Source organism: Apus apus, chromosome 1 (assembly GCF_020740795.1).
Source record: "Apus apus isolate bApuApu2 chromosome 1, bApuApu2.pri.cur, whole genome shotgun sequence".
In the NCBI taxonomy this organism is placed as follows: Eukaryota; Metazoa; Chordata; class Aves; order Apodiformes; family Apodidae; genus Apus; species Apus apus.
Genome location: NC_067282.1, coordinates 40185284 through 40473641, shown reverse-complemented (window position 1 = coordinate 40473641; position 288358 = coordinate 40185284). Strand labels below are relative to the sequence as shown.

Here is a 288358-nt window from a genome sequence, read left to right as displayed (position 1 = left end):
AGTAGGTCAGCTTCCAATTTAACACACTTCAGGTGTCTGTGGTAATGGTATAATTAAGTTTCTTGTTCACTGGGTCAATTTCTCCTAGAAATATAATACTGGTTGTCCTTTTACTAACTATAGCCATGTAACAGCATCTGTGATTTGAAGAGCAAACTTAATTTGTTATTTGCCAGGCATCATCCTCTGTGGTGCAAATTTTACTTGATAAATCACACCCACACTTTGCTATATAATACTAATACTGATGTCTTTGCAACTTTTTTTCATTGTTAGTTACTTTGGTGAAGTGAGTGATTAGAACATAAGCAATAGCATTTGTTCAAGATGGGCTAGAAAGAACTGCAGTCTGTTCATTTCTTCACTGCCTACGTTAGCACTGTGCTGTAAAAAAGAAAGATTACTAGGAAAAGTGTTACTTTTAATCTAAATTTGTAAATTATATTCTAAATACCCTGTGAAATGTAAATATGCTATTTTTAAACTGCATCTTAAAGGAAAAAGTCAGCTTTAAAGAGGCTGCAAGGCTGTTGTTTCTAGGAGAAAAAGAAGATCTAAGGCATATTGAAGGCTTTTGCCATCACATTTAAAAATTAAACCAAAGAGTTTCTTCATATAGAAGGAAAAGAGGACAACTAATAAAATTAATTTCAAAATTGAACTATAAATGTTTGCAGACAGGACTAATAGACACAGTTTCTTGTAAAGTCAAGGGGTTCCAGCTAATCCTCAAATACTATCCTTCACTGAAGGTCATGCACCTTTGCTTCTGTATCCAGGTTCTCCAATTATTAGTGATAATATAGAATCAGGCTGGATATTAGGAAAAAAAATTCTTCACAGAAAGAGTGGTGAGGCATTCGAACAGGCTGTCCAGGGAGGTGGTGTAAGCACCATCCCTGGAGATGTTAAAAAGAGGGGTAGACATGGTGTTTCATAAGATGTTTAGTGGTTAGGGGTTGTAGGGTGGATGGTTGGTCTTAATGCTCTTGAAGGTCTTTTCCAAACTTAACTAGTCTATGACTCTATGTATATCCAGGATCCTCAGGCGGTCACAAACATTGTCTTCACTTACAGTGGGAGGGACTTTGTCCCCCTTGTCCCCATCTTGAGGTCTTTAAACTCAGAAGGTGTGAGGAGAGAGATAGCCAATGAAGACTGAGGAAAAAAAGTTGTTGGGAACGTCAGCCTTTTCCTTGTCTGTTGTTACCAGTTTGCCATCCTTGCTCATCAGGGGGGTACACTTCCTTTAACCTTCCTTTTCTGACTGACGTAGCTGTAGAAGCCCTTCTTGCTATACTTTGCATCCCTTGCCAACTTCAGCTCCAGCTGCACCTTGGCCTTCCTGACCTCATCTCTACACAACTAGGTAACACGCATGTACTTTTACAAAGAACTGTGCAGTTTGTTCTTTTAGTCTGACAACAGGTCTCGACTCAGCCATGCTGGTCTCTTCCCTTCCTTACTTGATTTCTTATACCTGGAGATCGATAGCTCTTGTGCTCTATGGAATGCATTCTTAAATATCTGCCAGCCCTGTTCTGCTCCCTTGTCCCTGAAGACCGTTACCCAAGGGGTCCTACTGACTAATTCCTTGAAGAGCTGGAAGTTTGCTTTCCTAAAATTCAGAGTCCTGACTCTGCTCATCATCTGACCTTTATCCCTTAGAACATTGAATTCTACCAGCACATGATCAGTGCAGCCCAGGCTGTCTCCGACCTTGACATCCCTGATGAGTTTGCCTGCATTGGTCCAGTATCATATCCCCTTGGGTAGACCTGTCTATTTTCTGGCTTAAGAATCATAGAACCATAACATTGTTAAGGTTGGAAGGAACCATAAAGATAATCTAGTTCCAACCCCCCCTGCCATGGGAAGGGACACCTCCCGCTAGATCAGGTTGCTCAGAGCCCAGTCCAACTTGGCCTTGAAGACCTCCAAGAAGGGGACATCCACAACCTCCCTGGGCAACCTGTTCCAGCATCTCACCACCCTTACAAGAAAGAACTTTTTCCTAAAGTCCAACCTGAATATCCCCTCTTTAAGCTTCAATTATGCCCTGAAATAAGGAACCGAAGGATTTATCTGAGGGAGACTCTTCTCATTAAAAAGTCATTTCAACTTTTGGTGAGTGCATGACTTGTCCCTGCAGATCTGAAAACTTCTAGGCAGGTAGCTGTTTCTCCTGTCCTGCTTGAAGACTTCCAGGGATGGGGATTCTACCCCTCCTGTGGGCAACCTGCTCCAGTGTGTCACCCCTCCTTATGGTGAAGAACTTCCTAACATCTAATCTGAATCTACCTACCTCTAGTTTTGATCCATTAATCTAGTTCTACCAGTACCTGACATCCTAAAAAGTCCCTCACCAGCTTTATTGTAGACCTCCTTAAGATATCGGAAGGCCACAACAAGGTCTCCTTGGAGCCTTCTTTTCTCCAGACTGAATAACCCCAACTGTCTCAGTCTGTCTTCATAGAAGAGGTGCTCCAGCCTTCTGATCATCCTGGTAGTCCTTCTCTGGACACATTCCAGCATGTCCATATCTGTCTTGTAGTAGTAGCTCCAGAGCTGGATGCAGTACTCCAGATGGGGTCTCACAAGATTGACAGATTTTCTTTAGACTATCATTTAACATTAACAAATAGTACAATTGCTGCAATAGAAATCTTGGAAGAAAAGAAAATATTTATAGTCTTATATTTTCTCATGTTTCCTGTAGTTAAATACGTTCCAAAAATCTGTTGCTAGTAGTAGTACTGCCTTGTAGGAATGTTGGATAGAATTATCAATTGGCTCCTTTTCCATAAGGAACAAAGTCTATTTTTAACAATCAACTTACTCAAAGGTAGTTTTCCCCAGCTCTGAGTTAGAAACCTGAACTTCTTATGCTCCAGTTATGTGGAAAGTAGAATTACTGCTTCATATTCCGTTTCACAAACTAGCTTAAAAAATCTCCACTTGGTTTGACTTAAAAGTAAATATCTACAGGTTCTTCAATCTACTGAAGGAAAGTTTTGCTTTGTTTCACCCAATGCCACATTATTTTAAGGCTCTTTTTGCCAATATAATTTTTTTTTCATGACAACTCTGTAAGTATTTATGTTTACTCAGTATTGCAGCATACTAAATTGTTTATAACTATTTTAACTTTTAATGGGGCCCCAAATGTTACTGACAGCTAGACAGTGGAGGCTAGTAACAGTGAAAGGGAATAACTTCTGAACAATTTCAGAAAGTTTTCCACAAAGTGTTTGCTTGATGTTTTCCAGGAGATGTTGTATGGTTAACAGTGAAACAAAAAGGGTATTTTGCAAAAGCTTTGAGGCAGGCTCTGTCTACAATTTACCAGTGGGAGAGAAGAGGCAAAAGGCTGTGTTTCACACTCTTCTGGACACTTTCTACCTCAGGATGGAGACTCAGCCCAGTAATACTGTTTCAGCTCTCTTCACAGAGTACAGGGCACATTATCACTTCATGCATATTTCTCTGGAGGTCATGATAACACCCAGGGCTCCCTTGTTTGGTAAAATATAACCAGGAAAAAAATATTTGTACCATTACCAAATTTGAACATGACTAAAATACAGCCAATTCAAAAACTGGCATGGCAGTGCTCTACGCTAGCAATGAGAGGACAACATTAGAAGATTTTGCAGCAATATTTGTCTATGTGCACAAGTTTTAGATGGTTTAAAATCTTTACTCTAATATGCCTCATTTTACACAGATAAAATAATTATAATGATCATACTGGAAATCAGTATCTTATGGTGGCTCAGGGCAATAAAGACTGAATCTCTTCATCAGTCTAATTTATTGGATTTCAGTGAAATTGACACCATCTGCTTTCCCGTAGATTTTCTTTAAAAATTGAAGATCTGTTTTTGTGCTTCACAAGCTGATTGGAATTTTGCCATTGATTTCAATGCCAGTCCATGATTCAATTTTTCACTTGACCCTAACAGCCTTTCTTCTTTTGTAAATCAGCTCCTGATTTTGAACAGGAAAAAGGGATATTTTAATTTTCTTTATTCTTTGAAGTTAATTTTAGAAATGTTCTAATTGTCTTACACTTGAAAATAAGTAATATCTGACATACTATCACAATCCTTATATTTTGCAAATTTTCCATTGCAAATTTTTTGGAGGCTGCCTAGTAGGAGAGAATAGCTTCAGAGTCTTACATAGCTTTTACTCCCCTGCAAATGAACCCTCAGAGAAGAACCAGTCACTTGCCTGTACTTCAACTCTACTTCTTTTCCGGGAGACCTTTATTTCACTAGAGCTCCATATGCTCCAGGAATGTCGATCTATAAACTGCAAGTTCAGGTGCCCCATTAGGTCCCAGGGGCCATGATAGCATATAGTTCCAGGACAGCCACACAGAACAAGTCCTACAGATCACTGTCAACACACTGAATATCACTCAGAAGTACAGAGGTGAGAGACTGGTATAATTTAGCTTTTTCTTTCATTCCAGGACAAGATGGCAACACTGTGCAGCAACTGTGGTTTCTCTTGTGGAAGCGCAGAATAACACCATGCAGTTTGCATTGCAACAATCCAGTTCAAAAGACAAAGTTGCAGATAACTGTAGCAAGAACTAAATCTGAAACTTTTAAGCAAATCAAGGCAAAAAACCCCACAAAACAAAAACAAACAAACAAAAAAACAGAAAACAAACAAACAAAAAAACCAAAGAGATGCTTATTCATCTGTAGAAGATTATGAAGTTGTAGGGTAGGTAATGTTGTGTGTATTTTGTATGATGGTTTCAATGTTCTGGCACTGATCCCAAGCATCAGCATAATCTGTAAAGAAAAAAGCATGCAGGTACTTAAATATTTATTTGCAGGTACTGTCGCTCTTTGCTCAATGCTTCTGGGTCCAGAGCTTTTCCAGAAAACCTGTTTTAAAAGCTTCCGGCTCTAGTCTGGGCAATTCTCCATTGCCTTTTCCAATAAGTGTTACTGCATGACTAACAAGAACAGAGAAGGCAAAAAAAATCTGCAAAAATCCTAAGAATAAAGTTGTTTCTGAGAAAATTGTCTTGACTCAGCACTGTTACATGAAATAATCATAGAGGAAGAAATGGGACTGGGAAGAACCGCGCACCATGCTGGAAAAAAACAGCAGGAGCACACACACACATCAGCTGCTGGTCTCAGTTTCTGTTTTGTTTTGTTTGTTAGTTTGTTTGTTTATTTAGTGCAAGACAAAAAATACCATTATAACTTTTTGGGTTTTTTTATATAATGTTTCATTTTATCTGCTGGTATATTTCTGTATTGTATATATGTCCTTTTTTATGCTATAGAACACAGTGAAAGTAGTTAGCTACAAATATAAATTCAAAAGCTTATAATTACTTAGAAAAAAAGTAATTTTGAGGTGAAAGAACAAGAAGGAAGTAGCAGTGTTATTTATTTTTCTTCGCAAGAAAAAATGAGGAAACTGACAATTGTATGCCCTTTTTTGCCTTCCTGAAGAATTGAGTAAGTTCCATGTGGGCAGAGTCTTTCAATAGGAAGGAAGAAATTTCTTTTGAAAACAAATATTCAAATTTACTTCAAATAATTGTTATTATTATTAATTTCATCAATCATGAGAAGAAATTTTCATCACTTGTTATGGAAATCATCCTGGTAGTGGAGATAAGGTTATTCTGACCATGCATCAGGAAAGTAAGAAAATATTAGAAAGTTGTTAAGACTGTGTGCCTGTACTAGAGATGCTCCTGCATGGGCAGGGACACCTCCCACTAGACCAGGTTTCTCAAAGCCCCATCCAGCCTGACCTTGAACACTTCCAGGGATGAGGCATCCACAACTTCCCTGGGCAACCTGTTCCAGTGTTTCACCACCCTCATAGTGAAGAATTTATTCCTGAAGTCTAATCCAAATCTCCCCTCTTCCAGTTTAAAACCATTACCCTATGTCCTATCACTACATGCCCCTGTAAAAGGTCCTTTCCAGCTTTCCTATAGGCCCACTTCAGGTACTAGAAGGCTGCAATAAGGTCTGTCTGGAACTTTCTTCAGTCTGAACAACACCAGCTCTCTCAACCTGTCTTCATAGAAGAGGTGCTCCAACCCTTTCATAATCTTTGTGGTCCTTCTCTGGACTCACTCCAACAGCTCCATGTCTTTCTTCTTTTGGGGGTTACAGAACAGGACACAGCACTCCAGGTGGGGTCTCATAATAGTGGAGTAGAAGGGGAGAATCTCCTCCCTTGACCTGCTGGCCACACTTTTGATGCAGCCCAGGATACAGTTAGATTTCTGTGCTCTGAGCACACATTGCCAACTTATGTTGAGCTTTTCATCAACCAAGAGCCCCAAGGCCTTTGCCTCAGGGCTGTTCTCAAACTATTCTCTGCCCAAGTTGCAATTGTTCTTGGATTGCCCTAACCCATGTGCAGGACCTTGCACTTGGTTTTATTGAACTTAGTGCAGTTTGTTGAGGCCCACCTCTCAAGCCTGTCAAGGTCCCTTTGGATAGCCTCCCATTCCTCCAGCATGTCAACCACATTGCACAGCTTGGTGTCGCTTTCATTTTAGAATCTTCAGGATTAACAGCATAATAAATTGGTTCATGTGAAGTATTTATGAATATAATTAACCTTTAAAATAACATTGTTTTAAAAAATGTCAAGGTTTCCCATACCTCTTAGAATGATAGACAGCTATAATAGGTAGAAAAATAAACACATTTTTCCCAAACTGTTGTGCCTGCTAAACAATTTACAGTAAAAAATATTTTTTCTCATGCTGGCAATTATATTAATTACAATAAGGTCTTGTAGTGCACTTGGCACATTAGTCTGTTGTGTAAATTTTCATTCATCTAAGGATTTTCACATTGCACTATTTTTCATATTTAAGAAATAGTGCCTTTGTACTTATGCAGCATCCATGGAGAATTTATTGAATTTTATTTTGCTCTTTGTTGTGAATGGCAGGTTCTGTGTTCTGCCATCTGCCAAGCTTTCCCACTTGAGACAGCTTCCAAGAGGTATTTTCAGAGGTAAGGACTGCTTTCTTGAATGATGTTAAATACAAATATGCATTTTATTTTTCAGTTAATGCGAAACTATTTTTTCTGTACAGCACAATAATAATAGGTAAATAATGATGGTAGATACAATTCTCATTATAATAATACACAGAGGACTATTAACATTGTTAGAAACCAAGTCAGTCATATTGATTGCATTCGCAATGCTACCACTGATGCAAATTACCCTGAAAATTCAAAAGAAATCTGAATCATAGGAGTTGATCGAATTTTTCTATTGATACTGTGTTTAAAACTGGAAATAAATATTTTTGTCAACTGATGTGATTTACATATGCTAATCCATCATTCCAGCCTAACTTTCAAATACTGTAATCTAAGATTTGAAATATAACAGTTTATGCAACTATACAATGCAGTACACAATGCATACACATTAAAAAAAAAAAAAAAAAAAAAAAAAGACAAGGTCAAATGTCTCCAGAAAACTATGCTGGTGGCACGAATTTTCTCCTTTCCCACTACCAGAGGCAGCTAGCATCTGTTGTAAGATGCAATCCTACTTATATCACTTCCCAGAGCAATATTCTACACAGCTGCCTCATACATCTTTTGCTCTTTCCTTGGACTTTACATTTGCATATCTACAGTCATGCCAACTGAGTCACTCATATAAAGACAGGAAAAGTTTGGTTAATGGTTAATGGTTACTGGGATTTAGAATTGCTTTTTAAAATTTATATATTTCAACTCATCTAAGCATACTGTAACTTTCTAATGCGTCATCCAGAGTATATCATGTGTGTATTTCACACACTATTTCTCCTTCACATTAAAACTTCTCATGAAGCCCTCTGACACTATACTGTAAAAATATGTAGCTGAAAAGAGCAGTTAGGTGAAGTTAACACAGCATGGAAAACATGTAAATAATTCATCTAACAATAGAGACTTAAATAAGCATACCATTTAAGATCAAAATATTATATTTATAATATTTTCATGTAATAATGACTATTGAGAAGTGAGGAGCTAGCTGTATGTTCTTTGAAACTATCATAGGAAAAAAAAAATCTTAAGTTGAAAAATAAGGCATTAAATATTTTTAGTCAACATAAGTTCTCATTATTCGATAAAATAAATGTCACTGTAATTGTGAAAGTAAAATAAACGTAAACCAGGGAAAAAAAGTTAAGAACAAGGCTTCAAGCTATTAAGGATGGGAGGTTTCTTTCGTAAGTAAATACTTTGCCTTCACTGGTTAAAGTAAAGGGGAGCTTCTTGCAGCTTCTCACATGAACCATCCCTGTAGCCCCTTCCCTGCTATAAAGACCCAACACAGGTGACTAAGTACTTATACATTGTTTATAAAAGCATCTGGACATAAAAACAACATCAGTTTCTATGGGATTTGGATGTTAGGGTAACAACAGACTGCCTGAGAATGTAAGTGGTGGAGAAAACATAAAAAACTCAAAAGGCTACTTCCCCCAGTCAGCAACAGGAATGTCCAACTGCATGTCATTACTGTAAGCTATAGCTGTACACTTGAGATTCTTTGACTGTCAGCATCATGTGAGGCATATTAATGTGGTCCTACTAGTATAAGCTGAGGTACCTCAGTTTATGATGACTGACTGCAGGACTTAATTGAACAAAGCTATGCACTGATTTGTAATACAAACTGTTATTGAAGAAGAGGCTGGAGAACTTAAACTTCTGCTTCCAGCTTAAGAAGCACTGAATCTTGGTCTTCATCTGAAAAATTATTTGAATTAACCCCAGCTGTCATTCATAGGCCAATAAAAATGTGAATAAGAAAATAAGAATTGTCAAAACAGTAACAATCATAACAATTGACTTATGGCATTCATTAATTTGAAAAAATTAGGAATCATGCAAATATTTTATCCTAAATATCATCCTGTTTACTTATACAAATATCCTCTTATATTCTCATCTAAAGCAGAAAGTTTCTGATTACATAAATATCTGTAAAATGTATCAAAAGAACCACGTGCTCTCTTCAAATGGCAAACCATTTATGGTTGGACTGGATGGTTACAGCTAGACTCAATGATCTAAAAGGTTTTTTCCAAGTTAAATAGTTCTATGATTATATGATTCTATAAATCACATACCCTATAAAGCTATGTCATCAGACTATGCTAAGGAAATTTTTTGGAACTGCTAATTAAAATTCTACAACCACAATGAAGCAGGGGAGGGAACATGCATCACTACAGTTACCTTGTGGCATCCCACTACACTCTTTTAATCCTGAAAAATAATCACACTTTCATCTTGAAATCCATTACATCACAGATACTTAATTAAATATCCTTTGGGCAGGAAGGAAGATATTATTCTCATTTTACTGATCATTAAACTGAAATGTGAAGCAATTAGTCTGAAATGAATAGGCAACAAAGCCGATGCTAGAACTCACCACTGTTTTGCTTACTACCCTAAATCCTTACCATTCCAAAACACAATTGCCCAAAATAAAATAGCAGCTGTAAAATCCTTGTTACTCTCTATTATTTTCCATACTTACAAGGTAGAGTAAGGACTGGACAGTTCCTAACAATGATAATCCTCAATAAAGCACCTCTGATGTCGTGTTCAGGTTCTGCAAAGCCAGCTCTTCACCTGATAAAGTTACTGCAATCCAACAGATTTGGGAGTATTTTGGGAAGTATTTTGGGAAGACTGAGTGCTGTTTGTCTGTAAAGTATGTTAGCTATTCAGGTATTCAGTAGCAGTGAGACAGTTTGAAGTAAGATAGAATTAAGAGTTGACTCTTCTATATGACAGGCATGCTTCCACAATACAGAAGATTGACCTAACACTTTACTGCAAGTGGGTGAAGTGGTTTCCTGTTCTCTATAGTTTTTTTTCTATTATTTTTGTTTGTTTGTTTCCCCTTCAGTTTAGTGAGGAACCAAACATGTGCCAGAGTTTTCAAACAAACAAACAAACAAAAAACAGATGCAAAATGGTGATGTTGAAGTTCCTTTGAAAAGATTACTTTTCCCACTTTTCCCAGATATATGACATTCTCTAGAATGATATGGCTGCAGTGTGTTTTTTAGATTTTTGATTTTATGTATTCTTTTGTCTGTTTTAAGAAATACGTTTTCTTTGTTAATATGGTCTTCCAAGATGAAATTGATTTTGCTAGATATAAACTCCTTGGTAGGTAGAAGTAGATTATAAAAGATAACATTCAGAATGCATTTCCCTTAACTTCCTGCTAAAGGAAGTTAAGGAAGGAGATAGGATATCTTTAGACAATATGCTATGTAAGTTGAAAAAAATCTATCCTTATCTGAAGGAACTAAAAAACTCATACGCTGAAATAAAGTTCAAATAGATTGAAGGGTCACATATGATGTCAAATCTATACTTTTTAAGTTTGAACTAACAGGGATTTTAAAGTTCAATTGCACAAAATAAAAGTGAATGTGCAGTAGAAGTTGAAACAGGTCTGTTATATAAATCTAATGTTTTATAATTAAACTGTGGATTCAGGAAGACAGCCTTGAAATTAAAAGGATTTAGGAACCTACAAGTGCCAGGATGGGCTCTTCATTAGGTTTATCAGTCTCTTTGAGATAAGATTTATTTTTAACTTCTGCTTTTAGTGTGTCTGATGCCATTGAGAATACTGCAATTTAAAAAATAGTCTGAAAAAACTAAGGGAAAAAAAAGAAAATAGAAGGAAAAATTTTCTTCTGAATCTACTTTCCTGTTGCAAGATGCTATGATATTTTTATTTTATTTTGGTTCTGAGGTTGTTTTATATCTTATGAAAAGTTATAAAATAGAGAGTAAGAGTGTTCATGTTTTATCCATAAAAGCAAATAAAATATTGATTGATCTCTTTTACCTTATACAGCAGCAGTTATGACTTATTAGTCCTTCACAATTTAGTCCTCCAGACTCAATGAGCATTTCAGATTTAACTTGCCTGCCTAGTTCACCAGGATCTTTAATTACCCTTAAAATGCTTGGTTATCTTGCATTATACAGATGTGTATCCCTGTCTCCACTTTGGGCTGTTGTTTCTTCCATCTACAGGAAACCCATCCCAATGTAGCCTACCAAGGATATAGCCTTTCAAAACCAGATATATCAGACCTATCTTCCTATAGGCATGCTGATACTGCAGGGAGCAGTCTGGAAATCCTGGTCTTTTTGTTTCTCAGATGTGTTGCTGTGTAAGATGCCTCTTATTTTAATTTTTCCCTGTTAGAGTATATGGCCTGTATTTAAGTTATTGTAATGCTAACAACATCATCATATATTCTGTAGGTTTGGAGAGTTAGCAGCAAATTACTCTGTTCTTCTGAGAACATTTTGTTATATTTATGAGAAATGCTTAAGGTCTCAATTTAGTTGCAAAGGTCACTGATTCACGGACTGTAAAACTGTTAAGTCTAGTAACAGCAGGAAAAGTATGTTGTTGCTGCATGTGTAAATGTCAAGTCAGCTGCTGTTGGGATAAAAAGCATGAACATAATTGAAGATCTCTGCAGAGGTATAAAAGAAGCCAATTAGAAGACATTTATTGCAATTTCTTCACTATAAAACAAGCTGAAGAGTGTGTATGGAGCGATAATTTCACTGACTAGACAGAATCTTGACTGGTGAAAGTGCATTGTTTTGTCTCTCCAGATTTTAATCTACTATTGCTCTTTTTAGAATTTGTCACTAGTGATATTTTGTAGCATCATACACTCAGCAATGATCTTTACCACAAAATGATAATGTTCTGCTGCAGTCCAATGATGTTAGTAGTGGGCTGCCGGAAGTCAGGACATTTCTGCAACTTTGTGTAGTCTTATGTGGGAGGGAGAGGATGGGCCATTCTCCACATGTCCCAGAAAAACCAAGTGCCATTTGTCAGCAGAAAGTTGGCCACCACCATTCTAAAAAAACTTTTCCTTGAAACTACAATCTTACACCAACTGTTCCTCCCAGACCTTCAGAAGAAAGAAGGCAAAATGAAGGCACATATTGTAGTGAAGTATTGGTGGATTTTCCAGTTCTTTGGCATTACAGTTTTATTGCCACCACCCTTCTAATAAAAAATCATATTTTTGTATAGCACATAATTTTCTAGCAAAATACATTTTAAAACTAACCCCATCAGCCAAGTGGTGGTACCTCAGTGAAAACATGTTTAAGAAAGGGCAAAATATTTGAACAGGCAGTGATGAGTGAGGGAAAAGTGTGAGAAGCAGCCCTGTGACACTAAGGTGAGAGAAGGAGCAGGAGACAAAGTTCTAGGGCCTGGGGCAGAGATCTCCCTGAAGTCGCTGGAGAAGAAAGAGCATGCTGAAGCGGGTTGTCGCTCTGTAGCCTATGGAGAATCATAGTGGAGCAGATACCTACACTGCAGTACGTGGAGGACCTCATGCTGCAGCAGGTTGATGTGCCCTGGAGGAAGCTGCAGCATGTGGAGAGAACCAAAAAGTTGTCCCTGACCTTTAGCACATAGTGGAAGAGTATATGCAAATATCCAAGGACTGTTAATTCTACCTTGCTTTCTTTCCAGTTAATTTTCATAAGTGAGTAAAAAGACAGTATAACATTTAGAAGCCTAAATATTTAGTGAAAGTTAGGTTGAGCCTCCCACTCCCCCTACCCCCCAAAATATTTTGTTATATATGAAATAAAATTCATCATAAAGTTGTTAAGGCTTGAGATTCAAGCTTTGTAGAAAATAGGGAGTACACATAAATTTTGTTACTTTATTTTTTTTTTCTTTTCACAGAACAACAACAACAAAAACAACTAAACTGTTTTCTAAGGATTTATGGACATCTCTTGGTAGCAGTAGTGAGAATAAAGAGTATAATTAATATCAAACAAGAATACTATATAAGTACATCAGTTGTGTACTAGCTCTTTAGCAGGAACACTAGACTTCTAAAGTGACCTAGGACACAATGGTTAGCTCCGACAACATACATTTAGTGTGTACAGTACATTCAGATTTAAGTAGCTCTATCTACCTTGTAGTTATGACTTACACTTTAGATTTTATTTGAAAAGCAATATTTGGGATTCAGATAATTTGCAATTCTGAAGCATTCCAGTTGTTGACAGTTTTCACTGTCTCCTGAGGGCAGGAAAATAGACTTTGCACAAACAGTGAAATAAATTACTTTGAAATAAGAGCATTTTGAGTATTTTTCTTTGTTATTTTCTGTCTGATAGGCACAGCAGCAAAAACAGCACTGCTATGAATTTGATGTTACACTGCCACTCATGGATGACAAACTTACAATAGCTGGTAGTTTATTTGCACATATTTCCGCTGTTGGTTGTTAACTGTTATGCAGAAGAATATGTAAACTGTTTTCACAGGAGGACTCTGCTGGATTGCTTCACTAGTTACTGAACCTGAGAACTAAGCTAGCACCAAAGTTTTGAGATCTTGCTGTGCCATACCCAAAACTCATTTCCTTCAAAATAACTTTTACTTTAAATCTAAGCACCTCATTACTTCATGATACAAATATATTCTTCTTAATATTCAGAATATTATTTTTTAACTTCAATAACATATTCCAGTAGGCAAGTATAACATAATATTAATACTCAGTAGTTTAAATTGTTTGGCTTTGGTTCACAGATCATGAGATCTGCAAGGAAAGTAGTTTGCAATGAATGTACAGAGTGGGTAACTGGCCACAAGTCTTGGATTCTTTCTCAAATTAATTTTCTTTTGGAATTTAGTTTTTGTTATTGCAAGTCTGCTTTTATTAAAATAATCAACTATTTATTACCTGTATCACAGTGAAGAACAGTAAGCAGCAACCTGTGGTTAATCATCAGGCAACAATTCTAATAGAAATGGTCTGAGCACCTAGTGTGGTACATCTTGTTTCCCTTCCCCATAAAAAAAAAAGAAAAAAACATTACATCTTTCTGTGGGTGAGCACACTTTGCCCCTGCTTCCCCCAGCAAAACGTGCTTTGATTTTGCGTCTCAGAGATGGGACTTTCTATTTTTTCTGTTCAATGTGACTTGGTTCTTTAAATCAAGAGGTATTCTTCCTGGATCTGATACCAACAAAGTTCATAAAATATATGGTAAAGACAATCCAAATTCATGCAAACCATTTATTCTAAATTGAGTTGCTTACATACAACTCCTTTCTGAATATAAAATAACAACTTAAGAATATTTATGTCAATGACAGGTCATGTTTTGCAGGAACACATTTATGGTATGTTTAGCATACACTGATGGGGTGCATTTTTTAATAAAGTGATTTTTTTCAAGAAATCTCTCAATATATATTTTTTCCTATTGTAGAATTCTTGTTACAGAATTTCCTGATTTTAATTCCTATTTTTCCTATTCTTAAATTCTTTAAAATAAGCAGGAAAACATTCATTAAAACCAAGACTTCTCTTAAAAAAATATGGACTTTCACAAATATATATGGTTTCTGTCTAGATACTGGGTATTTGTGTAACTTGGAGATACACTTATGAGACTTGATCAGACTTTACGTTTTTACAAATATCATCCTTATATAAACATCTTATTGAAAAATGGAAAGTTAAAGTAATTGAATAATTATACTGATTAATGCTCATGTTTCTAGTATTGATTCCATGTATTTTGACTGCTAATAAGAAAAGAAATCTTTTATAGAAGTTTACCATAGAAATTTACCTAAGCTCATTCACTTTAGGAGACCCTTGTGAGAAGTAGAATATAGACAACAACCTGGTGAAAAACCCAATCCAAAATTACCAGCTGACTAGTTTAACATGACCTGATTTGATGAACTTAGAAAATTCTTAAGTGAAGTTAATAAAAACAGAGTTTGACCAAACAGAATTTTTCACTGCAGAAATAACAGGCTCAATCTTTTGTTGGATTTCTGGATATTAATATCAGAAGCATAACCACAACAAATACCATGAAATGTATTTCTATTGATTCTTCCGCCCCATAATGTTCAATAGAGGCTTGGTTGGGTTGTTGTGGTTTTTTATTTGGTTTTGGGTTTGTTTTTTTTTTCTGTAAGAGGTATGTAATACACCGTTAATTAAATTACAGCCATATACCCTTGAATAGACAAATCATAAATCCATCCTCTTGATAATTAGTATATCAATCGTAATAGAAATTACACGAGTAATAAATGGAATTGCAAGCTGGTTTTAATTAAAGATAATAGTGCAAATATATAATGTGGGGTTTTTTTCAGTGCTTTGGATCAACAAGAACTATCATCAGAAAAGCTGAAAATTAATACCTACAGCAGTTTTCACAGGAAACATTTAAATAACCAGCAGCATATCAAGAATGTTGGATTACTACTTAGAAATTACTAAAACACATGAACCACAGTATAATTTAAAGTAATTTGGCATTAAAAAAATGCTGAGCATATGTGGTACTCTGCCAAAGTTTTCTAGTCTGCAAAATAAGGAAATGGACTTCATTATAACCATGCAAATTGCAACATATGGAATATCTATGCAAAACATGGACCATAAATCCAGGTAGAATTTAGGGTCTATTAAAAATGAAAGGGCTGATAACTGAAGAGGACAGATCAGATGCTGGACTGCAGCACATCACTACAGCTCCTTCATCTTAATTTAACAACAGAAATCTTAACTAGTGAAATTGAAGATATATCTTTGATCACGTTCTTTGTTCAAGTAGTGGCTAAGAGCAGCTATATTTGATTAACTTTTTCCAGGCCTTTCCGTTTCATCTGTGTTCTTCTGGAGTAGGAAGAACTTAAGCTACAGTCTGCAAAAACACTAAGGAAGGACTCCAGAACTTGCCTGTCAATTACTAATTACCATCCCTCCTTTCTTTTCCTTTGGAAAATCTAAAATATTTTAATCAGATTAGTAAAGTCCTCTGAAACAGTACTGTAATCCATCAAAATTTTCAATACTTTCTATGAATTATGTAGAATAAATATTTGTAGAAGGCTTTTTAGTGAGCAATGGACATGTGAGCAATCCAGCCTTTACTGTAAACATCTGGGCCCCCGAGCAAGGACGTTTTCAAGGACACTAACTGAGAAAGTGAGCAGCAAAGTAAAACAACTCCCAGATGTAAGGGAGGTGAAGGTAGAGAATCATGACTGTGTATTTGTGGGCTATAAGGCTAGGAATCAATCCCTGTTTAGGTGGTGGTGGGGCTTTATGACAATTGACCAAAGACGAGAGTGGTTTGGATGCATGTATATAGCAAGTGGCTATATAAGAAATGTTGGAGCATAAAATAAATGGCATTCACATGATCATATTGATCCCTGTGTGTCTGTCCATAATGATCTCCTGCAAATATTGTCCTCCATAATGTCCTATTTCACCCTTTTAAATATTTGCTTTTCATTGGCAAAATTCTGGCTATACTTAGACTTGATGAAAATCAAGTTCTCCATTTTTCAAAATTGAATTGATATATTCATTTGATATTGATCAGTTGTGAAGGTTACCTCTTCAGCATTATATTTTAACAGTTATTACCAAGAGATAGAGAAATTTGGAGCATAGTAAAAGTCTGCAACAAATTAAAAAACACCAACACCAACACCAAATTAACCTGGCTTTTTTTAGTAAGACAATCTACAGCTGCAGTACGTATTATCAGAGAACATATATCTTTTTAAGAAGGTGTGCATATAGGCTGTTTACTGTGAGATAGAAAGGTTATGTTCTAAGTAAAAAAAACCTAAAGTTCAGTCATCCTTTCTAGGAACCATCTATTCCTGATAGAAAAATAATAAAAAAACCACAACAAACCAAAACAAAAAAAAAACACCCCACAAATAGTGAATCTGAGTTACAGTTTTGAGTTTGGTAGGTATTTGGAAAAAGACATTGTGTTGCCTATTTAAAGTTGCAATAAGGCTGTGATGTTTTAAAATTTTGTTATAAGAATCTACAAATAGTAAAACTCATATACTTTTGATTCTACTTTGCAAATTTGCTCTGATTTTTACAACAGTATGTACAAACAGGCAAATGTATGTACATGCATATATATACATTTTTTATTCCTGTGGCGAAACACTGTTACATAATGTAATTAGATTTAAATTATATAAATATTACTAATAAGGCACCAGCTCTGGTGACCTCAGCACAAGAAAGATGTGGACCTGTTAGAACATGTCCAGAGAAGGGCCACAAAAATGATCTGAGGGCTGAAGCACCTCTCTTATGAGGACAGGCTGAGGGAGTTGGGGTTGTTCAGCCTGAAGTAGAGAAGGCTCCAAGGAGACCTCATAGTGGCTTTCCAGTACCTGAAGAGAGCCTACAGGAAAGCTGGGGAAGGACTTTTCACAGGGGCTTGCAGTGAGAGGACAAGGGATAATAGTTTTAAACTGAAAGAAGAGAGATTAGTTTAGAGATCAGGCATAAATTCTTCAGTGTAAAGGTAGTGAGACCCTGGAAGAGGCTGCCCAGAGATGTTGTGGGAGCTCCATCCCTGAAGGTGTTCAAGGGCAGGTTGGATGAGGCTCTGAGCAGCCTGTTCTAGCGGGAGGTATCTCTGCCAATGCACGGGAGTTGAAACTTGATGATCTTCAAGGTCCCTTCCAACTCCAAACATTCTGTGATTCTGTGGTTTTTTTTAGTATAACATATATATATATTATTTATAATATTAAATAGCCCTATCAGAAGATATTTAGAATTTGTTTTGGAAAGTACATGAAATTTACAACAGTTGTCATAGAAGTTAGTGGTTACCATGGAACATGAAACACTTATCTGGAAACTCATTTTTAATGTCAAATTTTCAAAAATAGACTATTCCACAGAAAGACATGTCTCAGCTTTTCATACTGGTACAAATAACCTAGCTGGGCATTTTTGTTTCCGTAGCTCTAAGTATGTTTTGATTTGGAGGAAACCCTCTTAAGGACAATGGTCTTTCAGAATCCTTGAAGTTAGTAGAACATTGTCATCTGGATCACTAGAGAAAAACTGATTTGAATTAAATTTCTCACATTTTTCAGATGTCCTTCAGTAATGGTTGGATCCCTTTGCTTCTAGATACTTAGGATTACATATTTATTTACAGTAGAATTCTTTACATTAATTTGGAAAGGTGATTATTTTTTGCAAATTGTACATTTTAAATACTTCTGAAGACTAATGAAAACCAAAACCTACAAGAATCAATGTCAGTATTACAAATGAAAGCACCAGGAAACAGAAATAGACAGTAGATGAACTGATGCACTTTATTTTTCAAGGTCTAGATTCTAATACATGTGGGAACTGCCCTTTCAGCAAGATAGTGGAAATAAATGTATTAGCATGTTGGTCTCATAAGTCTGGACGAGAAGCTCTGTCTTGATAAAGTGTGATTGTGCTCTGGGATGCTGGAAGTAATTCAAAATGATCTTCAGTTGATGGCTAGAGAAACACTGTAATGGTAATGGGAATACTTTTATGAGAATATTTTATTTTATGGTTTTGCCTTCTATACACAATAAAACAAATTATTTCTATTGTTCTCCAAATTATTAGAGCAGGTAATTGGACCATTTCTGGAAAACTGTGTCAGTTTTCTAAAAACTTTATGCAAATATTAACAACAACAACAACAAAGGTTTATCAAAAAAACATTAAATTGTAAAGGAAATTAAAAATGCATAATTTGCCTACGGCAAGTGAATAGGTGGCTAGACATAACGTCCCCAGGACACCTGCATCTAAATAAATCCTCTAACATTAATTACTTATATCACATTTCTCATTCACTATGATATTTTAAATAGGGATGAAAAGCATAATTAAACACTGTGCATATATATATCACAGATTCCTCTAACATATAAAGCAAATATTCTTTCAGTGATTTACTTTAAGTTCTGTTGACTGCACTATATATTCATTTGCATGCTCTTTTCCTTCTTCCTGTAGTCAATACTCTGCACTTCATGCCATCTACAAAGAGTATTATTCCTTCCTCCTAAGTTAATGTATTTAATCTTTAGGGTCCCTTTATGTTAAACTGACAGAAAAGTAATTTATTTATTCCACCTAACATTGATTCTTTGGGTAGAGTTCACCTTGACAAAACTATTTTCTGATAGGATTCAACTCAAGGAATGAAATAATTATGTGGAGATTATTAGTAGGCACTGGAGCATGGAAAGCCCTTCAGCCTCTGTGGATATATAGTATAGAATAAAATTATCAGCTGTCTAAACTTCATTGACAATACTGAGCAGAAATCCAACTGTAATCCACTTCACGTGTAGCTAGAAGACATATGGTACCATGGATCCCACCTCCTGTTCTTTGCAGATGTTGGTAATTCTATTGACTACTTAGGAAACTAAGATGACGTTCAGATGTCTAAAGTTACATAATATGAAGCCCATTCTCAACATCTAGAAAACTCTTCCTGTACTCTGTAAAATTCAAAATGCAGCACTTCTGTAAAACTTGCAAAAGCAATAACTATAACACTTACTGAAGTTGCAAGATACCTGCATACTGACATTCTTCAAGATAATCACGAGATACTATTTATATAGGAACACTTGAAGACACATCTTTCCTCTCTTCAATGAATAAAAAAGCACTGGAATATCTCACTCCTTCTTATTACAATTATTTCACTTTCTATGGCTTAATTAAAAATAGTTAAAATCCCAGAAAGATGGTGTGGAGGTGGAGAACTCAACACCAAAAATTGGAAAGGAGATACTCAGAGTATGAGTGGGAAGGCAGGGGGTGAATGAAAGAGTAAGGAAATTTAACAGAAGCAATGACAATGAGAGATACCCTGTGAATTTCCTACTGGAATTATGTAGTATTCAATCAGTGACAAAATTATAAGAGCTTGCACATTTGTTCTCTCACCAAGAGAAATACAATAGCCTTTGGGCTTGCTCACAATTGTCAAAGCAGCATTAAAAAAAATCTTAAAAATATACAGAATAACAGAACTGAGTAACAGAACCTTCTAAAATAATTTAAATTCATGTGGTGCACTATTCAATTAACCAATTTTATATTTTAAAGCAGTAGAATATAGATAATCTGGTAAACTCCTTATATATATTGCTTGTACTCAGAAAATTATTTGTAGAAATCTACAGATTCTAGTCATGATCAAAAGTTTCTGAATATCTTATACGAAAGTATAAAAATGTAAATCCGAATTTGGCTACAGTACCAGAACCTAGGGATCAAGAAACAAGTTAGGATTCAAAATGCACAGCTGAGTCCTCATAACCTAAACTTATACTTGTAAATTAACTAAATTCACTAAATTAACATTTGTTTATCACTGAGGGCAATTCTGTAGAACAACCTGCATTCAAACTATTAAGCCATTAAACTCCTTTATCTCCAGAACATTGTAAATGCATCCACAGTGTCTTTGGGGGGTCAGCTTTAACTCCCAGTGTCCCAATAAATGTTTTGGGAGACTTTTAATGGCACAAGGCAAAAGCTTTTCCAAGACCATTCCAGCTGTCTGACAGAACATGCAATAGAGTGTTCAGAAGCACTTCCAGAAACTGATTCATTTACTAATATAGACATAACTAAAGGCTACAGTATTGATGTTATTTACCATTCCATCTACTTTTTAAGCAAATTTGCTTTGCATTTAGGGAGCTAAATAACTCCTGTTACATAGTATTGAATAACTGTGCTTTCCATAAACCTTTGTAATTCATTGTTTCTCAGTCCTGTGCCCTTGAATTTTAAAAGTGCGTCTTGCTTTCATTATTAAGTTTTATTTTGGCATGATACTTCTCTGTACATTAGGGTATAACGATTGGAGACCACTGCCTATCTGTTACCCCAGCTCATAATCCCAGACCTACTTGTCAGGTGTGAAAACTAAGGTATGGTTCAAGAAGCCTGTGTTAGGAATGTCTGCTAGTCCTCTACACAATTTCCAATTTCTGTTGCTTAGCAACCTTTCTCTGGTATCAATCCCAGTGTACAGATTGGCAAAAGGCTCTACAAGGGGAAAACAGGCAATCAAGAAAAGGGTGAAATATCTGAAAGAAAAATCTGCATATAAAAGTATCAATTGATTAAACTTATTTTCATGAGTTTGTGCATACATGGTCATTTGTTTGATTGATTATCAGTAAAAGAGTAAACTTGTCATTATGATCAGTGCACCTGTGCACCTTAGGGTGATGTTAGGAATGAATGGATTTAAAACAAAATAAAAATTGAAAAAAAAAAAAAGGAGAAGAGGAAAGGACTTGTGTCATGACAGATATAGACTGAAGGATCTAAATGCAAAGAATCCACCTAGACTTCCCTTAAAATTCCTCAAGTGCTATCTAGTTATTCCTGTATACTTTTCAAAAAGAAAAATTCTGAGAGTTAATAATGTACCCATATGTAATGCTGTCCAGCTTTTTCACGTTGGTACGAGTTCCATAAATGAAAAGTTGTGGGGTTCTAGAAACATCAGCCACTAGAAATGCTCTGCAGCATAGACTCAGGTACATACCATAGTCTTGAAATATAAGACATTTTTAACTGGTTTGAATTTGGATATATCGAAGACTGACTTTTGTGGAAAATCTTGCATATTCATCTACAAACATACGTATCTGGCTATAGATCCTGCACTGTGCACTACAGTATTATCAAAATTATCTCATTATGATGATATCTAAATACATCTGGAATCTAGCAATAGCAGCAACAGAAGTACCATACCCAAGAGAGAATATATTATGACCTGCTTCCAAACAAACATGAAATGTCATTCCTCTCTGCCTTTTGATAAAGGCACTGTGTAGTTCCATTATGCCTGATTCAACTAGAGCCTTAATGCTTTTACATATGGTTTGCACAAGCATGGGAATGGATCATTTGGATGAGTAATTCTAAGGCACAGAGAGCTCCCATCCAGCTTCAAAGATGTCCCTCTCAGTGCATGACTCCTGTGAAACTCCATCTCAGGTGTCCATTCAGTGTACTCACTGACAGCGTAAGGAAGTTTAGTTTGAACTCTTCTCCCTCTTTTTGAATTGTACAAGACTGAATTGGCAGCTGATGACAGTGATCAGAACAAATCACTATTCTCTTCAACTATCACACTCCAAAAATATGGAAGAAAGGATGGGTCTGGGGCAGTGGGGTGGGAGGGGGGAGGAGGAATATATAGAAATATTAAGCCTCTCATAAACCTATTTTTCTCTTTATTCCTTAGATATTCCATGTGTCAGAGAGATACAAAATCATTTACTAATACTGAAAGAAAAGATATAAACTAAGATTTACTTCAGCGAGCCTTGCGTTTGTGTTTCTGACTTTTACTTCTCTATCTTGATACATAAAGCTATACCTTGTTTTACTATAAATTCTGACTGGTTTTGCTCTAAGACAAAGTGAAGTCATGTAAACTTAGGCTTATGATGAAGGGCTCATCCTGCTGACCACCTGAAGCAAACTCTTCATGCTTAGGGCAGGTGATTCAGCACTGGCTTCTGTGGCTTCTGGGCATCTGTCCACCCTGATGTGCCCCTAGGGGTGTGCTGCGTATTTCTGGTTAACCATGGAACTTCAGCGGTTTACCCAGTCAGAAGGATGCTGGCACTACTGTAAGAAAGGTCAGGCACTTCTGTCAGATCTGTGAAAGTATTGTGCCACTCTAGAAATCTGTAAAAATTTACTGCTTGCAATATATGTTTTGTATGAAGACATTTATTGCAAGCAGTACTCCCGGATCCTATATATCAATCCTGTATAGAGTACGAAGACAATGAGGAAAGTGGGCAACTGTGTCTATGTGTATTCCCAGGCACACTCAGAACACCCTTTATATGTCCTTCTTTGACAATTTCACCTGCTCCTAGTTAGCATACCCTCCCTCCCAATCTACATTGTCCTGTATTATAGGGTTTTTCCAACTTACAGGGCAAAGTGGGAAAATGCTACCCTCCTATATGCCACTCAGTGAGAAAGCAATCTTCAGCTGCCTTAAAGCAAGAAACTAACCATGTAAATCATAAACTACATGGCATGATTTACCTGATTTGGTTTGTCTGGGATAGATGGACATGGTGTCCAAGTGTGCCAGCTTGTCAAGCTTGGTGCTTCTGTGAGACTAGAAACTGTGATGAATTCAAAACTGTCTTACAGAGGCTATCTTTTTGCCCACAAGAAGTGCTCCTTGTATTTTTCTTATAGTTCATTTGGGGTAAGGGAAAAGAGGTCTTGCTAGCAGAGAAGGAAAAATAAACCCCCAAGGTTTGGATTTTTTTTGCAAAACCGAGTAATAACATTTTAAAAAGGAGCAAGACTAAGCAGAAGCATGGAGGGAAAGAGTAGGAGGATGGGGTTTTAGTGTGATGCACTGCAGCACTCTTCCTTCATGTTGCTGTACTGTCATCCTGATAAAGCTGAGTTACCTGTATCACTCCAGCTGAAGGCTATCCATAATAGCTTTCATTGTGTAAAAAGGAGAATAGGACATCTGCCTTTAGGCAGGTATCTCCTTATTAAATGCAGTTTGGAAGAAGCACTAACTTAAATTTAGTTCTCTATTTTTAGGCATCCTGAATCACAACCCAACAGAAAGAACTGTGGAAGTACAGTGAGTGGTCATTGTGAGCCAAAGGATCACCCTGCAGTCCCACTTTCGAATTTCCTACAAAGAACTGAGAATTCCTTACAGGATTATAAAAATATGCTGCAGTTGAACTGCTATTGAGCTTCCAAGGAAAAGGAAAATGAAAAAAAAAAAAATAATGGAGAAAATACAGATTATGGGTTTAAAAATTAGGAACTGATGGAGGAACTGCAAAGCCTCTGAGTCCTTCCTGCATGTAAGAAATGTTAGAAGGCAATGTCAATTACCGCATTATAGATGCTGTACAGCCATCACATCTCTTATTAACACATTTTCATGTGCTGCATTTGGCTGAAGTCTGAAACACTGACATTTAAAACTAATCTACTGGGAGAGGTGTTTCCAAGACTAAAATTAAAATTGTGTGCATAACTTTCAAGAGTGCAGTTGGGAAGCAAGATATTTTCTAGCATCTAAATACGTGATTAAACAAAAGATCTTTAATTATGCTATACTCATTAAGTCATACATATAATAAATGTTCGTATTTAATTATTTATATGATTGAATTCATGTTGCTGAATATTGTATTTAAAATTATTTCTTTTTATAGCAAAAACTTTATTGTGCATATTGCCATTGCAAATGAAGTAATGTGGTGATAACTCAGTGGATTGCAAGGATGAGGGGTTTTTAAGATGGACGACCATAAATTAGTATATTATCCAAAGTTTTACATTAATGAGGATGACCAAATGTCATAGAGTCATAGAATGGCTAGGGTTGGAAGGAACCATAAAGATCATCTAGTTCCAACTCCCCGCCATGGGCAGGGACACCTCCTGCTAGATTAGGTTGCTCAGAGCCCCAACCAACCTGGCCTTGAAGACCTCCAAGGAGGGGGCATCCACAACCTCCCTGGGCAACCTGTTCCTGCACCTTGCCACCTTTACAGGAGAGAACTTTTTCCTAATGTCCAACTTGAATATCCCCTCTTTAAGTTTCAATTATGCCCGCAATAAGGAACTGAAGGATTTATCTGAGGGAGACTCTTCTCATTAAAAAGTCATTTCAACTTTTGGTGAGTGCACGACTTGTCCCTGCAGATCTGAAAACTTCTAGGCAGGTAGCTGTTTCTCCTGTCCTGCTTTTTGGTATATTCAGTATTGTTTTCAGCTTTAGTGAGGAGATATATTCACTATGATGTATTTACAGAGCATTTTATTCCTGTTGTCATTCTGCTCTTCTCATGTCCACAGCATCAGCAGATGACTTCATTTGTTGGCTTTGTCTTGTGTGAAAAAAGTATAGAATACAATTGGCAAGTTAAATTCAAATTTGTCTTTTAGTTGTAACAGTTTTATAGCCAAGTATGAGTTCTAAGGTTTTGTGCACACACACTGTACTTAAGTTATTAATTCTTGGAGTGGTCCAGAAATTCCCCTTGAAGTTACCTGCATAGTTGAGATAATAGACTGGCTTGAGATAAGCATGTTGACTGAACTGCTAGCAAAGCATTTTGCTAACTTGCTTCAGGTCAGAATTTCAAACTGTCCCTAACTTTTTCCTGTGTTGTGTGCAGACCAGTCTGTGTTGATTGACTCCTGGGTGAAAAACCTGGCCCTTTCAGAAACTTCCCAGATGGATTCCTCTGCCAAACTGACCAGCCTCTGTGTAGATAAGACTCTTGCAAATAGTCATGATAAAGTGCTCTTGCAGATACAAAAATGGCCACATATTGCGATCTTTTGCACATACTGAGGATAACCAGATATTTTGCATATTGTTTAAGATAATAAATAACAACTAATCCTATACATTCCAGAGTGGTCAGGTATGTCAGGGAGCAGCAAGAACAGGGCTGCTCCCTGAGGCAAGATGAGCTGAGAGCTGAGGGTGACCCCATCAGAAGTGCCAAGCAATACACTCATCAACAGGGTGATCATCACAGCACCTGGGTTAGGCAAGCAACGTTTGCCAGTGGAGAAAGCCTGACATGCAATCAGTAGATGCTGACTAGACGCTAACTAGTTGTAGGTATAAAGAAGGAATCTGTCTTTTCTTTACGATACATTTAGTTTTTCAGATCTGCTTCAAGGAAAAAAGGTTTAAAACCTAAGTAGCTTAACGTATTTTTGTTATATCTTTTGTTTAGATTTGTTTGGTTTTAATGTAAATATGTATTTCCTTATGTGTGCATTTGCTGATTGTTTTTTTACATCTGAAGGTTAGTATATTCCTTTTTTTTTTTTTCCTTATTTTTGTCATCTTTTCTGAGAATTAGGGATTCTTTATTATTTGTAAGATTTTACCTCTCTATTTTATTTTTTACTAGACAATTTTCTACCATAGGATAAAAAAATTAAATAATTTCTGAGTAAATTCCATGAAGCTCTAAGTTAACAAATAAGAGCTCCTATGATTATATGACACACACAAGAAAGTTTTTCAACTTCTGAAAAATAAATTACTAGTAATACAGTTAATTATATTCCTAATTTTTATTCTGAATAAGTATGCCAGTATGAGTTTGTTACAGTCAATATTTTAGGGCAAAATTTCAATAATGTAAGAATATCAGCATGCTGCATTACTAAGCCTGCTATAAAGCTGTGCAAATAGAGACCACATAGGTTTAGAAAACTGAATAGTAATGATACAGCACAAGCGAATTTCCTTTCACACTTATTCCCTAAAGTTGCATGCAGGTATCAAAGCCTGGAATCTATATTGCCTTCCAAATGTAATGAATTATTTTTTTTAAACCCATAGAGTAAGAATAGAGTTCAACTTCTTAAAAAATACATGTAACTAACACAAATTCTGTCTTTGTTATGCTGTAAGCCTGTACTCTTCTTTTTTGACAGTATGGTACCGTATGTCCATAACAAATTTCATACTTATGTCTCTGTTGTTAGCAATCTTGTCTCACCATTCAAATGTAAATACAAGCCAAACTGCATCCTGTTTGGTTTGGTTTTGTGGGTTTTTTTGGGGGTTGTTTTTTTGTTTGTTTGTTTTGCTTTTTGTTTGGTTGGTTGTTTTTTGTTGTCATCATTGTTGTTGTTTCAGATGTTTCATTTTTGGATTGTGGTTTGATTGGTTTAGTCCTTTTTCTGTCAGTGAAACAAAATACAGAGCTTTTATCAGGAACAAATTGTTATCTGTGCTTGGCTTTAGGTTTCCACATACAGGCCTGTACTTAAACACAGCGTTCCCCATGAACGCTCCATGAATTACTCCAAAGGTAATTAATAACCAGATAACCCATGAGAAAGTAGTGATATTAAAATAGCTCATGTCCCAAGAGAGACAGTACTGTACCATAACCAGAGTGTAGGACTGGGAGGAATGTTCTTCCTTCTCAGCCCCTGTTTCTGCAGATATGGGAAGCTGTCTGACGCCCAGCAGCCCATCTCTTTACACTGAAGCAAGTGTCAATATAAAACAGGCCATTTTTTGTCTCACCAATTCTGCTATTTAAAGAAAGTTAAAACACAGATGTTAACTTTATGACTTATTTTTTCTTGCACCAACATTTATCCTTTACTTTTAATTTTATCCTCTGCTTTTTACTATTGTCTTTTCAAGTTTCATTTTATCTGGCTTAACAGTGTTGGCTCTTTTATCTGCTATTCCTAACCTAAGTTTTACACTCTCCTAAAAACGCAAGTAACCTTTCTCTGAATGTCTTACAAATTAATCTTCTTACATGGAATAACAGAGTTTTCAATTCTATTCTAGACTATGACTGATAAACTGGGAGGTGTAAGGGACAAGAGGCCTTGCAGAGGGATCTGGATAGATTGATGCATTGGGCAGTCATTGATGATATGACATTTAACAAGTTGAAATGCTTGATTCTGCACCTAGGATGGAGTAACACCAGGCACAAGTGTGAACTGGGAGAGGAGTGGCTGGACAGCATCCTACAGGAAAGGATCTGGGAGTTATAGTTGACAGCAGGCTCACTATGAGTCAGTAGTGTGTCCCGGAAGCCAGGAGGGGAAACCACATCCCGGGGTGCATCAAACACAGTATAACCAGCTGATGAAAAGAGGTGATTATCCTGTTTTCTTCAGCATTGGTGCAGCCTCACCTTGAGCACTGTGTGCAGTTCTGGGTCCCACAATTTAAGAAGGATATGAAGGTCTTTGAATGCATCCAGAGAAGTATAGCAAAGCTGGTGAAAGGGCTGGAAGGCATTTCCTGTGAGGACCATTTAAGGAATTTGGGTTTGTCTAGTTTGAAAAAAAGGAGGGTAAAGGGTGAACTCATTGATCTCTATAGCTTCCTGATAAGGAAAAGTGGAGAAGGTGCTGAACTCTTCTCCTTGTCATCTATTGACAGAATGGAAGGGAATTATTCAAAGCTGCATCAGGGTAGGTTCAGGCTAGATATTAGGAAACATGTCTTTGCAGAGATGGTGGTCAAAAACTGGAAAAGGCTTTCTAGAGAGGTGGTTGATGTGCTGGAGTTTAAGAGGCATTTGGACAATGCCTTTAATAATTATGCTTTAACTTATGTTCAGTCCTAAAATGGACTAGATGATAATTGCAAGTCCCTTCCAACTGCAAATATTCTATTCTATTCTATTCTATTCTATTCTATTCTATTCTATTCTATTCTATTCCTTTGTATAATAATTTTAATAACTTCCTACCACTATTTGGAATATTTTGCATGGTACTTTTTAGATGATAGTTTCAATTTTATATTTTTTTAATTAATTTGACATTGTACAGTCATAGTAACTGAAGTAATTTTCTGCTGACAAGTTTTAGTTAATATAGTAGAAAATCTTTCTATGTACATGACTCCACTAAATTTTCTCCCATTTGCATTACTTTATCCTGGAATTTCATTTAATTATTTCCTTATAATATTCAGGTCTGTCTCTGTATTAATGATGTCTCTCAACTTTGTGTCATAAGAAAATTTACTTAGTGTATTCCTATTTTGATATTAGAATCAGTCACAAAAGTATTAAATAAACTTGTTCCCAAGACTGAATCTTTAGCAAATCCAGCAAGAGCTTCTTTTAGAAGCCTTTTCCTCCTTTAATTTTATTGTCTGTTTTTTTTAATCAAGTTTTTTTATCTACCTCATAACTTTTAATTAGCTCCAGTTCAACTAATATTTTTTTATTTTTATTTTTTACAAATAGTTTAAGTAGAATAGTTCAAAAAAAGTATTTATATTTGTGGTTAGCTTGGCATGAACAACTTTGTGAACTGGTAGTAAAACTGCTGCAGATGTGCATATGTGCTGGTTTTCAGTATCAAATATGCAATGTGTAGGTGCCTATGCCTAAGAACAGTCCTCAAAGAGGACTGAATTTTCCATTATTCCTAGAATTAGGAACTACAAAGCATGCTAAGATGTCACTCAGAGGCCACAAAGAAGAGGCAGCCAAGCTCTTAACAGTGATACACTGACAAGGGACCATGGACAACTCTGTTGCAACAAGAGAAGTTCAGATTCTTTTTTCACTTTTCCCCAGTAAAGTATTAGCTTGTCTAAACAGTTTTTTCATCATGAGGACAGTCAAGCAGAGGAACAAGCTGCTCTGAGAGGTTGTGCAGTCTCCATTCTTCGAGATTATCAAGAACTCAACTGGATAAATCTCTGAGTAACCTCATAGCTGACTGCGTGGAACAGGAGTTTGGATTAGAGACCTCTCAAAGTCCCTTCCCACCTGAACCATCATAGGATACTACAATCCTGTGATTCTATGACCTGTGGTGGATTATTTGTTTTAAAATGTTGTGTAAACAATAAAGTGAAGAATAGAAACCTGCTTAGGGAGGTATACACAGAAAAAAAACCCAAACCATTCCCAGTACTGGGAGTTTCTTGAAACATTTGAAGCACTCAAGTAAAGGATCTTTTGTGGTAGAGGCTGAAAAAAATAAGTTTATTTTAAACATATAAAACAAGAAGGAGAAAGTTTGCAGGTTTATATAGTTCCCTTACATAGCATGGAAGAATATCAGGAAGCTAAGGATGTCCACCAGGCGATGACAAAATGCAGCAAAAGAAAGTGGGTTAGACAACAAAAAAAATGCAAGTGTTAATATTAATGTGATAAATTTGCATAGAGGCAATGCTACTAAGATACATCAACTTAAACCAGCAAATTAGATGTGGTCAGTAAGAAGCATCTAGTGCTGTAACTTCCCTTTTCCATTAGAGGATCGGAAACTGCACACAAGCAGTATTTTTTAGAACAGTGCTTATTAATTAAACTGTTGTAATTAATAGAATCAGGCTGTTATTCATAGTAAAGAACTATTTGCACAATATAATCAATCATTCTCTCAGTTTCCTCTCTCTTTCTCTCTCTCTCCATCCCCCCACACACACTCACAGTTTTGTAGTTTGAGCAACAGCTGGAAGGTCAACCCCAGCTCAAGAGTGGAGCCAGTGATGCTTCAATGGCTTTCAGATAGGTTTTCAGAAGGTCCCACAATGGTTTCCTTATTTCATCAGCTGTATAGAAGCATAATTCTGTTGTCTATGCCAGCCATAGAATCATAGAATGCCTTGGGTTGAAAGGGACCTCTAAAAGTCGTCTAGTCCAGCCCTCCTACAATAAGCAGGGACATCTCACACTAGAACAGATTGCTCAGAGCCCCTGAATGCCTCCAGGGATGGGGCTTCCAACATCTTTCTAGTCAACTTATTCCAGTGAACCACCACCTTCATATTAAAGAACTTTTTCCTAGTGTCCAACCTAAATCTACCCTTTGCTAGCTTAAAACCATTACCCCTTGTCCTATCATTACACACCCTTATGAAAAGGTCTTCCCAGCCTTCTTACAGGCTTCTTTCAGGTATTAGAAGGTGATTATAAGGTCCCCCCAGAGCCTTTTCTTCTTCAGGCTGAACAACCCCAACTCCCTCAGCCTGTCTTCATAACAGAGGTGCTCCAGCCCTTGGATCATTTAGTCATTGCCCTCTTGGATGTGGTCTGAGTTACCCAGCCCATTGGTGATATGAATGTGTTCTAGTGACCTTGAACAGACATGGAGGTTTATAGTGTCCCAACTTTTAAACTTAGAGATTCTCTAGGCCTGCCAGCCTTGGGACTTTCTCATGTTACCCCTCATCACATCCCTTCAATCACCTTTTTTCTGATATTTATGTACCCATAGGTGCCTATACAACACTAAAACACAGGGAAGGGGGGAAAAAAAAAAAAAAAAGGAAGGAGCTTTTATGAAAATATGTCTTAGATGTGTTAATAGTCGGGGCAACGTATTGAATAAAACAGGCACACAGGTAGAAGACCTGATATTGAATATTACGTTACATCAGAAGAAATCTAGAAATAATAGGACTTCAGAAAAGATAGAAGCATTGACTGATATCTGTGTTAATAACATGACAAATAATAAGTAAGTAATAAAGTTTGGTAATGTAAAATTTAAAAAATCTACTGTTATTAGAATAAGTTTATTTCCTTAATTTCTCCTTACGCTATTTTTAACACAGTCTGTCTCCCAGTGTTATGTCTGCTATAGAGCATTTCTAAGAAGCATATGGCTTGCATTCATTCATTTCAGTACTCAGTCTGAGGATACAGAACAATGACCAATACTTTTAAAATTATTATTTAAAGAGTATAAGTTAAAAATTCACATCTGAAATAATCTCTGTTCTTGCAAATGCAGACTTGGGAGATTCCACAGGATAGATTCTGTGTAATCTTTCCTAATGGATTTGATAAATATGAGATCGAGCAGAGAGTCCCTTAAAGGAATAATACTGCTAGGATAAGCAGACTTCAATGTGTTTCATATATACAGTATCTTGATTGTTGCCTTGACATCCACCTCACTTCCTTTCCTTCTGGGGCAAAGCAGCAGTCCATGGTAAAGTATGGGATATGGAATAGCCAAGAGCTGGCAAATAAATTCCATTTCGCAGGCAGACTGTTCTAGCACAGGACTGAAAAATAAGAAGCATCCTTTTGCACTGTTATTCAGTTCTAGGGTCTGTGTTTAAAAAATTATTTAGGAAAGATCAAGATACTAAAGTTTGAAAAATGGATGAGTGGGTACATTTGCTACTCCTCATAATATTTCTTTATAATTTTCAAAAGTGCCTTATAAGTGTTACTAAAGCTATGTCCTTAACATTTGTTAAAATTCATATAAAGTACTATCAGTGCTTTATTAGATGTCTTTTCATGGAAATAAAATGAGATTTACGAAGTTTTAAATTTATTATTATTTTTTAATCTTTATAAAAATTTCACCAGATATTCATATGAAAACAAAATGAATATGAATTCTCTTTAACCAAATATTTTTGTGAACTCTAGTTTGCTAAATGCTTTCTACTGTTTTTGAACAAAACTGGCAGAGGGATTTACATGATTTCAGATTTTATAGCATAGAATCAAAGGAGTGGTTTGTCCATAATATGTGATGAACTGATTTTGATATTTATTATTCAGCAAGCACACAGCTATCACATTTTAATATGTAACTAAAATTTTAAAAATATTTCTATTTAAGAATAATTTATTCTCTAAGAAAAAAATCTTATGAAAGGTACACTAGCTATAGGGCCTTACTCCTCTATCACTAAAGTAAAATAAAGGTTAATTAAAAGATGATGTAACAAAAAAAAAAAAAAGGCCTATAAAATCAAGTAGTTAAGATACATAGGAACACTAGTAAATTTAAAAAGTCATGTATTTTTTCATTTTTCATGGGTTACTCTGGCATGCCTTTAGGTACAGACCAATGTCATTCCCCTGTAATGCCTCATATTAAAATACTGCAACTAGATGGGATATGTTAATAATTAGTTTGTATTTTGTTATTGTAAGAGGAATTGTGAATGCATTTTCAAGATGTATTTTGTTCAATATGCATCTTGGAGTGAAAGAAATTTGTAACTTGTTGTTATGGTTTATCAGATTATTTTTTTTTTCAAGACTACTGTCAAAATAGAACATTGTTTCACTTCTAAAGCTAAAGGGAGAGAATTGCATGATGAAAATAAGTTTGCTCCAGAAAATACTTTCAAAAATAATGACAGAATCATTGAACCTGTATCTTCATCTGGGTGTTTCTTTATTTTTTTTCTTTTTTGGGGGGATCAATACTTTTCTCTGTATTAGTATCTGTGAAACACAACAGTTTTGATACTGTATACTATGTGGCAATGAAGAGCAGTTAATGCCAATAGAGCCATAGAATCAAGTATCTGGAATGTTGCAGTTTAAGATGATGTTGACAGATACAAAACACTTTAATCACAGACACATGTACAACTTTATAAATTACATGAACTTGCTGTCTCATGCAGTAAACAGTGCAGTGCAGAATGAAGGTCAGGTGGGTCAGCACAGCAGTCACAGCTGTGTTGTGGACAATCAAAGGGCTGGGCTGTTGGATCCCCTGGGTGTCACTTCAGTGCCTTCTTCTGCAGTCCCACTGGTTCTGCCTCAGGTCCTCTCCTGTGTGACACTGGAGTTTCTCTTCTGTCACTAATGTCTGTCTTTCTGAATGTCTCCAACAACACTCTGCACAGCATCTACACCAGTCTGCCCAAGTGACTCTCCCCACATGTCCCCCCAAGAGTCTATCCACATGTCTCCCCAGATGCCTCTCCTCAACATATTTCCCCAAGTACCTCTCTTCAGGGGTCTCCCTAAGTGCCTGTCCTTAATTTGCTTCCTGTGCCTGCCAGCTGCTGCTGTTTCCTAGATACATGTGAGCCAGAGCACCTGGGGCTCCTCTGTCTGGCTGCAATTTGGGGTGTAATGGGATGCTTACAGCAGGGTCAGTGCCAACTGGACCCTCAAGGCCTCCTCCACCCAGGACACCCTTCAGCTCCCAGCTACCCAAACCTGCCACTTAGGTCTGATATATGGACGTTTAACAGCAGCTCTTTCTTTTTTTTCCCTCTTTCCACTTTTTCAGAGCTCACTCTCATATTTTGCTGCTAAGATTCAAGACTTCTTTAATGAACAATCTTCTTCGTTGTTTCTACTGTCTGTAAAATATATATCTTTTCCTCTTAGTAGACAGGTTTACACTTTTTACTGACTTGTAAACTTGTTGTTTCATGTTCTGAAAGGGAAAGATTTGTTTTCTGTTTTGTTTTATTTTCCTTTCAAACACATAAAATGCCTTAAAAGCACCAAATTTTCACTTAGTGAAGCAGTCTAAAGAAGTGCTTTAGAACAAAGTATCAGTAGCCAGAGCTAAAGCCAGGACAGGGAACAGGAGGTTTTGTATTGTTAAGTTTTCTAGTATTGATATCTATTCTACAAATACTTGAGTGCAACATCTTGTTGTTTTTTCAGAGGTAAAATTGACCTTGAAGTATGCAGTACTAAACTATATATTTTAAAATTTCTTTAGCATAGCAGGTGGTTCTTGTAACAGAATCATAGAATCACAGAATGGCTACATTTGGAAGTGACCTTAAAGATCATCTAGCTCCAAACCCACTGCATGGGTGAGGACACCCCTCACTAAGACCAGGTTGCTCAAAGCCCTGTCCAACCTGGCCTTGAACACCTCCAGGGAGGCGGCATGCACAGCTTCCCAGGGCAACCTGTTCCAGTGTCTCAGCACCCTTACACTAAAGAATTTCTTCCTAAGGTCTAACCTAAATCTACCCTCTTCCAGCTTAAAACCATTACTCCTCATCCTATCACTCCACACGTTGGTAAAATGTCCCTCCCCAGCTTTTCTGTAGGCCCCCTCCAGGTACTGGAATGTTGCTAGAAGGTCTTCTTCTCTTCTCAAGGTTAACCAGGCCCAACTCTCACAGCCTGTCTTTGTAGAAGAGGTGGTCCAGCCCTCTGACCGTCTTCATGGCCTTTCTCTGGACTCGCTCCAAGAGCTTTATGTCCTTCTTGTGTTGGATGTTTCAGAACTGGACACAATTCTCCAGGAGGAGTTTCTTGAGTGTGGAGTAGAGGGTCAGAACCACCTCCCTCAACCTGCTGGCCACGCTTCTTTTGATGCAGCCCAGGATACAGTTGGCTTTCTGGGCTGCAAGTGCACACTGCAGGCTTGTGTTGAGCTTTTCATCGACCAACACCCCCAGGTCCCTCTCCTCAAGGCTGTTCTCAATTCATTCTCTGCCCAACCTGTATTTGTGCTTGGGGTTGCCCTGACTCAGCTGCAGGACCCTGCATTTGGCAGTGTTGAACTTCTTGAGGTTGACATGGGCCCACCTCTCCAGCCTGTCAAAGTCCCTCTGGTTGGCATCCCTTCCCTGCATTGTGTAGACCACACCACACAGTTTGGTGTGGTCAGCAAACTTGCTGAGAGTGCACTCAATCCCACTGTCCATGTCACTGACAAAGATGTTAAACAACACCAGTCCCAGTATCAACCCCTGCAGAAGGCCATTTGTCACGGGTCTCCATCTGGACATTGAGCCATTGATCACTACTCTCTGAGTGCCACCATCCAGCCAATTCCTTATCCACCAAATGGTCTATCCATCACATCCATATACTTCCAGTTTTGAGACCAGAATGTCATGTGGAACAGTGTCAAACACTTTGCACATGTCCAGGTAGATGATGTCAATTGCTCTTCCTTTGTTCACCAATGCTGTGACCCCATTGTAGAAGACAACCAAATTAATCAGGCAGGATTTGCCCTTAATGAAGTCAGGTTGGCTGCTACCCTCAACCTCCACTTTTCCATGTACCTTAGCAGAGCCTTCAGGTGGATCTGCTCTATGATCTTGCCGGGCACAAAGGTGAGACAGACTGGCCTGTAGTTCCCTGGGTCTACATTCTTTCCTTTTTTGAAAATGAGGGTTATGTTTCCCCTTTTGCAGTCAGTGGGATAGAGAGAGAAGAAAGAAGGAAAGAAGGAAAGAAGGAAAGAAAGAAGGAAAGAAGGAAAGAAGGAAAGAAAGAAGGAAAGAAAGAAGGAAAGAAGGAAAGAAGGAAAGAAAGAAGGAAAGAAAGAAGGAAAGAAAGAAAGAAAGAAGGAAAGAAGGAAAGAAAGAAGGAAAGAAGGAAAGAAGGAAAGAAAGAAGGAAAGAAAGAAGGAAAGAAAGAAAGAAAGAAGGAAAGAAGGAAAGAAAGAAAGAAAGAGAGAAAGAGAGAAAGAGAGAAAGAAAGAGAGAAAGAAAGAAAGAGAGAAAGAGAGAAAGAGAGAAAGAAAGAGAGAAAGAAAGAAAGAGAGAAAGAAAGAGAGAAAGAGAGAAAGAGAGAAAGAGAGAAAGAGAGAAAGAGAGAAAGAAAGAGAGAAAGAGAGAAAGAGAGAAAGAAAGAAAGAAAGAAAGAAAGAAAGAAAGAAAGAAAGAAAGAAAGAAAGAAAGAAAGAAAGAAAGAAAGAAAGAAAGAAAGAAAGAAAGAAAGAAAGAAAGAAAGAAAGAAAGAAAGAAAGAAAGAAAGAAGGAAAGAAAGAAGGAAAGAAAGAAAGAAAGAAGGAAAGAAAGAAGGAAAGAAGGAAAGAAAGAAGGAAAGAAAGAAGGAAAGAAGGAAAGAAGGAAAGAAAGAAGGAAAGAAAGAAGGAAAGAAGGAAAGAAGGAAAGAAGGAAAGAAAGAAGGAAAGAAGGAAAGAAAGAAAGAAAGAGAGAAAGAAAGAAAGGAAGAAAGGTTTATATAAGATGTATGAAACAAAAAGGAAAAGATGAAAACTCTTGTTAGGATTTGATTGGAGCATGATAAAATTACTATATAGATTTTTTTGTTTAACATCTATTTTCATGTCAATAATCACCGTATATACACATTATTTATAATTATATTAACAACTCCAAGAAAATGAAAATTAAATAAAAAGGATACTATATGCATTTCTCAAAAGTAGGGACTTCCTCTATACATTAACACAAGGTCATGATAGGGAACAAACCCATGAAACAAAAAGTGTTTTTCTAGCACCAGAGGCCTCCTCTTACAGATGTTCTATATAAAGCAAATTAAATGGTCATCAGATGTTCTATACCTGTCACAACAGTTTAAGAAACTGTTACTGTTAGATGCAGTGTCACATGCATTGTATAAGGATGACTGAGTCCATTTATTAAAGTAAAACTTAATTGCTCTATGTGAAGGAGTTTTGCTATGCTTGTCCCTATGTTTCCTGTCTTTCTGAATCAGTCAAGTTTTCTAGAAAGGTTTGAGACACATGAGCATGTGGACTTTCATTCATCATTGTGTAAAACACATTTTTAAGCTGTGCATTGAAGATGTTAACTTTACATATCCCAAAGCTCATCAATCATAAAGAAAAGGGATTTGACAAATCATCTGAACAGAATGACTGTGACATTCTAGTTCTGAGGTTTTACTCTAAATGAAAAAGCCAGAAAGACATCTAATTTTTAATTAGTTCTCCCCATTTGGGACATCATCTGATTTTACTGGCAGAATTAGCAAGTGAAATCACTTAAGGGCTGCCATGTAAATGTCCCCCACCCCTTGGGCCTATATATATTTAATGAGTACAGTGTTAACCTGGAAATATTATTATTGATGTTAAATGAGAGCAGCTCTGAAATTTGGAGGAAATCATTACACTGAAATAATTATTTTGATTCCTTTCTTGATCACTTATAATGGAAATTAGACACGTAAACCTCTTTTATGCATAAAAGAGAACAATTTCTGCCTCCTTCCCCTATTTTACTAATTTAAATAAATAATTTAAATTCATTCTAGACATATTTTATAGTGTCTTCTGGCAAATAAGAACAACTTGCACTATGTATCGGAAGACAAACAAAGCTGCAAATCCTTACCACATCAATTTTGATTTTTTAACTTCTTTTGCTAACTTATACATAGTATGATTTTTTACTGACACAATTTAGAAAAATATTCTGAGATTACATTGTTCATTTTCAAGTATCATTTAAATACTAAAATTTTACTATATTCTGGGGCCAATTTGTGACATTTAATTTGGTTACAAATAATGACTGTTTCTATTTCATCAGTATGGAAGTAAAATTTACAATGCCTACCTAAACTGTGAATTACTGCACCCTGGGGCCATACAGAGAGCTATCACATACTTAAAGCTCAGACCTCCAAAATATGCTCTTCAATAACGGCCCTAGTCTTGACTAGTCCTATAGAACTCTCATTCACGTTACACATCCATTTACTACTAGAAACCAATAATGCCTAGAAATAAGCAGATATTTGAGTATCTGTGCATCTCAGTCTGTGTCACCGTTTGACTCAGGTTCGACAGCAACTCTCTCAGTCTTTTCCCACTCCTACTCAGGTAGGGAAGAAGAGAGAGAAAAAGAGAGAGACTTTGCTGGATTGAAAACTAAACTTCACCGCTTTTATTAAATACTAACAATAAAAGGAAATATATACAATTATATATGAATGTGTTCAGGTATGTTCAAAAGCTTCTCGCCACTCCCCACCCCTGCAACTCCCACAGCACTCTCCTTAGCTGGGACCAGTCCTGAAAAGTCCCAGAGCACCTGGAGAAACTGTAGAGTTATGAGGGCCAGGAGAGCTTGAGCCTAAGGGTTGACGGTGATGGATGGACGGAGTCCTCCCCAGACACTGGTCATGGATGGAAGAGAAGGGAAGAAGAAACAGGAAGGAAGTTGTCTTCTGTGATCTCTGACCTTCCTCTGAGCTTACGTAGATATATGGAATGGAATAACTCTGATCAGTTTTGCTGTCTGTCTAATTTAGTCTTAGTTGGAACAATCTGCTACTAGCTAAAAAAAAGCTTACTGAAGGAAAAAAAACTGGAAAAAGGAAAAGTGGCTTCATCCTGGCTCAAACCAAGACACTCTGTTACATGAGTTGCACTGCTAATGGAAAAGTTTCACTTGAAAAGAAGCATTTTCAGATAAATATTAAGAATGAAAGCTAGTGTAAAAAATCAGCAATAATAATAGGTAATTTTCATGTGTATGTATGCATATATATATGCAGATACATACAAACTGATTCAAACATAGCTAGTTTTAGCAAGAACATCTGAGAGAATAATAAAAAAAATACATTCAGGTATAATATAAAAGTAGAGCTTTACCAAATCCCTTCCATCTTTTACTGCAAAGAAAAAGATGACATATGACATCTTAAAATAATAACACATTCTTATATTTTTAAACATCAATTCCTGGGAAAGCACTGGGAAAAAAAAAAAAAAAAAAAAAAAAAAAAAAAAAAAAAAAAGAGTCTTCATTTCACAAATCCATTGGAAATCAATGGGGTTTGCACCATTTCAAATCAGAGAAGTGGTATAAAAATCTATCTCAATAATGGAGAAGACCAGCTTTGATGTAATTTAAAACAGTCTGAAAGGGTAAATAACATCATTAAAAAATTAAATATTACATGTATTAAAACAAAAGAGAATATTAGAAATGCATCAATTCTTCAGGAAACTCTTCAGTCTTCAGAAGGATAAAAAACTAGATACTTTCACCAAAGAGAAGCTTACTCATTTTTGACAGCCTCAGAGATATATTCTTTTCTTAGTCACTAATGATTTTTAGAAGTAATACAGAGGAGATAAAAGGTTACAAGACTAATAACAAAATGGGGAAAAAAAACCCCAAACCATGCGTTTTTTTAACATAGATACAAAGATTACACTTCAAAAATCCATATTTAGTTAGAAAATGCAACACTTTGTTAGTCAGCTTTACTATAGTCTAAATTTAGGGAACCATGTCAGTTTGCATCAAAATAGATTTTGGTCTTCTATTATTAATACATTATTAACACCATTAATATTAATAAATCAAAACACTCAGGGCTAGTCTATCAAGAAAGAAAAATATTATTTTCAGTAATATCTGCATCTGCTCTCAGCAATCAAAGTCAACACTTGTCGTTTTATAAAATGTATAAAAATGGAAATTCACTTCTAAGAAACATCATGGAAGATATCAGAATTCATTAAGAGTTAAACAACAGCAGAGTACTAGAAAAATGCTTAGAAATCAGACTAACTAAATGGAGCCTGGAAGAATATATTATTCAAACACAAAGAGATCCAGTTTTATAGTGCTCTTGACCATGCAGTAATTTGCAGCTGCAGAATACTGATGTAAATCGTTCTCATATTGATATTTCTAAGAATGCAAATGTATATGTATACTCACAAACAAAACCATAGGAATCAGTGAATTTTGACTTCTGAGATTTCCTACTATTTCTTTCTACTGTTGGAAAAATTAGCTCCTTTCTTTAATTACCAGATAATTTTTATTTTAAAATAAGGTCCAAAACTGTGAAATATTTGGATGACCCACAGTAAATTAATATTTTCTGCACATTTCTCTGACAAATCCATTGTTTTTACTGCTACTGTCAGATTCTTCTTTGTGGTTCTGTCAGTTATGGAGCTTAAAGAAAGAAACCCTATAAAGATACAATCAACTGATACCTGTTATATATACGTCCTGAGAATATTCATTGCATTACTGAGAGCCACAAGCTGTCTAATTTATAGGCCAGCCAGTAGGGTTTTACACAGTGATAAGCAATGATTAGAAGTCAAGATGTTCCTTTTAATTCTTTAAATTTGTCTTCATTTTCTGTCACAATTTCTCACAAAAACATATATCAAAAGTTTCTAGAAAATAACAACAAAAAAAAAGTATTATCCTAATAGCTAGAGACATTCATTTATAAAACGAGAAGAAAAACAAAAAAACAAAAACAAAAAACAACCCCAACAACAACAAAAAACCCCAAACCAACCCACCAAACAAAACCCCCTCCAAATAATAGGAGCTCATCAAGATAGAACAAATGTCTTGAGCAGAAGGTACTTCAAGCACTTGAAACATGCCGTATGATTTGTCACTGTACATCATCTACCTTGCCACTCATTGGTTTCTTTGCTCTTTTGGGTTACTGATTTTCCTTGAGTTATGCCAATACTTAAGCATGGAACCCTGGCTATGCTGCAGAACACAAATTTCTATAAGCAGGCTTATCATACCCACTTAGCTACAGGCTCGCATACTGATCACAACAATGCAGAGAATTTTGCTTTTTAAGTAGGTACAAACCTTGATTCACAAGTACTCTGAATAAATAATCTAAACTCACTGTGTGCCTCTCTAGCTCTGAATTCCCCTGGAAGTACTTTGGTGTGAGCTCCTGGGGTATCTATTGGTAGATGTACCTATCACAGACGTTATAAAAAAGTATGGTTGTTTCCAAGCCATTAGCAAGACTTGGGACTTTTTTTAATTTTAAAGAATAACTGCTGGGAGACAAACTGATGTCTTGTTTCTATTTTACGTGATTTTCTTATGGTTGGAGTATTGGCCAAGGCTGTCAAAGACCTTAGTGTAATCCACATCTTACACCTACAGGGTAAAACAAACATCTTGGACTTCCCAGAAAAAGCCTTAGACATTATGCTCAGATGTTGGGTTGGAGCAGAAGAATTCTCTTATTTCCTTCTTTATATATTTATTTTGGCCCTACATGCCAAATCCAGCTTTTGGCCTTGGGTAAAGCCAAATTTCCCAAACTCAAATTAAAATTCCCAAGTTATCTGTTGGGTTTTGCCTTTAATCACATTTCACGGGTACCATTTGCTTCAGGTTGGGCCTATCAGTTACTCATGAAGTTATTATTATTTTGAAAAGGCCTTTGTAAAGTGTCAGTACTTTCCAACCTAGACACACCTGTGTATCACCTTGGAATAGTCAAATATGTATGCCAGCAAGATTTTCAAGACTGCTCATAGCATCTAATTCCTACAATAGATTTCAAGAAACGCAACTAAATTGCAGTTGGTGACACAAAATGTGAATGAGTGAGAACATAACAAGTCTTCCCTCTGCCATTTTAATGCAGAGAAACTGTATCTACTTAATTAAAATGATCTAACTGTAATCTGATGCTAGTATTAATTTATCAAGGATTAATCATAATACACAAATGCTGTTTATAGTTACAAGTATGCTATTAAGCACAACACAGTATAAAATCCAATAAACACATGGCATTTGCAGAACCAGCAGTCATCAAAAAAAAGCATAGGTGTCATATTGTATTAATCTTATGATAAACTATCACTGCATTGTAATTATATGAGTAAGACAGTCAGCCAACATCATTATCTAATCTCCTATTTTCTTTGAACCCCTTGTAACTTAGAAATCCTATTACTATTACTACGTTGTTTCACTGAATGTGAATTATTGTAGGTTGAGTTATACTCCAGTACCATTCCAATACAACAATGATTTATGCTAGGTATTAATTTTGTCATGTTTCGTATTGTGTCTATTTATATATAGTTCTAGGCAAGAGTAACTAGCCCAATATTCCTTAGGTAATGAGCTATTAAGTTCAAGAAGTGAACTTACAGGGCCCTTAGAAATAAAGCATTCCCATTTACCTCTCATTCATGTCAGAGGTTAATAACTTCACAAGTTAATAACTTCAATCTAACACAAGTAATCAATATTTTTTTCTGTTTCTGGAATGAACATTACAATTATCTTAGTAACAGATACTGGTATGACCTAATTTATTTATTTTTAAAATTGTTTTCAGTAACTGGAAAACAAATAACTGTGTAAGAATTAAAATACTACTGAACGAAAAACTAAAAATCTGCAACTTTTAAACAGATAGCTCTATTTTAATCACATAAATAAAGGCTGGAGATATAATCCAACAGCTGATGTTATATCTTAAATTGACTACATGTTGCAGTGCTGACAACATTTGGACAAATAATGATTGGAATAATAATTTCTCATTCCTGTATTACTGATTTCTTCTCAGCAATAAAAAAAATTCAAGAATCTTAAATCTGCAAGGGTCATGTACACACCATGACAATCCTCATATTGCATCAATGTGCACTAGATAGTAGACATTTTGCTTTGGAATGCTTTTGTTATTACTGTTAAAATGCAACTAAAAAAAAATTATCAATCTATTCTGATTTAAAAGTTAGCAATAGATAAAGTAGACATTCCTATTACTTTACTCAGTAAAAACAAAAATTAAAAATAAATAAATCAGTGTACATAAACATTGTCTACTGGTTTAAACAGGAAACTTATAACAGTTGCAAGAACAATTTACTAGTAATTCCTGAGAGAAGTTGAGAACAAACAGAAGAGAGGAACAATAGGTGAAATACTGAGCATACTACATCCAAGTGGAAGCTGAGAAGAATTTTAAGCTTCGAGGATAGTCTTGTATGCTTTTTCTCTGTTAATATATCCATATAGGCCAAAAATATATTTTATAGACCTCTCCATTTAGAAGCTACAGTCTCCAATCTGCTCACTAAATGTTAAGTGTTATAAAATAATTTTATACACTTGAATCTATTCAACTAACACAGGAGATCAGTTCTCACAGCAGAATCCTTTCTGGAAAAGGCTCTGCAGAGGATTTGCCTAAAACTGAAAGGGTTGTAGGAGAAGATATGGCACATGCATAATTAAGCAAGAACAAGTCACTTCACAAGAGTTAATCAGATGAATTTGTATCAAAGACATGATATTTTATCTAAAACTGTGTTTACATCCAGATCACAGAGGAGTAAACATGGCTAATTTTTTAAGACGTTTTCATGGCTAGGCAGAGAGCTACTTCTTAATAAGTCTTTGGTTTCTACTGAGCAAATGAAGACACTGCAAATATGTGGATAATAGATACATGGACAAATATGATAATTTTCATCTGGTAGTTTATCCATGCTGTTTTCTTTCTATCAAGACAAACAAATACTTTAAATCTTGCCTTCAAATTGCATCTTTTTTCCACAATAATCTATAGCCTGGAAGACAGGGTTTACGCAAAAAAAAGCTGGGAAAAAAAAAGCCGGTTTAAATCTTCAAGAGATGAAGGAATATGACTCTCCATCTACTATATCCTAATAAACTGCTATGTGAAAGGGAAGAAAAACTCTTCTTGCTGTGCTCTGTGTCTTAAGAAGATGACCTGTTAATCATGAGCGAAGAAAACAGCCTCCCTGGAGATCAGTATTGTCTGAAGAGAAATGGCACTGAATAGATACTTCTCACTATTGCCTAACTATTGGCTCATCATTCAGCACTCTAGTCTTGTAGCCAGTCTCAAATATAGAACTAATTATAGAATAATATAATAATATAATAATTATAGGATAATATGATAGAACTAAGTATAGAATATAGAAGCTAATAATAATAAAAAAATGAGATTTCAGTCTACAAGGAACACATCTGAAAACTTGACTTAAAAATTAGCTACTGCACTAATAGGCTGCAGTGCCTAAATTTCTTTCCAGATCTAACCCACATATATTTCAGACACACTGGTTTTTTTTCTCTGTTAATGGAGTATATTAATCAGACTAGAACCATGTTTGTTACAGTAATGCTTTTTAAATAGTATATTTTTATTGTTTCAAAATGAGCTATTCATAAACAAAGTATATCTGAAGTAATTATTTCAAAAAAACAAATTCTGAAAATGCAATAGAAGTGATTCTGCTTTTAACATAATTGAACTAATTTATGTAATAAAATTTGATATTTTGGAGTACACAGCCCTAATTGTTTCTGTAAAAGCAAGAAAACAAACAAAAATGAAACAATCAAGCAAACATAATTCCTAATCTACCGAAGCAATTTGGCAAAAGAGACAAGAGAGACTTAACAAATATGACTTACGTGGATGAGAGCATGAAAAGGGATTTGAGTTCTTTGAGAACTCAGAAGGCAGTCCGGAGTTCTTCTTTGGACTATACAAATCTGGATAAATTACATTTGATGGTCATAATGAGAAACATTTGCATTACAAAATAATGTGATAATTATATTATAAATTATATTTTAATATTAATATTTTTATTCTGACAGACTAAATCCTCAAGCAGCTCAACAAAGAATTAAAAAGAAAAACATATATATATTTGGGTGCACTTTTATGATTCTAGGTCATCTTATTAAATGCCAAGCTAACATATTGCAAACCATCATCTTCTGGTTTTAATTAAAAAGAAATCCTGAATTTCTGTGTGAAAACTACTTCTGAATCCTTCTGGCTCCAGATTTTTGTAGGTTAAGGCATACTATTTAAGTTAGAATAGCAGGAAGGAACAGTGCACTATAAATCTTCATCAGCAAACTTATGACCAACTCTATCAAAAGACCTATTTAGTGAAAAGGTTTCTTCTCTCTCAAGTCTCTTGACACCTTCTTTTCTTCTGTTTTCATTGATTGCTTTCACAGGGTACCATTCCTAAAAGTCCATGAAGATCCATAATAACCTTTAGAGTAAAAAAAATTAAAACACCAATGCCAAAAGCAAAATGAAATGTAGGTGTTTGTTTGTTTTTTAATTTAACTTCTTAATCATTCTCCGTCTCATCATTAATATTACTATTTTTGTCGTATCACTGGCTTTCAACCTTATAGGGATTTTACTTCTCAGTTTCACTTGGCCAAAACTGGTCTATACCTGATGCTTTTCCATGTCATATTGCCAAATTAGATTTCTATCCACCCATCAGATTTTCAGTGAGGAGGAATGATATGACATAGCAGTTGAAGGATGTTAGGCTTTGCTTCAACAGTTTATGCTGGATAATAACATTGCATTTTAAACTAAGTTTATCTTATGGCTTGGCTAGGTATTCTTTCTAGCATCTATATAAATCTAAACATACAGCTTAGTAAATTACAGGTAAAGAATTGACAAGGGAACTTAATGACTGTGGTGCCAGTCAACTTTCAAGCACATAAAGGACCCAGACATCACATTTCTATCTGTCCATATACTACATTTGGTTCAGTTATGAGAACTAAAAGCTTTAAGATTTTATGTTCTTTTAACAGACAAACAGAATGTACAGGTAAATCACAGACTTCTACAGGATCTGAATACACAATAGCAAAAGAATCCTAAAAGAGTACATTAAAAATTCCTATCAAATAGGCATTAGCTCATGAAATATCAGCAGTATGTACCTTATACAGCTGTCAACTGACTCAGGCACAAGAACTATGTTATATCTGTCCTGTCTTTGAATATCAAGGGAACTGGAAGGTACCCACACTCACCACTGACTATAACATAAATCACAGTATCTAGCTTTCAAACCCATATGTAATACCTACCTGCACACAAACTTTTGTGTGTGCAGTCTGGAGCCAATTCCCACCTTGTGCAATACTATGCCTACTTTATCTTATGTTCTTATCAAGCTCATTTTTCTGGCCACAGAACTATCTTAAAAATCTGTTTTAATACCTAAACTACATTTGAAAAGCAACCTGAAGACAGTATACAGGAACTGAAGAGCTTAGTCTGTACCTTTCCTCTCTATGTGAGCAGCAAGCCCAAAGACTTTAACTGTTCAGAACATTGACAGGAGGATTAAGTTCCAGACAATGTGTGCACTTATGTGCTACTTCCATACTTTTAAAACATACAATTATCTTTTGAAGTTTAATGGACAAATCTATAATCATTGAATTATCAGGTATGTTTCACCTATGTTTTCTTTCAGAAATGAATTACAAATTGTAATATGTAGCCATAATAGAGATACTAATTTTAAGTTATCAGAGTAAAACTCCAGTCATTTGTGGTAATTTTCCGCATTGTAAAAATGGAGAGCACGGAAGGAATAATCAATACTTCTGAAACTGGAATTGACTTTAAGTGCACTTTTTAATTAACTTTTTAAATCACAGTTTGCTCTTAATAACATTTTAACATAATTAAATAATTTATTCTGTTTGTAGTGTTCACAAATGTACTCTTTTTTTTTTCTTTTTTTTTTTTTTTAAAAATTCAGCTGTCCTGGTTTGAGCCAGGACAGAACCAGTTTTCTCTTTAATAGTTTTATTTTTCAGCCAAGTCTTTTCCAAGTAACTGCACTTGCTGAAATTAATAGCATGTTCTTCAGTCTGTATCTGCTTCTGGAAGTGATAATGCTTTGATATTTATAGTTACTGCTGGAGAATGGTATGCAGAAAGTTCTTGCTTATACTTATTCTGATAGAAATGTAGGTCATTGCTTGGTTCTGCTAAATATCTTATGCATCAGAACCAAAGGGAGGAAGAGGAGTCACATCTCTGACCTTCCTTTGGGAAGGAGCAGACTGGACAGGTGACATAAAATCAACAAAATTAAATATTCTATCCCATATGCAGTATAAAGCTGAGTAATCACAAGGGTCAAGATCTCATCATCCATGGTCAGAGTCCTTGGAGGACTCCATCTGTTCTTCTGCCTTTGATCCCGAGCCATGCTTTCTTGAATCCGTACCTTCCTGGATCCAGATCCTGTGTGCCACTGAGTCGAGGAGTTCACTCCAGGACTTTCCCAGGGCTGCCCTGCAGCCTTGGTGATGACAATCAGTATTCTGGGAGGCAGTACAATATTTGTTTTGTATATATTTGTATATATTTAATTTATTTTTTTTTTCATCATGACTGTTTCATTAGAGCTCTTCAGTTTAGTTTCAAATCCATAATTCTCTTTCCCTTACTCTCTTTTCCTTTCTGAGAAGGGAGAGGGGTTAATAGAGAGCATCTGTCATTTGTTTAATTGCCAGCCCAGCTTTAAACCTTGACATTCGCTAACATCTTTCATTCTCCTACTTCATGACAAATCTTCACAGAGGAAATACAAATACAGTGGGCTGCAATACTGTCAGGTACAACTTTGTAACTAATGTTTTTTTCTTACTCAGTTAAAATTTATAAGGGTCATTTAAATGAAATGTGAAAGTCTAACAAAATCTGAAAACAGGAGGGTTTGTTGTTTTTTTTTTTCTAATAAGAGAGATTTTAAAGCATGTTTTTACAGTATAGATAACTTGTGAGCAGAGTATTTCAAAATTCATAAAGAAACTAGCAGCAATTAAAACATGATAGATTATAATGATGGTGCATTAGATATGACAAAAACATAGAAGGAAACTTTTGGTTTAGGGCTAGACATTTGAGAAAAATAATCAAAACCAGAAGCTTATAATAGTTGTTCGAAGTCTCTCAATGTGAAATCCTATTAGTTGTTTTACTAAAAAAAATTAACTGACCACAGATATGTTTGAAAGAGGGACACAAAAATGATATGACTTATTGCTAATTCTGCTATAATCAGCCTTTTATTGCTGGCATTTAGTCCTCCTAGTTGCCTGTGTTAAAAGTATAAGAGAAAGTCTGTACTTAATAGAAGTGTCCATAGGCAGGAAGCTTGCCTTTAAGTAGCTGTGAAGTTCCATAAAAGGTAGAATCTTGTTCGGGCTTAAAGTCTGTGACTAGACTGCTGGCTAGACTCTGCCCTGAGATTACGTTAACTAAGCAGGACAGGACATGACATTACATGACATGGGAAACTGCTAAGTATGACAGATAACAGTGTGAGAACCTGACAGAAATTAGAAAGAGCACCTGGAGTCATGGCAGGGGTACACAGGTGTTTAATGCAGAGCTATCTGAGACAGGACTGCACTTCACAGGTGATTGGGGGGAGTACTGGGAATCTTCATCATAGTAGTATCTGTCAGACCAGCAGCGCCAAGGTAAGTGCACCAGCAATAATGTGCAAGGCTGAAGTTACCTAAGTAATGGTAACAGAAATATGTGATTTTGGTAAGAACGTAGCAAAACTGGGACCGATAGGGGAAAAATAATTTATGGTAGTTGGGAGGAGATTTTGGCATAGAAAAGCAGGTACAAGAGCAGCAAAAATGAGATTCAAGGTAAAGGAAGAGCGGTAATAAAGTATGATAATGTTGACATATTTGCTGTCTGGGTGTACCTGCTGGGCAGCCCTGCACTTGGTCACTGTAGCCTAAATCTGGACTGCAGACGAAGCCTGTTGCTCTCAGCATAACACAGGAGACAACCCTGCAGACAGGACCCCTTGGGGAGGGTTTCTCCCTGGCTAAGAGAAGCACACCTGGACAGCCAATTCGATAGTATCACCCCAAGAATCATACCATGTGCCTGAGAGCATCATCCAAACACTTCTTGAACTCAGGCAGGCTTGGTGTTGTGACCACTTCCTTTGGGAGCTTGTTCCAGTGCTCAGCCACCCTCTGGGAGGAAAACCTTTTCCTGATATCCAACCTAAACCTCCCCAATTCAGCTTTCTACCATTTCCCCGAGTCCTGTCATTGGTCACAGAATTAACTGCCCCATGTCTTCCCCCCTGAGGAAGCCATAGACAGCAATGAGGTCACCTCTCAGCCTCCTCTTCTCCAAGCTGAACAATCCAAGTGACCTCATCCCCTCCCCATAAGTCATCCCTTCCAGACCCTTCACGATTCTCGTGGTTCTCCTTTGGAAACTCTCCAATAGCTTGATGTCCTTTTTATATTTTGGTGCACAAAATTGCACATAGAACTCAAGCTGAGGCTGCACCAAAGCAGAGCAGAGTGGGGCAATCATATCTCTTGACTGGCTGGCAATGCTATGCTTGACGTACGTCAACACAAGAAGGACAATGAGCTGTTGGAGAGAGTCCAAAGGAGGGCCATGAAGATGAACAGAGGGCTGCAGCACCTCTCCTATGTAGACAGGATGAGAGAGCTGGGGTTGTTCAGCCTGGAGAAGAGAAGGCTCTGGCAATACCTCATAGCGGCCTTCCAGTATCTGAAGGGGGCCTACAGGAAAGCTGAGGAGGGACTTTACATGGGAATATAGTGACAGGATGAGGGTTAACAGTTTTAAACTGAAATAAGGTAGACTGAGGTTAAACATTAGGAAGAAATTCTTCTGTGTGAAGGTGGTGAGACAATGGAACAGGTTGCTCAGTGAAGTTGTGGATGCCTCATCCCTGGAAATGTGCAAGGTCAGGTTGGATAGGGCTTTGAGCAACCTGGTCTAGTGAGAGGTCTACCTCTCCTTGCAGGGGAGTTGCAATGAGATGATCTCTAAGTTCCCTTCCTAGCCACACCGTTCCATCATCTAAAATATTTTCACCTTGTTTACCCTAGAATCCTACATCTAGCTCCACAGAAGACAGTGCATTCAGGGAGCAACATATGATAAATGCAGAGAAGGAAGAACAAAAACTTTCAGAAATAGAAACATACACCTTTAATGATAATTTCTTTTCTTGATTAGAAACACTTAGCATGGATTCTTTGATTTAACTCAGCTTCATTAATTTATCCCCCATTTGTAACATGAAGTTCAAGGAAGAATTGGTCCTGCAGCACTTTACTATATTCAATAAAGAAAGAAAAATTACCCTAACATGGGACATGGAATATTTCAAATTTTAAAAAAGGCTCCTATGTGATCAAATTATAGGATAATATTAATTTGAAAGATTAAGAAGGAAGGGATAATACACAGGCAGATTTAGAAGAAAATACTCTCATTAAAAATAAAAGAAATAAAAAAAACTTGTATAGTTTTAGTATAATTTATCAGTTTTAAATGTATAGGCACTTAACTATTCATTACTGCTTTTTCCTAATGAGCAGGAGTCACATTAATTAAAATTGTCATATTTCAACAACTCTGACATTGAGAGATCATTTTCAAATCTATCTTTGGAATTATTCTCTTTTCAAGATGTCATGACTGTTACAGCCTCAATGGCATTCTACAGTCCATTGCTGGAGACGCGGATGAGTGTGAGAATGGTGGCAGAAACTCTGGAAGTCCTAAGCAGGCAATGCTTCATAAATTAACACAGTGCCTTGCAGACGTGCCTTTTTCAGCACTCTAGCTTACATTTGTTTGAAGGAAAAAAAATAATAAAAAAAAAAATTAGAAAAAGACCCAGACTTGCATGTAAATAATAGTTTTTGTTTTTCAGCATATTCAAGCAAATGTTGAGTTCTGCATTTGTTTTTATCAACATAAGTGTCCTATATAATTTATGATATGTTTAAAAATAATATTAAAAGGTCATACCATAAACTCAACTGTAATTTAATTGAAACCTCAAGAGGAAGCTTTCAGCTCTGAAACCATTTTTCAAAAAGATGCTTAACTCATGTCTATCTTGTTACACCCCAACTCATGTAAATGACACTTTCAATAAAATAATTTTCTTCTTAAGTTACTATTTTATATTTCTATTGTCGTTTGCTCTGTCAAATAGGTGAAGTCCTTATTTTAAACCATGTGATACTTATGTTAATACTACAAATGTGATTAAGATACTAATTTAACCTTGAAAATTAAATATTCTGCCTGGATACCTAACATAGGTTTTGTAGTACTAAGGCTTGGAAAACTTTTTATCTGCTTCTTCCCTGCTTTGCTTTTCAATTGTTTGGAATGGAAAACATAAGGCAAATACAACATATTATTATTTTCCATGCTATTTACGTGAATCAAAATGTCGCTCTGTTGGGGTGTTTTCCAAGAAATGTTTACTGCCAAATGTTAATGAATACTAATTTACATTTAATCAGGGCAGTATTTCACAAAAAAAATCAATGAATGGGAATACATTTTACTATTGCCAAGAGATAAGAGGTATTCAACATAGTCTAAAGTATATCTGAAATTAAAATTTTATTTTTATGTACACTTTCCTGAATATATATTAAAAGCTATATGAGACAGTTTATTCAAGAGTGACATGCATTGCTGTCAAACTGAGTCAAACGGTGACACCTACTTAACAAAGAGATCTAATTTATGATTAAATGTCAGGTGCACTGTGAGTCAGAGCACCTGTAGTTCCTAAGTCTCTTGGAAATATCAGCAGATATCTATCTTTACAGGTAGTAAAATAAATACAATTTTTTAAAAAAACAATATCAACAAACGAAAATCAAAAGCATACAGGAAGTTGTTTAATTTGGGTTTTGTTTGTTTGTTTGTTTTGTTTTTTAATAAGTTATTTTACTATAAAAAATAGAAATTATACTAATGTTAAGAAATCAAGCTTTCAGAAATCGTGATGATAGATTTAATACTGAATACTAAACTTGATATCCACATATTTTTTTAGGCTCAATCATGTGCAATCTCTAAATGTTCTAATTATTTTCATGTATAATTATTATAAATTTGAATATAAGAAACATGATACTTGCTATGCAAATGTAAACACAAGAATTTACACTACACTGCTCTCACCCCCAACCAATGGATTCAGCTCTTTCTGATCTAAGGCTTAGTTCTTTGCAGCACAGCTGTGTGACTTTGGCACAGTTTTGCTGAGAAAATTATTTTAAGTGTGAGAAAGTAAGTGGTCTAAAGCCATGGAAGATTAAAAAAATCATGGCAGAGAGGGAAGCAAGAAGTGTGGGTGTTGAGCTGACATGAAAAGGTATAAAATCCTGAAAAAAACTCAGCAATAGCAGGGATCAGCCTGTTTGAAGAAAAAGGAGGCTCTGCCTCATCAGACAGCTAACTTCCCAGGCAACTGAAACTCATTAGCGAAGACAAGCATATTAGCGCTTTGCATGGTAGCTTATTGGTTGCAGCTATCTACCAAAGGTATTAGCCAACAAATAATTGCTTTCAACTCCTAAGTTGTTCATATTTTAGAGACAGTCTCTTCCTCTGTGATAGAAAAAGCCCAGTGGAAGTGACCCAGTCTTCACAATCATCACGCTAAGGAAAATGGAAAGAAATCTGCAAACAAGGATGAAAACTAGTTAAGGTTTTCTACTTTTAAAATTTATTAACAATCGTCGTTTGTGCCCAACATGACAACAAAGGAACAGTCCCATGGCCACTCATTCAACTCCACTCTGGGATGAGGAGGACAAAACTCATGGGTTGAGACAAAGGACAAGGAGGGTTCTTCATCGATTAAGGGCCAGGGCAAAACAGACTCAACTTGGGGAAAAAAATAATAATTTAATTTCACACTAATCAAACACACACAGGACACAGACAACACAGAGAGCAGTGTTTGCATGTTACCCCACCCCTCCCTTCTTCATGGGCCCAAATTACTTCGTTCCCGGTTTCTCTCCCTCCTTCCCCCCAGCAGCACAGGGGGACAGGGGATGGGGTTTAGAGTCAGTTCACAGGCTGGTGGTTCTTGCCGTGCCACCCTCCTCAGGATAGATTCCTTACAGTCCTTCCCTGCTTCCCCACGGGGTCCCTCCTATGGGAGACAGTCCTCCATGAATCTCTCCTTCACAAGTCCTTCCCAAGAGGTCCAAAGCAAGCTGCTCCAGCGTGGACTTCTCACAGTGTCACAGGCTGCTTCGAGAACAGCCAACTCCCCTGGTGCCAGGGTCTTCCAAAGCTGTGCAATCAGAGTCCACTGGCAGGAAATCCACAGGCCACAAAACCCAAGTCCACCGGTCAAGTTCACCCCTCCTGGCGCCCCCAAGGAATGTTCCACCACGTTCCTCCACGAGTGCAGGGGGACAGCCTGCCATCTCACCATGGGTTGCAGGGAAACTTCTGCTTGGGTGCCTTATTCTCCTTCTTCCTCACCAACCACCAGCATTGCTCTACCTCTCGAGCACAGCTCTTCTCCCTTCTGTGCTAGCTCTGCTCAGGTGTTACAGCTGTTCTTTCGTATGGTAATCACTGAGGAACATCTATTGTCCCTCTAATGGCTCCTTGGTTGGTTTTGGAGCAGGGGCAGTTTCTTAGCTTTTTATCGAAGCTGGGGCCATTCCCTCACTACCAAAAACCCCACCAAACCAAACCAGAACATGAACATAATTCACATTTCATAAATTGTGGTTTAAGATAAGTTCAGCTATAGAAAGTATCTTGTTTGAGGCACTACTACAATGTGATCTAGAATTTAAAAGAACTTTAAATTCTTGAACATAGGTTAGTGTAATGGTGACAGACTTTAATTTGGAATAATTTAAAACATACTTCTATTTTGTTCAGATGTATTCTAAATAACAGGAAAATTAAATTGTATTAGTATAATTTATTTTCTTTGCACTGCGGTTTTATCCCTCATTAAGCAACAATTAATAAACTTATTTGCTAGTACATTATGAAGAAAAGTCAAAACATATTTCATGTAATACCTCTTAACAACATTTAAAAAAAAATACCATGTATGTTGCTGAAGCTTTTATATGTGTGAAGGTCAAAAATGTTTCTTTTTTTTTTTTTATTGTTTAAATTGCTCAGAATGGTTACAGTATACTTTATGTCAGCCACAATACTGCTAAAAGAGGGATATCTTTCACTTTCTCTTTTTACATCCAAGTATGTCAGCATTATGTATTGACTTTCATACATTTGTAAAAATACATATTAATAGCATAGGCAAAGTCTGCACAGTAGACCCTTTGCTGTTTTCCACTTCTGCAAGTAAATTCATTTGCTCAGTTGGTTTAAAAGGAGAGTGTCCCTCTGAATAGATAAGACAGCAATTAATTTACCAGCCACATTTTTCAATGTTTGTTTGTGTGTCATTTATAGGATTGTGATTGTAGGACACATTTTTCTTTGCAGACAAAGAAGTGGGAAACATAATGTTGAGAAAAACATGAAAAGCACACGCTGACTTCCAGGATAAACACGTGAGTCATGAGCTACGACAATATAACTTCAAATGCCTTTTCTTCAAATTTATAATTTTATTCAGATTTTCTTTATTGTAAACCTTAAACTCAGAACATTTCTGAAATAATACATCTCTTGAACATCATTAGAGACTCTTGCTTGGCATTGAATCAATGTGAACAAAACAACTGAGTTGCTTTAATATTTAGCTAAACATTAGAGGAAGGTAAATTTACAAATTTAATTTTCCAGAAAAGTCCTGACCAGACTTAATAATTGCATCTCTAAGAAAACAATACCACTCTTCATTGGAAAATTATTGTGTTGATTTAAAATCATTGCAAAACCAACAAATAAAACCCCCAAAACCACAAACAAAACACGATTGGTTCTACTAAAGTTGGCAATACTGATTAAGTAATGACATTTGTCAGTCAAATTTTAGATTTTAAGATCAGGTACACTGGATTAGAATGTCATGTTATTTCTTCCCCACAATTACCTTCTGTGTACAGGTGAACAAAAAGCATTAGTGAAAAGAGCTGTATTAGTCAAAACAAAAATGAACATTTTCCCACTTCTGAACCTAATCAAAACACTGCACTATCATCCCAAGGGAAGGATTTTTCAATTACAAGCTTTCAATTAATTACATGAAATCAAGAAAAAAAAAAAAAAGTTGCAAAATTTATACAATTAATTTGAATTAATTCTTACATTCCTGCAACATCTACAAACACTGTAGATGTTTAAATAACAGTTCCTCACCTTAGTATACTATTACAGTTAACAGTGATAACTTCCAGAGATTGATTCATACCACCCTAGGCAGATGTTCGAGATAGCTGTGATGAAGCACCCTTTGGAGATACTGTCTTCTTCCCACTGATTATGAAGAAAACTCATAGCAACCAGTTCAGACATAAGCAGAATTTGTAACCTGGGTTGCATAGCTGAACAACAATACCGAAGAAGCACCTTTGGGAAAAGTCAGAGAGCTCAGTTACACTTGTGAATGAAAGAGAACTCTTAATTGTCTACAGTGCTTAACTGTTAATGTACTACTGGCTCTTTTTTGCACATTTGTCACTGGTCATCTTCAAGGCTAAACTTACATTAAAATGGCTAACTTTAAGCAGTCTTTTATTGATTTCACCACTGGGCTAATATTCATTCCCTTGTCTTCAGTAAAATAATAATAGCCAGGACAGCCAAGGCATAGGAGAATTTTAAATAGGAAAGGAAAACATACTGTCAGTTTATCAGAAACAAAAGGATAGGCAAGAAACAGTTGAATAATTACCTAAGGAACACCAAACACTACCAGTGCTGGGAAGGATGAAGTGTTTACACCTTTCCTGCTTCAGTTTTCATTAAGGAAGTTATGCATGAATGGACCCAACACCGACACAGAATAAGGAAAAAAAGTTACTTACGTAAAGTCAGATGAAATTTCAATGAGTTGATGAAACTTGCTGCAGAGTACTTAGAAAAATGGTTGCAGAAATCTCACGTTAGCATTATCTGTGAGAACACAAAGAGAATAAATGATCTTCCGGAAGATTAGAAAAGGGCAAAGATAATTATTTTTTTAAAAGACAGAAAAAGGCCACAGTTACCTAGCTCCAGTTGATGAAAAATATGTTAGCATAAAGATATGGAAAATCAAAAGGTGTTTATTATCAGTCAATGAATCATGCCACAACAAACAAATTTATTTCAACAGGGTATTCCATTTCATTAGTATGTTAAAAATATTAGGTATTTCAGATAGTGCTATTTTCTTTAATGACCTACAAAATTACAGTGGAGAAAAATCTGCTGCAAGGTATAAAGGGTTCGAAAACTGTACTCAGCTGTTATTCATTGCTCACAGTAGAACAAGAAAAAAAGTCGAGTGTGTTCACATATGTACTTGTCTTTACTTCAGTACTGTTCAATACATTTATAATTTTGTAATAGAAAACAGAGTACACCATTCAATTTGCAGATCACTTCAGAAGAAATGGAAGAAAACTCTCACTTTTGAGACCACATTAAAATTCAATTGATCTTGAGAAACTGAAGTTGTTTATCTTCCCCAAAAAAAAAACCCTAAAACCCAAATAGAATGTTTCCTGATAATAATGCTCTTTTACCCTAACACAGAATCACAGAATCAAATATGAAAGATTGCTCTTACCTTCATTTAAAAACTGCAGCCCATGGGAGGGACCCATGTTGGAGAAATTAATGAGGAGCTGTCTCCTGTGGGAGGGACCTCACTCTGGAGCTGGGAAAGCATGTGAGGAGTCTTCTCCCTGAGGAGGAAGGAATAGCAGAGACTATTGTGTGTGATGTGTGATGTGATATATGTGATGAACTGATTCATCATTCATTCAACCCTCATTCCCCATTCCCTTGCACTGCTGGGGGGAGGAGGTAAAGAAATTGGGAATAAAGTTAAGCCCAGGAAAAAGGGAGGAGTGGGAGCAAGATGTTTTAAAAAAATATTGTTAATGTCTCATTATAATGTTGATTTGATTGGTGAGAAGTTAAATCAATTTTCCCCAAGTTCAGTCTGTTTTGTCCTTGTCAGTAATTGGTGAGTGATGTCTCCCTGTCTTTATCCTGACCCATAAGCCTTTCATTATATTTTCTCTCACCTGTCCAGCAGAGGAGAGGGAGTGACAGAGCAGCTTTGGTGGGTACTTGGCTTCCAGCCAGGATCAGCTCACCACAAAAACCTAGAAACATCACAAGGTCATGTCTAGAACAGTAAACAAAATCTCCCAGTGCCTGTTCCCTGCTCAGTTCAGGCTATGGGAGTGAGTCCAAATGACATGGTGAAATTTATCTCTATATGTCTAACTGCTCTTATCCTCTAAAACACTGGCTAATACTCAAAGTGCCTATTGAGTGTATTTCCTGACTTATGCTAACTCCTGAACTAGTTTGCAAAATGTTGGTTTGTACAATCTAAAAGCATGTCATGAGTGTGGTAAAGCATTATGAGTATTGACTATCTTGCCATTGGCTCTGTTTAATTTAATTAAGCTTAATTTAATTTACTAGTATATGTGTAGTGGTAAAATCCTGGATATTTCTTCTTTTCTTATATAGCTTGTGTTGCAAACTATGACTGTCTCCACTGCTGTGATTTGGTAATATATAATATTTGATAGAAGTTTTTACTTCAGTTTGCAAAATAAACGTTAAATAAAAGATCAACAGGAAACTACATATTTTTTGAACAGGACATGAAAGCAAACCTGTTCTAAGAAGGTTCTGAGTCACAGAAAAAATGACAGCAACTATTGTTGAATATAGCTAAGGAAAAACATCCTGTTCTCTTTGCATCACCAAAATGAGTGACTATTGAGACTACTGTTGGCTGTCTCAGTGAAGATGAGGGATGGTAGGCTGGCAGCTACAGAAGCATCTGAGAACTGTCTGGTGGGAATTAGGCCTTCTCCCTTCAAAAAGGTGGCAGAACCATTAACCCAGCTGAAGTGCATTCATACCAATGAGCGCAGTGTGGGAAACAAACATGACGAGCTGAAGAGCTATGTGTGGTCACAGGACCATGATCTCATTGCAGTTACTGAGACGTGTGGGATAGCTCACATGGTTGGAGTGCTGTCAAGGATGGCTACATACTGTTTGGGAAAGATAGGTCATCAAAACTGGGTGGTGGAGTGGCTCTTTATGTGAAAGAGCATCTGGAATGCATCCAGCTCTGCCTAGGAGAGAAAAAACGTGTTGAGAGCTTATGGGTGAGAATTAAAGGGCAGGCTAACATGGGGGACACTGTTGTGGATGTTTACTACAGGCCACCTGATCAGGAAGTGGACACTGATGAAGCCTTTTACAAGCAGCTGAAAATAGCCTCACAATCACAGGCCCTGGTTCTCATGGGGGACTTCAGTCACCCTGATGTTTGTTGGAAAGGAAACACAGCCAGGCACGCACAGTCCAGGAGGTTCCTGTAGAGCATTGATGATAACCTTATGACACAGCTGGTTGAGGAACTTACAAGGGGACATGCACTGTGAGACCTCATATTAACAAACTATACTACTTTGTGTGGAAAAAGTAGAGAAATGAGTAAGGTTACAGCACTGGACTTCAGCAATGCAAAATTTAGGCTCTTCAAAGATGTACTCGGTGGAATACCATGGCCTAGAGCCCTGAAAGGTATGGATGTCAATGAGAGCTGGTCCACTTTCAAACACTGCTTACTCAAAGCTCAAGATAGGTTCATCCCCATGAGGTAGAAATCAAGCAGAGGAGATAGGAGACCTACATGGATGAGTAAGGGTCTTCTGAAAAAAAATTGAATGGAAGAAGGAAATGTACAGAATATGGAAAACAGGACTGGCCACTTGGGAGGAATATAGGAATGTAGTCAGAGAATGCAGGGATGCAAGAAGGAAAGCTAAGGCTCACCTGGAATTAAATCAGATAAGGGGTATGAAAAACAACAAGAAAGGTTCCTTCCAGTACATCAATAGAAAAGGAAGACTAGGGAAAATGTAGGTTTGCTGATGAATGAGGTAGGTGCCCTAAGAACGGAAGACACAGAGAAGGCAGAGTTATTGAATGTTTTCTTTGCTTCAGTCTTCACTGAAAAAGCCAGCTTTCATGAATCGTGGACCCTGGAGGTAAGAGATAAGGTCTGGAGAAAGGAAGAGTTTCCCTCAGTACAGGAGGATGAGGTTAGAGGCCACTTAGCCAATCTGGACATCCATAAATCCATGGGCCCTTATGGGATGCATTCATGAATTCTGAGAGAGCTGATAGATGTTAATGCTAGGCTACTCTCCATTATCTTTAAAAGGTCATGGAGAACTGGAGAGGTGTCTGAAGAATGGAGGAGTGCTGATGACAACAAGCTGTGTGGTGTGGTTGACACGCTGGAGGGAAGAGATGCCATCCAGAGGGACCTTGGCAGGCTTTTAGAGATGGGCCTATGCAAACTGCATGAAGTTCAATAAGGCCAAGTGCAAGGTCCTTCACATGGGTTGGGGCAAACCCAAGCACAAATACAGGCTGGATGGAGAATGGATTTATAGCAGACCTGAGGAGGACGACCTGGTGCTGTTGGCTGATAAAAACTCAATGTGAGCTGAAAATACGCTCTTGCAGCCCAGAAAACCAATCATATCCTGGACTGCATCAAAAGAAGTGTGGCGAGCAGGTCTAGGGAGGTGGTTCTCCCTTTCTGCTCCCTTCCTGCAAGACCCTACCTGGAGTACTGTGTCCATTTCTGGGGCCCCCAACACAGGAAGGACATGGAACTGTTGGAGTCCAGAGGAGGGCCATGAAGATGATCAGAAGGCTGCAGAACCTCTCCTAGGAAGACAGGCTGAGAGAGTTGATGTTATTGAGCCTGGAGAAGACTTCAGGGAGACCTTACTGTGTCCTTTCAGTACTTAAAGGGGGCCTATAAGAAAGCTGGAGACAAGCTTTTTAGCAGCACCTGTTGCAATAGGAGCAGGGGTAATGGTTTTAATCTAAAAGATGGCAGATTTAGACTAGATATAAGGAAAAAATTATTATGAGGGTGATGAAACACTGGAACTAATTGCCCAGAGAGGCAGTGGATGCTCCATCCCTGGAAACATTCAAGGTCAGATTGGATGGGGCCTTGAGCAACCTTGTCTAGTTGAAGATCATAGAATGGTTTGGGTTGGAAGAGACCTTTAAAGATAATCTAGTCCAGCCCCCTTGAAATGAGCAGGGACAACTTCAACATTGCAGGGGAGTTGGACTGAATGACCTTTAAAGATCTCTCCCAACCTGAACTATTCAATGATCCTATAATTTCAGAATGGAAGAACTTTAATATTCTTTAATTTGCCTGCTTTTTAAAATTTAATAACTGTTTTTCTGGTTTCATAATTTTGTACTGTAGCCTTAGCTTACTTGTGAATCTTTATTCATGACAAATCATGTAGCATTTACTCTTCTTGAGTGAAATTTTCTGACCATTTAAAAACTGCTTTTTAGGGTGTGTTTATACAACTCCCTGTGATAATAATGAAATGGTTTAAGAAGTGACTGTCCCTCAAGCTAATATAAGATAACTGACTGTGCTCTTCCAGACTCCAGTGATGCAGAATAAAATGTATCTGTTCAAATTGCCACTGGGAGCAATTCATAAATCATTACTTTATCCAGCACTACTAAAGAGGCAGTTATCAACAGCTGTGGAGGAGCAATTCTTGTTACCCCCTGAAATAAATGCAGCTGGTCATGTGACCACAATTACAGAAATCTATCCTGTGTATGCTCACTGTTAATTTTGAGATATAACATCATGTAAACTTTTGACTTAGAAAAGGTAAATTCTTTCTCAAAAGTCCAATCTCAGGTGAAAACTCACTACAAAAAAAACATATACAAGAACTGACAAGTGAATAATTTCTAGTTTACTGTTTATCTGCTTTTGTTAGTCCTTTTTTTTTATTAGAAAATAATCATAGTTCATAGATGTAGACAAATTTACAATATTTTAAGTATGTCTGTATATACTGCTATGGGAGGAAAATCAACCCAACAAGTTGACATTCACCTCCTGACTCACAGTAATGCCACAACACTATATGTATACACTATATACAATATAAAATTCTAGTTTCCTACTGCTACCATCTTTTCCCAGTGTTTTACAGTTTACTTATCTAAACTGATTCAGAATATATCTACATTTCATAAAGCTTGTTCAAAGGCTTTGTACACAACAAAAGTTTAAATAAGTCTAATACATTATTTATTTGTTTATCACTTAGCACACTGACACCCTCTTCAGTAAGTTTTAATCTCCCAGTGGACATCCAGTCTCATAAATTTATTTCTCTACTCTCTGTAGCTTGAGTGTTATAGAATACTATAGAACAGTTTCACAGCCTCTTTCTAACACCCTCAGATTCTTACTTCTGAATGTATAATTAACCACCTACAAGATCAGCATCTTTATAACTGAAGTATACGTTCATTCATTCATGTGAGAATTCCCACATTCAAATGAGAATTGTTTTAAAACCATTCATTCTAGTATTACCCATATTCAAAGCACAGTGATGCTTCTTTTTATTTATTTGTTTGTTTGTTTGTTTGCTTTTTATTTTTCCCTGCTTCTTTTCATCAAGATTTAGTATTTTCTGGGTTAAAAACACATGACATTTTACATTCAATAACAAAACTACCCCTTATTCTTTTAACTTGTTCTTCAGTACATCCCTTCTCTTATTAATAACTATCATTCCACAGTAACACATATACTCATCATGTTCATACTCACTTGCCATATGCCTTTCCACTATGTAAATATAATGTGGAGACTCACACAGATTAGGACCATTCACAACCCTACAGGCACTGTTAGCAAATTACTTTGCGTGATGCTGTTTGGTTGTCTTAGGAATCAATAGCTGCAGCTACAATTTAATTCCTGACCCACCAGTTCTCCCTGGAATACAGGATACAACATGTAAACAGCTTAATATAAAATAGCTGAAGCTCAAAAATAAATAGTACTGCAAAGCTTCGCAATGGAAAGAAAGAACAATAGGGTTAACAAAATCTGACCACTTTGGATACCTACTTCAAGGCGCTTCTCTTTGGAAGTGCTTTTTACCATTAGGGGGATTTATTAAAAGAATATACATCCCTAGGCCTGTTTTTTTCTACAAAACATGACCATGCTAATTCCTTAGGGACATGACTATGGGAATTTTATTAATTTGAAGAGCATTAGGAAGACAAAAAAAACACAAAGAGAAAGTGTCAGGAATCTGACTCATAACAGAGACATAAAGATCAACCACTTTCATACCTTTGCCTCGCTAATAGATAAAGGGAGTCATGAACACTTTCAACTAAAGTCTGTAAAGTTATTCAAGATTTGAGTGCTTCTGAATAATCCAGAGGAGCTACAAGTAAGGAAGTTTGGAAATGTGCTGGTTAATAATAAAAAAATGACCCCATACACTTTGTTCCAGCATTCAATCAACAGATATGTGACACATTACCCATGTTTATTATTATCTTGGCTATACATTGTTGGAAAGGATGGAAGACTGTTAGGCATCAAAATCATAGAATCATAGAACTATTCAGGTTGGAAAAGACTGTTGGGATCACTGAGTCTAACCATCACCCCTACTCTACAAAGTTCTCCCCTAAACCATATCCACCAACATCACATCCTTAAATACATCCAGGGATGGTGACTCAAACACCTCCCTGGGCAGCCTGTTCCTGTGTCTAACCACTCTTTCTGTGAAAAAAAATAAATAGTAATGTCCAGTCTAAACCTACCCTGTTGCAGCTTGAAGCTATTCCCTCTTGTTCTGTCACTAGTTACCTGTGAGAAGAGACCAGCACCAACCTCTCTACAATGACCTTTCAGGTAGTTTTAGAGACTGATGAGGTCTCCCCTCAGCCTCCTCTTCCTCAAACTAAACATTCCCAGCTCTTTCAAGTGTTCTTCATAAGACTGATTCTCTAGGCCCTTCACCAGCTTCATTGCCCTCCTCTGTACTTGCTCTGACACCTCAATATCTCTCTTGAATTGAGATGCCCAAAACTGGATAAAATACTCCAGGTGTGGCCTCACCAGTGCTGAGTACAGGGGGACAATCACCTCTCTACTTCTGCTCGTCACACTGTTTCTAATACAAGCCAGGATGTCATTGGCTTTCTTGGCCACCTGGGCACACTGCTGGCTCATATTCAGCCTCTTGTCAATTAGAACCCCTAGGTCCTTTTCTGCCAGGCAGCTTTCCAGCCACACTTCCCCAAGCCTGTAGCATTGCATGGGGTTGTTGTGGCCCAAGTACAGGACCTGGCACTTGGCCTTGTTGAAGCCCAGGCCATTAACATTAGCCCAATGATCTAATCTATCCAAGTCTCTCTGTACAGCCTCCCTATTTTCATGCAGATCAATACTCCTGCCTAGCTTGGTGTCATCTGCAAACTTACTGATAATACACTTTATGTACTTATGAAGATCATCAATAAAGATGTTAAACAGAAATGGTCCCAACCTTGAGCCCTGAGGAACACCACTTGTGACTGGCCTCCAGCTGGATTTGACTCCACTGACCACCACTCTTTGGGCCCGACTGTCCAGCCAGTGCTTGATCCAACAGATTGTATGATCAACCAGGCCATGAGCAGCCAGTTTTTAAATGTGAGTTCTATGGGGAACTGTGTCAAATGCTTTTTGGAGGTCCAGATAGACAATATCCACAGCCTTTCCCTTGTCCAATAGTTGGGTCATCAGGTCATAAAAGGAGATCAGGTTTGTCAGGCAGGACCTGCCTTTCATAAACCAAATGTTTCCCTTCAATAACTTAGACACACATGTATTTTCACAGTTCTGTTAATACCTTTATGCTAATCCCATATGAGCAGACCAAGGCATATTTGACTGGTGACTCAACCACCTCCCTGGGCAGCCTATTCCAGTGTCTAACCACTCTTTCTGTGAAAAAAAAAAATTCGTAACGTCCAGTCTAAACCTACCCTGTTGCAGCTTGAAGCCATTCCCTCTTGTTCTATTGCTGATTACCTGTGAGAAAAAAAACCAGCACCAACCTCTCTACAATGACCTTTCAGGTAGTTGTAGAGACTGATGAGGTCTCCCCTCAGCCTCCTCTTCCTCAAACTAAACATTCCCTAACTAACTATTTTATTGTAATTCCTACGAGGAAGGTCCCTAGAACTCTAGTAGGGAACTATTTTTTTCTTCTCCTGGATGGACAAGCAACTCTAGACAGCCTACAGTGTTAAGTTAATCTTTTTACGTACCTGAGGCTTCAACTGAAACTCAAAAGACATTTGGTGTTAATCTTTTATTGCAGTTACCTAGAATGTGTTACTTGCCTCACTGGCATACGTCAAAAAAGTGTTCACAAGGAAACAAGAAGTTAAGAAACTACGAACAACTAAGTAAACGAGATTGTTTCATTCTTTTGCTTCGTGCTCTGGAAACCCATATATTCATTAGTTACATGTAATTACTGGTTACCTCTCTAGTCTAGCATTTCTTGGGGTAGTTCTTGTTTACTATATATATATTGACAAAATAATTGTGAATGTGACATGAACTAAGAAAATCAACAGAATTTTCCAGATTTCATTCTCTACAAGAAGAGTTAATGAATCTTCTTTCCTGAAGAATTAGGTTTATATACCAAATTAATGCACCTATACTTGCAAAAAAAGTTGATGTACTAAAATAAGAAACAATCAAGTAATGACAGAAAGCATATCAGAGCCTATATACAATATATTAACAAGTTGAGATTTGAATAATTAAAAAAACACTAGGACTATTTATTTCAATTACTTACACAACTGAAAGAAAAAGGTATGAATAACAAAGAAACTTTTTTTTTTTTACTTTTTTTTTTTTTCCCCTTCTAGTTTCTTGCTAGCTTGTACTGGAAAGATGAAAGAAAACTGAATCACTTTCCTGAGTAATGCTGTAGTATATTAATTAAGTAACATGCAAAGCATATTCATAAAAATAATTGTGTTGGAATGTATTGTCCTTTATATTTATCTCTGTAACAGAAGTAAATCTAGATACTCTAACCTATCAACTGTTCACATCAAATGATCAACCAAAATGTTAATGAAGATTTTTAAATGTATAAGATGTATAATATGGCAAGGAAATGATGTAATTCTCTAATCAGATTATTTATGAATTTTCCTAATCAATTAAGAGTTATTAAATACAGAACACAGAGCATATGGTGTATCTATATATTAATAGAAGCATCTTTTAGAGCTTGCAACTAGACATTAAATAACCAGGATTCACTACAGATGGTTTCACATAAGAAATTGTCATAGGAAATTCATTTCTAAAGTCTCTGAAATTATGAAAATTTCATCTGTCCTGTTCTAGATGAAGATTTTTAGGCTTTTCCTCCTGCTGCTCTCCCAAGCAACACATATTCACTCAGATCCATTTCTGGTTATAAAAATGAACTGTCTCTTCTGTTTGCTTTAGAATGGCTTTTGTCTTTTTTTATGACTGAATACTGAGAGCAAAATTGAGGCACTGGAGAGTTTGCAGTCCAGCTGTTGTGGCATAAATCAATACTTAAAATGCACAGTAGCAATTTTTCTTCCCTTGGAAGTAGGACTTTGTGTCCTGAATTTCTTGTTCTGTTAAATCCAGAACTTAATCAACAATAAAACACAAAATCTAATATCGGTTTGTACCCAGAAGCGCCACTTCAGTGATAAACTAAATAAAACCATAATACACTTCCATGAAAAAGTAAATAAAACAGTAATAAAACTGTTAATTAATGTTTGACTTCTGTGTTTCTCTGGAGAAACTTTCAAGCTACAGTGTTTTGTGAATGAGGATTTAAAATATTACAGCTTGAGGGAAAGAGTTCCTTCAACTTTACTTCTTAAATTCACAGTTAGTATAAAAAACTTTTTGATAGCTCATGAGTGCATGGGTGAAGCTGGTGAATGCCAGGAGTACCTGGAGAAAAATACAGTATTTTTCATCATTTTCCTAGGTATAAATCTTCTTCTAAAATACTACTTTCTAAAGTACCAATGGATTGTAGGCACTCTGTATATTTTATTGCTGGCAACTTTTCATGCACGGGGATTTATGAGCTAGCACATGATGACATGCAGTGCAGTTTTGCCCCCATAACCGTCTCCTACACTTCTCCATGAAGCTTTTTATTCTGTAATTATGTCCCAGATGCACAGTGTACTTCATGACACCCTTCCCAGGTGGGCAGATGTTCCTAAGCAGATTTCTGTTGTGCTGGAACCTCCCTTGGGTTTAGCACTGTCAGACTGCATTAAGAGCAGATATAAAAGGTAAGAAGCAGATGGGTATGCTATTTCTGCTTGACACAATGTCCCTCTATCCAATGCTTTCTACTGGTACAGCAACACTGAGCTAACAGGCTAATGAATGGAGCTTGCAGAATAAACTGTTAACCTGTAACCTCAGCCAGTCTGCATGCAGTCTATTAAGTTTGTACTCCTATGAGTCACGCTCTTGTGTTTATTGTTGCTGCTGCATTTGCTGTTTTGCTTCACTTTGCTCTCAGTATTAGTGGTCTCAAAACCAAAATACCAAGGTGAGAAGACCTGCACTAGATGGGGAGGATGAGGGTGTAAGGGACAGTGACCTGCCGACTACTTGCATGAGGAAGATTGAAACACCTCTTTTTACCTCTGTCTCTTCACAGTAACGGCCCCAGAGCACATTTGCGCCACATGCGGGGGGGGGGGGGGGGGGGGGGGGGGGTGGGGGTGTGAGGCTCGGTGAGAGGGGCTGAGATAGAAAATTGTACAGTGAGGGCTTTGACAGCTTGATGGGCGTGTTTGGGTTTTTTTTTGTGTTGTGCTTCCTCCCCCCGTCCCCCCTACATACAGTGTATATAAAGGAGTCTCGCTTTCTCTCCGTGCAAGCTCTCTGGCTTTGCCATCCCAGATAACTGCAGGCGTGGGACTCCCTTGAGAAATGGGGTGGGAAGGCGGGAGGTGGAGAAAAGCTTCCAGGTGACTTTTCCCTCTCTGGCTGCACTCGGTCACGGAGCTCTAAGAGACTGTGGAAGAGCCACCTGCCTCCCAGTGTGGCTGCTGCCGCCGCCGGTCCTCTCCAGGCTGTAGCTCCGCTGGCTCCCCGTTAATCAGATTAGCGCGTTTTCGCAGCCTCCGTCACCCGCTCTTCCCTCGCAAGTGCCTGTCTCCCCTGAGAGGTGTCTCTCATTTCTGCCTCTCTCTCCACCCCTTTCCACTGATCGCCCTGCAATTCTCGTCAGCTCTCGGCATCTCTTTCCTCTCTCTTCCTCCTGCTCTCTCTACCTCCTCTCGGCTCTGTGCATCACTCCATCCAGCCTCCCTCTCTCCGCACTGGTGTGTGCGCACATCTCTTTCCTCTTGGCCGCTACCAGCCCTCGCCCTGCAGGCGCAGCGCGGCCCGGAGGAACTGCCGCCGCTGCCGGGAGCGGGGTCGCCCGCGCTGTCACCGCTGCCACCGCCTCCCGGCCCTGCCTGGCCGCCGTGAGCCCCGCATCAGCCTGCGCCCATTCCTCGCCCGCCGCGGCACCATGTCCGGCTCCGGCAGGAAAGACTTCGACGTGAAGCACATCCTGCGCCTCCGCTGGAAACTGTTCAGCCACCCCTCGCCGGCGGGCGGTCCGGCGGGGGGCGGCTGCCTGCCACCCGACAGCAGCTTCGAGCACTGGGGGCCCAGCCAGAGCCGCCTGCTGAAAAGCCAGGAGAGAGGCAACAGCGTCTTCTGGAAGAAATCCGCCTCCTCCTCAGCGGCCACCACAGCCAGCCCGCCCAACGGGACGCTGCTGCCCGCCGGCGGCCGGCCAGGCGGGGGACACGGGCTGGGGCACGGCCACGGGCCGGGGCCGCCACAGCCCCGCACCGTCTTCTACGTGGAGTCCCTGGAGGAGGAGGAGGCAGAGGCGGTGCCCGGCGGGATGGAGGTGGCCCGGGAGCCAGAGAAGCCCCTGGCTCCGCCGGAGCGCGAGGAGGCGCCGGGAGGCTGCGGGGATAGAGGCAACCGGGCAACAGGTGACGGAGGCGGGCGCAGGTAGGGAATCACGGCGGCACTGGCGCGACCTGCTCGACGGCCGCGGATCGGGGGCTGCGGGGGTTACTGCCCCCCGGCCGTGGGGGTGGGCTTCAGGCTGCGCGGGAAGTTACGGGGGTGGGGGTGTAGATGGGCACGTGTGCGGGCGCTGTTGCGGGAGGGTAGCGGGGACTGGGGGCGGGAGGACTCCTCCGTTTGACATGGCAGGGGTTGGGAGCCGAGGGGCGTCTAGTTGAGCGGGAAGTGCGCTTGGGGGGCTGCCCGAGGATCCTGGGAGAGGCCAGCCAGCCTCAGGGTCCGACTGCCGCGGAGAGGGGATTCTGCCCTGCCCTGTTCTGCCCTTGTCTACCCCAGCCCCTGCCCTTCTCCACGGGACTGGCCCAGCACACGCGCTTTTCAGAGCCGGCATGAAGAGCTGGGATGGTCGGCACCCAACTTTCTCAGAAGTTCATTAAAATGCTAGCGGGAGGTGATGTTCAGAGTATTGGAAGCCAGGTGAAAGCTCAAAAGTAATACCGTTTGCTTTCCTGGAACTCGGCGATTACATTGTGCCACAGCCTCAGAGAAAAATAAGGATTTGTTACATGAGTGACACTTGAAAAGCTGTAAGAACAAGCAAGACACATCCCAGTGCCTGCATTTCATATGGTACTTCTGTTAATACTGAATTGCGTTTCTTTCTCAATCCCCACCCTCCTTGCATCCAGCCTAAAGTGAAATGAAAATCATGAGAAGAAGGAAATGTAAATAACACAGAGCGTTCAGAAATACTGTGATACACATAATCCTGGTTTAACTGTGCTTAAAATAGCTTCATTTTAATTTCTTTTGTAATTTATTTTTTTTCTATGGAAATAAATGTATAGTTATACTTAAAAACACAGAAGAATTATTTGCATTCTTCATATTGAAAGTAAAATTTATTCTATTAAATATTTGATTAGATAAAGAGACAGCACTGTGCATTTGTTAGGATTAATATGGCTGTAGGTAAATAGATACATGCAGGTATAACTTTGAGTATGTTAAGCTTTTTTGTAGAGATGTAAAACATACTACTAGAAACTATTGTTTTGTCAGTTACCATTAGTTCATTCCATAGCAGCTACATTGCTTAAAATGTGGAATAACTAATTAATGACTTAAGAGTACAGTTCCAAGAAAAAGTAATGCTGAAGTTTTCATGAACATAGGAAGTTATTCTGAACAACAAGATGCTTATAATAGAATTCAATACAAAATGTTAGCAAGATACACAATAAAGACAGCTAAATTAAAAATATCTCTTCAAGGTTTCTGACCTGAATAGAAGAGGTTAAAAACTGGTATAAATATAATCTCATTCTATAGGTTTTATACTAGGTGTGTCACTGATCTGAAAATCTTCAGAGATCTGCATACTGACAGAAATGAATTTTAATGGCACTACTTTATTTGTCTGTAGGAGTTGACTTGCTAGAATGAACTTCCTTGCCACATACATACTCTGTGATAATATAGATCTGATTTATTCTTACTGCTCTTGGGTTTTTATAATCCATTTATTCCATGTTCTTCATTCATTGCTACCTAAACAACACATCTCGTCATTAGTAGCTCCTAGTCTTGTTGAGGAAATATGCTAAATATGTTCTGATTTAAAATAACACTAAGGCAGGGAGATCCTATTTTATTATTAATGAAAATGTCACATTTTGAGATATGAAAATATTTAAATTAGATTTAATGTCCAATACTGTATCCTTTTACATCTAAAACCTTTCATTTACCTATATGAATTTTTAATGCTATAGCCAGAGACGGTCAAGCACTGCAAAAATGGCTTTGCTTGAAAGCTCTGTGATCCAACTATCTTCTAATGCTCTGACAAGTTGTCTCACTCCTTCTGTAGAAATTAATCTTTTTATGAGTGGTGCTAACTTCTTTATTTCACTATGACTACAGGATATGTAAACTACCTTTCAGTCCTGAATGACAGGTACTACCAATAACATAAACAGGTGAGTCCACCTGTTTATGACTTCTGACTTCCACCAAGCCTTTAGGTATACACCTGGATGTCTGGTACAGTCAGTGTAAAATTGTTGACACCTGGGTCTCTGCAGTATTTTTCTTCCTGTACATACTACTTCATACTACTTCAATACTTTAGGACCCTTCAGAAAAAAAACAACATAGTTTTGCTTTGTGAAAACGGTGAGAATTCAACATTTCTTGAATTGCAACAATGTATGTTCCAATACAGACCATATCCACAATATAACAAATGTTGTCTTAAGGAGGTTTTTGGGTAATAACAAGCACATTCTACTTTATTAATTTCTTTGGTATGCTTCTAAAGAACATCCTGGTACATTAATTGCACAGTACTTACATGTGTAAGTACGGTATGTGGGTAGCCCCATTGGCATTAAGGAGACTTAAGGGTTAGACTTTATGCATGATACAATGCACACACATAATTGTTCTACTTTCCAGATTGTATTTGTAAGAAAATTGTTTTACAGTGAACAATTAGTGTTATAACATTATTAGATTGCTTGAAATTGTTTGAAAGCTTGCATATCAAATTGTTTTAGAGCTTGCATGACAAAGTTGGCAATAACTGCAGTAGATACCTAAAAATAAGTTCTATTTTTATCTTACGTACTTGATGCACTGTTGTATACATTTCTAGTCTTGAGAGAGGATTCTGGGCTCTGCTTTCTATGTAAATGGAGTTTCTTCTTTAGTGCTTTGACCTTGGTACCTGAGCTTACAAAAGGGGGAATCGAGACACTTTCCTGTGTCTTAGTCTATCCCATGAGCTCTCACACCATTAAGTATTTTCTCGACTGAATGTGGCTATGGCCTTCTGGAGGTACTATCCTCTTGGTATTATTTAGATATCAAAATATGAGCTGTGGATGCTACTGTGATAGTCAGATCCTAAAAATAGATACTATAGATGTCAAATTTATAGCTCCTTATGTTTTCCATTGACTTGGCTATCTCATATAGACTGCTCTCTTAGGGATGTAGTTTAATACTCTGTATTTCTAGGTTATGGAATCAGAAAGGAATAATTCATTTGTCTTTACAATGAGCTGGCTTTTCAACTCAATTAAGAAAGTTTTAAAAATGGTTATGTACATTCTATGCTTTTATACTTTTGACTTTCACAACAAAAGAGACAGGGTTCATACACAACACAGACCACAGAAATTTCTGATTCCTTCCCAGAGGATGTATGTTCTGTGCCCCTGTTGAAAAAGAATCTGGTGATGAAAACAATGCATGATCATATAGCTCTAGACTGCATGTTTACATAGATGGAATTAAAGTTACAAGGAAAATCTAGTTCTGGAATTTCCTAACTGTTAAGTCTTTTGGCTTTGTATATTCTAATGTGGGTTGTTCAGCAGATTTGGTTTTTAACAAAGGAAGCAGAAGAACGCTGAAGTCACTTCATGTGCTGTCATTTCTTTTTTCCACCACTTGTATGCAGAACTGAAACTGAAGGATTCACTGTCACTTGATCTGACAGAATGATAGGAAAAGGGAGGTCATAATTTTTGTGTGGATAATTACAATGGTGATTGTGTACTCTGTCTGCAGAAAGACTAGGGAATAAGACAGCTGGAAGGATAGCAAGTCTTCAGAGTTCTGCTGCATTTGAGATCCTTCTGGCAGGCACGGACACACTTTTCTTCTTGGTGCTCCCAAACATAATTGCTTTTGTTCTATCCTCTTTAAACTTTTTGTCTTAACTATGTGTTCTCGTTCTGGATCTTATCCTAACTTTCTTTCTCCTTTCCACAACCTTATTCAAATCCTTGATTCCTTACACAATTTTACTCTAGTTTACTGGCTTCTCTTACAGCCTACCTCCTTGGTTTACTCACCAGGTTACTTACTCTAATGCAGAACTGTGAATTCTTTCCTGTATACTGTCCTAGACTAATCAATCCAGTTGTCCCCTAGTTCCTTAACAGCTCGTCAGACCTCTCATTCTTTTGTTTCTTTGCCACTATTACCTAATCTTCCAATTTCAGTATCCTTTACACCTTCCTCCAGCTCCATCATCAGTTTTAATGGAATTCTAATAGAATTCCCATTCCTATGTTTTCTTACTAGCTCCAAGTTTCACTGTGTTTCTCTGACCAGTTTCCTCAGCTGTTTCCAATTTAATACATTTGCTATGTTTAATGGGTCAGTAGGACACCTAAGTTTAAGTAATTCATTCAGTCACTGATGAGGCTTTATCTTACCTCTTTTTGAGATGCACATTTTAGAATAAGGTGAATTGTCTTTCAGACATGCCTACTTCTCTTCATTAAATTTATCAGTAGTCTAAAGTGGCTAGTTCAGATTTAAATGTTCAATGTACATGTTTATTGTTCAATTACATTTGAGGAAATGAAAATAATTTTAAGTCTACATTGCAAGTTCAAAATGTTCTAAAAGAGCAGAATTATTTAAGTTTTCGTAGATTTTCGTATCATTAGTAAAGAGCATATCTCTCATCTCCATAAATGTAAGCGTGCTGATCTGAAACATGGGGTACTAAGCCCACTAGAAAGCAAGACTTGACAGTTATTTTTGTTGCTGCTACCCATGTCCTTTAATCATTGGATAAACTAACATTTTTTTTTCCTCTGGACTTATTTTCAGAAATGCTTGCACTGTTTTGCTGAAATATTTTCAAAAGATTCAACATGAAGGCAAGATCTGGCAATGAAAAATCAGCTGCACAGAGTGTACCTATATCTGTAAAATATTTCTGAAAATATGGTTGTCTTAAGGGTAGCATCAAACAGCAGTAGAAAAAGGAAATGTTCAGATTTTCCATAGTAAGAGAAAAAGAGAAAGTGCATAGAGAGAGAAACAGCTATCTCTGGAAAATCTATTTAATGCTGAATATTTGTAGGTAAACCTCCAGAAATGCTGCTGACTTGAATATTTTTGTTATTTTTTTCCCCCCTCTTTTTTTTTCCCCCCGATGAAAACAGTTATGTAGTAATAATAGTATGGGCATATATAGGTATGTAAGTGCACACAGACACCTACATCTGTATATCTGAATTTCTCTCTTTATATAAACATCATAATACACATATTAAAAGTGCATATATGTATATATATTTTATATATTAATGCATAGATACGTACTTTTAATCTTTATATCCCTACACAGTTATTAATAAATAAATTACAATTGATTCCCCTATTTTATTTTTAGAAACGGTAAAGTTCACACAAATAGCACACATATTAGAGAGCATACAAACAGTACACATATTAGATAGAGAGCATATTATATAGAGAGCATATTTTGGGAACCTGTGCTAAACTTAAGAAGACTGTGCTGCGACATATAGGTTAACATATTCTTAAAACATGATCATTGCTTTCTAACAGCTACTTTTTATCCTCATGACACATTTTCTTATACCCTGTTGCAAGGGGCTTAAGAGATCGCTCTTTCCTTTTATAACTCAAACTTCATTTTTTAGGTTGAAGCTGCTCCTTAAATATTATGCTATGTTTTAGCAGAATTTTCTAGCATACAAATTTCTTGGTGTTGTTTAAAACATTTTTTAGAATACAGGATTGACGACCTAAAATAAACTATTTGCACTAGGGAAATAAGTAGATGTGTGCCATTAAAAGCTTCAGAAAGGAAGACTTTCCCGTAAAAAGTTGAGAACTGCTGCAACTTCCACAGGAAGATAAATAACTGTGTAGTGATCCCTAGCAATACTGAAAAAAAACACCAAACAACACAAAAATCCCCAAACCTAAGCTTTACCAAAAATGTAAGTTCAGAAGTGTCTAAGATTTCTGATTTTAATTTCAAAAATTCATAGCTTACCAATAATTTAAGCCACAGATGCAAAATATTACTATTTTTGCAACAGTTTTACTAACTATTATACATTTGTTTAGATGTTTTTCCATTAATCTTCCCAATATATTAAACTTTTAAAAATCTTTAACTGTAATAAGAGATTAAAACATTATAAACATTAACTCTTTTAAAATTATATTTTATTTTATTATAATGAAAGCATGTAGCTGAAGAATAAAACAGTGTAAGTTTATCAAAATTTCTTGTTAAGGTTTATCTGAAAATTTCAATGTACACTTTTGATTTATATCAGGTTGTTCTTCCCTCTGGTTTTCATTTATTTATCAAACTACAAGAAATACCATAGTATCTGTAACATAAATAATTCCCTATTTCCAGCCTAAATCTTGAGTATTTTTATTGGCAATGCTGAGAAGTACTGTAAGTTCATACCAGCATTACAATTACATAGTCATGAAGATACATACTCAGAGCATTGCAGGCCCTTGTCATGCCTAGCCTGGTTTTCCAAACCCCATTTCTTACCATACATCCTATTTCTTCACTCTTTAGTCTTTTAGTCACCGTGGCACATTTTGGCTGTGTCACATTTACCTTTTCTAGCACCTAGGATCGAGAATCCATTCTTTCACTCACTTAGGCACATCTCATCTCTAGATTTCCATTTTTACTATTTCATGTGGAATCTGATTTGTTCTGTTTGACCCAGCTGGGCTGATGTTTCTGGAGGCTTTGCAGGAAAAGATTTACATGAAGTCCTAGGGGTAACTTACAGAAGTCAGAAACACTCATACTAGCCTAGTGTCTATATAGAAGCTGCTTTTACCCGAGACCAAAGACATCAATATACAGGAGTTTATGCTAATGATATTTTGCACATGAAAAATATTTACTTTAATGAAATAAAATGGAAAATAAAGGACGAGCATGAGCATTTAATACTCAGGAAGAAACAAACAGAAATGTGCAGAGATAATTAAGACTTAGTTCAGTGTGGCATGTATTCCACAGTTTGGAATTATTTGCTTCAACTTGTTGTCTTAAAATTGAATATTAGAAATGAAACATGTTAAATTGAAAATAAGATATTTTATCTTCTAGCCTTTGGCAGTGTTTCCGCATTTGCCATTTTCTCAAAATGACCTTGAAAGACAGAAGTGTCTTTTACAAAAATTGAAAATAATTTATTGAATGAAGTGACTGGTCTCACTGTGTGGAACACATCACTTGCTATTCATTCTTTTTTAAACTGGATCAGTTGAGTTTTCTGTTTTACTATGATGTATTGTCACAATTTAACTCAGGATTGGCAATTGAGCCAGCAACAATGCTGGGAAGGGGACAGATAATAAAGGAGAGGCTTTCTGGATTAAAAAATGAACTAGACAGCCTTAATTAAATGCTAATGATTAAAAAAAATATGTACAAATATATACAAGTATGTGCAGGATGTGCAAAACCCTATGACCACCCACAACAATTCCCACAGCACGTCCCGAGCTGTGAGCAGTTCTGAAATGTCCTCAAGTGCTGCCGGAGAGAGCGGCAGAGCAGACAGGAGCTGAGGGGACAGTTATGAGGGTCAGGAATGCAAAAGCCTGGGGATCAGTGGTGATGGATAGATGGACTCCTCCCTGGACACTGGCCATGGACAGAAGATAGGAAAAAGGGGCATGACTTCTGTGACCCCTAAAATTATCCTGAGAGAGACATGTATGGGATGGAATGCTCTCTTTGGCCAATTTTCCCATGTCTAGTCTGCTTCTCCCTACAGGAGGGTTGTAGATACGACTCTTCCGCTCCTTTAGTGTCCAAAGTAGCAGATTCAACAAGAAGAGCAAAGTGTCCTCAGTCTCTCAGCAGTAACTAAAAACATTCAAGTGTTATCAGTCCACTGGCTGGAAAACTTGCTCCTACTTTCAGCAAGTGTCTTACTTAAGATTGTTCACTGAAGAAAAAAAAAAAAATCAGTAAAAAGAAATTGGCTTCATCCTCATTCAAAGCAGGACACTTACCAAAATATTCAACCTTTTATAACACTTGGATTTGCCTGACATCTGTCTTCTCCTCCTACTCTAACCATATGGAAAAAGTTGCATTGTTTTGATCTTACAGTATTTTTTTGCTGCTACTGTAGTGATGCTTTGTGCAAAGCTCAAAGAGGAACCCCAAAGCAGATCAAATAAAAGATCAACAAAGATTATTTCATCTGAATGGGTATAATCCCACACACCCTATTTGCTGAATGTAGTCCTGGGGCTGAATCCTATTTGGGCTCCTAATTCCTTCTAGTGATTCTTCAACTGTGTAAGTGACTCGTACCGATAAATAAGCTGTAGAAATACGTAAAGAGAGAAAATAAAGGATGAATACCTCATGCATAGTTTTGTTGTGCTGTGTGTTTTTTTTCCTCCCAGAATATCTTCACAGTATCACAGTATCAGTCAGGCTGGAAAAGACCTTCAAGATCATCGAGTCCAACCACTACCCTAACTCTGCCACATCCACCACTAAACCCTGTCCCCTGGTGCCACATCTTTCTTTTTAGATGTCCTCAGGGATGGTGGCTCAGTAACCTCTTCAGACAGCCTGGATCACCTGGATCTTCTAGTTCAGCAATCAAGAACTTTCAGAACATAGAAGTTTTCCTATGTTTCTTGCGCAAGTGTCATTAAATATGGAGAAAACTTGCAGCAAGAACAGTGAACCAAGAATAGTGAATCTGTATTTGCAAGAATATGTGGCACTTCAGATACTCAGCTTTCTGTTCTTATTTCTGGGTACCCATGGAGATGCAAGTTCTTTTTACGTTTTAGATAGATTTTGTTTGTCACTAATCCAGGCCTTCAAACTGGACTGGTTCACCATTTTTTCCCTCAAATTCCTTGTTGTTTTTCTACATATAAATTGGACTCTAGAATAATATCAGTAATCATCCATTCCTTATTAACCTCCACGTACACAGTTATATATATCTGCATTTGAATGATGATAATTAGTGAATGTCTGAAATATTATTTTTATAAAATGTTTTATCACAGAATTGTATAGTACTAATCATCCTGCTGAAGTTACACCTTCCATGTGTAATGCCTGGTGGCTCTATTTTTGCAAATTGATTTTTTATTGTTGGTGGTGGTTGTTTTGTCTTAATTGTTATTATTAATTTATCTACTATGGTAACCTACTTTTTACACAAATTACTTAACATTCAGAAACAAAATACCCCAAAATAAATTAAAAAAACCCTGAAGTAGCAACAATAAACACAGCTTCCAAATATGTAAGATTCAAAACAAGGAAGGAGAAAGGAGAAAGAAGAGAAGATGGAATAAACAATCCTCAATATTTTTCAGTTTGTGGAACAATTTTTTAAAAATATTTTTAGCTTTCTATTGACAGATAAGAGGACTTAAAGCTACCACATTTCAGATAAATTTTTATTAGAAAAAACTTCAGTAATTTTTTGTTTGTTAATTAATTCCTTCACCAACATATTTTATAATAATTAATCCTCCTGAATTGAGGTTTTGCATATCTTGACTTTTGTTGTTTTAATTTAGAAGATTAATGGCTTTTGTTTGAAAATGTAATAGTCTTTGAGAGGACTGAAATTTAGATGAAAGTGAATGCTTCTGAACACAGTTCATCTGGGGTGGAAATGAAATTTATGAAAACTTGACAAAAGGGATACAAGAAGAAATCTATGTTCACATGCAAAAATATCTGTTAGAGTTCTTCATATGTTTCTTTTTGGGCCCAGTACTTTCATTGCAGTCACTAATGACTAAATAATGAAATAAAGTGTATGCTTCTTAAAAGTAAAGACTAAAGGGTGTTAAATGATTCATCAGTATGTTACAGGACAGAATTAGAATGCAAAATAATATTGAAAAACAAGAGACATCCTCTGAAAAAATGAATATGGAATAGTTCAACTTGATGTCCTGTTGCCAGAATAATCAGCAGAGATACCCAGTGGGACTAAGTGTCTAGACAGCAGCTCTGCTCAAGTTTTGCAGTTATTAAAACAGCAAGTAACATATCAGTCAACAATGCCATGTTGCTGCTAAAATGTAATCATATGAACATATAAATAAGTTACATAGCCTGCAAAACAACTTAATTCCTCTTCTGAATTTTGGTAGAGCCTCAGCTTTACTGTATTGCCCAGGATAGTCAAGAAGTTAATGGATAAATTCTGTGTAAAAAATTACTAGAATTTTATGAAACATGTACCAAAGAAAATAGGGAACCATAGGGAAGAAATTTTTTTTATTATTTTTTTTTTTATTATTTGGTAACAATATTCGTCTACTCTTCCTATGAAAGGATTTGTTGAAAAAAGTTGTAAGTCACACTTTAGATGATCAGCAATATCATCTGATTCTACAGGTACAGATTTCCTGGGAGTGAACTATTGGATATCTGGAATTAGAAAAGCAGGTTAGACAAACATCTGTCAGTCATGACATGTTTAAACATGATAGCCCTCTGGCCTTGAAAAAGCAAGTGCATTAAATAATCTCTCACAAACTATCAGCCAGTATCTTTCTATGAAAAGGTTGGTGACAGATGCTGCTGATAGTTTTTAAAAAAATCTAACCTTTATATGAGAATTGAAAGTTTTCTGCTATCAGGCTATTTTTGTAACATTGAGTAAAACTTTTAGAATTTAAGTACACCCTCTCTTTAAATTTTATGGCTTCATCTTTTGATTTCCTATTACAGTGGAGTACTGTGTACATGTTTCTCATGACTATGCACAACCAAATTCTGTCCCCATCATGTTTGGCAGTTAACCTATACACATATTCCTATCTTAAAAATCTTAAGAGTTTAAAGAAACAACAATAATTGGAAATAAGTGGCAGTACTATTATCTGTTGGTTTTTAAGACAGGACACTGAAGGAAAAATAACTGAATTACATGTGGAAACTAATAAACTGAAATCAGCTGGTTTGAGTCTGAGTTCTTAAAGGCTAGACCCTGTATCTTCCTCAAATTCTGTAGTAAAATAAATTCACCCATAGTACACATAAAAATGTAGTGGAAATATATAATCGAAACTTGTGTGTTTAGTTCCTCAAACTCTCAAATTTTAATTATGTAAAAGATAGTGTTTTCTTGTCCTGGTTTATTGGTCAGGGCAAACCACAAACCTGAGGGCAGAATTGCTCCCTATTACCCCCCATCCACCCTCCCAAGGGAAAGTAGAAGGGGAATAAGGAGAGAGACTTAAGATTTGGAAATTGAAACTGGAACAAATTTACTGTAACACAGAAAAAGGGAGTAACACATGGGAAAATCAAAACAAAACATATAAAAACTTATATACAAATATATACAAAACTGATCTTGATGATTGCAGGAATAGATGGGTGAGAGTTCCTTGCAGCAAGGCTGCTTCAGTAGAGGGGTCCACAGCTCCTCACAGCGCCAGATGAAGTTGGATTCTGCAGAGCACGTGGCAAACTGAAGAATCTCTGAGCAAGAGCAGCTGCAAGGAGGCTACAGGAAGAAAAAGGGGCTGAGTTTTTAGTTCTCAGGGCTTTTATAGAGTATGGCAGGAAGTGGAGGGGAATACCGACCCCTCCCTTTCCCAACCCTCCCGAGTCTTTCAGGGTCCTAAGGATCCTCCCTCTAGTTCCTCTTACAGGTGTTCCTGTGCTAGGGTCACTTATAACAGTTCTTTTGCGCACCATCTTCATTGATATCCCTGCAAAGAGCCCATTCACTGTCATACTTCTCATTACATTATTTTTAAAAGGTTGGGGAAAATACAGTGAAGTTTTTTGCTTCCAGAAACAAATAGTAAATTAGATAAAAAATAAAGACTTAAAAGTAGTTTTGCATAGTTTTGTAATAGCACTAAGTATTCTCTAGTACCATCCATCTGACCACCATCTAAGTTGTTAGGTTCATTTGTCTTCAAGTGACACTATTTCCATGGCAGGCTTCAAGCATTATTAAAGCTCAGAGTTGAAACAAGATCTTTTTCTGTGCTAGGCTTTTAATCCTCTCATAATAAGACACTACACAGCATTCGGAGTGTAACTCAAGGAATTAAACATGGTTGTCTAATCAAGGAGATTGCTGTCTGAAGTGTCCTGTTTCTTTTGTAGTGGTGATTGGGAATTATGTAGGGAAAAAAAAAAAGGCAGAGAGTAATTAAGACAGGAAGGAATATGCGTTATTTTATGAACTATCTAAGAGCCTTCATTCCAAAAGAGAAATTCGTTACAAAGTTTCTTTCCAAATTTCAGTGATTAAGAACTGATACAGATATTTCTTAAATCTTGTTTGGTACTTAAATTAACTCTTTTTTGTATGACACAAGAACATTTTGAAAAGATCAGTGAAAAAATTTGAGATATAGAATACTAAAAACTAGTAAGATTAATCTCAAGACGGAATCTTGGACAAATTGTTTTATTACCATAAAGGCATATCTAGGCATATGTAATTCTGCAACGTGTATTCAGATAATTTCACCCTTTAGAGACTTGTTTTTTCCTCTTGCCTTTTTGTGTAGTCTTAAACAGTCACTGACGGTTCCTGTGCTGTAGGAAAAACTCAAATATACTCAGTATTTTTATTTTCTTTTGCTTTTTATGTTAGCATATGAAATCAGCAGTTGAAAAAAACCCACAACCCAACAGATGGTTTGTGCATTCTATTACAAGTAGATGATAGGTGCTCTGATTAGTACTTTACAGATAACTTTGTCTGCTAGAAGTTTTTGAAATATTAAGCAGAAGCAGTTCAATATATCCTTTTTTTAATGTTACAAGGTAACTGCAAGTATCAGCATTATTCAACATATGCATGGTTTTATGTTTCTGTGTATATAAATATAGATAGAAAAGCTAGGAAACCAGGAACAATACTGTCATGACCTGGGTAGGGCAACCCAGGGAGATTCAGATCGGACCCCCTTGCTTTCTAAACTCCTTCTCAGAGAGGTGCCCAGGTGTGGCTGGATCCAGCCTTTTCAGACCTGGCCCTTCCGGGAAGAGTGATTAAAATGTCACAGTCGGAGGAAATGCTCGACTGTCCAATACCCCTTGATCAGATTAAGGTGAAACGACACTCAAGGTCTGTATTTGAATATTAGGTTTACTTAAAGCTATAGCAGGAATACAGATACTTCAATTATCTTAGGCTGCATGATCATAAAGGCTGACAATTAGATCACAAGATACATATATGCAAACATACATATATGTTTAAGATGCACAACCTGAGAAGAAATCATGGTTAGGCATTGCATTACCTAATGATGATAGGAAGGAAGAGAGAGAGAGAGAGAGAGAGAGTAGGAGAAGAAAAATTTAGAGGTAGATAATACGAAGTCACCAGTCCTGGATCCAGCATTGGACCAACCAATGGGGGTGAGTTGGTGTCAGTGAGGCTCCCAAAGCCCACCATTGCAGCCCCCTGTTTTATAGGCAGTTTCCTTGTTTTGCAAGGATGAGTAAGCGTGTTTGAGTCATAAGCCTGAGCAGCTGGAGTGGACCTCCACCCCCTCTGCCCCTCCATCCTTATCTCAATCCCTGTACATGCAGCCTCAGGCCATATGCAGGCCACCAGTGCAGTCTCCATCCTCTCAGGCAGGCCTTTTGTGACGCAAATGAGACTTTGTTTAGGAGTTACAATGAGATTTCGACACCAATTCCAGCAAGTGTAGGTCCTGAGGGCTAGTCCCTCACAAATACTAATTTCTGAAGTATTACTGCTTCTGTATTCAGATGCCATGTTTTTATTATATATCCCAAACTTTGCTGTTGGGGCCATAACACTGTAATGAAACTTATATCTCAACACATTTGAGCATATTGAAATTCCAGGTAGAGGGGTCCCACTTTTCTTGCTAATTCCTATTTCCTTATACACTGTCTCGCACTACATCCTGGTCTCCAAATTGAGGAGGTATGGATTTGATGGGTGGATCACTCAGTGGATAAGTAATTTGCTGGGTGGTCGCACTCAAAGAGCTGTGGTCAATGGCTTGATGTCCAAGTGGAGACCAGTGATGAGTGGCATTCCTCAAGGGTTGCCATTGGGATCAATGCTGTTTAACATCTTTGTTGGCGACAATGAGACTGGCATGGAGTGTGCATCCTTAGAAAGTCTGCTGATGACACCAAGCTGTGTGGTGTGGTCAACATGCTGAAGGGAAGGGAGGCCATCCAGAGGGACCCCGACAGGCCTGAGAGGTGGGCCTCAGCAAACAGCTTGAATTTCAACAAGGCCAAGTGTAAGGTCCTGCACATGGGTTGGGACAATCCCAAATACAGTTACAGGCTGGTCAGAAAATGGATTTGAGAGCAGCCCTGAGGAGAAGGATTTAGTGGTGTTGGTTGATAAGAAGCCCAACATGAGCCTGAAATGTGCACTTGCAGCCCAGAAAGCCAACTGTATCCTGGGAGCATCAAAAGAAATGTGGTCGGCAGGTCAAGGGGTGGGGGGATTCTCTCCTTCTACTCTGCTCTCTTGAGAGCCAACTTTGAGTACTGTCTCAAGTTATGAAGCCCCCAACAGAAGAAGGACGTGGAGCTGTTGGAGCAAGTCCTGAAGAGGGCCATGAAGACAGAAAGCTGAAGCACCTCCGCTATGAACACAGGCTGAGGTAGTTGGTATCATCGAGCCTGTAGAAGAGAAGGCTCTGAGGAGATCTTTTAACAGCCCTCCAGTACCTGAAGGGGGCCTACAAGAAAGCTGGGGAGGGACTTCTTACAAGAGCATTTAGGGATAGAACAAGGGGGAATGGATTTAAGGTTGAAGATTGTAGGTTTAGGTTAGACATTAGGAAGAAACTCTTCACTGTGAGGGTGGTGAGACACTGCAACAGGTTGTCCAGAGGTAGAAGATGCGTCATCCCTGGAAGTGTTCAAGACCAGGCTGGATGGGGCTCTGATCAACCTGGTGAAGTGGGAGCTGTCCCTGCCCATGCATGGGGGTTTGAACTAGACGATCTTTAAGGTCCCCTCCAACCCAACCATTCTATGATTCTATGATGAAGGCATTTTTTGTATTTCTTCATTACTCATTCTAATTTTTCCTGGGCAAAAATACAAGTAATGGTATTACCTTTTTTGTCTTTTTATAAAAACATTTCATTTGAAGAAACTTCCCTTTTGTATGCAAGTGAAGCTTAGCTTATCTATTATTTCTTACCATTACATTAACAGACAGTCCTTTTGTCAGACACTGAATTCCAGCATCCTTTCAAAGTAAGCAGCAGATTTAATTACTCTGTTTTTCTCTTCAGGAAAAGAACACTGTCTAAAAATGTTAAAAACATACAAACCTCATGTCATGCACAAGAGAAAAGTTTCAGAATACCAAAAATCAGTCTAAAGCTAGTGCAGTGTAAAGCTCAGTGATCTCTCCAAAGCAGGTATTCCTAGTGACTATTTCTATACATTAAACTTCATACTCCTTTTTTACTGTGCAGATTTTCAGAAAATCTTGTAAGGGTAGGTTCATTTTCATGAGTTTTGCTGTTACTTTTATTCCTCTGTAATTTAGAACCACAAAATCATAGAATGGTTTGGGTTGGAATTGACCTTAAAGCCACAAAGTTCCAACCCCTGGCGTGGGCATGGACACGTCCCACTAGACCATCTTTCTCAAAGCCCCATCCAGTCTACCCTTAAACAATTCCAGGGATGAGGCATCCACAACTTCCCTAGGCAACCAGTCCCACTGTCTCACCACTTTGATATTTTTTAAACTTCTGGATAGAATTGAAGCCTTGAAAATTTTCACACTGCACTGTGGAAGTTTCAGAACTTTATAAGGAATTGGAAACATGGATTTAAGTGGAAAATGAAAATACATCATATCAGAAATCTGAAGCAAGAGCTTCAGAAATAAATGTTGACAGCTTTCAATAGCTGTATTCTTGACAACTGTTTTAAACATTTGGATTTTTTTTTTTTATTGGGGCCAACCATGTGTTAAGCATAAAAGCATATCTCCTGTCAAAATTTAAAACTTATGGTCTAAAACTATGGTAATAAATGATAATATAAGATTAAAAAAACTTCAAAAATGGTTTGCTTTTTTTTCAGTCACTGATTTGCTTCATCTTTCAAATTACTTCACACTAATTTGTATTATGTCTGATCTTTAAGCGTAGCTTTTAAATTAATCTTTCTTACAGGAAGTTCTTTTTAGGCTTGTTTGAAAATACCAATAATCAGCTTTAGATAGATGAACTTTACAGTATTCCTTGCCTTTTAAATAAATGTCCTTAATTATTCTCATGTTGAAGTTTATAATTTACTGCCAACATAATTTTTCATTGTTCTTTTCCATTATTTTTGATAAGTACCCAGTAAGATATGTTATCAAAGTGCAACGAGCCTTATCAGTCTTATATCATAAATACTATTTTTGTTAAAAGCTTAATAGGGTAAAAAAAACATTTATATTCTTCAGCTAAGTCTTTTGTCACATGCTGTGTATTGTCCCTGCTGTATGACCTTTTAAAATGGCATTTCTTTTTAAATCTCTATGTTGCATTACAAATTATTTTCTGAAAATAAAGGACCAATTCTTTGATAGTATCATTAGAAAATTTAGGAGAAATGGCATGAAAGGAGGAGGAAGAGTACTACATTTTTTGTAACCTCCTTCAAACAACTGTAACTTTTCTAAGTATTACTTCTGTGTATTGGCTTATCAGGTCCTAAACAATTTAACAAAATTGCAATTTATTATTATTTTTTTTTTTCAAAAAATGCAGGCAGTCAGGATCAATGAAGTTATTTTACCCTTCCTTTTAAAGTAATATATTAGTTTACCGGTAAGAGTTCGTCCAATTTTGCTCATGTAAAAGAAAGACATCTAGTCCAGTAGTCACCCAGCCAACCTTGTGCACTCAACAGTCAAATACAGCTTATCTGAACAAAGATGTGGCATGTGCTCAACAAGGCGAGTCCTTTTTCTGTGTGATTGAAGCATGTGCAGTAGTGAATCAAGGGAAGCAGAAATGTGTTACACAGACCAAAGATAGCTTCCAATGGTTCTGCAAGTTCCAAAGTGTCTGACATTTGACTATTTGGATGAACCTCAGGGTACAGGGTACTTAAACAGTACTAGTGTTAAACTGCTGTAGATGTACCACAGAGTTAAGCCACAAGTTAAGTTTATGAAATAGAAGTATATAAGCATAATACTTTAACCACTGAACAGTTGTGTGTGCATGTTTTAAGTTTGGTTTCCCTTCAGATCAGATTTTATCCTATCTCAGTATAATTTTGTGTTGTTTTTCCTGCATCTCAACCTTTTATGATTGTCACATCAGAAGAAAAATTATGTATTAAACTAAGTATCTGGAATAATCTTGTTCCTAAAAGTTTTGTAAAACACTCATTTGAATATGGCAGCCTATGTACCACCACCAAAGTACTTTGTGAAAGGATAGCTTATATCTCTGAAGAGACTGCAGCAAAACTTGTTCTAACTCAAGTGAAAGAACAAAAATGCATAAGTAATTAAGCTGCAAAGTTATGGTGCTCACAGAGTTTTTAGTTTGGTGTTTAGGGTTTTTTTGTTGGTTTGTTGGTTTTTTTGTGTGTTGTTTGGTTTTTTTTACAATGTGCTTTTTTCAGTATATGGAAGAGTTTAAACTTCAAATTAAAATGTTAACAGCCAATTCCTGGGTAAAAAATAACCTCTCACTGGTGATGTTAGGGCTCTAATATTTTAATTTTTAATTGACTGTAAATCACTGTAATTATTTTTTAACTGAAAAAAATATATCTGAGGAAGTATAAAACAAAACAAAATAAAAAAATGGTTTTAAGGACAATGGGAACTGCTACCGTTGTCATGGCAGATTAAATAATTTTATTTTATGTAGCAAAACTACATCAATTTAGGGGTATTTGCAGGCACAGTTACTGTACATCAGCTGAAAAACAGTAATATCTTAAGACAGGTCAGGTTCTTCACTTGCTATCATCTGGCCATATCCTAAGACTGAAAATGTTAAATGTTAAGAGTTTCACTTTATTCAATAAAATAGAAGAATGAAACATGCCAGTTGTCCTGTATTATCCAATATTCTTTATTTACATCTAGGTTAGTATCCACAGACCCGAACAATTACAGGAAAGGAGTTGGGGTTGGAAGGAATGGATGATTCATTTTGCTCCAAAACTTATTGTGAAGGGCTCTGCATTAGTGGTCTAAAGTGAAGCCAGGATTGTGTAAAGATGTTTGTTATTTTGTTGATTAGAATATTCTCAGGTCTCAAGCATTATATTCATTTTCGTAAGATAACTGAAACTTTAGTAATGTGGTAGGAAGAGGAATTTTAGGTTTGCCTATTACAAGAGAAGCAGGATCACAGTCTGTGACTGGGAAGACCATCACTGAGGTAGAGTATCTCAATTAATTGTAGCCATTCACATTTAATTACTTATTTTGGTGTGTCTTTCTGAGCTCTATAGCCAATGTAGAGAAATATGTTTATTATGTCATTGGTTCAACTGACATATATCAGATGTCTACAGTAATACAGAATGGATCATGCTTCAGAAGTGCTTAGATTTCTGTAGTGCCCATCCTATGTTTCCATAAAGGCAATTCAATTTGCAGGAAGCTCTAAGCAAAAGATGATAGAAAACAAAAATTGTACAATACAGATCTTTACAATGAAAATTCTATAAACTACAATGATTACTATACAAAATGAAAAAAATGAACATTTCAGAAGGTAAGTGAAATTTTTCAAGCTAATCTTTCAATTTTAAGTGATATTTGGAGTCCAATACACATATTCAATTACCTATGGAAAAAGTAAAAAGTAAATACTTTTTTTATTTTTTTACTTTTTTAACATGGCTGAAACAGCTGCATTCATCTATTTGTATTATTCGAAGAAATTCTTAAAAGCTACATATAAGAATTTCATATAGAGATACTGTTTGGAGATACTGGGTGAATATTCCTGAGTTCAAACAGAATGCATTCAAATGGAGGCCCACACCGACAAACCCTGTAGCTAGTGGCAATTCAGCTACTAATTTGGACCAAAGTACATTTGACTTTTAGCGATCAAGTGTCTGATCAAATTCTGGGACTGGTCAAGACCAACCAATTGAGAGTTTTGAAAAAAAGTTTGTAACAGTTTCAGTTTATTTGAACTCAATTTTTTTTTTTTTCTGTTGTACATTTACCAATAAAAAAAGAAAAAAAAAAAAAGAAAAAAAAAAGAAGGACCTCTGTAAAGCAACAATGGAATAAAACCTTCATTTTTTTTTCCTTTTTGGTAGATACAGTTGCTTTCTTTTAAACACAACTTATCACAAGCTCAAGTCTTCTCTGAATATTTTATAACCTTAAACCTTATAAAATTTTAACTTTGATATAAAAATTTAATACATCAGCAGAAGACAGTTGCTGAATGTTTTGAAAGGGGTTCTTTAGCACAAAGAAGCAAGCACTGAAGTCATTTGTGAATATTTCATGCTAGAAGAACTAGCTTCAATGTCAACCTTCAGTTTTTTGGACAAAAATACCATTAAAAGGTCGGTTATAACCTTTGGAAAAGGTTACTTTATTAATACCAAGTACAGAAGTGTATGAAATGTTTGCAAGCCTTTGTGTTTTATTATGCATGTTTCTGATGTCAATTAAAAATATCACCACTAAGGGATAAGCATTCTGAAATAAGCACTAGTAAAAGCTTTACCTTCCAGAAAGTATTTTAAAGGAAAATAAAGAAAAGGGAAATAACTGATACGTATTTCAGATTAAAGTCTTTGCGAGCTCCATTTTATCATGGCAGTTAAACAGTATAAGTTCAATGAGTTTTCAGTTAATTGCTGGTGACCATACTATTTTGCTTTGCTGCAGTGGTATCACTAAAATTCAAAACCAAACCCACAAATGACAGTGACAACGACGACAACAAACTTCTAATGAAGCCCACCTAAAGAATCATTCCTGAGACCAAGAGTATTTGGTCACAGTTGGATGGAGTAATCTAGTTATGCCAGGTTTTGCCAGCCACGGGTTGTCTGCTTAAAGCTGTGTTTAGTGGTCCTATATGAATAAAATCTTACCTAATTAGTGTGATTGCTGGCTATCCAATGATTTTTGTGTCAAATCCTCAACTCAGAAATAGTTTCAAGGACTGAAATGAGGGATGGTTTGTTTTGATCTATCTTTTCTTTCCTACCTGTCCATGCCCCAGTTGCTCAGATGGTTACAGAAGTGTGAAACACAGGTCACCTTTCCACTGACTACGCAAGTTGTGGCAAGCATTAATGTGAAGAAGAGTTGTGTTCAGAACAAAGGAAGCAACTTCCCAACTGAACTTTCCTACTTTCTTGCTCTCTCTCACCCTTTCTCTCATTTTTCTTCCCATTCCACAGCATTGGGCTGTACTGCTGTCATTGCCTCATGAAAATACAACTTTATAAACTGCAAGCATAATAAAATTCCTAGTCATAACAAATGAACCAAGTCAGTCTTTCCTATTAAGTCCACTTAATGGCTGCAGTGGGTACCGAGCTGCAGGAGTTATTCTAGTAATTTTTCCTACAAGTAAATCAGACAACCATGCATTGTCTTTCTGTTTAAGAGTATTCGTAAAGTCTTTACTGTGATTTTTCTGTGAAGGTAAAATTTGCCCAGATTGCTGGAACCCTGCACAGTTTCTGGGTACTAGTTTTTCTTTTATAAAGGTCTGGTTCTAATTTCATTGCATGCAAATTTTCATGGGGACTCTCATAAGATTTGGTTCAATAAAATGATATAAAGTTGATTATTTTACATCTGGAAGTAGTGGAGTTGAAAGATACTACAAACAACTGACTTAGTAAAGAAATACAGAATGCTGGAATGACAAAGAGATAAGGTGCTTGTCAGTGCATCTGCTTTGCATCATCTTAAGACTATGGCATGAGATTCAATAGATGTTTATAAGAAATATTTATTTTAAATACAATCAGTATGGTGGCATGTTGTGCATTATCCAGAGCACATGCACATATATGCAAAGAGATTAGTTTTCCATGTTCACAGAATAAAAATACCTAAACATTCTCAGAAAGGAATTGTACTTATATTTTAAGTTTTTAAGAAAATAGTATTTATTAAAAAAGGAAAATGTGAATGCTAAAACAAAATGTTAAAATTAAATCACAATCACATCACCTTTTTGGTAAGTTAAAGACAAAAACCTGCTGCCAGAATAAGATTTAGGAAGTGTCAGCATACCAGGTTGGATAGGGCAACCTGATCTACTGGGAACTGTCCCTGCCAGTGCAGGGGAGTTGGATCTAGATGATCTTTAAGGTCCCTTCCAACCCAAAACATTCCATGGTTTTTTGATTCTATGATATATTAAGGAAAGAGTATAAAATGCTTTCATTGATTTATTGAGATAAGGAACATTATCCACAATTAATCCAGACCCCTTGAGTCTGTGTTCATCAACACTGAATTTAATGTACTTTTGTTAGCATTCAAATATATTACTGAGTCTTTCAGAAACATGAGATCTTTCTTACACCTCTATGGTCAGGTTAGATTTGATTATTCTTAATAATTTCAATTAAAGTTTCCACATTCTAATTTTCCTTGGATAAACAATTAACAACAAAACCTGCAAAGTACATTATTCAGGGATGTCTCTGTAAAAGGTCTCTTCATCATGAGAAATTACTATTAATTCCAATTTTTTTTTTCTGTCTTTTAGCTACTTACTAATTCATTAGAGGCCATCCTCTTCCTTTAAAACATGATAGGGTCTTTCAAAGGCTTTGATGGGACAACTTATCAGAAGTTCTACTGGGAAACAGAGTACATATTGCCCATGTATATTCACATACTTGCTGATCCTTTCACATGACTCAACTAAAACTTGCCCTGAAAGAGCAGGATTTCTTCTATGGAAGCCAGTTTGGCACTTCCAAATTAACTTACGTATTCAAATGTATATGAATGATGTTCCTGATGTTAAATCCATTTCCCTGTAATAGAATTCAGAAAATGGTCTTTTTTAAGTTGGTGTCAGATGAACAGCTTTTTTCCATTATTCTAATACTAAAGTCGACTTAAGTACACTAACACTACAGAACTAAGAGTTTAGCAGTTTTCTATGTATTTCATAGACAATTAGTGGGTGAAGCACAAAATCTTAACTTTATTCTAGAACATTTTTTTTTTCTTTTAGCAATTTCATTTTGTGACTGTCAGATTTTGTTTCCAGTAAAAAGAAGACATCTGGTCAGAGAACCTACATGTGTTCCTCTGTGACCAAACTCTGTTGTAATTAGAAAATGAGATAAGATGCATGAAAAAAACCCAAACCAAAAAAAAGCTGAGTGATGCATAAGATTTTCCATATTTTTGAAACCTTGATAAACGCATATGTTTTGTGCAGTGTCTTTCCAGGTATGATTAATTCTTTCAATGTGTGGTATTATGATATTTCTTCAATGTATTTCCTTTTTTTTGCCAGAGCTATTGTCTTTAGATCAAAGGAGTCTCCAAGAAATGGAAAATAAACAGGCAGTCACACATGTAAACCAGAAGGGTTGTTCAGTTCTTATCTTTATTCTGTCTAGTATTTTTAAATGAATCAAAAAAATACCAGATCATTATAAGAAAAAAAAAAAAAAGGGAATGTTTTGTTTTCTTTTTCTATCATGTTCCATATGCAAGGCAAAGTAAGAGACATGATAAAAACAATTACTTGACTTTCAGTTAGTAAATCCTAATAATTTTTGTAGAAATGCATAAATATGAAATAAATTGTGTTTAATTTCTGTTATCAGATGTTTAGTAATTAGTATTAAAAGCTCAGCAAATAGCCTTCTGCCTTCATTACTACAAGGAGATATTGTGGTATCTCACATATAGATCATTTGATGCTCAGTGAAGCTCATTTGAGCTAATGAAATTTTACCATTTATTTACAAAAGGAAAGGATTAGCTTCCTCATGATTTACCATTACTGACAGATAGCAAAGCATATTATGAAGAGCAGAAGGGAGGGAAACAGGAGTCATTTAAATGCCATTTATATGTTCTCAGCATTTGGTTATTCTCTGCATGAAAGGTCTGTTGAAGTATACTGTCTCTGAAGATAAATTATGATTTTCAGGAGACAGTTCAAGCCCAGGATATGAAATCAGAACACATGCATGCCTGTTAATGACTAGGTTGGGTGTCTAAACTATCTGTCATTTGATTTTGCTGGGGTTTTTTTGTTGGTTGGTTGTGGGTTTTTTTGGTTGGTTGTTTTTTTTGTGTTTGTTTTTGTTTGGGTTTTTTTTGTGGTTTGGGTGAGTTTTTTTAATTATTTTTGGTTGGTTGGTTTTGCTTGCTTGGCTTTTATTTAACTTTTTAGATATTTAACAGAAACAAATCTGCTTTAATGCCAGAATTCTGATAGACACTATTATTTAACAATATTGGCTCTTGAGTCTTCTGTAAGCTTCTAATCTTTCTTCCAAATGCAGGAAAATAATATGAGAGAAGAGATTCTCCCTTTTGATGAGATTGGTTCAGCTACTTTATTTATATTTCAATGTCTATGTTTGTATAATAGAGTAATTGATAAACAATTGCAGAATTATAAATACTTGTAATATGATGAGTTAAGTCACTAATAAATTCCATAACCAAGATTTTTCTTTGTTGATTTTCGCCAAATTGAACTTTAAAATAATCTTCAAAATAAAAAGCCAGCCCCTTCATTTTAATTTCTTGTTTTAGGAAAGTTTGAAGGACTTAATTATTTATGAAAGCTTGCCTTTACTCTTCATAGAGATTTTTTATATTATTTGTTTTAAGGGATTGTGAAAGTCTTAATAAATATAATAGATGAGATTAAAAACATAATTAGGCAATTATATAATCACATCTCACTTCTTGCTTACTTTTAAATGCACCTACTAGGAAAAAGTCAGACTAACTTATAGCAGCCAACATACATGAAACATATTCAGGCACAGACAACCAGACAACCTCATTGACATACATATTTTTTCTGTGTGTGTGTGTATATATATATGTATGTGTGTATGTATGTATGTATGTATGTATGTATATACACATACAGGTATGTCCAGCAGGTCAAGGGAGGTTCTCCTCCCTCTCTCTTCTGCCGTAGTGTGACCCTACCTGGAATATTGTGTCCAGTTCTGGGCTCTCTAGTTCAAGAGGGACAGGGATTTACTTGAGAGAGTCCAACAGAGAGCTATGAGGATAATTAAGGGATTGGAACATCCAGCTAACCAGGAAAGGATGAGAGACCTGGGGCTGTTCAGTCTAGAGAAGCGAAGACTGAGAGGGGATCTGATTAATATCAGTCTATAAATATCTGAAGGGTGGGTGTCAAGAAGGAAGGACCAGTCTCTTTTCAGTTTTGCCCTGTGATAGGACAAAGGACAATGAATGCAAGGTAAGAACTCAGCTACTGACCCTCCAAGAGTACCTAGCTATGGTATCCACTCAGGCAAAAACCGTTGCCAGGAGGACAGTGGCACAATTCACAGCTACTCTTTCAGAACAGGTATATGGGCCTGGATCAGTAAAATCAGGTAACTGAGACATTCAAAACCAGGCTGGACGCATTCCTGTGTGATGTACTCTAGGTGATCCTGCTCTGGCAGGGGGCTTGGACTAGATGATCTTTTGAGGTCCCTTCCAACCCCTAAGATTCTGTGATTCTGTGAATCTTGTTTAAAGAATGCACACTTGTGTACTTCCTTAAGTCCAAAATTATTCCAGAAAATTAGATTAGCTGTGGAAATATGTATCTTGTAAGCTTCTCTTCTTATTTTCCCTCTGTTCAACCTTCAGATTAACTTATAACATGAATATTAATGGAAGGCGCCAGTAGAATTCAGTATGAGGCAGATTAAATGTCATTTAGAAAGAGGTGTTTTTTTTAATTATGGAGAAAAATCCAAATAGAGATAGATTTTTACCTCCTAGTTTAGAAGCATGAATCTGCTGACCTTGAATGATATCATTAGCCTTGGGGTTGAAGTATCTTTTTAAAAAAATATTTGAAATTCTAGAAATTCAGAAACAATAACCTATTTTTCTAGTAATTCAACTGATCAAATTTGGTGCATCAACCACATTTAACTGAGAGTGGTCTGCATGTGTATGTGTTCAGTGCTGCAAAGCTGTCACCCATTATGATGTTTATTCTTAGCATAATACTAGAATAAACTGAGTGTGCCTAATGTCAAAGGAAAAAGTATATAAAAGCAAACAGATGTCCTTATATGTGAGAGTACATAAAGTGTTCTGAAGAATGGCACTCTGAAAAGGCAGTCTTTGGAGATCTTCTTAAATATTGCAATGGTTATTTCTTGTATAAACACAGACTGGAAAAAAAAAAAAAAAAAAAAAAGGTATTTTTAAATCAGAGAACAGGTTTATGTAGACTTAAGTATCACCTAGTTAGTAAATCTAAGCAAAGTAAATCTGAACTGCCATGTATTGAAAATCCTTGAATAAGGGCTAACCATTAATTTTTAAAAATTTGCTATTCACTGATTGAGGCAAATTAACTCTCCTTTTCCTCTTGCTGTTTTGTTTCCATAAGAATTGCTGACTGATCAATCAACAAATACTGCAGATAACTCCTTACAGTAATATTTGAAACTAACTGTCTTATCCTTGAGCATTAAATGGGAATTGTATGCTTGATATACTTAGCCAGCTACATGTCAGTATGATTTGGCAAGCAGTCATTGATCCATCTAAGTGTCTTCAAACATCTCTACTTAAGAGGCTTTAAAAATAGCATCACTAATATTTCATTCAGTAGAGTGAAATACTTAAACTTCCATTGCTATGATTTTGTTTAATGTTATTTTTTAAATAAGAGAATCAGCTTTGTGATTCTGATACAAAGGTTATACTTTGAAAATGTTCGTTTATGTATCACTCCCACAAAGTGATGCATGGGAAATCATAATATTGCCATGTGCTTGTTATGAGACAGCTGATGGTTTGGGTGCCACTGTCTACCAACTATATTGAAATAACTGTTGAAGATGACAGTTGTGTTACACCCACTTAGCAGTTTTGGTGGGACCCTTTCAGCTTCAGCAGAGATTCTTCTTAAAGAATACACACGAGATGTGAGCAGATGAGAGAGTATTTATCAATTGTTTACTCTATACGAGGCTACTATGAACCTTATACTCAGCATTTTACTTAGTGTTGATGAAATGTGAAATTCCTTTTTGCAGGCTTTACACAAATCAAAAGCTCTGAGCTTGTATTTAATTGTTTATAATTACTATTGCATAGCTAGATGCATGCACCGATCCTCTTCAATACTGTTCTTGTTTGTTAATTTTATTAAATATATAACTGAGTAAGCTGTAGCAATGTAACTATTAAATTCAAGGAATAAAAAAAGGGCAAATGTTTATTTTGCATTTAATGGTCAAAACAACACCTACTCCAGTTTCTTTTAGTGTATTTTTAGATCCTTCTACAGTCTTTTCAGAAGCAGACATTAAACTGGGATTAATTTTGCTTGACTTCAGTGCTTGTCACGTAGACATTTGAATGTGGTCTAGCAATTGAAGCCCACATTATCATCAGAAGAAAAAACAGTTATGGTGTGCAGAGAGCTAGTCATCTTATTGCTAAAATAAATTCCTGCAAATGTCAAGATGAATAGTTTTCTAGGCTGCACTAATAGCTTGCTTTGGTTCCCCATGCATAGATGTCTAGTGTCATTTGACATGCCCTAAGATGTCTAAGATATGTCCATGGGGTTGACAGATACTACACTGGATCTAGAGGAGACCATGCTTTATGTGTTGCCATCTGAAGACCAGACAAGGTATGTGAGAGCATCCTAGGTTGCTTCAAGATGCCTGTATGTGGGCAGCTAAATTGATATCTTATAGCATAAAGAATGCCATAAACTGACATCTTTATGTTCAAGGCATAAAGACTTTAGTCAGTGAGGACTAATTTTAAAAGCACAGATATATCTTGTGTTTACTTATTGAACAAGTGTACGTGACAAGGATAATTTTATAATCCTAAGTGTAAGATTGCATATTTTACTGATCTATTTTAAAATAGCATTATAATGGGGTAACATAATTGCCTGTGACACAAAATTCTCATTCCTTAGTCAACACAATCATATAGCAGCCTCTGTTGCTAATGATTATTAAATAAAACATATCAAAAAACCAAAACCAATTTGGTTTTGACTACTGTAATCTCTTTTTTGGGGAGAGGGAAAGTTATGGGTCATGTTACATTCTGATTTATGCCCATACAGCACAACTAGTAATGAAAATCCATACTTATTACCAGAATTAGGTCCAATGTTTCAAAAGAGAAAGGTAAATTGTTATTGGTGATGGTGAGACAAAAAAAAAAATATTCCTGAAAATATTTAAGATTCAAGTAGCATGTCTATTTCTATTTCATTTCAGTTATTTCAGGGAGACTATTGTGTATGTTATTCATGCTAATTTTGATGGGATCCTTTAACTTTCAAGAGACACTGGACTATAAAGGTTTATTTAATGTAACATTCGTTGTACTTGTTGCTGGAAAGGAGTGCTGTCTTGTGTTAGGAATTTTAAAGCAGTGAAGAAGTGACAAGATTTATAACAGTTAAATCCAGAAGGGCCCATTACATTGACTTAAGTCACACATTGCACATACAAAATTTCACTGAGATACCTCTATGTAAGTAAACAATAATTTTTAAGATTGGGGTCAAGAGATAAAACCTATCCTCCTATCCCTGAGAGATGACAAATGAATCATGTCTAATAGGTCTCTTTGTTAGACTGACTGTCCCAATGAGTTAAAACCTAGGAAAGATTTTGATACTTAAGTACACTTATAAATGAATTAATGACATGTGATGGAGGTATAATCAGCCTCTGGTGAGTGCTCAACTCCTGAAAAATCATTCATAGAATAGTTAGTAAAAGCTTGTTATGTCCTGAAGCCAGTGTCCCTTTTTAATTGCTTGAATAATATAAAAACCCCCACATGCATAACATCTGCAGGTGAAAGGCAGAAGTCCTCCAAAAATGTTTGCTAACATAAGTCTGAGCTCACAGTGATCTTGGACCATTTGGGAGGGAAAAGGATAAAACAAAATACTGAAATCTAGATGTTGAAACACAAGGGTCAAACAAGAAAATTACCCATGGGTACTGCTTTAATAATCACAGAGGTGTATATCCCACAGCAAATGCAAGGTAATTTGAATTAACTTATTCCTCCTGCAACGAAGGGTAAGCTATTTCAGATTTGTAGTATATGTGGCCAAGAACAGAACTTTTGACCAGCCAATATATATACTGCCTTTTGGGAACATGTTTAGCTAGGGATATAGTTAACACTGGAAAAGGTTATTATAGATATCTGTTAATCTCATTCACTGAAAAGTTTTGACTTCTAAGAATTAGGCAAGCATCTTTCAATAATTGTCTAGGTGTGCCTAATTCTAACTAGGCAGATGGTTCAATATTTTTTCAAGATTTATTCCACTGAATATTTACATAATTCTCTGTTTAGTTGTTCTTCCAGTTCTCCTGACTTCCCTGTGTGAAATTTTAGAGGAAAAGGAAGTACAAAAAAGACCTAGAGAGCTTGAGTCTCCCTCAGTCTCCAGAAATTTACCCATGTGGCTCCAAGCAGGTCATCACCTACAACTATAGCTGCACAGGTTCTCTTGGGCTTTTCCCGATAGTTGTGTCTCTCTTACTGGAACAATGGGTATACACTGGCTTCACAGAATCACAGATGGTTGAAGTTGGAAGGACTTTTGGAGGTCATGTGTTCTAATTTCCCTGCTCAAGTAGGGACATCTAGAGCAGGCTGCTCAGGATGATGTCCAGATGGCTTTTGAGTATCTCCAAGACTGGAGATTCTACAGCCTCCCTGAGCAACCTGTGCCAGTGCTGTCACACTCACAGTAAAAAAAGTGTTTCTTGATGTTCAGGAGGAACCTCTTGTGTTTGTGCTCCCTGCCTAATGGTCCTGACACTGGATGTGACTCCATCCTCTTTGCACCCTCTCTTCAGGTATACCATCAGCACAGGCTTGCCTGTGCCGATGATAGCTAGTTCCTTCTGGAACTCAACAGCTAAATTCACACTGCAGAGGCAATTTATCAGTGTTCATCCTCTAAACTTAAGTCTGGACTCAGTGATCCATGGGCATCTTCAAAGGTAAACAAATAATACAGCTAAATACAGCCCAGTCATTACACATCTTTGTTTTCAGTGGGTTGTTTAGTTTTTCATCCTCGAGATTACATTTGAAACCCTTATCAGGCGGATGTGCTGTCAAGTTCCTATTAATTGTCAAGTCAGATTTTTCGCAGCCATATATTGAACACTTTTTCACCCTAGGCTCAGATTAAACTTTTGAGCATCTACAGCATTTTCTACTTTTAAGTACTTAATTCCAATTTTGCAAGCCTCTAGTATGGAATTCAATCTGATAACCTAAAATTATTTCCTTTTGGTTTCTCCTCATGGAAACCTACGGTCCCCTTAATAATCCAGTCCTCCAGCTCAGTTTTTATTTAGAAATCACTTGGACATTGCTAATGTCCATGAGGGGAAAAAAAAAATAAACCTAGAAAATTGTCCTGGCGTCACATCTGCAATAGTCATAATGATAACTTCTGAGTTTTGCTATGGTTTTGGCACTTTGACTATCTCAAGAGAGTAGCAGATCACCAAGCTGTACACTGCTCAGGAAGCTGTGACTTCATCTGTTTCTGTATTTTCACCTTTACATAATTTTTGGTAACTAGCATCTCAATAATAAAGGGACAGGCTGAATGAAGATGACAATGCAAATTGGAACAGCTCTTTGGTTTGCTATCAGTAAGATGGCAGTGAACACCTGTAGTTGGCTTTTCTGGCTCAATATGCTTTTCAGCTTTAGTAACGTTTGTATATTATGTATCCATATCTTTTAAACACTAATAGGAAGGAATATGGAAGCAGTCCTTTAATAAGCTGTCATGGTTTGAGCCAGGATAGAACCAGCTTTCTTCCTAGTAATTTTACTTTTCAGTTCAGTCTCTTCTAAGTAGCTGCACTTGCTGAAATTGATGGCATGTTTTTCAGTCAGTGTCTGCTTCTGTGACTGATAATGCTCCATGTTGCTGCTGGCGAACGGTATGCAGAACCAAGACCACTGCTTGGTTCTGAAAAAGATCCAGAATGCTCCAGATACAAAAGGGAGTAAAGGGGTCACACCTGCAACCCTCCGTTGGGGAGGAGCAGACCAGACAGCTGATCAAAATTGACCAAATTATTCCATCCTATATGCATCACACTTGGTATAAATTCAAGGGATCATGAGGGTCAAGCTCTCTTCACCCACAGCCAGCATCCTAGGATGACTGCCTTTGATCTGGATCCATGCATTCCTGAGTTTGTGTGTTCCTGCATCCAGCTCCCATCTGCTGCTCACTTCAGAAGCCCAGTCTGGGACTTTCCCATGGCTTGCCCTGCAGCCTTGCTGGTGACATCATTGTGGAGCAATATGATATTGCTTTTATATATATTTGTACATATTTAATTATTTTCCTTTTAATCACTATTGTTTCATTAAAGCTGTGCAGATTAGTTTCCAACCCATCTCTCTCCCTTATTCTTTCTCCTTTTCCTATAGCGGAAGGGAGAAGGGTTAATAGAGAGCATCTGTCATTTGTCTAATTGCCAGCCCAGCATTAAGACATAAGCATATAGTTTCTCCCTTCTAGGTTACAATTAGATACAGTTCTAGCTAGACTGCCTATAACTTTCTGGTTTTAATGTGAGAATTTAGAGAAATAAGCAGAAATAAAAAAGTTAATACACATTAAAAAAATCTTTCAGGAGCAATAGCAAATAGACGAGGTATTTACACTACAGTTCAGCTCCTTGTCCCCTGTAACAGAATCATGTATCTTCTCCATACAGTTAATATGAGCGGAACTCATGTGCCTTGCTTGGTTGGATGCATCCAGATGATTAGCACTTGAACTGACCACCAGAACCCCCTCTGACTCACCCCATAAGAGTGCTCCCTCCTGCCCTCATGCTGTTTATAGTCTCAGAGTGCACCAGGAATGGGAATGTCAAGCTTGTTACCCCTGTTCTGGATTTCTCAGGCTATTTAATGTGCAGTTAAACTGATTTGCCATGTGCTCAAAAATGACATCTGTGTACAAATTATGTCTTGATACCAAAGTTATTTGAAAGATATTAAAGTCCTCAATTCTCCCCAGCAAGCTGATGCCAGATATCCACAGCAACCTGTTACGACTCATTTACTCCACCAGCACCTTCCATTAGCTTTCACAACCTGCTGTCCAAGGACATTGTGAATGGGGTACTTCTGAAGTGGTACCACCTGCTGCACAGATAACGTGCATATGATTCCATGGTAGTCTCAGGTCAATTTAGAATTGTTCTGTTTACTGAAAGTGTCATTACACAAAGAAATGGGCTGCAGCAATACCATGTGTGAGAAAGTAAGGAAAAGGGACTGGCAAAACAAGTTAGCATCTCACTGTAGCTTGGTTTCAGATAATGAAAGCAGCATCCCTCTGCTCCATGCCTCTTCTTATTTCCACATCCCAACTCTCATTACATGCTAATTCAGTGAGTTGGTGCTGTGAACATTTCACAAGAACTCATCCACAGGTGTCGAACTCACCATTATTTTTATTAGACATCTCCTGTTCTGACAAGTCAGTATCTGCCCTGCAGGCTCACCTTGCTCCCTGCCTTAGCTGTCTGCTTCTCAGAACTGTAAGCTGCTACTCATTTGTCCTCTTCACTAACACTGTTTTCTATGTGCATTTGCCATTAAGGGCACGAGGAAGAGCTCACCTTACTTACTGAACAGGACCCAGGCATTGGAATCAGCTGGGATGGATGAAAAGTAGAGACAGAAAAATATGTAGTATTGTTATTGACAAATTAAGAGACTTTCACACACAAGTTCAAGAAGGAAAAACACATTTTCCCTCAAAATTTGTACAATCCTAAAATAATCCTTAAAATTCTATCATCTGTCCCAATTTAATCTGCAGTTCCACACACATGCATGTGTATGTGTGTATGCACAAGTGTGATACAGAGATAGCTTTGCAGTGCAAATGCAGTGCAAACCATCTTGGCACCAATTGCTATCTGCATCTGGATGAAGTCTGTACTGTTATCAATTATTTGTAAAAAGGAAAAAAACCCTGGAATTAGATTTTTTTCTTTAAGAGTTCAGAGCACTCTATGTAATCAAGCTATTTACCATAAAGTGAAAAACTTCTGCTGCAATTTTGACAGTAAATTTATTCCTCTGTTCATCTGCTCTCTCATTCCATAAAGCAAGTGGAAAATATTTATCAAGTGTATACTAAAATTTTTTAGTTAGCTTTTCTTACTTATTCATATTTTTCAGCTTTATTAACATCAGAGGATTTTTTGTCTGGATTATTTTGGTTTTAATCTACATCTCTAAAATCTTCACAAGAAGCAGTTTCTTAATAAGCATATAAGTTTCTCCTTTTTAATATACAGTAAATAGCTAAGTAAACAATCGATCTGTGGATCAATTGTATCCTAAATTCAGCATATTTTCTCAAGAAACAGCCTGATTCCTGCCATACCTCTAGCTAATGAACCAGTACTTCAAAGTCAGTGCTTTGGCCACTGGTAAGTAGACCATTGCAACTAAGGCTTACCTGTGACCAAATCTGTTAGAAGGAAAAAAAGGTCGATATACTTGTATGTAGCCAGCAATGAACTTTACAGAAGCTTAAAATCTTTTTCTGAAAAAAAGCAGCTGCAGTTGAGCAACTATGTATTTTTGCTCTTACTTCTGTTAGATCTATGCTGAATGTTAGCACTAGTTAACAATGCAGATCTCAACCAGAAATGCAGTATCATGTAGCATAAATGCAGTCTTGTTTTGAAATAGTTAATACTTTTGTAACTAGATCGTATTTACAAATGCAGATAGTCATAAGTCATTTATACTACTGCTTGTTCTCATCAAACTCATTATTTGCAAATTCTTTCATCCCTCTCCCTAACCAGAAATGCAAAAAACTCTCCTGAAAGGTACTCCTCATCTCTTTTCCCTTCCCAACCCCCACCACTAAAAGTTTCCTATAGAAAGGTAATGAGAATAAGCTCATATGATGTCATGAGAAAAAGCTCCAGCTTTGAGTTGATATTTCATCCATGGTTCCCTGTAAAACAGCAACAGAGAGCAGAAGAGAGCAGAATGGGAAGAAGAAAATAAATATAAACTTTACAGAACATTTTTATAGAGCTATTTCTCAACTCAAACAGAAAACAACCAACAGTTTATCTTGACATTCTTACCTTCACTTCATGAATGGGTCTTCAGAAAGGATCTTACTGTGAAGGTATATAGTATATTTTTGGAAGTAGGGAGATCAGGCACTGCTCCCTCCCTATGGTAAAGTGAACAGGAAGCCAAGAATGACCACAGCACAGAGTGCCCCCCCTGATGAGGTACAGTATCTAAGCACAGCAGACAGAGACCAGAGATGGTAACTGGGACTGCTGACATCTGAACATGACAAGTAATGAGCCAGGGCCAGAGTCTCTGGGGTATCAGGAGGAAAAGGGGACAAGGCCAGGGACAGGACTGGAGACAAGGTTACAATACACAGAGCAGTGGAGTTTTCCTTTTAAAACAATTCCATTTCCCCTGTAATTAATTTAAAACATAAACTTTATTCCTGCATGCTTGCAAAATTAGCAATTACTCAGGAAACTCAAATCTAGCCATTATGACCACCAGTCCACATAAAAATTAGAAGAGTGTTGCCTTTCAGTTTTTGTTCCCTCATGGAAATGGTTCTGAAAGGTGTCTGAGGGTCACAGAATCTTAGGAGCTGGCAGGGACCTCGAAAGATCATCTAGTCCAACCTCCCTGCCAGAGCAGGATCACCAAAAGTACATCACACAGGAGCGCGTCCAGGCGGGTTTTGAATGTCTCCAGTGAAGGAGACTCCATAACCTCTCTGGGCAGCCTGTTCCAGTGCTCTGTCACTCTCACAGTAAAGAAGCTTCTTCTGATGTTTATGTGGAACCTCCTATGTTCCAGTTTGCACCCATTGCCCCTTGTCCTATCACTAGACATCACTGAAAAAAGCCTGGTCCTTCAACTTAGATACAGTCAAGAGACACTAGAAAACTGCAGTCAGGAACTTCAGTCATATAAAGGAGGTTAAAGATATCATGAAAAATTCTGAGCAGGATTAAGAAGAAAAAGGAGGCATTCTTCTAACAATGAGGAAGAAATGTAGTTTGCTGAAAGTAGAACTTGGTATAGTGCACTGAAAATACAAGTCTTATGTCTGATATGACGCACTATTAAGTTTTCTTTCATGTTCATGTTTCCTGATCTTGTATTAATTTTTGAGGATGTTAATAATTAACTATTGAAAGTAAATAATACATAGCAGATATATTAGCAATATATACATTTATTAAAAGGGAACTTGAACTCCTTGAACAAATCTTTGAATCAGCCTAAAACAATCAGAATGTTGGGGAAGATCCAGTGGTCTAAGGAAAAGTTTGTTTCTTCTAATATTTAAAAAGGATGCTACAGGCTAATTAGCCTCACATTAATACAAAGAAAAGAATAGTGAGCACTATAAATGAATTAATGGAAAACAAAAGAGCTTCATGGAAGATAAGTCTTATCAAATAAATTATCTTTTTTAAAAGCAAAAGATGGATATGATCTTATAACACACTAATAAATTTTGACATCTGTAAGGTTTTATATTAGTCTTTCTTAAGATTTTAATTAAGAAGAAAATAGCTGTGGTTTTTTTTCCAGATAAATGAATTATGAGTTACATTACCTGCTCTAGACTTTATGCGGTCAACATGCATAAATGCATAATTAGTCAAAGAAAATACAGAAATAATTTCTTGATATTGTCTGCAAATGATTCAGAAATTACGGAATCTTACATAATAATTACCCAGTGATACAGATAAATCAGTATAATTGCTAGTACTGACAGAATGCAATGACAAATCTGTTGAATATAGGCTATAACAAGGTATCCACATATATCTGCTAAGAAGAAATAATATAAGATAGGAAATTGCATATTGGAAGATAAAAATCAGCCAAAAGGAGAGTGAACAGTTGTTAAATGCAGGAAGAAGGAAAGATGAACTAAGAAAATAGAAACAAAATAAATGCATGGCACTGACAAAACCATCAAAATAACTACTTGTCCTATGTTGGAATCCACTTTGAGAAAAATATGGATTGGATAATGAAGCAAAACAATTCAAAAAAATGGAGGAGAAAGGAATGATCTGGTAGTTATGCTTTAGAGACAATTAATAATCAAGTGTACCTTATTTTCTTTGCTGAAAGAGAATATTGACAAAGGATATGATCATGATCCAAATATTATGTACACAGGAAAGCATTTTCTTATGGTACCCTAGTCTTCAGTCATGGCAAAAACATTACCTTGCTAAACATCCAATTCTGACTTCCTGAGTTCCAGGGCTGAGATTCAAAGTTGTCTTGTAAATCCTTAATCCTTTCTGATCAAGAAAAATATACAGTAATGTTATTTATTTGAAGCATGTGGGTGTTTCTACTAAAGTCAATGCTCTTCTCAGGAGTGTTTTTTCAGATAACTTTTATGAATTAAGTACTAGGCTGTTAGTACCAAGAGGATGGAGATTCCCTATTTACAGGGAGTCACATGGAAAAAACAAGGGGTAATGGGCACAAGTTGCTCCTGGGGAAATTCCAATTGGACACAAGAGGTAAGTTTATCACCTTGAGGACAGTCAAACACTGGAATAGCTTGCCAAGGGAAGCAGTAGATTCCCCCAGATTGGACAGTTTTAAATCTCAGCTTGACAGGGTGCTGAGCCACCTCATATAACCAAAAAGGTTGGACCAGATGATCTGTGAGGTCCTTTCCAACCCAGCATTCTGTGGTTATATGATTCTATGTTCTGCATCATGTAATGCATTCACATATGTGTGGCTGCGTACTTCATGCATGTGGGGGCTCCTTCTTCCTCTGTTGCTCTCAGGCTCTTTGTCAAATACATATTTGATGGCAGCATACTGTACCTTTGACTTAGCATAAAGTTTCTTCCAGACAAAATTTGTAACAGTGGACTCCTGAACACATGTAAGGAGGCATAATCAAGCAGGCTAGTCTGAACCAGTTGAGAAGCTCTTGACAAATACGCACATTAGTTAGAGAAGGTATGGATTAATACATATTTTGGAGATAATATTTTTTTCTATTATTCCTTTCTTTGCATAATGCAGCAACCGTTGTGTTGGTTTGGTTTTGTGTTTCTGATGCCAACGAATCCCATATATATTACAGAATGACCTTAGTTGGAAAAGACCTTCAAGATCATTGAGTCCAACTGTTAAGTATTTGTAATCCAATAAAATGCATTAAGTAAGGGAGGAAACAATGTAAAAAGATGACATGGGATTTTTCCCCTTTTTCTTTTCCCCCTCCCCCAATTCCCTCTGTCACTGTTGACCTACAGTATTTTAGAGGATGCCAGGAAGTTATCTTAAGTAGCATCTCTTAAATAACATAATTATACTGACTGGTAGAGGTATGAGGTATATTATCTAATTCTGCGTTGTCTCAGAAAAAAAAAAAAAAAATTATGGAAGAAAAAATAAAGGAAAATTTATACTTATGTCTGAGTCTTGTTATTCACTTACTGGGAAACCATAATTCTAAAAATAAGCATGGGGGTCCAGCCATTGCACTTTAGAGGGGTTTACTTTAGTGATCTAGAAAAATATTTAGCTAGGCTTCTTTATTCTTACTTCGTTATTGTTAGCTTTGTGAAATATCAGATTTATATTAAAAGAACAGATGGTTTTGTCATTAAAACACTGTATTAATACACAGGAAGTTTAAGTTCAGTTTTTGGCTTTACCTCAGGTTTTCTATGTTATTTTGTGGACAAGTCTCTTAATGTCAAAGCTTCCACATTATCTGTAATACAAAAATATTCTCATTTCCTTTGTATTATGCATCAAGTATGGTATTATTCTAATAGCCAGTGATATATTAGCTCTGAGAATAGGTTTTGATATATCAATTACATAAAAAATGTAATTCTACACCTTTGGAAGCTCTACAGTTTGGGAAGCTGTACTATTACTCAAAAAAGAGTAAAAGGGAAAAAAATATCTAGAAAAGGATAGTTGTGTAAGAAGTACGGGCAAACTGATGATCCTTTTTTTCATATGCATTAATTTCCTTAGGATAAAGCTGTGAACGATGATGTGTAAATGCAGATAGACATTCTTGTTGCTTCTCCAAGCTGATCTGTTAAAACTTGTTTTAAAGAGAGAGTATTTGAATCCATAGGATGGTGGCATAGTGATGTCTGTGAAGAGCTAGTAAAGGGTTAATTATGCTGATAAAAGACTTAACATTGACAAAGATTATTAAGTCATTATGCAGTCAAAAATTTCTTACTATAAAGTTGTAAGTTTAAATTGCATTTGGTCATCTTTCACGTATTTTAATTTGTCATTACTCTTTATATCATATACACTAATTGGCAAAATATGATTATTTTCAAATATGACAGAAGATGAAAGTCTGGTATCAGTGAAACTGAAGTTAGTGATTAAAGAAAACTGAAGGATACTCTGTCATAATTTTTAAGTGCTGTACACTGTCTTACTGTGCTTTGCATGAATTTGTCTGATGACAGTTTGCCTTAAACAAAAGCAAGCAAAAAAAAGGAAAAACTAGTCCAACATAAACTGCTTCCTTGCTCATGTTGGAGAAATAAGACAGAGAAATTCAAGACCCACCAAAAGATAGCAGTAGGATATTTGGAGGACAGGGGGGGATTATTGAAGAATAAAGTAATGTGCTTGGATTCAGAGACATGCTTGCCAGTGTTGACTGTTTTCTTCATCTTAATTTTTATTTCCTTTGTTACCAGTGGGGTTTTTTTTTTGTTTGTTTAATAAACCTAGGGTTTAGCATGTTGTTTTGTTCTTTTTTGTTTGTTTGTTTGATGTTTTGTTTGTTTTATTGTTTTGTTTTACAGAACTTTTTTTTTAAAGGCACATTTCAGTCAATAGGAAACACTGTTCAAACCTCACCCCTTCAATAGAGCTGTGTTTAACTCCATCTGAAAACCCACTTCATAAAGGCATGAAGTCAGACACCCTGAAGGGTGAACTCAAAGATATCATGAAGAGAAGAGTTGCGGGTCTTGTGCTAAATGATGTAATAGGTATTCTGTCAGGCCTCTCATAATATCTATGATTGTAATGAACTCTAATTTAGGCTTCTAATTTAGGCTTATGTACCTTGGATTTTGTTCACCCTGAGGCAGATTTTACCTGGCATTATTTTCTTCCCAGCTGTAGTCCTCTTCAACCAGTCAGGGATGAACTGAAAAAAGGCTACAGTATCTGCTATTGTGGTTCTTAAAACATGTTAGATCTGTAGTTTTACATGTGACTTGGCCTGCCTTGTTCTGCACATGTGCAAGATTTAAAGAGGTAAGTCACTGCTGAGACAGTATTTTCAGGAGTAAAGAGAAAGGGTGAATTTGTTTGGTTTAGTGGTTGCCAGGGCATGGCAACAAACAGCTGTTAAGATCATTAGGGGTCATTTCATCTGTGAATTACTATCCATTTGGACAGCATAATAGAGCTTGATGAGAAGGCTGCATTGGCTCTGGTTCTGTGTCCCTTATGTTTAAAGGGTTTAAAGCTCTAAACTAGAAAGTATAATTGTGAACTGGAATTGAAACCAGGTGCAAAGCCAATCTTAAAATATAACATAAATGTATTCTTCTGTTGCACTTGGTTCCAAGAGCCCAATAGCTGCTGGTTTGGTATGTAAGCATAAGCACTACACCATGAGTAATGTGTGAATGTATTCAAAATATTGTTAGGACAATAAGCACCATTTCAAGTTAAGCAGATTTGTTTTGTTGTTGTTGTTGGGGGGGGTTGTTCATTTTTTGTTTGTTTTTCTTTTAATTGGAAACAATAGCTTATCCTTCAAAGTTTGTTTGTGTTTTTTTTTCAGTTATAAAAGCCACCAGCAATCAAATACACATCCATTTTGTCTGAGAGTAGAATGCTTTGTGTGCAATTGTTTTTTCATGCCAAAACCTTTACATGGATTAACACTATAATTCTTTTTAAATTAAGTCAAATATTTTTTTCAAGGATACAAAGTTAAACAATTTTAAAAGTAGAAAGTAGTTCACAGTAGTGCAAAACTGTATATACTCCACAAGTTATCCGGTTGGATTTGCAACTCTGACACACCGGAATTTTGTTTCTGTGTTGCTATTACAGTTATGCAAAAATCTATCCTAAGTCTGCCTTTTAGAATTTTTTCCATTAACCTACATGTAAAATATACCTGTGCTAATGAGAAGATGGGGGTCCTTCCCTTCCCCTTAGCTAGTAGCTGTAGCATTCTCCTTTTCCCTTTCCCTCTTGGAGAGGCTGTGTGGAGAATGACAATGTGCCTGTAAAGAAACGTGAACACTCAAGTATTAGGCTGTTTCAATTTAGGACACAGTAAATTAATAAACTAAGCCTTTTAATGTGATTTAAATGCTTTGATTTTTTAATGTTTTATTTTCCATATATTGTTTGTATTGTTCTTTAACTTAGCTCCTCAGCTTAATATACTTAGGCTGTTAAAAGTTGCTTGTAGGTTTTGAAGCTACTTTGTAACTCAGAATAATCTGCTAACATGTTTGAACACATGGGCTTTCAAGAATACACAACATGACAGTTTGGACACAATCCATCCTGCTGCCAAAAAAACCCTGTTGCCTCTCACCTCAAGCCATGCTGAAACATGAAGGACTCAATGTTTTGACTGTTACAAGGTTTTGCAAGACAAGACAAATGTATTGTTGAAAATATAATTAGCACATATAAAAGTTTAATATTGTAATTATTCATTTTTCCATCAAAATTATGAAATTAAGAAAAAAAGAGCATAATTAAAAGAAATATCACTCATTTATCCAAGTTAAAGCTTTTCTCAAAATCATCACATGCTAATAAGTTAATTTCTTCTGGGATCTTTCATTTAACATGTCATTTGAAAATAATGTTAAAATATAAAGGTCAATTCAGTAGCTACCTTTTTACTTTTGTGTGAACTGTGATAAACTTAGTGTTCACTGTGGAATAAAGAGCATCTGACGAAGTGTGTATTGTAAACAACACAGACCAAGACACAAGCTCAAGCAGCCTCCTATCACCTATACCATTTGCTAGCAAAAATCATGATGTAGGTTTGCCCTAGTGTCTTGGCACAACCTAAGAAATAGCGTAGCCTAGGGATGGTTCCTGAAAGGGAAAATCATCAGGCTTTGGAGTGGGCAGATTTTATCACACTGGGTACCAGCTCTATGCCAAGGACAGGTTCTGATACATTTTGTTTACTAATATGGATGAATCTCATCATAGTTCTTCTATGAAGACAGGCTGAGAGGGTGGGATTGGTCAGCCTGGAGAAGAGAAGGCTCTTAGGAGACCTTGTAGCAGCCTTCCAGTATCTGAAGGGGGTCTAATGGCTTTAAACTGAAGGGAATAAGATTTAGGTTAGACATTAGAAGGAAATTCTTCACTATGAGGGTGAAGATTGCCCAGAGCAGTTGTAGATGCCCCCTCCCTTTAAGCATTCCAGGCCAAGTTGGAGGGACTTTGAGCAAGCTGGTCCAGTGTGAGGTGTCCCTGCCCAGGCAAGGGTGTTGAAACTAGATGATTAGAAAGAATGGTCATAGCAAATCATGATGTGCTGCACTAGTGTTAACCTTTTAATCTCTTGTAGTCCAAGCGTAAGAAAATTAAAGCAGTCAGTTGCTTGCATATTTATGTCCTTCCTAAATGTGTCACAGATGAAAATGCAATATATGAAATGAAAGGCATCTTTTTCAGTTTTCACTAATAGGTGAGCAAAAATCTCTGGTTGAGAACAGCTTAACATAAAATCCAATCTGTGTAATGCTACCACAAGTTCGTTAGCTGAACTGGGCTGAAATGATGTACAATGGATTACTGGTATCTTCTGAGAACTAATACCCTAACCATACAGTCCTTGAGATCCATAATAGCATCTTGAACTGTACCAAGAATTCAATAGGCAGATGACGCAATTCATAATGCAGTTGGGTCATGATGTACTGTGCATTGTTTCAAGTTTTTTTCTTTCCTTTCAAAGTATCATTAACTAATTACAGATAGCCAGTCTTGAGGAGGTCAGAAGGCCATGCTCTGACAGCTATGGTCATAAATATTGTGCAAAAGGCATGTGAAGTAGGTGGACCTAGCCATGAATCACCTGAAACTTCAACGATGATGATGACTTTATTGAATTCCTCCTGCTGTAACTCAGCAATGCTGCTAGCACTATTAACAGTACGTTCATGTTTATTCCTTTTAATTGCCCTGGTCATATTTTGTCATTTTTTAAATAAAGAGAAAAATGCGCAATATTTATAGCAATTAGAAAACAAAAACCTGATGTTAAAAACTCTTGCACAGTGAATTGTATGTGTGCGCGCGTGTATGCCTGTGTACATAAATATACGTATATGTGCACATGTGCAAGTGTGAAAACACACAAACTGCATATATATTGCACACAAATATGCAACCATACATGTTAACAACATATATAAAATTAACAACAAATGCCTGGTGGCATATTTGGAAAACACCAGAAGAGAAAGTCATCAGGCTCACCAGATACACCGAGGTTTTCTCTCTGTCCATGAAAGGTACAAGGCTAATTTTCTACCTTTCTTTTAAGAAAATGAAGTCAGTAGCTTCCACATCTCAAGACACCACAAAAGAACTGTAAGAATTATGTTAGTGCTGTACTGGTCAATATTTTCCTCTATTGTATGAGGAACTTCATTAAGTTGATATGAATATATGATATATGATACATGATAATATGAAATCTGGCTTAGCCTGACAATTAATGATTTTGTCCCCAAGAGAGAAGCACTCTTTTGAGGTCCTTTTTCCAGTAACAACGATTGCCTTTTTTTTCAGTAACTTTTTACGTCTTACATTAAGACTCTTTGATCAGGGGAACAAAATCAAGGTTTTTTTTATGAATAACAGCAACTGGAGTGTGCCCTGACCTTGGCAGCATGTATCTCCAGGTGTCAGCAACTGGGCAGATGGAGTATCTGGAGCCCAGCTGCTGGAGACATCCACCTTGTAGACATTGATCTCCATCCTGCTCAGCCAGAGAGCAGAGCAGGATGAAGCCTTTGGTATTGTTTGTGTTCATGTGGGTGGTCTGAGTGTCTGCCTGTATAACTGGCTATGCATATATATGTACATATATATATATAGGTACATATATCTATGTGGTGTGTTGTTCTTTGTGCTTTGGCCTGCTGGAAGTACATGCTCTGCCTTGAAATTAGTTGCACCTGAGGGCATGGAGCTGCAGCAGCCTTGCCTCTCTCAGACCGTTGCATCCACCCATTATTTTCCCTAACAATAAGTAAATTATTTCTGCTTTCTTTTGTTTTGTGTTTGGTTTTGTTGTTGTTCCCCAGCATAATATGCACCTTTGAAATAACCTCTGTAGAAGTCTTGCCAATGGGGGTGTTTTAGACAGGAAAGGTCTGTCCAGAAGGAATGAATAGTGTTTTGCAATCTGTTGCAATTTCATGTCATGATTGAGAGATTTTATATCATTATGGGATAAATTAATCCCTGTTTTTGACGGTGAGAGAAAAGATTATGTCAGTCACAATGAAAAAGATTCAATGACTTCTTACAATTTCTTGTAAATCTGTGTCCTGTCAATAGCATAATGCATACTTGACAGATATCCAAATAAAACAGCTGACAAATCCAGAAATAATTGTGCAAGCACATATTAACATTTTCAATTGAATACTCCATCATAGCAAAGCTTGGCAGAAATAAAAATTATTAGCAGGTGTAGTTCAGGGTCAGTCTCATGAAGTAGTTACGTATTTCATTACATATATTAACTAAAAATTGTGATTATCCTGCCAACACTTATTAATAACTGTTTTATTATGGTCACACAGTCTATAGAGAAAATACACAGGATTATTGCCCTATTTACTAGTAGCTCTTGGTTTAGATTCTGGCTACCAAAACGTGGTGGTAAAAAATATGAGGACTGTCAAAATAATTTGGAAATAGAGATATTTTACTGCAAAAAGTACAGATGTGCTGCCTTAATTGTACATTAGAAAGAGGTTAAAAGATCTTAATCAACTAAGAAAAAAAAAAGTGTAGCTTGGAATTTACTCATGTGAGGTAAGGGTTCTTGAATTTTCTCTGGAAGTGCCAGAGTTTTATTGAGAAGCCATGAAAATAATGCATAATCCAGTAATTATCATTAACATGGCTTCTTGTTTAAAAAACATATTGCAACGTATAAAGTGACAGAAAATTTATCTTCACTTTGGTATAAAAAGATTGGAGGAAACCTTTGTGTTTGTTTTACAGTGCTCCTAATGAAACCTGAGACAATGGCCATAGGTATTGATTTTTCAGTTAAGTCTGTATATGTAAGTTGCTCAGGTGTAGGAAAAGCTGACAATAAAGCTATCTTAGCCTACAGGCATCTTTGGCCAAGAAATTAAGCTATAACACTGCCTAGCTGTGCTCTGAAGTATGTGTTTGATAGTTTGATGTATCCCAGTTATAAAACCTTTTTATACAAGGTGGATTTTTAAGTGACAACTAAATGAAATTATTTCCAGTTACACATTGTGTAAACTACTTCACTAGTGAAAAATTGTCACATTTCTGTAATTCTTAGAGGTAGGCTAGCGATTATGGCATTAATGCCTTCTTTTTGTTTTATAGCTGCCAAGAATATGGAAACATTCAATCATGATTGGAAATGACTTTTCATCAAAAATCATCTCAACCAAATACATATGACAACAGATAATGCTTGCCATTGAGTATTAGCTGATGAATTACATAAATATTGAACTTAACAAAGCAATGAACAGGACTATAAAGGCAACTATACCACTGAGAAGGATATTTAAACTGGTTTAGACTGGCACAGTTATCTATACTTTGTGTTGTGGTTTTCTTCTTAACATTTTTTTTTTCTTTTAAACGAATAGCAGGAATTTCTGTTACATGTAATAGCCTTCTTCCTTTCCTCCCCACAGCCCTCCCCAGCTTCTGGTACAAAGGAGTACTCTGATGGCCACATGCAAACAAACAAACAAACCCTGAGGAGCTAAATCCACTATTTCAGGTTCACTGAAATCAGAGCTATTCAAATTTGACTTCAGAAGTGAGCAGTCTAATGGAGGAACCCACAGACATACAGGGGTTTACTAGGAACGAATATTTATTCCAATCAACGCTATTTAGCACTCAAAAATATCACAGATTCAGATGTCACTTGGGAATACACTACTGGACAACTACTTAAGAATTCCTAAGCTTTTTTGAGTAGTAGATAACAATCCCACGTGTGCACATTCAGTCAGAAAAATGGAAAGCCTCCCCCTCAGGTACCTGGAATCACTTGCCCAAGAGGGGCAAGGCTCACTCAAAGATGTATCTAGTAGAATTACCACTCACTAATAATGAGGCCTCCTAATCTTGAGAAGTCTCCTTAGCTGGCATCCCAACATAAGGGGCAGGCTTCCTCACAGACCCCCTGCTCCAAGGGAAAAACTAACCAAGGATTTTGCAGCAGGAGCTCCATTTTTATGGACTAAGTCAGATCTGACCTGAGGTCATTCATTCATTATTCTAACTGGGCCAAGACACCTCACTGGCTGGGGGCCTTGCTTGTTGAGTCCCACCCCAGCAACCCACAGATTCACTGCTAAAAAGAGGTGCAGCCAGAAGGGGATAAGATCGGAAACTGGTCTCAGTGCCACCAAGTCTAACCTACCAAAGGTGATGTGATACCTGGCCCATTAGGGGTTAAGGTATTGCTCCAGAGAGATTAACAGACCATAAAAGAGCCCCCAGCACTGAGGCGGTAGATACAAACTTAGTTCAGAAATCTAGAAGTTCCTTTTGTCGTTCCTGGAGCTCAGGGACCCTTATCACCCTTGGGGTGATAACATGCAGTTGGGCATTGCAGTTGCACAGGTCATCATTCTGGAAGCTTCTGGAGTCATAAATACCGATACTCTAGAGAGTTCTGGAATAGGGGGTGGGGCGGTGCTGGTTTTAAGAATCCAAGGCGAGTCTTGGTGGTCAGCACATGCACAGCATGGCTGCGGGCAGTTCACCAAGGGAGGCAAGCTGGGGAGGAGCAGGGGCAGGGGAAAGGGGGAAAAGCTGCTAACCTGCCAACATTGTTCGGATTTGCCTAACACAGGTCTCAACCTTGAGTTTTTTGAGAAACAAGGGATGTTGTGGTTCCACATACCTTTGCAAGTCACCAGTCTCTTAACAGGTAAAAAGAATTAACTTCCCTTTAACAGAAAGAAAATCTGAATTCTGGGTTTTGATTTTAAGTTTGTGTCACATTTTGGATAAAATACATTACAAAAATCTTTAAACCACAAACAGTAACGTGGAAAAAAACAATGTTTTTCCTATACTATAATATCAGCACGAATTATGCCACAGGATGCCCCATAGCTTTCTTTAGCTTTATGTAATACCGTGACTTTGGTTGGAGTTTCCGTATCTACAAGTTTGCAAATTAAGGGCAGAATTTCACTTGAATGTCTGTGTGCTTACCTTTTTTTATTCAGAGGTCTAGTATACCACTCTTAATGCCTGATTTCAGCTTCCATAAATAATAATTTTACAAATACTGTAGTAGAACAAAACAATATTAATGGCTAGGTTTTTTAACTACCAGATATACGTATGAAAAATATATTAGACCTTTCTCATATTGAACATACTATGAAAACCATAGCTTTGGTATGTGCAGGGTTAATAACTGGTAGCTTGTATGGAATATGCAGTCCTTTATTGCTTCCCAGTTAAGCTCCCAGGGCTGTAGTCCATGAAATTAATATTAAAGAGGATTTACCAAATTATCAATTACTGCTTTCTAGATTAGCAAAAAAATGTATTGGCACTTCAGAATAGTGTGGCAGAATGACCTACTATGTATTCCTTTATTTCAGATGTATCTTTCCCACTGGTTTGCAGATGCAGGCATATCAGAACCATGAAATTTGTGAGCAACAACAAAAGATATGTGACACTCGATAGGTCTGTATCAAACAGCAGGGAGAGATTGTATACTGTTTGCTACTGAATGCTGTACAAACTTCCTAAAAGCTTGTCTTGCAACAAGATATGAGTTTATGCATCATTCATACAGCTTACTGAATAGGGTGTCAGGGCTGTAGGGGTGAGTGTGCACACATTCATGTTGTGATCTCCCACCTCACCAAGCAATGTACTTAACTGAAAAAGAATTTTAAGCTGTGATTTTTAAAGATTCGGCTTCCCATCGTCTTTGAGATGATTTCCATTGCAATCATAGGTTGTTTAAAGCTCTGACATTCTACCTATGCTATGGAATATCAGTGCGTAATAACACAATGACATTTTATTGAAAGGTATGCTAAATGCTATAGGAATAAAATACTTGCTTGTCCTTTTTTGTACGCCATTGTCATCATTCACTTGTATGATTTCAATTTACATAAAGTGCCTATATCATAAATAAAATGCTGGAAGAAAACATCTTAATGAGAGATCTGCATCCTTGTATATATTTGTGCACACACTCTGAGTATTGTGTCAGCTAATTTACCTAGTTTATTCATACAGATATGGCTATTTGTTATGATAAGATAGTTAACACATGACACTAGCATCTCTCTTAGGCATAATGCAAGCCATTCATCCATTCAGACAATACTTCACTGTTGCAAGGAAGGAAGCAAAAGCAGCTGTAAATGGGTTGGCTGGGGCTGAAGTGGAAAAGCCTTTCCTCTCACATAACATGGGGCATGCTCTGCACCTATTCTCTTTCTTCATTTTGTTTTTGGTTTGGTTTGGTTTGTTTTTTTGTGTTGGTCTTTTTTGGCCTTCTCCTCAACCATCCCACTAATAAATCCAGCACTGGTCTTTTATAATCTGAAGTTAACATTATTTTTAGAGTAGTTGTGGGACTAAAGTAGAAGAGGGCTGCTATGTCAGTGGCACTGGCAGTAATTTTATGAAATTTAGGAAGTGGCAATTTTTTGAGAATTATACACCACTGATAGCAGCAGCTAAGAGATTTACAGGCAGAGCTGCCTGAAAGTTACAGGAGCTTTCCCTCTGTGATATATTAGAGGAGGCTTCTGTGTGGTGTGTGCTTCAGCAGTTTCCAAATGCATAGGTACTGTATTGACTGCTTATTGTAAAAATCTCGTTTTGTGTTGAAGTATGTGTATAAATGATGGGTGGTGATAGAACCACAAGTTATTTTATGTACATCACTTCTGAATTAAAATACTACCTGATGTCAGCTTCTTGTTATACTTTTATGAAACCATTTTCTTTAATTGCTCTGCCCAAGTTAAGGTGATTTAAAGTGAGAGTTCCACTGTTCTATGTTTTTGTCATGTGTTTGTATAGTATAGGGAAGTCAACTTTTAAATAATTATTATTTTAATTTTAGAAATCAGAAAATAAAGTCAATGCAGCAGCATTTAAATTAAACAAAGCCCACCTCTATTAATACTGCTGTTTTTTCTCTATGAAAGTTCCAACCCACACCATTCTATAGTAGTAGCAGCTGCACATCAAGGAAAGTGTGAAAGTCTGTACTCTGTGAGAGTGCCATGTCTGTGTCTTTGCTAGCACTGCTTGGCTACACATTGGTACACAATACACTGCTGTGAATATCTTGAGCTATTAAGAAAGGAGAAGGACTCACCTCTCTCATTTCCACTATGGCATCTACTCTGTTTTTCTTCCTTCACCTGTCTGCTTATTGCTGCTTCTCAGCCAGGGCAATGAGTAGTTGTCATGAGCACTTCACATCTGCAAGAATATGGGAAAATACACCTCTAGCCATTTAACTACTCAGACCAGTAACATTAGCCTCTTTTACAACATCCTTTACTCTTCATGTCAGATGTCCCAGCTAATAACTCCCACTGTAAATGCCTCAGCAGACACATAGGTCTTTCTCATCCAACTTAAACCTCATTGACAACTTTGCCACAAACAGCTACCTCGAGAACTTTGGATGGGTAGGATCAAAGAAAGTGGATAACCTGTTCTAAAGGAATGAATATAAATTATTATAATGAAACAAAAGGATAAAAATAAACTACAGAAAATTGCATGCATATAATGAACAATGCAGAAAAGAAATAATTTTGGTGTTACATTTAAGAAATGGGAGTACTTTTGCGAGGAAGTAGAGCTTATGTTAAAGATGCCGTTTTGAATTTCTGAGGCATAATAATATTATTTTTTTCATTCAACTGTGCTGGTTATATGAACTACCATATATGCTAGACAATATTTAACTGAAGTGTTAAAAAAGTTTTATGATGACAATCTGTCTTCATAATGAAAAAGATGTTTCCCCATTGCACTACTAATGGGGTCATTCAAGGATGAACAGATTGTGAGTGCATTATGAATGCTTGATGCCTGAGTTAGGGTTTCCTGTTTTACCTATTTGTCTGCCTTAAGAGGCTTGGAAGACCATAATTTGGCCTTTTTAAATTTATTTTTTATTTATTTATAATGGGAAGCAGTCACACAAATATAAAGGATTTAATTTATTCAGTAGGACATATTTATTTATTATTCATACTTTAATTAAAAATCTTCATTAACTGAAAATTCATGATGAATGAGGGCAGTTATCTTGGTGGGGTCAGGGAGGGAGGAGGAAAGAATTTCCATCGGAGGAAGCAGTAACCTTCCTCCTGATATGAGGCTAAGTTGATTCCTTGTGGCTGGAATTTTGTCTACTTCTTGGATAATAAAAGGAAAGAGAGAGAAGGAAAAAAGAGTAGCTGGGCCATACTTTAATGAAGGAGCCTCCCTTGAGTCTTGAGCTAGAAATAGAGAGGAACTACTGACAGTGAATCAAGGAAAGGTGGTTGTTCTTCTCTGTTGTTCTCCAATGACATATGTATTTAAAATTTGAGGTCTCCTGTGACATCTTTCTGGGTTTCTGTTTTCAAGGATGGCTTTCCTCCTTTCAGGAGGCTGATTCATTATGTAGATTCACATGCACCTATTATCTGCTTGTGGGGCTTCAGATTTGTGAGATCTCTTTTTCCTGTATCATCTAAGATGCAATAAATAAAATCAGTCAGCAAGATCCAACACGTGTCTGTTAGCAATATGAATGTGGAAAATATGCCAGTAAGTCTCCAAGTCATTCAAATATGTCTTTGTGTTGCTAGGAAAACTGTATGTTGGGTTAATCACCGGCTTTCCAAGAAAAGCTGGAACAAACTGGTCCCTCTGTGGGCATGCAAAGCTGAAAAAACAGTGGATGCACTATTTATTAGCTGCGGATGGGAGAGAGCAGTCCAACAGATAGCAACTTTGGAAATTCCAGTTTTTTACTATCAGTCAGGGCTGTGTTGGACTGTTAAGCCCATTTAGTTGTTCATCCATGAAAGAGCATCTAAATTACTGGGAGCAGGAGAGAGAAGCTGAAAACAAAATTGACAGAAGATAGGGCACAATATTGCTAGGCAGGTACTGGAAGTGCTAGTGAGGGGTAAGCAAAAACTTAGGTAGTTTTTAAGACTATGCATAAATGACTGTGGAGAAGGAAGAAAAGAAATATGAAAAGTCTGAAGTAATAATTTAGAAGACTGTAGAAGATAAAAGGTGCGAAGAAATAACGGATCAGTTTAACACGCCCCCCAACAGTATAAGTAGTTCCAAGGGCACAGGACGTAGGTCAAACTCATGTCATTAATGACAATAATAAATTCTGGAAAAATGAGGGAAGACTGAAGGGAAGATAAACCATTTTTCAATAATATAACTGAATTCAGCAAGTAGTTACTTGCAAAATGATGAGATTTTTCACTAACTGTTTATTGAGTGAATTAGATATTTTTAAAAATTTTCTTTTTCAAAAACAAACGAACAAACAAAAAACAACAACAACAAAAGAAAACCAGAATAGCTAAAAGACAAGTATTTCAGGAGCTACAGAATCCTTGTATGTGTTGGTTTCTCATCACTGACATTAGAGAGGTCTATGCTTGTAGCTTAGGTTAGATAATTAACTGGTGAAGGACAATAGATAAGAAAAATTTCAACTGAGAGTGTTTTGAACTGTCAAAACAAAATTCTTGCTTTTTATGTTTTATTGGTAACCTGAAAAAAATCACAGTCTAAACAAACTCTTGCTTCCCTCATCCTACTTCTGTGCTTTTTTTGGTTTACTAATAAACAAGAAAAATATTTCTTCTCTATACAAGCAGTTTAATATAGCACAGTGGTACCTCATTGTCCTTCTTCTGTTTCTTAAGTGCTGCTCAATTTGTATGAGGTCACATGATAAACTGATAGCTAACATTTTGTTTATTGAGGCTGGTAATATTAAAGATGCACAGATACACAGAATAATGATTAAATCATACATATGTTTCCTAAGTATACAGATGTCCTATTGACTGAATTTTGCCTCATGTTGTCCAAAGAATAAGTTACATTAAAAATAGTTTTATCCCAAATTTACCTATAAGAGAATGCATAATTGTAAATTATATATTATGCAGTTATATCTATAGAACAAGAACAATGTGTTTATATCTGCACTGGACTCAATTAAAAATATATATTACTTTACATAGAAGAAGAATTTCTGAGACAGCAAGAATGCATTTCTGAGCTGAAACAATGTAACTAAAAAGTCCTGTTTGGTATTTGGATTTTTTAATTTTATTTTTGTATGACACTTCTACCTAACTTTGTCTTTTAAAAAATAAATGTATAACTATCTACTGAAATTCCATCTAAAGCCAACATAAGTGCTGGTAGCAGCATGAAGAGCATATTTGATCACAAACAGAACTTCAGCCCTGCTGTTGTAAGAAGTTAAAAATCTTCATAAAACTCTCTTTTTTGAAAGTGATCACTAATGAGAGCCATGATTTTTTACATTCCTTCCTTATAAATGCAATTTTACAGGTTATTGATTTCTAAGCATTCAGTGAGCAATTTAGAGAACAAATTGTGTAAATACTTTTATCAGTCTTACATATGGAATATTTATTATGTGCTTTTTCAAGTTATAAATAGTAAACCCATATTTTTTCACTGAAGAACTGGACATATTTTGTTTCTAGACTATGTACTTTTTAGGTAGTTACCCAGCTGTATATGCTAAATTACATTCAACTGGTTTTGGATAAGTTTGCATGATCAATCCTTTGTAAGTGAAACAAAAAAATAAATACAGCAGGATTTGCTGTTGCAGTAAAAATGAAATTATATTACATTTTCTGATTAAAGAGTTGTCATACCAGTAGGAGGTATGAGAAATATATTCCAGTTGAGTTTTACTCTGTAAAAGTACTCTGCTTTATACAGTGATACAGTTCTGCTCTTTTCTGCATCTCTATGTCACTTACAGAATGGAAACCATTTATAAATCTAAGCCTGCACTCAGAGAAATGCTGCATATTTTCAAATCACATTGATTCTCTCACCTCTTTTTCAATGAACCTTTTTTTTTTTTTTTTTTTTTTCCTTCTGAAACTTTTTCAGGTTATAGTTTTAACCACTGATGTTTGCTATTTCTGTTTTCCAATGTCTGCAACTCAGCAGGGGCAGTTTTACTAATTACTTTCCTATTTCCTGAGAAGAAAGATACAGGTAGCTAAAGGTTTCTTTTTTTGGAGCTTTTTCTCTCTAACTCCCGACAGCATTACTGTAAGCTAGGGGTTTTCATTTATCTGTTTTTTTATGTTGTAGCTTATTTGTGTGTAAAGTCAGTGAGCAAAAGTCAAGTCTGAGTAGTATGGTCTTACTGTTTATTAGAGTGAGCAACTGTTCGAAGTACAGATGACAGCAAAGTAGATGTCTACATAACTGTAGGTTACTAATTAGTTTCTCCAAAAAATCTTCTCATGATTAATCTGTTTTGTCTTGCCACACAAACCCAATACATACTTGAATAAATCTAATCTTGGACAAAAAAGTTGAAGATCTTAAAGATCCATAGGAGAAATTTGGCCAGAGTGCCTTTTTCTTCTTACTTGCATTGACATATTGTAAATATTTACTTAAAGGTTCCTAAATTGGGAGAAGAATAGCTATGCTTTACTAAGTTTTTATTGATGTTTTTTCAAAGGAGTTAGAAATAGGTCATGATGATTAGAGAATAGCAACCATGTTCAAATCAAAATGGTTTTCCTAGGAAAAGAGAAGTACTACAGAGTCAGATATTGCAGACCTCAAAGTTAAGCTTTTATTTCTGTTTATACTTTTTAAAGATCCATAAAAGGCTCAAAGGAAGAATTTTCTCATCAACACCTTTGGGTTCTTCTTAAAGCATTTGTCTTTTGAGGACAGCACAGTGTTCTTAACATTTGCAATGCTGACAATTTTTGTGAGCCTTTTGTCGTGCTGTAGTATCACTCCTCAGTGTCATAATCTTGTAAAATGTTTGATCTCCTTCTTCCTCTCCTATTGATTTTTTATCTCCTTCTTCCTCTACTATTGATTAAGTCTTTTAAAGATAAACAGTGTTCTAGCCTGTGCAAGCTCTTAACGTTTGAAATTCCAACACTATGTTCAGGTTTTACACTTGCCAACTGAGAACCATGATATTAAAAGCCCATCTGTAGTCTGACCTGCTCACTGATTATAGGATTTTGAGGTACACAACTGCTAAAAAGGGTTTTGAAAGCCTCAAGGAGTCTTCACATGAATTTATGCTGGACTTCCTGCATAACATAATCAACAAGTGTCTAACTGCATATGTGGTTCAGATTGCCTGTACCTGAACAAAAACAATATATGCAAACATTAGATGTTATTTTCACATCACTCATCAGTCATAGGTACATATACATGCTGTTCATGAACTGGTAGACAATAACTAGTATTTGCTGACTAAAGCTCTTTGACTAATTCCTAATTTAACAAGGTTGCTGACTGAATTTAAAGCACTGGTTATGCAGACAGCATTTGTAATGAAAAAGAGGTAGCTCCTGAGTAGGATAAGTAGCAGAATCTTTATCTAGGCCTTCTTAGAAAATAAATAAAAGATTAACTTACTGTCCAAGCTTATTGCTTAGTAGTTTTCAGAATAATAATTTAAAATGTGCTGGGCCTTTGGGGCTTGCTTTTGAGTAATCATTTCATGACTTGATAAATGACAGATACACTGATGAGTTTGTGGGTGGAAAGTGTTGTTTATAAATGGCAAGCAGGAAAGAGGGCAAAATTTCTGGCAAATGCTATCTAGTCATTCAAGAACAAAGTAGACTAAGCTCCTTTCAGCCCAATGCAACTTTATAGGACTAGTATAAATTCAGTCAGGGTACTTCTCTTTTTCTGACCTGGGAAGCGGACTTGGCAGTGTTAGGTTAACTGTTGGCTTTGATCATCTTAAAAGTATTTTCCAACCAAAATTATCCTATGATTCTATGTTTTGAATAGCCAACAAGAGGCAGGATTAGTACGTTGTCTGTTCAAATGTAAACTGACTAAGACAAATTCTGAATTAACAAACATTATGAAACCATTCAGACTTGTTCGTTCTTGTTTACATTTCTCAGGATTGCTGTTGTTGTCACTTCTAAATTCCTCAGAGGGAGGGAATAAATGTGTCTGTTTAACCCTAGCAACCTCATTTATAAGACACTGATTTATTTCTTGTAAATTACTTGTCATTTTAATTATTCAGCAGTAAAACTTAGAAGTCTGCATAGGCTACAATCAAACCAGGGCAGGGAGGGGGGCGGTGTTGGGGAAAGCAAGCTTGAAATATCTATCCACTACCCATACTAATGAGTTTAGCTCCATCATTGCAGTTTTATGTGAAAGTATTTGTCGATCATTCAAAGATGGGAAAATAAATTTCAGTTTCTGATCAACATGGTTGACAGTCCAGGTTGGACTGGGACACACAAACAAATTATACATTCACTCACAGAATGAGTATGGTTCTTGAAGTTTGCAAGAGGTATCTTAACATAAACTACTTGACTCTATGACAAGAGTGACTATAAGAGAATTAAGGAAATGTTCCTTCCTAAATCATCATTGTTGAGATATTATGGTTAATACAGTATTGCCTGTTCAATATCCTATAGATAGGCTCACACATATTGTAACCTTATGAGCCTATAAGTGGCAATACTGATTAATTTAAATCAGCTGATGATTTAATTCTGATGATCCAATTTAATGCCACACAAGTGAAGTTGCTAAGGGTAATAATTTAAAAAGGTAACTCATTCTAGTAAGTTAATACCTGTATATGGCACAGTATGCATGGTGGAGTGAGGTGCAAAGTTAACTGAGTTGGTTGTCTGTAAAATTATCTGCAGGCAGCATTCAATTATGCAAGCTTCCAACTACTTTAAAGGAATGCCGTGAAGCCTAGCAATTACCATGACAGAAAGATGGACCAGCTGTTCCTTCTTCTCCCTGCGGACTCTTGTACAATGACTGTAGGAGAGTATGTGGAACACTTTTGGACAAAAACTAATTCAAAAGTAAATCACTAGTATATGTGAAAAGGAAATAATATTTTTCTGAACTATATTAAAATCTATCAAGAGTCAATAAAAACACTGAAGATTTTTTTCTAGTTTTAAGATAACTGTATTTCATTTTAATAGCTGGGTTATTATTATTATGCACCTTTCAATTTTTTTCCAGCAACAAGAATGCAGATTGTTTTATCTTACAGGCCTATTAATACTATTCTTAGAATATAGTACCTACTGCATTCAAACCTTACATAATTGAACTGTTGTATTGTTACTGTAAATTATCAAAATCACTCATGTACTCATAATTTTTTAAATAAAATATGTATACGATGAGATAAGTTTTATTTTATTGATAGTACTGCTCGGTATGCTGGATCAAAATATGTCCTCTGATGCTTTGATTATGTAAGCTGTTTTGTAACTGTTTAGTTGAAGTGAAAAATGTAATCAACTTCATCTATGAATCCTTCATTTTCAGCACCCCAAGATTATGGCTTTCATTTGAAACAATTTGTAAAAGAAGAGGTTATCATCTGTGTCATGAAATATTTGGAAGTGCTAGCATTAGTTTTCTCAAGGACTAGTACTCGCTGATGCATATTCTTATTTTCAGTAAAGGTCTGAACCAGAAATACTGAACTGGGGAAATTTGAATTAAGAATATAGAACTATATAATGGGGGGAAGGAAGAGAGAAAGAAAGAAAGAGAGAAAGAAAGAGAGAAAGAAAGAGAGAAAGAAAGAGAGAGAGAAAGAGAGAAAGAGAGAAAGAAAGAAAGAAAGAAAGAAAGAAAGAAAGAAAGAAAGAAAGAAAGAAAGAAAGAAAGAAAGAAAGAAAGAAAGAAAGAAAGAAAGAAAGAAAGAAAGAAAGAAAGAAAGAAAGAAAGAAAGAAAATTTTTCTCCTGTTTCTATTTTTTTTTCCAATTTTTTTTGAGTTGCAGACTTCATTATATTTGTATGCTAAATTAACTTGTTATTATGAGCCTTTTGGTTAAAAAGCAGATATTCAGTTTGTAATTGTGGAAATGTTCTAAATTCATTACAAATTAAGTCTATTAGAGGTTATTTTTCTTTCCCAGGTGATATAAAATGAACATGAAGAAGTGGCCTAGAGTAGGCACTCTTAGAATCAGTGGAAACACAGGATTGCTTTTTTCATTATTTCTTTATCTTATATGTCCATGTTAATATTTAAGAAAAATAAGTGAGTTTTCTTTAGTTCTGTAAAATGCTTTTACTCTAAAATGCTAAAAAAGTTAAAGAGCCCACTTATAGTTTATATACTTATTTTTTTTGTTGTTCATATTTATAATAACTTTCTCAAGGTAAAAAGAAATTGATTACTTCTGTGTATGTGCTAAATATTTATTTCAGTGTTAAAAGACTTACAACTTTAATTGTCCCTCCTAATGCAGTAAGATTTTTCCATCTTGTGCTTCTAGTGATGAGAACTGGGAAGGACACACTGATTCTGGAAGCGTGTGATAAAGTCGACACCTGATCACATCTTCTCAACTTGGTGTTTCTCTTATGGTTAACAGAGTGTCAGGATCCAGCCACCCCATGCCACCCCACTGTGACATGGATTCCTGCAGCTCCGAGGAATTCTACCAGGCTGTTCATCATGCAGAGCAAACCTTCAGAAAGATGGAGAGCTACCTGAAGCAACAGCAGCTCTGTGACGTTATCCTGATTGCTGGGAATCGCAAGATACCTGCACATAGGTAGGACATAGACATAAGATACTGAGACTACAAAAGTAAATGTTTTGGGTATGTTTATTTCTTAGAACAGTATTTTCTATGGCCTCTTGTCCCTGCTTCCCTCTTGCTTTAAACAAATTTAAGTGGCTGCGGATAATGATATTTGAAGGTTGGGCCTTTGAAAGTGGAGATATCTGTACAAATTTCAAGAGTTCAAGCAGAACTCAACTAAAAAACTTACCATGAGCATACCAGACATTTTTCCCTGCTGTGATGCTGTTCATATGTGAGGAGAATGGAAATTTATGAAATGAGAGGCTGGACAGCTACACTGAACATAGTGTCATTTTTAGCTTAACTTCATTACATGTCTGTCATACAGTCTCTCAGACACTTATAGTAGAATAATACTGAGCACTGGCTTACCATGAACTGTACCTTTGAATGGACTGAAAAAGATCTTACATAGTTTTAGTGACAATAATTAATATAAAAATTATAATGACATTTCAATTTCTAAAATTCTAAAATATTATCTGGTATTAATGCAGCCAGTATATATGAAACTGTGCTTGGTTCTGGATGGTAATGAGTTTTAAATAGTTATTTTTAATGAAGGATCTGATCTTAGCTATAGCCTTTGATTTAGTACATGTAAATAAAAATTTATTCTTAGAGGCAGATTAAAATACAGAGAATATTTCTGAGTTTCCAGGTTAATGTTTTGTTGTGGGGTTTTTTTTTCGTGTGAACTCTACATAAGACTGCAAATTAAAGAGTGACCTGTTCTCTTTTTGTGTTCTTGTTTCTTTTCTGAGTTTGTAAATTCACAGCAGAACTATGGTTCAACAGCAGGAAAACCGAAACACAACCGATGTATTTCTGAACTCATCAATTAACTTTCTGGAGTAGAGGAATACTATAAGGTCATCTTGATAGCTTGGACCTTACAAAGTTTCTTCTGTTTCTTCTAAGTGAAGATAGAGACTATTCTTTTTCCAACTTTCATAATAATAATTTTTAAAAGGTGCAATATGGAAGACTGAGAAGCCAAATCTGTTGTTCAAATACAAAAAGTAAAACCAGACAGATACCTTCATTAAATGTTTAAATTGTCCCAATAATTGTAACAAAGGAGGACATAGCTCCACTTAACAAGCACAAACAGATTGATCTAGATAGTCTGCAGCAAACTTGAAACAGTCTGCTTGGTTTCAGATTAGTAGCTGTAATAAACATAGAAATCCTTCTCCTCTTCTTTCATCAATTTCTTTCTTAAGACTTTGTTTCTACTCTCCTATCTTCTAAGACCTGCCATTTTTCCTGTTCCTCCCTTGCCTTCCTATATTCAGGTTCCCAGATGCCAGCTAAGTCCCCAGTAATTTCTACCCACTGATTTGGCAAATAACACAATTCCTGTGTTCCAGGCTTTTTGCCACTGTTAAATGTATTATGAATCTGGCACCATATGCACCCCGATAGTTGTGATCTCATGCCGTTTTTATCTAAATCATAAAGGTCGTTCCTATGGGTATATCAGTTACAGAGAGAATAATATTAAACTTCAGTCCTTCTGTCCATCTGCATTTACAGTGTTCCAGAGCTGCAAGGTTTGCCTTAAGGTGCCCCCATCAAAAAGAAAACTAGAACAATAATAACATAAGGCTTTTCTAATTTGTGTCCAATTTTGCATCTCTATACATTACTGAAATAAAATAAAGAAGTTTCTTTCAGAAATAATGAGAACATTTTGTTCCTTCTTGACAGTTACTTGGCCTATTTTTGCTTTTTGCATTTTTCAGCACAGATGAGGTAAAAAGTAATTCAATGGCTGAATATATATTCTTAAACTGTCAGAAAAAAAAACACCAACTTACTAGATGCTTATAAATATTCAACAATTGGTATCTTTTGCTCTACTTAATATGAGTGATACAGAGTATACAGTTTTTACAAGTACCTCTTATGTAATTTCAATTCTACAGTGTATGTAAATCCTGCTGGAGCTGGGAAAATATCATAACAGTAAGAATGACCATGAAATAATAGCCAAAATCTTGTTTAGATTTCCTAATAAACCTCCAGACAAATTTTGTTTGATTTTCTACTTGGTGGTGGTCTACAGTTGAAAGACCAAATCTCAAAGAACTGGCAAAAACAACTCTAGAAATATGTAGAATTGAAAATACAATGTTCTGAATAAACTAGAATTTTGTTCAATAAGATAAGATGAAGAGTGTTCTGGATTCTCTGATTGTTTTTGTTTATTTAATAGTTTTAATTCTCTGTTGTTTTAGACAGGTGTGACTGGATGAGCACAGATAAAGCTAATTATTTTTATTGTGGCTTTTATAATTCTAGAATATAATTTTATTTGGAAGAGACCTTCTAGAATCTTACTAAGGTCACTCCTTTTAAAGCAGGATAAAGTCCAAGGTTAGGCCACTGTGGGCCATACCCAGTTGTTTTATAAATATCATCACTTGTAGATGTTCCTTTCTTGGCAGCCTGTTTCAATTTTGATTATCCTCATTGTCTTTAGTGATCCAGCATGTGGCTTCCAGGCAACTTTGTTCCACAGTCTTCTTGATGAGAAAACAAGTCTATAGTTAACCCACATATTCCTTCTTGAGGATAAACATGGAAATGGACTTTTCCAGCCTTCAGAAACATTCTGCAATTTTTTATCATGACCTGACAAAGATGAGAGAGGGGCCTTTCAGTGACATTGTTGTGCTCCCTCAACCATTGCTTCCTGAACATATCTTCTCTGCTCCCAAGGGAGCATCCAATTTGCTTAACTGCAGCCAAAGTACATCTTCCTCTATTGTGAGTGATACCCCAAAAATCGTGCCACTAGACACTGAGACCTGTAAACAGACCATGCAAAAAAACAAAACAAAACAAACAAACCCAACCAAACAAAAAGACTGGGCCAAATAAAGCTTTATTGAGCAGTGGACAAAAGTTTTCCATAGTGTTCTTTTTGCTACCAAGTTAATTACAGGAATCCTTCTTTCCCACCACTTGCTAACATCATCTGCACCCGATATTTCGGCCTACCTAATTCCATTTTTTTCATGTTGGGGCAATGTCTCTGTATTTCTCCCAGGTAATTTGTCCCTGCTTCCACCTTCTGTACTCCCTTTTTGTATTTCACTTCAATCAAGGGTCACTTCTGACATCTAGAGTTGTAATTTACTATTAATTTTACTAACTTCTCTCAGGATCTGTTGTCTTAAATTCTGTTATCTCATGACAACTGCAGCCATGTTTGCCATTAGATTTCACAGGTTCTTTCTTTTTCCATATTTGTCAGGAAGAGAAACAGAAAAGTGCCTCCACTAACTAAGTTTTTTTACAAAGAAAGCTAGATAATATTTGTTTTGCATTCTTGAGAACATACATAAAGCCTGCTTGCAGAGGGCAATGAATGTTCAGTATTTGTGGAGCTTTAAAATTTGATACTTCATGATAGGTAGATGGAACATTCCTTGTATAAAGTTTAAAAAAAATTATCCTAGATAAAATAAACCTTCATTGTAAAATTCAATCAAAATGTATATATTAAGCCATAGTTTATACTGAATATGTTAAAAAATAATAAATCCAAAATGCTAACATTATTGCCTAAAAATAAAGGTTTTCACATATGAATATTGTATATTATATCTTTTTTAAATGCAATAGATTTAATTTGCTACAATATAGTAAAAAAATAATCACTTTCAGAAAACCAGGACAAAGCTTTCTATATTTTTCAATAAAAAGTGTAAGATTACATTTTTCTTCATATTTCTCTGAATCAGAACAAATCAAAACCAAAAAAAGTGTAAAAAACAAGTACAGAAAAATGTGTTACATGATAGTGTGGTGTCAGCATATCTATAAAAGTGAAAATTCAGTGAAGAAATGCCAGTATATTGTGAAATATACCAGAAATTATTTCACTGCCATTGTTTCTTGTGCATCTCTTTAGACCCCTCCACACTTCATAATCTCTATCTTATTTGTGGTTTCATTCCTCATAATACTTGCTCTTTTCCCCCTCTTATCCAATCACATATCTTGATTATGTCCTTTGATGATCTGTTTAAATAATTTTTCTCTAGAGAAGTTCTTGTTATGCCTCAAGATCTCTAAAACCTGATACTTTCATAAGGAAAAATACCAGATAAGCACTGGTCATAGCCTGAATACTGCCAAGTTAGTTTTTTGTCATTGGTGTTGGTTTCTTGCTATTGGGCCTTTAAAATGTTTTTCTTTCTCACCAAAAAATGAGAGAAAGTCAAATTAGAAAAGAGATCATAGAACATAATCATGGAGTTTTAGTTCCCCACTTGGAGACACCATGCTGAAATCCCAGTCTTATTATAGATGTTTTTAGTGTTCGGGTCACTCAAACAGTTTTGAAGTTATAATGTGCTTAAACATTTTGTTGGCTCCTGAACATCAAGTTTTCTAATGTAATCTTCCATTAAACAGGTTACAGGTGTAATCTTTCACATGAAGGAATAGCAAAAAGATGTACAAACCAGCAAAGCATTTTAATAATGAACAAACAACCAAAAAGGGTACTGAGAAAGTAGGAATACCTCTGTAGCAGGCATTTCAGAGGGGTAAAGGAGATGACATTTAGATAAATTTGAAGAATTAAGTAAACCTAATTATTTTTGCTATACTCCTATAGCATGTACGTAACGATCAAATGTAAAAATGTAAAATACCTTAAAGACGGAGAAATGCTAAAATAGTCATTTCCTCTCCCTTCAGTTAAGCTGTTGCACTGTTAAGAGTCCATCCTAATTTTAAAATACTATGAACACAGTTTGTAGTTTCTTCATTCACTCGCAGATGCATGCTATATATATTTTTCTCATTTTCTGTACCCCTTATTTTGAATACAACCTCTTTCAGAAAGAAACATTGTATCTTTACAGTGCCTGAAATAGAAGAAACTCAGCCATTGCTGATAGAAAGCGAACAAATTAATAAAACCAACCCATTGTAATGTATACTTCCTTCTATCCAGGATACAATCACCCAAATGTGTTTGTATGTAGAACTCTTAACTAGACTGCAGCTTATAAAAGTCATCTGAAATCGAAAAACACTAGGAAGTAAAAGTTATTCAGAACTATAGTGACATTGTGAGAGCACTAATTACTTCTGATGTAAAAGAAGACTCTTAATCAAGCCGTAACCCCATGGGTCAACATGAAATTAAAAATATGTATTTTCCATAAATAATTTGGGTTTTTTTGACTGAAGGCAACTCACTTGAATTGCACTGTTTTAAAATACTACGCTTGCAATACTATATTCTGTAACTGATGAATAAACATAAAAAATGCTGCAAAGAAAACTGTGACAGTAAATACAAATGACAAACAGTCCTTTAAGATTTACACGGGAGAGTTCATTAAAACTTCCAGTGAGGATTGCAGAAATGTTATAAGCAGCTCTAAATTCAACTTAAGGTTTAAGCCATGTTAGATTTTGACTAGAAATGGTGCACCAAATTATATAGGAGCTCAATCCAAGAGGGAAAAAAAAAAAAGGAAAATGTTGTAAGTATAGAATTTAGCTATCCATATTCAGTTAAAAGAAGGTGCTCCCATAGAAGGGAGAGTGAATTACAATAAAAAAGAAAATCTAATTAAAATGGAAAAAGAAAAAATATAGGAGAGCTGCATCCTCAACTTGCAATTCTAGCTTTCATGGCACTTAATGACAACCCAAGATTGTGAATGAAAACAAGAAATTTTCTCTTGCTGTTGTTGTCTTAGTATTGTCAGGTATGGTTAAATTTATAATGAGAAATCTGAGATCTTTATTTTCTGTTTTATCTTACTATTAAAGAAGCATAGGCATTTGTGTTCTTCCTAATACTCAAGATGAAGATTAGTGGGGACTCGTACTTTGTGGAATAGGTATCACAGAATTTTTAGAAGTGCCACTTACATATACTGTGGCATTTAACACAACCTGCTGCCCATGAATTTAAAAACAAATTATTCAAGTTAACACGGTTGGGGCATAAAAGCAACAACAAAAAATTCTGCTATGAGAGGGAAAGCAGCAAGGATATTTAGGTAAGCTTTTATTATTAAGCTTAATTGGTAACTTTTTTTTAATGAAGGAGTAGTAAAGAATATTTCCTGATACTGAGAAAGCCATAAATATTTTCAAAGTGATTTGTCTGTGATCTTTTCTGTTTTATTGTGCCATTTTCAGACATAATGTTCACTCAACTGAGTATGTAGCAGTTAAAGATTTTGCACATGCAGAAATGGTCCCTGAATTTTTAAGACAATTTCTGAGAGTTTGAAGTTGCTTATCCAATTTAGGTTTGGTTTTGATATGGCCATGTGTCTAATCTCATTGTAATCAATGGAGAGCTATAGCTTAAGTTACTTGAACACCTGTGTCTGATTGTGGTGTGTTGATCTTAAGAGGTTGCCAGGTGTCCGCTAAGCCTCTCTATCACTCTCCCTTTGTGTCAGGACCAGGGGAGAAAATAAGTTGTAAAACTTGTGGGTCGAGAAAAAGACCAGGAGATTGCTTACCAATCACTGTCATGGAGAAAACAGACTTCACTTGAGGGAAATTAATGTAATGGCAGTTAATAACAGAGTAGGATTTTTAGAAATAGAAACCAAAAACACCATTCTGTCATCTTTCCCTAGGGATGACTCACTTCACTATGTGGGTCTTTTCCACGGGATGCAGTCAATTGTGAATTTTTAATTTCTCATGTTTGATTTAGTTGCCCTGATCTAATCTTCACATAACTGAAAACAGTTGCAGAGCAAGGTGGACACCTCTGATGTGAGATTAACAGCTAGCATGTGTTACAAATCGTGTGAGTCATGCACTTGAAGTCCCCTATACATAGTTTTCTTGCAAAAATCCCAGCATGATGAGGAGAGCCACTTGCTCCCTGATGTTCTTCTCGCAGTGCAGAGTGAGATCCACCTGCTGATCCAGATACAGTTCTCCTGGTGGAGAGCTGGTGGTGTAGAAGTGTTTGACAGATTGTTGTCTGGTGGAGAGTTGGTTGTGGCAGAGAGTTCATGGCGGACAGTTGTCTTAGACCCAAGCACACAGGACAGACAGTCATTATTAACAGTTACAATTTGAAGTATGAGACAATTATCATTAATTTACTGTTATATACTCACTGACTGCATCTTTACCCAATAAATGTGAATTATTAATATGTTAATGAGCTCATCTGATGTTGCTTAATTATTAGCAAGATGATTGGAATATGGTCATGGTTCTGAGTGGATGCTGAATCCCAAATTAACTCTAAGATTAACTCCTGATTGCTAACTGCACAGGAACACCATTTACAAAGAGCAGGGAAAAATACGCAATATTTATAATTCTGCCATGTGTCTGTTGGCAGATTTATTATTTCCTTTTACCTTTGTAAAATACGCTTCTTTTTTTTTTTTTTCCCAACTTAACAGATAGATATGTCAAAGTCTGTGTATATATATACACAATCATATAAGTGCATTCATATTTTTTAAAAAATCTGCGATTTGAAGCTCTCAATTCTGAAAGAAATAAAAATTCCTATTTAATGAACAGTGGAGAGATCCACACAAAGCAAGTTTTTGAGAAGTCAGTTGAGCGCACGTGGCTATTGAGACTTAGTTACTTTTGTGTACTGTTTGGGGGACTGATATGTAATCTGAGCTTTTTGTCATGACTAATTGGGTTGTGTTAGAAACTTAGAGCCTAGAGGCACATAGATTCATCAAATCATTCTATAAACTTAGAACTGACAGTTACTCAGTTTTTCTTTTTAACTGTTGTTCAGTCTTCAGTGTTCTCATGGCTTGCTATGGGATAGCACATATTAGATACACCATGTTTTCTTTCTTGTCCTAAAATAGCATGTCTTCTTTTCCCCGTTGACTCTGAAAAAGTAAATTATTTCTGCTTTGAGGGAACAAGTAATTCCAATGTAGAAAATTGAAGCTGATATTTTATTGGCAAGCAAGTCTGAGACTAGAGAAAAACTAAGATTCAGGAAGGAAAGGAGTTGTTCATGAGCAAACCAGAGATAATGGACAGAATAGACAATTGTTGACATTGGCACATGGTCACAGGTGATAAAAAAGAGTAGCCGATTTTTTATTTGTTTCCAATATTTTTTTTTACCAGAAGCAGATTTTGAGTTCCACATCTTGAAACACAGCCAGAATAAACACTTCATCACCCACTTGTGAATTGTCCCTCAAGGTCTTCCAAACCAGAGGTGGTACCTCATTACTATTGAATATATTTTACCTCCTGTGAAGATATTGTTGTTCCAGAGAGACTGATAAAAATTTTGGTTTTGAGAGGAGGATAAACAAAATGTGAACCCAGGTAGATTGCAAAAAGGAACAGACACTGTTATCTCTTATTTGTTATTTTGTTGTCACCTTGGAAATTCCTGAAAATGTCTAATCATTAAGTTAGTCTGCTCTAATAGACAAGAAGAGAAAATTAGAAGAAGGGAAAACAGTCTATTAACAAATCTCCAATGGTACAAATTGAAGGAAAAGCTAGCAATAAGTGGTCAACAAAGTATTTTTGTTCTCTTTCTAGAGGCAAAATACGCAGCGTCTTTAGAGAATCTGGTTAGAATTTTAAAGACAAAAATAATTTATTGTATCTCTCATGGCTTTGTTTACATATTTACAAATTCAGAAGATGGAGGTACTTATAACAGCAATAAGCCCAAATTAACATTTTAGTGTTCTTACTGCAAAGGAAGAAAAGTAGATAGTAAAGAATTCTAGATTTAAAAAGCTGAGTGGATGGCAGGTGGAGTTAGAAGGTACGTATAATGGCAAATTCATCAATATGGAATGGTTATTACATATTTAATCTTGATCTTAGGCAAAGTGAAATGAAGACTAAAGAACAGAATTAACAGATTAAGAAAAATAAAATGAAAATGTTGCAAATAAATAAATTGCCATGAATAAAACATAGAATGGAGATTTCAACAAGCAGAACTGCTCAAGTTACCAATGGGTTTTGCACCAAGCACTCTTTACTTAGTTTCACATAGTCCCTTAGGGAGTAGTGAACAAGATTTGGGTTTGTGCTGTCTTACTGAAGCTGAGTTTTCTATTTCATGTGTAATAAAGCCAATTGTAATAGCATGCATGCTAAAGACTGAGTAAGGAAAAAACAGAAAGACCATGGCATATCAGATTTTTTACAGCATGGAATTGGGTGATCCCAATTAGCTATGCATCAGAATTCTGAGACACAAGATGCCAATATTTGGTCTCAAACAAAATTATTGGTGCCTGGTCATAATTTTTTGTTATAAATTTTGGTACTGAGCCGGAAATAGTCTGTGTACTAGGTTAAATTTACTGTTAACTATATTTTTTGCAAGGCTGTTATAGCTCTTTCTGTATGTGGTAAGCTTGTGAGGGAGAGTACCAGAATCATCAGGAAAGGCAGTCACTGTTGGGTGTAATTCAAAACACTTGATCTGTTCCAAGGTTTGCTTCTTTTTGAATTTTACTCTGAAAGGAGGGCAGTCTTGACTGTACTGCCAACATTTTTCTGGAAGTCATAGCCAGTGTCTTGTTTCCCTTTTTTTCAACATGTTTTCAAGTGCATGCATAGATATATATACCTTAGTACAGGTTCTGAAAGTTGTAAAATTTTAAGAAATCTTGAAGGCTTCTCTGAATAAACAATAAATGTTTACCTGCTGTAAGAAGAGCTGTAGAGCACCCCTGTCAGTAAATACACCCAGTATCAGCTGATTTCCTCTACAGGGGAACAAATCAGATTTAAAACCAATGAATGTTCAGTTCTTTTATGAACTAGCGTAATATGTGTGGAAAAAAATTGTGTCATGCGTATGAGTTCTCGGTCCAAGTAATGTGAGATTTTATGCAGTTGGCAGCACAGTATTGCTAGACCTTTTTTAAAGTATATAAGTGATCAAGCTTTGTTTCTTTTATTTGTTTTCTTCTTTTGATTAATAAATGCACTAACAATGTGGAGGGAATTCTATATAATCCAAAGTGTATGTGGAAACAGTTGTTAAAATTGCCACACAGTATTCTATAATAAAAGGAAGTAAAATCTGATATCATGGAATAAAAAACAGGAATCACTTTTATTCTGTGTTAGAAAAGAAACCAGAAAAGTACCAGTCTGAATTTAGTTGTCGTAAAGGCAGAGAAGTCTCTTAATGCGAAGAAAATATTTCTGTGTCCATAAACTCATTATAAGCCATGAGTTACCTGCTATGATTCTCAATGACGAAAAAGCTGATTATGTATTCTCACTGCCAGATCAGTGTTTGAAAAAAACGTGACATCCTGAAGACACCTGACCTTTCGTGATGACTATGTCAACATGCCTTTAAACCAAGATTTAGAGCTGTTTGGTGCCTTCTGAGCTACAAAAAGCAGCAGATCATTACAAATTAATTGATTCTTTTGAATTCTCACTTTTCATTTTCTACCTCAACACTGGAACACAGAATTTACAAAAGGCATCTTCTTTCAGTTTTAAGTGCAATTAGCAAATCCCTTTCACTTCAGTTCAGCCTATAAAGCACTTAACAAGGGAAAATTTTCAGTCCTGGAATCAGTTAAACTTTTATTATATTGAGATTATGAAATATCTGATACATTATTTTTGTTAACTATTGATTAACATAAGAGAGTTAAAAAAGAATCCTCTTTTATCACTCAGTTCAAAAACTTGTCTTGCTTTTTTGAGTGAGCTGCTTCACTTAACCAATCTGTACAGGTCGTACAAAACAGTAGGGATAAACCTGTAAATAAAATGGGTAGTGCAGAGGACCTGACATCTGTATGATATATTTTTCGGGGTTTTTGACTTTACACAATCAGTTTTGGTTGTTTGGTTTTGTGGGGTTTTTGTAGTAGACAGCATGTTCAGCTCCTTACAGTTTTACCAAAGGCTGAAGGATTGTTAGTAAAGTTTATTAAAAATGCACCTCAAAGAACAGTGAAGAGTACCTCTGGAGCATGAAATGTGTTTCACTAATAAGTTTTGGGGTTTTTTAATACCAAGAGGTTATTTTGTTAACAATTAGGACATCTGCATGATTGGAAAATTATCAGAAAGACAGAGTGCTAATTTCTGTGTCTGTTTCATAGCCATGCGTTAAGCTGCCACTAAGTTTATATTGCAGAAAGCAAAACCAAATTAGAATTGAATATCATGCTCTGTCTTGCTGCCCACATGCATTAATAATGTATCACTCCTGGTAATTTATAATTACTACTAAAATATGTATTTAATATATGAAGTTTTTAATGCATACATCACTGTAAATGACACCAGTTTCTAACTCTTTTGCAGACTTGTCCTCAGTTCTGTCTCTGACTATTTTGCTGCCATGTTTACAAGTGATGTTTGTGAAGCTAAGCAAGAAGAGATCAAAATGGAAGGCATAGACCCCAATGCACTGTGGGATCTTGTTCAGTTTGCATATACAGGTACTGTACAGCATACATTATACTTGATAAAGAGAAATATGTTGATAATTTTGTTTGCTGCATTCTAATTAATTGTATTTATATTCTACGTATTTTTTTCTTTTTAATCTCAATTGATCAAAATGCTTATTTACCATTTCTAGGGATGAATTCACATTTTTCTCTTATCTCCAAACTGTTAAATATGTCAGGCTTGGCAAGCACAAGAGAACAGTCTAGAAAAAATATTTTTTTCTTGGCTTTCAAATGCTTACAAAGAGTGCCTCATATGCACATGATTCAGATTACATGAGATAATTGAAGGAACAGCTGTATTTTTTTAATAATAGCCCTATATTACTTAGTCAAATTTCACTTTTAATAATCATATAAATCTTTCAAAGTTTTAAATAATTAAATATTTTTAAAATGTTTTATTAGGAGCTGGGTGTTGTCACTTTCATTTCCTGTTGTAGGCTGGTACTCTGTTGTGTAATGGAAACATTAATAGCTCATAGCTCAGAGCAGACTACTGAGAACTTCTTTCTGAATAGTTACTACATTTTAATGCAGAATAGATTTGAGTTTTATCTTTCTTAAACAAGGTGTTATGCACAGTGTATCTAAAGACCATTAAGAGGAAACAATACTAAAGTTACCAAATAAAATAAGGAGAAATGAAGTAACAAAATTTGTAGTCTGAATTTGTCTCCCCTTGCCTATGAATCATGTAGAATAAAATATATGCTTGAATTGTTTAAATTAATGGTATTATATCATGATGTTTCCATTGAATATTTGATTTTAGATTCAATTTTAAATGGATAGCACATACTCCGCAGCTTTTATCCTCTCTAAATATACATATATTAATTTAATCATAAGTTGTTGTGTGCTTTGATATATTTAATCAGGATATCTGCTGTTTATTTTATGACATTATATCTTCACTGTCTTAATAGAAAACAGAAACTAGAAATAAACATATTTTACATTTAAAAATGCTCTTTTTGTGAATCATGGTTAGAAAATACAGGTTGTGGAAATGTCAGACCATCTTCATTTGTGTAGTTCAGAGGGTAATATCTACTCCCTTCAGCTGTAGTTTTGCCATTTATGGATGTGCATTGTCCAGAGGGTTTCAGACTAGGGATACGTGAAATGCAGAATATGTTAGTAGTTTTTATCAAGCATGAGAAGGTTACAATTTGATCACTAGGTATGAGTGTAAAATGAACGGCACAGGAATACTGGGGTGAAATCAGGAGCACCAGGTTGTTCCCCTGGGAACGTAACTATGGAAGTACTGAAGTACTGCATGCTTCTTTTGCTTCAGTTTTCGCCAAAAGATCATGTGCAAACACAAAGCAAGTTAATATTGACAACAAAAAATAGCATGCAAGTGTAGATTAAGAAGAAGATACAGAAGGAAGCAAAAAAGTAAAATACTTAATAATTTTCATTATGAATTAAGCTATCTCAAAACTTAATTGATTGTCTTTGAGAACTTTGGAGGCTGGTTGATCTAATAAAAACCGAGACGAAGCAAACTCCTTCCACTTTCTGCATAAGATTAAGATTTTCAGCTACTTTACTCTCCTGGATTTGTCTATGCCATATGATGTATTTTGTGCATTATATGAGGTGGAAAGCTTGAAGGTTTCTTCCTGTGATTAGGTAAATGAGGATTTCCCAAATGGAGGAGCACTACTGATGGTGTAATTCCAATGTGTTCTAATTTGCCTCATGTGAACTTGCATCTGTAATGTTCTTCCATTTAAACTGTCACATAAAGCCCAAACTACCTTAAATATGGCAACATTATGTTCTATCTTAATGTCACCTTAAAGAATTAGAAACTCAAGGTGGTAACAAAGGTCTCTAATTTCTGTTACTTGCAGTGGTAATACATCAATATATTTTTATTTCTAATCCATTGTGGAGACCAAATAAGACTTAAATATATCTTCTTAAATTTACCCTTGAAAAGGAAATTTCACAAATACTTGTTGACAGGAGAATAGTGATAAGATTCAGGAAACATGAGTCCATTTTGTGTGCTAAAAGAGAACATGTATTGGATGCCATGAACCATTCTGGTTTCGATTAGTCTGTCTTGCATTTCTGTTCCATCAGGTTCTTTGTTCTGATTTATTCTGACTTATCCTGATTTATTTTCAGCTTGTGTCCTTATCTCTTGAAATACACATTAGATTATTTCTTTTCCTCTTCCTTTTCCCTGCATCAGATATCTTATCAAACTCCTAAATTTCCAAGTTAAAGTCACTCAGGTAAATTAAACAGTGCTGAGGAATGTTTGTAGGCAATGGAACACAATTATCTATATATATATACCAGCATCTTTAGGCAAATTCAACCAGCAATCTCCCTAACAAACCTTGGGTATAGCTTGGATATGGAGGCTCATCAGGAACGTGGCCATCCTTGTAAGGCATCATCATGAATGTGGCCACCTGGAGGGCAAGAACATTAGAAGTTCTATGGACAGTTCAGTGATAAATGACAAGTGATCAGGGAATTTTTAGAACCTGGTCCCAAACTTAATCAGTTCACTGAAATTAAACACAGTCTTTACTCCCTGGTTAATTTGTTTTCCCATGTTTTTTTCTTCTTTTCCCATTCCCTTTAATTTCCACCATCTCTCATATTTTATCTAGCTTCATAGTTGCCCTGTGTTTCCTTGTTTACCACCAGTCTACTTCATGTACCCGTTTGTTTTGTTGGGTTTTTTTTTTGAGTCAGTTTACTTTCTTCTTTGTGCTGCATGGATGTGGGCAAGAGAAACACTGAAAAGTAAAGGCAATAGACATCGTTCTGATACCCAGCAGTGTAGCAGCTAAGAGAAATTCCCATTCAGCCTTCTAGTCTGTAATCTGTAGCATAAATAGTCTACACAGGGTATCTGGAAAATTTTGCTACCAAATTCCAATTATTTACTGCACAATATGTGAAAAAATTGTCAGCAACTCTTGTCTGTGGCCAGTTTAGCTCTTTTAATTCTTTTACCCAAGAAGTAGCAAACCGTTTTAACAAAATGGGCAATTATTCATTTTCCTGACACTGCCTTCTTAGCTCAAGGAGATGAAAAAGAATGATTTCACATATAGTTGCTGCTGATAGAAAGAAGTTGTTGGAAGTTTTTTCCCTGGGCACAGCTGAACATTTCAGGAAAATACAGCTGAACATGGACTTGTTTGGAAAAGCCTAGAAGTTCAGTATTACGCTGAAAATATTTTTAGATGTGATTTAGAAAGGGAGTAATTTCAACATTGTATTAGCTGCAATTCATTCAAGTTTACATTTTTTTTAAACAAGGTAATTATTTTTTACTGTGAATCATTCATACTAGTTGTAGTTCAAGAAGGGTGAAGTGTGCGTGTCTATGAAAAGTATTACTCTGGATTAATACACTAACTTAGAGATTTGGCAGTAATAATAGGGTGATGTGAACAGTCATAGTTTTGCTGGCATGTCCTCCAAGCTACATAATGTAATCTACTTAAGTAATCAGTGATCAGATGTGAATTTGTCTAATCCTTTTGAAAGATAAAGAAGTCGTCATCCACTCAGTGCTTGTCAGGCCACACCTGGAATCCTGTGTTCAGTTCTGGCCCACACTATATAAAAAAATGTGTGGACAGGCTGGAGAGGGGCCACAAAGTTGGTCAAAAGACTGGGAAGCCTGCTCTATGAGAAGATGCTGAGATAACTGGGTTTGTTCAGCCTGGAGAAAAGAAAACTTAGTCTTGTTCCAATACTTAAAGGGTGGCTACTAAACGAAGATAAAGACTCCCTTTGTACAAGGAGTCATAAGTAAAACACGAGGCGTAATGGGTGCAAGTTACTCCTGGGATGATCCTGATTGGACATCAGAAGAAAATTTTTTACTATAAGAACAGTCAGACATTGGAATAATCTCGCCAGGGAAGTGGTGGATTCCCCAACACCGGACACTTTTAAGATTCACCTTGACAAGGTGCTGGGTCATCTGATTGAAACTGTGTTCCTACCTAGAAAGGTTGGACCAGGTGATCCTTGAGGTCCCTTCAGCCTGCCGTTGTATGATTCTATGAAAGCATGTATAGTTTCAGCATCTACAGCAGACCATGGTAGTGAGTTAAACTCTACAATATATTATTTCCTTTGGAATTCCAAATTTGCTATCTGATAATTTTGTTTGTTTTCTCCGTTTCTACTTACATGAGAAATAACAAATAATTATACCTTTTAAACTCACTCAGATCATTACTTTTATCCATTACTATTGTACACAATATACATTTATTTAGCAGATTACTTACTAATGTTAACAGCTTAAAGTATATAACACAGAGTAACATTCATCCATTCAAAAAGCAACATTCATTACCACCATATACAATGAATTCCTAGGCTTCCTTGACCATAATTGATTTTGGTTTGAACCAGCATGGAAAAATTGGTCTTTGTTTAATAATGTCTTTGGTACTACCTGCTGTCATTCTAAGTATTCAGTGAGAGGAGAAAACAAAATCAAGCTAAACCATCAGTAAGATGGTAAATTTTTTATTATTTCAGTTCTGCAATTGAATGAATTTTGAACATGGTCAGAAACATGCTAAATATTATTAGGTAAACATTTTATGTTAGAATATATTTGACACCTTTTTTTTTTCTGTTATAAATGAAGAGAAATAAAAGGGTAAAAGTACATTTTTGGTGTAACTATGACTTTGAAGCTTTTCTAAATATGGTAGTTTTTCTCATTACAGTCTCCTTTAAATATGTAATTTCTAACTACAAATGTATTTTTCCCAGGAGTCTTAGCATGGGGACCATAGAAACTGCTTCCTTTTTTCCATAATGAAAAAAACACTCAAGAAATTGGAAAAATTGTTTGTGATTGTACGTCTCAATATTTTAAAATAAATTCTTAATGTTTTGCTAAAAATGTAAAGGAAATTTAGTAGATCTTACTATTTTCTATATTAAAAGCTCTATGTTTTCTCTTTGCCAATTGTATAAAATCCAGATATCACTTACTTTGCAAGGGAAAATTAACATTTTTAATTCTAATCAGCTTCAGGAATAGCTTACCATCTATGAGAAATCAGCATATTAAATAAATCCAGTAATGCTTTTGAGGCTATATATATAAGTAAAGTAAAAATGCTTAATTAGTATTTTGCTTGCTTTACTTTTTAAAGTTTTGTGTTTGTTGTTTGGGTTTTTTGTGTTTTTTTTTCTTTTAAAATAGACAATATTTTTGGACTCTTTTTCTCCTTAAAAAAACCCAAAACTTCTCTATTAAATAAAGGAGTCACAATACTTCATTCTATTATGAAAGGCTTTATACAATGGTAAATTGTTCTCCCTATATCTCCTGAATCGTTAGGTGACAGTCATGACACATTGTGAAGCTGGACTGTGTTCACTCATGTGTAAGCAAATAGACTTCTAAATAATTGTCAAGGTAGAATTACATGATGACCAGCAGAGCATCAAATCCTCTACAGCCTTGAGAAGAGTTGCTCCTAAGTGAAGGCAACTGTCCATGTAAGAGTAGTAACAAGAAGACATAAAATTAGACTGCCAAAAATACTGATTTAAAGATTGTAAAAGGTGTTAAAGTTTCTGTGAAGATTCAACATGATTAATTATAAAGTTAATGTGGTGAGATTTGTTAAATATGTACTGTTAACTCCATGCTAGATGGGTTTTGGTTTTCTTTTGGCAGTGGTGTTTTATATGTAAGGATTATAGCTGAGTAACTTAATTTTGAAATTAATAAGGTAGTAGATATATATTGTTTCACCTGAAATAAGCCCAAATTTTATAATTGCATTAGCTAAATTTTAATGTAATTATCAGTTTTTTTAAATTCAAATTACATACATAGGATGCAGATTTGTTAGTAAAACACTGCATCAAAATTATATACTTCTTGTAGTCTGCATAGATTCATAAGAGTAAACTATAAAGGTTTTCCCACTATTTCTTTGCGAAGGATATATTTGATTGGTAAAAAATAAGAAACTGCCTTCCATACAAGTCACAGATTCAATGTATCCACACTTTTCTGCATTTGATTGGCTTATTCAAATAGACAAAGTATGTTTCGCCTGTGATAGATCTATAACTTGAGAGGAAACAAAACTTCCTCTTGCACTTCTGTTATATGTTTCACGTGAGGCAGTTGAGGAACTCTGAAGCCAACACTTATGTGCAGTGGCTATACAGCATGTATGTGTCTTTTTTAAGCAATAAGATGATTCATAGCAGAAAATTTAAGACTGAATTCCTAGTGCCCTGGGTACATGGATATGTATTACTTGATCTTTTTAGATTTCAAGATAAAAGGTAAAATGGAAGAGTATTTCTTTACCTGAATTCCTTAGGTAATGCTTCTTTCTTGATCTTAAAACTTGAGTTTTCAGCATTTGTAATTATGCTTAAATGTTTTAGATAGGACTGGAGATGGAGCTTCTGGTATTTTGCTGCCATTGATGACTCTGGGAGCCTTTGAAATTGAAACAGAGCTGTGAATTTACTATGGATTTCCTCGTACTTCAGCAGGCTATATAATTAGTGTGCATTCTCAACAGTGATCAGAAGAATAGACTGGTGCTTTCATACCATTAATGAAACTGAATAAGCAAAAAAAAGTTAACTAATATAAATAAATAAATAAATAAATAAATAAATAAATTTTTTAGTTTATTTATGCACATCTGAAAAAAAAAATTTGAGTGTGGATCATACATGGAAGAAGTTCAAGCCCTACTGCATAGCTTTTGATATGGAACATCTCCACTGGAATTCTCTTATGGGAGCAGATACTTGCCATAAACTCATTTTCAGTAGTCGATAAAGAGAGAATTGCAATTATGCACAGGAACCTTGTTTATCAGGGTTGCTCCAGTTTAGGAAGTGGGAGGGTGGCAGTGATTTTATGATCTTCAAAGCCATCATTCAGATTATCTTACAAGATCATATGGACTTTTGCTCCAGTTACATTTTTACAATTGACAAGATTCCTGTTGTCAAACAGTGCTCCTCATTAAGTTGGTATTTATGCATCAACAAATTCTTAGTGCTACACCAAGGGTTATTCCTAGACTGAATTATCTGCTATGCTGTCCATGTGTATAATACAAAAATCTCCCAGCGTTTCTCAACGTAACTGTAGGACTCAGCTGTTTTTTTCATTCTTCTATGGGTGTCAGCCTGCTTGGAATCAGTTACCTTTCTACACTGAATGTCTTTCTGATCCTAAAAACACCTGTGGGCTTTCATTTAATTCAGCAATGTGGGAAAGATCTTCATAAAACCATTTAGCTTAAACAACTGCAAAGACAGACCACTTCCTTAATTTTTTTTTTCTTTGTTTTATGGCGGCTTTTTTGTGCAATACCTGCTCTGAGGATCTTGTTTCCCCTTCCTGTCTCTGAAAAACTAAGTCCTTGATAATTTGTGGAGTTATGCAATAAAATTATATGTTACCGTTCCTCCTTTTATGCTGGTCACACCATTAAGGGACAGAACTCGTAATTATGTATTAGGAACCTGCTGTTTTCTCATTCTTTTCGTGTAGTATATGGGAATTGCTTGAAAAAAAGTTCTCAACAGGCTATAAAAAGTTTTTGACTATTCAGAATAATCCAGATTGTTAGGAGAGATAACTAGTGACTCTGTCTACTTGTACTGTACTGCAACCTGCTACTCCTGGAAAGCCATTAAGAATAAATTCTGGCCAACTCAGGCAGTGTGGATAGGGAGAAGAGTCTGACTAAATACGCTGCAAGGTACATTTTTAAATCTGTCCTTTGCTAGGTTCAAAGATCTCCATCTCTGAAGACAGAGTAAACTAAGCACTGGACATGAATACAGGACATGGATGAAATGTGAGAGGGTTCCTTTGAGTGGGGTTCCATCTCTCTGTGTTCTGCCATGCTGTTGCCTAAACAGCGTTAGTAAAGTGTTCAGACAGGCTGCTGTAACAAGGACTACTTCCTGCTCAACATGAGCCAGCAATGTGTGCTTGCAGCCCAGAAAGCCAGCAGTACCCTGGGCTGCGTCAAAAGAAGTGTGTCCAGCCAGTTGAGGGAAGTGATTCTCCCCCTCTACTCTGCTCTCATAAGACCCCACCTGGAGTACTGTGTCCAGTTCTGGAGCCCCCAACACAAGAAAGACCTGGAGCTGTTGGAGAGTCCAGAAGAGGGCCATGACGATGATCAGAGGGCTGGAGCACTTACTCTACAAAGACAGGCTGAAAAAGTTGGTGGTGTTCAAGCTAGAGAAAGCTCCATGGAGACTTTATAGTGGCCTTCCAGTATCTGAAGGGGGCCTACGGGAAAGCTGGGGGGGGACTTTTTGCAAGGACTTGTAGTGATAGGTGAAGGGGAATGGCTTTAACCTCGAAGAGGGTAGCTTTGAGTGAGACATAAGGAAGAAATTCTTCACTGTGAGGGTGGTGAGATTCTGAAAGAGGTTGTTCAGTGAAGCTGGGGAAGCCCCATACCTGGAGATGTTCAAGGCCAGATTGGATGGGGCTTTGAGCAACCTGATCTAGTGGGAGGTGTCCCTGCCCATGCAAGGGGGTTAGAAATAGATGATCTTTAAGGTCCCTTCCAACCTTAACTGTTCTGTGATTCTATGATGCTATGATTTAAGGTGCTTCTCTGTGGAGTTCCTGCAGTGGAGACATGTACCCATATCCATGCTGCTGAGCTCAGCTGCCTGGGTTTGTATCAGCAGTTCCAAAAGAAAATAAAAAATTCAGAAAAATCTCAGTGGCAGTTATGAAAGAGGTCCTCACCTTTCATGTGCTTCTCTGCTCCTGACCCTGCATTCTAGAACATCTTCATTCCCATTCTATTCTGTGCCCATCACACAGCGACTGTACTGAAATGTAGCCACAGAACTGTGGAATCCAGCCCAAAGCAAAGCAGATTTCATTAGGCTGGAAGGTGGACTTATAAGCAAATATGTTTTGCTGGCAATTGAGGCCTCACTGTAACCTTTTGTTCTATAAGCGTGGATTTGATCTGCTGCGCACTACCATAGTGCAGCCTTCCAGATCATCACCTGAGAAGTCCAGAAACTTTATCTGAAAGAGATGAGGATTCTTGCTTCTGAGCTAGCTTCAGACATTTAAAGAGTAAAATGTTGCTCCTTCAGACCTGAAAACTCCTTTGAGGCTTTTTTTTTTTTTTTTTTTTTTTTTTTTTGCACCCCCAGAGGTCAGAGCTTGTTTGTGTTCAGTATAATAGAAATGCTTTTCTCACTGAGATACAGATACTGAGTGTGTGTGTGTTGTGATTTTGATTGTAGCAAAAGGACCTGTGTGAAGCAGGTCATCTGAGATAGTTATGGAAGACTGGGCAGTGGCTGCAAGGCAAAGGTGGTATACTCTCCTTAATATCATCAATACAAAGCAAGCATAGGAATTAAATCTCCATGAAATGTGCCTAGTATCCAGTACAACACTTTTGGAACAAAACTTCATCCTCCTTCTTGGTATGAAGTTTGCTTTTGTTTACAAATGTAAATTTCTGGAATAGTTTTTGATGTGTGGAGCATGATAAACAGGATGTACCTGGAAGCAAACCTAAGTATTGAGGTCTATTGACTAAAAAGAATTGAGGAAAATGAAGTCCTTAGATCTAAAATCAGCTTTTGGAAATAGTTCTTGTCGTCTCCCACCCTATTTGGTATATATGTGCAATATTTTTGCTGTTGAAAAAGTAGTTAATAGTCCTGTTTGTATTTGTGTTTTTCTTTATTTGTTTTAACCTGTGAGATGGTATTACTATACTTATATATGAAAATAAGTTTAAATTTTGAAATAAGATTACATTCTAATAGTTGAATTATTGGTGATATAATTATTAATATATTGATCATGTACATAAATACAAACTAGCAGTCTTTAATGAATAATTCCAAAACCAAAATTAACAACATTTTTTCTATAGCAGAAGGAAGGACATATCTGCAGGTGTGTTTCAAAGCAGCAACATTATCTTTCTTCACTGTTTATAAAAAGGTTTTATGAAGATTAGACTCACAGCTAAAACTATTTATTGCTTATGCTCTTATTATGTTTATGTGTATCTTACAGGTGTACATGACTAAATTCAAATTTATAAGGTGAGCTAAGGCACATGAATGGCAGTTGCTTTGTAAGGATATAGTGGTGTCTTAATATCTCCTTCTTGAAGGTGATATTAGAAGTCAGCAGGCAAACTTTCTTTAAAAACATGATCATTATATTTTTATATATTTCTCTGCTTCGCATTCAGTAATGAGGTAGTAAAATTTATGTTTGTTATAAGAATGCATCCTAAATACCAGCATTTAAGTTTCTGCATAAGCAATACACATAAAATTTGTCACAAGTAAGACTACAATTTCGAATAACAATTAGAATCCATTAAGGTTCTTTTAATTGTTTTTTTTTCTCAGATTTTTTCATGCTGATTAATGGAACACAAAATGAGATTTTAAGCTTTAGTTAATTTGTTTTGCTCAGGCTGAAGTACTTGTGCAAGCTTCTTATTGCATAAAAACATGAGGGGAAAGTAAATTGAAGAAGCAGTAATATTAATATCCCCTTCAATATCCCGTTTAACATTTTTAATAGATACTTCGATCTTCTGGTTGTCAAATGAAACTGAAGAGTTGACATTGTATAAACTGAGCCTCTTAACAGGTTGGGTTTTTTTTTCCCAAATTCTGACCATGCTAAACACTTAATATCCCAAAGGAATTTGCATAAAAATGTCATAGTGGCCTTCTGAAAAGGTGAATACAGCCCTTGAGCAAACTAGCAATGATGTCTTGATGTTAAAAAATGAAGATAAGTAGGACTTGGAAAGCATTTAGATGGATTAGATACTTATCTACCACTGAAGGTAATGCTTTGTAAAAACAGGATCCTGCAGAGCCCTATCCTACTCCTTATCATGTTTGTGCAGGAAAAAAAAAAAAAAATCAGGATAAGGAAATACTGAAAGAAAGTTCAAACTGAGTGTAATTTTCTAGTGCTTGTCCTGGATACATTAAATGGTTAATTGGTGTTTCTGAAATTAGTTAAAAACAATTGAAGCTATAATACATTCATATCCCCAGGTATCTCAGAAGCCATTCTAAGTTTCCTTCCTCGGTTAATATATAAGGTATACATTTGTTCATATTCTTCCATAAAAATGTGAACAGTGTCCTTCAAAATGGTCATATTGGCTACATAAATATGTCATTTTATAAAACAGATTTTTTTTTTTTACTTAAACTTATTTTAATCTTACTAGTACCCAACTAGTACTCTGCTAGTACTAGTTTTTCTTAAACTTAACAGCAAATATTTTCGTTTGGAAAATAGATTCATGTGACTTCAAATGTTTTAATTTGGTTCTCATAAGGCTACATTTAGTCTTAAAAAGCCAAACTGTGACACTGTTACCTTTCTTAATAATGGGTGTTGATCCTCTCAGTTCTTATGTCATTCCGCAAATGTTATCTGGATCAGCTTTGTAGGGCCAGAGTCTTCCTTGAGCTCATTTTTTGCAAATTAAATAGCATATAAGGAAATTTGAAACTCCATTTTTCTTATTTTATTTTTATCAACACATTTCTCAGTCCATCTACTTTTCACAACTGTTTTGCACATTTCAGTGTTCTTCCTTCTGGTACTGCCATGATCAGTTTAACCTGAAAACAACTACCATTTGATAGCTTCTGCAGGACACAGTGGAACTATATTCTAGATGATGAATAGTATGTTAAGCCAGTGAGTACCTGTAAGCATGTGGCAAATGTGGGAGTTTCATTGACCTATGGGTCAGCTGGTGAGTTTGCCTTCTGACCACATTGCATAAATGCATGGTGGACAGAAATGATGAAAAAAAGATAACATAAACTCATGTGACTTTAATAGAGCCATAAAAATAAGCTTAGGAAAATCAATTAAATTATTCTGTTTTCTTGATCTGATGCTCTAACCTTTGCAAAAGGTTGTGTTATGACTAAACCTAGCAAAGTGTAACTTCCAGTTTTGATCTTACATTAAAAGCTCCAGACACAATGAAAGAAGGGGAAAAGGTCACATGTTCAGTGTTATGGTTTTTGTATTTTGTATTTGGTATTGCAATATAAAGCAGCTTTTCTTTTCAATGGCATTCTCTTTTGAAATTGAGGATTTTAGAACAGCTACATGCCATGTGATAGAACTATTAAGAATTGTAGATTTATCTTTATGTGACAAAAAATACAAAATGTATGTGGAGAAAAGAGTGAGTTTATCTAACTGTTGAACTATATTACCTTGAACAGAAAGATTAATATACCCTTAAGCCTTTTATAGTTAAAAAATATTTTCCCAAGCTCGGAAAAATAAATTCAGAAATGTTAGTTTCATACAGTGAATATTATATTTATAGTTTCTTAAGTTATTAATGTAAAAGATTTATAAAAAGATACTAATGTAAAAAAGAATTATTTTTAAAATGATGGTTGGAGGGGTGCATAGGGACAAGAATGACACTTACTCCTCAATAAAATAAATTATGTTTAAATGTCTTTTTTTCTTTTACCTTTTAATCATTAAACAGTGCATCAGTGTGCAAAATAATTACTTGTGAAATTATAAAATGCAGTCCAATATAAGTAATAATTAATAGAAGATAAATATTAGGCATCCATGTATGTTCTTTTAGTTAATATAAAGTCTTTTAGGAGAACTTTATGGTTTGAGAGGCCTGTTATATGTTACTCAAATTAATCCCAAAGTCACATTACTAATAATAACACAAAATTTTAAGATTTTAAGCATTATTTTTAAGGTTTTAGTCATACTATGTTAGGCAGTTATTTCATTCTTTGCAAGGGTGTAAATGACTGTGAATTTTGCTCTGTACTACTGAATATAGTGCAAATTTTAGCATGTATATCAATGCAAAAAAACCTTAACAACAATAATAAAAATAAAAAAATCACAGCCTAGTTGATCTCGGATCCCAGATACTCACTCAGATTTTAGTCTCATTATAGAAACAAAACCAGTATTCCTAAGTCTTCTCTTCTTTTCCAGACTTTAAAGGCTCTATTTGTATCCATATTGTATAGTTGAATTAATAGTAGTTTAAAAATAAAAGTTTCTAATACTGTAATGTTCAGATCATTGAGTTGTCCAGTCAGAGAGACTGATCCCTCTCTTCACTTTTTTTCTGTAGATTTATTTATTTAGAGCTAGGGTTGTATATAAAAGACCTTTTGATACTACATATTTTGTAAATACCAAGTAAATAATTTTGCATCTGTTATCAATCCTTTTTCAGGCTGCCTGGAATTGAAAGAAGACACCATTGAAAATCTTCTAGCAGCTGCCTGCCTTCTACAGCTCCCACAAGTAGTAGAGGTTTGCTGCCATTTTCTAATGAAGCTTTTGCACCCATCCAACTGTTTGGGAATACGAGCATTTGCTGATGCTCAAGGATGCACAGAGCTTATGAAGGTGGCTCACAACTACACCATGGTAAGACAATTTTTGATTATCTAAATTAAGATCTTGTGGATCCTCTGTATCTTCTGTAATGAAAAAATCATGTTAGTTTTTGGCTTGAAATCATGTTGTGCTTGTATGGAACTTGATTTTGTAAGTGGCCCTTTTAATACCATAGGAGTGATGACTCCTCTCATCTTCAGTAAAGCTATGAGAATTGGCTTACTATGATGAATGCACTGACTGCTAAGTTAAACTGCATATGCTTTAATCAGATATATGTTCGCATACAGGTGATAACAGTAAAAAGTATCTGTAAGACTTTAGAATATTTTTTAATCACTGTTCCTTTTTCTTTAGCTTTACACGTGTTTTGTAATTGTCGTTGTAATTGTTATGCATGGGAGCAGTATGAAGGGAAGTTCTGGTGTTTGCTTCATTTAGTTTTTGTCAGGAGTTATCTCCCCTTTTATTAATCTAAGAAGTAGCTTAAGAGAGAAAGATGAAGACGTGAAGAATTTACCTTATAATATTTTATTCTTTTTCCAGTTATGTTTGATAGAACAGTTATGACAGTAATATGAAAAATTAAGCAGAGTCAATGAAGAAAAGGTATGCTACTTATTCAGAAACTAAATAGTATTGTTAGCCATTTGATTCTTCCTTTTTTTTGACAAAATTAAAAACATCTGGCTTGTGAAATTAAATTTAAATTAAAAGTAGATTACATATCTCTTCTGAGAAATAATGATCCCTTAAGGTATACAATGAAATCTTACTGACATGATACAGCAGGTTTCAGTAAATCTACTTTGCTTGTCCAGCAGTTATGTCCTTATTTTTGTTTATTCTGTTTTGTATGATATTGTATAGTAATTCACAGGTTTAATTGCTCTTACCACTACAGGTCAGGTACTTGTATCCATTTTACACTTAAAGAGCTAGTTCTGTTGCTGGTTTTAGTTTTCTTTGCATTTAAACATGTAAAATATAGTTCTCCAGGTCCAAGCTATTCAGTTTAACCTTCTTCTGTCAGTGGAGAGAGAGATAAGCTGTCAGAGCAGAATTCATCTGACCTACCATAGAATGAGATTGCATTAGAAGTGAACAGACCTGGGTTGAAAAAGTTTGACCTTTTTATCAATACATGTTTTTGATTATTTTTTTTCCTTTGAGCTTTTCATCAACCAACACCTCCAGGTCCTTCTCCTCAAGGCTTTTCTCAACCCATTCTCTGCCCAACCTGGACACCCCAACCCAGGTGTAGCATCTTGCACTTGGCCTTATCGAACTCCATGAGTTTGGCATGAGCCCACCTCTCAAGCCTGTCAAAGTCCCTCTGGATGACATCCCTCCCCTCCAGTGTGTCAACCAGACCACACAGCTTGGTGTCATTGGATAATTTGTTTCCAACATGTTACATTTATTTATTTATTAAATAGCTGTGACCCCATTGTAAAAGAATCATAGAATCATAGAATCCTAGGGGTTGGAAGGGACCTCGAAAGATCATCTAGTCCAACCCCCCTGCCAGAGCAGTGTCACCTAGAGTACATCACACAGGAATGAGTCCAGGCGGGTTTGGAATGTCTCCAGTGAAGGAGACTCCACAACCTCTCTGGGCAGCCTGTTCCAGTGCTCTGTCACTCTCACAGAAAAAAAAAAAAAATCTGATATTCACCTTAAACCTCCTATAAGGCCACCAGATTTGCCACACATGATTTGCCCATGGTGAAGCCACATTGGTTGCCACCTCCATGGTTTCCATGTGTCTTAGCAGAGCCTTCAGGAGGATCTGCTCCATTATCTTGCTGGGCACAGAGGTGAGACTGAGTGGCCTATAGTTTTCTGGGTCTACTTTCCTTAATTTTTGAAAATGGGGGTTATGTTTCCCCTCTTTCAGTCAGCTGGTCTTTGATGTATAGGGCAACGTCACCTCCTCTTCTCTTCTGCCTGTCCCTCCAGAAGATCTCATACTCATTCATTCCCATGCTCCAGCCATAGGAGTTGTCCCACCACATCTCAGTGATGCCAGTAACACTGTAGCCCTGCAGGCCTGTACACATTTGCACACATTTGCAGCTCCTCCTGCTTATTTCCCATGTTGTCTGTATTTGCACAGAGGCATTTAAGTTGGGCCCCCACTGATGATCCTTCATTGCCTGGGACTGGAGAATTTGAAGGGAAGCACTCTTTAAAAAAGATGGGGAAATCCTTGTTTTTAAAATGTTCTCATGCTTGCAGTAGAGCTTTTAAAAAAGCTTTTAAAAAAGCTTTTCAAGGTGGTTTCTTTAGAGTTGTAAGTGATGTATCTCAGATTCTGTCTCTATGAATCCTCTCCCAAGGTATTCTTGCAAAAGATTTTTGTTGTGAATAGAAAATAATGGTGCTCCCTTAACTCTTGCATATTGTGCGCTGGTTTCCCTGTAAAAAATTACCATTCCTTGAAAGCTACAGAAAATAAATATCTTAAGAAGTTTCTGATACAAAGGTAGAGTAACAGATCAGTGAATGCAGCTTCCAAAGTTTTTGTGATTCAACTTTCTAAAGAAAGCAAAATAAATTATTTTTCACCCCATTGTATGTCTCTTAAGTATCATAGCCAAGAATTATCAAAACAAAAAAATAACCACTTTTATGCCACTAACTGTAATGCGATAGAGAAATACAGCTAGACCTGACAAGAAATAACAGTGCTATACCATAACAGTTTTGGAGATTAAAAAACCCCTACAACTCAGATAATAATTCTACCAGTGGAAACATGGAACAAGACAGGTTTTATTTTAATAATCTTGCAAAAAATAGATTTATAGACATGACATATGTGAAAGAATCTGTAATAATTCTGACATATGACTCAAATCTTGTCTTGGAATAATTTTGCTTCTTAGTCAGTTACATAGGTGAAATTAAATATTAATTGATTAAAACAAATAAATTAGTTCTCTGTAACCATCAGTTGAAATACTCATTTGAAGTGCTGAAACCTTAGGATAACTCTGCATCATACCTGGCAAATCTCCTGCAACTTTCCTCCACTAATTAGTTTTAATTAGCAAGTCATTCACAGTTGGTATCACAATAGCATTTTAATGAAAACCAATGTATTTTTATTAAAATGATTTGCTTGATTGAACCTCCACAACTGTTTTAACCTCCATTTTTCAGAAGCAATTATTTGTCTAGTCTCAGACTTGATATTTCTGAAGTTCTAAATTACAGTGTTCATTAAAATATTTTTTATATATTTATATATATTGTTTGCCTTGGACTTTCACATGACATGTTATGAGCACAAGATAGTTGAGCTTGGAAATTTCATCTTATTGAACAAAAATAGCTGCTAAAGAGCAGACCACTGAATTTAAGAATCCTGTTGACTTCAGGAGATAATTTGTTTCCAACATGTTTTGTTTTTTCACATTAAATAGCTGTTCAATTCCTCTCAACCATATAATTTGTACAAGACATGAATACAAATTTTTATTTCTGTTCTTGAGACAGGTATGTCCAGACTTCATTCAAATGCAGCTTTTTTTCAAACTGCAAACTTGTTTCAAAATACAAAGAGTAATTATTGAACCTGGAAAAAGCTTCTAAGTGAAGTAAAATTAATTGACTGTACAGTTTTATATCCCTATCCATGAGCAGAGTTACGATATCCCCAGTATTTACTGAGATATTTACTCTTCAGGATCAAACATCAAATTATTTTTTTGAAATGGAAAATCTAATTCATGGAGGAGGGAAGGCATGAAGAAAAGTAATGAAGGAAAACCAGAAAACATTATAAACATCTTTAGAAAATACACTTGCCAAATAGCAAGTTATAGGTTTGGTGGGGAAAGAGGAAAGTAGGAACTTGGAAATTTCTGTCTTTGCAGTCTCCGTATTTTTTTAAAAATGGAACTTGGATAGCAACATTATTGTCACAAGCTGGTACTGGGGGGCAGTTTCCCACAATTATAAATTAGAGCATTAGAAACAAGAACTTAAAAATAAGAGAAAAAAATATAAAGTTTCATTGTTTTCTTCTTTTAGATTTAACGTGGATTGTTTTATTTCTGAGGTATAAAGTTGCCCTGCCAGTGCTTTCTGTTGCGGGTTCTTTGTTTGGTTTTTTTTTTTATTTTTTTGTTATTGCTGTTACTTTGGGTTTGTTTGGGATTTTTTGGTATGGTTTTTAATGAATCTGCTGATTTAAAGGTCAGCATAAATATCCATGTCTGTCTTGATTTAAACTTCTGTACTTCTTAATTACCATATGAGGTTTTGGTCGTTTGTCAATATGCAAAGCCATGTCTGATTACTTTTAAATCCTTAGTTTTTATCAGTTATATGAAAGTACAGGGAAATGCATATATGGTCTTCAAAAAATCAAAATCAACAAAAAGGAAAATAACAAAAAGCTAAAGCAAATACATTTTTCTAAGGCATTTTTAGTGACATTTCTTTAATCTCCTACTTATCTGGGGTTTCATACGTAGGGAAGTTAACCTGTAAAGTCAGCAATTAATCAGCTTGTGATACATGTCAGAAATTAGAGTCCTAATGTATGGTCTTATTGATTCTATAGTACAGAATAAATTCTAATTTGAAATCGTGATGGTAACCTTGTTGGGATGCTAGTATTTTTAGAATAGATAACCAATAATAGATATCCAAGTTTAATTAACTATATGGCCTAGAGAGATTAAAAGTTTATAGTATTTTTTTCCTTAAATAGATAACTTCAGTTTGGTTTTAAAGCATGGGAAATTTTTAATACTCTATTTGTATTGTGTAAGGTTTTGAATACAACTGAAGTTTGCTTTCTCTCTCACAGTAAAGAAAGTGTTTCTACTTATGACATAATGCTTAGAAATTTAGAGGATGCCCTTCCAAATCTTCAGATTACTTTGAGACACTGAATAGGAGGATGGCTGCATGTAGAATTCCCATGAACAGAAAAGCATATATGAAGAAAGTTATTGATGTGTCTGCAACCCAGTCTAAATGTTAGCAGTATAAAAGGACCCTAACATATGTTACAATTCCAAGCCTGGGAGATGCAGAATGCTTGCGGTTGCCTTTTAATCAGGTGATAGAAGATGTTTAGTCTCTCATAGGTGCAGTTCTGTGCTTCACGATGCAAGCAAGGTTCATTAGTCCCAGCACAAGAAAACATTATGGGAACTTAATTATAAGCACATAAGTAATCTCAGTGACATGTACTGACTGTATATAGGCCCTTTAACTTACTTAGAATTCTGATTATACTGCAGATGGAGCAGCTGTTTCTTTTATGTGGAGTATGTGTCTTATGCAAATTTTTTTATGATCTTTTATGGTTAAGAGCTTCAACCATCATGTTACGTTTATTACCTAAAACACAGAGTTTCACAGTTAAAACTTACTGGGGCGGAGCAGGGAAGGAGTGATACGTAAACCTTTCCTATCCAGTTCCATTTATAACAGTGCATCCTGAAGTATTGAAAGATGGTCATGAGTCATCAATGACTCAACAAACAATGGAGTGTTTGGATATGTTCTTGAGATATTCAAGACTTGACTGAAAATGTTGCTGAGTAACCTGACATACTAAGATGTGCATTGAGTGTCGAGTTTGACTAGATGATCTCTGAAGGTCACTTTGATCTAAAATTATTTTGTATGGCTATTAAATGTATCTCCTGTACATTTTCAACAGTTTTAGATATGAGCTGTGTATCCAGGGACAACATAAAGCAGAATTCCATATAGTGTTGATTTTTTAAATTTAGTTTTTAAGCAGTGTGCAACAGATGGAGTCACTAGAGCTATTTAATTGACTTTCGTTAACGACGAGCTATTGGTAACATGATAGATACAAGTCAGCAGTAACACTGAAATTTTAAGCCATTCTGTGATTTCCTGTTTCTCATGCTCTGTTGGGCATACATTTCCAAAATGTAGTATGGTACAAAATGTCCTGATTGCACTGTAAATAGCAAATATAAATCTGCAAGGCTGTGTTCAGGCTACATGGCATCCTATGCTTGATAGATGATCTGTAAGGTGTTTTTTTCTTAGGATAGATAGTGTTAATAGAAAATAAGAGTGACACCAGATAGCAACATATTTTTTTTTTTCCCATTTGCTTTATTTTGTATTTTATTGAGACTTCTTCTAAAGCCATATTTAAACATTTGTCCAGCCCCTAGAGGATAATGTGATGTATCATAGTAATCAAGCAACTATGGAAGAGACTGTTGCACATTGGAAGATCACATTGTTACTCACATTGCTGAGTATTAATTTTTCTAAAAATGTTATGAACATTTGGAGAAAACAAATAATAGTTTTGAGGAAAATACTTTAAAAATGTTTAAGAGTGTAATGAGAAAGTTTGTTTTAGTCCACATTGCAGACTTCTGGTATTTTTAAGATGCTTGTTGGAAAGTAATAGTCAGCACTTAGCACAGCGTGCTGCTTTTTTATAAGTTCTCCTTAATACAGCTGTGACATGGCATGTTACAGTACCACTCCATCAAGACACAGTAGGAGAAGGAGAAAGCGTTTCAAGAATCAGCATATGGACAACAAGATAATTAATAGGAAATAGAAAAGACAGCTACTGGTAGTGAAATGCTGTGAAACCTACAGGAAGATAGTGAAGCAAATAGTCTATAGCACATTAATCACAGTTTGATGGCTTCTTTATCATCAGGACCTTCAATTTTATTGCCTAAATGCCACATTAAAAAGGTTAGTATAGCAGAATGTTATATTATTCCTAGAGAATACTGCTATGAAAAGTAGCACTCTCATCTACATGATCTTTTTTACATTATACACAGGATTAAACAGTTCCTATGGTTTTAATGGGATTTTCAAGTTTATTTTAGTTCCAGAAACCTGAACATTCAGCAGCAGCTTCAGAATCCCATTGAACTAATACTTGCCATGCTTCAGAGTGTCAGCAGAATTATAATTTCACATGAAGTGTACACTGATGTGTTTCTTCTTTCTTCAGCGGGTCTGGTGATGGTTTGTCTGTCAGGTCAGCAGATGTACATCACAATCTCTCAAGTGAAGAATATATATCCTGCTTCATCTCACTGAACTGTCGGCATAAATGTATTACTGTCTATAGATGTAGCTCAGGGCAAGCAGATTCTTAACCTAAAAAGCATTGGTGGGTGTCAAAAATCATTTAGCGTGTATCTGCATCAGCACATAACGAAATACAAAAATCACAGTAAAAAAAAACTCCAAAGGTAGTGAATTTTAGAGAATTTTCTTGATATTCATGGAAAACAGAGAAGATGAAAATCAAGACAGCTCAATCTTGTAGCTGTAAATTGAAAACTTTTGAATCTGCAAACTAGTATACAATAAAATATCGAACATTTGTGCATGTCTTTGGCAAGCTTGAAGAACTGCCCCAGTACTGAAGATAAACATCTTATTTTTTTTATTCACAAAAGACTGTCTGAATACACAAACCCTCTAGAATACTCAGCTTGTATGCGTAGTAGAAGATTACAAGTTGAGGGCTAAATTATCTGAAAATATTTAATATCGAAGTTCCAATTCAAGGGTACCAAGAAAGCATGACATAACCTACTAATGCATTTTCTGTCTGCAATTCCTAATAATTCAGAATCAATAAGAGATCTTTTAGGGTAGAAAGAAGGACCCACTAGCATTTTCCATGGGCTTCTCAGGTAACAGAGAAGATAGCCTAACTGGAATACATAGCTAGCAGAAGGGGACAAAGAAATAACACTGGACAGTATGATTGAACAGAAACTAACATAGGGAGCTCTAGTAAGAAAAACAGAGGAAGGGAACATACAGTGATGGGACACAATAGAAAAGTCCATCTTAGGCATTAGTCTATGGTTGAGAAAGTAAGCAAAAGAGTATGTGATCAGTAGAAATCCTACTCTCTAGAAACTCCATCACCAAGCTTTTTGTCTCTAGTCATTGCTCTGCCTTCCCCAATCATCAGTGACTTGCAGTCTTAAGTATTGCATCCTGAGGCCTTGACAATTAGGTTTTTTTTTAAGGTTTAATATGCAGCACTTGCCATTTACAAGATTATCCCTTAAGCCATGGATGTTATGCTAATGAGTATTTGTTGACCATCAGGGTGAGACTGTGTGGTTTGTATTTCAAAAACAAAAAGACATCTTCAGTCACTGATCCAGAGACAGTGATCCCATTTCCAATGATAAGATATATTCAATGGCTGATTTTTGGTGATAAGAGGGAAGACTTGAGAGTGATGGAGTCTTAATTTTGTTCTTGTCTGGCATTAATATTTTCAGTATAATGCACAGCAGACAGCTCATTTCTCTGTTGACTAAGGAAGAATTTGCAGTAATACAAAAATTAAGTCAATAGCATCTCAAAGAATGATGCTGATGCTTTCAGTATTGGGGAAAAAGAGAACAGTTCAGAGTAAAGATTAGGTCTGCTCTTCCCTGAAACAGTATCAGAAAAATTTCCTTCAGTAGAGACAGGTGTTAGAGAATGAAAACACAGATATACTGAGAAAAAACATCATCTGCAAGTATTTCTTCTGTACTGAAGCCAGGGGAACAGAAAGGTGCATGTTCTCGCTTACTCAATGTTTAAAAAAAATAAATATTCATTATTAATAGACAAGACTTGGGTCTTTCCTTCTCATTGACATGTTACTCCATCCTGAGCCTTAAAATTGTGATAAATTCTGGTCCATAAAATATTCTATTTTACTCATGTTTAGAGCACTTCTTGTGGTATCACAAACTTTCAGAAAGTCTTTTTGGCGTGGGAGCATCACAACATTGCCGTCCGTAATAAAGAGCTGTGTGAATGAATATGAGCCATGGCTGATAATTCAAGGCAAACAAAGACAGAGTGATAAGCCTTGGTACAAACTATAGATCAACAAGCAAGAGGAGAAGAAAAACTGAATGTGCTGGAGAGATAGGTAATACCATAGTGGACTGATTTTATTGGCAGCCTCCATGATACCTCCCCAGTAACAGAGATTGGGACCAGAAGGGCAGAGGAAGGGGGAAATTGTGCAGACATACAACATTGAGTAAGTGTTGCATTTCCCCTGACTCCACTATTCCAACTTGTGTTTAGGGACAACTTCAGGAACTGGAACTGCATGTGGGTTGTATGTGTGGGAGTGTGATTTTTTTTTCCGACACAGCTTATCCACTGATTTAGTTCAGTTATTAAAGTGAACTTTGCAGCATCACACTGTCTGCTGCTCTTGCTCCTTGCCCCCTCCCCTTTGACAACTCTTCATCATGCTTTTTTTCTGAGCATTAAGAAATGCCATATTGTCTTGTTTTGACTGGAAATGTTCCTCACCAGATTTTTTTTTTTTTTCCTTATTTTTACTTTCTGGAAATGTATAATGTAAAAGCTGTTACATTTTTATAGCTCAATTAGACTTAAAAGTGTTAAAGATTTGTTATAGATGATACCTTAAAGAAAAAAGTATTTTGAAATATTCTGATCTGTGTACTCTTTAAAAGTCAGAAAGGTGCAATTACATCTCTTAAAAAGCTGATCAACAGCTTTGGATCTGCTTTCTTCATGTAACCTGTTTGGAAAAAAGAAACAATGAATTTATACAAAACCAGTAAGATCAACGTCTGATTTTCATTTGATCAATATATTAAAAATACATACAAAGGGTAAATCAAGAATTGTAGTCCTATTGAATTGTCACAATCCGGTATTCGGATACGTGGCAATTTTTTATGATCTTGCCAGGACAAAACAAAGATAACACAACATCGGGTGCACAAAGAGGCACCGGGGCTGGCGTGCGGTCTTACGAGAGATGGGGCAGAACCCCCTTGCTTTCCAACACTCCTCACCGCAGTGGGAGGCTGGTGCGGCTGGATTCTGCCTTCCCTCTCCTGGGATAAGCCGCACAGCAGCTGCACCTTTTGTTGTCCAGCAGGACCTGAGAAGAAGTTTAAAGGTGATCCCAAATGGTGAAATTAAGATGCAAATGAGGTCAGATGTCACGCACACAACAAACTTTTATTAGAGTAACACAGCAAAGTCCCTAGAGCGGATAGGACAGGGAGGAAAACAGAGACAGAAAAGAAAGGAGAAAGCAGAGATACAGAGGACAGCAAGTGACAGCATAGTTACCACCACGGTCCAGCAATGCCGTCAGTGGGGAAGTGGTTCCTGGTGGGGAAGTGCTTCCCTGCACCCATAGTGTCCCAGATATTTATAGAGTTCTTGCCCACTGCAACCCCTCTTCTCTCCCTGAATAAGTGAGAAAATCCTTCTATCTTCTCTGTGCTCCTCTGAGATAGGAGGGGGGTAGGTATGGCCCCAGGGCTGTGTCCTGCAAATAGTCTTTGTTTGGCTAATTGATGAGATCAGCCAAAGCAAGAGAGGAGGTTGAGACAACTGGCACCACAGGATTAGTCTATTGCAGTGGAGTTTTGGTCCTAGGAAGTGGCTTGAGACCAGCACTCTTTGTCTTGTCCTGCTAAGTCGGTGGTTTTCATGAGATATCAAGGCCTGGTTATCACTGGATATTCTGCTCCCAGCACCAGCTGTAGAACTCCTTTGTCTCTGATCTCAGCATGTCCCACACTGAACTCCCCAGTTCTCTGGTTCTTGTTGCAGGAGGGGAAGCAAAACAGCTGGGTGGGTTGCTGAGACATCTCTTTAGTCCATCAACAGATGTTTAACTCTCAGATCAGAAAACAGATATCCAGAGTGCCTAAGTACATCACTTATCTCTTGAATCGTTAGAGACAAGCACTATACATTCTGAATGCCACACTAAGGAATTGAATAATTTCATTTTTTTGCCTCTCCCTGTCTTTCACAATATGGTTAACTTCTTTCACTATTCCTCCCTCCTTCATTTTTCTCTTCTTCTCCCTCTCCCTCCCTTTCAACTTCTCTCCCTTTTTCCTTTTTCCTTTTTCCTTTTTCCTTTTTCCTTTTTCCTTTTTCCTTTTTCCTTTTTCCTTTTTCCTTCCTTCCTTCCTTCCTTCCTTCCTTCCTTCCTTCCTTCCTTCCTTCCTTCCTTCCTTCCTTCCTTCCTTCCTTCCTTCCTTCCTTCCTTCCTTCCTTCCTTCCTTCCTTCCTTCCTTCCTTCCTTCCTTCCTTCCTTCCTTCCTTCCTTCCTTCCTTCCTTCCTTCCTTCCTTCCTTCCTTCCTTCCTTGTGCACGGCATCCAGGCCCATTGATTTGTATGGGTCAGGTTCCTGTAATAGTTGACACACCAACTCTTCCTTCAGTGATCACGGGTCAGTGTCTTCATGAACCTGGATTTTTGTTCCTATGGCCTGAGACCCAGCAGCATTGGTACAGAGGTGAAGATGTTGAGGACGTCTGCCTTTTCAGCATTGTTGGTGACTAGTTCACTTCTCCTGTTTAATAGTGGGCCAGTATTACTCCTCTGTTTCTGCTTGAGGTTAACATACCTGAAGAACCTTTTCTTGAAGTTTTTTACATCTCTGGCCAATGTCAGCTCAAGCTGAGCTTTTACTTTCCTAAATGCATCTCTGCATAGCCCAGCAATGTCCTTGCAATTTCCAACTGGTAATGTTCTGCTTTTCCACCTCTAGTACATTTCCCTTTTAGTTCTGAGCAGACCCAGAAGCTCACATTTAAGCCAAAGGGGCCTTCTGCTCTGCTTACTTCCCATGCCTTTAGGGGGGATGAACCAGTTAACAGCCCTTGGATCACTTTCATTGCCCTCCTCTGGACACATTCCAACAGGTCCACATCCTTCTTGTGTTGGGGGCTCCAGAGCTGGATGAGGTACTCCAGGTGAGGTTTCACCACTGGTTTGGCATTTTTTATTATTTAAATTAGCCATGTTCTGTAATGTATTTTGCATCATTTAAGCATTTAGGCATAAGCTGCATATAGCAAGCCACCCTGAGTTTGAGTTTTGCTAGTTCTCATCAGCTGCCTTAGGTGCAGTCCTAGAGCTTGGTAGATGTGGATGAGAAAGCACAATTAACATTGAGTCTCCAAGAACATCCATGAATACTGTAGTGTTTATATAAATGGTGTATTCCATATCCTCATTTATGGAGAAGACTGAGCACTGTTTGTTCCCTTCAGAGAGTAATGCTTTTGTTAATGGTTCATTCAACTCCCCCATCCAGATCATTGATATAAATATTGAACAGACCTGGCTCTAGAATAGAGCCTTGAGGAACACCACTGGTTACCAGTCACCAGACAGATGTAGCCCCATTACTACAACTGTTTAAATTTCACTGTTCAGATTTCTTCATATGTGTACAGATTCTAAGTACCATACGCAGGCTTTTGGATTGTGCTTCAGGGCCCAGATATTTAAGAAGTTGCTGAAGTATGTAAGTACTTTTCAATAGTTTCAGATTTCAGTGGAAAAGGTTATTCTTTAAAACATATGTATTGAGTTTTAGTGGTGCATATAGGGCTACATAAACAAGGATATTTGCTCCTTTTTCATTAGTTGAGTAAACAGCAATTTCTTATTTGCTGTTGTGATTTAACATTTATTCAGCACGTGTATTTGTTTTGTAAGGCAGCAGGTTGTAATTTCATTCATTTATTTATAATAGAAAAACTCTTGTGGATTCATTTAAGTAAAGTGGAGTGTAAACACTGTCATGTAGGATATATTTTCAGTTGTCAGCGGTTTTATGTCAAGACTGTACATTGATTTAGCTTAGAACAAAAAATATCCTTTAATTTCAATTATTTATACAACATACTATAAATAAACACAAATGTTTGTCAATACCTAGAATACAGTAAACCTGAAAAACATACTTCTTTATGTAGTACTTATTTAAAAGTCTTCTTTTTCAGTGTGATAATATATATACTTTATAATTATGCAAATTTTATATAACAGGTTTCACAGGAACAGGTTTCTAGGATGCTGAGATCAGAGATACCTAGGATGAGAAAGCTTTAGGAAGTAGGATTATGGATTTATTTAACTAATGAATGCAAAAGGCAAAACATTCTCCATTAGTTCATGTTAATCAAGAACTTAATTCCTAGTTGTTAGTTTTCCTAACTTTCTTCTAGGTTGTGATCTGTTCTAGGTGGGGGCTGCTTCAATGTGATTACACTACTAAAATATTTTATGTTTAAATTTGTCAATGTTTATTTCTGATTTGATACCAAAGAGAATTTTAACTTAATCAGATTTGTAGAGTATTCTGCATAAGATTAAAAGTGTTAATTTGTAAATAGAGAAATTCTGTTCAAAATTTTTCATTTCTATGATTCTTTTTATTGTGGATCCAATCTGCAGTCCAGGTTCAGAGCTTAAGTTTTTGGGTCCACTGGAATATTTCATGATCTTTAGAGTGTATAGGGAAAAAGGACTCTCAAGTTCTACCACCATATTCTGTGACTGCATCTTCATTACATTATTGTTTTTGATGAGTACTCTTTTCAGGTTATAATTTACTTTTTATATTTATCTTTAAATTTCAGTTCAACAATGACGTACTTACTTAAGTCTATATAGTTTTGCAAAGTTAATAATGAAGATGTGTATCAAACTCGTCATCTTTCTGAACCTTCTCTGAACAGTGTTTCCATCCATGTCTGTTTTGTTCTACATTCTTACACATGCAGAATTCTGCAGTCTTCCCTGCTTACAATGAGTTGCCTAGACAAGACTGCTCAAGACATTAGTCTGATATGATTTATAAAATGGATCCTACTGAGAAGACACATACTAAAAATAAAAATATTTTCCATTTATTTTAATTATATTAATTTGAGGTCCTGCTAATTCTGACTTTTTTTTTTTTATATACTTCTGATAATTTACATTGATCATCAGGGGGTTTCACAGATATACTATAACTTCTGGCTTAACTACTGATGTTCTTATGTACTGCTGTGCAAAATTGCATTTTGGAGAGTAACAGGGAATTACTTTTACTGTCTCTGGGAGGGCACAGCAAGTGAGGGCTCTGTTCCAAAGTGGTTCCAGAACTGGGTAGATTAATAGAATTGCAGAGAATCTTTTTGATTTGTGAAATTAAAGTACACCTGATCCTTTTATTTACCACTTCCTATTGTAATTAAAGAGTTGAGATGTGATTTATTGCAATTAAAGAGTTGAGGTGTGATTTCTATTTACGCTAGTTAATTAAAAAAAAAAAATAAATTGAAGTGATATAAATAAAGTATATAAAGTAGAAAGTATTTGTTTAGATCTGCTGTTTCACAAAAACGAATTGTGCCAGTGGCAGTGATGGATTTGTATAGCCCAGTGTGGTCTTCAATAAGTTAGACCTGTCAGATTTTTTTATCATTGTAAAAACAATGTTTTGTTCTTGACAGCAGTAAAATTGTTTAGAAGTGGAAGTGCTGTGCGCTGTGAACATTAATGAAAGAAAGAATATCCCACCCTTCAAATCCTTTCAGCAGAGTTATGTCTAGTTGGTGTAGCTGACGTTTGCAGTAGGGTTAAAAAAAGCAGAGCAAAGCCTTGAGATGCTGATATCTTAGCCAGATGGGTAAGGGAATTACTTTGCCCAGAAATTCAAGGGTTAAAGAGAATTAATAGTTTAAATTGTGTTTCATCAAAGATTTCCTTACAGGTAGTATTGTCCAATCCTCTTCTTCTGTATCCTACCCAGAATTAGGTGTTTAAGACTCTTAGTTCAAAGTTCAAAACAACAATTAGTTGCAGTAGGGTTCATTCAATTGTTTATATAATTATATGTAATGTCTTTTAATAAGAGTAGTCTAAAATTCAGATTTATTTTTAAATTGTATGACCTTTTTAACTTCTTACAAGCCTACCTTTCTGAAAGTATTTTAAGTCCATAGACATACTACAAACAATAGTGATTGGAAAATATATTAATTTATCAGTATAAGCTCTCTTATACTGATATGCACATAGAAGTTTCCTTAGAAGGAAAATAGTTAAAAACTAATGGAAAGAAAATTGTAAGGGTGTTTTCAATGGCAGGACCCTCTGATAAGCAGCAAGGCTGTTAATCAACATGCAGTAATATTAAGGTTCTCTATTAATAAATTCAAGCTGAGTGGAGGCTGGCTTACTTTTATGATATTTCAGGTATTTTTATATTTGTTTTGATTGGTTTACTTGTTGTTTTGGGGTTGTTTTTTGGTTTCATTTTTTGTTTTTTTCCCTGGTTTCTCATGTGGGTAAAACAGACCAGAATTTTGTTTGTTTATTTAAATTAATCTATTCTTACATTAACTATTTTGCTATGGTTTGGCTTAACAAAAATAAGTTACACACATCTTTATGTCGCCAAATGGAGAGCAACACACCGTCTGCAGGCCATCTGAATGACATGCATCTCTAGTCAACATTGTCCATTTTTAACTTTTATTCTGACTTTTTCTTCTGATGATTTTTTTTTTTTTTTTTTCATGTGTGTGAAGACTAAACTCAGTTGCATTAGCCAGGGGGTTGAAAGAAATAATTATTCCTCCCTACCCAGGACTTATGATTCCATAGCTGGAATGCAATTTCCAGCTGGTAGCATTTCAATTCAAAAGCAAATTGAACCAGCTAGGAAGCTGAAGCAGGAAGCACATAATATATGAAGAGAACCCTAGGGGACATTCATGAAGAACAGAAAGCTAAAGGGACTCTGTGTTTTTCAGCTAACTATCATGGATTATAGAAAAGGCAAGATAATTCTCTTCTTGCAGGTGCACAATGAGAGCAACAGTTCCAAGTTGCAATTTCCAAGTGAAAAACATTTCTTCAAAGTGATAGTAGTACTCAGAGCAGTTTTCTGCGACAGGCTGTGGAATCTCTGTGCTTTGAAATATTAAAAGCCAGACTCAATAAGGCTGTGAGAATCCAGACCCATTTTTTAAATAAGCCTTGATTTGAGCAAGAGTTGGACTATATGACCTCCAGATTTCTCTTTCTACCTGAATTGTTTAACTATTCTGTTTCATCAGTCAACCTGATGCAGTAAGTCTAAATTTACTACATCTCATTGCTGCTCAATCAAGGAAAAATGTAATTAAAAAATAATAAGTTTTTATTCTTTGTGCCCTTCTGTGATTATGACTTTTCAGTAGACTTTATTCCATCAGTCTTGATTCTAATTTTATTGTTTATTTTCATGAGATTAGAATTATGATTCAGATCACATTCAAAACCCTAGGGTGGAATGTCTTCAGTGTGGGTGTATATGTATATGTGTATACATATACATAGACCTGTACAAATGCATCTGTGTATATGTATATATGAATTTGTAATCTTACAGTCCAAACCCCCATTACAAAAACATAATTTAATTAATCATATCCATAAATTTGCTGTTTCTGTCACTGAAATGAAGATAATTTCAAATAAATGCAGTAATTCTTGTAAATCACAATTAAATAGTATCTGCTAGTCAGGTGACTTTGTTAACTTCAGCACATTCTGCAGGGACATTTATGTTCAGAGAAATAAGAAGGAAAACATTTTTATATTTTTTTTTAATCTACTGTTCAAAAAGCCAAAACTCTCAACATAGGAGTGTAACTGTAAATTTTACTGCATTAATAGAGTGCAGCTCCCTAATGGGCTAACTGAAGAGCTAGTCGGTAGCATGGCGCACACAAATTAAACTGCATATTTAGGAGATAACAACTTGTACGTATAATTTCTCCACATAAGAGAAAGCTGTCACTAGCTATTACAAAATATTTACTTTGTCTCTGAATTAGACCTCTGACATGATTGTATCCAAAACGATTCAATCTTCCATGGGTCTAGTGCTTTTCATACACACTGAACACATTGATCCTTTTGATTATGAAGACATGTACTGACACACAGGGCAAAACCTAAAAATAATGCTAAAATATGCTAGCATTCTGAGGATCAATGTTTTAGAGGCATCCAATTTTTTCTTTAAGCCAATTTAATTCAGCTGTAAAACCTAGTCAGAGTTCATTCTGATGGTTGTTATTGCTTTGCTTCGCTTTAGACAAAATCAGAGTTGTAACAGATATTTATCATACAATTAGTGAAAACCTCTTCCTTTTTAGAAGTGATTGGACATATCTGGAATATATTTTGGAAATACATCACCTAATTCAGTACCTCTTAAAGATTTTAGTAAACTACCTGCTGGGAAAAAAAAATAAATTAGATAGATAGATAGATAGATAGATAGATAGATAGATAGATAGATAGATAGATAGATAGATATTTTGATTCTTCTTCATTCTGCTGCGTCTAGTTTTATGTTTAATTAAAATTGCAAAAGTGCAAGGGCATCCAGAGTTTATCATCTTTCCAGTAAAACTGAATGCTAGCTGAAAATTTGCATTTCTCAAATAAGGTTGTGTTTATTATGTACTATCTTTCATCGTAAGAAAAAAACACATTGTGCTTGGGAGAAGGTGACAGGTATGAAATGTCAGTTTTTTAAACCTGTTATCCTTATCTTTACTCTCGTCATATTCTTGCTCCTATTTATAATTTTACTGTATTTCTTTTGAAAATGAAGTATTATACAGAAAGAACCAATATAGTGAATGCTGCAGTGAGTGTTTTGTCCAAGCCTGAGCCTTACATCCTGACTCAGATCGATTTTTCTTGGTAGTGTTCATAGGATAAAAATATACTGTTAGGTTATATACTATGTATATGTATATCCTGTGTTCCTGTCCCTCAGCAAACTAACTCATTCAAATTGAAATGAAAATACTCCAGAGTTATTTGGAGGAGGTATAAGTCCATGGTGCAAAAATGGGAAAGCACAAAACTAAAAGCCACATACCACAATTGCAGCACATTTAGTTCATTGAGAGGACCCAGTTTAGTCCACTTACTACACTGTTCTGCACTGTATATGCCACTATCTTCTACACATACAGAATTAAAGCAGTTAAACCTTTTTTGATTTTAATCTTTTAATCTTTTTTTTTTTTTTTTTAATCTAGCTAACATTTGATAAGGCTCTAAAACTGATTAAGATAACTGATTTAAGATTTGAACATTTCAATATCCCATCAATTGTCTTGTTTGAATAGTCAGTCCTATATCTATGGCAAAGAATATTCGTGCACAGAAATATGTTCAAAATCAGCTTCAGTAGCAGTGCATATCTTGTTCAGGAAAACTTAGAATATTTTCTTGGGAGCTGATGAAATTGATTCCTTTAGAGTGAGTCTTGTCTATGCCCTGGAATTTCTCAGATAGGTATATGGAGTCTTAAACTGAAACATAAACCTTATACGACTGGTACAATATATTTTGTGAATATTTTGTGATTTGCCTTCTAGAGAGGATTTGTACTGCTTAATCTAAGTATCTTCACTGCAGAAAGAAGGTGGGATTTAAAAAATGTCACGAGATGTACTCCCTGTGGGCAGGTTCAAAGTAGTATCCTTTTTACTGTAGAGGATTTTGGCTTGCTGTTTAGTAACTGACTTTGCTCATGCACTATATAAGAAGCCTGAACAACCAGTTTATCTTTTGGATTCTGTTATTCTGGAAAACATTAAAACAAAAATCTTGGCAGAGAATCTGTAAAGCTAAGATGAAATAGATTAAATGAGAATGCTCAAGGTAGATAAGACAAGAGACAGAAATATAAATTAGTTGTTTGCATTCATATTTGCAATCAAGGATCTTAGACTATAAAATAAGTTGGTTTGGTTTTATGTAGATAAGTTAGAATAATGATCTCAAAATGATACAAATGCTGACAAATCACTAGGAACATTTGGTATTGACCCAAGTATTCTGAAGGAAGAGTTAGGTGTAATATGTAGCCTAACATCTAAGTTGTCCTTGGCAGAAGAAAAATGGAAGTTGATGAATTTGAGAGCAGTGAGATGTATACATTTAATGATGTTATCTTAACTAGCTGTCTCTTATCTGGTAAGGGGGAAAAATACAAACAACTTTTATTCTTTGAGATCAACCAGCTGCTTATGACAATGTTTGCTGAGCACTCAGGGTGGTTACAAAGGAAGGAGTGCTGGGGAGTATTAGGAAAGGAACAGAGGTAAGGGGAAACACCAAATCCTACTCCACTCTATGGTTTATTTACACTTCTAATACTGCTTGTAGCTCTAGTTTTATAATCTCACAAAGAATATATGAAAAACATAAAGCATTAAGAAAAGGGTTGGTGATTACTGCATGTAAGTAGCCCTGTAAGTACGTGCTGTAGAGTGATCTAAAGTTGGAATCCTCTGCCATCCAGATCCAATATAAATCCTAGAGTTTAGGTTTTCTTTTCGTGGAAAGAAGCATGTAAGCTAATGCTGGCTAGTGTTCTCTGTCCTTGGATCACCTGGAGTAAAGTGTCTTGGAATGACATTGCCTGGGCACTCTGCTTAGTTGTAGCTAAGGATAATGGATAGTAACTGAAAATAGGGTAAAGCCCTGTCTCCATAAGAAGAAAGATGTTTTGGTGATAGTGGTGGTTTGGGGTTTTGTTGTTTGGACGTTTTTTTGGCAATGGGGAAGATATGATTGCTGGAGAGGCTGTAATAGACACAAATGTAAGACATAAATGGCATGGAAAGGAAGAATGTTATATGATTTCCCTCAATTCAAGAACTGAGCTTCATCAAATCTATTTGAGCAACAGATTTAAAAGCAAACAAAAGGAAATACTTAACTTTTACAGGTGTGTGCTTAAGCTGTGCATTTGACTTCAAGAGATTCTGTGGAGACAAAACCTAACTAGGTTTGGAGTGCTATTAAATAAATTGAAGTCCACAAATGCCTTCTAAACATTTCTTACAGGAAATCCTTAAACCTACAATTTCCCAAAATCTATGATACACGGAAAAAATGTAACATTTACCTTTTAAAATCCATTCTAATAATTGTTGAAATTACATCTGGTCACTGGTTATGAATAAACCTTTGTTTATTTTAAACTCATACAGCTGTTTTTATGTTCTATGAGAACTTAAATACCAAGTAACATCTGGGTACCTAAATTTAGTGCAAGACTGTATCAGCTATAAATAAGCTTATAAATACCATATTTTTTAAAGTAAATAATGTAATTAATACCTTCTAAAGCACTGGGCTATCAGGAGATCCAATCAAATTAGTAAATCCCCATGTTGTTTTAAATTCTTTATCCTAAGCAATGTTTACAGCTTTGGTCTGCTTTAGTCAGCTGAACTAGGCAGCAACATTTCAGGTGTTAATCTCATGTAGTAGTATTCTGTTTATTTCCAGAATAAATTGTCTGTTTATTTATGTTGATAGATAAAAAAGACAAGAAAGAAATGAGATTTTACATGACTGATCAGTAGTCTATAAATTTTTTTTCCATTGTATAAGGGAAGGTTTAGTTTTGTAAGGAACCAACTGTTTTATAATAAATAGCCTGGGAAGTTGAGTATGGGTGCTGTTTGCTCAGATCTCTCTTTTTAAAAGTACAGATGATTTTTTAAGAGGTGGATTTTAGAGACAGTAGATTGATAATGAATTATGTGACAACTTGGACACAAGCTAATGAAAGAAAACCCAAAGCAACCAACAGCTAGACATGGTTATGAAGTTAATCTTCACCTCCTCCCCCTTCCCAATAAAGAACTGACACTAAGAAATTACTGCATATTATAGTTAGTTGACAGCATGAGATTATTTGATGGTAACATGCAGTCCTGGAGAGAGTGAAACATAATGTCTGTTCCTTCCAAATTTGTAATTTCCAAAGCACCAATAAAACAAGAGTAACTGTCAGTTTAATCAATGTTATGTGCAGGATGACAAATATTTTACAATTTCACTTCAGTCTGAAATTTGTCTCCTGGGATTTACACAGTAGGTTAATATATTTTCAGCATTCATTTAACAGATTTTTAAAGTGTTCTATCAAAGACAACAACTTAATGTGACAAGTTTAGGGTCTAGAGCACAAGTCTTATGAGGAGCATTTGAGAGAAGTGGGCCTGTTTAGCCTGGAGAAAAGGAGGGTGAGGGGAGACCTGATAGCTCTCTACAACTGAAAGGAGGTTGTAGCAAGGTGAGGGTTGGTCTCTTCTGCCAAGTAACAATGACAGAAAAAGAGGAAAGGGCCACAAGTTGTGCCAGCCGAGGTTTAGACTGGATATCAGGAAAAATTTCTTCACTGAAAGGGTTGTCAGGCCCTGGCACAGGCTGCTCAGGAGAGTGGTGTAGTCACCATCCCTGGAGATACTAAAAAGATGTGTAGATGTGGTGCTTAGGGATGTGGTTTAGTGGTAGACTTGGCCGTGCTAGGTTAACAGTTGGACTTGATTATGTAAAAGGTCTTTTCCAACCAAAACTATTCCATGATTCTAAGTTTTCAGCAGCCTTGTATCCTGACAAACCATTTAAGATCTAAATATGGCAGTTATTTTACACATACCATTATTTTATTGGAAAGAGTATGGTCAGACATCTTTGTGTGAAGTGTTCTATTTTCTGAAATGCTGAGCATACAGAAAGTTTCTGTTATCTAGGGGAGGAGTCTGTGTGGCTATTTTAATTAACTTTGCACCATAATGCTGTCTTTAGAATTAATCTGGATTTAATAATGTACTTGAAGGCTCTAAGTGATGTCAGAAGGTAATTACCATATGACTTTATTCAAGCTTACTTTTGGGAACCAGTCTTTGGAAGTCCCCTTTGCACAGACAGCTGGTTCTCTCTCAGATTCTTTTTCGTATTCCAATGTTTTTCTAATTTGGAGTATATTATCTTCTTTCATGTTAGTTAAGATTTTCTTGAATGCATCAAATTATGCTGGATACTATTTGAAAGTTCTACAATGAAAAATGAAGTGTATGAGAGAGTGATTCAGGCATATGATTCAGGCATTTCCTGAACTTCATATTTTCTGTATGATAGGCTATGTTTCGTAGAATGCTCTTGGAACGTATGTACTTTTTCAATACAGTGATTTGTTTCAAATTAATCAGAAATGCTTTTCATATGTCTCTGATGCAATTGTTTAAATATTTGGTTTCTGATTCTGAAATATTAACATAAACTACCCTTTTAAAAATTTTTAATCACTTTAAACACTCCTCAAACAAAACTGTAAGTAAAACACTGTCCAGCTGCAACATATATCACATGTGACACAGAACATAAATGCTTTGAGATTGCTAATTGTCCTGGTTTGAGCCAGGATGAAGCCAATTTTCTTTTTACTGATCTTTTTTTTCTTCACTGAATTCTTCTAAGCACACAAGTTTTCCAGCTGAGAATGCTGGGATGTTTATAGATACTGCCGAGACATCAAGGACACTTTTGCTCTGCTTAGGATAGTAAAGGAGAAAAAGTGTCTTATCTGCAACCCTCCCTAAGGAGGAGCGGACTAGACAGGCAACAAAATTGGCCAGAGATATTCCATAAGACTGAGTATAAAGTCAGGGATCGTGGAACTTAAGCCCCTTCCTTCCTGTGTATTCTTCCCTTCTGTTCCGTTCATGGCCAGCATCCGAGGAGGCCTCCGTCTATCCATCACTGTTGATCCCTAGGCTCATGAGTTCCTGACTGTCATAACTCTCCCCTCAGCTCCTGCCTGATCTGCCGCTGTCTCTGCCAGAGCGGTCCAGGACATTTCAGAACTGCTCACAGCTAAGGAGAGTGCTGTGAGAGTTGCTGGGGGTGAGGGAATGCAATAGGGTTTTGAACATACTTGTATATATTTGTACATATTTTCATCATTAGTATTTAATTAAAGCTGTCTAGTTTTTAATCTGGTAGCCTCTCTTCTTATTCTCACTTTCCTTTTCCTACCTGGGGGGAATCGAGAACATTCTCATCACTGGTTTAGTTGCTGATCCTGAGTCAACTATGACACTAATGAAGAAACACTGTTGTTGCAAAACTTAATAGTATGGAGAGTAACAGAGCAAGGCTTTTCCCTCTGATCATGTAATTCTCCATGGTTCATGAGATACATTTTCATTTTAATGGCTACTTATTTTTAATTCAAGTTTTGAGTACAGGAAAATTAGAGAAGATTTCACTCTAATCCTCTGACTAATGTTTCAGTTGCCTTTTGTAATATCATCCTAGTTACAGTGTTTATTAATAATTTATGAAAGCAGAAGCTTTTTTAATAGATATGAACTTGCATGTGCCTTCAGCCTTTGCTTTGTGCTGTATTTCATCACATTTCACAGGCTAAGTAGGGTCAGGAAAGGTCAACAAAGGACTGAGATTATCAGTGAATTTCTAGGTGCTACCATAAGAAACAGTGTCTTGCTTTTACTCCTGAACATTACAACATGGTATTACAGAACACTGTTCCATGCATGAATTGTAAAAGCAAGGCCATAAACACTCGATTCCTTTCACTTATAAAAAGTCTCAAGATTATTTTGAGTGTTTTCAGTTTTGCTGCTAATGGACTCATTAATCAGAGTGAGAAATTCATAAGAACTGGTACATATGAGTGGCAGACAGACAAGTTCAAATGGGAAATCAGACACACATTTTAATGTTGAGGATGATTACTTCTGAAAGCTACTGCAAAAGTGGCAAATTTTCCATCTCCATGTCTTTGACATGATGCCTTTATAGGAAACAGTCTCAGTGGATCAGATTCTGCTAGGTTCAACAGAAGGGCAACTGGTTAAAACAAAACTGAAAGGGATCCCAAGGCAGTTCCCTGCTGTTTGGAGAACTCATGCAATCCCTTCTCTAAAGTGCATCCTAAACTATTACATTTGTTCTAACAGACCTGTTCCCTGCCTACTCACTGGAAGTTTGCTCTACAGGTCGATGCTTTAACAGTAAGAAATATATATATATATATATATATATATATATATATAAAATTTATTTATTTATTTATTTATTTTTCTGAATTCCAGTTTTCTTTTAATGAGAATTGATTTAGGTGAAGCTCCTGTTAGGCTTGTTACCCTCCATCTTCCTTGTTTTCTTTTTCTGTAATCAGAGTAAACAAGACATGGTCTCCATTAGGACGTAAAAGTATGTGCTTACCTTGACATAAGAGTTGAAAGGTTACATTTGTGCTTTTGTTCATCCAAGCTTGGTTTGCAGTATGGTTTAAAGGCCAGATTACACAGATTGAAGCCCTCCTCTGTAACTGAATACCACCATTCTCCCTAATTGTGGATTCTTCATAATGAGTGGTGTAAACTATGGCACAGTGGCTAAAAAAATTATTTACTGGTTTTATTAATCCACAGGCCTTGCCTTTATCATACAACACAGTCATGCACAGCAAGTTACATTACATCTTTAGACACACTTTTAACCGAAGCCTAACAGTGCTGCTTCTGAGACTTCTCTAACACTAATTTTGTCTTTACTCATCTTACTTAAGATGTCATAAACTGCATCATGCTAGCAAAGTAAGAAAATGAGTGTCATGATGGAGTGTTACAATTTGAACCCAGAAACTTGACATTCTGTTGTACAGGTGAGAAGGTCTATGTTATTGCTGTGCAACTACCACAATTTAAAAAGTCGAAGCAGCTCATACTTCCCATATTTGAGGATTGCTAAGGGTACGTACATAAAAAACAAGACAATCACCAGAGTCTGTACAAGTGTGTGTCCACACTTTACAATACTGCACCAATGTGGCACTTTGCACTGTGAGTCTCTGTTTTCTCCACTTTTAGCCTTTTCAGTCCAAATGCCTCCTCTGGATGATCCACGGTACTGATCTCTTTTGCTATTTTCTGGAAATTGTGCTGAGAACCCTCCTAATGACAAATATATCAACCTGGGCCAATTCAAATCACACAGAATCACAGAATCACAGAATCCTAGGGGTTGGAAGGGACCTCGAAAGATCATCTAGGCCAACCCTGCTGCCAGAGCAGTGTCACCTAGAGTACCTCACACAGGAATGCGTCCAGGTGGGTCTTGAATGTCTCCAGTGAAGAAGACTCCACAACCTCTCTGGGCAGCCTGTTCCAGTGCTCTGTCACTCTCACAGTAAAAAAATTTTTCCTGATACTCACATTGAACCTCCCATGCTCCAGTTTGCATCCATTACCCCTTGTCCTATCACTAGACATCACTGAAAAAAGCTTAACTCCATCTTCCTGACACTCATCCTTTACATATTTGTAAACACTGATGAGGTCACCCCTCAGTCTCCTTTTCTCCAAGCTAAAGAGACCCAGCTCCCTCAGCCTTTCCTCATAAGGGAGATGTTCCACTCCCTTAATCATCTTCGTGGCTCTGTGCTGGACTCTTTCAAGCAGTTCCCTGTCCTTGAACTGAGGGCCCCAGAACTGGACACAATACTCCAGATGCGGCCTCACCAATGCACAATAGAGGGGAGGAGAACCTATATTGACCGACTAACCACACCCTTTCTAATGAACCCCAGAACATAAACATTCCAGGTTTTTTGGTCCTCACATTTTGCTCCCTGGTTCTATCAGCTTCATTTTTGGAGGGTAAAATAACATTAAAAAGACACCAAAAATTGGGGGAAAAAAGGGGAGGAAAAAAAAAAAAAAAAAAAGGTGGAGTAATTAATAGGCAGATAACTGGTCTACAGGCTAGCCGAGTTCTGTTTTTCCTAGCCACCGTGCTAGAAAGGATGTGCTATGCATGTACTGAGTCTTAGCACCCAGCAGTTCCAGGTTTTATGGGATACAGGACTTTCTGTAACAGTGTTGAAAAACTGTTTCCGTCAGGGGGAACAAGGTACGTAGATGTCTATTTAGCAAGTTGCATCTGTTTTGTGTACAGGCTTAGACTCTTGGATCGTCTTAGATCTGAAGAGGAATATGTGCAACATATGTGAACAAAGATCCTCCAGCAAAATGAGAAACAAACATTAACCGTTCTGACATAGTTAAAGAAACATTCTAGATTAAGGCCCTCTAGCTTAAAAACTTTAGCAAATTTGTTGTGATGAACTGTCATATCAGCAACCATCTATGACTGACTGCTTATTAACTACATTTAAATTGTGAAGTACCAAAATGCTGCATGATATTTACCACAAATTAGATTATAATCTGGCTAATTCTGCAGATTCATATCCTAAAACTGAACATTTTTTAACAAAAAGAATTATAAATTGCAAGTAAAAAAAAAAATATTTAGGTTGTAGTCATCTAACTTTGTAATCTAGAAGCCTCTATTAAGATTTCAGTATGCTGTGTGAGCTGCTCCACATAGTCACAGTCTTTTCTATCCTCAACTTGCTCTCTGCTCTCCCAAAAAGCAGCAGCTACTGATCCCTTTTCCCTGTTACAAAGGTGAGAGAAGCATACACACCCACGTGATCTCTTTCCATTAGCTGCCTTTCCTTTGAACAACCCCACCTTTTTATGTCTTTCATAATGGTGACACCAGGCTGGCATCTGGTATTAGAAGAAACATGTAGCTCTTTGGATTACATAGGGCAGATGGAGCTTGTTCTATGATAAAATCTGGGATTTGGCTAGAGAACCAGATCATAAGCACATTACCAAGTACTGGTCCTTTGTCTGATAGGAGTTCAGGAATTTGAAAAGTCCATTCTCTTTAGGAAAGAAGATATGTGATAGCAGAGTTTTTGCAAAGGGGATTTAGACTTGTATGATACAGAGCTGGTAGGAAAACAGTGCACAAAATGAGGGGGCTAAATTCATTGTAGCACAGTAGCAATAATACCAGACTGAAATAGGTTGGGGCTTGAGCAAAATAAAAATCGGCTTTTAGAACTTTTACGCTACAGAAAGTGTAAAATATATGATTTAACATGGAAATCAGAGTCACTATTTATTAATTTATTTAAATGTTGTAATGAAAACTTAGATTCTCAAGTAAAAGCAGCGTGGGCTTAAAATATTCATTGATACTAGTCATTTGCTATTTAAGTGAAAGGCTAGTATATGGATACCTTTTTTCAGCATTATTTCATGCCTTTCTCCTTTTCATACTGGAAAGGCCACAGCATCAAAATAAAATATAAAACTTCTTAAATCAGACTATTACATCCAAAACCAAAAAACCTACTAAGCACTTTACTGCTGCAGCAGCTCTCATGTTTCTAAATAACACTCATGATTCTAAACAACACTCTTGGAATATGACATTCTTTGTCAAGGTATGAAATTATTTCATATTTTTAATAATACTGAAGAAATTATTCCAGTTTCTTCCTTACAACTGATATGTATTGATTAGTGAAACCAATGACATAAACATCAGTGATAACTAACTTATGCAAGAAAATTTAATTCCAAGTGAAATAATTATCGTTGCAGGTCTTGATTTAAAAAAAAAAGAAAGTCAAATTCATTTGTATTGGTAACATCATTGCAAGGATATAGGTAGTAGAATTTATTTTTATTAAATCCCATTTGGTAATAGTTTATTTTCACTGGAACATTTATTTTCCTATGATGCACAATCTGTTGGACTTAGATACTCAGGTGCTTGCTTATCTCCCTTTAAAAATAGTTGCGTTTTGTTTATATTACTCTACTGTGCTACTGCTTTATGGTCATTTAATTCTAATCCTGTTTGCTGCTGAAAAGGTTTAAAAGAGAAAGCGCTCAGCTGTGGAAATGCTATGACCTCACAGCAGTGGTTATTGTATTATCATTTTGAAAAACTGAGGAAGGAACCAAGTGAGACATAATGAGTTCAGAGGCTTTCCCAATTTGTGCTGTAAGTTACTTTTTCTAATTTAAAAGCAAAAATCCACTGCTTAACTTAATTAAAACATTACAGTTCTTGCTGTAGGAATGTGCTAAGCAGATGACCTATGCAGGAGAGGCAGTAGTCACAGCCCAGTTGATCTTAAGAGACTTATGCTAAAGTGAAGACCAGAACTACAAAGCTGCTTAAGTATCAAAGTTAAAAGTTGCAGGTCCTGAAAAGTCATACACCTCTATAACATAACCCTGGACATGCTTAAACATGAAGTACCCATATGTTCTGAGGTTTCTCAGACTGAGGACCTAAGCATTCCTAAAAGTGCTTCACAGAAGTGGTAATGAGTGTCTCAATTCCTATCCTGCACCTTAATTTCAGAAGAATTCTAATTTTATTTAATTTCTCCTGAAATTTTTAAGCAATATCCTGTTCCCTAAAGTGCAAAAATTAAGAATAACTATATTTTAAAAGAAAGGCAGGTATTTTTCTACAATAAGCATAAAATAAATTATTTATGTTAAGATAAACCAGCAAGCCATTTAAATATGCTTTTCTGCTCCAAATGAAATTCATGTAAAGAAATTAAAATGTGATCTAGGAAGTTCTAAACATTCAGTAGTCAGTTTAGGAAATGCCAAATATTTGAAGGAGTTTTTAGCTCTGAGGAACAAGAACGTGGATTTTATTTATGTTTCATATGTATAAATATGCAGTATAAATGTGTATGTATATATATGTTACAATTATGTAAAGAAATTTTATTAAATAGCATCTTCTGCAGCACTCAGCCTGAAGTACCATGAAACTAGTGTAAGTCCAAATGTTCAGAAGAACAGATTTGAGCTCATATGTTTTGTTTGAAAACTTTGTTAGATTCTACTTTCATCCCATGGTAAATCAATACGGAGGCTGAAATAAGATCTCCTTAAGCATATATCCAAATGAAAAGACAATTAAAATTTAAAAATTCTTAATCAAACCTAACATTTTTATTATTATTATTCTGAATTTAAACCCCTGACTCTGAGTGTTATTCAAAATTAATTAAGTTCTGTGAGTTCATATAATGTATTCCACTATTTCAATGCTTCTCAACAATATTATGTCTTTGGTTTAATATGCTGTTCTAAAGTTTGATGTTGGTTCATATTAAGAAGTAGAGTTAAATTTTTTTCTTAATGGGATTTTATGTCTTTTTAATCAGCCTTAATTAAACTTCAGCTTATAAATCATTTACTGAGAAGTGCAATGAAATTTTCTGAGATTTATGGCTTTTTAATTAAAATTAATAAAGCCAACTTGTGGCTAAGTGCCTGCAAACTAGTTCCCTTATATTTCCAAGCTATTATACAATGTTGCAGTCACACAACTTAAATTTTATCAGCAGTCAACAGATTAAAACCTTAGGCCATAAAAATCTAGTTGTTTAGGTACCTATTGACATTTAATCAATTTTAAAAAAGATCCAAGTCATGTTTTGACATTACAGCAGGGTTAATACCATGAGCATGCGTATGCCTCTAATTTTCTGTTGTGTCAGCATCCCCTTTTGGGTGTCTTTGTAGAGTTAAAATGTTACTTATTGAAAGTTAAGTTTAACAAGCAAAAGTATCCACATTCATAATAATAAGCATAACTTTCAGCTTTAGCTAACTTATTCTATTTGCATGAATTTATTGTATAATTACCTTACACACTTCTGGCTGTCATGGTTTTGTCATGTCTGTGTCTGTGTTAGTCATCTTTGCTACCTTATATAAAATAATATGCAGACTTTAGTAGATTATTTGAAGCAGTAACTTTTAAAAACATTGTTGTTGGAGAATTGAAATAATTTTTCTTGTATCACAGGTGGAGGACACTATGTGACATATTAGGGCCAGAGTATAATTCTTATGTTTTAAGTCTTGCACCACTTTCTCCCTGTATTAGTTATATTATCTCAGTAATACTGTGTTACTTCTATTTCAGTTCTTGATGACCAGTCAGTCTTTCTTCTGGCCCAGACCCAAACAAGCAATTATAGACAGCAGTAATTTGAATTTTGATATGCTAATTGAGTGGGTGCAGGAGTGAAATTATCCACTTCCTTAAATTCTGATGTTTTTAACCTTAAATCCTTGACTGTTGTTTTTTCATTCCTTTCCTGCTTATCATTTACTCTTATGATGTTTATCCAAAATACCATTATGATACTAATAATTATATTTTATCTATTAGATATTGTAATTTATTTATCCCTCCAACACTTTTTACATTTTTGTTTTATATCAAGAATAAGATTTCTTTTCCAGCAGTGGGTCTTGTGTCTCCAGTCTGTACTCCACATTCTTATAATACTTGTCTATGAATCAAGAATATGAGAACACATCTGCAATTTCTCCACAGAGATCAAGCACCCAAAATGAAATATTTGGAGAAAGACAAATCTGCAGAATTTTGGTTTTGTTGTTTCCTGTTAATGTAGGATAGGTAGTTCAGAGAACACTTAATTAGGTTCTTAATAGTTATTCCTATATGCAAGTTTCAACACTATGAGATTTTAATTGCTGTATATATTTTGCACATGAGCTGAATGTTAACAGTCTGTTCTAAACAAATGAATGAAATTATGCTAAATTCATGGTATTGATCTTCCTCTTGGCTTTGTCATATATATAGCCAGCCATTATCTGGATATTGAGAATATAATTATATATGTCTGATAAGTTATTTAAGAAAAAAATCCGATAGTGAAAAAATACAGAAAAATCTAGTATGTGCATGTAGAGATTTACAAAATATCAAAAGTGCTCCACTACAACTGAGTTTATAAATGTTTCAAATAATGTGCTGATCTGCCCTAGCCTTTACTAATTCTGATGATTTTTAATTACAATATTACCATATAATCTTTATATTGTTTTCTGAATATATTTGTATATGAATTATAACTATAGTTGTTTAATTATAATAATCTTTGGTTTGTTTTTCTCAAGAACTGTAAGAGGACTCAATGTGGCAGATATTGACTAATTCTATGGGTTTATTAGTTTTAATAGCTGCTTTTATTTTCTTCCAGTATTATTGACTCTGAAATACTTCCTTCTTCTCAGGAGAATATAATGGAAGTTATAAGAAATCAAGAATTTTTACTTCTACCAGCTGATGAACTCCATAAACTCCTTGCTAGTGATGATGTGAATGTTCCTGATGAAGAGACCATTTTCCATGCCTTAATGATGTGGGTGAAGTATGATATGCAGAGACGATGCAATGACCTAAGTATGCTACTTGCTTATATCAGATTACCACTACTTCCACCTCAGGTATTTTTAAAATTATTTTTATTTCTAAACAATTATAATTATAATAGCAATAATAATATCATGGTTATTGTGAAAACTCTCCTCTGTTTATAATCTTCAACTGCTGAATACTCTGGATGTTTGAAAGCTAAAGTGTTCAGATTTAGAAAAAATGGAAGGCAAGAGGAGCAGCCAGATATCACAACATGTTAAGGAGGACAAGCAGAATAGTAAATATCTCCAGAAAAAGAACAAACCAAGCCAAAACCACACACACACACAAAAAACCACCCAAAAAACCCCACATGAGATTATTGCAGATAGTGGGCTAAATATGAGATGACAGCATGAATGAGGGAAACCACATGTTGGTTTACATCAGAAAAAAAAATTTCAGCAAGCCATATGAAGTTATTTTTCCCATAATACCTGGTGCTGCTAAAGTTGTACCTAAAATACTGTTTCCAATTTTGCACTCCACAATTTGAAAAGCATAGGAAGAAACTGGAGAAGGGCTAGTGATGGCCTACCAGGATGGTATGTCAGCTAGGAGAACAGAGGCTGAGGAGGATCTAAATTTCTTCAGTTTCATTTGGGAATACTTATTGTTCCTTAGAGACCAAATCCTGAGTTGACACCCAGTGAATAAAGAGTTACTGATACAGCAAAAGATGTTGAGCTATTTCTTCTCTGTATGAGTCTGCACTTTCAACATCTATGCCAATTAGGAAGCTAGCATAGAATACTGTGCATCATTACAGTCTTTAAAGTGTTTTTTTTAATCTGCCAAGCACTTACAAAAGGTAACTTAAAGCTGTTGACACACCAGCTTCATGTCTATCTCGTATGGTCATCCAGGGTTTCTGGTTACTGTTCCCTGCCTTAGTAATAATTTTATTTATTATTAGTATGTCCAAGATCTACCACTATGGAATTAAATGAGGCTATTGACCTAGGTCACAGAAAAGGAATATAACTTGTTTGTTTGTTATGGGAATTGCTGAAAATGGTGAAAATTAGAGCTGAGATCTTTTTGGTACCCTTATACAAAATACAAGGCAATGTGAGTGTAAGGTATGTAATGGCCTCATTCTCATTTAGACTCTCTTTCCCATTAAAGTTTGGACCAGAAAATCTTTCAAAGTTTCTTCCAACCTGGGTTTTTCCATATTTCTATGATTCTATGGCATACAAAGTATCAGCTGAAATAATTTAGAGACAAGATTTCAAACTACTTTTATGTTCAAAAGCTTCTAATCCCACTAGAAATTCTAGACATAGGGTTCACAAATTTAGCTGCATTCCTCCAGTCAATAGGGATTTTATTTCATCTAGTAACCATGTTTTGCTTACCTCTGCACTGCTAGTTGCATGTAAACCAATGTTCCCCCACATTACCAAGATGAGGATTGTAGCTTTTTATCCATAGGATTAAAGGCAATACTCTATACAGTTGAGTAGCCATGTCCACACAACAATACCTGCCTCAGAGTTCCTTCTGGTGTTTCTGTAGCCCTAACAAATAAGGATACCCTAAGACACTACCAACAGCACCTATGGCCCTCATTATGCAACTGAATTGTGTCCACTTTACTATACATTATCCCCATGATAATATCCTGGATACCTTAAGTTATCTGTAGTGACACGATATCCCATGTTTAGCAACTGACTTAAATCCTAGATTTCCACTAGCTATCATAGATAATCATCACAAAGGTAAATGTGTCATTGACACCCACCTCTAAACTCCTACAACATTTGTTTTAACCTCAAACTGAATTCCATTGTGTATTGAGAAAGTTTCTCATAAAACTTACTACTTCAGATTCAGGTCCAACTTTTAGAGAGAACACATTTCTTTCTGAAGAGCCAGTGAGTAAAGTATACAGAAAAAAATAATAATAATGGTTTCAAAACTACAAGGAATTAAAAAAAAAAAAAATAGAGTGATATATTTTTGGCAATTATCTGTATTTTTTGCTCAGTTTAATCTGAAAATTAACCCTTACGCACTGGTGCTTGTCTATAATTGGGTACTGTATCATATAAATGTTTGCTATAATGCTAAAAAAGTATTTAAATGTTATTTTCAAATGAAAAATAAGATAGAAGAAAGTGTAAACTGAAAAGTATTGAGAGCTGGAGTTGAAAATCTACTTTTTATTACAAAAAGGTGAATTTTTTCCTACTATGATTTATACTTAAGTATAAATCAAACATTGTCATTTTCACTGCATGGAAAAGAAGAGTTCTCTGAAGAGAAGGCAGGTGCAAATTAAAAGTTAATCATTGGACCTTTGAGAAAAAAAAAATTGTGTTAACGGACTTCTAAATTCATTAAAAAAGATTAAGTCATAGACTGCAAAGGGTATTAACAGATTGAAAAGACTGTACTGAGATCCTCTTCAAATGAAGGCTTAAAATTATAGCCTGAGTTTTTATGATGTCTCATTTCGCTTTCAAGGTGCAGTAATTGCCAGTGTAGTCAGACTTGAGTAATAGGATATCAAACAATGTAATTAAAAATTCAATAGAAAAATTTAGGAGAAACCAATCAGTATTACCATATTAAAACAAAAGTAACATGAAGCTGCAAATGAAAGAATAAAAGGTGTAATGTTGCCATAGAACTTCAGTTTAATTTTGTTCCTTTGATTTGCCTAAAACCATCTGCTACTCTAAAAGTTTGTATTTTTTCATTCAAGTCAAATTAGAAATATTGGTGACTTGACCAATATAAAAACTATTCCACTATATGATAGGTAATATCTAGTTGCATCCTTTCAACAGGTCTTCTCAGTATTTTGTGCTGATCTGTACAGAAAACCTTTTATGTTTATTTTCACTCTTAAAGGATTCAGGGAGAGTAAAAATGTGCTGGGTGTCTTAGACCTTGTTAATGCTGAGGTATTTAAAATTATTTACTTGAGTTTTTCATTTACAAGCTTCTTATAAATATTTTTCCTGTGATTTTTAATAGCATTCTTCACTGAGAGTAAGATAAACTGCAGGTGGACCTGCAGTTGCTTCAGCATGGAGCTTCACGGGCTGCAGGGTAGCAGCCTGCTTCACCGTGCTCTTCAGCATGGGCTGCAGAGGAATCTCTGCTCCAGTGCCTGGAGGGCCTCCTCCCCCTCCTTTTTTACTGACTTTAATGTTTGCAGAGTTGTTTCTCTCACATATTCTCACTCCTCTTTTCAGCTGCAGTTTTACAGGTTTGTTTTGGTTTGTTGTTTTTTTTTCCCTGTCTTAAATACATTATCATATAGGCACTACCAGCATCGCTGATGGACTTGGCCTTGGCCAGTCGCAGGTACATCTTGGAGTCGGCTGGCATTGGCTCTATTTGATGTTAGACACTGGCTCTACTGAGCAGCTTCTGGAAGCTTCTCACAGAAGCCACCCCTGTCACACCCTAGAAAACCTTTCCAAGCAAACCCAGTAGAGAGGTGAAAATCTGTAGTTGTGGAAAGATATATTCATTAAGGTCTAACTAGAATAGCTATCAGTGTTCTAACCTGGTTCCCTTATGACTTTCCACACCCACCATCTAATGATTACCTTCCTCATGACATGTAGTGTAGTGATTACCATCCCCACAGCTCAGGCAGCAAAACCGTTCACATGAATCCTCACTAACTCTGTTTAGACAAAAGTCTAACCTCATTTGCAGTTGAAACTAAAATAAAGACTTCTGTCCCTGAATGTAAACATATAAAGGAGTTTATATATATATAAAGGAGACCTTATAGCAGCCTCCCAATACTTAAAGGGGGCCAATGGGAAAGATGCGGAGGGGCTTTTTGCCAGAGAGTGTAGTGATAGGACAAGGGGTAATGGTTTTAAGCTGAAAGAGGGTAAGTTTAGGTTAGACATCAGGAAGAAATTGTTCACCATAAGTGTAGTAAGGCACTGGAACACATTGCCGAGGGAGGCTGTGGTTGCCCCCTCCCTGGAGGTGTTCAAGGCCAGGTTGGATGAGGCTTTGTGAAACCAGATCTAGCTTGAGGTGGCCCTGCTCATAGCAGGGAGGTTGGAACCTGATGATCATTAAGGTCTCTTCCAACCTGAATCATTCTATGAATATCTTTATTAATGAATTCTCCTTATCTTTCTCTCCTCCTTTCCCACACCAGAATGGTTTCTTCTGTGCTTGTGTCTCCCATTCTCTGACTCAGGCTGTATCTGAAACATTAAATGCAATTTATCAGCATATTTGAGCCTCTGCCAAGCCCTATTTTGTTTACTAGTGATGTAATCACATTTACTATGAGATTATATGAAAAGTTTGCTTTAGCTGATTGTCGGAACAAATGTAATGTATCTGTTAATGCTGGGGCTACAGCATGAGCAAGAATATGTGTGGCTTCCACTGGGCAAAACATTATTTTTATGTTGATTCTTAAGATTGTACAAAGTTGTTAATGACAGTTGGGCTACTGAAGGAATTTACAAGCAACAGTTAGGAGTTAACACATGTTACTGACTGCCAAGAATAAATGACTAGTAAAGAATGAGGGTTTTATACTTATGTTTTAATGTTTCTCAGTGCATGATAAAAACAGCACAAATATTTACTTGCAGAAATAGTTAAGTTAAAAATAACTTTTACTCCACCAGTGTGTTCTGTTTAAAATGGATGGGTTTTGCAACTGCTTGTGATAGTAAATAATTGGTTAACTATGAAAAATAAAAAATAGCATAGAGTAAAGCATAGATATTATTGCCTTTCTCTCTGCAACATTTAATATCATTTTCAGAGGCTTGCAAATCACATCAGTAGGATAATGCATAGTCTTTGAGTATTAAATACACTGCGGCTCAGATCCAGTGAAAGTTACATAGGCATCTAAATTAGATTTCTTGCCCAGAGGCAGAAACAATCCCGTCCTTATAAAATGAAGAACTCAAATACCTTGTAAGTCACTGGAGAGAAAGTGAACTGATCCACCTGAGTTCTGTTCTTATTTATACAAAGAACTTCTAGGGAGCCTGTAGAAAAAGCTAAGCCTCTAAATCCCCTCAGAATGCACATATTACATCTGGTCGTACATAATTTTAAAAGTGGATATGAATTTGCATATAATAATCAAGTAGATAAACCTTTAAATCCTAACTTGGATAATTGACTTTTTGAGGCAAACTTGCAAATTCCTTCCCCAGCTTAGCAGGCATTTAGCAAAGAGGTTTTTCTCTGTACTGTTAAAGCAACAATTAACCAGGCAGTCATCAGACTGAGGTTCATTGAGTTCAGGGCTGTTCAATACCTATTAAGCTAGATTAAACAATTGAAGAATCCTTTGCTTAGCAAAAATGGAGGGTTTCACTGTATGTCAGTCAATCTTTAACTTTCTTCTTCTGAGCAGTGTGATTGATAATATGAGGTGATAACCTTTTACAGCTATCTAACCATCTCTGGCATCACTAAAGAAGTGCAGCTGGTATGAATTCACACTTGACTAGAATTCCATGTTTTTTAGAGTGGTTCTTATCCACTAGTCTGGTTAAATGCTAAGTATATATGTATGTTCAGTCATTCTCTACATTTTGTCAAGTCTTTCAATAATTTCAAAATGAAATAGATGCCAGGAAATTATAACTTGCATCTGAAAGGACTGAATATATAATTCAGTTTCTTACTCACCTACATGTGTAGGCTTTTCCACATCAGTGAGATTCCTGACCTTCCACTGTAGGCAATGATGATCTAGTGCAGCATATAGGAACAAACTGAACCTATGTGATGATTCGAGGTGCTATGGATTATAATGCTGCCTGGCTCCTGAAGATTTCTGGAAGCATGCCATCATAAGTCCACTGCTGTATTTACTGGCCCTGTGTGGTTTTGTAGACATCAAGTGGCAACTCAGATGGTGCTAAATCCTTGGTTTTATGTAGGTGAATCAAGCAATCACTTGATTTGGAAGCCAGTCTGTATCTAAATAATAAAAAGTCGTGAATGTGAGGAAGTTTGACAATATTTATATGTTATTTTTATGTAACTTCAAGTAAATAAAAATAAAGTAATTACATGAAGAATAACTTCTTGGTCTATAAAAATGGAGATTTCAGGCAAGCTTCTAGGATGATGTCTAGGATGATTCCTCTGTTAGCTTATCAAGGTAGGAGAAATTTGGGCCTGAAATTTCACTTGCCGATGAGATGGCAATTAGTTGATTATAGTCAGTACAGGCAGAATATGCTTTATTTTTTCTGTTTTTCTTATACAGATCTTGTCGCAAAGCTAACTTTTTTTGTTTCTTCAAAACAACTTATCTGGCTGTGGAGCTATCTGATATTTTATATGAAGAAAGACGTGATAGTTCAGTATAGTGTGAGGATAGAATCCAGGGGGATTTTTTTTTGTATTTTAGTTAATTCTAATTGTCCACATATCATACCAATATGGATGGCATTTGTTCTTTAGATAAGTGACAGTGTGAGAATTTGTAAACAGTGAAAATGTTAACCATTCAACACAGTTATGAGTGACATTCATTTCCAAATAGTTTTCAGCAGTAAAGTTTAGTAAATATCAGGAAAGTATCAGTAAATGCTTTGAAGCTGTCATGAGAAAATGCTCAAATAAAAAGTTGTGGCTGTAATACACACTTTTATCCTTTACTCAAACACATTACCTGACTTCTTAATGCAGTGTCTCATGATACACTGAGCCTATGGTGTTCTACTAAATCTGTTGGGGTAAATTTATTTAGTGGAAGAATGGGTCATCACAAGGTAAATTGCTTTTGCATGTGGTCGTGAAATTATTGGGGAATACGACAAAGGGAAAATATAATTCTTGCTCTCTTTATGTTAATTCTGCATTGCCAAAGGTTCAGAACAATGTTTTGATAAAATATTCTACTTCTGTTGCTCATTCTATGCCGTTCATTGTATGTGAAGCATTTGTTCTCATAAATGTCCCCATTAGAATGTATAGAGTATGTTCACGTGAAAACACGTGTTTATTGATACATTATATTAACTGTCCAAGTGAATTATAAGCTCTATTTTTACTTATGTAAGAGAGTTCCTTGACCTTCAAAACAACACAATTTTCAGTGCATACTTTAATGTTCAATACATTTTTATTTACATAAATTGATGTGTTAAGTTTTGAGAAGACAGGCTTTGCCTGTTGTTTGTTTTTACAAGGTCACATTATTTGTTGTCATTATTTGGAACTTTTCTGTCTTCTGTCTTAGTGACTGTCAGAGTGTTGAATGTATCAGATTGTTGCAGAAATTGCTCAATGTGTTTGGCTACTCAGTTATTTTCTTTGGCAGCGTATATTTAAATTTTATCAATAAATTTTTAACTGATTAGGGTGCCAGGATACTATAACTAATATCTACAACTTCTGTATGTTTAGTGAAACTTGTAAAAGTAAATGCAATGGGAATGGATCAAATAACAGTGGTATACCCCATTTCTTTTTCCGGTTCAAATGCTAGTTTGCACTTATTTTTTAATCATTCAGATAAACTGCATTATAATAGCTTACATGGATCTCAGCAGTGAAAATTAGCATAACTTTCAGCAAAGCTCCACTGTCATTTAGGCAGCTACTTGATATGCTGAGACTTGCCGACATGCTTAACACCCAGCTGTTCATAGCATTTTTAATGAAAGTGGATGGGTGCCAAGCATTTTTTAAAGTCTAGCAGTGCAGATTATGTTCCTAAACAGAGCTGCAAGTTGCTGACCAGTTTTGAAAATCTTGTTTTTAATACCTTTTCAGATTCCTGTTTCCCTTAGACCTGTCTTGCCTCTCTTTTCATCTACAAGCATATGACATGACACTTGCCATCAGACTCAAACTGCACTGCATAAAATTAATGCTGTTGTTTTACTCTCCAGTTATATTTTATCTCCAGATACATTTTGCTCGTGAGTGGCAATAATAGCAAAAATTCAGTGCTGCTTGATTTTTAAATTATTTTTATGGAGTTTACCATGTAGTAGTGGGTTCTATTTTGATTAATGAGGGCAACAAATAAATTGGAGAGAGAAGTTTTAGCATAGGAGAAAAAAGCTTTCTGCAGACTTCACAGTTCTTTTGGGATCTAAACAAGGGAGCAAGACCTTTCAATGTGGGCTGCAAATATCTCCAAACCAGGAAGACATTTAAAACTGTCAGTGGAGTAGATGCAGCCTGTCAGTTCAGGAGCTATGTTTTAGCTATCTGGAGAACAGCATGCTGTACAGTGCCTGGGAAACAACCTATATTGTGAAACCTTGAAACCTTGGTGGTCAGAGTCAAACCTAGAAGTTTAAGTTTACCTTGTTATAATTTATAACACTACCATACCTATTTAATGCAAGTTGTACTTATTTTCTACTTACACTTACAGAATCATAGAATGGTTGAGTCACGTGTGGGCCTCTGGAGGTCATCTGGTCCAACCTCTCTGCTTAAGCAGTGCCCAGGATCTTGTCTAGACTGTTTTTAAATACCTTTAAGGAGGGAGACTCCACAACATCCCTGGACTACCTGTGCCAATGTTCAGTGACCCTCACAGTAAAAAAGTGTTTCTTGATGTTCAGATGAAACTTCTCTAGGTCAGTGTGCCCATTTTTTCTGGCCCTGTCACTGGGCACCTCTGAGAAGAGCCAAACTGGTAAGATCCCACTCTTGCTGGACCTGGTAGTTTCCCCATATTTCCCTTATCTTTCTTACTCTGCGGAGCCCAGAAGTGGACACAGGACTCCAGGTATGGCATCACCAGAGATGAGTAGAGGGAAAGAATCAGCTCCCTCAATCTGCTGGCAATTTGGCAAACCATGACACCTTTAGCCTTCTTTGCTTCCAGGGCACACTGCTGGCTCCTGTTCAACTTAGTGTCTGCCAGGACCCCAGTTTTCTGACAAACTGTTTTCCAGCTGGGTAGCCCCAGCATATGCTTGTGCTTGAGGTTGTTCCTCCGTAGCTGCAGGACTTTGCACTTGTCCTTGTTGAACTTCAAGACGTTCCTGTCAGGCCTTTTCTCCAGCCTGCTGAAGTTGCTTGCTGAGCGTCTGCTCTGCTCCATCATCCAGATCATAAAGGATTTCTGTAATTTAGTGTAGAGGTACCGAAGCTAGTTTCAGAGTAACTCACTTATCAGGATAGATACAGGGTGTGAGTTGTCCATATCAAAGATTAAACTATCCCTCTAGATGGCAAGTTTTGTGGCTAGTTGTTGGCGTTCCGTAGATTAAGCTCCAGAACTCACACAAACAGAACTCATTGAAAGTAGTGAAGGCAAAGATAAATGACTACTCTCAGCAACTCTTAACAACAGGTGGCTTTAAAAGCAGAAACCTTTGTTGCTCTTGACATCATTTGAAATCTGTTGCTTCTAAATAAAGAAGGAAAAAGGACTTGCAAATGCTTAAACTGGTACAATGGGGTATCTTGAATAGTTCTCCTGGGAAAAGGGTAATGAGAGTTCTAAGAGATGGGCTGAACTTTGCTTCCGTACTGTTAAGTTTTGTTAAGTTAATGTTATCTTTTGCAGTGTAGTGCTGTTATTTGCATCCTTCCTTCTCTCTTAGATTAATTCAGCATAATCGTAAAACAATCTGAAACATTTTCTTCTTTGTTTTACCTTGAGCCATCAACATTTCAGGTATTGTATATGTACTAGAAGAATTCGTCACATTAGGCATTTTTAATATTTATCTTTGAACTACCCTATGAGGAAAAGGTGTTTAAATGGATAGTTCCCTTTCTATGTGAGGTTTTCTTACCCATAGTTTTACCTGTTTCTGAAACCTGAAGATGATATTTGAAAGAGGAAAACATGATTTAGGGAGAAGATTATACTTTTGTATTCCATTTCTTTGTAGTTACTCCCTATAGAAGTTTTCTCACAGTAACATCCATTTTAGTAGGCTACAGTTAACTACAGTTAACAGGTAACTATAGAAAATAAAACAAAATACCCAGTGATTTTCAACTGCAGGTTATTAGCTATTAAGACGTGCTAAGATATGTGCATGACAAGGAGGTGATCAGGACAGTCAGCGTGGCTTTACCAGAAGCAAATCCTGCCTAACCAACCTAGTGGCTTTCTACAACGAAGTCACTGCATCAGTCAGCCAGGGAAAAGGAGTGGTTGTCATCTATGTGGACTTCTGCAAGGCCTTTGTTACCATCCCCCACAACATCCTTTTCACTAAATTGGAGAGACAGAGGTTTGATGGATGGACTGTTTAGTGGATAAGGAACTGGCTAGATGGTCACATCCAGAGGGCAACTCCATTCTGGGCTGTATCAAAAGAAGTGTGGCTGGCAGATCAAGAGAGGTGATTATGCCCCTCTACTCTGCCCTGGTGAGACCTCTCCTAGAATACTGCGTCCAGCTCTGATGTCCCCAGCACAGTAAAGATGTGGACCTGTTGGAACATGTCTAGAGAAGGGCCACAAAAATGATCCGAGGGCTAGAGCACCTGTCTTATGAGGACAGGCTGAAGGAGTTGGGGTTGTTCAGCCTGAAGAAGAGAAAGCTCTGGAGTGATCTCATAGTGGCCTTCCAGTATCTGAAGGGGGCCTACAGGAAAGCTGGGGACGGGCTTTTTCAGGGGCTTTCAGTGAGAGGACAAGGGTTAATGTTTTTAAGCTGAAAGAAGAGAGATTTAAGTTAGAGATCAGGCGTAAATTCTTCAGTGTAAGGGTGGTGAGACACTGGAACAGGCTGCCCAGAGATGCTGTGTGGGCTCCATCCCTGGAGGTGTTCAAGGGCAGGTTGGATGGGGCTCTGAGCAGCCTGTTCTAATGGGAGGTGTCCCTGCCCATGCAGGAGAGTTGGAACTCAATAATCTTTAATGTCCCTTCCAACTAAAAAAATTCTATAATTCTGTGATTTACTGAATAGTGTTTGTGTTCCATTTGTTGGGACCTGTTATGCTTTCACTTAAACTTCTATTTTATGTATAACCTTTAGAATAATAATAAAACAAAAGATTCAGAAGAGCTTAAAATAAAAACACCTGCCTTTGAACCAAAGGAGAATAGACAATAAGAATATTTTGTCATAGCCCAACTTTTGTGTTGATTTGAGTATTGGGGTATTTTTTTTACTTTTCCTTTTCAAATGTAATTTTTTTTTCGTCTTCTTTATGAATGCAATTTGAACTTTAGAATTTTAGTATTTCAAAATATGCATGGGCCTCAGAATTATGTTATTTTTTTCTTCAAGAATTAGAGAATTAATAAAACAACGTACTCTAAGAAAGATTAATCTCACCTAACTTTAGATATCCAGAAAGTAAGTATCTAACATATGAGATCGGTATTTACTTTAAGATGGGGTTTAATCTGAAAATAAAGACCAGTGGTCCAATAAGTCAGTGTGTGTGCAAAAAAAGTTTGGACATATATACAAATGAAGTTGAAATTAAAGTTTGAATAGTGTGATAAAGGATAAAAAGGACCCCTTACAGAAAATTATATTGAAGATTTTAATAGATAGGCTCATTAAATCAAAAGCTTTGGGGAAGTGTTCGTGTTGTGAAGGTGGTTTCATCACCATAGTTTAACTGCTTACCACGGATGCTGCCAATTAATATTCCAATCCAATTAGCTAGTTCGTTCAAGAGATTGGGGAAGAAAAACAATTTATTCATTTGTATATCAAATGTAAAGCCTCAGAATGTGTGTGTGATTTTTGTTTTTCTGTTACATTCATTTTGGTAACCTAATTATATGTTAAAGGCAAAAACTTCAACTGTGCTATATTATTTTTTTTTGGTTGGTTGGTTTTTGTACCCTGATGTGGAGGAGGGGTAAGGACGACTAAGAATTATAGCTGGAGGGTAGAAAGCCAGTTTAAAATTTCTTCGGAATCTGAAATTATTTTTACTGTATGGAGAAAAATTTGGAATTACAAATCAGTTAAATACTGAACATATTTTCTTTGCCAGTGATTATAATCACCAGAAACACCAGCTTTGTAGATGCCAGAGTTCACATGTTAGACAGAAAACAATCAGATTTCTTTCCAAAATTCCATTCCAAGACCATTCACCGTTATTGCTATGTGACTATTCTCTTTGCAGTCTTACCACCTGCATGCACAGACAGATCAGACACAGAATAATGATAGTCTGTTGTGCCCAAGCAGTAAATCTTAACATAAATTACTTGTAATAGAAATAATTAGCCATGTGCTTCCACAAAGGACTTGTCTAGATTTTCTTAAAATTCCTTAACTCTGCTGCATCTTATTGCTGAGGAGAAAGTAATCTTTCTCTGAGAAGTAAAATTTCTCGGAGGGATTCAGTATAGTCTTTTTCTTTGTGAGCTGGTTGAGCAGCTGGTCTGAGTAACTCACACATTATGAATAATTTAGTCCTTGAGCAACAAAAATACTGACTTTCATGTACTGAATATTTGTGTTACTACAGAAAAATTCATGGAAATAATCTCTGAACTAAAACAGGTTACTGAAATAATTAAACATGTATAAAAAAGAATCCTGAACAGATCCAGAATGTTCAGTGAGCTCAAATAAAATGGTAGAAAACAAAATGAGACATGCTAAATTAAAGAAATTATTAAACTGTACTTCATTATTTTATTTTTAAGACAATATTTGAAACAGTTGTTTTAAGAACAAGCAAAAATTAAAGAAAAAAAATCAATTTAAGGTCCCTAATTAAAAAACAGTCAAGTGAGTGAAGTAGATCATTATGTCAGATCTAGCTCAATTAATTCAATTTATAGCAAAACCAAAAGATCTTTAAGTGTTATATTGCTAATGTTCAGTTGAATAAAATGAGATTTAGAAATGGAATATAAATTTCAGCTTGATAGGTTACCAGTTTGTGACCTTGTGATATCTACATTTAGGAGGATAGTGTACTTAAGTTAAATTCTATTTGTAAATCAGGAACTGGATAGACACTCTTGGTAATACCTTAGCAAATCCTTAAAGCAAAAAAAAAATAGTGGAAAATATTTTTTATGACTGCAATAGATCCTTATTTTCCCTTTAAAATATAGTAATGTTACAGTTTGATTCAGGATCAGCAATTAAACCAGCAAAAATAATGCTCTCAATCCCCTTCCCCTCCCACCCAAGTAGGGAAGGAGAGAGAGAATAAGGAGAGAGACTTTCTGGATTGAAAACTAAACTAGACAGCTTTAATTAAATACTAATGATAAAATAAAATAGGTACCTATGAAAATACACACTCTTCTTAGCTGTGAGCAGTTTCAAAATGTCATGAACCGCTTCCAGTGATATAGGCAGAGCAAAACAGGAGCTGAGAGTAGAGTGGTGAGGGTCAGGAACTCCCAGGCCTAGGGATCAAAAGTGATGGATAGGCAGAGTCTTCCCCGGATGCTGGCCATAGACGGAAGAGAAGGGAAGAAGAAGAAGGAAGACTTAACTTCAGTGATCCCCCAATTTATACTATTACATATATATATGTGAATGGCATAACTCTAGCCAATTTTGCTGTCTGTCTAGTCTGTTCCTCCCTATGGAAGAGCTGTAGATACAACTAATCTGCTCCTTCAGTGTCTGAAGTAGTAGATTCAACAAAGTGGAGCAAAGTGTCTTTGGTCTCTCAGCGGTTAATTATAAACACTGAGCATTATCAGTCCACTAGCTCAAAAAGTTGATTTGCTACTTTCAGCAAGTGTGCTGCTTAAAAGAGAGTTCACTGAAAAAAAAACCAACAAACAACAAACAAACAGTAAAAGGAAAATTGGCTTCATTCTGGTTCAAACCAGGGCAAATAATTTAAAAAACAAAGTTAAAAGAACTGCTAAAATGTACTTGTAGGAAATCAACAATTAGATAATCTTTGAAGTTGTCATATATTCTATGCAAAAATTAAGTGAATTGTTTATGTACAAAACTGACCCAATTTTCAAATAGATATTTAATTTCTGTCTTTTTCTAAATTTCAATCTATACTTTAAAATTTTTGCTCTCTTTGCTGTTCTCTGAATATAATTCTTAAACATGTTAATAATACATGCTTAATCAATAGCCCAAAATACTTTCATTTTCTCACGTAAACAGTGCAAACAGGCTGCTGTTCTCATTTCTATTGCCTTAATATTTTTAATTAATAATTAATGTTACATGTGTATTAAAAATATATATATTTTTCCTTATTAGAAAATACTATTGATGACTGAAGTATTTTCTTCAATTCTCATTGAGGATAGTTAGTAATATTAGTAGGAATAATTAAAAGTTCTTATGTAGGCATTTAAATGAATATCTTGCATTTCAACCATTATACTCTTAATCAAAGCTTTTCAAGTATAAATGTTCAGCAGGAAATTCACTTAGTTTTGTGAGAGCAAAAATTAAAGTAAAATAATTTTAATTCTGTTTTGCAGTACTTTTCTGAAATAAAATTAATAAATTTCTCTCATTTTTGCCTTGGGCAAAGAAAGAAAATTATTTTAGCACTATCCCCTATTAGTGGGTTACTGTTGATACTAAGAAGCTTTTATCCACTTTTTCAAGCATGTAAGCACTTCCATATAAAAACTTACTTTTATTTTTTGATACAAGGCAAGCGAGGCAGGCAGAGTTTGGTAATATTTGATATTGTGTCTTGTCATTGGAAGCCTGCTCATGCACCTTTCTCATTGTACATGTTAGCATGTACACTAGTTCTTGGGTGTATGTCAGGGAGTCAAGTAATTAAATTGATTCTCCTTGTAATGCCTGCTAAATAATTAGCATAAGTGTGACAAACTTACATGGACTTTAAAAAAATGCCTATTTCTGAAGACTGATTTGTGAGTGGTCAACTCAGAATTACTTGTAACATCATACTTCCTAGTAGTAAGTGCTAAGTCTGAGTTTTCCTTGTTCTTATATTAATTTTCAGAATTTTCAGTATGATTTTCCTAATATACTTAGTAACATTAAGTAGAAAAAACCTATTTAGGATAAAACTTAATATAGTGAGGTTTGGGAATCATCTGGAATGTGTTAATTTAGATAAAAAATTGAGACTCTGCATTGGATAGTCAAATTGATTTGAGCAAAGCATATCATGCCTTCCAGAAAAAAAGGCATCACCTTTGGTATGCTGTTTAATTTCTCAAATTCATTGGATTTTTAATTAAAAACAAACAATTTTAAAAAAACCCAAACAAAAACAAAACCAAAAAATCCTGAAACAAAACAAAAACTTGCATTACTTCTAGAAAAGAAAGTACTTTATTACTTAGTCATGAAAAGCAACATTCACTCTTTTCTAGCTAATTTATAACAAGATTTATAATAATAAAATCACAGTTCATGTGAAAACTTATTACTTCTCATTTAAACCTTCTTAGAGAGATTAACATTTAAATTATCTACAATCAATTTTATTTAAGTTTTTAATAATATCTGATGTGTATTCTATACTTGCAGACTAAACCAAAGATCTTGTTTGTATCAAGCATCATTTTAATCCCAGAGAAGACTTAGTTACATTTGTTCAGGCAGAATCCTGAATTAATTGATGCATGACCAAGTGTGTTCATACAGAAGTAGATCCATTTGATATGCTGTCAATAATATTAGCTCAGCATACTGTTATTTCTACCGATAAGGTCTAGTTTAAGTGGAAATAATTGTTTGACATCAAGGTTTTAGTTGAAATGGAAGTAACGAAACTATTGACAAACATTGCAGAATGGTCCAGAAAAGCCTACTGTCTCCAAGATCAATTTACCTATGAAAAATGTAAATTACAAATGCTAGTCAATTGACAGTTGCAGAACCTATGTTCAGCTCTCTTGAAAATGGAGCGTTTCAACAATCTCATAAGATTAAACAAACAAACAAACAAACAAAAAGCCATTAACTCACTCAATTAACTCACTTTTTTATTTATTTAACTCATAGGCTCAAAAGTTTTAATATAAGAATCCAACATTTAAACATTATGAATCAATTAATATTTATAATAAGAGTGCTTGTATCCAACAGAAGTAGTTAGGAGATTGTTGGTTTTGTAAAAAAGAAGTAGGACTTAGTGGGGAACTCTTTTTTTTTTTTTTTTTCCTTCCTTTTGTGTTCGCAATGGAGCATAAATAGCCAAACTGATAATTCTTACAATAGACATATGACAATGACATATGAGGTTTTAATCAGAATATCAAGGAATTAAGTTGAAATCTGCACTTATAATAGTATTTACAGGCATTTATTGAAGTTGTCTTATATACAGAAAATACAAAGTGTCAAACAAATTATTCCTATCTCCACATTAGGCAACTTAAATACTTCCATTCATATACCAATGCAGTGATGTAGGAATGTCGACATCTTTTTCTACCACATTTGGACAGATAGAAAGATTCTTCTAATTAAGTTTTCTCCGGTTGCTGAGTGTTTCCTAACATCTGGAGCAGCATTAGAAGATTGTGAATGTGGACTGAGAACTTTTTTAACAGTATTATATATTTTTAAGAAGTATTTTTTTATATTTTCCAGGAATTTATACAAACCCTTTATTTGCTTTTCATTTTAATCTGTATAAAGAACAATCATGACCTTACATTTCGGAAGCCTCTGTTCTTTCCTTGTAGCTGTATTATGTGATCATTAACAATAACCAGCCATAACAAATCTCTAAGTGGAAGAACACACATGAAAAGACAGTAATGGCTAATCAAATATCTCTCTTGAGGACCATTCAATATGCAAACTTTAGGTCTTTCCGTCTTCAGATTTTTGTTTCATATGGTAATGTGTTTCTCTGACTCAAGGTTGTCAAGTAACTTCAGACACATTGTGGATCAAGAAAGAGACTTACGGGCTTTGTTAAATAAAATGTTCTATAACAATCCGCATTTCATTTACTCACTGTTCATTTAAAAGATATTAAGCTTTTTGTTCTTCTGGTATGATTATTAGTACTATGAATATAAGCCTAATCCTGTGTTCCACATAACATGGCATGTAAGTTTCTGAGGGCACAGTGCTCTTTAGGGTTTTTTTCAGGGAGAATACATCCAGGTACCAAGATAATTTTTAGACAACTGAAAGTTGCTTTCTGCCTACCATAAAGCTCATATGCTTGAGTATGAAATTTAATACTACACAAAACCCAAAAATCTTCATTAAATGTTAGACACAGTTCTCTCTTAATGAAGTATGGCATAGCCATGAAATAGCAAGCTGATCATAATATGGTTTCCAGAGGAATATCCTTATTAACTCAATTTCCTGATCAAGTGCATCCTGATTTAATAAACATGTATTGATTATTTTGGTGTAATAAGGAAAGATAGCTATGGAGTGGAAGAGAACTGAAGCAGATTATTGAAACTTAGGACAGCATGAGACAGCTTTATATGACTTTTGGTTTCTAAAGAGTAGCTTTAATTTCAACTTTCCTTTCCCCCCCACCCCCCTCAGAGGGTTTAGCCGCAAGGACATTCAGAAATACAGTGTTTATCACAAGTCAGCCCATGTACTAGAATGAATAGATAGGAGCCAGTAATGAATATTTTTCTCAAAAATATTTTCCCCCATCTTCACAGTTGGGAAAAGGCCTATATTTTACCCTATTAGATTTTTTTCCTTTTGTTTTTACTGTGACTCTTAGTTAATTTTTTGATGTTTGATTTCTAATTTAGCCAATAAGTAAAACTTTTCTTTGAGGGAAATAAGCATGGACTTCTGTCTGCTTTTAAAGGTTTATTTAGAAATGTTTGGGATATTTTTTGTTTTGTTTTGTTTTCTAGAATGAATTTATAATCAGATAGAAAGAGGTACAGCCTGTATTGGTGGTTGGGGCATGAAATCTCAGAATTTTCAGACAGGATGGTATTCACTGATGATCAGTTATTTATTTGAAACACCTGGCAACTCAGTTAGAAGATCTCATAGATACGGTATTTGCTTCAAAAACCTAGGCACAGATTGGAACATTGAAATGAAGATGTATCTGTCTGATAGAAAGTCACCAAATATGGCTGTTGGACTTTGATGCTTCCTGATATAAGAAGCTTGCCATAAAAAAAAATCTTGTCTTCAATTCCATTAATTCTATCAAGCATTAGAAAATACATGCAACTTAATATATCACCTCAAATTTGTGCAGGGGAAGCTGATAAATTGATTTCTCAAGTTTGTTGTGTCTGTATTCTGTTAAATTAATCGTTAACAGAAAACAATGTTTGGTTCAGTAGTTCTAGAGGCAGTTTAAATAATTTTGCAAAAGAAGACATCATCCTGCCTAAATTCTGAACAGGATTTGTCTTCAGATCTTTGACTTTTTACAAGGACATGGAATGATAGGACAAGGGAGGATGGCTTAAAAGCAGAAGAGAGAAGATTTAGATTAGACAGGAAGAAATGATTCACTATGACAATAGTAGGACACTGGCTCAGGTTGCCCAGGGAAGTTGTGGATGCTCCATCCCTGTAAGTGTTCAAGAGCAGGTTGTATGGGGCTCTGAGCAACCTGTTCTAGTGGAAGGTGTCTGTGCCCATGGCAGGGGGGTCAGTTCTAGATGATCTTTAAGGTCCCTTTCAATCCAAATAATTATGTGGTTCTGTGATTCTGTGATTTTTAATCTACTGAATAGTGTGTTGAGAACTTCAAAGGGAAAAAAAAAATCACAAAAAGTATATATAAAAACCTTAATATTATGAAACATAAATTAGCCTGTTACTATGAAATGTAGTTACTACCACTGTTAGCACACTTTAATATTCTTATTTAGTAATACTAATTGCATAATCATTAACATCAGAACACACATACATATGCAAAAATCTTTATAACATACAGTTGCTTGCTTTTAATTTCTTGACAATCTGAAGTGTCTTCCACTGATATCGTGGGTGCCAAGATTGTAAGGATGTACTCTTAGGAAATTTATGAAAAATAATAGCTTAAATACCTGCCTAAGAATTGTGTTTTCCTCTACACACTAGGGAAAATAAATAATTTTGAAAATAAATTGGACTAACCATAGACTCCATTTTCTTGTTGCTCAGCTGCCATTAAGAAATGCGGTAAAAATTCCAGTGATGATTCTACTATTCTTGTACTGACTACTAACTCAATAATATTAAATATGAAAACCTATAAAAATGCTGAATTCTGTGCAATAACATTACAGTCAACAGTCACCAGCTATGACAGAAGATAATAGAATCCTGATATTTAAATTGATTAGGTTATACATGAGGATAGTATAAGTTAGATAATAATATATTTCAATAACTATGTCAGAGCGATCTACAATTTAATGCACTTCCTGATAAAATTTAAGGGTCTCCTGTTTTGATTGAAAATAGAAGGCTTTGGGAGGTGGACATCTTCCTTTGAGAAAATATCAGAGTTTAAGAATGTTTTCATGCGCAATTTTATTTCATATGCAATTAATTTACAAATATTTATAACAAGCTATTAACCATGTGTAGTGACCCCTTTAAAAAATACTGCTATCAAGAAACATAAATGTCTGTTCTGTTTTTTGCATGTGTCTGTTTCTGTTCTGCCTGCCTCATACTATTTTGACAACCCAGCATCTTTAGCCTTCAGCCACAAAGCACTTACATCACAGATGTAAGGATACATTGCTTTAAGCTGACCATAGTATTACTGCCCTTTTAGTGAACTTGTTTTTCCAAAAGAGGTTTTTTCTTTTAAAAATTATTATCTGAAATCTAGGTACAGGCAAGTGTTTCTGAGTAGCAAACCTTCAACATAATTATGTCTATTATATTAGCTCCCTCTTACTGAATTCCTGTGGTCAAAGCAATATGTCCTTGAAGCATATAGATCAGCAGAAACCAATTAGTTTAAAAGATGCCAGAATGAGAGATTGTGATTAATTTAAAAGAGCAGCAAGTTTAATATCAAATCTTTTCTGTAACATTTCTCTGAGGCTGAACTGATGTTAGCCAGTCTCAATATTTTTATTGTTTTTTCCAGTCACTTATTATTCTGCTGCTTTGTTTCAAAGATGTTTTAGTATTTTCTTGATGAACTAATCATATGCATCTATAAAAATGAATATAATAGATACAAGAGATGTTGTTTTATTAAAAAATAATAGCAAATATATTTGTGAAAAACTAATACTTGGAAGGACCTGGTGGCTCATTTTCCATGTAAAATATGATTAGTGCTTGTCTCTTCAGACATGAAAAGTTGATATGACAGTTTTCAAAAACTTAATCTGCCTATTTGAAGTAAAGCATATAAGCCATTCAATATTAATTGGGAGGAAAAAATTCAGACCAGTTTATTCAAATATCCTGAAGGATATTTAAAGTCTCCAAAAAATATTGGTATATACATTTTCAGTCTCTTTGTATCTTATGTATCTTTTCCTTTCATACATATACTTTTACATTCATGGTTGTGGTTGATGAATAATTTATTTGCAAGCATTAATATAAGACTATTAACCTGGACCAAGTTTAGTGAGGTGTTCTGAAAGCATTATTCTCAATGATCGTAGCTGTCCTTGCACTCATGCTTTCGTGCTTTTAACTTCCTTATGACTTAAGTGGTCAAAACGACCCCACTGTGTTTAGTTCATGGGTTTTGTGACCAAAATAAATGTTTTCTGTTTGGTTTAGCCTTCTTATTTGTATGTTTTTGAGATAACATTTATTTATGAAAGAATTTACTTTCACATACTAAGGAGGAGAACATAATATTAGGATTACTACTTACGAATGTAAGTTTATAATTTATGCAGTGCTTATGCAAAATGCTAATTCCTGTGGTTTCCTTTGTTTCAGCTGTTGCGTCTGCAAGCTTACAGAACAGAACAGAACAGAACAGAACAGAACAGAATAGAATAAATTTCAGTTGGAAGAGAGCTAAAACATCATCTAGTTCAACTGCCTAAACATTTCAAGGCTGACCAAAAAGTTAAACCATAAACACTGTCAGACATAGAGCATCAACCACTTCTCTAGGGAGATTTTTTCAGCAGTTGACCACTTTGTCTGTAAAGAAATTCTTCCTAATGTGAAATGTACTCTTTGTTACAGATGTAGGAGCTTTGTGTGAACCTAGAGGCCAGATTTCCTATGCTAATTTCTCCCCTTTCTAGTCTTATTCCTTCTGCCTCAAAGTAGTTTAATTACTTTGTGTTGAGGACTCCTTTTTTTTAAATTTTTTTTTAATCTCTTTTTAATTTCTGTTTTCTTCTCCTTTTTAAAATTTGGGTTTTTTTGGGGGTTTCTCCAATGTCTTCAGTAAGAGACCAATAAGATTGCAGTTTTAAGGGATGGTGCAACAGTGATCTAAAAGTTACCTACAGTCTTTTAAAAATCAACAAAGTATTTACCTCCATGTCTCTCTAAAAAAAAAAAAAAAGCTCTGTAAACCCATGTATTCTACAATGAAGTGATAACACTTGTGATGTCAATTTGTGACCGTCTCTCATTCCATGGTATTGCTTTTTTATGAAATTCTAGCATTTTTGATTCATGATCATGTCATTCACAGATCTTGGCTGACCTAGAAAACCATGCACTTTTTAAGGATGACCTAGAATGCCAGAAGCTTATTCTGGAAGCCATGAAATATCATCTTTTGCCAGAGAGAAGAACTCTTATGCAAAGTCCAAGAACTAAACCTAGAAAATCTACAGTTGGGACACTTTATGCTGTTGGAGGAATGGATAACAACAAAGGTACTAGAGGATATTTTTTTACTTTGTAAAAGTTATATTTTTTGTTTTCTTTTTTAGAAAATAGTGAGCTTTATATTCCAAAATTGGGTGGTGATGTCTAAGTCAGTCAAGAAATGCTGCCAAAACTTTTGGTCTGATGAAAATCTACTGATATTTAAGGAAAAATAAAATACTGTTAGAGAAAGGAAAATGAGTTTGGGGTTAGTTCTTTGTTAAAATTATTATTTCCATAAAGAATTTTAATTAAAAATTATTTTAAAACATTATTTGCCTTTGTGTTAACTTTCTAGAAATTATGTTTAATTTATAAGTTATGCATCTTTTATAATAAACGAAAAAAGGCAGTTTAATAGCAGGTGTATTCCATCCCTAAGTAGTTGTTTAAAATATTATGGATTATTCATGTTTTTCTGATGCAGAATATCAATCACCTTGTGAAAAAGCCTAGGCAGGCAGTTTAAACTATATTATTACTTTGTCAGAAGCTAGAGAAAGGTAATACTATGCCCATCTTACTCTGAAGAAAAGTACGAAATAGTAGAAATTTTATTGAAGTATTTTTGTGTTATTAGTTGGCAATAAGAATTGTGATGATGTGCTTTATTTCTGGTAAAGAAGTATAATCTACTGTTTTTTTTAATGGAATGAAATATTTTAACTAAAAGCTAGCTGTGTTACAAGTGTATATACTCTGAAAGGCTTTTGTTGCTGTTTTTACTTGAAATGCACTAACAAGTCCACAGTATCTTCCATTTTCATGTCAGTATTAGACTGAACAATATGGCTATTAGATCTAATATAAAATAACCCATATTTTTTAAAAAATAATACAATATTTGATCTTCAGTATTTCACAACTGTTTCTAGGTGCAGATATTGCTAAATAACTAGTTAGTTTTACTAAATAACTGTGGCAACATCATCTGCAAAAGGGCACATAATTTTTTCTCCATAAAGTTACAGCAATGAGAAAGATGTATGACATCTGTGCTCATGTGAAAAAGAAATGTTGAAAGAACAGAAAAATATTCAATAAAGAACCAATATGTGTACTTTTTTATTATAACTGCGGATTACTTTTATCCTTTTAACATTTATAAATGGGTTTGTTGCTAAATATTAGGTGCGAATTTGCATAGTGAATATCGCCTTCAGATCATAAAATACCTGAAATACAAATTTCCTCTTAGGATAAATGGCAATGAGCACTTTAAATATTCAGGTAGTGAGAATTATAATAAACCCGATTTAGGTGCTGCTGTATTTGTTCTACCTTACTGTACAGATCTTTTCCTGGTTCACAAAGGAAATCCAATACAGAAAGAATTATGAAGACTGCACAGAGCTTAGCACTGTCTCAGTATCAACATGCAGCCAATTTTGCAGATCCAGGTCAGGTGGAAGTGGTTTATTTCTTTAGCAGCAGGGGAGAACACAGCATGGCAGAAGTTCAGCCCTCAACCAATATGAACTCCAACTGAAAAAAAAGAAGTACCAGGGCTTATATACATCTGTAACAGATAAAAGCTGCTTTGAGATGGGGGTTGGTTTGGCAAAGCAGCACTTGTGTCAAAGTCTTTATTACAGGTCAAGTAACCTGTGTTCCTGAAAACTCAAGATGTGTAGATACGCGGCCCTGACTTATATCTGCTCAACTTATCCCTGTTGTGATGCTGCTGCATCCTTGCCTAGCTTTTAGGACCAGTGAGGCTTGCCTCCACACATCAGTTCAGGAGACCTCAGTACTGCTTGTGTGTTTTGAAGACTCACTGTGAGTTCATAAAACACACCTTGATATTTGGTCCATGAGATGATGCTGTTACTGTATTTTCCTCACTAATAGTCTATTTTTTCCCCACAAATTTCTCCACTTAAATGCTTACATGGATGATTGTGATTCACAATAATTTATTTGTAATGCCTCCTGGTGTTTGCTACCAAATATGAAATGGTTACATATAAGAATTAGCTGAGCTAAGCAAATTATATAATTATTGGCTTGCATATAAAACAGTGGGTAAGAGCTATTCTTATGGAAGTATTTGAAGGCTAGGTAGCCCATCACAGAAAAAGTAGCCTAGCATGCTAAATCAAGTTTCCACACACCTTTCTTTATTTATTAATTTAATTTGAAAGGCATTTCAGATTTTCTGTATATGTTTAAATAAATAGATTGAGATACATTAATAGATTAGACATATGTGCTTATGATAAGGTTTCTTTCACTTTATCCATTCATGTCATCACATTGACTTCTGTAATTTGTATTAGTAGGATTTAATAATCCAGTAGTATACAAAAGCTGTCTTATGTGCACATATAAAGGAGGATGCTAGAAAAATAGATGAGTAAATGTAAAAAGTGGACATACACCAGTTTGTAAAAATGGTAAACCACTGACTTATTGCAGCTTTTTTGGTATCCTAAATGCAGAACAAAAGTATGTGATAGAACACAATGTGTATGGTCTATGTTAATGCCATGGAAAATTATGATGAGGAAAATATATTTGCACAGCAAGAAGAGATTGGTATAAATAAAGCAGTTTTATATTGATTGCAGAACACTGATTGATCTCTCATGAGGTGTTCTAACCTGTCTCACTCCCTAGGAGACAAAATAATAAGGGACAAGAAGAATCTGCAAAACAGTTCCCTCTGGAATAGTCCTAGATTAGTTCATGAAAATGCTAAATTAGTTCATTATTTACTGAATCACAGTCTTTAAGTAAATACAAGGGAAAAAGAAATGAAAAATTACATGAGCAAGAAGCTCTTCCATAAAGATGTGATAGGTCATAAACAAAGAAAGGGAAAAGTTGATTTACTGAAATACTGATATTAAATGTGTGTTTTTCATTAACCTTGTGCTTAGATATAAAACCTATGACAAAAATTGCTGTGGTGCTAAATAGGTGAGATATATCATTAGTCTATATCAAGCAATATTAACAGTCCTTTCATGATTATTTAGATATTTTTAGAAAGTTCTTTGATATCTTTGATATCACCACAGATACATTAAAAAATAATCTTTTAAAATGTGCAATTGTGAGGTTTCTAGTCATTGTTCCTTAAACTCCCACACTGTATATTTTGGCTTTTCTTTAATGGTTTTCAATCTTTTGTTGTAGTTAGTTTTTCTTTACAAATATGGTTTCTCAGATGTGGTTTATTAGTGATACATAATTACTTTACAGCAATTTTCTATAAAATGGCTACATTAAGTTCCTTTTGATCTGGTGAACTTCAAATATGTCCTTGCTTTTCCGGGATTTTTTTTATTTGTTTCTAGCAAGACATTTCTCACAGCACACTTCACTTAAACCTTATGTATTTAATTTTTTTCTTTTCATTCTTTCATAGGCATACTTTTTAAATAATGAAAGAAATATTGGACAAGCTGCTGTAAATACTGTAAAAAAGGCAGAAATAGGGAAATATGTTTTTCCTCATATAATTCTTCTTGCTTCTTAAGATCTTTATCTGAGATGTCTGTAACCTGAAAATCTATCTTCATCATTGTGATTTGACTGTTACTGTTGTCTTCACATATATGAAACTTTTGACAGCATTAATTATCTATTAATTTGATGTACATAGCTATCTTGAAAACTCAACTTCATCTTACTTGTATTTTTATTGAAAATATACTATGTATGATAACTGAGTTTAATGTTCAGAATGTAGTCCCTGTATTTGTGTAATACACCAACAGCAAAACCTAATTAAGAAGGGATAGTATTTTATTTTAAAAAAGAAAAAAAAAAAGTCTAATGTGTTCATTACAGATAATTCTTCCTGTTGTGCTTTTTGAAAAGTTTTATATAAATATGCATGGCTTTTAAGTATACATAGATGTTCATGTCTGTATACAAATATATAAGTAAAATGAATTATTGAGATGTTTCTTAAAGTTTCAGGCTGTAGTGTGATAAAATGCCCCACCGTATCTGTATTATTTAAGCTGTCCCTTAATACAACATGCAAATTAATTCATGGATAGGGCTTCCTGCAATTGATGATAGATTGTCTTAATAATACATTTTTAAGCTTTTTTGCTTGTTTCATAAGAACTTAGTAAGTTTTCATATTGCTATTCAGATATCAGAATACAAGTAAATAGGCTCATGGTTGCAATCTGTTATAGGAAAGCTAGGAATGGCCACTGACTCCAGCTGTTCTGGCCCAGCCCCCCCCTGCCCACCTGCTGGAGCCCATTGTGGTGCTCCCAGGGACCCGAGGTCTCTTCTCAGGCTGAGGGATGCAACTGCTGTTTTCCCATTAGCAGTTGGAACCAGCAGTGAAATTAAGTGTGTGTCCTATATAACCCAGAGACAGAGGCAAACATACAGAGGACATGGATACGGCTGGTCATGCAAAAAGCCACAGGCATGGCACTGCTTCCAGCAGCACCCACACTGGGGACTCACTCCAGACAGGCCAGACATTCTCCTCCTCCTGTTGGGCTTGAAGAGGCAGGTCACTAGTGCCACACACACACTGCACTCTCCAGGTTCACAAGCACACACACATTCCCCCATCTCTGAGCACTGGCACAGCCCCTCTGCCCTCCTCGTTCACTTTGGTCCCCCTCAGTAGCTATTTTTGGGACACAGCCCCAGCAGCTGGAGGTTAAAGACCTCCAATGGTTTCAGGAGCTGAGACCACAGGCTGGGGGCACCCAAACTGCCAGTTTGACTCCAGGAGCTTCCCCCACGAAGCACAAACACGCTCTTAGTGCTCATTAAATATGTAGATGTTCAGAAAAGATGAACTGAGGAGTGTGAAATGGACTTTTTTGCAGTTCTGTTCTTTTTATTGATAGCATCATATATCAGTCCTCTACATGAGTTTCCTTCTATATATATAGTTTATATAGCTATATAAAATAGCCTTTGGTGCCAGTTCATTTTAACCTGTATGTTTTCCACAAGGATATTTGTCTGGGGGAAGGTGGCAACACAACATTCTGGAGAGAGGAAACATAAATAATTAAATAATATTAAGTAACTTAATATGGGGATGTGAAAAATCCTGCATCTGGAGGAAAATCCTCATGCACCAGTACACATTGGGGACCAACCAGCTGGAAAGCAGCTTGATAGTAAAGGACTGGAGCTCTTGGTAGGCAGGAGAGGACAGTTGAACAGAACAGTTGAACAGGAGCCAACAGTGTGCCCTTCCCACAGACAAAGTTAACAGAGTACTGGGCTGCATTAGGCAAAATACTGTCAGAAGTGCTCAACACCTACTTTGCCTCAGTCTTTAGCAGTGGAACCAGCTGTTCCATGGATATACAGCCACATAAGCTAGGAGACAGGGAGGGGATGCAGAATGACGTCATCACAATTAAAGAGGAAATGGTCAGAGACGTACTACACCACTTAGGCACACACAGGTCTATGGGACCAGATGGATTACATCCAAGGGTGCTGAAGAAGTTGGCAGACGTGATCGCCAGGCCACTTTCCATTATTTACCTGAAGTCCTGGCTAGCTAGGGAGATTCTGATGGAATGGAGGGTAGCAAATATAACACCCATCCATAAGAAAGACAGAAAGGAGGATCCGGGAAATTATAGACCTGTCAGTCTGATTTCTGTACCAGGGAATGTCATGGAGCAGATAATCTTGAACGTTATTAGAAGACATATAGAAGATAACCAGGGGATCAGGCCCAGTCAGCATGAATTTATGAAAGCCAGGTCCTGCCTGACAAACCTGATCTCCTTTTATGACCTGATGAACCAACTATTGGACAAGGGAAAGGCTGTGGATGTTGTCTATCTGGACCTCCAAAAAGCATTTGACACGGTTCCCCATAGAACTCTCATAAAAAAACCCTGGCTGCTCATGGCTTGGATGAGCATACGATCTGTTGGATCAAGCACTGGCTGGACAGTCGTGCCCAAGCTTGGATGAGCATACGATCTGTTGGATCAAGCACTGGCTGGACAGTCGTGCCCAAAGAGTGGTGGTCAATGGAGTCAAATCCAGCTGGAGGCCAGTCACAAGTGGTGTTCCTCAGGGCTCAGGGTTGGGACCATTTCTGTTTAACAACTTTATTGATGATCTTGACAAGGACACAGAGTGTATTATCAGTAAGTTTGCAGATGACACCAACCTAGGCGGGAGTATTGATCTGCGTGAGAATAGGGAGGCTGAACAGAGAAACTTGGATAGATTAGATTATTGGGCTACTGTGAATGGTGTGCGTTTGAACAAGGCGAAGTGCTGAGTCCTACACTTGGGCCACAACAACCCCATGCGACGCTACAGGCTTGGGGAAGTGTGGCTGGAAAGCTGCCTGGCAGAAAAGGACCTAGGGGTTCTAATTGACAAGTGGCTGAATATGAGCCAGCAGTGTGCCCAGGTGGCCAAGAAAGCCAATGGCATCCTGGCTTCTATTAGAAGTAGTGTGACCAGCAGAAGTAGAGAGGTGATTGTCCCCCTGTACTCAGCACTGGTGAGGCCACACCTGGAGTATTGTGTCCAGTTTTGGGCGCCTCAATTCAAGAGAGATATCGAGGTGTTGGAGTGAGTACAGAGGAGGGCAACGAAGCTGGTGAAGGGCCTAGAGAATAAATATTATGAAGAATGCTTGAAGGAGCTGGGAATGTTTATTTTGAGGAAGAGGAGGCTGAGGGGAGACCTCATGAGTCTCTACAACTACCTGAAAGGTCATTATAGAGAGGTTGGTGCTGGTCTCTTCTCACAGGTAATTAGCGACAGAACAAGAGGAAATGGCTTCAAGCTGCACCAGGGTAGGTTTAGACTGGACATTAGGAAAAAAAAAATTCACAAAAAGAGTGGTTAGACACTGGAATAGGCTGCCCAGGGAGGTGGTTGAGTCACCATTCCTGGATGTGTTTAAGGGTCATTTGGATGTGGTGTTGGTGGAGATGGTTGAGGGGAGAACTTTGTAGAGTAGGGGTGATGGTTGGACTCGGTGATCCCAAGGGTCTCTTCCAACCTGAATTGTTCTATGATTCTATGACCACACAGGGCAGGCTGTGCCAACATTAAGTCTTATCCACACTTACTATTGAGTGGGGTTCCTTCCAGCAGTGAACTGACCCAAGAATAACGTCTAGGATTTGTGCTGGAAGAAACAATTTGGTCTACTCCAAAGTCAATTCCAGTAGTAACATCCATTAATGAAACCTGGGGGACCAGGGAACCAAAATTCGTCAGTGTAGGGAAAAAGTTAGGGTTTCTGACAGTACATAGGTTCACTAAATTATCAAGCTGTCATGTGACTTCTGTAGATCACATACAAGGTTTCCTTTCTTTTCTGTGTACTGTAATCTGTGACAAAATATCTGCACTGGAAGTGCCAGAAAATAAAGTCATTAACAAGCAGGGAAGTAATGAGAGGGGACACAGGAGTGTTCTTGGGAGAATGAACATTTCAATGAAGGCAGCAGCTTCTTGTGCTGTGCACTTGTTCCCATTGGTTGCAGCAACAGGTGTGAATAACTGAGTGACAGACTGGCCAGGTGAGGAACTTGAGGGATGATGAAATTTGTCTTCCATGTGATAACTTTGGCTCTTCACTTATATATGAAGCCATGCAGGCTTTGGAATAGATTGCTTCAAGTCTTTCTCTTTATTTCAAATTGTAAGTGAATCAGCAATTTCAGAAGTTAACTACACTGAAAACATACCAGAAATTAAGCTGAAAAACTACCAGATGGTGTTACAATCTAAATTTTTTTCTATTCAGAAATCCACATATAAATCACAGTACTGTAACTGCAAATTAGCCTATGAGGCTGAATGTTCTGGAACACATTGAAATTCACAGGAGTGAAAAGAAGCAAACCATAATGTTAATACTTATAAGAACTGGTGATAAAGTAATTTTTGTGTGACATATAATTATCTCATCAGTCATTAGCCAGTGTATTTCATTTTCCTCTGGTGAAGTAATTAAGCAAGCTCCGCCTTTACAATTATGCTATCATATTATAGAATCAAAAGATCACAAAACAGCTGAGGTTGGACAGGACCTCTGGAGGTCATCTGGTCCAACTTGTCTGATTAAGCAGGGCCACCCCCAGCCAGTTGTCCAGGACCTTGCCTAGACAGTTTTTTTGGTTTCTCCAAGAATGGAGGCTCCACAACCCTGATGGGCAACCTGTGCCAGTGCTCAGTCACCCTCATAGTAAAAATGTGTTTTTTGATATTCAGAGGGAAACCCCTGTCTTTCAGTTTGTGTCCATTGCTTCTGGTCCTGTCACTGGACAGCAGTGAGAAGAAATTGTATCTGTCAGCTGTGTACCCTCCCTTCAGGTATTTATATGATGCCCCTATGCCTTCTCTTCTCTGGGCAGAACAGCCCCAGCCCTCTAAGCCTTTCTGCAGAGGAGAGATACTCCAGCATTTTCATCATATTTGTGTCCCTTCATGGGAGTCTCTAGCAGCTCCTTATCTGTATTGCACTGGGAAGCCTGGAACTGGACACATGACTACAGGTTTGGCCTCACCAATGCTGAATACAGGGATCACCTCCCTCTAACTTAGAATCATAGAATCATAGAACTATTCAGGTTGGAAGAGACCCTTGGCATCACCGAGTCCAACCATCACCCCTACTTTACAAAGTTCTCCCCTCAACCATCTCCACCAACACCACATCCAAATGACCCTTAAACACATCCAGGAATGGTGACTCAACCACCTCCCTGGGCAGCCTATTCCAGTGTCTAACCACTCTTTTTGTGAATTTTTTTTTTCCTAATGTCCAGTCTAAACCTACCCTGGTGCAGCTTGAAGCCATTTCCTCTTGTTCTGTCGCTAATTACCTGTGAGAAGAGACCAGCACCAACCTCTCTACAATGACCTTTCAGGTAGTTGTAGAGACTGATGAGGTCTCACCTCAGCCTCCTCTTCCTCAGACTAAACATTCCCAGCTCCTTCAAGCATTCTTCATAATATTTATTCTCTAGGCCCTTCACCAGCTTCGTTGCCCTCCTCTGTACTCACTCCAACACCTCGATATCTCTCTTGAATTGAGGCGCCCAAAACTGGACACAATACTCCAGGTGTGGCCTCACCAGTGCTGAGTACAGGGGGACAATCACCTCTCTACTTCTGCTGGTCACACTACTTCTAATAGAAGCCAGGATGCCATTGGCTTTCTTGGCCACCTGGGCACACTGCTGGCTCATATTCAGCCACTTGTCAATTAGAATCCCTAAGTCCTAGGTCCTTAGGTCCTCGGGTCCAATAGATCCTCCAGCTCTATCTTGCACCTTTACCCACTTAATAGATCTTCACATTCTAAGAAATGCTCAAAAAGGCTTTAATTTCAAACATTAAAACATCCAAGTAAGCTTTAATACAGCTCCCACCTTATTTTTAACATTCTTAACTGGAAAAACAAATAAACAAGCAAATGTGTCTCTTTGGACTGCAGCAAGGGACTGTATAGATCCCAGTGATTATTGAGCTCCTGTCCATGCATGTTAGGGATACCCTTTACAACAGATTTACCTTAGAGGGAGGTAATTGAAGGATAACAGACTCTACCAGGAACTGAGCCAACAGCTAAGCAGTGTGGATGAGCATTTGTATAGCTGTAATGATAAATTCTAGAAGAAGGGTGATGGAAATGGAAAATGGGTTCTGTGGTAGCACCAAACTGCTCAGTTCACATAGATTAAACCAAATTATAACCAATATAGCTTATTGATTTGCTTATGACAATTACCTGGCAGTCAGATAAACTATGTGTTTAAGATTAATATCAGTCATGCCAGTAGATAAACTGCAATACTAGACACTTACAAAAGATTAAGTTCTTCAAATTTGTGAACACCCTTCTTGAGCAAATGCCCACATTTTCTAATCACAGCCACATGCGTGCACACACACATATACACACAACCTCTCTTTCAAAATCTGTGCAGACTGCCATCACTGCCCTCCCAGTTCTGGTATCTCCTCTGTGTGCACACCTCCCCTGCAAGAGATGCAGTTGCCCCAGGATTTACTGCTGTCCACATCTAGAACTTTTATTTGAATTGTTAACATCTTAATTGCACAAATTCCAGTGGGAAGAAAACTGCTTTTAAAGAAAAGGCACGTTTTTTGTTGATGAGCAAAGGTAGACTAGCATACTGTATTATATAAATCATTAATAAAAGGGACTTCTGTAAGATCCAGACTAGATAAAAACTATAAAACATTAATGTTTTATGTTGTAAAACATAATGCTGTATTTTAAAACAAAGCATCCAGCATTAAAGGCATTACCTAAAATGACTGTCTAAAAGCTGTGATTTCTGATACTCCTTAAAGTATAAACATTAGTGGAAAAACACTTGGTTTATTTTTAGAGAATTCTTTTCATATTGAATAATTGAATATTCCCAAAGGTTTTCTGCTATTTGTTCATGTCACTTTATGACAAATCCTATGAAATGCTAACATTTTTTCAGTCAACTAATCTAGGAATTTTTATATACAACTTACATATTTTGAGTGCTTAAGGAATTTCTTACAGTCTAGCTAAAGCGAAGAGTACTATACTGCTAGTTTGTTTTCTGTATATCATTTTCTTCGCCAAGAGTTTCTCCTCTATATTTTTGTCAGTAGCCTATTTAGGTCACATTCGTTCCACATGAGTAACCATCTTTTCAGTTCAAAATGTAATGTTGCAGATCACTAGATCAAGGTCATAATTTTTCACCTATTCATAGCAACATCTCTAAATCTTGAACCAAATAGTCAAAGTACATGTCAGCAGCAGCTTCAGTAATAGCAAAATCAGCAGGAAGTCTTACGAGAGGAAAAAAAAAAAAAAAAAAAAAAAAGTTGAAATGTTGTGATGATAAATGTAGAACTCCTACTCTTTTTCATGGGTTTAAGTACTGAAGCATTCTAGCTAGGAGAAAAGAACAGTACTTTTTTCTGGGCAAATGTCTACATTGAATGCAAAGGTGAGGTTTAGGGGTGGTGGAATGTTTAGGCATTTGTATGTGCTTCTGAAGCTATTTTAATTTTGTTTATGCCAAAATCCCTGCATTTATATTTAATTGAAATTAGTATATTGCTGTCATAGTCTCAGACATTCTTAACAAAGTTTATCTAACTTCATGTAACCCACATCAGATTGTTCAAAAATACTAGCATCTTCAGAAAACAGGGTCTAGTCTTGCTGCACTTGACTTAAAACATTGAGTTACATACAATCTTACAATACCTTTTTTTTTTTTTCCATGCGACAGCTTTGCTATATGATTAGTCTTCGCTCATTAACTATGCCAAAACAATGAGAATGGCAATCAGCTTGATAAAAAATTCTTAATTTACAAAACATGAACAAGGTAATGTAATATTCTTATCTTCAGAAAGAGTAAGTGTAATAGAGAGATAATATAAAAATAATTTCAAAAGGTTTCTCCAAATAAATCCCACAAATTCAAAAGCTTACAAATTATAAATAAGACATTAAAAAAGAAAGAAAGAAAGAAATTTGAATTGTGCAATGGTGTATTGATTTGTGGAAGAAGGTAAAATCGTGAGATTTATTACTTGATATTTTAATCAAAAACCTTGGATGGGAGAATCTCATATACCCCTGCTGTGTGAACATAGGGATTGTCTGCAGCAGCTGAACATTCATACAAAACTGTCTTGATAATCTACAGTGCTTTAATTTCTAAGGTTTTCTTTCTCTGTAGATCTCTCATTTCTCTCATTGCTTCATAAACCTTGATTAGTGTTTATAATATCCATGGAAGTATGCACAATACACACAACTAATCTCATCCAATACCCAATTGGATTACAAATAGAATTTAAGTATTAAAAAATAAATATTTTTTTTAAATCTTTAATTTCTTATTTGAAATAGTTTATGTTGCCACACCCATGGTATAGGTTTGTAATTTACCACATGCTGTTGTTTATCATACGTATCTGTATTACATGAATTCTGTTTCACCTCTACATGTCTTTTTCCTATATTCTTTACTCAGTACTCACAGAAGTAACTCAAGCTTTTTGTCCATCTGGAAAATATTGTGTATGTATTATAATGATGAGAAATTGCCTGAGTGCATAGTATGTTTATAGTACATTCCTCAGTATAACATGTATTTGTTTATCATTGCAGTTTCATATCCAGTATCATTAGATAACTAAAAAAAAAAAGTGAGAGTGATAGATGAGTGAGATAAACTAAATCAAATATATTTTTCATATAATTTCATTTTTTCTTCTATAGTTAGCAGTGTTTTAATTTGGTTCTGTGAGTGTTTTACTTAGACTGTGACATTCCATCAGCTTTGTTTTATAGGAAAATATGTCTCTCTCTGTGTAACAGTTGAGAAGTTTGAGAATTTATTAAGGCAACAGATATGACAAGCTCAGAATTGCTGTTCATAAATTCATCAACTGTTAGCACTGAATGTTTCAAAGCTAGCTAAATAATTAGTTAAATTATAGTAACACTTCACCCGGGTATCATCCGCACAGTAGAGGAAGTGCAGCTTCCTGACAAGGAGATGTCCCTGCCTGGGAAAGAGAACTCCAGGCCTGTTGACCCATCCAGAAATAGCTGGGATTCTCTTCCTTCAAAAACAGAGGATTCTAAAGGCTATGTAATACTTCTTGATGAGGTGGGACTGGGTCATATCTTATGAACTGATTGGCTTCTAGCAGGCTAATGGTGGTATTCATTAAGAGAAGGGGGGAGAAAGTAGAACCAACACTTTCTGCAGATGTGTATTCCTTCTCAGTCACATTGGAACCACTCTGGCCATCAACTTTGCCTCTGGCTATTGTTGGCACAACCATCTGGCTACATAACTTCACTCTGTCCCAGCAAGTGCATGAACTACTGGGTTATGGCTTAAATAAGCAAGTAGCATGTCCTTCGCTCTTGCTCATTGCCAGAAAAAGGTAAGTGCACCAAGTTAGCCTGGTTTCTGATTCCAAAGCTGATACAAGATAAGCACACCAATTTAACACAGCTCTGGTTAATTTTTCCATACAGGGGTTTAGAAAAACAGTACTTGTCTAGAGATTTCTAATACTGGTAAGACATCACAACTTGTATAGTTAGGGGTAGGCCGTATTAACTAATGCTGCTCATTTCTTTGAGTTTGCAGTTTGCAAGTGGCTTCAGTTAGGAGTTGTCTCTGCTGACCACCATCTGCTTGTGATGGCAAAGATGAGAAGAATTCCTGATATCAGCTAGGATGTTATAATGTATTGGGTTTGCATGACATGGTATTGGTAGTGGGGGGCTACAAGGGTGGATTCTGTGAGAAGCTGCTAGAAGCTTCTCCCATGTCCAGTAGAGATGCTGGCCAAGGCTGAGCCAACCAGCAATGGTGGCAGTGCCTCTGAAATAACATTTAAGATGAGGAAAAAACTGCTGTGTGACAGCAGCCAGAAGAGAAAAGTGAAAATATGTGAGAGGAACAACCCTGTAGACACTGAGGTCAGTGAAGAAGGAAGGAGAGTGACAGTGATGTTATATAGATTATTTGACTCTAGGTACTGATCTCATCTATGTGAATGTGAATGGGGAGAGGGTTCCTTCTCTCTTTCTGCAGGATGCATCTGTCCAGGAGATACTCAATAGTCAGCCCAGATCTGGTGCTAAGAATAACTCACAGCTCAAAGATGCATTCCACACCAAAAAGACAGCCTTGTGGCCCTGCAATGTAATTAGTGTTTATGAATGCAGTCATTAAGAGTTAATGAAAGAGTATGAAGCCAGTGTCACAGAAAACTTAAATTGCGCTTTTATGTCAGGTTTTGGAAGCTTAAAATTGTATAGAGGTAGATGCTTAAGCACAGAAATCCTGCAAAAGTTCTTTTCAAAGTTACTGCAGAAGGAAGGAATCAGATGTGCTGCATTCTCATCCATTCTGCCAGTGAAGAATGGACCCTAAAGTAAACACTGCACCCAGATGTTTATTTAATTTCTGATTTTTATTTTTTTTTTCCCCACTAGAATCTCGTAAAGAACAAATATGTTTCAAATATAAGCATCTAGGACCAGGGATGAGCTGGAAGGCATGCTATTAGGCAATGCTGATGCATTCTGTTTATTTATTTACTCTTAGATCCTAGCTGAAAGCTGACTGGATGTAGACACAAGGCTAAAGCCATAGTCTTACGTGCCCAAAGTCCAGGACTCAAGTACAGGTCAAGCAGAGAACATTAAAAAAGTATTTTATGTTGTAATATGTTGCCTATCACAATGCTTCTGAGTACCTCAGTCTTCAACATGTTCAACATGAAAATATTGTTGTCGCTTTGATCAAGAAACTCAAGCACAGACCACAGAATCAAAATCCCTATCTTGGATTTAGGTACCAAACTGAATATACTCTTATTGATAAGTGGCTGCTTTCTGAATTGATTTCCAATGTGAAGTGCATTGCTTATATTTAAAGAGCACAAGGAGAATAGGCTTGGTGAATGGAAACTGTGAACATAAGTGCATATATCAAGAAGCTGTCTAGAGCTGGTTGAAAGGAAAATGTAGAAGTCAGAGATGCCCTAAGTCATCTGCACTCTGCAACTTTTGGACTTTGCTCATGGTTCCTACCCCTCACTTTCTCCTCCTCACTCCGCTAAACCTGAAAATAAAATACACAGTTGTTCTGCACAAAATAATTATTTCCAAAAGTATTCATGTGGGAACTATCATAGCATTCTCAAAATGCTGTTTTTTCTCAAACAGTTTTTTTTCTGTGCTCCAAAAGATCTTAATTTCCTTGTGAAATAAATAAACAAATAAATAAATAACAATATATAAATGTGACACATGTAAAAGTTTCTGTAAGGTCAGAATCAATCAATCTTCATAGAATTGATGGAATTCAAACCTTTTCAGCTTGGGAGGAGACAAGAGAGGCATGTTAGGATAATGATAACAACACCGCTATTTGTGTCTTATTCTCTTCCCTGCAACATCCTGTCTTTATGTCAACATAAAATCCCCTATGAACTCTATAAATTATGTCACTGTTAGAATTTACACTAAAATGTGTTCTTGTCATGGTCTACCTACAATCTTTCCTCTCAAATCCATGTCTGTTAATTTCCTGTGTATTACCCCACATGATTGGTCTCTCATTTATATCTTTGGCTCTATTTCTTTGCATGTTTCTTTCTCCTGACTTCTACTTCCCCCTCCAAATTGTTCAAAAAAGCTACACGTAATGTATGAGTATTGTGAGGTGCTGATGTTATTTTAGAGTCTGTACACAGAGAACTTTAGAGGGAAAATAGTTGTCCAAAAAGCTCCTTTTTTTTTTTTTTCCCCCAAGAGTCTGGGGCAACTGCAAAGGCTGTTGTTAAAGGCAAAATTTGTAGGACAGAACATGTAAAGAAACAGATGGGAAAAGAGGTGAGATAGCCATGTATGACATAAGGTTATATAGTTTTGGGGCCAGTAATTTGGGGGCTGTTGGTCAGTAATTTATGAAAAATCCCTATGTGCATGCTGTGATAATTTTATTGGGGGATAAGTTTAAACAACATTTAATCCAGTGTTAAATTCAAGGACATATTTACTATAAGCAGGAGTAGAACCATTACTATGAAGGGTGACCATAAGCTGAAAGTGGAAAGAGTTGTGAAGTACTAACAATTATGTTTTACAATACATTAAGGCTGCAGCTTTGTGTCTACTTACTTCAAAATTTAGGAGGTTTTTTAGTCACCCCTCAGAGGGAAGTGTTATTTTTTCAAGAAAAACAGCATTTTGGATCAGAAAATTTATCTTCAAGTTCTCTATAAAGCACCTTTCAAATGCTCTTTGAGGTGCTGGGAGCAAGCAATCCCTCATCTTCTAGGTACCGTGATGAATGAATCTGGAGAGAATACTACAATTCATAAACACAAAATATAATCTGGCATATTTCAGTTCTCTAAATTGAGTAAGTATCCCTCCTTAATGATCTAGTTCAAAGATACTTCTTTAACTTTTCAAGTGAAGTGCTCAACTGTAGTAGCACAGGGAGCTACTACAGGGTACAACAGACAGTTAAGGAGTTCGACGAAACTTTTTTTTTGTCACCATCTGTTTCGAGCAATAAAAATCTGCAAGAAGTCCTAATAATAAAATTATAATGAGTTTTGAATACTGAAAGGAAATGTTATTTTAGAGAACCTACAGCAGTGGTACTGCATAAAAATGTTACCTAATAATTTGTACTTTTAAGCATTTAATCTGATTCTTCATATTAAATAAAGTGAATCAAAATTCTATAAAAACATTCGTACTACAGTTACTGAAATATGTTATGTATGTGAATCAAGTTATGTCTGAAAGATGAAGGCTGAAAATAGTTATTGCTTCCTAAAACTTTGGCTTTCAAGGTATCTATTATTAAAGCTATTTTTTAAAGTCAGTGGGTTTTTTGGTTGTGTTTTTTTGTTTGTTTGCTTGGGGTTTGTGTTTGGTTTTGGTTTTGGGTTTTTAAAAATCAAAATTCTCATGGAAAACATGCAATAGAAAACTTTCTTGGGGTCCATTCCCTTGTCTTGAAATGCCATAGCTTGCATTATCAGAACCTGTATGGCCTTTCCCCTTTCAGTCTAATATAGGAAGGTGCTAACAACTGACACCAGAACTAGAATATGGTTCACCTAAATTTTAGTGTTTCTACTATATACGGCTATACCTAAACTATAAACTTAGTGCCCACTGTAGTCAATACAGATGCAGATAGTGCAGCTGGTGTACTCTAGACTGATATTTGCTAGACAGGAGAGCTGTGCAGAATCCATTGGCAGCACTGACCTGGACTGCCCTGGGAGCTTGTATAAATATCTCTGATTGCCAATACCTACATTTTCATGTTTGCAGATGTGCCCCTCTCCACTCCTGATAGGATAAATTGAATCCATCTCAGCTATCACTCACAGCCAGGAAATTAAATGAAGGAAGAAATTGTGGCTCTTCAGATAGTATTATAACACAGTGGCTCTAGTAGAATGTCATCACTCTGTTCTTATTTAAATTAATATTCTAACTATCTTTTGTGTGTCTTCACTCCTGCTGTTCAAAAATACTGTGTTGGTTTCCACCATCATCTTCTTCCCACCATCTTACCTTCATCTCACTATCTGTTTTTAGTCTTTTCAGTTTTTTATCAATTAATTTACCTCTTTTTTAAATCTAGTGAGTAAACGCATATCTGTAGAGTGGACCAATATTTACATATTATCACATTATTTATTTCTGTATGCCTTCTTCTTCTGCCTACGTCTAGTTTTCATTCTGTAATATATACAGTTGATTTTTACATTGATTTTTGCAGTGTCTAGAACAATAGGTGGCATTTGTGAATAGGTATTTCCATACTACTGAAGTAAAGATGATTAATCATGTAGATTTTTTGGGTCCTGAAATCTACAGCTGGTTGAAATCCTGAGTTTATTTCTTCTTATTTACTTAGGTAAAAAATAATAATTTTGTGACTATTGACCATTTCAAGTGCACCACTACATTGTTATTAACACAAAAAAATCACATCAATAGTACAGTAAATTCAACAATCAGCTCTTTGCTGATAATTGTGGTTTTTCTGCAGCTCAACAAAGTTCAGAATTGCTCTTTCCTTTTACATGTAGTGTTGAATTTATATATTTATGTTTCTTTTCCTTTCTGCTATTTTTTTTTCCTATACTTCTGTCACTTTCCTGTGGCATCTGAGAAAATCATAACTTCCTGAATCCATGGAACAGAGGCTTAATCTAACACCGTGAGGCCTCAAACAGAGCTATCACTGTTCTGTGTGCATAAACTATTTAGCTATGCTGTGAAGACTCCTATGAGATCATGTATATGTATGTTACTGTGAAAAGTCTACAAAGAAGCAGAAATGTATTAAGTTGGTTAGAAAATTATAGACCATTTATGAACTGCAAGCAAGTTAGGCCATTTATGGTCTCTGTTTCACTAATGTTTCCAGTTTCCTGCTTTCTTTCTGATGCCATGTTAGTTTAATAAGGGACTTACATGTTTAAAGTCATGTGAATATTTTTACTAGTTTGTAGATGAAAATATTTTAGTTGATATGACAACATAGAAAAGGACATGATTTTTGCTGAAAACAAAAGAAAGCAAGATATGTAAAGATGAACTTAGATTACATCAACTTTCTATTGACATGTAGAGAGATGAGACATCCATAAAAAAATGGAGTACATACAAAGGTTAAATTTAATGTGACGCATAATTTACTCTTAATTACTTTCTGTAAAGATAGATATCCATCATAATCACTTCGACCTGCATAATCCTGTAATACTTAAAATACCACTGACTGCCTAAAGTCAGTGTGTGTCCCTTATTGAGAATATAGATATATAAGAATATCCCTTAAATTAAAATGATGCAATACCTGCCATATTTCATATTTGCCTGAAGTTCTTACCTTGCTTTTACTCACATAAATACAATTGCTGCCTTCTATTACTGTCCCATGACTTTTAAAGTGAAAAAATAGTCTTTTATCCATTAGTTTATTATTATCCAGACTTTTTAAGGAAAACTAGTTGTACTTTCATCCATAATGACTAAGACTATGACTTGGCATTTTATTATATGTGTAGGGATGTCTTTATGACTAGTATACTTTCTTAAACCTTTGTGAATTGAGCTTTTGTTGCAGTGTTCTGCTGCAGTTTGACAATCAATTGGATTGATGAGTCACTCCTTTTCTGTCTGTTAATCTTGCTTAGATAGCTTTGTTCACTCCAGTGTGTCAGGGACTAGACATCAATACCTACGGTCAATTTTGGAAGAAAAAAATCACAGTCAGGAATTGCTATTATGACATTCTCTTTTAGGAACTCCTATATGCCATGGTATTATGTTATTCTCTCTAAAATAAAGTATAAAAGGTAGACAAGTACTCTTCTGCTTTCCTTGGTTTACAGATGAAAAATTGACGTGCATGTTTAAAAATATATGTATGTATCTCTATGTAAAATGTATGCAGTATATATAAACATATGGATATATATACAATATTAACTTGAACTCATGGTCATATTCAAGTGGTTCCACTTCATGTGGTTCTGTTGAGAGCGAAAGCTGACAAAAAATTGTTAAGGTTTTATTCAAGACTATGTATATTTTACGTGCATCGTTGTTTATGTAAATAATAAATAATGAATAAATAATAAGAAATTAAAATAAATTTATGACATAGTGGAAGATGAAGAAGATTGAAATGATCTTCTCTTTCCACAGTATTTCATATCACAGTCTTAAATAAAACTGTATTATATATGAGGTTTTCTCTTACTGAAAGTTAGCTGTGCCTAGGAAAAGAAATGGATGGCCACAATATCCATCCCAGATGGAGCAATCACAGAGTCATAGAATAACTTTGGTTGGAAAGGATCTCAAGAGATCTCTAGTCCAACCTCTTTCTGAAAGCAGGGTCAGCTATGATATCAAACCATATCCATTTGGGTCCTGAAAACCTTAAAGGATGAAGACTGCCCAGCCCCTACAGATGAACTGTTCAATTTGCTTGACCATCATTATAAGGATATGGCACCATTTAAAAAATATTTACTTGTTCATTTGTTTGCTTAGACAGGCCCATATCCATCTGTATACTAAGATTGTTCCATGATAGGACAGGTGTGTTAACAGAATATGAGATTTTACCTCATCTCGTATTTGGGGTTGTAAGCAGAAATATTGGGTGTTTCCCTGTTTACTTCAGGAACAGGGAAGAGACTACAGATCTTTTCTACACAGCTATTTTGTGTTTAGACATTGTTGTGTACAGCTGCAGCTGGTGCATTGGTAAATTTTACTCACTTTACAAGTTGCAGACTGATCATCCATGCTGAGAGTCATTGAAGTCAAAGAATGAGATTTTTAACTTGGCTTAGTGTTTTTTGAAGAATGCCTAGAGAATACAAGACTGGCATGAAGTGATGCAGCTGGCCTGAATGCAGTGATAACGTACTAAAAAGGTCTATGGTGACTAATTTTTTCTGATAATAAGTTCTAGGCCTAGAGCTCTTCCTTTAGGAAGACTGTCATCAAATAGAGTTAAAAAGATGTCAGTTCCACATTCTTGTTCATGCAGTCTTAGCAACCATGGAGAATCTATGGGCATTCCCGTGCTGGGAACTGAACTGTGTGAGGTGCATGTTGTAGAATTCAGCCACAAAAGACTAAAACTATGCTTTTCTGTCCACTGCAAAGTTATCTGTAATTTAGCTGGTTGAATCATCTCTTCTTCATCCATGACATGATTTCATCCAATGACAGCGGTAACTTGAAAGGTCTTTTGTTCTTGTCTGCATTGCAGTCTGGAATATATTGTATTCATGTTCCCAGTACTAAGACCATTTTATATGACCAATACCTGTTCCACTTTGTAATGTTATTATTGTTGGTTTTATTATTATTATTACTATTAGTATTATTACTAAACTAGCAAGGGATCTTACTTGGATACAGAGAATTCAGCCACTCTGGGACCTACATGATTAGATGGTCAATATGTTATTTAATAAAACATTGCAGAAACCTCAGACTAAACCACTGTTAGAATATTCATAGCTGAGCATAATTTGAAGACTGTATTTGTTATGTTAGTAAGAACTTCTGAAATCAGAATGACAAAGCTTCTAACTGCACTCTTTACCATGGAAGTAGACAGTTAAAGAACTCATATGCTACATTTCTACCTTTTAATTTAGATAGATTCACATATCAAAAATTTCAAGCATTATAAAATAAATCTATTAATATTCATCATTATAATATGCCCTGAAACACCACCAAACAACTGTATCAAACAGTCTGTATTCTTGTTCTTGCTAAGGTAAAGATTAGGACATTTGCACAGTTCTTTTTTAAATTAGGGACAAAAAAAAAAAAAAAAAGTCTCCCTAATGAGACATGAATGAAAAAATTGCTTCATTTATCTTATGGCTTCATAAAACTAGCAGGGGATTTAATACATCCAGTTGAATTGTACATTATTACTACTCTGTTACCCTTAGATAAAAATTGAATTTAAATTATATGTCTTAGTTCAATTAACAAAAGTATTGCTTTCAAGATATTTGTTTCCACTTGGTTCATTACTCATCTGTTCCAAAGAACAAATTACTCCTAAAAGAATTATTTCCCATGAAATTCTAACCTTTTATTATAATCCAAATAGTTGGTAAAATTTGATAATTATGTTGATTCTTCCGGTAGGGATATTTAAACTTTAGAAATGAAGCACTTCTACGTGTATGTAAAAATAAAATTATTGCATTTCAAATGATTTGTCAAGTATTTCTCTTAAGAATTAGTTTAAAGTTATCTATCAATTAAATATTTATATTTTTGCCTTAAATTAACCTTTTCCACACTCATATTACAATGAATGGGATGCATTACTCTTTCACTTTCTGAAATCTAAGTTATGTTCCTTTATTGCTCTACATGGTGGCAGGCTGACCCTCTCTATCACTCCCCTTCTCAGTTGACAGAGGAAAGAAAAAATTGCAAAAAGGCTTGTGTATCAACATAAAGACAGGGAGAGATCACTCACTAGTTACTGTCATGGGCAAAACAGATTCTGGGAAAATTAACTTAATTTATTACCAATCAAATGAGAGTGTGATCATGAGAAAAAAAATGACCCTAAAAAAACCTTCCTCCATCCCTCCCTTCTTCCCAGACTCAAATTCACTCCTGATTTCACTACCTCCTCCCACCCAGCAGTGCAGGGAGGTGGGGAATGGGGTTACAGTGCATCACGTACTCTTTCCACTGCTCCTTCCTCCTCAGGGAGAGAACTCCTCATACTCTTCTTCTGCTCCAGTGTGGGGTCCCTCGCACGGGGAACAGTCCTTCATGAACTTGTCCAATGCAGGTCCTTCCCATGGGCTGCAGTTCTTCACAAACCGCTCCAATGTGGGCCCTTTCCGTGAGGTGCGGTCCTTCACAACAGACTGTTCCAGCATGGGCCCACAATTTGGTCCCAAGTCTTGCCAGCAAATATGCTCTGGGGTGGGATCCCCTCTCTCCATGGGTCCACAGATCCTGCCAGGAACTTGCTCCCTTGTGGGCTCTCCATGATGTCACAGCCTCCTTCCAATGCATCCAGCTGCAATGACATGGGGTCATGAGCTGCAGGGAAGTAACGTGCCTCAAGATGGTCTTCACCATAGAGTGGAAGGGAATCTGTGCTCTAGCAACTGGAGCACGTCCTCTGCCTCATTCTTCACTTACCCTGGTGTCTGCAGAGTTGTTTCTCTCCAGCTGCAACTCCACAGCAACTTTTTCTCTGTGATTTAAGAAGTCCACATTGCGGATGGACTCAGCCTTGGCCAGCGGTGGGGCCCTCTTGGAGCCAGCTGGAGTTGGCTCTATCAGATTAAAAATGAGCAAGAAAATATGAACTAAAATTGAAGTACAACTTCTAATCATTGATTAAAAATTCATGTAATTTCGCAGGCTTTTTTTACACTTTATGGAAGGTGGAATCAAGTGTAACAAGATTAGTTATGTTGGTTATGCCACTGAACTTAAAAAAAGATCAGAGAGTATACTGTTATTCAGACTTGCAATACTTTGATTCTGTAAAGGCCATTTTGTGGGGGCTGTTCACTTTTCTTGGGAAAGTAAAAACATTTTATGTAGATAAACACACACATATATTCTTTATCTGAAGAAAAAAAAATATTTGTCAAAATGCTGGAAGTAAACAGAAATTAATATTGAAGATTTTACACTTTAAGTAAAAAAAAAAAAAAAGACTAGAAAAGATAGCCAATGCCAATTTTGTATACATTTTGTACATGTTATCCTCATTATGTCTCATCAGGTGCTACAACTATTGAAAAGTATGATCTCAGAACAAATATATGGATCCAGGCTGGAGTGATGAATGGCAGGAGGCTTCAGTTTGGTGTTGCTGTCATCGATGACAAGCTGTTTGTCATTGGAGGTCGGGATGGTTTAAAGACATTAAACACTGTTGAATGTTACAATCCAAAGACCAAGGCTTGGACTGTGCTACCACCAATGTCAACACATAGGCATGGCTTAGGTAAGGAAAATAAAATGTTTTAAGCAGGCACTACATTTTTTCAGGTATGTAATTTGTGATGGAAAACTCAGTACTTTTAAGCTATTGTAGCACTCTGAACAGTAGCAATAACTGATTACATTGTTTTTATTAGATTGCTAAGAATATTTATGGAAGGTTTTATTATTTACTAAAATAATACTGGGAAAAAGAAAAAAGAAAGCAAAACAAAAACCAAATAAAAGTCAGCAGAACAGGTAAAGAAAGCTGTAATTTACTCAATTACATAAGTAATTTTGTCATGTTTCAAAAATAATCTTTTTTAATATTAACGAGATTTTCTCACTTAAAGGAAGGAATCTGCTAAAATCACTTGATGTGATAAAATCATTGCAACATTATAAAAAATAGAAATGGAAAACACATGCTAGGTTATCATGTCCATTTGCCCAAGTTACAATCGACAGCAAATCCTTTAATGTACTATTGTATCAAAATCTCACAAAATGAAGGTGACCTTTCTCTTAATTATATAGGGAATGTCTAAGCTCCTATTTTAGGCTAGATTTACGCTCTCTGTTGAAGCCTAGACTTGAGCTTAGGTCTTTGGTTTTGTAAATATACTGATGTCACTATCCACAGTCAAGTATGTACTTGCAAGATTATCAGTGTAGGAAGAAAAATAACAGAGCATGGTATTACCTAACAAACTCTTGTGCAGCTTAGAGTGGAGTCAGGTTACATATATTTCCTCCTACCCTCTTGGAAAAGCGTATCCTTCCAGTTGGAATTTTCTGAGTGAAAATTCTAAAAATGCTGTATAATATTTATTGCTGATGGGAAAGCCTTAGATTTATTTACACAGCATCTAGGCCTAGGGTAGGTAGAAGTCACTCTACCCAGAGTGAAAGGTCCCAGGGGACCTGTAGAGTTTCCAAGTCTCCATACACAGTTGGTTATGGCTTTAATGCTTTTTTTCTGAACCAACTAAATATATAACGTATTCTTAAGGACCTAAGGAGTGTGCTTAAAGTTAGACAGTGAATATCTGCCCATAACAAGAGTGTCTAGAAAAGTAAGTTCAAGAGTCAGAAGTGGAATGAAAATATGGGAGGTTAGAGAGTTGTAGGATAAAATATCCCAGAATATCTTGGATGTTAATGACAAAAATACCAAATGGCATATGTGTTTGCACAAAGGTCTATTTCTGTATATCACTGAAAGAGAAAGAACAACCATGCTCCTTAGACCTATCTTGATTTTCCACTTCCATATTTACTGCTCTAGAATCCAACACATGAGACAGAAGGAGGGGGGAAAAAAAGGTTAACTAAGAAAATAACCAGGTATAGCTCTGCAATTTTTAAGAATTAATGAGAAATGTTAATAGAGGAAAAGACTGAGGTGAAACTGAAGTGTCAGTCAAAGCGCTGCTAAGTTACAAAGGGAGTAGATAAAAATCAAAGCTAGCAAAACAAAAGTGAGATAGGAATTTCTATTTACTTTAGTCAATATTATATAAATAATACATATATAGTATTTTGTATATGTGATATATATATATTATATATATCATATATATCATTTTGTACCTGGCTGTACATGTGTATATATACACACACTTGTCTAGATAGTTTAAATTTATTGCAGCTTTTTTTTTTCTGTGTACACTGTGATTCATAGCACTACCAATGCTTTGGTAGAAGAATTTTTCAGCTTTTAAGTTATAAACTACTTCTGATTTAATCCCAAAGTAAAATTAAACCAACTTAACTCTGTGTGAAACATTAACTTATTTCCATATCTATGTGTCTGTAGAAGAGCTGTGGGTCAGTTTCTTGCATTGTCAGCAGTTATTATGTATGCAATGTCCAAAAGTGAAGAAGTTTAACTGATAGATGAATTTCAAAACCAGCTGCATACTTGAGTAATTACATTCCTGAAACTAATAACAACAGGGAGGCTGCTATGTTTATTGAAGTCTTTATTTCTCTTTACTTTGCATAGAAGACCATTTTTTAATTAATACAAAATTTAAAGTCAATGTTTCAATTAATCTAAATTTTCTCCTCTGCACTTTAAATACAAGACACTGAATAAGGTAAAATTTCCTAAATTATGAGATGCGATTAACATTCATGGATATAAAGTTGTGTTAAATACTAGTGACAAAAATAATAATCCACCACACTGACACCAGTCAGAGTGGGAATTTGCAATACAGGCATGAGGCTGCAGCTTTACAGATCTATTGTTAGTTCTTGCTTAGAACAATAATGCATATTAAAATCTACAGAGAATATAAACACAGTTAAATGTTTTGTGAGTTTTAAGAATAGCAAATGTAAAATAAAGTTTAATAAAGTGAACTTCCTAACCAGGAAGATATTTTTTGCTGGTTTATTATTTTAGGGGAGAAGATGACTATTTTGCGTTGTTTCAACCCAGAGAACTAACCACTATGAATTTTCTAATAAGAATAATTAAATTCTGCCTATTCAAAGACAATTTTGAAGCTTTCTTGAACTTTAAAAGAAAATAATTTTCTATCCATTCTAAAAATTTCTAGAAATGTTAAGTCCAATTTTCATAATTTCACTCTAATTTCTAGTGAGTTTTCTATATCCCATGGAAAGAATTGTAGGACCTGTCATGTGTGGGCTTGCACGTGACATCATCATATCACGAATTAACTGTCAATGGTATGATAGTGATTCTGACTATTAATACAGAAAATCAGGACTGAAGTGCAAAATGATGTAAATTTAGATTTATGTTTTCATTGATGCAAAATGTCACCAAAAATTATCTCCTGAGTAATTAGTTCATCTTTGCTTTGATTTATTCTTACTACATGGTAAATCTTAAAAGGAAAATACATGTATCGATACAGACATTAATCAGTCTAAGCCTATACATTCTTTAAATTATCAAATTATAATTTATAAAATATTTGAACTACTTTCAAAAGCATTTCACTGTTGTCTATTTTGATGATGCAAAATTAATGTGATGCTTTCCAAAGAATTTTTTTAAAAATAAATATTTATTTTGTATCAAATATTTTTAACCTGTTTTTTTTTTGTAGTTGTTTTGTTGTTTTTTTTTCTAAGAAAGCCTATTTCAGTTTTATCCAGATTGGAAGTTGACTGTAAATCTATTACCACGGTCTTCACAACTGAAAGGAAAAAAAATATTAAAAGCTAATTTAATTTGTTATATTCTATTATATTTATATTTCACCACATTAAAAATTCTTCTATCTTTAACTTCTAATTTAAGTATTTATTTTAAATATCTGAGTCACTTCTAAAAACAAACAAAAATTAATGTAAAAAGTAAGAAATTACCTGGAACTTAATTACATCATCAAACTGAAAAAACAGCTTGGGTGGTACTACTTTAACAATATGTAGGTATTTGCATCTGAGTAAACTCCCTTTCCAGTAACAGTGAAAAATAAATAACTCAAAGATGGATGTCATCTTAATCTAGAGTCAAAGGTCAAAAACTGAAGGATGAGTTTAAAGAAGTCAAATCACAAGTCAGATGGAGATCAGCTTTGCACAAGAAGACTATCCATTTACAAAGCTGGCTGCTATCATTCAGCAAAATACTGAATTATATCAGTTATATTCCACTGGAGCCAATCTGAAGTCTGAAAATAAAGCTATAAATCTTTTGGTTTAGAATTTTTTGAAACAGAATGTTAGTACCAATATAATGTTTTTAACCTGCAAAGGAATTTCTAGAATCAAATCCTCGTATAATTGATCACACTTCATCAGTTGTCTTCCATTTAAATAGGAGAGTCCAAAGCTTCTCTTTATAAGGACATTTCAATGTACAGTTTTAGAGATAATGATTTGTGTACCACAGTTTAAATTACTTTTTATCATTTTTACTTACCAATAGAGAGCTCTTTTTTCCCTTTTGATTAAAAATTAAAATAGTATAATAAAGTACAATAAAATATAATAAAAAATTGATAGTGTGAACTAGATTTAATCAGTTATACAGAAACTAAGCATCTGATTTTATACAGAAACAGACTTATAGCAAAAGCAGTTTCCTATAGTTCAAATTTGGTCATAAACGCCATTGACTTTCAAATGTCCTTTTACACTTCTTGCTTAAGATATAATTTTTGATTGTGACAATGTGGATGGATGGAGCAAAAGCATGAAGCATAGTTGCAGAATCTTAACTGAATGTTTTCATGTATTCAATATAATGAAAGTTCTGCAAATAACACACTGTCATGAGGAAAGTACTTCTATTTTCTTTTTTTTTTTTTTTCACTTGATGACATGAATAAAAAAGTAGTCTTTTGACAAGAAATGTGTAAAATTTTATAATATGCATTTTTACAATATGCATTCAGTGAAAATACCAGGAAAAGGTTCAGATGCTAGAGACCTTGAGAGGTCCATAATAGAAATACAATACCTGATCACAAGGAAACAGGTGAAGGAGTGACCAAAGGTAACAAATAGCTTGATACCACAAATTTATAATGAGCAGGACATTGCAATAAAAGTTATGCAGCTTAAGGTTGCAGTTTATGAGGTAAATATGCAGAGCGATCACCTTACTTCCTTTTGTGCCAAGCAAACTTTTTTTGGAGATGAAGACTTTAAAGAGTAAGTGTTACTAACCAATTTTTTAAACAATGAGTAGAAAATTAGGCAATAATGTTATTTTCGATAGTGCTTAAGCCCAAATAAATACATATTGGTCTGTGGAGTTACAATTTTTCAAAAGAAATATTCAAGGCAAATCAGAAACCCTTAAAGTAAAATACAAATATAAATAAAAGCTTGATACATCCTTACAGCTTACATCCATTGTAACTGTAAAATAAACTTTAAAAAAATGTAGAGAATAGAGGAGATTCTTTTTCTTCTTTCCCCACTAGCTTTCCAGTTAATATCTACTTTTTAGGTACTAAAAATTCTGGGCTATAAAGGAGGCAAAAATAGAAAATTCACATCTTCCATTAAGGTAAAAACAAAAATGTATAGTGGTTTGGTTCACCTTTTTTTTTTTTTTTTTTAAGTATAGCAAAAAAAAATTAAATCCTGATTTTCTGTATGTTGCTTTTATGTTCCATTGTTGTTTTTAATCACTATAAAAACCTACAATTCCATTATGGATATGAGGGCAGGTTTGAATTTCAGTGTCCTTATGGACAGGAGGCTGGAGGTGAAAGACAGAAGAAAGAAATGTCAGTAAAATGAGAGTTTAAGTAATATTGAAGCCAACAGATTGATACTATGGTAGCTTATATCCCATTGGTATAAAAACCTGTAGTTATTTATGATCAGTTAATTCTCCCAAAATTGCTATAAGCACACGAACTATTTAAAAAGACAAGAATACCTAGAATCATAGAACAGAAAAATAAAATCATTCTGGTTGGAAGAGACCTTTAAGATCATCGAGTCCAATCATTAACCTAACTACCAAATCCACTGTTAATCAATCGTCACATCTGCAGCATCTTTTAAACAGCTCCAGGTATGGTGATTCAGCCACCTCCCTGAACACCCTGTTCCAGAGTTTGATAACCCATTCAGTGAATAAATTTTTCCTGATATCCAATCTAAACCTCCCCTGGCACAACTTGAGGCCATTTCCTCTTGTCTTCCCACTTGCTACCTGGAAGAAGAGACCAGTGTCCCTCTCACTACAATCTCGCTTCTCATAGTTGTATAGAGCAATAAGGTCTCCCCTCAGCCTCCTTTTATCCAGGCTAAACAATCCCAGTTCCTTCAGGTGGTCCTCATAAGCCTTGTGCATTAGACCCTTCACCAGCTTTATTTCTCTTCTCTGGAGTCACTCCAGCACATCAATGTCCTTCTCATAGCGAGGGGCCCAAAACTGAACACAGCATTTGATGTCTGGCCCCGCCAGTCCTGCCTACAGGGGGACAATCACTTCCCTGATCCTGCTGCTCACTCTTTCTCATACAAGCCAGGATGTCGTTGGCCTTCTTGGACACCTGAGAACACTGCTGGCTCATATTCAGCCAGCTTTCAATCAATCAAGTCCTTAGGACTTTGCTTTCTTCCAACCCAAAAATCCAACCAACCGAAAGACCCCAAATCATTAACCACCTAAGCATTAAATAGCGTGGTATAGTTCTTCAATAGACTAGCTTACCAGAGCACAGCAATGCTCTAACAGACCATAATGTTTACCCTTTCAGAAGCAGCTGTTTAGAGATGAGTTTGAGAATCTTTTATGCAATATTGTCTAGTATGGTGTACCACAATGTAGTTAAATTATTGTTATTTTTTGATGTTGACATCTGAGGTGAAATGTTATTCTAGCTTTCACTGTTTGTTGACAGAACACCTGAGCCCTTTAAAGTATTTTCTTTGCAATATTGATTTGCATGTATATTAGATTTTTTGCTTTGGATTTTTCCCCTAATCATCCGGAACATTACAAGGATCTTTTTTCTGAAATATTAAGTACCTTGTCATTGTACTTTGCACTTTCAGTAAGTAGTAGATCATGACCCAATTCACTGAAGAGCTACAAATCATAATGACAACACTTACAATAATTTCTGAATCAGGTTCTCAGGATAATAGTGTGGCAAAGTTGAGAACCTTGTGTCTCATCTACAAAACTGAATGTAAATAAAGAGGTGGCAGGCAGGTCTTTACTTGCACAAATTTGCATTGTATTAACATGTCAGTATAGTATCTTCTGGCCCAAGAGGACAGGGGTATTTTTATAATTCTTTTAATCAGCCTTGATACCTGCCTGTGAATAAACACAGAAACAGGTCTTTTCAACAATGTGTCACTGAATATTCACTAAGGAAGGAAGGTCAGAATTCTCCAGTTCATCGCATACTGAATTCGCAGCTTGGCTTATGGCAGTCCTACATGCAGCATCCAAAGAACTATACTTGTATTTCACACCTCAAAAGATTTACCAGTTTTAATTAATTGATGCATAATTGAAAATGAATTAGACTTTAATACCATTACTTTTCTTTATGTTGACAGCAGTAGTATGGAATAACAGTGGTTGAAGATTTAAAGAGAGCAAGAACAGAGTAAGGAAATGCAGCAATGTTAGTTACAATAAATACAGAGTTGTCCAAATATGCTTCTGTGGACATGAGTGAGAAAGGAAATTTTTAGAAATTTACAGCTACCTGGAAACTAAACAAATGCGGAGCTTAAATTGGTGGAGTAAAGTCTATGTATTACTTAATCAAGTTTAATAATTGGTTAACAAGTCACTGATTTATTTGTCTACTCACCTTCCATGTCATGATACAGGATATATTGGTAGAGTACGGTTAATGTGTTCCTGTACTATGTATGCCCTCTTTTTAAAGGTAATTTCTTTATTTAAAACATTAATCATTGGATACAAGTTCATCCTTCCCAGATAAAATTCTGTGTCTCTACAAATATTAAATGTATAGACTAGAGTACATCCAACACCATAGATATTTTTTTCTTTACCATTTCATATTCAAAAGTGTCAACGTGAAACTATATTTCCTGTTTGTTTGTGGGTTTTTTAAAAACTGACACTTCTTTAAATTTTACTCTATGAAATTAGGTCTAGCAGGCAAATAAGAAAAGGCAGAGTTAGAAATATGATAGGCAGTGTTCCATTATTTCGTAACATCACAGAAAATCAATTTAAAAATCCCACTCCAATCTCCAAGTATAAATAATTTAAACTGCACAGATCTCAGCACCTAATTAGACATAATAGGATTTTTGCTGCATAGCTTTGTAAAAGCAATCAAAAGGAAAATGATTGCCATTGCACACTAGACAATATTAATTTTCAGATCTCATTTAGCTAAAAAATAACAGTTTGCTTTCATAAATCTAAGTGCTTACAAGAATTATTTTCCAGGCAGAAAAAAATATTACTTCCCAGTACATAGTTACTAACACGGTACTACAACTTATTATCCTTCTTTCTTATACTTCTTGTTTTGTTTTGTTTTGTCTAGATATACAATTTGACTGCAAAATTTATGTTACCTTTTTTTTTTTAGTTTAGGAATCTTCCAGTTTCAGATTGTATTCATAAACAGCAATACATCAAGACACTAGTGTAGCTAGGACACTTTTTAATCAAGTCTATAGACTATATTTCCCACCAAGCATCTTTATTACAGAAAGTAGAGTTTGATAGGTACTGATTTTTGTATGATTAAGTAAATATCAAATATTGAGTTACTAAGGTTTTAATGTTTTTCAGGGAAACCTTTCTACTCTACTTATCGCATCTAAATGCTCAGTGTAGTATTGAAAACATATCTCCACTTCAGAACAAAGTTTTTTTCTTTTCCTAAAATAAATCCTCATGGTTGGGTTTCTAGTCTCAGCTGTCCAGTAATTGTATGCAAATTAGCAAAGCCAAATTCTTCAGAATGGCATGAAAATTAAACTAATTCATCAAAAGATGGATATAGAGTAAATTAGTCCCTCAATGCCAGAATCATTATTTTCTACAAATTAAAAAACTGTGAGATCTGATTCCAGCAATTTCCAGTTTCTTTATTCAGGTAAATAATAAGGTTGTGGTTTTTAACTGTAATTCTCTTACAATGCAAGCCTCCCTTTATGAATGTATGATTGCTTTTCTCAGCAAACAATACAGTACTAGAATCATGTGGCTCATTAAATCCAAGAATTTTTGTTTTGGTTTAGTTTGGTTTTTTGGGGTTTCTTTTGTGCCTTAAACTGGTTATCTCAAATTGCTGAAGATGAGGTGCAGGAATAAAAGCTGCGAGGCCCTTGTGTCTTTTCTCTTCTCTTAACAAACAGTCCTGAAAGAGAACACAATGTTCTTCTGTTCAGTTTGCTTAATGACAAGACTTCAAGTGTCATCCTGAAATTGGTTATTTTCTTATTTAGGAACAGGAAAAGCCCATTCTATATAATATATTTTAATAAAAACATCATCTACATTCTGAGTGTAAATCTAGATGGATGTTTATTATCTAATGGGCATAGAACATAGAAAACAAAATTATATACTTTAATAACAGTTTAGTGCAGGATATTTACAGTGAACATGAAAACCTGTTTCATGAAGTTAAGGTGAACTCTGGTCTTCTAACAGTACCTTGACTACAAAAAGATGAAAAATCTTATCTCACAAGACCATGCAGAAATTAGCTGCACCATTTAGAAGAAATAAAATGTACACAGAGTTCAGTACCTTTGCTCTTTAAGGAGGAGGAATTCTACAGTGTGCTAATAGAATTGAAACTCTGACATTTCATCACAGACTATTTAAAATTAATTTAATTTGTTTTTTCCTATTAAAATAAATTACCTGGAACATTCAGAAAAGAGAATAGTCTTATTCCATCAATTTTAATGGAAAATATTTTGCTTTGTGATCTTGGTAGAATGTATCTGTTAAAATTTTTATTGCAGTATTGACATTTGCAGTTATCATAGGCTGTTCAGTAACTTCAGTACAGGTTTTGATACAGAGGTGGGATGTACAACACTTCCTTCTGTGTGATGGGGAGGCTAAAAGCAACACCTTTAGGACTACCCTTGAATCCATATGTGTGATATAAAAATCACATAGAAGTTCTAGCATCTAAACTCTGAGAGCAAACTACAAGAACTGGTAATGTTTGAATATTTAATTCCTTATATATGACATGACATATTCATTTATTTGCTTGGATGGAGTTGGGGGTTTATTACCGACTTTTTATTTTTTTAGGTTTTATTACTCACTACTCGTATTTTTTTGAAACATGATGAAAGCACTACCTGGAAGTAAATACTTCTGCATTGCTTAGAAGTTTTCTATGTTGATTTCTTGGAAACCATAAGGCAAGAATCAGACTGTGGAGTTTCATAGTTTAGGGGAGTTTGAGCACAGGTAAGAGAGGCAGTCAACAGATGCAACAGTTTGTGCCACAGCTTCCATGAAAGGGGGGCGGAAACTGAAGGCAGTATATGTGGGCTCTGCAATGGTGGCTCCAGGGAGTACAGATCTGGATAAAAGAGTGGCCCAGGAGAGCTGATAGGTTTTGCAGGGACTATCTCCTTTATGCTCAGAAAAATTCCATCTTGATGTGCACAGGATCAAGCAAAGACAGTAGGAGGCCTGCATGGATGGGTTGAGAGCTCCTGATTAAACTCAAACTAAAAAGGGATGCATACAAGAGATGGAAAGTAGACAAGTGATCCAGAAGAAATAGAAAGGTGCTGTGTGGTTAGGAAATTCAAAGCTGGTTTTGAATTTAATCTGATAAGTGACTCAAAGGGCAACAACGAAGGCTTGCTCTGGTCTTTCAACAGCAAAAGAGAACAAACTAGAAAAAATAGGGGCTCACTGCTGACTGGAGCAGGGGACCTGGTGAGAAAGACCTCAAAAAAGGCTGACATACTCAATGCCTTCTTTTCCTCAGTCTTTAAGAGTGGTTTCAGGAGTCCAGGTCCCTGAAATCAGACGGGGAAGTCTGGAACAATTAAGACTTACTCTCACATGGGTGGGATCAAGTTGAGGAATATTTAAGCCATTTACAAGTCCATGGAACCTGAAAAACATGCACCCACGAAGGCTGAATCTGGCTGATGTTACTGTGAGGCCACTCTCAATTATCTTTGAAAGATCATGGTGATCATGAGAGGTTCCTGAGCACTTAAAGGAAGTAAATTCCACTTGTATCTTCAAAATGGGCAAGAAGAGTCTGGAAAGACTCAACCTCAGGAAAGACTCAGCCTCAGACTGAGCTTTCCTCAGTCTGAAAAGTCAGCCTCACCATGATCCCCGAGAAGTTGATGGAGCTAACAATACTGGAACAGTTGCAGTCCATATTAAGGATAAGGAGTTGACTGGGAATAGTCAACATGAATTTGTGAAAGAAAATATTCCCTGACCAGGCTGGCTAGGTCCAGCTCACTTAGTGGAGTGAGTCCAGCAAAGGGCCACAAAGATGATTAAGGAACTGAAGTATCTCACACATGAGGAGAATCTGACAGAGCTGGGACCATTTAGCCTGGGATAAGGAAGGCTCAGGGGAATGTTATAAATGCATATAAATACCTGATTAGAGGAAGTAAAGAAAATGGATCTGTGGTGTCCTCAGTGGCACTGAGTACAATATATATATATGATATACATATATATATATGTATATCATATACAACAGATACCATCTAAATGTAAATAACCGCTTTTTCCTGTGAGGGTGATACATGGCACAGACTGCCCAGAGAGGCTGTGGGGTCTCTATTCTAGGAGTTATTTAAAAGCCATCCATAAGGAATGTTCTTCTTAGTCTTAATTCAACAGGTTGCTAATTCTAGTTGTTAGAGCTTATTATTCCTCTTACACTTAGACTCTTAATTGTACAATCTTTTCTTTATGCCAGTAACTATACACTATGATTGGATTTCCTCTTGGAAAAAGTATTTTTATGATCCTTACTTCTCTTACGGAATTTGCATCACATTTTCTAGATTTTTTAATGGTTCTTTTGTAATTCTTTTTGAAGAGTGTATTTGTCCAGTAATTTTAAACAGAGAGGGACAGAACTCTACCAGTTCCTAAGGTGCAAATGTAGGGATATCAATGCATTTGATTGAATGTAGAGAAGACACTTTAAATGTGTAAACCCACAGCAAGTTAGTATGTATTGTAGTCAGCAGCACAAAAGATGAATTTTGTAGACAAACCCTTCTGTCTTCGTCTTATGGCTTTGCCAGTAAATGTTCATATTATAGAAGCAACACAAACTGGAAACTCAAACAGGCAGTCTTTTATTCAATCCCTTAAATTTCCCCAAGCAAAATAAACTTCCATATTTCTTCATTGTGTAGCTGTAACTCTACTCACATATTTTGACAGAGGAGCAAGACATGAATCTCACACCAAACCAACATTTTTATTTTGGCATTTTCTTAAGTGCAACATGTCCCTATGTCAAGGTAAGATTAATTTTTGTGGAAATCGAATTGAACATCATGATAGCAAAGTATGTGGTACTTATTCAGTAAAGTCAGATGAGTTCAGAGAACACTCTGATGAACTTTAAAAGCCAGTTGAATTCACAGTACAACACCAAGTGGTAAACACAAAGTAGAGGACATTGTGGAAATAATCTGAAGGAACTGTGCATCCCACATACATTGTAAAAACTGAGTGAGGTTCTCATTATACAAAAGTCAAAGAAGGTATTTTTCTGTGTGAAACCTGGTTAAAGGGTGTGACAGGAAATGCAGAGAAAAAATCCATTATATTCATGCAATGAGCTCATAAATTTCTTTATAATTAAAAAAAAGAGGCTATAAATCCATGAAAATGCAGGAAGAAGAGTATTTTGATGAAGAGAAAAGCAATTTTTTTTTTTAATATGAATGAAATAAACAGGATAGCTTAATTTTCAGGAAAAAAAAGAGATGAGAATAAAACTCAAATATGAAAAGATGTGACAAAAAACATGAAATAGAGAATAAGATAAAAAGAGTAAATTGAGGACAACTCTCTTTGTCCTACTGACAGAGAAAAATAGCTATTTGAGGGAGAAAAAGGTGGAAATTTTAAAACTGATAAGGTGTTTTGACATGCATCATAGTTTTACTCTGAAATTCACTGCATAATAATACAACTCTGCTTGTGTGTGAAGGCGAGAGAAGGCTTGTGACTTTATCTAGATGCCAAGTATACATGTATGTGTGTGCATAGAGACACCTCAGCTTTCTTTGAATAGGATTGATTTTTTATTTCAAAAAGTATTTGATTTTCTATTTAACTTTGCATTAAGAGTATGAAAAGTTAGAGAGTACTGCCTTCTTATAGTAAATTATAGCAAATACTATTTGACAATGTAAACCTGTTTGTTCAAGATTTAAGAATATCTGTAGCTATTAGATATTAGGGTAAAACAAACAAATAAACAAACCTCCACAACTAAAGCATGTTACCTCCTGATTTTTCTATTCAAACTCTAATTCATCTTCCCCCATGTTTGCTACTGGTTGCATTCTGAGGTAAGAAATTCAGCTATGAATTAAATGTAATATCCACTTTAATATTCTGGAAAAAAATATAGCTGAAACTTGTGATTGAATAAAAAGCATTTATAAGCAATACTTTTCATACCAGAAGAAAATGGAGAATGAGTTCACAGAAGATTCTACAGAGAAAAGATGAGGCCAGACATTATAAGAAGAAAAATTTCAGTAAGGCTTAGAAGGGTTTTTGAATTCTTCATTGAAGTTTAACCTCCCTGCCCCAACTGAAAAACCCCAAACCAACACCCAAATTGGAGGAACACTTTCTGTGAGTGCTGAGATGAGACTTGTTCAAACTCATTCATAAATATAGTTCATTAATTATGTCAAATTAACCTTTGAATGAATTACTTTTCTGAAATAGAACAAAACAGAGTTCTATACAAAAAGTGGGAACTTTACATTGTTTTAAATGAAAGACAGTTTTCTGCAAGTAAAAACAGCAACATTCTCTGAAACTTTAGTGATCTGCTGATCTCTGACTTTTGATGAGTTAGATCATGTGAAATGGAATGGGGAAAAAAAGATTTAGGACTAGGATTGGATTTTGCCTGAGATTTTCAGAAGTGCTCACTTGAGATCATGGATTTATACAATGGAATTACTGAGCTCACTTAATTGTAACAAACAGTGCTTAGCTGTAGCATAGCTTCCAGATAGTTACTTAGAAGCTAAACTGTGAGGCAGGTAATCCGTCAGTTCCTTTGAAAGGGTAATTTTAAATCCTCATAGTTAAAAATTTCTTATTTAAATTTTCCTTCTTCAGCTTCCATGCTTCAAATTTTGTTTTACTTCTCTTCATGAGATAAAGAATCCTTATAAATCCAGCATTATTTTCCTGTGGAGATATCCATTATCTTGTAAGGTAAATTGTTGAAGAATCTTCAGTTTCTCAATGTAAGTTACTTGCTTGATTTAATTTTTTGATTCTCTGCCAGTCCACCAAGCTTCCCAATAGTGAAAATGTGTGTATTTTCTTCCACATAATTGACAAAAATGCTGTAAACATCAGACTTCTTTCCCATCCTTGTGGAACCACGATAGAAACAATCCCGTTCAGTGAAATCCCTCTTAGATTGCCAATAATTTTTAATCTATCAGGTATCCAGCCCTTAATTTATGTATTATGTTCTTTCCTGATACTCCAAATAACTAATTCATGATCAGAATATTATGAGATACTAATTTAAACAGTATACAGAACTCCAAGACTATCCCATCATTGACACATTATTCTATGAAGCAAACTTCTGAAGGAATGCAATCAGGTGTATTTGACAAAATCTGTTTTTCATAAAGCCATGTGAGTGACATTAGTTTTATTTCTGTTTGTTAATCTTGAATCAATCAAATGTGAAGTTGGTGTTTACATTTTCATTTTGAATATGCAATTTTGCTCGTTGGCTGAATTTTGGAAATTTTAAAATAGTTTGCTATTGATAGAGAAAGCATGCTTTTATCTTCTCTCACTCTGTCCTTCATTTTAGGAGTTACAGTGCTTGAAGGGCCTATTTATGCAGTGGGAGGACATGATGGTTGGAGTTATTTGAATACAGTTGAGAGGTGGGACCCTCAAAGTCAGCAGTGGACATTTGTGGCAAGTATGTCAATTGCCAGAAGCACTGTTGGAGTAGCAGCTTTAAATGGCAAGTGAGTAGGGTATTCTTATATGGTTGAAACACATTTCTTAGAGGAATGAATAACTGTGCCATACAGTAGCACATAGCTTTTAGCATGTTGTAAAAGAGGGTGTCTCTTAAAATACCTGCAGTCACAGTTGTGCACACCCTCCTATGTCTCAAGGGTCTTACATTTTTTGAAATATGTAATTTATATATATTTTCTATATTATTTTTGTCTAATATTTCTACCAAATGCTTCAGACTATAGACATGAAATTGCAGTGTGTATGGTATAAACCAATTCAGGACAAATTGTCAGGGCTCATCTGACTTTCATGTTTTATACGTCAGTTCTAGTTAACCAACTGAGTTTATCCATCTCATTTAGTCATGTACCCAGTGATAAGATTTCTTGTAAATGCATTTTGTACCTTGCTTTGGCTAAACATTGAGCCATTAAACATTCTTTCTCTGAAGGCAACTACATTTACATAGGAAGTAAACAGAAATTTGATTCTTCTCAAACTAATCAGATGGCATTAAACCTGTAATTCTAATTGTGTTCAGATTCTAAGTTTCTCTTTCACTTTTTAAAATTTGAATGGGGCACTTATTAAAACTCATTTTACAGTAAATGTTTTGTATTTCTTGTTGCTTATTAAAGTACTTGCTTTTATCTATGTGCCTAAGAAGAATATGGTGTAAACTGTAATAATTATGAGGGAGGGGGGTAATTCATCACACATCAGATATTTTTGTTTAGACATCGACAACTGAGCCACTTGTCCTAAATTTGCCTTATGGTCAATGGAAGACATATGTACTTTTAGAATATATATATTTTTTTACTTATTTTAGACATTTATGTTAAGACAGCATGAATTCTGCTCTTTAAATGCCTATTTTTCTGTACTTACTATACAGGAAACCTGAGGATTCTGTCTCAGATTCTAACTTTTATGTTTTTGATATCTTAAGTGAGGAAGATTAATTCCACTGTAGACAACTGAATGTAAATAAAGGGCAGTCAGTAAAGAATCCCTTAGGAATGGTAGCAACAGAGCAAGGCAAATTTCTGGAATGTTGTTTTCCTAGTACTTTATTGCTACTGAACTGCAAGTAAAAAAGGATGAGAAAGAGCTGCAGGTGTGGGATGGAATGAGAAAGTGAGTGTTGAGTACATTAAAAAATACTTAATAAAAGTTAGGATAAAAGGTATATACAGAAAACAAGGCTATTGGGTTTCCTGGTTGACTATACTGTTGCATAATTCAACAACCCACTACATTTTCTCTGCCCAATTTCTTCTAATTGCAAATAATTCAGTTTTGATTATACAGCTGGATAAACTCCCCCAAATTTTTTATATTAGAGTATGTTCACCACATCTAAGATAAAGGCTTTAAATATTAGGCTGAATTGATTTCTGGGATTGTCAGACTCTTTCCACTGACTGGAAGAGGCACTGGATGTAAAAGTCAAATAAGGAACTTAATTAAACCCACTATGTTACAAGGCCTTTCTGTAGCAGAGGCAGGAGGCTTGACAGAGCACCCATAATCCCAACATTATGACAATGTGCAGCTGTGTTTTTTTTAATCAAATTCCAAATTAATTAAAAATACAGACTTTAGAAATGTTAACTAATATTACATATTACAGTTGTACCTTATTTGCAGAGTAACACTGGATAAAATAGGCTTTGTTGGATGCATTAAATATTAATATTATATTATTTGATTAACTGTATCGTATTCTCAGATGATCTACTTCTCATCTGTGATATTAGGAGCTAGTCTTATGTTGCAAAATCACCTGCAGACCACTGAAGCTTAATTATAATGGTTTCTTTTTACAAAGTCACAATGGCATTGAAATGTTCCAGAGTGGATCAAATGTACAAAGCTGCTTTAACAACCCTGTAATTCCAAATGAAATGGTTGCAATAGTGTATGAGCCGTGCAGCAGACACAAGATACAGACAATTAATCCTGCAGATGTAGATCCAAAATTTTGAAGAACTTCATATTGTTATATTGTTATATTCCAGGTATGTTTCTTTTGCACAGATGAGCATGTATTTAATGCTTCTTAGTTAATAAATGCTCAGTTGAATTTTGCCTGACTTAGACAAAACAAGTATGAACAAAAGGAGATATTATCTCTGTCTCAGCAAAGTGGAATGGACACCACAGAAAACTGAAAAGCAGTGTCTCACTAAAGCAAATAACAAATATACTACTGATTTTTATTTTTTTTTATTCTAAACTCAATAACCATCTTTGAAGAATATTCTATATGCCAAGAACTGAAACTTGAAAACATATGTAAGGACCAGACCTTTCAATTCTCTGGTGCTGTTCTTACTGCACTGCTGTTCCACACAACTATCTGCTACATTCTTCGGCTGAGCTTTTTGCTTTGACATAGGCAAACAGTTATGGTTTGTTTTTCGGAGGTTTTTTGTGGATTTTGTTTGGGTTTTCTTAGAGGAATTTTAGAGATAATAAAAGTGATAATATGATAAACAAGACACTGTTTTTAACATTCAACAGAGGAGAAACTGGTTTAGTATGAAAGTTCTGAGGAGTTTTTTTCTGGTTATTCCTCATGTTTCTTTACTTCTGCACTGAATTAAATAAGTAAATAAATAAAATCTAGCAGGGTTTTGAAGTGAGAAAGCTAGAAACTGTTCCATGTATGTATATCCCCAGCTACTTTGGGCACTTTACATAGAAGGGATACTGTGTGCTAAGTATCTCAAATGTGAGCTAAAATACTTGAAGAAATACAGTGTCTTCTTTTGTGTTTTAATGCCGGAAACTATTTACTTTTTGTTCTTCCATTGCTCTGTGGTCTGTTTAATTCGTTTCCAGTTAAAACTATTTTAATCAGAAAAAAATTCAAAGAGTTTGTCATAAAAGTGGATTAAAATGGTATTTTTCTATAGGCTTATGCTGGAAATAAATAAAAAATAAAAGCTGATCTTTGAGGTCCCTTCCACTCCAAACCATTCTATGGTTCTGATCTCCCTAGGCTCTGATCTTATTAGTTCTTAATGTATTGAACCTTTTTATGCTTACTTAAGGTTTTGAACCTCACTTTTATAGTCTGTGCAAGTATATTATTAGCTATTTTGCTGCTCAAACATATGGAAGTGATGCTGTCAGAATTTGGCAAAACACTGAAGTACATTTTTAAATTCAAATGGAAAACTAGATTATAAAAAAAAAAAAAATCCTAAAATCTGAAAAGGATTGTACCAACATGTGGATCATAACCCAGGCTGAAAATATTTAATTTTTGAAGCCATAAAATCATGTTGAATTTGTCAGAAATTCAGAAAAATACCTAAAGTACAGTGGTTTTTGTTTGGTTTGGTTGTTTCGGGTTGTTTTTTTTAATAGCCCAGTTGACATGGCTCATCTGTAAGAACTGTAATTTGAAGTCACAGTTCCGTTTCACGCATAAGGGCTTAATGGAGCATCTTCCTCAAGCAAGAATGTCACCTTCTTTTTACCCTCAGATTTTCCACTGTAATAGGATACTGTAGTTACTATTCTTCAATTAGGAACACAAACAATAATCCTTAAGTGGTTTCCTACACCCAAGGGGAAACTATAGCAACTAATAAAAAAGACATAAGTGGTTTTCTAGGCAAAAGAAAGAAACATTGCACATTTACTCTACCAGAATTTCAATAAAGCAGTTTATCTGACATTACACAGGAAATAATTAGTTAAGATGGCAAAAAGATTTATAGTTACAGGGATTTTAAGAAAAAAATAGTTTTATGTGACAGCTAGAACATCACAAAGTTACTGCTGGTATTTTTTAAAGGTCAGCCTTGGGATAAAGGACTGTAAAAAGTAGGAGCATACCAGTTTATTTATCAGACCATTCAAAGTCCATATAAATATGGAATCACAGAATCACCAAGGCTGGAAAAGACCTTTAACATTGTCAAGTCCAGCCTATGACACCTCCACATTGGCTAGACCATGGCACTAAGTGCCACATCCAGCATGGCACTAAGTGCCACATCCAGCCTCTCCATATATATTCCATATATTCCATATATATTTATTTATGTATTTATTTATATATGTACATTTGTATTTTTACATCTTCATATTTATATTAATAATTATACTGTTTATATTTATTTATATATAAAAATACACAAGTATAAATATATATAGATATGCACATGTATAAAATACATATAAATATACATGTATATGCACATATAAATAATATATATATATATTTCTGCATGCTTCTACAGAAGGATGACCATAAGAAGCAACACAGCTAGGATATTTAATAGTGTATGTGTGAATGAGCAAGTCTTGTGTTTGAAAAAAACTACCAGTAGGAAGTGGCAGAAGACAGAAAAAATCTATACTTTGTTAGTATGGAAAAAACCAGAAGGAATCTGTGAAAAAAAGAAAATGCAACTGAAGAATTGATACACTGTGGAAATATTTATGGCATTTGCATTACTGTGTTCAATTCTGGTCATGAGTATCAAAAAAGGTTTAACTACTGGCTACGCATCTTTTGATACAGCTGAAGACATGGTTGGCTTTCTGGACTGCAAGCACACATTGCCAGCTCATGTTGAGCCTCTTGTCCACTATTACCCCCAAGTCCTTCTCCTCTGGACTGTTATCAATCTGTTCACCCAACCTGTATTTGTTCTTGGGATTGCCAGATCCAGGTGCAGGACCTTGCACTTGGCCTTGTTGAACTTCATGCAGTTTGAATGAACCCAGTTATCAAGCCTGTAAAGGTCCCTCTGGATGGCATCCCTTCCTGCCAGCGTGTCAGCCTCACCACACATTTTGGTGTCATCAGCAGTCTTTCTGAGGGTGCACTCAATGCCACTGTCCGTGTCGCTGACAAAGATCTTAAACAGCACCAGTCCCAGTACCAATCTCTGAGGAACTCGTCACATGTCTCCATCTGAGCATCAAGCCATTGAACACCACTCTTTGAGAGTGACCATCAAGCCAGTTCCTAACCCAATGAGTGGTCCATCCATTGAATCCATATTGCTCCAGTTTTGGTAGCAGGATGTCACGTGGGACAAAGTAAGAAGCCTTGCCACAGGTCCAGCTAGATGATGTCAGTTGCTCTTCCTTTGTTCACCGATCCTGTGACCCCATTATAGAAGGCCACCAAATTAGACAGGCAGGATTTGCTCTTTGTGATGCCCTGCTGGCAGTCACCAATCGCTCCTTTGTTTTCCATGTGCCTTAGCAGGTTTTCTGGGAGGATTTGCTCCATGATCTTGCTGGGCACAGAGGTGAGACTGACTGATCTATAGTTCCCTGGGTCTTTCTTTTTTCCCTTCATGAAAATGGATGTTCTGTTTCCCCTTTTCCAGTTAGTGGGAATTTTGACAGACTGCCAAGACTTTTGAAATAATGTAAATTAATTTCAGAACAGATTTTATTCTAATGGGGAAACTCTTAAATAAAAATGAAATTAGGTTTACACACTTTCCTGTGGAATATGTACCTAAAAAATACTCTGATATGTGTTATTCCAAATATTTTTTTGACACAACCTTAACTGAAAATTTTCTAGGTTTTTCTATTATATGGTGATAAAAATGACATTATAAAAAAAAATTATTGATTTTTTACTTGTATGTTGGAAATTATCAACATTCTTTTTATCTAACTATAGCTTTCATGGCAAAAAAAAATGGTCCTTTTTCTCTCTTCAGCAGGTATCAATTAATTTGGGCTACAAAAAGAAATAGTACTCAGCTGTTAATATGATATGCAGATCGACTTTAAATGGTAGAACATCACAGCAGTACACCCAGTTAAGCATCAGATGTAATGACTTTGGCACACACTGGGAAGCAGTTCATTCACATGGTAACATCTTGCAGAATTAAAGAGAAAGGAGTTCTACCCTTTTATTGATGGCCACATCCTTAAAAATGTGCTTTAGCAAACTTGGTATTTCAACCTGCTGCTCTTGTTTGTATAAAATATCACATATTATTATTGATCTGTGATAGATTAAGAAAAGGAAGGAATTGACTAATATTAACCTCAAAAAAATAATTAAAGGGCCTTTTCAAACCATCTTTTATTTTTTTATTTTAGAAAAAGAAGTTTTATAAGTATTTGTTTTCTCTAAAGACAAGTAAAAAAGCAATGAGAAATGCTGCAGGAGAATGTTATTCCCTGTCAGTAGCTATCTTGTGTATGTTTCTTTCAACAGAAATGCAGGAATATATATATTTTATTAATAGTATTGCTATTTGTATCGTTTTTACAGTCTGTGTTTAGGCACAGACATTTACACTCAGGGAAGGAAAAAATGGATGCTGTGAACTGTGAGGTAGTTATGCATTACTATGGTGGGTTGTCCTTGGCTAACAGTCAAGTGCCCACCCAGCCACTCACTCTCCTTCATCACATGGGGAGAAAGTAGGATGAGAAAGATCATGGATTGAGATAAGACAGCAAGATCACTTCCCAGTTACGGTCAAAGGTAAAACAGACTCAACATGGGGAAAATAAATGTCATTTATTGCTATTAAATATAGATTCCAGGTAGTGAGACACAAAGTCAAATTTTAAAACATTACCTTTCTTCCTTCCTTCCCCAGAGTCGACTTATGTTCTTCATTCCCAGTTCCTATATTCACATGCCTGAGCAGTGCAGGGGGATGAGCAATGGGATTTGAGATCAGTCCGTAATTGCTCCTATCTGCCCCTCCCTCTTCCTTACATATTTCCCTTGCTCCATCACAGGCTCTCCATAAGCTGCAGTCCTTTAGGAAATATCCCTCCACTGTTTCTCATTCTTTTTTTTTTTGGTCCTCACTCTCTTTGGCTTTATTTTTTTTAACCTTTCCTAAACCTTATTTCCCTGAGGTGCCACCTCCTTAGCCAAGGGGCTGAGCTGTGCCCTGCAATGGGTTAGCTGGAGCCAGCTGGAACTGCTGTGTCCAGCACAGGGCAGATGCAGCCTCTTCTCACAGATGTGACCTTTCAGACCTCTGCCCAGCACCTGGTACTTACAGCCATTACAACTGAAATATTGATTTTTGCACACATAATAATGAAATAATTGCCATATACTGGACATCTTTGTGTTGAGTTAGGAGGTCGGGTTTCTTTTCACATGTTGTCTAAATGGAGTTTGGAAAAGAAAGAATTATTAGAAACCAATAAGGAAGCCATTTAATTGGGCAAAGGTGGAAGTTGAAGAATTTGGATGGGCTTCAAGCACCCAAGAATCAGGTCTATCCTAGGGTAAATGACCAGCTCTGACCACAGTTCACCTTTTCTTTTCATAGCAGTTTTGAAAAAAGCAAAGTTGAACATTTTAAAAATGTTTCAGCTTTCAGGAGTTTGATGCCAAGGGTCTGTCTGCGATTCTTGTTTCATAAGCTTGGTACCAAAGGAAGTAACCCAATGCTCGGACACTCCTGGGAACATAAGTAACTATTTACAATTTCAAGACGGATGTCAAAATTCTGACAGCTGATTCTTTAAACAGGAAAATGCAATACAAATACTAGGGGCAAGATACTTAAACTAAACCAGAGATAGTTTCTTTTATAGGAAGAAAACCTTAAACATTCATCTTCTTAATCCAATACAACATGTTTAACATTGGAGCTGTTTGGGAAGCCTTGTTTTCCTCATTAATTACATTTCCTTGTTTTAGTCACTGATATTTCAATATATTCCCTTTTTGTGTTTTTATTGAAAGACAGTTCAACATAAAAGTAGGGTTTTGTGATTGTGTCCTTTAAGAAGTTACTTATTATCAATAGACAATGTCAGATTTTGTTTGTTGATTGTAGCAGATGGAATTTAAAATTACTTCCACATTCTGTCACTTCTACTTAAGCATTGATAAAAAGAGCATACTAATGAGTTTTATTTTTTTTTAATACATATGTACATACATATTTACCATTTTGTCTCTTCAGACCCATGCAAATTATTTTTTTATGTTTCCAATTTTATTCGTTAGGTGAAGAGACTTTGATAGCATGTAGCTTTGTTTATTTTTAAATGTTTATTTTTTTTTATTTATTTATATTCAGTCACATTCGTTGAGCTCCACCAGTTTTGCAGGAGTTAAATACATTTAGTAATGGATTTTCATAAGTTGGATTATTGGCTTAGCACTACTTTTCCAACTATTCTCTTTTTTATTTTGAATGGGGAACAGAGAGTTGACCAATACAGACATTAGCATATGTGTGGACAAATGTTTTGTTTTCCGGTCATTTAATGAAACAAAGCTGGGATGCAATTTGTCTCGTTTAGATCAATATTTTGCCTGTGGTAAATAGCAGTTTAATATGTCCCTTATGACTATTATGTGTTATTACAAAGTGAGTATCAGAAAATTTATCTTGCTGAACCTTCATTTTCAAGCAGGATCCAAACTAAATTACTGTGTGCACAAGATAGGTTCTCAAAATTGTCTTGTAGTGAGTCACTCGCAGGAGTATATTTGCTGTGTACTGGCCTTGGAAAAGCATAGGTTAATAATTCCACAGAGTTCTTAATAGCAGTTAAGTGTTTAGCACAAGATAATTAGCAATGTATTACATTCATACAACCACCTACTAAACTTGATTGCATGGCTGATTACAACCTCCTCCAGGAGTTTTGCTTCCTTGCCTTTCATGCATCATATAATAAAACCATCTGTGGCATTTGCTCTTAGCAGAATCATTAAGACTTATTACAGGCTCAGTGCCCTGGTCTGATCTTTTGTACTTTGCACTCAAATTCATATTTCCTACATAGGGGTCCCATGCAGCAGAATGGATACACAATTCAATATGTATCATATTCTCTCTTATTCAAGCAAGATTTAACTTGGTATTTTACATCCAGCCTGCAAAATAGGAGTCTCTGCACAGGCGTGCTTCTTTTCATGTGGCTGGACTAGCCTTAAAAAGAGCTAGCACACATACAGGTTAGGTAAATATATGTAGCTCATAGAAAAAAAAAAAGAATAAATTGTGACACTTCATGGTAAAACCAATATTTTTTCCTACATCTAAGGCAGCCTCATATGCAGCTAGGGTATATTGCAATTTAGAACAGAAGTGATGGTTAGGAAACATGACATGCTAAAGCCATTGCTACATTGCAAGGTGGGAACTTGATGAGCCTTTCTCTTGGTATGATGTGTTTAGGCTTCCAGATGCTTGGGCCACATTTCTGTTTTTCTTGTTTACTGCGCATCTACATCTTTAAGTGTGCATGCGTCCATCATGTGGTTCTCTTGATCCTTCACCCACGCAAATAAGATTTCTGTGTTTGCTGACAGTGGACTAGCATACAGCTAGTGTGACTGTCATTTGCTGTAAGGTCTGCTATTCAGTTTTTGTGGTAAAAAACATTTTGCTTGTACTACACATTTCTCTGTAAACTTTATAATGAATGGCAAATTCTGCATAGATAATGAACATGACATAGTATAGTATGCTTTAATTTTGACATTTTGCTGTGCTTCAGTCCAAGAAGACAGTAAGTTAACTTACTCAGGCCTAATACCTGATAGAAAATGGCAATGGGACCACTTTGCTAATTTCAGCTTTTAAGCTTAACATAAGTAAAAATCTAGACAGTGGGAGGCAGCATGGATAATGCCTAGAAAGAATGACAGCCAGTTTTTTTAATTGTACATCTTCCACAAAGTCCTTGTTCAGTGCAGTCAGAGAAGTCTGAAGGTATTCCCCTGATTAAATGTACGCATTTCCTTGAATTACGTTCACACATTTATATATATATATATATACATGTATAAACACACTTTTGCATTTCCACATATGTGGAAATCTGGAAAGATATTTAGACATCTAAACTTTACTGAAATTAAAGAAAGCTAAATAATTTGATGCTCGAGTATCTTTATAGGCAGCACCCATTACTGCAGCTATCAAGTATCTACTCAGCAGAACAGAATGCCTTGCTACCTCCACTGTTAACTGGTATTTCTATTTTTCTAATTTGAAGCTTGATTGACTTCTTAATAACTAATATTGGGGTACAATGAAATGCCTTTTTACTCAGTAGACTAACTTCAGCTGAATCTTTCATTCTTGGTTGAATTCATTGAATCGAGAATAATTTGTTCATTGTGGAGGTCACAGACTACATTATCTAAGACTTTTTTTCAAATCATCCATATAATTGCAATGCACTGATAACTTTCGTACTTGAGGAAAACCTAGGGAACTAGCTCAAAATTACTGAAGAAATGAAGTATTAATATGCTGTAATTGTGATTCTTAAAGTGAAGTAACACTTCAAAATTTCATGCCAAGCTAACAAGATAAGAAAGTATGTCTGAAACGATTATATTTCCCGTCAGAGTAGGTTTTTTCATGGCTTTTTTGCTTAAGGGTTTTTTTGCTCTTGTGCCTTATTGGTGATTCAGTTATTCTTCTACTAATCCATTTAAACTAATAAAAATACTATACTTGAATTACTTGAATTACAGTTATGTAAAGAGAGAAGATGTTTTATACTGCATGCTTTCTGCCCATGATATTGTCACTGATTACCAATGAACATTTTTAAATCAATATTTTATGAATGACATTCATATTTTGCCTGATACTGAAATACAGTAGTGCTTTTCCTTATAAAATAAAAAATAATGCTTTCACACTTTTGTTTCCACAACAGTTCTTACATTATCTACCCAACTGAAGAGCAAAATGAAATTTTACTCAGGGTGATATTAATTACTTATTAGATATTTCATAAATGTAATTAGTTTTTAAAAACCCTTTTGCAATGGGGAGAAAGACAAGCATATTTCAAAGACTAACTCACAAATTATCAGCCTTAGAACTTTTGTCTCTGTTCTTACTGGTTTTATTCTAAATGTCCTTTTACCTATCAATAAATTTATACCTTACTTTAAATCCTGTAGAAGCTATTTGAGGTTCTTTTATGACAGTTTTGACACTGCTGATATTTTATAAATGGGCTGTTTATTAACTGCTACTTTTAATCAAACTTTTTTCTCAAAAAGGCAATATTCTGCCTCCCACTATAAGGAAAAAGGGACACATGCGGAGAATATTTTTTTGACTATATAAATACAAACAGGTGTAGGGGTTTTTTCAGTATTTCAGTTAGAATAAAGCAATAAATGGATACTGAGAGTGAAGAAAATGTAACAGCTGTATAGTCTAAAATTATTAAACTCACAAGGAAAATTAATATCATAAACGCAGCCTAGCACAAAATAATTTTGTGTATCCAGTTGCAATTTCTTATTTAATGACAGATTCACTGTATTTGTTTTTAATAAAAGAGAGAGAGCAAATAAAGGGTCTTAAGCTCATGCTGTGATAAATTATTAATTTACAAACAAAATTGCCCTAACAATCTTATAGCTGATACAATATAGGACATTTTAAACTGATGGAATTAGCATTCAGTCATTGGTCATGCAATGATAATTTAAACTCTATAATTTGAATAGAATTAATTGTACTTGAAACAGATTCTTTCTATTAGGGAAATATAATTTCTAGGGTAGAAATTCTACTTTGTTGTAACAATATTAACCACAGGTGTTTTTCTCTCAGTATTATAAATCAGTAGGTACTATATTTTAATTGCAGGTACTTTTTGACTTCTTTTCCTTCAATTTTTTGTTGGTCAAACTTTATGTATTTTTAATTTACTCCACTACTGCATTACTGCACCAAAATACATGAAATACAATTCCAAATTTACACACAGAAATAAGACTACACTAATGGCTTTGATTCAGAAAAATGTCATTTTTTCAACTTTTGCCAACAAAACTGCTGTTTGTTAGCATAACTAAGACAGTATGGATAAATATCTTTCCTCTCCTCCTGTTTGATTCCTAGAGCAGGTATGGACTGATTGAGCAATACAGAAGTCCAACACTAACCAAAATTATTACCTTCCCTTGGCTTCTACCAAGCAGATATCCTTTGTGCCAGTGTAATTCTCTGTTGCTCTTTCAGGCACACTAAAAGGGCTGAAGAGGGTGCAAAGGGGCCTAAACAGAAGACTGGATATGGTCTTTGATTTTCACAGTGAAAGAATTTTGAAAGGCAAAACCTCATTAAGAAACACTGCAAAGGCATGATTCAGCTGTTCTCACAAGCCATACTACCTCACATCAAAGGCAGCCTGGTCTTTAGAGGTTGGCTTGTCAAACTGAATTAGAAAGTGGCTTTTCTGATTAGCTATCAAAGGTTTGTAATGATAGCACCGAGATAAATGCTTTTGATCCAGCAAGTCATGATTTCTCTTAATGTCTCCTACTTTGAAACCTCTACTGCATTTTCTAGCCCCTTTAAACCTATATATATACACAACTGTTTAGGATTCTTTAACCATCTTAATACAAAAAGAATGGACCAAACCCTGAAAAGATAAATTTCCAGCTCAGAGGCGACTGAGTCCGGTCTAAATTCTATCTACCCACAGTGTCTGAATAAGCTGAAATCTAGGCCACTGGGGAACAGAAATCTATAACATCTCCACAGGAAAATTTTTGCTGTGATCAGTGGAGATAAAAGTACTTGGTACTTGATGCTTTCTTTTCCTCGTCAATCATTCCCTCAAAACTGATAATTATAATAGAAATCCCAACAGTTTTGATGGAGTGCAAAAGGAGGTGCAGTTCAGTTAACAGAATATTCTTAACTCAAAAAATAATGATGTAACTATTATATAATCATGTTTATGCTTATTGTCAAGCTTTATGTTTAATCATGCAATGTTGAAAATAAAAGTCTTGCTATACTGTAGATACTAAAAAGCTATAAAGAGTTATGCCATCTACAGGAAGTCTGCAAATACCAAAAATCTGAGAGAAGCAGAAATAATTAAGCTGTATGTTTGATGCTAAGTTAGACTTTTGGGGATAGCATATATACAATCCCTACGGTAGAGCTATAGTAAAAGAACAGAAGTAGTTAGGAAGTTAAGGTAAAATTACTAAGATAATATTGATAATTAACAATGTGACACTAAAAAACAAAGAAAAATTTAAGAAACTTGAATTTGATCAATTCAGACTCACTGGATAACCTCTCATCTCTGAATTCTGAAAGTATTTGCAAACAAAAATGGATGTCTGCTTTTTCAGGTGTTTTCTAGTATTTTCAAGAAATCATCCAGTGCAGAGGTAGTAACTGGTGACTGAAGTAATAGAACTGAATATAGTTAAAAGGCATAAGAATAGTCCTTGTAATTGCAGGACTGGTATCTGATCTCAGTAATGCCAGGTTTTAGGGCTTTTAGAGAAAGACATTCTATTTTTCCCTACAGAAAATTTTGTTCTAAACTGGTACAAAAGAAGACAAAGTGTAAAAATTAATTCATTCTTAGTCATCCAATAAAACAAGACTGTGATCACTAAGAAGGAAATAAGGATACTAAATATCTTTGGATCTAAGTAATGCAAAAGTTTAATTCAACTGTACAATATCCTGAATATTCAGCAGCGGTTGCAGAGTTAATCCTGCAGTCATTTGGAGGCTTTGTGACTATGGATTAAGAAACTGAGTGGAAGCAATTGCTGACTAAGGTGTTCAGGCTTAGCCACAACCAGAGCTTTGAGACAATTACTCAATTTCCAACTTTTATTTGACTGAACTAGACCTTTGTGAAATAAATTTTTATTGTTAGTCTTACGAGCTGTTCTTTGCTGAGATGTAAACACAATCAAACTGTAAAATGATAGTTCCAAAATCTAATTTTGGAAATTCATTTTGTTTTGTTCTGTATAGCATAAAATATTTTAACAAAAAATAGATGGTCCTAATTGCTAAGTGAAACTGTTATCAGTTACTTATGAACAGTGATTGCTGTCTCTTTACCAGCAACTTTGGAATGCCTTAGCTTCTTAATTGAAACAGAGGAAAAACGTGCTTTACTTTCGATGTGAAAATGTCAGTTTGAAGATTTATTTCAGTTCAAAAAGAATGCAATAGATAAGAACTTTTCATGCCAGAAGAAATAAACAAAGTGGCAGGTATTTAGACTAGGGGAACACATGTATTCATACTGAACTCTGCAGAAGTGTTGATATTTTGCAGTTTTTAGAAATTGTATTAAATATTTGGGTTTCCAAATATTGAGTTAGAAATCTATTTGGAAGTCTCAGACTTGTTATCTATGATCTTAATTTTTTGGGATCAATTCACTTATTTACTTATAATTGTCTACTGCCATTTGAATTGCCTCAGCATAGCCTTCTTGACCTCCAGCAATCATGTATTCTTCTCCTGTATATTTTTGTCATGTCTGTCAGCTTGCAGAGAATGTCGCAGTACACTATGTGTCACAAGTAAATTTTGATCACTGTGGGCAGCAGAAACAAGTCCCATCTTTGAAATGAAGGATAGCACCTTTGCAGACACCTACATGTAAACACTTATATTATTATAAATGTATTTGGACCATTTTTTAATTATTTTTTTTTTTTTTGTGCTGTTCTGCAGTTCTTATTCTTTGCTGAAGAAAAATTGTATGCTTGTAGCTGATGAACCAAATTTTTCTTTAGGCTTGGCCGACTACCCTGAGCATAACAGCAATTTAGACACTGTAGACACCAAGAGTTTAACACTTACATGTAGGTGTCTTAATCTTGAATTGGATCCCACCAATAGATGTCTGATAATCATATAGAAATTTAGACGTTTTAGGGCTGGATGCACAGAAATAGTTATCAAAAAGTCTTATTTGCTTAAACATCTCTCATGTAAGAGTATGGATTCTCCTGGCTACCTTAGAATGTGTCTCTTAGGCAGTACCAAAAATGTTCTGTGGCTTCAGTGACACATTTGCTGATAGTATGGAACTTCTTTATTCCTCAGCATCCATGCCAACAAAACATAATGTCAAATGCACATTTATGTAGTTCTGAATTCATGGAGCACTTAGGACTGTAAAAGCTTCCAACTGAACAATTGCTTTACATAGACAGCTTTTGCGTCCTACATTGCTTAGTGGTAGGACTTTAAAATAGCCTGCATTTCTATTAGTTAATGTCCAGGTACTGTAGAAAAGGCAACAGACTGCAAAATTATTCATATAAGAAATGAATACAGCATGGTAATGGTGGGAAAGAACAGTCAGAACTGTTTACTCCTGGGAACTATTATAAAAGCAGAAAGGAAACAAGTCTCTTGCCTGCAGATGGTTACCAACACAACATATTTTTTAAAACCTAATTTTTACCATTTTGAATTTAAAACATTCTAAAATATTCCTCATAATATATTCTAATGAAGAAAATCAATATACAGTCCCCAAGGGTATCATTTTCTTACTTGTTGAGTAGATACATGAATGTTAGTTTGAGCAAGACTTTTCTTCAGTATAACCAAAATCCTTGAAATCAAGGTAGTACTTTTTACAAATCCATGTTTAAAACATAATGCAATATTCTTCTCTGCAATGCACTGCAAATTTGGTCCGTACCGTAAGTGTTCATTCTGGACTAGCATACCAAACTTATGTAGTTTGTTTTTTGTGTATTTTTGTTTTACTTTCTTATGGCATGTCACTTAGGGCACTCTTGGCAGTCTATGGTGCAACTGAAGAACAAAAATATCTGTTCCCAGAAATAAAATACCTTTCTTTCTATTCAGGTGAGCAAAGCACTAAGTAGTGTGTGAATTTGGTAATAAAATAAAATCACTTGTGTTTGCTGACCATATGAAATTTGTGTGATTTTGAGATTTATTTTGTTGTTGTTGTTGTTTGCTGATGTCTGATAAAAACCCAGATGCTCTTTTTCTACAGTTCTGAGCTCTTGTTTTATTAACATTTTTATTTGTGTGGACTTTCTTAGGTTATATTCAGTTGGAGGTCGGGATGGAAGTTCATGTTTGAGTTCAATGGAATATTATGATCCTCACACAAACAAGTGGAATATGTGTGCTCCTATGTGTAAGAGAAGAGGAGGTGTAGGAGTGGCTACGTGTGATGGCTTTCTTTATGCAGTTGGAGGCCACGATGCTCCTGCTTCTAACCATTGTTCTCGACTGCTGGATTATGTAGAAAGGTATCCAATTATACATGTATTTTTTACTATGAAATAATGTCCAGTAGCATCATTTTCTTAGCTAAATGATGGCAAAAATAAACAGTTGTTTTTACTCCAAGAAATGCCAACTTGTTGTTTACTTGAAAAATTCCATGGAGGTTTGTAGAAGACAGTTTCTCTGAAGTTTATTTTCTTCCCAATTTTTTTCAGGGTACTGTTATTTATTATCATGGACACAAAAATCTACTCTTTTCACATTTCACTTAACAAGTCTCTATTTTTAAGGCATGATATTACAAATTACAGAGTTATGAACTAAAATTTGCAGATATAATTTTATAACACCAAATTATGTTTGGAAGTATTTTCTAACTGAAAGTGTAGCTGAGCAAAGAAGAAATATAGAACTGCTTAAGTAGTGGATATTTACAGTGTATGATACTGCTTTCTTAAGCAACACTGCCATTTTCTAACACATTCATATAAGCCTTACAAACTGGATTTACAATACCCTGAATTTTGCAGGTGGATATTCTACAAATTAAAAAAAATATAGGCCAGTAGGAGTGATTATAGCATTCAGTTTGAAAGTAGTCTTCAAATGTTTCATGAGTCTGACATTTTTCTATTTCTGTATGATTTAAAATAGAATAAGGAATAATTTCTAAATATGTACCGGTTGCAACGGTTAAAGCATGTATTAGAGTAGTTGGTTTATCTCAACAGAAAAATAAAGATAGGTACTGGGAGAGATTTTCTTTTTTGAAGTTAAACTTTAATCAAATGTCTGTTACTGTTTCTGCTGAATCCGACTTGTCATTCAACAGTTACCCAATATGCAATCTAAAAATTAGAAGTTGAAACTTACTCTTTATGCTATCCATATGATTTTGCTCAGTTTTAGACTCATTCCCACCTCTACTGTATACAAGTAAATATCATAGACTGCCAAATACTTCAATTCTCATTTTCAACAAATGAAAAGTTCAAAGAAACCCCATGTTGCCTGTGTTTACAGGGCTTGTCTTCTTGGGCTTCTATTTATAAGGAAGAATAGCCAGATTTTTCAATTAAGTACAATTAATTTAAGACTACTAGTGACAATATTAAGAAGTATGAAATATTTCTGCTTAATGGTAAGTGCAAGGGAACTTTTCTTCCATATTTTGGTCTCTGAGACGAAAAACTTCCTGTAGTTGAAGACAAATCACAGCCCATCACATTTGTATTTCTCAGGGAGGATTATAACAGCAAACTAAACTACATATCTTTATTTTATGTACTGGTATCGGAATGACATACAGCGCTGCTCATCCAGGTATTTTTGCAATGATAGCAAAAAAAAAAAAAAAAAAAAAAAAAGGAATAACTTACTTCATGGGCAGTTAACTTCCAGACTAAAAGTTGAGACTAACAAACCAGAACTTGTAAGGCTATTTGCTTTCATAGAGTAGATATGAATTAACAGCTGCACTCTAATAAGACAAGAAAAAACTCTCATGGCCCTCCCAGTGATTGGTAAGTTTAAAAGGTGGCTAGGATGTGATATAGTGTCTCTGTATTTACATCCAAGTTCTATTATAGAGAGTTATTTCTTATGTCTCAAAACTTTTTCCTCTTTATAAATATTTGGGCATCAGTCTTTTTAATGAAGTCTCATTCTTCTTCAGGAATAAGTCTCTGCTTCAGTAATTTTGTCATTCTGATACAGCATGCTAGGATGTGTTTTATTCAAAGAAGATGACTGTGAAACCAGACATCATGTGTTAAAATATATTTTTCAGATCATGTAAACCTAGTCAGAGCAGATATATAGTTTTTTACATGCTACTGCTAAAATCTTACTCAATAGTAATTAGGACTTCCAGTTTAAAGTCTTCTAAGGTTGAAAAAATGATTTTCCATGGATTCAAGAATTAGAAAATAAAATAATGTTTTTCTGCTCTTCACAGTGTATAGTTGTTCCCCTTTGTCTCACCTTGATTTCAAATTGATTTTTTTCCACATTCAGGAACTTTTATTATAACCCTTCTCACCTTAGGGCAAGCCTAGTTATTATAAAGATGAAATGTACAGTTATTTTTAGCAGGTAAAAGGATATAAGAAATCTCTGACTATTTCCTAACAATTACAGAAAACAAGTTCTTGTGCCATTCTATTTTATGGACAGAAATGAGTTATAAGAATTCTGTTTAGCCCTTGCTCAACTGTTTATTAAAAATAAATACATTTAAAAAATCAAAATATGTCACTTGTATTTGGTTTCCCTGCTTTTGCACCTTCTCACCTTGGCCCTTGCAATTCAAGAGTAGTAAAAATACTTTATTAAAAGTTATTGCCTTTAGGCAGATGAAGATACAATGTTCACTGGTGCTTTTTACTTATTGGAGAACTTTCAGCTAAGAGACATAAGGGGCCATTGCTGAAAAAGTCACAGATTCTTTGAAAAAATGCTGTAAAAAATAATATTTTTTTGCTTGTTACATATGCATTTTCCTTCCACAGGTTCAGGCATTGTTTTAAAGTATTTTCCTCTCAAGCTTTAAAAACTCTAACTCAAAACTTTTCACGGAAAGACAGCAAAATGAAAGAATGTGAATAAATAAAATCAATACAATTTTTAACGAAGTCAAAAAAACAACACAATCATTTTAACGGTATTTTAAACATTAAAAGTTTAACATGTTACCATATTATTTTCTGGGAAGTCCTGATAAAGCCAGAAGGATTAGCAGTCTGTAAATCAGTAGAATTTTTTCAATAGATGTATTTAGCTGTCAAGAACTATTTAATCAAGTTTAAAGACAATTATTGTCTAATTTCAAGGTAATATTAATGTACCAAAAGGCAGTTACAAGCAAAGCACTATAACAACATTGTTACAATGTTTATATTTAAAATTTTTCATTGTTCTAATATAATGGGGGACTTCAGACAATGTTCTGACTAATGCCTACTGAAAATATGAATGACTGAAATAGTTGCAGGTGGTCTTACAGTCAGCCTTTGTATTAGGCCTGGAAAATACAACTGTCTGTAGGATTAACAACTTCTAGTTAATAAAGTTTAGGCTACAAAAAATGAAGTTTAAAGAACCTGACTCCTCCAAAAAAAATAGTTCTTATAGAAGATGGTTTGATGCCTGATTTTATATAAAAATATACTAGAAGACTTGTAAATAAATAAGATTTTTAGCCATTTTAGAGTTACTTTGTAATTATTTTAGAGAAATAAACCCAAAGAGAAATACAAAAGAAATACCCCAAAGTGTGATTTATCTTACACTTAAGCAAACAACTGAAGTCAGTAAAAGGATCTGTATCCTCAAATGTTTCTTTTCTCCACTGATTATCAAGTGATTCTACTACATAGTAGAGATACTTAAAGAAAAATTAGATTAGTTTTTTCATACTGTAATACAGTATTCTATTTTAGTAATATTTATAATCTAAAAATTAGGTCTGTAGTTTAACCTAACACTCCAGATATCCTCAGTAACAAACTGAGTGGGACTATCAAAAGGTAATTAATTTCTATTTTACAGATGTCTAAAATAGATATAATTGAATACCTCCTGAAATTAAATTCTTACATTGTCAATGAATATCTAAATTAATAGTTTAGGCTAGATATTTAATTTTTGAAAGACTGTCATTATACAAAAAGAATTTTGTTAGTGGTTTTAAAAATTCTGTCGTGATTATATCTTAAAAACAGTACTGCTCTCTTCACAAGCAAATAACATGAGAATTTAACTCCAGTGCAGTTAAACATATTCCCTGAATTCTTAAAGATGTTTCCTGGCTGTGAATACTGTCAGGTGTCATTTTAGAAATCAAAATACAATGTAATAAAATTTTAGAAAAAAATTATGATGCTACAAGAATCTCTTATATTGAATATATGCATAAAAATATACATATATGCAGATACTGCTCTTAGACCCTTCTGAGATCTCTTTTTATCACACCTTACTTCACAAATACCTTTGTTTATTCCAAAAGTTTATCTTAATAACACTTTCTAGTCAAGATTTAGAAGTCTAGATTTGAAACACAATAAACCTGTGTTTTTTCTTCTTAGGAAGTATATTTTGGATAGTATGATAAAGGATTTTTTTTTTCTTTTTTTTTTTTCTTTTTTTTTTTTTCAGAAAGTGAAGATCAGCATGAACTGACACTTACCTTCCTCCTGGACATTCAGTTTCTTCTCTTTCCTTAGGTATGATCCAAAAACTGATACGTGGACAATGGTTGCTCCACTGAATATGCCTCGAGATGCTGTTGGTGTCTGTCTTCTTGGTGACAAACTATATGCAGTAGGTGGCTATGATGGTCAAACATACCTGAATACTATGGAAGCATACGACCCTCAAACTAATGAATGGACGCAGGTAATAATGAAGTCTTAATTATTTTTGTCTCTACATATTGATAGTTGTACATTAAAATATTATTTAGAAAAAATAAATTATAGTATCTGAGTTTGCCATGGCTGTAAAACTGGTAACAAAAAAGCGAACAATACATTTCTCATCTTTCGCATACAGAAGAAATGTAATAAAAAATAGGTAAATGGATGTGGAATTTTCATTGGTAATCAGCATGTGCTGAAGGGTCTTCATATAAAAGGCCAAATTTTCATGTAGTTCTTCAATTCCTTTTTTTTTGTTTGTTTGTTTGATGAATATATGGAAATGTTGAACCACATAAGAATTAATAGATATAATAGAAGCAGTGACATAATGGAAGAAGCTGGAGACTGGTGGTTTGGTTGTAGAAGTAATGTGATTTATTATGTCACAGTAGTACTTGGAAAGATTTGGATTCATTGCAGAGCCTTAAAAAGAAACAGGATTCTTTCAACACTTTCAGTTAGTAATTCTGTTTTAAGACTTTCTGAAAAAGTATTTGTTCTACCAGTGTAGATGTTTATATCTGAATTAATCACCCTAAGTTCCCTTTAAAGTTAGTGAAGAAAAGTACATCCTGCAAAAGCATGTTTTTATCCTAAAATAAAACATTTAAAATAGGCCAGATGTATTATATTAAAAAATGCCTATTTCTTTTTATCTTTGTAAGGAGGGAGTTTCTGTTGTCAAGCTTTTATGTAGACATGCATATTGTAAGGTTAATACTGAAGCCCATCTTTTTTATCTACTATTAATTAAATGACAAGGGAGGATTTTTATGGCATACTGTAGGACATAAGAAATCAATTTGGAAAGATTATTTTCCCAAATACACCAGTCCACATTTAAAAAAACATTGATAACCATGTTTGAAGAGATAGGAAACATGTAGCACCTCTGCTTTTGATATGTTTTGTACCAATAATTACAGTGTATTATCATTACTATTATTATTACATACCATATAATTTGACTCTACTGCTTTAGTTTCATGAAGATCCAGTCTCCTACACTTATTAATCCTTGTGTTGTCATAAATAGCACCTAAAGCTGCCAGTCTTATTCTGAAGGACTCTTGAACCTGTTTAAAAGTACTGGAACTGTACAATTTTGTTATCGGTAGCCTTGACCTTGCCTCAGGGACTAAAGTGGAAGCATCAGCTAGAGTTTACAGATTACAGAAACCCTTTGCAATAGTTCAAAAAATTGACAACACATCTGAAATCACTACTGTTTTTTTCTGTTCTCAGACTTTAAGGTGAAGGATTTCAGATGTGAATAAATAACTTTAAAACTGCAATACTAGGATATTGTGGGTTGTATTTATTTTTAGTAGTTTATCCTCCCATTAGTTTTGACCATTTTAGAGTAACATTGACACAACCCTTTGGCAATTTTTTGCATGGCTTATCCCTGTTCAATTAATATGTATCTTTTTTTCTGCAGATGGCTTCCTTAAATATTGGAAGAGCTGGTGCCTGTGTTGTAGTCATCAAACAACCATAACAGCACTGCTTAAGATTTTAGTGACTGTGAAATTATTATTTTTCTATCAGACAATGAGAATGATAACTTCATGAAAACAAGGATTTACACTGAATACTATGTTGATCAGAAACTTTAAGAAGTTTGGAAGTGAGAAAGATTTAGTATTTGTCCCCTATAAAATCACAAAAACTGTTCACAGCCCGTGAACAAGAAAAAAACAGGCTGTTGAAGGTGTAAATATGTGAATGTAGAGTAGTAATACCAGATACTGTTCTCATGAATGAGTCCTGGAGAAATGGATAATCAACGGACATATCTATACAAGGAGCAGGAGGGAATACAAGAACAGTTTTCATGGCAGCAAAAATTTTAAATGCAGAAACATCAAGGAACACTTAATCACTTTTGAACTTTTTTTTAAAAGATAAAAGTAGATAGTAATATAACATGTATCTGGTCAGGTCTTGTATTCAAATGGGCTATGGCCTTCTCATTTAAACAGGCAGTTTGGTTCTCACTGAAGGGAAGAGATACAAAAGTCAAGATTCATTCGTAATGACTGAGCTGTTGCTCTACAGTAGGATAAATGCAAATTTCCAAGATTACTTTTTTTGTAACTTCAGATTGTACCTTCTTGCCAATGTTAATGCATCTAAGAGTCTATTGAAGGGGAAGCCTGTGTGTGTAATCATACACAAAACAAACATTTGGCTTCACTGGGGCTTTGTTGCAAATGTGGGAGTCAAATAACAGTTCCTAATTCTTTCTTAATCTTATATTCAATTTAAGCATGTGGGCTCTGATCTCAGTTTAAAGAATTTCCTGCATGTTGGAAGCTCATGAAAAGCTGGAAGATTTATATTCTTCCTTCACTGCATCATGTAACAGATGAACCATGACAGAATAGTCTGTAAAGCCTCCTCTAACATGCAAGAGGGATAAAATGCTACATTTTATTGCTTTCTGATGCTTGTACATACACAACTTTGCCTGATTAGAGCTGCCAATTTATGACTTTCCACTTATGCCTGAGAACAATTGCAAGTAGGGAACTCAGAATAAATGCAAACGGAATAAGGAAAATTAAACCATTTGACCTAATAAAGTTCATATGGTAAATATACTAATGTCATCTATGCTGCTCTTTAGGTTTGCTAACTTCTAGCAGTAATGATACTTTGAGCTTTTGTCTTCGGAGTAGATTTGATGTTGATGCTTTATATCTGCTCAGTTAAATCAGAATCTTGAGGCCTCTAATGGAGCCACAAGCTCTGGGAACAGAATTACGAAGTATACCTGTTATTTAAAGACTTGTTAGTCTTTTAGAAACATTTCATGATCCAAAATCAGAAACCTCACAGTCCTCTGTCACTAACAATTTTGAGAATGAATTCTGGTTGTAGATAAAACAGTTTTCCTAGTGGAAACCTTTGAAACCTTTTGAGATGAAAAAATACATACAGCCTCCTACTTGGGACATTTGGTTTGAAGTTCAGTTCTAAAGCTTAAGTATACTGTGTTAAAGCTTTTTATATGCTTTTCTGTGCTAATCAGAAATCAGCTGCAAAATCTTCAATATTAGTTTTCTACAGTCAGTTGGCTTTTGAATTGCAATTAATCTTTCTTCCACAGACAAACTTGTAAATTTTTCCCCAACTGTAACAACTTGTTGAATAAAAGATGTTACCTCTCTATAAAATTTTCTTCACATAAAATATGCTCTTCTGAGACCAAACCAAGAAGATTCTAGCATTATAATTGCATTAAATACAGACATCAGCATTCAATTCTCCTACATAGATACATAATGAACTTAGAAATTGAATTTTAATTCTATGCCCAGAACTTCCTTTTGATTACATTATATTCTGAAACAAGAGAAATATGTTTATCTATATCCTGACTTTCAAAAAAGGATTGCTTCTATTAATTGCAATTCATGACAGGTTTTTTTTATTTACCTTGATAATTTTTATCCTCAATTTATCATATTTTTTATTTTTGAATTATCAATTTACTTTTACAAATATTCAGTTTGCCTTTATTTGTCCAAAATAAACATTGTTCTTATGTGAATTTTTTCAAACTACTTCTCTTATGCTAAAGGAATAAAAATACTGACTTGTCTTACTTAGATCATATAAAATGTACCCACACTAAGAGACAAATCTGGGTCCTGGATTCTTTTTATAAACCTGCATCAATATGTTATGGCATTTTTTCCTGAACAGAATTTAGGGATAATTTTTTAATTTATATTTTAATTTTTTCTTACAGTTATGTTTGCCCATCTCATCTTAAAAAAAAAATAAAAAAATCACTTCTGATAGACCGAATTTTTATAAACAATATTACATTTAAAGGAAAAGCATCTGCCTTTTCGAAAGTCAGCTTAAATCACCATTGTTAATCTGGCATGGTACCTCAAATAAAACCTTCATTGTCACATTATGAAAACCACAAGGGAATCAAATCCACCAAAAAATATTTCAGTGAAATTAATAATTAAATTCCTCAAACTCCTGCTTGTAAATGTTGTAGTTTAGTATTCTAAGTATGTTCTAAAATGTTAGCATACTCTATATATTTCCAATTCATTTTTATTCATTGTATTATGGGGGTTTTTTCCAGAATGTCAACCAGTGTTTCCAGAAAGTCTTTGTTTCACATGGGCAACAGGGATTCAGGACAGCCAGCATGGCTTTCCTAGGGGCAAATCCTGCCTGACCAAACTAGGGGCTTTCTACAATGAAGTGACTGCATCAGTGGACACGGGAAGACCTGCAGATGTCATCTACTTGGAATTCTGCAAGGCCTTTGACATGATCCCCCACAACATCCTCCTGTCTAAGTTGAAGAGATATGGGTTTGATGGTTGAACTGTTCAGTGGATAACGAATTGGCTGGATGGTCACGTCCAGAGGATAGTGGTCAATGGCTCAATGTCCAGATGACAAAAGGTGACAGGTGGTGTCCCTCAGGGTTCTGTACTGGGACCAGTATTGTTTAATATCTTCGTTAATGATATTGACAGTGGCACTGAGAGCACCGTCAGCAAAATTAATGATGACACCAAGCTGGGTGGTGTGGTCAATATGCCAGAGGGATGGGATGCCATCTAGAGGGACCTGGACAAGCTGGAGAAGTGGCCCCAGGGGAACCTCATGAGGTTCAACAAGGCCAAGTGCAAGGTCCTGCACCTGGGCCAGGGCAACCAGACATAAGAATACAGGCTGGAGGAAGACATGATAGAGAGCAGCCCTGTTGAAAAAGACCTGGGGGTACTAGTAGATCAAAAGCTGGACATGAACCACCACTGCAGTTGCAGCCCAGAAGGCCAAATCCATCCTGTGCTGCATCAAAAGAAGTGTGGCCAGCAGATGGTCTGCCCCTCTACTCTGCCCTGGTGAGATGATACCTGGAGTACTGTGTCCAGCTCTGGAGCCCTCAACACAAGCAGGATGAGGACCTGTTGGAGGATGTCCAGAGAAAGGCAATGAAAATGATCACAGGGCTGGAGCACCTCTCCCATTAAGACAGGCTGAGGGAGCTGGGGTTGTTCAACCTGAAGAAGAAAGGACTCCACAGAGACCTTTTAGCAACCTTCCATTAACTAAAAGGGGACTATAAGAAAGCTATGGCAGACGTGTTCACAAGGACATGTAGTGACAGGAAAGGCATAAGGGTTTCAAGCTAGAGAAGGGTAGATTTAGGTTGGGCACTACTTAAAAGTTCTTTAAAATGAGGGTGGTGGATCACTAGAACAGGTTGCCTAGAGAGGTGGTGGGGGCCCCATGCCTGGAAGGATTCAAAGTCAGGCCTGATGGAGCTCTGAGCTATCTGTTCTAGTTGGAGATATCCCTGTTTGTTTTAAGGGGGTTGGACTAGATTACTTTTAGATGTCCCTTCCAACCCAAGATATTCTATGATTCTATGATTAGCCTATATTTGTATGTGGGAGTTATTTATTTCTTTTTTTTGTCTTCCTGTTATTGTCCATTCTTATATACAAACACCTTTTGTATTAATCAAACATCAGCAAAAGTATTTAAAATTAAGGTCCTCTGCTCATCCTGAGTCAAACCGTGACAACAATTTAAGGTTCTCTGGGACTACTGAGAAACCTTGTATTTCTCTGTTCTATGTGTCAAAAATTCCTTTTATTTGGGTTTTTATTGTTTGTTGGAGATTTTATTACTTTTCTTCTTGCTGCTACTGGTTTTGAGATAGGAGGATGGCCAAGAACATGAGTGCTAGAAAAGCTGTTTTTAAATGGATGAGTCTAGAGGATAGAGAAAACAATAGTGTCAGAAAGTGGTCATTCTTGTGCCTAAGGATTTATATTCAAAAGCTTGGACAGAGAAAATCAAGTCTGTGATCTTCAGTTTCCCTACCCAACTCTTTTCAAAATTTGCTGCTCAAAGAAAAAAAAAAAAAAAAAAGAAAGGAAGAAGAACAAAACACAATAGTTGTCTTTTAACTGCTTATGGAAGGAATACTTAAATGACAAAATAAATGGATGCCCCAGAAGAGGGAATAGACGTATCAGGGGTTTTGACTGGCTGTTTAAGTAAACAAAAGCAAAAAAAAATACCATAACATATGTCTCTGTTCTTCAAATGAATTAGTCTTCCTAGTTTATTTCCTCTCAAAAAAATAGGTAAACTTCAGTAATATAATATGGTATAATCCAAGTTGATCCAAATAGAAAATCTGATCAAGTAAAATAAGTAAATCTGCTCCTGTGACGTCTTGAGAGTGCAATTTTTGTAAAAGAAATTATAATCTTGTGATCTTCTGTTGCTTATGGAACCCTTGATTACCTTGCAGTTTTGGTTCTTTCATTTCAGTTATTTTTTGCATTTATAGTTTTTATAATTGATAGTTAGGGATTCTAGAAATATAATCAGTAAAAATATGCATAGAAGAAATGTAATTTAATAGTAATTATTTACTAGAGCTCTTTATTATTGACATTTTGTGGCTATTTTTTATTGAAAATTTGAGCATTGAAACCAAAGCCACAACCAAGCCAATAAAAAGATCTGAAGGTAAGAATATTCTTACTTTGACTTTAATTATAATTGTTCAATACATATTAATACTGTTTAAAAGCAAAAGTAAATTTAAAAAAATCCATTTGCCTATATAACAGACTTTTAATCATATGAAACTGGTCAAATTATGAAGGCAATTTAAGGATACTTCCAGGAAGTTGCCTGTCTCATGAAGTTACTCTGTTAAGGTAATGCTGTTTGACAAAAGGGAACCATTTTGACACAGACAAATAATTATTTCCTTGAGTATCATCCTCCTCTACAAAGAACTGCAATCAATTGAGACCATTGCTTAAAAAGAACTCATATTAAAATGTATCTAGAAAGCTGTGTATTATTCAGATTATTTTATATGCTTAGAAGGCCCAATAAAGGCCCTTTAATATATTTGTCAATGAGTTAAACACATTTCAATTACTTCAATAAAAATAACTCACAAATTAGTTTTTAATTATGCTATTTTTAATGGCTCAGACCTAGATGTCCTTGAGTAAACACAAGAAATACTGTGCACTGTGCCTATGATTAAATACAGATTTTTCCACACAGAATTCACACTCTAGAAGTCTTTACCTATTCCTGTGCTGACAATGGGCTGGACATAACAAAATGTATCCTGTTATCTGTGACTTTGCATGAGTTATTTCATTAAGAATAAACAGAGAAAGCATTTCTGCAGAGGCTTTAAAGAACTTCTTCTAACCATTACAGAACAGCAGTAATAAATTACATGAATAATTCTGCAATATTTTGGGAAACGTAGTCATTTCACTACATGCATGTATGAAATCTGATGGTATATAACCAAATATAAAATTATTTACCTATATCAAATTCACAGCCTGGAACAGGACACGGTGCACTTTTTTGCCATTAGCACCTCACATACATGCATATACTTGGGTTTAGTTTTATATGCTGCACATTGGCTTTTTGCTTCTCACTTTTCCCCTCTTTGCACCCCAGGTTTCAGTTTATATTGCAGAGGCTTTCCACCATGAGGTGTATTTTACCACCAAAATCTTTCTGATGCAAGAAGCAAGTATAATAGTACACTGTACTGCTAACTAGTTGCTTACCACTCTACATGCAGAGTGGATGTGCATGACATAAAAAAGGTTTCTTTTTCTTTTCCAAAGTAAAACTTATTTGATATTTCTTTAATCTTTAAAGATCTACACATTGGAAGAAGAAATGTAAGCTTTCTAAAAATGTTAAATATTTTTATAGAGAGCATCCAGCTACTGACAGGTTACTCCGACTTTAAAAAACTATGTTTTGTCATGCACAATTTATCATGATCCCAATACTGGGATATAAATCTTTTGTATATGCTAATGTTTGTGAATCATGGTCTCCAGATTTTTTTTCTTTCTAATCCAAAGGACATCTCCAACTGAGTGAATAAAATATCAAATGCAATATTTACAGCTCAGATTTGAAGCTTCTGTGCATTATGCAACAATGAAAAATCAGCATCCCAGGTTGCTCACAGAGGATGTTCCCAAACTTAGTAGAACTTCTATTCAGAGTTAACTTTCCTACCAAATACAGCATCCAGTGTTATGTGTATAAAATTTATAAAAATATCAGAATAGATAATGTTGTGTGAAGGATAATAACATAAAATAAGAGTATCTCAGGAATGTAAAAATAATATTAGGAAAACAGATTTTTGTCACTTGCAAGAAGACATTCCCCAAGAGTAAAATATTTTATTCCCAGAAGAACCAATGGTATTTTAGGGAAATAACTTTGCAAGCAATCTACTGGCTCATAAGTTGATATACTATTTGAAAGCAGTAATTTGTTATATTCTTTCATGTAAAATAAAGACTTGACTTTGTACATTCACCATAAAAGAAGAAAAATTATTTGTACCAAAGTAATACTGAAAATCTCAATATTGAAAACCAGCAGCTCAAATATCTATTTAGAAGTCAATGAAAAACTACATACTTTAAATTCTGAGAATATTAAGTTCTTCAACATTTTTGCATCTACTGTGGCAAGCAGATGTACCTATACTAGGTAATGCAGGCTTGCTGCCAGCTCAGAAGAGAATCTCAATATGTAAAAGTAAGGTCAGAAATATTTCTGTTTAAAAACAGATTATCCATGCAATTTATCTGTTTTAACTTAATGAGAATCTATGAAATATTCAGCAGAACAGTTATTCTTCAGCCTTATTCTAAATCCAGTGTAAAGCTTCTGAAATTGGCATAACCTTATACTTCATTGCAAAGTCTCCCATTGTAATTCTGCTTCATAGTATATAGGTACACTTAGGGGCAGAGAGGCTGCTCAAAATATTTAAATCAGCAAAACTTTAATGTGTAAGTGCAGGACTGCAACTGTTACAAATTAAACTATAACGAAAACTACTAGCAAAGGTAAGAAGTGCAGTTGTAGGGAACAGTATAGGTTGTAATCACTGGTTATCCCCCTTTGAGGATCTGTAGAGAGGCCAAATACGTCACATTCTAAGGCTGAGGTATAAGCAACTTACTTCTCTCTCCCCGTATTTTCCCAAATCTTTCATGATCTTTAAATTTTATTTTTGTAAAAGAATTTTTTAAAATCTGCTCTTGCAGAAGTCTAGTACTCTTCAGAATTAGGCCTGTGAACCGGGATCCTTTTCTGTCATCTTCTTAGACAGCTAGGTTGTGTGTAAAGTGTGGTATTGTTAGTGAACTATTTCTAATGTAGAGGCTGTCCCCTCAGAAAAGTCACTGGGGACTGCTGCCTTTGAAGACCTTCAGGAAGAAATATTATTCCAAAATGGAGATACTTAAATTAAGTAGATCAGCATTTGGTTTACCTGCCTCCACATAAGTGTCTAATGCCATCTAAGATGCCCATGACTGTCTTAGACACCCACACAAGGGTGGCAGGTATAACACCAATTATGTTTTGCAGAGAAAACAAGTTCAAACAGGAAGCTCTAAAATATCTCACATGATATTAGGTGCTTATGTGAAGGCAAATATAATCCATGACCCCTCATCCAGTGCCATTAGATACTTGAAAATGGCATCTTGTAATCCATCTGGTTGATAAGAAATGTTAAATTTTAAAATGTTTTACTTCCAGTGCTTAAGCTTGAAAATATTAACTTCGATTGTCCAGTGAATGACAAATACAGTGAACATGGGTGTGAGACCACAGTGAATTAATACTCTAAGTGACACTGCTAAGTCCACCACTAAACCATGTCCCTAATACCACATCTACTCCCCTGTAAAACTCCTCCAGGGATCGTGGCTCCACCACTTAGCTAGAGTGAAAAAAATCAATATTTCTAGGACATGATTAATCTCATTCTGAAGGTGAAATAAATCACATTTTAAAAGTGAGTTTCTCTCCATTGACTGCAAAAGGGGCCTAAAATTACTAGTGCAGATGCAGACATTCACACTGTGGACACTTACATTTCTTAAGTATTTAAGTTGTGTGAGATAAATCTCTAAAAATCTGATAAATGCCTAAAAGAAAATGGCCACACAAACATTTATTTCAAATAATTATGGCAAGAATTCTATCTAGAACACTACTGGAAAACTCAACTACATACTGAAAAAAATCTGTTTCCCTGCTCTGAAATCAAGCCCTTTTTTTATTTTCAAGGAGAGGATAATTTTTAGCTGCTGAATGACATGCAAAGAAAGCATAAAAATGGCTCTTCATTAATCCAAAAGGAGAAAACGTTATTAGAAAATTGCAGATGCAGCTCCTGGTTGCTTAAGTTTTAGATAACCAGCTAGATTTCAGGGACAAGGAAGCCATTTAATACAGCGAGCTGCAAAACATGTCCATATAATTGAACTTTAGAAGCCTTCAGAACACAAAATAGGATTATTTAAAATAATTAGATTCATTAGATTGCTGTAATCAATGGATATTAGTTATTCCAGGCCCTTGTGTAGGAAGAGAAAAATAGGAGAAAAACAGACACCTCCCACTGGATGGTTCAGCTCCTCCCTGTACAGGCATACAAATAAATTACCAGCTTGAGATGAATGTCTTTCTTTTATTTATACAGGTGCCGATGTGACCAACCCAGTTTTAAGGCATCTAAATTAGTAGGAATCCCAACAATGGAGTGTAGAAAAATAACAAATAGTATGATCTGTCTGAAATTGTAAATCTGATTGATCTTCTTATAGATTTACCTGTGTTATTATTTACCCCATAAATAGTTAACACCGATCTACATCTTCTTTACCAACTGTATGTATAGAGACATAATTTAAGAAATATGTTTTTGTGATTAAAGGCAACTTTTGAAATAACAGATCTGTTGTCCAGCTATTGTAGATAACTTTCTTTGGGTTTTTTTATGCAAGTTCACACCCTTTGTGCAGTTCTGAACAACCAATGGATTAATTGTTTGTTCCATTGTAAATTATTAATGTTTTACTCTCCTTATAATCACAGACCATTTTTTTTTTCTTTAAAAATATGGGGGTTTTAAATTTCATTTTTCAAAATCGTGGCTGTATTTTATTTAATATATTTATCTAATACATGATTAAGTGTGTAGAACCTTGCAGAAAATACATGGCAGAATTCTGCTGGAATAAGATCACACAACACATAATCTTTTAAAAACGTATTTGCTATGTCAGTAAACTAAGATATCTTTGGTTATGTTTAGTTGACTTTAGGGAACTGATAAAGTCATAAAAAACCCATTTTTTTTTAGGAAAATAAAGCCAAGGTCTCCAGTGAACTTTATTTGCTTGTCTGCTGTCCTTCCCTTCTTCCATCCACCAAACCCTTAAAAAAACCTCAAAAACTATCACCAAACAACAAACAAACAAACAAAAAAACAACACCTAAGAAACATTTCCAAACAATAAGCAGATAAGACCTATGTTCTTTTCAGCTGCAGTATGTGTTTAATAATTTATATTGTAATAAATTATAATTAACTGTATAATTTGAATTAAACAGAGGAAGAACTGTATCTAAACTAATATGGCACAAAAGTAACTGTTATTAACAGAATGGAGGACTTCATTAAGTGAAAAAAAAAACAACAAAAAAAAAGAGTAGCGATTTGTTGTTGGTTTTTTTTTTCTAGAATGGTCAAATCAACATACAATGTTGGCAGATTTATGCTAATAATGAGATTTTCTTTAAAAAAAAAGTTTTTGCCTTCACCTTTCATACCAAAAGAGCTTGTATCAGGTTATGGCTGCTTGCTCGGTGTAGGGGACTGGAAACCAAGGGCTGAGACTTCCCTGTAAGTGAACCCAGTTGAAGTAGGGATGATGTGATGATCAGTATGTCATAAATGCTAATTTTCCAGTGCTGTCATATGAGAGTGCAGCTGTTTGTAGATGTATTATATGAATTTTGCATCAAACTGGTACAGTAAATAGTTTTGAAATTTTAGTTGAAAACAGAACTAGTGTTTAAGAAGTGTCTTGAAATGTTGAGGTATGAGTAAATATAGTCTGATAAGGAAATACAGAGCAAAGGAATTGTGCAATGGTTTGGAATGTAAGAGAATAAAGACAGTATGAAAATGTACAAGTACAGTTGTAAGTACATTTAATTAAGCTGTCCTAGGTTTTGCAATATTTGCAGAGCAGTTTACTAGATGTAATGCTTTTATCATTATTCCCTTATATTTGGACATGTGTATATACAATGCAAGTGAAGACACAGAGCACAATGTTAAGCTTGTAACCTGGCTTTGCTTGACACAACTTGGTTTCAAGGAATGTGAATCCTGAAAATGTCACTGTGCAAAAATAAACATGCCTGTTTTTTATATGTTGGAGAGGTGATTCTTCTAAGCAGATATTGTAACACAGTCAGGATTTTAGCTTGTGTGTTTTAAACTTGCCCATACGCAGTTTCCCTATGTAAATTCAAAGTACAAGAACCCTATGATTCTGATAAACATTAATATTTGCCATTAATCCTTTTGTCAATTCACACTATCAAGACTAATGGGATGACAAATAATATTATCAACAATTCAGACTTTCATATTTTATACCTCCTTTTATTGGAAACATAATGAAGGATCTCAAAATAAACAAAAATCTACATGCACAGCAGTGTGGTTCAGGATTTAATCGCAGGAAGATACGTGGATTGCAAGTTAGCCTGGATACTGTTTAATGTGATGATCAATAAGAAAATAGTAGTGTCGAAAAAATATTTCTATTCAGGCATAACAAGTGGCTTGAATCACACATAGCTGGAATGGTTTAGTGTATAAAATGTTAACCTGGGATATAAAATAAATCTATGTTATAGGATCTAGGAGTACTTCCTATTTCTTGTATCCACCTGTACATTCCAAATTTAAGCTGACTTCATCCTAAAGTGTGATCAAGCTGCTCTCTCTGCTGTAGGGATGAACAGTTCAGATGGGTGGACAGTTCAGATTGACCAAGATTCCCTTTGTTTCCCTTTGTTTCCTCAGTTTTCATGGAGATTCATGTATTCCCTGTTCTTAAAATCCTTCCTTCCCCTGGGAAACATGGATCATACCATATACTTAAACACAAGATTTATGAGAAGATATAAAAAATATGTTGATGAAGGTAGGAGAGGAATGCACGACAGGTAGGTTAAAAGTTCTGCCAAAGTCAGATTTGAATGGAGACTGCTGAAGCATAAAGAATGCATATACTAGAATTTGCATTTAGTGATTTCAAACTCCTTGGAGAGACAAAATACTTTAGACATGACTGCATGGATAAGCATGACTTTTTAATAACCAATATCAGACTTTCTAAGGTGGATAGTTCAAATGTGGAAAATTTGCTGAGAGCATACTTCTCTTTAATATTTATACTAATATATTTTTGATGAAGGCTCAAGTGTCAAAATTCTTTTTTATGAAATAAGTTAGAAAATACTTAGGCAAGAAATCCTTTTTGTGTTCAGCTGAGTCTAACTTGATATAATAAACCTTTGCCATAGAAATGTCTTTTCCTCATGGTCTCAACATTTCTCTAGAGTAATATATAGTCAAATAATGGGTAATGAAGGGTGTCAAAAGTGGCCATAAGCTTCCTTCTATGTTCTTTTAATTCGTGTGATTTTGAATCTGCCAACAAACTACATGGTCAAACCTGTCTGTTATGCCAAAGTAACTTTCCAAAGGTGATATGATGGGTTTTGAACCCTGATAATTGTATTATTGTGGACCAGAAATAAGATCATAAGTCAAGGGTCTTAGAAGAAAAAAATCACACTGTTATAGAAAGAGAGGTTTTAATTATTAGACAGAGATAATCAATTATTTAATACTTGATGGTCTAAGATTCAGTTTTGAATCCTTGCATGGAAATGTAAGACCTGGAAAAAACTGCATATATGCTGTCTTGCTGCGTACTTGCTATGCATCTTTTCCTCCTTTTCTTTACCCATGTTTCATCCTACTCTCACTTTCAGTTTTCTGTCCCATTCCTATGACTGTTTCCCTACTTCTAATAAGTTATACTGGTTTCTAGTTCTCTCTTTTTTTTTTCCAAATTTCTTCTTATTGCTGCATGCTATGTAGCCTCCAGGAACCTGTTCTTTTCATGCAGGATTGGCTGGTTTTCTTCTCAGAACTTTTCCTTCAACTTCCTCTTGTTTGTGTATATATAGTTCATCAAGAAATCCTGTATATATAGTATTGGAAATTTATATATTACAGCTATTAATCCTTTAAAAGCCTTTCCTTTTGTCCTATTATAAGTGTGGAAGAGTATATTTATTTAAATGAAAGTGAATCATTAGTATTCTTGACATCCCCAAAAATGAAAATAATTTCTGGTTATACCATCATAAAGGCTGCTTTTTTTTTTTTTTTTTTTTTTTCACCTCATACTGTCCAAACGTCAAGGACCCATACTGCACAACACATCACATAATTTCCTTGTCAGAAAGGTTTTATATATGTAAAGAACAAACACTTTTACTGTATCTGTGCCTTTCCTTCTGATCATTCAGTTTCAATGAAGTATTATTTAATGCTAGATCAGTTACAAAGGAACAGGCAGGAGAATTCTGCTGTACAAGGGGTCATTGTTGAGCACAGTGAAATTAAGAATGAGATGGACTATAACTACTGACTGCAAAGAAAAGTAAGGAAAAATTAGTAAACAAGAAAGAGAAAATAATTATTTGGAAGATCATATATATGGTCAATGAAAAAAGTATATTTAGAGTGGCTAAGAATAAACTGTAGACAGAAACTAAAACAATTTCACATAGAAACACACAGAATTACAGTTGTCGTGGTTGAAAAAGACCTCTAAGATCACTGTGTCCAGCTGTCAACCCCTATCCCCGAAGCCCCCAACCTCCCAAAAAGCAAGAACCAAAAAAAGCCCACTAGAGCATGTGCTGACGTGCCTCATCTATACTCTTTTTAAATACCTTCAGGGATGGTGACTCCAACACCTCCCTGGGCAGCTCATTCCAGCATCTGACTACTCTTTCAGTAAAGAAATTCTTCCTAATATCCAACCCAAACCTTCCCTGGCGCAACTTCAGTCCATTTCCTCTTGTCTTGCTGTTATTTACTTGAGAGAAGAGACCGATATGCACCTCCCTACAACCTCCTTTCTGGTAGCTCTAGAGAGCAATGAGAGCAAATATCCCTCAGCCTCCTCTTCTCCAGACTAAACAATACCAATTCCCTCAGCCTCTCATCATAGGACTTGTTCTCTAGCTCCTTCACCAGCTTGATCACCCTTCTCTGAACTCACTCTAGCAACTCTTTGTCTTTCTTGTAGTGAGGGGCCCAGAACTGAACACTAATCAAGGTGCACCCTCACCAGTGGTGAGTACAAACACCTCCCTTCTCCTGCTGGCCACACTATTCCTGATACAAGCCAGAATGCTGTTGGCCTTCTTGGCCACCTTGGCACACTGCTGGCTCATATTCAACCAATTATTGACCAACATCCCCAGGTTCCTTTCCACCAGGCAGCTTTGTTACATATTAATTCTGTTTGACAAAAAAAACCAAGACAACAAAAAACCCACAACAAAAAACCAGAAATAAATCACACTGACATTTGATCCACAATTTCCTTTGGCCCAAGGACTGAAAATTGTTACTTTGTGAATTCATTATATTATACTCTCTCTATAACCTCATGTTTAACTTCTACATTTGACATAACCATCATTCTTGCAGTTATGCCCAAACTACAGTTAGGGGTTTTAATAGAACACAATCTCCATATTGCTGCAAACATATCATTAGGCAGCAAAGAATGAAAGGTTCATTGAGCCAGAGAAAGAGAGCATGAGCACAGCTATAAGAAGGAATATGGCTTTCAAATCTATTAATCTGGGCATTCATCATACAAAATTTCTGGGTTTTGGCTCGGCAAAAGAGCTTTATAGATTATATTCTGTAGTTTATGACCCTTTAACATTAAAAAGATATTAGGTAAAATATCCATCAATGAAATGAAGTCATGGATCTTCCCACTTTCAGCATTTCCTCTCAGCTAATTTAAATAGTTCTCACTTGCATGCTGATTGGTTTTGTACACTGCATTTGTATCTTCGATTCTTCATCCTGGGCAATAGCAGGTGCATGAGCTTAAATTTACACCTGTCTGGATAGGTATGTTCTTGGTCTACCTTCTTTACAAAGTACTTAGAGCAAACTGATGAATCATAGAATCATTAAGGTTGGAAGGGACTTTAAAGATCATCAAATTCCAACCCTCCTGCCATGAGCAGGGAACCCTGCCACTGGATTAAGTTGCACAAATCCTCTCCCAACCTGGCCTTAAAAACCTCCAGGGATGGGGCATCAACAACCTCCCTGGGCAACCCATTCCAGTTCCTCACCACCCTTATAATGAATAATTTTTTCCTAAACATCTAACCTAAATCTCCTCTTTCTCAGGTTAAAACCATTACCCCTTGTCTTATCACTATCTTCTCTGATGAAAAACCCCTCCCCACTATAAGGTCTCCTGGGAGCCGTCTTCTCTAGGCTGAACAGCCCCAACTCTCTCAGCCTGTCTGCATAGCAGAGGTGCTCCACGCCTTTGATCATCTTGATGGAGCTTCTCCAGACCCGCTCCAACAGGTTCATATCTTTCTTGTGCTGAGGGCACCAGAACTGTACACAGTATTCCAGGTGGGGTCTCACCAGAGCAGAGGGGCAGATTCACCTCCCTTGCCCTGCTGGCCACATTTCTTTTGATGCAGCCCAGGATTCAGTTGGCTTTCTGGGCTGCAAGCACACACTGGCTTCTCATCTAATACCACCCCCAAGTGCTTTTACTCGGGACTGCACACTAGCCATTCTCCCCCCAGCCTGTATTAGTGCCTGGGGTTGTGCCTACCCAGGTGCAGGACCTTGCATTTGGCCTTGTTGAACTTCATGAGGTTGGCACTGGCCCACTTCTCCAGCCTGTCAGGGTCCCTCTGGATGGCATCCCTTCCCTCTAGTGTGTAAACCACACCACAGAGCTTGGTATCGTCAGCAAACTTGCTGAGGATACACTCAATCCCACTGTCCATATCTCTAACAAAGATGTTAAACAGCACTGGTCCCTAACCTAAACCCAAATATTTATCTTTCAGGAGGTTTGTTAGTAGAAGTCTCTAAGGCATTGGAATACAATCCCACAGACCTGCACTTGATCAGAAGAAGTTCATGTATACCAAATACATACTACATAAATCTGTTCTTAGCAGCTGACATCCAAAAAATCTATGTCTTTCCCTGTAGATGTGAAGTTTAAGGTTGGTATAGTATTAAGTAGCCTAACAAATCCGTAAATGGATGAGCACATGCTAAAAATGCAGTTAAGTAACAAATAGTCCTGTTGTCAATTTCCAATAATTGTAAGGACCTGAGGAAAGAAGACCATCGATAGAATTCTGAATGAAAAGATGCTAACTTTGAAGTGATGGAAATAAATTTCCTTTTCTTTACCCAAACTAGATGAAGGTAAAGAATGTATGTTGCATTGAGCGTGTTTTCATGCCTTTTCTAGCCTACATTACTAGGACCAGGAAACTGGTAAATCTCTAAAGCAAAGAGTTTGAACTGTAAAGCCTGAGTAGCAGGAGAAAAAAGTTATGGAAATGGAAATTATTAATGTATTTGTAACAAAAGCTATGATGACTCTCATCCACAATGATGGCCTGTGACCCTTATTGAGTCAGAGGGCTAAATGGCTGCAGGGATTATTTTTTATTTTTTATTGTGTTCTATGTAGCATAGCTACCTGTGTGTGTTCCTAGCTTATGCAGATATTGTTGGTGCTGGTTTTAAAATGAACTCTATTCTTCTAATTCAGAGCATTACACAACAGAAAATAAGTGTGGGTTCTAATTTTTGTGGACTCTTTATGTTATTATCTTGTAAACCAAGGACTTTCGTCAAACAGGCAGGCATGAGAGAGGGTTTGTCTGACCAGAGGCAAAGGAATGTTTTAGAACCTGAAAGATGCCTTCATCTGATTCCTGGTACCATTGCACTAAAATACATCTGTGGGGTAAGTTACAAGCACAAAGTTCGTCTGAAAATGCTTTTGAAGTGTTTGAGGAATCCTACAGTTGTATAACACAACAGGGATTAAGTATTTCCAAATTGGGTATTATGAAGGTAGGAAGTTGTCTAAATAACAAAGGCCTGTGTTGAACAGGGCAGAGGACATCTGCTGCTGTTACAACATCTATATTACTGATAAAATGCCATAGTTGCAAAATTTTCTTTACAATGCTCCAGTGTATAAGGAAGAAAGAAATGGAAGGCTTCCTGCTTTTTCAGAAAAAAAAAGGTCACATGGTGAAAATTAGCTGGAAACTCCATCGCAAGCTTTCAGTGATTCTCAGTGTTTCAAGAAACAACAATGAAAACTGCCTGTAAGAATATAGAAATTACTCCACCAGTACTGATGAAATATATATTGACCCTCAATTTTCATCTTTGACTCGTTACCGCCTGCTGCAACATCAGAAAAAAATAAACAGCAAGGCTGTAGGGTTATATTTTCACCTTCTCCTGACTAACTTCTTGCCACTTATAACTTCAGTGGGCAATCCAAATTCTTGTGTTGTCATAAAGAATTCCTGTTTTGTAATAAAGAAAAAAAAATAATTATCTTTCCTTGTCCTCTTAAACTCTGCATTTTACAGCAGTCATGATTTTACATAATTCACTCTCATCCCTGGTTTCTTTTTCTCAGTGAAAGAGACCCATTTTCTTTTCATTGTACTGTAACTTTAATTACCTTTATCAGCCTTTTCTTTCTTTTTTTATGGGTGTTTTACTTTCTCATGCCAGCTGTCATAGTTGCTGCATTATACTCAGTATTTGAAGTTTAAGTATGTCCTGGAGGTTCACAGTGGCATCAGAATACTTACAATTTTCTTATTTATTTTCTTAAGAATCTGTAACGTATTTACCTCTTGCCTATGGCTGCAAATTATGATACTACTACAGACTTATTTATAAAGAATTTGCTTCTGCTAATAGTTTTAAATTTTCAGCAAGTACTTGGTCAAAATTTTCTTTGGCTTTTTTCATTAAGGCTTCAGGTGTAATCATCTCTCCATTCTATTCGCTCTATCTTGTATTTTACCAATTGAAGATTAATTTTACTTCACACACATACTTTATTATTTTGTTTCACCAATTTAGATTTTTTTAGTTGATTTTAGTGGGAGAAAACATTTACATTGAGATGCCAGTGTAATGCCTCTAATGTTTAATTTGTCAATATTATAACATTTTGGTTGTTCCATTTTTTTTCCTTTTATCAAACTTCATACTTTTATATTATTTTTTTTTCCTTTGTGTTTGGCTTCTTTGGATTTTTTTTCAGCAGATAATTTTTTTTCTTTTCAAGGATTTTGACTTTGGGTTCAAATAGTCATATAGCAGAAATTATTAAAAATATGCCAACAATGTAAGATAAATGACTGAAAGCGTTTAAACTCTCATACAAGACAAATATTTTGGCATAGTTATGATAGCCTATGCTATCAAAAGTAATGATGAATGTTGAAAAGGCTTCTGATGCATGAAATACACAATGTATGGAATTTTCATCTCATTTCAGTCAGTTGACTTGAACCAACAGAATAAAAATGTAACTTCAGTAAGATAAGCTCACTACTTACCCTGCATGAGCCGGGAGTAAGTTTGACCAGAACTTTTTCAATCAATATGCTTAAGTGGAAAGTCTTAAGACCATAAAGATGAGCTTGTATTTTCAGAACTTCAGGACTGGTTTCTTAAAATAAATAGCAAGCTATTAGATAGGGGTATATCTGGTTCTACCACAGTACAGGAAGAGTCCAAGGGCTCATATAGCCAGCTAGAAATTAATTTGGCTACTTGTCATCGAAAGTAATAAAAATATTTCTGTGTATACATTAACAACAAAAGGAGGGCTAAGGAGAATCTCCACCCTTTATGGGATGAAGCGGGAAACAGTGACAAAGGATGAGGAAAGACTGAGGTACTTAATGCCTTGTTTGCCTAAGTCCTTACTAGATAAGACGAGTTATTCACTGGGTACCCAGCCCTCTGTGCTAGAAGACGGATGGGGAGCAGAATAGAGCAGAATGTGACCCCCATCTACAAGAAGGGCTGGAAGGAGGGTCCAGGGAACTACAGGCCCATCAGTCTGATCTCAGTGCCTAGGAATGTTACGGAGTGGATCGTCTCAAGTGCCATCATGTGGACAACAAGGTTATCAGGCCCACTTGACATGGGTTTATGAAAAGCAGGTTCTGCTTTACTAACCTGATATCCTTCTATAACCAGGTGTCCTGCTTAGTGGATGAGGGAAAGGCTGTGGATGTTTACCTAGGCTTTAGAAAATCCTTTGTCACGGTTTCCTACAGAATTCTTCTCTTGGAGGAACTGGCAGCTCATGGTTTGGACGAGCATATGCTTCATTGTGTGAAAACATGACTGAGCAGCTAGATCCAAGAGTGTTGCGGTGAATGATACTAAATCCAGCTGGTGGCCTGTCTCAAGTGGTGTTCCCTAGGACTCAGTTTTGCGGCCAGTTCTCTTTAATATCTTTTCAAGTTATTTGGATGAGGGATCAAGTGCATCCTCAGTAAGTTTGCAGATGGCAACAAGTTGAGTGGGACTGTTGATCTGCTTGAGGGTTGGAAGTCTCTGCAAAGGGATCAGGATAGACCAAATTCAATTGTCTGAGATTCAACAAGGTCAATTGTCAGGCCCTGCATATGGGTCACAACAATCCCGTACAACACTACAGGCTTGGAGCAGAGTGGCTCGAAAGGTGCCTGGCAGAAAAAGATGTGGTGGTGTTCATTGACAGCCGGCTAAATATGAGCCAGCCATTTGCCCAGGTGGCCAAGAATGCCAACTGCATCCTGGCTTGGATCAGAAATACTGGGACTAGCAGGATCCAGGAACTGATTGTCCCTTTGTATTCAGCACTGGTGAGACCACACCTTGAATACTGTGTTCAATTTTGGGCCCCCCACTACAAGAAGAACGTTGAGATGCTGGAGTATGTCCAAAGAAGGACAACAAAGCTGGTGAAGGATTTAACATGCAAGTCTTATGAAAAGCTTCTGAGGGAACTGGGCTGCTTAGCCTGGAGAAGAGAAGGCTTCAGGGACACCTTCCAGTACCCAAAAGGAGCATACAGGGGAGCTCGGGAGGGACTTTACAAAGGCATATAGGGATAGGACAAGGGGTAATGGCTTTAAACTGGAAGAGGGTAGATTTAGAATAGACATGAAGAAATTCTTTAGTGTGAAAGTGGTGAGACACTGGAACAGGCTGCCCAGGAAGGCTGTGGAAGCCTTATCCATGGAAGTATTCAAGGCCAAGTTGGATGGCACTTTGAGCAACCTGGCCAAACGGGGGGTGTCCCTGCCTACGCAGGGAGGTTAGAACTAGATTATCTTTAAGGTCCCTTTCAACACAAACCATTCTATGATCCCATGATACTATGAACCACATAGATGCCAAGGTCAATCAGAAAGGAGGGAAGGAGATGTACTAGAGCAAAGATTTCCCTGCGACCCATGGTGAGACAGCAGGCTGTGCCCCTGCAGCCTTTAAAGGACCATCATGATGCAGATATGGACCTGTAGCTTATGGAGGACCCCACTACAGGAGAGATGGCTGCACCTAAAAAAGGCTGTGACTCTGTGGGAAGCCTGCACTGGAGCAGACTTTTCCTGAAGTACTGCACTTCACAGAAGGGATCCATGCTGGAGCAGTCCGTGAAAAACTGCAGCCTGTGGGAAGGACTCATGCTGAAGAAATCTGTGGTAGACTTTCTCCTGTCAGAGGGATCCCACCCTCACACATGGGAAGCGTGTGAAGAGTCCTCCCCCTGAGGAGGAAGAAGCAGTGGTAACAACATTTGATGAACTGACCATGACCCCCATTCTCAGTTCCCTTGTGCTGCTGATGTGGGAGGAGAAAGAGAAATTGGGAGCAAAATAATTTGAGCCTAGGAAGAAGGGAGGAAGTGGGGGAAGGGTTCTTTTTATATCTAGTTTTGTTTCTCATTGTCCTGCTCTGATTTGATTGATTGCAAAATTAAATGCTTTTTCCTCCAAGTCTGTTTTGACCATGACAGTGAGTGATCTGTACCTGTCTTTGTCTTGACCCACAACCTTTTCGGTATATTTTCTCCTCCTCATCCCAGCACGGAAAAAAGAGGGAGAGAGCAGCTGAGTGGTGCTTGGTTGCCAGCTGGGCATAAACCATCACAATGCTGTTATTTTAAATGGTTTCACATTAAACAACTCTATTTTAAGACCTTTTAGACATGCAGCCAAGGTGTTCTGTAATTTTAGACAAAATAAATAAATAAATAAATAAATATTTAATGTAATAAAGTATTTTAAAATCTAAATTAAATGTTGCATTGATATATGTCCTTGCCATTTTTAAAACTATATGGTGAAAGTTCTGTTAAGAAGAAAAGAATGAGTATGCAAATGAATTAAATTATTTCATTCAATGACTGTATCTCTTTCCACTCCTTACAGAGCCCTCAGTAGATCATCCCTTTTCATAGTCTTTCTCAGTCTCATGTTCTTTATCTTTGTCCTTCCCTCCCCTAGTCTACAGACTTCCATTCTTTAAGTCACTCTTTAACACTAAAGTTAGAGTTCCTATATTGAAATTCCTCCTACTTACATTTTTCTCTGACATTCTAGATGCCATAATAACTCTCCTTTCTTTTCTTGTGTCTTTCTTTTCTGTTTCACTCTCCTCAGGAATATTTTAGTTCATTAATGTTAAGACATGGAGGGAAACCATATTCTTCAAAGCAAACAACAGTTTTAGGCTAAAAAGGAAGAGGTAAGCAGAATATTTCACAGGATCTAGCCATGTCTGAAGGCTGTCTGATGGTGGTTAGTGGTATTAATTGAATTAATTTAGATAATATGGGAAAGAGGAATAGTATTAGAATTCTGTCTTCCTCTTCACTGTTCATGAAGAGAGCCTAATTAAATAGCTCAGATACTCAGAGCTGTGCTGCAGACAACTAAACATCAGTAAGATGAATATTGCATGAAAAGTCAACTTTTACCCTAAGGTTCAAATTTAAAAACAATGCAGTGGCTATCTTTAATAATTAAATTTGTTAAATTTGATAGCAAATCTCTTGACTCAGAGCAGCTTACGATTTCAGAGTCATTGACATTAATGAAAACTGACAGTCATAAAATTAGTCTCCAGAAATGTTCATACAGTAAGATAATGACAACAGGAAATTTCTGTGCAGTGATTTGTAAACTCATGTTTCTATGAGTACTGTACCCAGTACTGCTCCTTGATGTTACTTCCTCTTCCAAGAAATGAATGGCTCAGCTGCTCCACTTAAAGGGCAAATACTCCTGTTGAAAATAATTTGCCATAGTAACAAAGCTTATTACATGAAAATGAAGTATTTAAACAATAGGCATACACCTTAAAAATAGAAATATAACAAAATATTGTATTTCCATAACAAGGACATTGTGCTAGAAAGGATCAAAACAGGTGTTTTTTCTGGTTGCGAGACAGAAAAAGTCAGGCTCCTTTATGGAGGAACTCTGCATTGGTAGAAACATTCATGCAAGGAAAAAGAATTAATCCCATTGCAAGCAAGGACAAAGGAAATTACAATTTCTAGGATTTGCAAGAGAAAATCTAGAAGATGCAGAGGTGTGAGACCCACATTGGTTCTGAAGAATCAGGACATTATTACTTCACTCAACAAAGAAGACACTATTTGGAAACTAAATTTTCAGTTTAAAAGTTTTGGCCTTCTTTGGAATTTCAGTTTAAACTCTGGTTACCACAGATTAAGTTTTCACTCGGAGTATTAAGATGACAACCAGCAGGGGAGGATTTAAAGCATGGCTACTCGTCCATGATAAAGAGATTAGAAAGTTGTTATGTGAAGCTGTCTGAAAAGCACACATGTAACCTCTGTACTGCTCCTGTAATAGTTTCAGGCAATCTCCCTACTGCTGTAATACCATGGAGCCTTAGAAGAACAGAACCCTGAAAAATTTGTACAACATATTAGAGGAGCGTCTCCCTGCTGTGCCTTCAGTAGGACTTTGAAGCAATGGTCAGATGAACTCTGAAAGAGTTAAAAGCTCAGAACTGGTGTTAATTCAGACACTGGTCTAGAATTATTTTGGGATTGCTAATACCTCTGGAACCCAACCTAACAGCAAAATATGAAAAGAAAAATAAGAAACTAAGTTATTTGTTTGCAGAATTAAAATGCATATCATAGAAATGTTTGTTTATATGATGGATGTAAGGGTGTATGAGAAAAAACATGCTTATGTTTACCTATACTTGAGATCAATCCTAATGATTTCACATTTCATAAATATTTTCCTAATTAAATTCTGGTGAGTTAAGTCTCAGTATTATTGTATAGAATTACAAAATATTTAAATGCAATTTTTGTAGATATATGTTTATTTTCCTTACAGCTATTCTTCATACACATGTCGAAATAAGAATATGGATGATACTCATGCCAAGTTGCAGTATGACCCTTGAATAGCTGCAGATATAGTTCAAAGATAGTCTTGTATGATTCCTTGCATCAGCTTTGGGAGATTCCATGCATTAACATACTCCATGTGATGAGTATGTCCATAAAAATGTTCCAATTAATTTGTCATGACTCCTAATAGGCTTCCTTATGAGATCTAGCACAGAAACTCATAAGTTTTTAAAGATGAATGTACTATATCTTACATGAATTTCTTATACAAATTCCATCAAATTAAAGCCAATGTTTGTGTCATAAGACTTTTTAAATGGAAACCTTAAAATATGTTGTGTTTATTCCCAGAAAAAACTGAACATAATTCTTTGAAAGATATCCTGAAACCATCCACAAACACCAACTCTTGATTATCTGGGAATATGGTTTATTTCAATTCTATGATAGCAGACTTGATCTAAAATTATATGTTTTCTTCTAGACCTTTTGTTTGGTAAATAAACTGACAGATTAACATCTACTGTGGAAACCATGCATTTACTGTTCAATATTAATTTAAAGTGTTTTGGAAGTTTTGTAACTCAGATGTGTTGTATAGCTCTAAAATATCTTGTTGGGGAGGTAGTTAATAATATTTTTATAATACTACATTCAATCTTCTGCATTCACTTATACAGAACATAAAGTAGTTTGATTGACATGGCAACAGCTGTGCAAATTCCAGAGTGTCTGAACTCCCAATTAAGAGGGCAAATCAACTTTGCAAACATTTTTGGAGGCTTTGGTTTTGTTTTTTTCTTATCTAACTGCCTGACATGAGATGTTGTAACTTTATCACATAGTATTTGAAGATTAATGAACTCAGGAACAGCACATAAAAAAAATTTAAAATTATCTTATTTTCAAAGTCAAAAAAACAGTCAAATGAGTGCAACTGCAGTGGAAAAGTCCCCTCTAGCTCTGCCTTCATCTCCCTTCATTTGCTGCCACATAAATTTTCTTAATTTTACATTTTATTACCTTTGTCCTTCAGACGCTTTTTCTCATTTAATAAGGAGTAAAAATTGAATACAGTCCCTGTGAGTTCCTGTTCATCCTGGGCATAGCCCTACATATAAATGTGGATTTAATACTGCTGCAGTTCACTGAACATCTGAAAAGAAAAGATAAATGATCCCTGCATAGACTACTGTGGTGACTTTGACATTGCTGGACATATATTTCCCCAGTAGTAACATTCACTGAGGACACAAAAGAAGGATTAAACGTTGTAATTGTACTTTGACAAGAACATATGACTTCTGGAATGGATTAATACTCTTGCAGAGGATTTTACTACAATGTCTGGCAATCCTTCCTCATGAACTTTTATTCTGGGTGCCTTTTTTCTTCAGTAGTAGAATGACAAATTGAAATCTCTGGACAAACATTTATCTCTCTTCTAAGGAAGTAATATTGTAAGTTCATGAAAGGTTATCCAGATTTTCCACTAGTCAGCAGGATCTGGTCATCTCAGCTGACTTTACAGTAGGTCATAGATTCTTACTTTTTACCCTGGGTGACCTCTTCTTACGACTGTAATTTTGGATAACTGAAACGTAGCTTTTTTTTCCTGCTGTATAAGTCTGAGTTGCGGAAATCCATTATAAGGTCCATTTAGATAACTGGCTAATCTACAGGTAAGCAAAGTATTTCTGGGCATAATAATAATCTTTATTCTGAACCTTTCCAAATTCCATATGTTTCAGAATAGCAACACTGTCTTGAGTGATTTCAATGCGGCCCTTATTTAGCTAAAGCTTTAAAGCAGATCTGTCTAGATTTTTGTCTTAGAGAAGTACTCCTAAATTGCCAAAAAGGCTTTTAAACTCAAAAAACTCCAACAACAAGAAGAAAAAACAACACCCCCCACAACAAATTAAAAATGCAAACAAAAAGCCTCAGGTGAAACAAACAAACAAAAATTAAAAACAAGGAAACAAAACAATAAATCCCCACATTAAATAAAACAGAGCTGAAAGTCTATAAACCATTTTCTTTTCACTATACCCTGGGAAGGCAAATCTCTGTTTCCAGACTAGCTTTGAGGTTAGTGTCTCAGTAGCTTCCTCAAGGGAAACTAACTCTACACAGTCTCACTTTGTTCCCTTGAAACCATCTCTTTGTGACCTATTCTCCAAAGCCCAGTTGTCTGCTCTCTTCCTCCTCACTGGTGTCTCAGTCCATGCATGATCAGCAAATACTTTGTTCTATGCTAAAATCTTCCCATTTCTTCTTCCTCTGCCCCAGGAAATACCTCTTCCTTACACATGCTAAATGACTATATAGGCGCATCAGGTTCCCTAGGACACCCAGGAGGTCCACATGACCTTATCCTTCTTTCCTTAATGGAACACAACAGAAAGAGAACAAATAAAAAAATAATCTGTTATATTAGTCATGCAACCATGCTGGTCTTTCAAAAAACAGGTGCAGGTAGGAGTAGCACTCCAAAATCTGAATGATACCTTTTAAATTTCATGGAAACAGTTAATGCATATTTTATGTCAGGAAAAAAAAAAGTATTAGCAGCAGTTTATATATTTTCATAGACTAAATGGTACCTACAGGTAATGTGAATTGGAATCACAGTGCAAATCTTGAAAGATGCATCTCTGTCTCCAATTAACTTCAGTTTGACCTCCCCCACTTTGCATAAAGGGAGATTTTCTCATTCCTATCTTGTTTTGAATTTCAACCAAATCTGTGGGAGGGCTAAATAATGCGGCTGGTTGTACTATTTAAGTACTGAATTTAATTGGGATTAATTTTATTTTATCTATTCAGCTCTAATTCCATGCATTTCTCATGCAACCATACAATTATGTCTCACTGGAGAGGCCATATTGCAACATTTCATAAACTTTGTTGTAGCTTCAATAATGTGCCAGGATAAAAAAAAAAACAACCAAAACCCCCAAAACTAACAACTAAAATAAATATAGTTGCCCAGTGAGTTTAATAAACTGGTAAAATTTCTATAAATGAACTGTTACAGATCACAAATATGCCAGTAAAACATTTTACAGTGTTTACTCATCAGCTTATTGTATGATTTTTGCCTTATGCATATGTATGCAGTATTACATTTAAACTGCCACTTCAGTAATTTCAGCGCTTAGTAATTGAAGGGTTTCAAACTATTGTAAAGTGAGGCAATTCTTAAATCAACAACACTTACCTGGTATTTTCTAATAAAAAGCACTGACTTTATATCAGCAGTTCTAATAAATCCCTCTTATAAAGCTTACCATCAAACACTCAGTGAAGAAGTGGTCTTACTAAATGATACGTCAAATGGACCCAGTCGGTATCAGAACCCAAGTCTGTGCTTTCAGAAGCTTTTAAACATCTGAGTGCCCTGACTGACCCTCCGATCAATTAGCTAATGTTAAAACCCACAGCAAAGAATTTCTTCCTAATGTCTAATCTAAATGTCCCCTATTCCAGTTTGAAGCAATTACCTGTTGTCCTGTTGCTCCATGCCCTTTAAAAAAGTCCTGCCCCAGGTTTCCAGTTGGACCCCTTCAGGTACTGGAAGGCCTCTAAGAGGTGTCCCCCAAGCCTTCTATTCTCCAGGCTGAACAACCCCAGCTCTCAGTCTGTCGTTGTAGGAGAGGTGCTCCAGCCTTCTGATCATCTTCATGGCCCTCCTCTGGACTCACTCCAAGAACTCCATGTTCTTCCTGTGTTGGAGTCTCCAGAACTGAACACAGTGCTCCAGGTGGGGACTCAAGAGAGCCAAGTAGAGGAGGACAATCATCTCCTTTGATCTGCTGGCCATTCTTCTTTTGATGCAGTCCAGGATATGGTTGACTTTCTAGGCTGCAAGCACACATTGTCCTGTCCTTGTCCTCTAGGCTGTTCTCAATCCATTTTCCGTCCAGCCTGTAACTGTGCCTGCAATTGCCCCAACCCAGGTGCAGGACCTTGCACTTGGCCTTGTTGAAGTTCGTGAGAGTGGCACGGACCCACTTCTCAAGCCTGTCAAATTTTCTCTGGATGTCAACCATATCACATAGTTTGGTGTCATCAACAAACTTTCTGAGGTTGCACTCAACTCTACCATCCATGTTACTGACAAAGATGTTAATAGTATTATATAAATTATGTCTTCAATTTATTAAAACTCCCTATATAGGAAACTTAATTTTCATGTGATCCCACATGAAGTATGGATGCAGGAGTTGAATGCACCATTAGGAAGTTTGCTAATGGTACCAAACTGGGAGCTGCTGTTGATTCTCTTGAGGGACAGGATGCCTTGAATAGAAATCTAGGTAGATTGG

The 288358-nt window shown here is 35.8% G+C and overlaps 1 protein-coding gene across 1 annotated transcript; it reads left to right on the top strand.

Moving 5' to 3' along the window:
* Positions 1-67010: 67010 nt before the first annotated feature.
* On the top strand, positions 67011-262806 carry KLHL1 (kelch like family member 1). Its single transcript, XM_051607919.1, has 11 exons — positions 67011-67567; positions 123695-123877; positions 135230-135366; positions 148683-148879; positions 179516-179728; positions 201152-201338; positions 224178-224402; positions 238909-239071; positions 254911-255123; positions 259327-259498; positions 260963-262806. Exons 1-11 carry the CDS (start codon positions 67071-67073, stop codon positions 261020-261022), a joined length of 2247 nt encoding a protein of 748 aa, XP_051463879.1. The 5' UTR covers positions 67011-67070; the 3' UTR covers positions 261023-262806.
* The last annotated feature ends 25552 nt before the right edge of the window (positions 262807-288358 follow it).

Coding starts and splice junctions, on each gene's coding strand:
- KLHL1 (XM_051607919.1), top strand. CDS start 67,071: ATGTCCGGCTCCGGCAGGAAAGACTTCGACGTGAAGCACATCCTGCGC. Junction 239,072..254,910: donor GTAGCAGCTTTAAATGGCAA/GTGAGTAGGGTA, acceptor GGACTTTCTTAG/GTTATATTCAGTTGGAGGTC. Junction 255,124..259,326: donor CTGCTGGATTATGTAGAAAG/GTATCCAATTAT, acceptor CTCTTTCCTTAG/GTATGATCCAAAAACTGATA.